This window comes from Centruroides vittatus, unplaced genomic scaffold, assembly GCF_030686945.1.
Source record: "Centruroides vittatus isolate TY-2023 unplaced genomic scaffold, ASM3068694v2 contig_549, whole genome shotgun sequence".
Lineage (NCBI taxonomy): Eukaryota > Metazoa > Arthropoda > Arachnida > Scorpiones > Buthidae > Centruroides > Centruroides vittatus.
Window position 1 is genome coordinate 6,728,962 of NW_027122325.1, and position 288,358 is coordinate 7,017,319.

General features: G+C 32.7%; 2 protein-coding genes across 22 annotated transcripts; one reads left to right on the top strand and one right to left on the bottom strand.

Moving 5' to 3' along the window:
* Positions 1–3,139: 3,139 nt before the first annotated feature.
* LOC136978768 (thiamine-triphosphatase-like) lies at positions 3,140–151,614 on the bottom strand. Of its 13 annotated transcripts, none has more exons than XM_067274598.1 (7): positions 150,094–150,330; positions 130,523–130,610; positions 87,005–87,104; positions 56,863–56,920; positions 47,930–48,110; positions 15,701–16,358; positions 3,140–9,659 (listed from the first exon to the last, which is right to left on the bottom strand). In XM_067274598.1, the coding sequence occupies exons 5-7, from the start codon at positions 47,978–47,980 to the stop codon at positions 9,556–9,558; spliced, it is 813 nt and encodes a 270-aa protein (XP_067130699.1). In that variant the 5' UTR covers positions 47,981–48,110; positions 56,863–56,920; positions 87,005–87,104; positions 130,523–130,610; positions 150,094–150,330; the 3' UTR covers positions 3,140–9,555. The 13 variants fall into 13 exon arrangements, with proteins under 13 accessions (XP_067130699.1, XP_067130702.1, XP_067130694.1 ...); XM_067274601.1 differs by lacking the exon at positions 56,863–56,920 and adding an exon at positions 11,132–11,194 and having other exon boundaries at positions 47,930–48,106; positions 87,001–87,104; XM_067274593.1 differs by lacking the exons at positions 56,863–56,920; positions 150,094–150,330 and adding an exon at positions 151,477–151,574 and having other exon boundaries at positions 47,930–48,106; positions 87,001–87,104.
* LOC136978758 (zinc finger homeobox protein 4-like) lies at positions 150,383–240,318 on the top strand. Of its 9 annotated transcripts, none has more exons than XM_067274575.1 (5): positions 152,077–152,712; positions 174,773–174,970; positions 191,733–194,995; positions 196,488–203,045; positions 236,615–240,318. In XM_067274575.1, exons 3-5 carry the CDS (start codon positions 191,767–191,769, stop codon positions 237,535–237,537), a joined length of 10,710 nt encoding a protein of 3,569 aa, XP_067130676.1. In that variant the 5' UTR covers positions 152,077–152,712; positions 174,773–174,970; positions 191,733–191,766; the 3' UTR covers positions 237,538–240,318. The 9 variants fall into 9 exon arrangements, with proteins under 9 accessions (XP_067130680.1, XP_067130681.1, XP_067130676.1 ...); XM_067274573.1 differs by lacking the exon at positions 152,077–152,712 and adding an exon at positions 169,952–171,324; XM_067274571.1 differs by lacking the exon at positions 152,077–152,712 and adding an exon at positions 169,952–171,324 and having other exon boundaries at positions 174,777–174,970.
* The last annotated feature ends 48,040 nt before the right edge of the window (positions 240,319–288,358 follow it).

Sequence of the window (288,358 nt, forward strand, 5' to 3'; positions counted from 1 at the left end):
GTGTTATTGTCATACGTATGGGTCATCTGATAGGAGGAGGTGAGCCTACAGAATGTATAAGTCACTTTTGATAGGCACTTATTACATCTCTCCAAGTGGACCCTTACCCTCTTATCGTCATCAGCCAGATGGCTTGACATGTTAAGTACTTTAGCTAAAGGAGGGACGCCACCGATTCCGACTTTTTGGAAAGGACATACACATCATGAAACGTCCAAACTACGTCGTTCCAGAATTTGTGATCATCGTAGCCCTTCTTTCGCACTTCGCTTCGACGATAACTTCAGTCTTTGCCTAAGAACATAAAACGGATAGATGGATTGTACCGCTCCGAATAAAGTTAACTCCTGTCGACTCGGTCAATCAAATGCTAGGGATTAAATTGACCATTGGAAGAATCCATACGCATCTTACAGCGGATGGCCACTCGTAGCCATTATTAAACAGTTATAATCATTGGCTTAATTAGACCGTCATCGAAGAAACACTGCCCAAACGGAGGATTTTGGGGCTTTGATAAAGTTGTCAATCCGCTATCAAAACAAGGGCGAGAAATGGTCTGGTAGCTTCTATTCTATAAAAGCCCATTTATTCGCCTCTGTCCACAATTGTGACATTAATAAGGTTCTAGCCACGCCCCCTGGCGGGTTAAAAATTGCCACGGAATTACCACCAAGGGATCATTGGATGGATCAGAGCACCGTTTCTGATTGTACCCTGCGGCGTTGAATTTGCATAGAAATATCGTCGGACTCCTCTTACCACTCTCTCTTCCTCCCCTTCGGTCGTTCATTTACCTACAAACAGCGAAATGGAGACAAAAGAAAGTGTTGCAAATCAATTGATTGCATCTTAACGAAGCAAATTCTCCACCTCCATCGAGCTTGGATGTTTGTAATCAAGCTAATACAGAAATGGTTCGGACTGATGAACTGACTCGTTGCCAACCCGAGAAAAACTGTGTTTTAAGTTAACTAATCGACTTTTCCAAACTTTGGCAGTTTTTTCCGGCGCCAAAGATAATGAACGATCCGAAGTGCTTTGGTAATTTATAGACTTTGATCTCCAATTTGCGCGATAATTATCAATTAATCCTAATAGACTTTTATCTAGCAAATTAAATTGTCCGGTTTGCTTTGAATCTTTTGTTTCTCAAAAATGACCCGAAGCGACTTCGATGGGCCCATCGTAGTCGCTCCGGATGAAGTTTAATAATTATTTTTTGGTCAAATTTGGATTCGGAATTGGACCGAGTGGACGTGGCGCGATCCATCAAATAATCGGGGCAAAGATAATGATCCCGAGGGACACCATTAAAGAGAAAAATAGAAAAAGCATCCAGTTGTCTTAGCAAACTGATTAATGGGCCAGTCACGTGACGAAACCAATCGTTCGGTGGCGCTTCGAAGCAGTCATATGTTGCCCTGGAACTGGTCAGCAATATAGTCTTGCATCGCCAGCTAGATGCTAGTTCATCATCGCAATAATGAAGTTGGTGAGTCATCCGAATCTAACGTCTGCCTCGAGCAGTCCTACTGTCATTTAGGTGCATTAATTTTCGCCCAAACCAATGACGTCAACTCCGCACTACTTATTAGTGGTGGCTGCATGGTTCATTTGACAAACAAGGTGACACACGTCGCGTAGAAAAGGGTTGTGGGAAGTTATACCGAGTCCACCCGTCAACCTCATTAGCAGCGTACCGGACAATGAGAACTATTGTCTGGTAGCTGCACCTTCCACGCCGCACCCTTCTATGTAAGTCATTATCGGGTCGAAATGACCCAACCTGATATACATGACTGTGAAAGCTTCGGGATGAAAGTTGCAAATTGAGATTACTATATGCAAATGAAAAAGTTGCCTGCCCTCTCATTTCGTTGTTTAATTACTAAAGAAGTGTCAGGAGATGAGGAATTTAATTTAATATATGATTCCCACAGGCAACAGGAATGGGATGAACAATGTTCTGTGCCTAATTATAAGGCTTGACGCTTCATTGATTTGCGTGTTTGACGTGTTGTTCATGATGTGTTCAACCAGATTTTTGCCTTTCGTAACGCCTCCTCTGTTGATCTTTTATGAAAAATGACACCGTAAGGAGGAGAAAAAACTGCATTTGATACAATTAAATGCGCGATTCCAGTCGGAAATATGCGATTAATAAAAATGTATATTGCACATTTAGTTTTGAAAACGTCTAAATCCGACTCCATTCGAATTTTTTGAAAAAAAATAAAATAAACAAAGAAGCATAAACATAAGAACAATTTCTAATACGATAAACAATTTCGGGAAATATAAACGTTAGCAGACATTTACTAGGAATGGAAATAAATAATATTAAATATTTTTATTGCAGATTACGGCTTTTATTGCCCTTTTAAAATTAAACCGTTGCGACTACAAATGACAATTAATATCGGACGATAGGATGACTTTTTTTCTTCTATTCTTTAATGGGAGGCAATTAATGTAGGCATCATAACAAAGCCCCTATCCACGGTATCGATCGGACTATGCATATGTTATGGTTAAAAACTGATGGTGAAGTATCCACTGTGATGACGATCTGCAGGGTTTTTCGGCGTATAAAAAAGAATAAAGCAGTAGATGGAAAAACGATGTTTTGAATGCAAACTTATCTGTATTATTAATGACTGACGCGGATCTAGTGGTGAAGATCTAGCAGTTGAAAGTTTGATGAACAAATAACCGTGAGATAGAAGCTAAAATATTGAAATTGCCCATCCAATAACGAAACAATACATAAGGTTTAACAGTTTTGAATTGTTGGCTTTACCCAAATGTTTTCTTAGATCCTTTCATGCTGCATAAGACGAAATTAAATTTAGAGAAAGGATGCAGACATACTTAAGAAAATTGTATGGATGCATTATTCATATACACTTTTTGTTTCGATTTGATAGTTTTTAAAGGAAAATTATTGGATCTTACATTTAACGAAATTTAATAAATTTAACAATGGAACAAGTCCGACTATTGATCTTTTACGGCAATATATTCTTTTTATAAAGTATAAAAAAATTAGTGAAATAATTTTTTTAACTATTAAATATTTTTTCATATCGGACTCGTACCGATTAAATAATAAAAGGACGTATAAAATAAGCATAAGTCATTTAAAATTCATTCATTTATTTATAAATTGTTAATAAAATACTACAGATATCGTATTATGAAGAACAAAATACGGCATTCGATAGGAATTTATACACAGTACGCGGCCGATCGACGGGACAGTGATAACTGTTATTTACAAAAATAAATAGACAAGAATTTGCCACGAATCATCCCCAAGAAAGTAATTCTATTAAAAACCAGATGGCGCCACTAGTCCACTATGGATCCATCCCAACCTTTTTTTTGTATTCTACTTTTTTTTAGTCGATAAACGTGCTCGTGCTATAGTGAAGGAGAGGAGAGCGAGTTTTAAAAAATCGATATTAAAGCAGCTGAGGGAACAGGTAAGAGCCAGCAGAGCTTGGAGGTTTTTTTTCCCTTTATCTCTGACGGTACGCGCAGGAAGGAGGGGGAGGAAAACCTCTCTCTAAGCCTGAACTATAATTTAGAGTGAAAAAATTACGGAAAAACCGTCGAAAGATGAAAAAGGAGATTTAGCATACGTTTTGAAAAATCCCCGCTTTACAAGAACAGTAAGAGTAGACGTAGATATATATAAATGGCATTTCCACACAAGAATGGGGAGAAGGTAGATAGATCATTGAGCTTACACGGTACAGAAAATTCCATTCGTTGTTCTACTAGAGTGGACGGAAATCGTATTTTTTTTTTTTTTTTTTTTTTTTAAATAGTGTATAATAGTAAGCACTCCTTGCACACTAACGTAATGAGATAAAGTCGTTGCTATAGAAACTAGTTCCGTGAAGTTTTATTCTTCAGAATGGACGGCGATGTGGTCAAGACACCAAAGCATCTCAATCGACACACTAATATTGAAAGAAGTAATTATGGTTGTAACTTGCACCAGCTGTTATTGAATGACAAAACTGTTCCGTTCGGAAGCGAAAAATAACCTATTCTTTCGCTCGTATATTACAATAGAAGAATTTTTATATGATTATTAGAAATGATTCCGATATCGAACGCTGAAAAATCGTTTACTATTAAGAAAAAAATATGAAAATCGTGCATCATCATCTTCGATAAATCCACCATCTCCCAAGCTGCTGACTTAACTATAATTTTCATGCAAGAAAAGATACAAAAATTGAAATCGGGAATGGGCTCATAAATATTATGAAGGTTTATTGATTGTTCTTTATTATAATGATTATCAGACTAAATTATATGTTTTTCCCCCTTTGCATTTTACAATTTAAATCAAAACTCTCGTCGTTATTAGTTTTAAATGTAAACTCGAGAGAGAGAGAGATTCGTCCTTTAAAAACACCTGAAAATAAAATTCATTCAATAAATTAATCTAGAAAAGTAATTGTTCTCAGAGTTTCGCTCTCTGTGATTAAAACTAAGAAGTGGCAAAATAAAAGTCATTTTAAACGAGACATTTCGAATAAAAAGTGTAGAATTGAAGATTGTGAATCCATGTGGATCCAGGTAAAGAACCATCAATCTCGACAGGTTCCATTCATCAGCCAAAAGTTAAGTCGATCGAAAGAAGACAAAAAGTTCAGAGAACTGATGCTTTGGTAACTGCCATCAATGAAAGTACTACTCTCTCGAATTACAAATGCAACTTTTTCACTAAAAAGAAGATATTTTGGAAACACTATTAAGTTATTCCGAAACTGCAAATTTATAGTCGAAAAGTAATTCCCAAATATATTAAAATTTTCAATAATGGGTTTGCATTAGTCGATCATTTTAGCAAGACACGAATGTCTAAAGGCGAAAACACATTTACAGGGGTCCTGTAATTTCACGTGACTACCGGTCCAAATGTCCTGGAAGTGATGTCACGTTTCGCGTCGGGCTAAAGATGTAGGAAATGACGCCTTGATACCATGGCAACCCGCTAAACCGGACATCAGTCACGTGACGACAACAAAGAACACGTGTCCTGTCTTTCCTGCCAATACTGTAAATGTTTAAATAGGATCGGTAACCAACATCAACAAATCATTAGACGAATAAAAAAAATAAGTCGAATTCTAATATTTAAGTTTGTAACCAATCTCGGTTACACGCTCTCTTGTCTTTTTTAGCTACAAATATACTTTATTCAAGATGCAATATTAAAGGGATATATTCGGAAAATTGGTAAAATATGTAAATTTTATGTCAATGGTGCAAGAAAGATTATGTTAACAGATGTTCGGGTTAAACGTATTACTCTTTTTATTCTTCCATCTTTTTGTTTCGTCATACGAACCACGTTTAGCGACGGAAATACATATCTGTTAAAATGCAAAATCGTTTACGTAGAAACATTGTATTTAAATTTTAAATAACAAATAAAAAAAACAATTAGGCAGATTTAAATCGATTCCATCGTAGTAAATTACTCTTTATTAATGCATTTCGTATTAAATTCTAGTAATTAACTACGGGCAAAAATATGCATTCCGTCATTTGGAAAATTATCTTTTCAGCGATCTCTTTGATCTAACCATCTCAATCAGATTGGCAGAAGTGCTGTTAGGTGATCACGTGTCACTAGCAGAGAACAAGTCCTTCTGTTGTCAACCACTTGAAGCAAGTGTGGATGGTCCGTGACTCAAATGTTAAGAGATAGAAAAACCTTTTCCATTGATGGCGAGAAGAAAGAAAAATAAAAAACAATCGTTTCGAATGACTAATTAGAGTCAATTTATTAATCCAATTATGTAATTTAATTTCGATTTATGTAATATTTAAAGTCGCATTCAAGATATAAAAAATATTTTAAAATAATTTTTTCTAAGAAGCCTCCATTAGACTGTAAATGAACCATATTGTTACCGTACATCGTAACGACGCTATTTGTCTATCTTGAAAAGCCGACCAATTTACAATACAACTAATTTAATGAAACGATCCTGGAACACATATCCTCCTCGCATCTTTTTTCTCCCTAATACTACAGCTGAAATATATAAAATTCTAGACAAAAATATATCTATAAAATAGCAACAAACTGAAAGTCTCGATAAATTATTCTTTATCGAAAAAATTAATGAAAAAAATATAAGGTTTAAATAATTCAGACTGTTTGAATTTATCATTTAGTTCAATAATATGGATTTCCTCAATAACCTAGAAAATAATTGGTCAATACATAGACATGTGGCCTATGCGTGTATCAGATATAAACTGATAATGCTACTTTTATAGCTATTTAAATATTAGAGTTTTTATATTTCGATAAAATTAATATTAATTGCGAAATATTACGATCGTAATGTATCGATTTAAAGGAACGATCAATCGAAAAATATGATAAAAGCTACGATAAAAGCATCTCTATCCATCTTTACTGGAACTCACTCCATTTATTATTAGTTTCAATTCATAAAAACAAAATGTAAATTCTGCTTAAAGTTCGGAAAACAGAATTTCTCATGGTTGAAAGTGAAGCGAATCATCTGCTAATGAAATTTTAATAGTTTGAGATAAGAATTTAAATTTTTTAACCGGACTCTTTGAATATTTAAAAAGCAAACAAAAGCTATCAACCAGGTAATTCTAATTAAATTTAACTTTTCGGCAATACCTACGAGAAAAAGTAATGAATGCTCTCTAAAACTCTCAAATCGGTTCAAACTACGTTAACTATTAAAAATTATCTCGGGAGAGCGACGAAGATTTATCAAAATCAATTTTTTTCGTCGCTTCGGGGAAAATTAGAAAAAAATCATAAATCGTTAAAAAACACTAAGCCGGAATTACTCTTTGAATAGAGATTTATTAATTATGTAAAGAAATTAAAAACTTTGGCAGGGTAAAAGAAACTCGAAAAAAATCTGTGCTTAAGAGTTAAGGATAGTCGTCGCTGCCTATTTAATTGCCAAGTTAAGGTATGATAGATCGGCCTTTTGAAAGACAATAGATGCCTTCTATCATAAACCTCATCTCTCATCAACTTTCATCTGGTACCAAAAGTCTAGCAGATATATCCTCATCCATCAAATGCCATACACTGCTAACTCTTATGGTTTCCTTTCAATAATAAAAAGAAAAAAAAACTGTTGCATATAGACTATCAACATATCCACCAGTTAAAACAAGCGCGGTACCTGCAATTTGTGACCGAAACCCCCAACAAATTTAGCGAATTAAATTGAAATATCAAAAGCTTCTTCTTAATGAGGATGTGGATCAATGTTCTTTCTTACAAGCGAAAGAATTACCGAAGCGTATATTATAACTGTCTGTGGACTGCCGGCTATAGACTGCTGTCAACTCCGTCGCGACCAATTTATCTATTGACCATTATCGCGAATGGAGAAAATGGACATCCGGATATGACGTCACCGGAAGCGCGATAAAAACAAGCTCATAAACGAAGGAAGATAATTAAAGAATTTTTTATGACTCGGACAATTAACGACTTCTGCGGCAATTTGCAGTGAATCAATCGTGCGGAAATTATGAAAAAGGCTCTTTTCAGCATATTGCCATACTATCTGGACACAGATGTACTGTGCAGTACACCTTTCCAGTCTCGTTCATCACACGCTTATAGACTATTAAAATCTGCTACATTATATAGACTGTGCCGTATCTAATTATGTGTTTTTTCCTCCTTCATTTTAATTTGAAAAACATCTTAAAAATTCAAAAATTTTAACTTAAAAATTAATATTAAAATATTTTAAGTCGAAAACCTCATCATAAAAATTTAGTAATAACTTAAATCTATAAAGCATCTTTGGATCTAAAAAAGTGAAAAATAAAAAAAGCCACTCCAGCAATATTAGAAAAAAAAATATCCGATAATTACTTCGATAAAAAGCGGGAGGAGAATTAACGTGGAATTAAGTATTGGTTTTATAAATTTTTTAATCATCCTCAAGTACGATTTTGCTCTCCCAGGAGACCTAAAAGCCTCATTCGGGCATTAAATAAATTAATTTTCTTCTAACCGACCAACTGTAAGAGTACTTGAGAGTTGGTGATTTATAACTGTTTGGCTTTGGAGACAGTTGGTCGTAGTGTTTAATGGCTTTTGATGCATACTGCTGTCTTTGTGTGTTTCGATTGAAAGAAAGAGGAGACAGAAGAAAAAAACAACAAAAGAGAAGGCTGCTATAGGAGGCGGTGAAAGGATGGCCACTTAGGGTTTATCTGTCCATTGTTTTTGATGGGGGAGTTGGTTGTCCGGCTAATGGCTTGTCTACACGTTTATAGTCGACCGCTTACAGCTAATCAATCAATCAATAAAGCTAGGTCTTTCGACCGGTTTTCTAATTTCCCGTCAGTTGCCAGTGTGTGACAAGATTTTGCTTTTATAAAGTGCATAATTTTCTCCAGTTCTTTAAAATAATAATCGACATTAAACCGCTTCGTATCGAACCGAACGGATTTTTCCCGCTTACAATTAGTCAATTTGAATCGGAATCAGTTAGGAAAGCAATGCCTCTTTGTTTTAGTTTTAAAAAAAAGCCTCTCATACTCGAGCATAGTAAAACAAGACGGATTGGGCACAGAGGGCTTTTATATTCTCTAACACCGCGAAAAATGCCCACTATCCATTCGTCTATAACAGAAGTAATGCTTGGTTTGGGGAATGGGGACCAGAAGCAACTTGGCTCAGGACTATTGATGAAGAGACATGACTCAAATAACGTCAAAATACTGTGGTTATTTAAAGTCGCTTGGGATTTTTAAAATCTACACCGTAGGATTTGCATGAAACAAATATATGTTAAGGAATTGATGGATAAGATCCCATGCTGCAAAATAAACCAACCTTTTCCGAGTATCAAAATACATCAAGCTACAATTCCTTATTTTTCTTTTTGTAAAATAGCGTTACAGACTATAGCACGAAACTTGATACGATGCTTAATGGGCTCAGTATTTTCTACGTCGTCTCCATGATCGATAAAATCGAAAAGATTTTTTTCTTTAATAATTTCTAAACAATTAACTTCTTTATACCTTGAAATATTAAATACAAATATTGGGAATTTCGATTTAAATATCGTAGCGTATTTTTTTTTCGATCAAATAAACGTTTGAGAAAATGTCAACATTATCGGTAACGTAACGTCCAACCTTTTCACCTAACTGTTGACAACCACAACTTGTTATTGAAGTAGCAAAATAACAAGAAAAGGAGGCATCGATTGGCACACTGAGAACGAACCAATGGGATGCAACTAAACTAAGGAACTGTGACGCCATCCAATGATACAATCCTTTCTACCCATGTCATCCAATAAGCTTCTTGTAACATCTTACAACTTTAACCAACCTATGCAAATGAACAACAAATAACAAAGGCCGCTATTCTTTCATTGGTTTAAGTTCCCGATTGACAATGTTTACAATTCAATAAACGTTTACAAGAATTAAGAAACACGTTCTCTAAAACAAAAGTTATACTGAAAAAAAATACCCGTAAAATAATTAGCAGGGATTTAATACTCCATTCTTCACAAGCAGATCGTATAAGGAGGATTTTCTCGTCCTCAAATAATTTTCGACTTTTCCTTCGGCTATCGCTGAGCCACCTGCAAAATAAATAGAAAGAATTGATTAAAGAGAAGAAAAGAAACAAAATAATCCGAAAGAATCAGTATAATCAGTTAAATAATAATAATAAAAATGAGTTAAAATAAAATTTTCAAATTAATAAAAATGAAATAAATTAACAATTTTAATATCATTTTTCATAATAAGCATACTACAACATTAAAAATACGAGATTGTATTAAAATAGAAAAAAGTTTTAAGAATTTTACCGCAAGTTTTTCTAATAATAATAATAATAATTACATTTACGTTAATTTAGTTTTTATGCGACGTCAAAAGTGGTGTGGACAAAAGCGAAATTTTTATTATCGATCTAACAAAGAAAATTAATACTCCGCACGACAGGCAAACGGGTAATTCCGCCGAACATTCAAACCGTACAAATATGTGGAATATAAGGACGATGACGTCATAAGGCCGTCACGGTAGACGACAAAATGGATCAAAGAAAGCTCCCCATTGGCTCGGGGCTATGATATCTTTTGTGACAATGGAACGACATGATTAATTCCCCGAGCTTGACAATCGCCTTGGGGCGATGGAGTCTGTCACTCATGAGTGTCTAATTGTTCTCTAAAAACCTTTAATTACAAATGAGAGGCTGTACTTGTTCGACTCCTGCGATGGCCAAAACGAATTAGAAAAAGTGATAACTCTTAATAGAAACCAATTCTTGTTTTTCTTTGAGGAATTTTTAAAAACGGTGGCACGAGTTACCGTTAATTCGATTCTATATAAATCTCGCAAGTTAAATTTATAATTAAATTTCGCTTGGAGATAATCGACGATAACTGATATAGTCATTAGAATGTCTATTGGTCTTATGAATTTTTATATTATCGAAAAACAATTATTGTCCGACTATCGATGAATTAGCATTGGTTGACGCATCTAGTTAAACTCGATCGTCGTAATTAGAAATTACTTTACTTTTTAAAATTAATTTTTACGAAGTAAAGGCGTTTTTCTATCTATTGAATAGGTTAGGAAAGAAAGGTGAGATTCGCCTATCGTAATGCTGTTTACAGAGAAAATTAAAGTAGATTCTAGCAATTTTAAATCCGAGAAACTCTAGCGTCGATCGATTTTTATCTACTGTTATACAAGTAATACGGACTAAAATACATTTTGAGGAAACAAAATCTAAAACGGTAGGAGTTGGAGTGAGACGGTCAGTCGTTAATGACGGTTTTCTCCAGACCAGATTATGGCACGGACGTCAGATAAAAGCCAATTCCCTGGAGGTAAACCTTATCATATCACCTGCACCGCTTAACTCCGTACTGCTTCTTAATATGGTGGGCGATGAACCGAAAAGAATATAATAGATCGAGCGAGTCAGCTTTCTTACAACTATATTGAATTATTTTAATATAAAAAATGATCAACTTTTCTTTTTACTTTGTTATTATTATTACGACTAAGGCTAAGTGTGAAAAATTATGCGCACCTTTTCAAACACACCTGTCGAACGCCATCAATGATATATCGTAAATGGCAAATGACGTAAAACCTAGAAGAAAAAATTGCAACCCATTATGAATATCACCATTACAACCGTTTCATATATTACAAGCTTACACCTACAGGAAACATAGAAGCACATAGATTACGGGTTTACGGCCTTACATGTCGATCCCTCGACCCCAAATTAAGAATATCTTCGATTATATGACCTCTTAAATTCCCTTCTTACACGCTAAATAATGGTCTATTAAATAAACTAAACTAAAACTAATAAATTTATTTCCAAATTTTCTTTTTCGTCGAATTTTTAATGCAGTTGTCAAATTTTAAACTATTAAAAACAAGGTCAAAGAATAAATATTTATTACAATCAATAGGCCAACCTGATAATTCAATAATTTGAATGTTTAATTAGGCAAGTAAATACAGAATGCAAAAACAAAAATCAAATTAAAAACACCTTGATGTATGTACATTAACCTACTAAAATATGCATAATAACGATTGATTAAATTTATATTAAACAAGCACGAAAGCGATTAGCAGTTTCAATCTAGAAAATAAAAGAATAAATGAGTTTTATATCGAAATAACGTTGATTATAAAACAGGCAACTCTCTAAAGCATTTTTATGCACATGTTTTCCTTAAATTTCTCATACACTGATTTAAATGCAAATATAAAGCTTTATTCTTAATGTTTTAAATATTTAAAATCGATTTTTTCTCCGACTTTTGTCGTGTTCTAATTTATTTTTTAAACCTTGGTCGTAATGACACGCATTTCTCTTTTCCGAACGTGTTTCCTCTCGGCGGAAATCTATTTATTTAACACATTATAAAATTTTATTTTGTGTTATTTACAAACATCATATTCAAAGCTGCATTGTGGCGTTGTATTATATTGTATCGTGTATTTATTACAGAATACTGAAACATACACCTCTACTACTATTGATTCATTCAACGAAAACACTCGCCTGTTTAAGATTAATCATTGAACGAGATAGTATAGAAGAAAATCTGTCAAAAATCGTAATATTAATACGGACGGTAAATAAAAATTATATACATATGTATACAATAAATTACAACGGGCCATTGATATATGTTACGTTAAAAATATTAAAAATTTTAATATTAAAAACAATTCGTAAGTAGACAACACTCGGTTTTAAATGTAACTGACAAACAGAAGAATTTTTATACGGGCCTCTTTTTATATTAAAAGTCTGCATATTGGAAATACGAATAATTCTTTCGAGATTATAATTATTGATACAGCGAAAAACTTGTAATATCGATGCATTAGAAATATTTCTTAGGCGAAAATTTCTTCTTATTGATGTTACTTGATACCATTAAGTTTGGGGGCCGAGCTTTCGAAGAAAATACCGCACGAAATAAGTGATAAATGGCGGCGCATCTACTAAGGTAAAAAAAAGCTTATTCTGTATCAAAACAATATTAAATTTCGAGGATTCTCCGGATCCATATCATGAATCTTCGTTTCGATTTTTGACAATTCGCACCAGCGCCAAATATTCTAAATAAATGTAACTATACGATCAATGGAATAACAGAAACGAAAATGGACAAGTTTAAAAAAATAAGTATTTTTACCGTACATAGATGGCGCCAGGTGGAACGAGAAAGGTAAAGTGCGGCGAAATTAATTAAAAGAAACTTGGGTTTATACGTTTCGGTTACAAACTTAAACTTTTAAAGCGCGTGGTACGGACGAAAGTAATTATTAAAGCGAGTAGTAAAGAGATTTAACATTCCGTTTCGAATTTCATATGCCGTGATAGAAAGGAAGGAAAATTTTGGAATTAAAGTAAGAGGAAAAAGAATTTGTATTGTACCAGTGGGAAGAAATGGACTCGAACGGGAACAACAATGCGGGGGCAGGAAACGATCGCTTCTAAATACCTTAGCAGCGGAAGAGAAGGCAGCCTGATAAATCACATCTGTCAAAAGAATGCGCGGATCACACCCCGTACCCATATAATAATCAGGGAGAATGCGTCGCTTCTCCAACCTGTATGACCCTCCTTGTCAGGAATGCAGACCATTTCGCCCGCATTCAGTCGGCCGTAGGCAAAACGCTAACAAGCATCGCACACGGAGACACCGTTCGGAGGAGAATGAGGTGATATAGGCAGGAATTCCAAAAAATCCATCTTCATAATGCGGGACTATTGATCACCAGATGTCATGCCATCTCATCAGACTAAAGATAGTCCTCTCGTTAGCCACATTGTAATCAATTGCCCGAGAGTGGACCATTTCTGATTTTTATCGATAAAACCCGACTCTTTAATTAAAACCGGATCTGCTTCCGTTCCGACGCCACGCGAATACGACCGATGTCGAAGGGGGTGCGATCGCTACAAGTAGTCGAATTCTACCTGTCTCGACAGCTGACTGTGAATAATTTACTCACAAAAGCGACAACGTCTCCATAGCGACGACCGATTGTGTAAACAGAAGCCGTCCGATGATTGAATAAACACGGAACGGTTCCGTTCGTACGACTTAATTACAAACGCTTACAAATCCGTCTTTCTTCAACAGTTCCTACAGCTTCTAATGACTGTGACATCACCGCACCTCGCTCTCCCCACCCCTTCACTTAATTGCTTCTTCGACGACTGATATTTTTATCTACGTTCGAGACTTAGATAACATTACTTTTTTTGTTTGACCGAGAACAATGAATTGTGTCGGACGCTATAGAAACAAAGAACTAAAAGGAGATGGGGAAAAAATGTTTAAACGAAAAGACAAGCCTACAGAGGCAATTTAAAGGCGTTTCCTTTCCAGTAGAGCCTTTTATCTCGCTGCGACAGCAGATAGAAGAAAACAAACAGTGTGCTTTCTAGAGAGAGAGAAAGACGAAAAAAAGCATACAATAAAAGCGTTGCCAAGGTATTGGCAAATAGGAAACGTGTTAATTCGCAAGCGAGATGCGAACTTGCATCTTCAACACGGGCAAACTTCTTGGTCGTGTGCAAGCAATTGAATAGAGGCAAGTAGTGGTCGATTGGGTTTAACCACAGTAGTGGTCAGCTAGAGGTCATTTGGGAACCATCTTCAACCTCCGTAATCACCCTTTTATCCGCTCCCCTGCCATAGATGCGAACTGCCTGTTCAGACACAATCAATTGATGCCAGTATTTAATTACCGGACTGATCCGATTAAACGAAAAAATTCTCACGCTTCGCTTAACAATAATTTTAGTTTAAGCCAGGTAGGATCATGCCGGGTTTATTATTAAAAAAATATTAACATTACTGTTTTTTTCACCAAAATGTCGATTTTAACCGTGCGAAAATTCTCTACGAGATGTGGGCCTATGCAATTAACTTTAAAGACGTGGTTTAAAATTTTAAATGCCGTTTTAACATAAGTTAAACGGTACGCATTCGAGTCTTTACAGTTTTCGAATAAATAATTTACACGAAGCGCACAAACGACAAGAATGTCACATCCAATTTAATACATATTGAAAGAAGGTTTTAGAAGATTTCCTGACAAATGTAACTTATTCAAAAACGTTGAAAACGTTTCTCGCTTATATTTTGATCGGAGAGAAATCAACAAAAATTTGCAGCCAGGGAAAGAAAACATTAACTAACACAATATATTGTATCTTATCTAATACCTAATGGTGCCAGTTACGCCTTGTGGCACGTTAATACGCAACTTCACATTGACAAAACGATGATCTACTAGAATGAGACAAGCAGGTGCATTTCTTCTCACAGCCAACTCAATCTATGCTTGTATCAAGAGAAAGAAAAAAACCGCTTTGCAGGAAGTCATTTAGTCTCCCGAGCAGGATTTTTTTCTCTGGCTTAGGAACCCACTTATTGCGACTAACAACCTAAATTTAAGGAAAAAAGTGCCCGAGCTACTATCCCGAGGTATGGAGAATTCGTTAACAGTCAATGACGTATCAATTTTCATTGCGCGCGCACGTAAATCTGTCATTTAGATGCAGATTGCTAGTTGAGTGGCTTTTGATGAAGTTGTGTGGAAGAGTATTTAGTAGACACAAAAATTGGCTATTTAGCGACAAAAATAAGATACCCGAGGCTATTCCTTTTACCTCCGGTGATTTCGGAAGGGAGTGACATTTTTTGGTAAAAATTTAAATCGACAGTGTCACCACCATCTTTTCCTTTTTTGGATATTCTCCCTCATATATTTTAATTTCTGTTATATTATTATTGTTATTAATGCTTTTCTTTGGGAGTATTTGTGAGGGGCCGAGCCTAAACCGAACGAAATCGAGTCAAAAATGCAGAGTCGGAAAAGTGGATTTTTTGTCTTTGTCTTCCTAAAAAGAGATTTTTTTAGACTGCACCACCGTGAGGGTTGACAGGTCGTCCATCACATCATCACCGCACGGGTCCTCTGGATCCAAAGTAATGGCTAATGATCCGTGAGTTGCGGAAGAAGATACCTTGGACCGTTACTATCGATCAATAAAATGCAGACGGTCGCCGTCTCATCGTTCACCTGACGGAGAACGTACTGTACTTACCTAATTTGAAAGCCAGTTCGTTGACGAATTGTAACGCTTCTGAAAAATTCTTCTCTTCTCTTACGATCACTTCCACTTCTCCCGTTTGGAACCCGAAATCGGTCAGGTCCAAACACACGCGTGCATCTTTAATTTTGTAAGTCTTTCTCCGAGTCCGAATGACGGCGATAGGTTGACACTCCGATCGAACGAAATCTTGAACCTTCTCGAAACAGCGATCGCCGAATTGGTTTAAAATGCTGATTATTTCGTTTTCCTTTTCCGTTTCGTAATATTTTGTTGTTGATCTGTCGCCGACTTTTTCGCACATTGGATATTTCATCTGCCATTTTCCGGATCTACTTCTCAACCATCGATCTTTTAATGTCAGTTTATAGTTCGAAGTATCATAATAGTGATCGGTAAATTCCTCCTCCTCTTCAAGATGGCCTCCTAGATCCTTTATCTTTTCTTCGCAATTGTTTGGTATTATAAACTTTCTTTCTATTTCTAATGTCCTGCTTCCATCTAATTTCTGTAATTCTTGCGTTTCAAAAGTCGTTAGATCTTCTTCTTGTTCCGGATTTATATCGAGTTCATCTTTCACAATGTCGACGATAACGTAATCATCATTGTCTACAATAAATTCGCTTTTTTCTTCCATCTGCAATTTTTCTAGCTGAAAATAATTTTAAAATGTTATATTATAATTTAGTTCACACGGGGATCTATTTTAAATTCAAATATTAATCTTTAATCTACATTAAACAAGTCTAAAAAACTTTTGTTAAAGCGGAATAATTAAAATTTTTGCATAATTAAACTATAAATAGTTACAAATTGTTAAGATTTCAGTTTAGAAAATAAGAGTTTAATGCTTATATAAACGTTTAACATAATCTTTAACTTTTACTTGGTAAAGTTTAAGATATTTTTTTATTATTTCCAGAGACAAAATGTAGGTGACGGTAATGTTTTATGCATAAAAAATAACAATAATGGACTCCTATTTGTGGGAAGACAATTATTTCTTTGCTGACATTCGGTGCTTAAATAAGACTAGCGAATGGCATGTATCAAGCGACTGGGAAAAGGGAAAAAAGTAAAGAGAACGCTCAAATCTTGGGCATCATTTGTGGCCACGAACAATGATCTATCTGCTACCTCCTTGTTACGAAATCTCCTGCTCCAAGAGTAAATCTCATATGACGTAGGATTAGGGAAAAGGGACGCCTCCGATGCAAATAGCCACGTCATTAATTTTGTCCGTCAATCAGACCCATCCATAAAGAGGTTAGTGACAATGGAGGCTGGATGAAAAACTGCAAATGCTCTTCTTTGATAATATCGATTAGATTATTCTTGCGATTGTAACGATATAGTTACCGATTTGAATGTTCTTTCACGATTCTTACTATGATGTAACGATTTTAAAATGTTCTATAAAATCCTCATTGTTTAACTGCTTTACAAAACCACTATTTCGTCATAGGACACAATTAAATTTTCAATTATAACAAGTCTGGGCAACTGTGGCTTTATTTATGAGAAAATACGTCAATAAATTATGTAATAAAATTAATGTTTTATGACTCATCTAGAGAAAAAAATCTGCATATTATAAATACTAAGGATTATAAAGACACCGCTGAGAAGATACTTGTTTAGATTTAACCAGTAAAAGGGCTGAATTCCACTTTGATAATAGATGCTTCGGGCAACAAAACGGCAAATGTAGTTTAAACGATTAAAAGATGTGTAATCAGAAGTGCTAGGACATCTGCAACAAAGGAATGACGTCAGGATGAGTGAAAAGTTGAGATTGCCGGAACCAGAAATTGAGAGTGGAGAAGCCGAGCCTGCGGGCATCACTGTTCCATATTAATGAGCACTTTAACCCATTGAGACCAGTCAATAACGTGCAACATAAGGCAGGAGAGGGGAAGGAGAGACGGCTGTTTGACAACAAATAAGGCATCTGCGACGTGTTCAATTGAGGGTACTAATGGCAGCATTATCTCTTTCCATGATGACATAATCTTTCGCCGTTTCGCATCAATCCCGCTACCAATTAAACACTACTACTGTACTCTAAACGCCCAAATATGCGTTTCTTCTCCAACAAGAATCATTTTTGGCAATAGCTGCCGGAATTTAATGCTGGCATTTACAATTTCGCGGTCAGAAACTAATAAATTACGTTAAAACAGTGATGTAAGGCAAAAGTTAAGAAACAATACTAATTTAACTTATTTTTCTCAGAAAGATTAAACAGAACAGTGGGACTTTTCCTCAGAAACAAACAGTCGTGCGGGAAAGCTAGATGGCTGGAAAAGACGACGATCACTGTGTAAACAGAAAGACACACGAAATGTCTCGACAACCTAACGACATAGACTAACACGACAGATAGATGATGAAGCGACAGAAAATATTGAGTTCTAACGACTATATATTTATAAATGTGTGCATGTGGGACAAAGAAATTAAAATAACTTATAGAAAAATTAGCATTACATCAAAGACTCGATAACTATATAAATACTGTATATTTTGCTTTTAAGTAAAAATAAAAAAAAATCAGCATTTATGCCTTTTAAAAAATTATCTTTTTTAAATGATGTTTACATCATTTTAAAAGATAATTACACATCAAAGAAACAACCGGAGAGTAATGTGGAGATAAATTGGAGGAATCTTTCATAATTAAAGGAGTGTCAAATATTGATGAAGAACAGAAGTTAATAGTAGTAGTGTATAAGGTCGACTTAGTCTTCAACAGAGCGGAATCTAAAAAGTTGCTATAGAATGACATTAGGCAGAAGAAGAGAGTTCCCCTATCCATTAAATATTTCATGGGGAGTTCTTATAGTCACCTGTAGTCGATTCCCGACAATGAAATTAAAGCTAATGCATCCCGTTTAACATTCTTATGCGGCAGAAAGATCTGTTTACTCCTCTCGTTTTTTACCCTCTTTTTTGTTGATAACGATACCTTGGAGGTGAGGAAGATAAAATGAAACTAATCCGTTAAAACATCACCGAACAAAAGTATTCAAACCTCTCAGGATGATTACGGACAAGAAAACAACAATAATTGAAGGAACTAAAATAAAAGAAATAAGTATATTTCGACGAATAATTGAAATAAGAGTTATTAAAGCTTTTCAATTAGAAGTGATACAATGAGTCGATCGACAGGAAAAACTCTGCACATTTGCAGGATACTGGTGAATAATGTTTTTAATTTATGGTCATAAAGCAATTCCTAACCGACATCGGAATGCACGAGAAAAGATCAAACAGTTATTTATTTATAATTCGGCAGGCCCTTTTGCTCTGTCCTTGTTAAAACCACAATAATGGACGGATGCGCTCTTGTCAATGAATTGTGTTCTCACGAAAGGAATCTATTGTCTTTTCTGCGATTCGATGCTTTCAATATTTCCCGTTGGTGTTTCTCTACGGTGCGTAACGATTGATCTACCGAGTTTTTTGTTTTCCCTTCCTTCCTCTTTTAAAAATCAACTTGAACTAAAGCGAAACATAATTGTAAATGGAACTTTTACAGTGTCATATTACAAGCAATTTTAATGACATGGAAATTTACTTTGGAATAATTAGCCGGCACATTTTTTCCCCTCCAGCCTTTTCTAATTTTTATTTACCTAATTACAAATTAGTCAGTCGTTTAAAAAGGAAACTAATTTGCAATCTTGTCACACAATTTCGTGCAGTCTCGTCGAGCGTAACGCTTACGCAAAAGTGAATGGTCCAAGTCACGTGACCGAGTTTCTCTTTTCGTACGGATCGACGGGATCATTTTAGTTTGAACACGTAAAGCACCACAGGTGTAGCGGTAATATTAATTGTTCCCATTTTCCCAGAAAGCTTAAGCAGTCACAATTAAGCGGTCACGAGATGCTTTTCTCGTCTGTTGAGGGTGACCTATGCTTTTCTGACCTGGAAGTCTATACGTAGACTTTTCTAGGAACGCCAGTCTTACTGCCAACTGTTATGAATTATAGCCGTAATTACAGGAGCACGGAACGTCATGCAACATTCCCATTAGAGTGTTAATTAAGCATGAATGAGGCAAAAGACTGCCCGTAACGTCGATAGCACGCAACTTTTCTCTCTTCCCTCCCCGAATCCTAGTGTTGACAGTCAAAGTACACCTCGAAATGTCAAGGGGTCTTTTTTGTGCGGTTTTTAAATAAATTCCAGTATCTGGCTGCGAGTCTATAATCATAGAAAGCCAATATCATTTATGAGGAATGTACTCGGAATTAGAATGATGGTTTTCGTGGAAATCAATAAAAAAAAGAGAGAGAGAGGAAAATTACGGCATTACTATATCGATACAATTTAAATTTCTATCTTACATTATAATCATGCATTTTATGAGCAATTAGCAGATAATACGAAAAAAATAAAATCGAAAACTGCAGAATTTATATAGCATTTAGCCAACGTTTCAATTTTCAAATAGCAAATAAACGACAAATTATTGCGTTTAACGACGAATCAATCAGAAATAAATCAATATAAGAATATTAATTATCGAAAGTTTATAAACCCGAATAAAGCTCGGGAATTACAACAGATTTATACGAATTTCAGACAGGTAAAAAATTACTGTGAATTTTTAAATGACACAATGAAATTATTAGTGGACGTTGTGTCTCACGATTTCATTTAAAAATACATTAATATAAATGCGCACGGAAAACACGAAAATAGGTTATAGAAAAATCAGAAAAATGCGAGTAATAAAATGTTACAATTTTAAATTAATAGTAACATTTGACATAAATTATAAACTTAGAATGCAAAATTCATAAATTTTACGGCGTTAGCAAAAGTATTTTTTGTTATCCGCCTACAGTACTATACTGGCACTGCCGATTGAATCTATATCATCAGTCGACTTTTGAACATCACATAAATAAAATTGTATTTTCCTTGTAAAACGTACGAACAAAACATGAAATTAAATTGGATTATAACTGTACTGTAGGAAATATATAAGCATAACGTGATACCATTACTCCATTATAAAGAATTTAAAAGAGAAAGAAGAAAAAAAAATCACGAAATCCTGTCTTGGCAACACGCAAATTCCAATTTCAAGAAACTAAAACATTTCGATATTCATATACAGTATTAGAAAACGTAAAGGGAATGTGGCTTTAAAGTAATTTCGACTATATTATTGAGATATTAATAATTTAAGAGCACCATTGGAAATTTTGTATAAACATTCGTGAGTAGTCGTCACCTGTTACAACATTTTAAAATTTCTTCTTCTTCTCGATACTTATAGTATTACTTCTATAATCTATCTTGCACGTCACGATATCATTCGCTGCGCATCGTGGAGTGGGAGAAATACTCAGTCGAAATCTCCCACCATTCATGCGGCCGAATGACCTCGTATTGGAAAGATTACCAGCTTGACCAAAAGTGTACCTACACATACACACTACATAATTGGCTTCCTGTTGTTTCCAAAGAAAACTACCATGGAGTTAAACCCTATACACTCGCATTTCTATAACATCCTTCCTCGTTCGGTCTCTCTATATAAACGTTTTTAGATAAGTGGTATTCATCACGCACCGGTCGAACTAATGTGAATATCACACGCAGCTGTTTATTTTCTTGAATGTCCATTGTTTGTGTAGGAGAAAAAAAGCAATGTAATGTTTGTAATGCCATTCCAGAAATATTACAAATTTAGAAAGGTGCATTATGATTAACGTAATTAGTATAACTGTAACAAAATTCGGTTTAAAAACGACAGATATTTATCGTCAGTAACCCTCGGAGGAATCGGATAATACCCTTTTGATTTCTTCCTTACAGTTCACCTAGAGGTAATATATCATCGTGCTCGTGTCGTATATCCTAGTTCGGCCACATCTGGAAAGAAGTCCCAAACTAGAATGCGATAAAATTCCCTATTGTATTTGAACCAGGATTCTCGAGATCTACAGCACCAACCAGATGCTGTCGTCTCAGAATTTAATGGGAGGCGCAACTATAAATAACACCCTTGGCACAAAAAATTAAATAATTAATAACATTATTTTTTGGGGGGAAAATTTTTATCATTTTAAAACCTTACGTGTAATTCAACCTTCGACTTTAAGCAATTACAAATGCCAAGACGTGGTTAATATAAATTACAGGATACGATCCCGCCGCCAAGCGAATTTTACCCTATGCCAATATTTATAAATAAATGTAATATGCATTATCTTATAAATTATTTATTTAATTTGACTAATTTCGGTAATATCTTTGGGGTTCTTTTAGAAGAAGGGGCTGTAATTTAATTCGTGAAATCGAAGAAAGAAATGCAATGGAATTTTAAAAGACAGAATTCGAAGATCATCCTACGATAAGTTCATGCATTATGACAATCTAAACTTATAGCTGGAAGGGAAGAAAAGAAGGCGTGTAATGTTTATGCACGCGTTATATTTCAAATAAGGAAGTGAAGAATCCGTCCCAAGGCAGTCACAAGAAAGGGGGAAGAAAATGGGAGAGGCGTTATTTTAAAACGCGGGAATTGAGGTAGAGTTCGTCCCGGCCATTTGACAGCAGTTGAGCAATGGTGATGGATGATACCTGGTGGACACAGCGGCCCCTAACGTCTTTATACGCGAGAGGTTTTTTTCGTTCCTACCTCGTTCACACCCGCTCCTTAATAACCGACTGCCCACAATTTGGAGTAGCTAGTTCATCCTGTGTGTTTTCCCCTCTGACTGATCTGTTGCGGTGAGGTGGCTGCTTCTGTCCAGGTGGTGAACCGATCGAACCTACCTGATGGATTATTTGAAACGACTACCATTACCTCGCTCATTGATAAATAAAACTAAGATGTAACTCGCTTCGTCTTTTGCCAAATATCCGATCATCATCTAATTCTCTGTAATATCTTAATACTTTTAAATTAATTTCGTTTATCATCCGTTTTTTCTGTTTCGGCAAAAATTTCTCTATATAGAAGTTAATAGATATCGCCAATTAATTATTTCGTTACTATTCTCCTATCTAACTTAATTTCAAACTAAAACTTTCATTAAAAAATAATATACATGAACTTTTTAACCGGGTAAAGAAAGTAGATCTGCTAATAAAAATTCTGTTATTAATAGGCTTATTCACTATACATTTTTATAAATAAATTAAGTTTTCACACAATAAAAAGAAAGATCTTTTTAAATTTTATTAATTTTTAATTTTTACAAGTACTTTACATCTAGATATTAATCAAATTACAGGCATCTCCAATTTTCTATCCGAATAATTTAATAACTTTTTAAATACAAAATTTTATTTTTATATACACAAATCTAATAAAGGAATTGGATCATGTGTATTCGCTTAAGTTCTGTTGGTAAATAGTCCGATTGTGTAATAACAAAGCATTCATTGAGATAAAACATTTCAAAGTGGCAAAAAAAGAAAGGAAAAAAATCTGGACGCATCACCAAAGTGACGATGGAATATAGTCTCTAAGCTGAAGTTTAATCCTCGTCGATATCAAATCTCTTCGTCCTCTGAGGATGAGGTAATCGCTGCAATATCTCGATCTCTTCCTCCAATCAGATAGACCTTAGCTTTTGAGAAGCAAGTGACCGGATATAGAGACGGCGTTTGTTGTCTATTGACCGTCACCGGAGACTAAGATGACCTCTTTTTTGGAAGAACGTGCCATAAACAATATACCAACGACCGAGCAAGCAATTAGCTAGATATTCGAAGAGACAATTTCGGCTCCAAAATGTCGTGACGCGTCTTTCTTTCGCCATCAGATATCCTTCTTATTTCTATACATTTTATTTAATCGACGTCTTTATATCGCCATAAAGCCTTTAAGAAGTTTTTCGAAAAAGCGAATTATTAACAGCATATGTCGAATGAAAAAATTTATCCCGCCAACGACTTTTTCAATATATTCAATGTGATTATTAATAGAAGTGTAGTCACCTCGAATAATTCTTAAGCTGCCGATCTCGTCTAATGTTATTAAAGAATGAATAAAGAATAGAGCTTGAATTAATATTTTTATTTGTACGTCCGCGAAAAGAATTCTAAAGACTGAAAGATAGGTAAAGGTTAGATTAGAAGGAAATTGGGAAAAACAATGAGCCTATAAGACGATAGGATCTGGTGTAAAAAACCAACTCAACTTCCTCTGAAAAGAGTCGCGATAAATCTGCAAGAATAGAGAAAAATGAAACGGGAGATAGGACGGAACAAAAACCGAAGGTGGAAAAAACACGTGCAAAAAAGCGCAATGCAGTTTACGTCACAGACATTGTACACTTGTTGACAGGCTCAACAATGAAACCGGAACTAAATGTCAGTTATGTGTGTATGTCATCAGTCCGTCGTTCTATTAACGTGTGCTGCCGAAACAATATAGCCACAGGCTGTAAGCTAGATGGAATGCTAATGAGTTATAAGCACACGTAACGACATACACACGTGGTTGACGGGGTGGAGTGTAAGTTCGCATAACCGGTTCTGCGACGTTCAAACTAGCGTTTAATTGAAAAGCAAGAGTTACGATTCTAAGAATGCTGTCGACAGTGATATATGGCGGTCCTATCTTTAGTTTCTATAAAAGATCTTTATACAACAACGGAAGGGCATTCAACTGTAAAAACCGAATTATCTTTTATTTCGACTTATTTTAACTAATTCGGGCATAAAATTCGTAAACTATAAGCGAAAAAAAGGGAAAGAAGTGGCAAACGTGGCGTAAAACCACGAAAACTAATTCAAAATGTAATTTTAAAAAAAGTCTGCAGAACATTTTAGTATTAAACGCAATCAACCAACCGTGTCAAGGATATTTACAGTTGGTTTTAATTATCAGCCGTCAGCAACAAGCGTGACATGTTATCAAATGCTTACAGCTGCAATGCTAAACGAGAGCATTTTTTGAACATTGTTTCATTAACAGCACACGCAAAACAACCGACATCTGATGGTGAGCGATTGCGATCATTGAATATTCATACTATCGGCTTCGAAGATATTACAGAATTGTAGAAATGCGATGAATCTATAAGTCGACAAACCAGTTTGAAATATTTTGATAAGATTCGCAAGGGCGGTCCACGCTATCCTCCAGACTATGTCTATCGAAACACGCTTTTACTTTCTATCAATGATAGATCTGAAGGTTTACAAACAATGGAAACATATTTCAGTTGAGAACAAAATTATTTGTTTAAAAAATTTCTATCTACGAACAGGTTCTCTCAAAATCACAAAATTCAGTATTGGAAAATTCTTGTAAGTCAGTGGATCTAGGCCAATAAGTGTTTCATTTTTAAACAAAATTATCATTTTAAATTTCCAGGAATGTCTAACAGCATTAACATATTAAAATATTCGTTCAGTATTAAGTGCTAAGTTAATTTTAATTTAAACAAAAGTACAATTTTACATAGCCGGAATACAGATTAATGTCTTTTCCTCATACATAGTTAAACTGCGATACTCTCCGCTTATTTATATCTTAACAAAAACTTTTTAAAAACCATTTGCAAGATAAATATCTCAATCAATCAAAATTTCTAATTATAAATGTATCTCGGAGATCCCCACTTTGTTAATGCATCATAAAAATCCCCATCAATATTATATTTTGCTAGGTTCAAAGCTACGAACCCGCGCGCTTAAAACAACCACCGTACAAATTATATACGATAGTAGCTCGACCTTATCCATCTTTTGAGAATGAGCAATGTCTACACCTTTCTTACACCGTCCAAATTGCTTACTTAGAACCGGCAGATACTGAAGGCAAGCAAGGTAAGCGTCAACTGATAGCTTTTAATTAACCAGTGCCGACGGAATTGGGGAAAATAGGGGATGTCAAGAGCAACATCATCTCTCCCTCTCTACGGGAGGGAAAAAATGGGAGAAAAAACATCGACCCGACCAGAGACTGCGCTCATTCTTCCATCGCGGGGGTAGATAGATTGCTACAGGCATCATCTTTCCTACAATTATTTGTTCTTCTACCCTCGCTAATTTAGTGAGAATCTTCCAAAAACTGTCATAGTGTGAAAATGAAGATAATAAAACAAAATGAGCAAACAGCGCCAAAAGCCGGTTTAATTTACCAATAGAAAAAAAAATCTGTTGTTATTACCGTTAATGTGAAAAGACGTCACAAGTAAACGAAACTAAATTCGATTGCGTGAGAGACGCCGTTCATATCTTCTATTACGATCTCTCCGACATCCCGCAGTTAGAAAAACGAAGTGGGCCCACACCAAGCGTTGACCTACAACCTCTCGTCCTCGGTCCCCTCTCGACCACAATGGTCGTGATCGTTTGTTGCCCTCTGCGAGGAATTCCGAATTTCCCTTACGTCACAAAGCATCTTCTAATGGCCAGGGAGGGGAGAAACACCAACATTTCCTGTTTACCGTAACGGCAGCAGGAAGTGAAGTGGGAAGTGACGTCAATAATTACTCGTCACTTACAAATAGACGGGGGCATCTAGGGAGAATGTGATGAGGGTTGGGAAAGAAATTTTTCTGAGGCAGGTGTTAGAGAACTATTCATTATTCACAAATGCAATCGAATCTGTCATCTGCGGAAATTTTGATCCGGTCGTGTTAGTATAATAATAGCGAAGACATCTCATGTTTCATTTGCAATTTGTACTTTTTTCATTAAACATAATTTTTTCCTCTTCATTTTCTTAAACATCCCATTTCAAAAAATCTAGAAGTAATCTAATGGGTTAATTATAATTTTTATTACTTCAAAAAATCACTTTTTAACTCATCGTTGTTAAACTAATATAGTTATTATCTACAGCTTTAAATAATTTTGACAGTTTTTATAGCATTTACATCCGTTATCTTGCTATGAGGAACTACTTTTAAAAGACCTCAACGATGTTCGATTTGCAAAAGAAGAAAAAAATATATTAATTTCTTGTTTGTAGAAGCGGATAATAGCGTTTCGAAGAGAGAAAGGGAAAAAGTTTGGTGGTAAATCAAGTTAAGTACAGGCCACGGGAAAAAAACCCGCAAAGGCACAACTTGCCACGAATGAAGAAAGCAACAATGGTTTGTCTGACCGGATATTAAGATGATCAAGGTAATTAAGGTTTCAACAGCCGTTGGGTCTTCGTAATTAATTTCTCGTCTAATTACTCACCTGTTGTTAATTACATAACTTGAGTGGTGAAACCTTTTTTACCCTCTTCTCTGCGTCACAACGTGACAGATATGAAAAGTTTTTCTCTGCGTGTTTTTAATCTTTAAACATTACGGAGTTGTTTGTTTTCTATGTAATCTTTACTAGGCCATATTCTCTGGTGAATTTGTGTACGTCAAATAAGTTGGCGTGACTTAAACGCAATTAATTGCTGCCCACTCTTTAAAACTAAAAAATAAAATTTGCATTAAATTTTAAATAATTCGATATGCGAGTCATAATTATTGTATTTTCCCCCCTCTAAAGCAAATACACGAAAAATTTATTCTAATTAAAATAACAGGTATACATTTTTTAATCCTCTATAATTTTAACCGTAAAAATCTTTTGAAATATTTTTTATATTGCCTATTATGACATGAATATGAAACTTATAATTAAAGGATATTTGAGGATAGTTAAATCTATTAAACAGCTATAGTTTTAATCCACTTTCGGCTTTTAAACGTTAAAAAAAATTTTCTCTCTTATAGTAATCCTCAAAAAAGAAAAATGCATTATGGTGTATTAAAACATTTACCTCTATGCGAAAGTTTTGGAAATAATTACTTATTCCTAACGTTTAATTTAATTTAATCCACGTTAAGCATTTAAAATATAACATTTTAAACGCTTAACGTTAGCGTAAGCGTATATGAAGCAGGCTAATAATCGCCGTTATTTATTAATCAAGAATATAGAAATATTTTTATAGCAGTGGAATAGCATATCCAGATATTATTTAATAAATAAAACCGCTGATCGGATCAGAAAAACTGCAGACGAATCGATAAAACTAGTCGATAGCAGAAAAACTAGCAAATATGGCCGTTTAATCATTCCGGGATGGGTTCGGAGGGTAAACTTGTTGAACTCATCTTCCGGATGGTCGGAATCGAAATCGGATGCAAGACGCGAGCCACTAAATAATTCCCAGATGAGGGAACAAAACGACAAAACGAAGCAAGGAATGGGGAGGAGTAGGAGACTGGCGCCGATCTCCCGCTGTGCAGGTGTCGGTAACCTCCTGCTTGACACACTGTTTAATCACCAGATCTAATGATAACGGGTGCTGGTCACGTGGTCAGAGCAAGACCCCGCGGCCGGACTAATATATATATCTATATCTGATGGAAATATCTGGGAGGAATTTCTGCTTTACAGTCGGTGGAAAATTACCTCTTATCAGAACCATCTTGTCTGTGGTGCGTGCAGGTGTCTCTCGCGGTTGGACCTGCCGGCGACATTGAAATGTCCGTCTTTCGTACGCTCCAATTAGTAACTTTGCTCGAGAATTTATAACTCGCAACAAATATTGCGTCTTCTAAGGCCGCTACGTTTTCGACGAAGACGAGATCCGACAGTCTCCTAACCGAAATGAATAAGTAAAAAGTTATAAAAGAAGCGGGTACGCGCGTATTTTCTCTACAAAATATCTTCTTTGATGAATGTTGACTGTGAACTGACATTACGAGTCGATTCCCGTAAGTCGCCGACGTAGTATAGTAGGTTGTGACGTGGTAACGGAGAAGAGCGGCTAAAATCGGCACGTGAATGCCGATTACGTCACACGAGATAGCGTCACCGATCGATAACTAAGAAAGAGTTAGTTCCGTTTTCGTCAGTCGAGACACGCGGGATTCTCTCAACCTTGACGGTCTTCGTAAATCGTACAGGCAACTGGTTTCGAGCGTTCCTCTGCACACGCAAAGAGAACGCTACCTCCACCAATGCAGTCGGCATTAGCGGATTAAAGGTCGTCCTAATCTTTGTAGACGAGCATTTAAACAAGCGTTTTTGTTTGACATAAATCACTAGATGCTTAGGCCGCGGGCTAGGCATTTGTCGTCGAAGTAATGAACGGTTCGAAACAGAACAAGTTAATTGAACATTGTTCGTATCGAAGATCGTATCAGAAAAATGTCTTTAAAAAAATATATTGACATTTTCCCCCTGTATTCTAATTGTTTATTTAATTATAGACATTTTTACGATTATTAAAAAATGTTACGGCCGAGAATATAAAGTCTATTATTAAAATAAACTAACTAGATTTTCTCTTTCTTTGTTTAACTCTTAGCATTCGACTCAATCATAACTCGATGTAAATAATTACTATTTTTATTTATGCCGTATAGAAATGATAAGATACTTCAGGCAAGTAATTAGGAATAAGATTCATGGCGTAAAAGCATCTAAACCGTTTGCATTTCGGAAACCGCAATTTGTACAGTATAATGCGATGGTTCCTAAATTACAAGGCGCAAGACTCGAGTCCCGAGGGAATCGGATCATAAAATAGTTTTAATTATACATGATTCGCCAATTTCTCAATACTTGCTTTTCGTACAACTTTAAATATTGCAAATAAATCGACTACTTCTTTCAAAATGGCCAAATTTAAATAAGGACTGATGAAAAATAACGTACCATTCTACTTGAATGGCGAGTACTGTTTTAATTTATTTTTTAAATCTTCCGTGAATAAATTAATGCGAAAAATTTAGAACGCATTACTTCGGAACATTTTTATTACTTTTCATTTACAGAAATGTCACAATACGCATTTACACGGTCAACATAACCATATTTAGACACGGCGAATACAATCGAATTACGTTTTATAATTTTAGATTACTCATACTGCAAATTATGAGTAGGGCCTAATATAAATTCACAAAATTTAGATTAACTATTCCAGTATGATAATATGCGATAATATAACACATTATCTACGTAGACTGCATTATAAACGTATGATATTCAGTAATATAAACTAGGTTATTTCAAACTCTCGCGGCTCGAAATTCAATTATAATTTAATAAAACAAAACTTCGTAGGTCAAATTTATCGTTTCCCCTTTGACATATGTAGAAAATTTTAAATAATAAATAATCGTTATTTATTTTCTTTAACTTTAAAGCAGACACATTATTCTACTACGATTTATTTGTTGATTATAAAAGTAACATTAGAAGACAAATACGTTTAGGGCATAGTAAGTAGAATACTAATGAATATTTCTAACAAAAAGTTAATGCTTAAGGTTTCTTTAATAGATACACTCTCTGTCTTTTTTAAATTTTATTACTCTCAGTTAAAAGCACAAAATCAGTCTTCGATTGGGTTTCGAAAAAAAAATAAAATAAAATAGAATAAAAGCTAGGAAGGGGGAAAAATTGCATCTGGCCAACTTCCAAAAGAGCTAATAGTTGCTTTTATATGAAAAAGAAACCGCACGAAAATTAACGTCATCATGTCAATCGGCTGTTTTTGTTCAGCCGAGCAAACCAACACTGGAAGTGGGAAAGGAGAAAGAAAAGGCTGCGCTTATTTTGTTCCGACATTTAGTTCGCTAATCTTTGGATTAAACTACCGTCCTGATATATTGTGAGTATCAGGCCACCCTTCAAATGATTAAGAGCGCAAACTCGTCCTCTCTATCAGTCTAAAATTATATCCTCGGTTGTCTTTAATCAAGTTTTTATGTCGTCCCTTTCCTCTTTAATTATTTATCACAAACCATCGTTTTATACTTTCCGTCTTAAGGTCCCTTATTTATGAAATGAAAACATAAAATTCACCCACGTTAATGACAAATGTTCTCGGTGTTCCGAGACATTAAATCGAATACTTAAACCAAAGCAAAAATTAATACGGGGCAGATTTATGACGAGGGGATGGAATATACAAAGCAGTATGAGTCATACTATCGACGGATCCCTATGGACAATAAAAGTTGATGAAAGGACATCGTGTCGAAGAATGAAAATCGTTAAAAAATTTCAATTTAAAATCATTTTTATCGAGCTAAACAATTGTCCGCAACTCCCTCGTTGTATCTAAATTAAAACAGTTAAATTAGCTAAATATTTGGGTTAACTTCTCAGTTTGTAAACTTGTTCGATACGGATTCCCGACATTTTAATTTACCATCTCGTATCCATTGATTGATGATAATTTCTAAAGCGTAAATCTCGAAATATTATTAGTGACAATTCCAACATCAACTAAATATGTTTATTGTACAGCGGGAATAACAACAAGTTTCGCTTTAACGAATTCTCTACTTTGCATATATTTACATACTGGCAGCAAAGAAAACGAGTCAATGCGACGCGATTCTCTCCTAAAATCGCAAAAATGGGAAGTTGTATATTATTTTATCAAAACCAAACCATCTGATAATGAGAATTTTTCGCATTAACAGCTTCATCAATATCGTAATGGGCACTAGTAACTCCGACTTAAAAATAAAAATTGACGAGGAGTAATGGATAAAATGCATTTCACATTTCATTATTATATCTGATTCGATGTTTGAAAAATAAATTCTTGTCTGCCATCGATCTTTGACACTGTCCAGTTTAATATAGTTTAAACATTTTCCGATCAATTTCCCATTTATTGTAGTTAGAAGGAAAACTTCTATTAAAATATTTCAAAAAATTTTAAGCACAATATTTTAAAACTTTAATATTAAAGATTATTTTCAATTTTTTTTACAAATATTATAATAAAACTTCTACTTTATGATAAAAATAAAATATTAATTCTTTTATTACTTAAAACTTTTTAAAAAGTTTAAAAACGTTCAAACATTTACGATTTTATCAATTTTAAATTCTTTAGTTTAAAATGGAAAATTAAAAACGATTTTATTCGGAAAAAATTGATAAGCTCGATATGGCGTATTAATTTTCAACATTATAGCCTAGGATAAGATACTTTAATTGGATTTGAAATTATCATAACAAGATCGCAATTAAACGAGTGAAATTACATCGGACCAGTTTTACTCCCTACAGATAAAGAAAGCCGTGTTACAAAAATAAATAAATAAAAATAATTCAACTCTTTTACAATTTGTAATTACATATTCACCCACTGATGCACTTCCTTCCTTATAGGAATTCACGTCATCTGCCGGTATATCCTGTTTCCTTTACAGCAGGCCAATATGCCCTAGCACATACAACATACAGGAAACTATCTATAGACCTATACGCTAGCATATCGAACGGCAGAAAAAAAGAAGGAAAAGAGCTGTTCCCTTTTACGAGAAGCAGATAAGATACACTATTTAATGATTTGTTGTCGAAAAGCGAATGATTTATATTTAAGGATATAAAATTTAAAAACACATACGTTTCTTGTATTATCAATAAACGGTCTCTAAAATATAAATAGGTTATGAAAATATTTTAAATCGGTTCTTCCTTTAAGATCTAATAGAATTTTTCTCGTGACGAAAACCAGTTAAATGGAACCACCTGACCTAAATATTACAGAACGTAATGGAAATGTGTCGATGTTCATATTTCACACATATTTCGTAACTGGCCATTGTACATAGTGCGGCGATTAATCATACAGTCAGGATAAACAATACATAAATTAATGTTAGGGTGTAAACGCCAGCCTCCAGGAGTGAGATAAGCTGGTGTTGTTGACAGAATCCAGTCAATGGAGTTTTAGATAACGTTTAGACACACAAGGGGTATGTCATGTGCGCGTGTAAAAAACCCGATAACTAAAGCATACAGAGGGATGGATGTGATATCTGTTTATACAATAGGTCCTAACAATATAGAAAGACACAATGTTAAGGTTGAGTGATGCGTTTTCACGTACTCGTACAGATTTTCAAAAAAAATTTTTTTCTGCTGGTGTCGTCCCCATGATTAGGACCATCGCCGAACCGAAATTATATTGAAAAATGTCATCTTTACCGTCATCGATCAATTTTAGACTAAGAATAATGTATTTTGCTTAGTGTTATTGCAAACTTATTTTGGATAAATGATTTTCCAAGCTTTTATATAAATCTTATTTAAATATGTGGCACTTTAACAGACGAAAATCTAAACGATATTTCTTAATATTTTTATAACGTCAAAAGAATTAAAGATAAATTACGATTAAATTTTATATCTCATCGTCGTTTTTAAAACGTAATCTGACTGGAAGAGAACACATATTGCTATCCTATAAAAGATTAAACGAAGCTAAGAAGAATGTTTTAGAATTCATTTTAAATAGTGGAGGAATAAAAAGCGAAACTTTGCAGCTCGTGTAAGTTCCTAGAGACGCATATAATTTCGAGGCGAGATCGTGTGTCTCATCTGTCAAAAGCGAGTATCACAACGTAACGGGAGCTGCATTGATATAAAAAAACGTCGATTTGTCTCAGAGGCCGTCAAAATTGCGGACATCTCGGATGACGTACAATGTTTTAGTAGAGTGGCCGGATAGAATGGCAGTGACTGCAGTAATTAGAGGCAGTTATGATGAGTCTGCATTTACTAAACGCAGCTTGCACGTGCACACACAATCACTCACAATGACTTAGTCGAAAAGTACTTACATATATTAAAGAATTTATTCTAATATCTTACTCCAAAACTAAATGTTATCAAAGAACATTTACACTCCAACTTAATTCTACCCGTCCTGTGTCATTCATCGGAAACTTTCTCTCTACTTAATTTCAAAATATCCGACTTGATCTTAGTTCGTTAACCGTTACATAGATTTATACCGGATTCTATCAGAGAAAAGCGGCCTTTAAAAAATTTTAAAAATTACACCGAGACTCAATATTGCTCTTTATGGTTCGAGGCAATAAATAAGTCACTTTTGATAAATTAGAATTTAACAATAATCGAAGAAGTTGAATATTTATAATACTATTAATTAATAATTTATACCGCTTACGATTTAAAATTATATTCAGTTTAAACAGAAAGGAATATTACGAAATTTTCCTTCAGTTGTAGAAACGATAAATAAGTTACATCCGAGAAGGAATATAGAATATTAGTATTATCTCTGAGATGCAGATTCATTAAAGATGTAATAACCATCTCTTAAGCGTTCGTTGATAATGTTCCCTAATTTATTAATTCAGTCTTAAATTTCCATATCAAATCAAAAGCAACAGTTAGTTTTAATTGACAGGGATTTTAATTGTTCGTCTGAGTAGCTCGTAAACAAGAAAAGCTTGCTCTCCCTACACTTAATACTATGTAAAGTATGTAGGAAAAAAAGTAATTGCAGCATACATCCTCTCTTAGTGTTGATAGAGAAGTGTAACTGGAAAATGAGTGGAAAAGGGAAATTAGGCTATAAAGAAAAAGAAAAGTTTAAAAAAACAGGCAAGCAAAGCTCTCCGTGCTTTGGGGCAACAAGTCAGTCTTAATTAAATTTTTAATAAGAATTCTTCGATGACGGAGTAGGCATACAGGTAGAATAACTTTCGTCAGTTAAATCCTTATCGGTGTTAATTCTGTCCAGCTTTTTTTAATATGGCCTAAAAAAAGCGAGAGAAATTAATCTGAAGCACACTTTTACGTCGTCATTAGCAGATTCATCTTAAATCTTCTCACTAAACCTCCAATATTCGGTGATTCAAGACTGTTTGTTTTGTGAAATGATTTATTGCACAGCTTGTATGACAGCGAATGATTGCACAGCACCGTTTCATCGTTCAACCAGATAGAAAAAGCCATCGGGATGCATACTTAAAGCGTCATTCAGTAAAGTATAGCGTAGTGTCGAGGCTTAATAGTCGTCGGAGAGGGGTGATGAGATATGGTGTCAAGACGCACATTTTGGAGATTAGAAAGTAGAAATATCATTCTTTTCCTGTCGTCTGTTAAAATTTGCGTTTACAACTATACAAAAACCCCCGACTTCTTTTGATGCCGACTAACTTAGACAATTATCATCTCGGTTCCCAATTGAGTCGGCTGAATTACAAAGGAACCGAGTCGCTTTTACTCATCAACTCTTCAACATCAAAGTAGGCGGTGCGAAACCATGGCATTCCGCATTAGTCCAGATACATCATAATTACGGGAGGTGCCATATATTGCGTACCTCCTAACAAACGAACAGTAACGATATTAGCAATACAGCCGGCGTCGCTCTAGAGACGGCCGACTATAAAAAAATCACCTTCATTAGACAAGGATCAAGTGTAAATTAACCCAAGTTTCGTGATTAATGCAACGCCGGCGGTCAGATTATCTCGTCGCTAAGGACAAACAGCGTAATGAATGCCCGAATTGGTCGACACAACATTATCCATTAACGTGGTCGTCTTTAAAGGATGGCTATCAGCTTGTCTTACGAGATTGACTAAACTATATGCAGCACTTGTCCGGTTTGTTGTGGTTTATTCATGATCACGCCTAAGATGTCGTTAATAGCCATAATGAGATTAGCATTTAGAAGGAAGGTATCATTGCCGCTTTGATCCAATTTACAACTACCGTATAGCGAACGAGATGCTAATGGACGATTGCAATTTGAATTTCTCACTTGTATGAAAAATAGCCGTATAAATAGTTAAGTAGACAGTCGATTGCACTGCGAGCTGTGACCGATTGAGGAGACACTAAATGACTATCGGTGTAGAGAGGAAAAGCGAAATTGGAAAGAGTTGCATTAATCATGGATCACTGCTTACTGGGATGTCATCTAAGGAGAAATAGGTTATTTGGCGAAAGAGATAACACCTATGATTATTTTACTAAAAAGCTTTTCACAATAGCTAGTTTTACGAGAAAATAAAGGTAGAGTTAACTCGTCCTCAACAACGATAAATGTCAAAGGTTCTAAATAGTTAAACCTAGATCTTTTATGCGGATACAGATCGTTTCAGTTAACAATAACACTCGTATAGAATACACTCTCATCTCGTTTTAAATAATAGAGCCTAAAAGATTTCTCAATCACTTTCTTAGCCTGGACCAAACTGAGACTCTATCGCGTTTCGTGTTAAGTTTAAAAAAATTAAGCTAAGCTGTAAAATAATACGGCAGACATTATTAAACGAAATAAACTTCGGTTCGCGAACTAGTTAATATTTAATGAAAATTTATTGTTTCAATGAAGGAAATAGTGTATGGATGTCGGGTCGAAGTACGGTGCTCACGTTTAAAATATTTGATACAAAAAATTACACTGCTGATCAATAAATAGGCAATTTTCCGTACAAAAGTTTTAACCTTAAGAGCGATAAAATTATTCCCTAGGAACATCCTAAGAGAAAGTAGAGTTGGTGTCCAATACAGCTACTAATTAATGAAAATTGACCTGACTCACACGAGAACTGAGCAATCAATGGGGTGAGGGAGGTTTGCATGTCCGTCTACAATCATCAACTTTCTGAATTCTAATGAACTTGATTCCGATCGCGTGAAACTTCCGCTGATTACGTCACAGCGCTTTCTCCAACTAGTCATGTGACTTAGGGGTGTGTATCCTCGCGAGGAACCAATTCCCTAAAGAAAGTTAAAACTCGTACAAATAAAGTTTCACCTTTAATAACTTTTGAAATAAACAAGTTTCTAATAACCAAGATTAATAGCTTATGCAACTGTATCAGAATAGAAATGAGATTAAACTATTTAATGCTGAAAACTTAACAAAATTCGTTATTAAATTCTCGACGTAGGAAAATGTGATTTTAGTCTAGACGACAACCGCAATTAATCCACTTTTCGAAACAGCTAGCACAATTTATTTATTATTAAAAACGCAAACTGGGTCTCTCTCCTTATCATTTATAAACGAAACTTTTGTACTAACTTATTAATATAGAAGTATCTTACTAATAAGTTATATTCTGCGATGCATTTTCTAGCTCTTTTGTGGTATCAACTAACCTCTGTCTCACTTCTGGTCTGGGCGGTTGAATTTCGTGTGCTACTTATTGGCAAAACTGATCATCTATCTGCCGATATATGTCCCAAAATAAATTAAGGTATTTTAGGATACCGGCAAAAGCAATCATTAACGATACTTCGGAGATAGAACGGGCAAAGAGAAAACGGTGATGATAATAAAGAAGCGTGTGAGAAAATAGCATATGCAATGTCCCGCCCAGTCGCAAGCAGAACAGAGATGAAAGTTCATACGAATTAAACAGCGATCGAGCTAAGGGATGCAGTGTCGAGTCGCGTGATGTCTGTTTTAGTCATTAATGGGATTCTGGTAGCCGCTGAAATGAAGATTTTCTCTTCAAAGATGGTAATGACAACTGCAACACAATCGTCGGACCAAACAAACTTTCTAGATAATTTCGTCGACTATGCTAATTAAACTAGAAATTCAGAAATGGGCAGGTGGTAATTGTAGATGAATTATCCAGCGGTTTGCCACTCGAGCTTCGAAGTAAAAATGATCCTTAATGTTCTGGGAAATTGGTAGATTGTGGTAGCCCTATACTGTTTTAATACATCTCGCATGAGAGAATATGACAATTTAAAATATTTGAATTTATCAATCTGGTACGATTTGCTTCTCTTTAATCTAAGGAGACTAACAAAGAGTTCACGTTAAGGTTAATTTTATTTCCACATATTAAAGGAAACGATAGGTGGGAGACTTGAATTCGAGAACGATTAATGCACTAGAATAACATTAATTTTAATAGAAAAACTTGTTTAGCATTTAATAGTGGAAGTGTACACCGTAAGCCACTTATAAAGCTTCTATTTAAGGCTACTATTGTCTATATCAAAAGGTTAAATTAAAACAAGGAAAAGTTCTAATGACACCCATAACAACCATTTTAAAAGCGACGGCGTAACTAAAAACAAAATATCTTTTAAACAGAAAAACATTGTGCATTTAAAAGTAAATGAATAATGAATACTAAACACGCACTCGACCAAATTAAATAAAATACAATTTTCATCGTTAATTTTTGTTAAAAATTCGTTCACAGATATCTAATTTTTTAATTTTTGTTAATTCTTTAACAAAAAAAATCCCTCGCAGATATAAAATTTGTATACGATAAAAAACAACATTTATGAGAAGAAAATGAAACAAATAGGAGGATTCCGTTCCCAGCACTGAGAAGCGTCGAGCAGGTGTTCCGTACGCCACACATTTATTGTTGCGTGCCTATTAATTCAGAAGGGAAGAAACAAAAATGTCTATCTCGGTGTTTCTGCTTTCTCTATTGACACTTATTCCACCAGCTAGAAAACGACATGGTAATTTATGCAGTACCATAGCCATGGCGTGCTTCATGATCCCTCAAATGGTGCAGACAAAGAGTTTATGACTCTCAGAAAGTACTAAAACATACCCATTAAAACGCTGGAATATTTAGCATGTTCAACCACATATTCTAATTACAAATACGAACATAAACTTGTACGGGGTTATTTCCACTGTAATAAATGCGTGTTAGGATGACAACTTTTTATACCGACCGATAAAAGCTATTTAAATATTAGTGTAAATGTGGAATTAATATGTTGTTTTTTTCATTTTGTTTATAAAATATAACTAAGGCTTTATCGTAGCTATTTACGAGGAATGTAAAATATACAGATAAAGTTCTAATTGATTCTGGATATAACTTATCAATTGTGCCATGCATAATATACATAATTTTGAAACCTTTAGTATTTTTAAATAATGAAATTTGTGAATTTTAAATTATATCGAATAACCCTATTAGGGTATAAAAAATTAATTTTTATGTAAACAAATCTATAAAATCAGTAATAATGTGAATCATTTTATAATAAATTCAATTTTAAAATTTTTAATTAAAAAATTAACTTTAAAATATCCTATCAAATAATAATTAATAGATGAATAGAATCAATGAGAGAATCAGCAATCAGAACAACCGATTTTCTATAAAAGAACAAAAATTGATACTTACAGTACACGGATAAAAACCAAATAAAAGATATATGATAATCTAAATCAAATCTTCAAAAGAGATCAATAGAGATTTAACCGGAATGCTTTTTTGTTGGAACTACTTTGAAACTCATTTGCTATAGCTGATAATTATTACTTTTTGTGGAACAATTTGCAAACGTGTGAAAATGAATTACATGAACAATGTTAGTGATAATTCTGGCAATAATCCAGATATTGTTTCCAACATACCAGAATAATACCGTACTTATAACGAGCAAATGATGTTCGGAAGTTATTACGGTTGCTTAATGTTTCATAAAAATTAAGAAAGTAAAAATGTACTCGTATCAAAAACTATATTTTTTTAATGCGGAAAACGATGAAATTTATTAACAGTTATTCAAAGAAGCAATAAGATATGGGGTAATGACTTTATGAATTCTTAAACGCAACGTTTAAAACACGAAGAGGAATTATATTAAATATACAGCATATATTTGTTACGTTTTCGAATAAATACCGTATTTTAGCGAGAATAATTTAATGTATAGAAAAAAAGTAATGAGGTCCTCAAAGTATCCATTCTTCTATTGTGAAACACATAACGGGATTCAGTTTCTAAACTAAACGTTTAGAAACTGCTATACAAAGAATATGCAAATTAAATTAATTATATTATTTCCTGCTGTGATTCGATTCCAGCCAAAAAGTGGTCTACATTTAAAGTAAAGTTAAATATTAAAAACTCACTTTGTTCAAATTTAAATTCATGAAAGATATTTATCACGCTATTCACCTAAGAATCGTATCAGAAAGCAAACAATTATGAAATTACTACTTATCGCTAAAGTTGTAATGAGGACTCGACTCGAACTGAAATTCTCTTATTAAATTTATAAAACAATCTTTCGACATTATTTTTAAAAATACATCCGCACACGCTTAGCAATGTTTGGAAGAATCTTCAACAATTGGTAACTATCTCGGAAAGTTCTCCCAGAGAGATTGAGAAAATATGTTTTCTATTTTCACCCATCTTACATAGAGCCTAATCATAAGAGGAGGGATGTTGGAACATCGAAACGATTTATTCTTGCAATTATCATTAAGAACGGAAACTGCTATTTGCTATCTGATTCCGATTTCTGCCGAGTCCAAATGTTGTGGGGGGACGAAAATATTTTCCCCCCAGAAGATGAGAGAAAAAGTGCGAGGTGAGGAATTATCGGAAAGACTTTGAGCGAATCGTTGTGTACACCTGTAGAAGAAAGTAGCAACGAAACAGATTTAGAAAATGATGGTCAACAGATGTCACAGTAAGTGGTGCAGCCTAATTACAACGGTTACTATCCAAGGAAAAGATTAAAGAGAAGAACAAGAGAGAAGGAGAGAAAATGAAATAAAAAAAAAAAAGCCAATAATGACGCGTTCTTCTATGAGAATTGAAAACGTGGAGGAGATACTGTACCTGCGATGTCGTTAGAACGATAGCGTTGTGTATGTCATCAACTTCATATTAATCTGATTGCTAGTTCTCCACTTTTTCAAGCTTTTCTTTTCTTTTTTTAAAGGTTTCTTCCTACATAAATCTAGTTTAACTACTAAAGACTTTCTATATGAAAAATAAAATGCATATGTGGACTACAATACTTACGAATCCATAAATTTTACTCATCAAATATAATTTTTACAAACAATATGTTTAATCTAAAGATATGAAAGAGTGTTTTTAACAATTTCGGTTGACCGAAAAAATATTGAACGAGTAAAACCATTAATAAATTGAAAAAATTATATCTAACGCTAGTTAAAGGTAAAGAAAATAAACATTTACACAAAAGAAATATTAACTGTAACTAATTAACTATTAAAATATAAATTTGTGTAATACTATTACGTAATTTTGATCCAGCTAGTTAATCTATTAATTAAATTGTCCTTTAACGCGTGTAAAAAAATTAATTAATTATCAAGTCTGCCTAGAAATAAAGTTTTTTTTTTCCTATCACCTGGGTAAGAATGATCATTAATCACAAGAACGATTAGTTAGTTTAATTCTCGATTTATTTAGATAAGACGAACGTTTGGTATTCTCATTTATTTCCTTTATCTACATAAAACTAAAATACAACAATAAAATCCAAAGTACCGATGCATAAACATGTGTATATATATATATATATATATACTCTGAATATTGAATAATAGAGAGAGAGTATATATATAAGACTATAAATTTAAAACGAATTACCTACAACTTTATGGAATAACATACATACATATACAAATGTATGTTACAGAGGGAAAGACTTATCTACTTTCATAAATTAATACAGAAAAATTATTTTGTTATATTATAAAATTCTTTATAATATAACAAAATAAAGTATTTTTGCTTTTACATACACTTAGAGGTCATTTGATATACAAATATATATTATTTAAATGAAAAGTGCAAGAAAAAATATTTAAATATATTTAAAATTGAAATTTTGAAACTTTATAGATAATAAAAGAAGAAAACAATCAAAGTAAAAAACAACTTTCCTTAAAACAAGAGTCAATTACTATTAACTAAATACTTTTTATACCTTATAACGACAGATACTTGGCCGCTGTCGTATACTCTATTATTTACAACCTCTCAATTTGTCAATATACAATTAAATACTTATAATAATATATTACGAAATACATAAAACTTGCAATTATTTTAAATATTCCACAAAAAAACCTTTCATTTTCTGTATGTATATATACAGAATTAATTCAGATAAAATTTTAAAATCTTTCGATAATTTAGTCTTTTTCGACAATAACAATAATAAGTGACGTCCGAGCTTATATATGATAAATATAATAAATCATATAACAATTTAGATGAGGAACATTAAACGCTTGATCAAAGAGAATTAACACGATTAAATGTAACGATCCTGGCTGTAAATGCTGATGTGTACACAAATATTGATGCCAAAACATTAAAGAATAAAATTCTTTAAAGAATAATAATTCTTCCCACTGGAATCCATCAAGATAACGTCATAAACGATTTATTTTCTCCAATCGAATAATAATGGAGCTTTTTTGTAATTAAAAATTTCGAAATTTATTATTTTCGAAATAGCATATTCGATCGTATAATAAAAAACAAGCTTAAAATAAAATTAAAATAATTAATTAATATAAGATATTTTTTTTTACTTTTATAATCGCTAAAATTTTATCTGAATTGATTAAATAAGTAAATAAATAAACTCTAGTGTAACGAAATAATATAGCAAATAGAACAACTATGTACAGATTTTTGTATAATTGCTGCGTTTGCTAAATTTCATGATAAAAATATAATTACAGTAATAAATTAATCACAGATAGACATAAATCTAGCAAATAATTCGTCATCTCGTTAAATATCATTAAGTGGCATTAATTCAATATAATGAACTGAAAAAACTAATTTATTAATAAATTATTCAATATAAATTTTAATATATATGAAATATTTATAAAACGAATTTTTTAAAGAGTTATCAGGTTATTTCATTTGATATATTAATATTTTCTTATAAGTTGTTACATTATTAAAAATTTAAAGTAAAAACTCTTTAAAATAATCTTACGCTTAATAGAAAATAATAAATAATTATTATAAAACAGTCCGTGCATAAATATTACTAAAGCAAAAGCAACAAGTCAATTGATCACTTCTATCTATTACTATAATTTATTTAAGAATTGTGTGCTGCGTAGCTTAGATATCCAATCTAAATAAATCTATTATAAGTGTACAGTACATAAATCACCATTCTTTAATAATTATCGTACACAAAATATTAGTTCATCATTTATGTTTCAACGAGGGGAAAAAACATCGCTATTGACGATGAAAGATAAGTAAGTTGAATTTCGTCAACTCTATTCACATTATACACTTTCAGGTAAGGGGGTGTCTAGGATACACAGTAATTACAGCAATGTAAAGTCGACAGGCAGGTATGAAGTGGTAGTAATTTTCTTTGTCTCACAGTCATCCGGTGTGATTTGAGAATCGCCAGTTCTGGGAAGTTTTTCTCTCTCTCCTAGTTTATAATTGCTAGTTTTAGCGTTGGACTAGTCACGTCCGGCAATGTTGGGTGAGGATCATTCACTCACATACAAACCTGCGGACGAAATAGGGAGAGGAACGGAACCAAGAAAAAAAAAGGCGTTCATTACTTCTCGATGTTGACTTAATTACAGGTTACATGGTACTAGACCCCTAGCACAGTTCGCTTAATTACTGTCTGTTAGGCAAGGTGAACGGAGAGGATACGAGGGGTGGCCACGATTTCGTCCCGGTCAGAACTACGCAATAAATAACAATTAAAACTTATCTGTATTTTTTGAAAACATGCAATTGGATCGCACATTTTCTCTTCGGTGTGTGTGTGTTGTGTATGTGTGTCGGTTGGATATATTATTTCACTAATGACTGGTTAGTCCGTCAGAGCAGGATGTGCAGTCAGCGGATAAAATTACATGCCACCTTGTTTGCGAAGACGAAACTGGTTTAATTGTTAGTTTTGTGCCTGCTCATTTACTGCGAATATATAGCGGAAAATGGAGACCGGAACTATATTTGTTTTTCTCAGATCTGCAGCAATTCAATAAAAAATATTAAACCATCGATTGATTTGTTAATTTGAAAAATCTGTTGACTCTAACCTGCGAATAAGTATCTAACGAAACCGATGTGGTCAACCATGAAATAGAGCTAGAGATGTACCAAACATTTATCTATTACAGGTGTGTGATATTTGGCGTGACTGTCGGATCGGCTCCACCCTGTCCACCAGTCACACCTCACGGCAGTTAACGATCATTAGCTGTTACGGAGCTATGACTCATAGTGGATAAAGTGACACGTGCTATAAACACATAGCATCGGACCCATCATCAATCGAATTTCGTTCTTAGAAAAAGTTATTTTTCAAAACGTTGATGACGATTCCATACAAAAAACGAACAATGAAAATACTGTCTAAATTCAACAGTAACAATAATTATGTTTTCATTAAATTAAAACAGAAATCGGTCAACATTGAACCCTGAATTTTAATTATTAAATTTTTAAACCATTCTGGATATTGCTTTAATTAGAAAATATCTATGTTTAAATATATGCAGATTATCCAAACGGCGAATTAATTTTGATTAATCAACAGAATATATAATAAAGTAAATAAAGCATAATATTTGACTACTATTGGTCTTAGTACTTGTTCGGAAATAATTATAGGTATATGCTATTCTGAAGGTCTGTAATTTATAAGATTAACCAGTTAGTTAGTGATTATTCAAAACAGACAAGAATAATTTGTTTTTCGATTTCGTTTACCGAAAATTAGATATTACGAACGTTCAATTAAAACTTTGTATTTCATGCTACCAATTTACAAATTGCGTTATGATTAAATTTTAAAATAAGGTATATTTTGAATAAAATATACTGTAAGATACACGTTTGGTATAATGATCCTGAGAGTTATTCAAAGGGAGTTTATATCAAACTCAAAAATTTTAAATTTCTTATAAATTAATTTTCAAAATGGTTGCAAGAATGATTAACCTGAGAGAAATCACTTTCAATAACAAATATTTTTCAAATTTTTTATACAGAAATTTAAGAGGCAGAAAAAAACATCATAGAATTTTCAAGATTCGATAATTCAGGTGCTAAACAGTCTCGCCTTCTTTCAATGATGAGTTTTTTCCCTTTGACGTTTTCCCAGAGGACAGTAGAAAAACAGAAATTATTCGAAAGTTCCTCTTTCACAAAGTACACAAAATTGTTCTTTGATTAGTTGTTTGCACAGTTAATGTGATACTTTTTGATACCTAAGAAAAAAAAGGCATTGATACGGAGATCTGTTCTATTCCAACTGTATTAATATAACTTATACACAATACATATTTTAAACATACATTTATTATGATTGCTACTCCAATAAAGAACTATTTATATTATTTTTTAACAATAAAAATTCATTATAACTGAAAAAAATTATTATTTTAGCAAATAGAATAGATATTAATTTAAAAATTAATGAGTAAAATTATTTTATACTTTATTATATTTATCCCTTAATGTGTTTTACAAATAGAACTTAGGGTACTGTACTGTACCATAAACACTGTAATATTTCGTGTTAATTTTAAAATATACTTTCAGTAATAAAAACATAATTGCACCTATTCACCTTATTTATTCAATTTTGCTAAAATTTTAATATCTATCAAGAAACAAAATGAATAGAATAAAAAATTAAGCTTCAGGGAATAAATAAATCGTATGATTTATCTAAATCAAATTTTTAAATTAGCAATAATACTTTACGAACAACTATAATTCATTATATTTTGATAAATTCAGAATCGTTTTATTAACCTTACAGTACACATTTTTATATACAATTAACTAATTAGAATAAAAAATAAATCTGATTTTGTTATACACACCTTAAATCTTCCTTAAATTAATGTGTTAATAAAATATTCAGGAAAAAATGACTTGAGAACACGGCTGATTTCAACAATTTGAATCTGTTTTTTCGGTTCAATTTATAACAAAAATATCAGATCACATTCAGCATTATTTGCAATTTAGATAAATAAAATGATTATTTTTGCTTATTCATTATTATTTTTACATAAAACATCAGTTAAGATTATAAACAATTTATTAAAAATTTATCAACTTTAAGTGTTTACATATTACTTAATTACAAAACTGATTCAGTATTTCCGGTTAAACTAAAAATTCGAAATCTGATATAAACTGTAATTATTTGTACGCATTAATGCATAAATTAAGAAAATTTCACATTTCATACATGTAAGAATTCTCAAATTTTTCTCCCGTAAATGCTTAGGTTCGAGAACGATTCGTTAATCTTAGGATTTTAAGATTTCTAAGAACTTAAAAACAGAGATAATGCAAATATCTCTAATAGTTTTCGGGATTTCCGATTATTTTCAACAAGTTTTCGGAAATTACCAATGCAAAAATTTCTTGAAAAAAAATAACATTTTTCACATTTAAAGTAATAGCTAATATTTCATTTTCGAGCAACTGATCTTCAATCTACTTTAAAATTTCGGATAAAATGTGAGATTATCCAATAAAGTAAATGGTCTTAAATAACTTTTTTCGAATAATTTATTTTAAACTTATTTTTGAATTGAAAATTTATAATACATTAATTATGTATTAAAATTCATAATAAACAAAACATGACTAGACTAGTTAAAAACCTAAAAATGAATAATTTATTGTTAATATAGAAAAAACTGATTAAACAAAATAAAATTTGCAAAAAAATAATTGTGAAATTTACTGAAATAAAATTAATCTGAAATGTCATTTTGGAAAAATAATCTAATGAAGTCTCACCTAACCAGAGATCAAAAGTACGATGACCTACACATAGCTTATTCAGAGATTTTATTTTTATCGTCAGTCGGATTAAATTTGCAAAAGTTATTAAGAAAGAAAAATTATATTAGTTATCAAAGCTTATGGCGATCAAGATTCCCACCTGTTGAATAATTTCTTTCGTTTAGTTTACATTAAAAGAAATGTAGTTCAATCAACAAAATGACTCAATAAATTCTCGAGAAGGGAACATTACAGAGACTTAATTGTCAAATTTATTCGACTAATTAAATAATCGATAAGAATTTCTATCATTAACTGCACATTTTATTTATAAAAAGGAGAATCGTAATGCTCTTAATACGATTAATTTTTCGATAAATTATTTGCATTCATAAAAGTATTACAACAAGATAAGAAAATATCTAAATGCTATTATCCAATCAAGGCAAGTTCCTTAAAGATAGCTTCTTTTCAATACAATAGTCATTAGAAGACTTAACATCATTTAATCACCTAAGAAAAAACCTTTCTAATCAATGTTACAGCGTTAGAGTAGAAATAAATTCCTTAACTAATTTGTACTCAGCACCCATCCGACCAGTCTACTTACAATTAAGGTGACATGTCAGTTACTATCACCTAAAGCAAGACTGAAAACTGAATTAGACAAGCAGTGACAATAATTACCTTTGCCCAATGGACCGTTAGTTTAAAATGAGTGCCACGTAGACCGATTACAAGGAAGGAGAGACGTTTATAAACTTGCCAACCCTTTGCCAGATCCTTAAATGAGAGATAAGTGCGACAGCTTTCTATCACCGATAGGTGAAAAGTGCCCCAGAGGAAAACATAAAATATAGCTTATTGTAAGTTAATTGTATTAAATATCTATACGTGAAATGACGTTAAATTTTACTTTAGTTCTTTTTAGGATATTTTTTAATGGAATTATTCTTATTCACGCATTTTCCTTCTTACATACCTATCTGTAATGGCTTATAATAAAAATTGAGTTTTATCCAAACATTATTTCTCAGTAAAAATGAGTTGATTAATAATTTTTCTACTCACGAAACACTTTTTCCTCCATATGAATAATAGATCATTTTTAAGCATTTGCACTACATTTGTCTATACGCGTGATCTGTAAGATTGTATAAAATAAAGAAAATTTTAATCTATACTTAAATTCAATCCTTCGTTATAATCTAGTCATCGTTAATTAACTTTAAATTATCTTTTAAACTGAAAAGAATACTTCAGAAAATCATTTTTCTATTATTCTATTTTATAACATAAAATCACATAAACACGAATCTTAAATTAAAGTTTGTAACGAAATATTTAAAAAGTATAATCATAATTTGACTAATAATAATAAGAATGCAATAACTCTAATGACTAAAACTAATGCATATGTGGATTACAACTTGATGCAGATTTTTTATTAGTTTCAGCGACGTATGAATTTTAAAAATTTTTAAATTTACACTTGTAAAATTTTTGGATTATATCAATACAATAGAAAACCTGGCAAAACAATAACTTATCATTAATGTAATATTACTAAACGACTATAAAAATAATTTACCGATGACAGATCTCTTCATCAGGTGCGCATTCATATTTTCATTATTATAAATCAAAAACTATCTAAATATTACTTTATTGGATGATCTGGATATTTAGCAATAAAATGACTAATCAAACTGAGTTCTACACTTAAAGAAGAAAACAATATAACTGTATTTTCATTTTCGCATTATAAGTCATACAGATTTTTTGCAACAGTGCAAATTAAGTTTTAAAACTTCGTCATGTATCGACAAGCATCATAGATTCATAACAAATTTCATTTATATTAACTTGAAACTTATAAATATAAATACCTAGGCAATGGACCTACATTTAAAAATTTCGACGATATCAATCGGATGGATAGATAAGGCACTATCATGCTGTCATAAGAGTCCGGATTTGAATTCAATCTGGATCATGATGATTTTTCATGGGTGATATGGATAAAGATCTTGTTTTCTACTCACGCATATGCTGAACGACCGTGGTACATTCGTAGTCAAGCCTACCTGAAATATGCAAAATTTAGACCATATTCAAATAACATATAAAATTGTATCATTATTTCTTAAAATAACATTTAATTATTAGACAATGTAATTAGACAATGATATTTAAATAATTTTATTTGATTTATATATTGTGCAATTAAAATTTTCTAAAATTTTAAAAATTTATAAACATTTTTTACAGGCTAAGGATTATAAATTTTCGTTAAATATAATCAACTATATACACACATTTAAATTAATAATAACAATAATAATAATTTGTTCATCCTAAACATTTAGAAACATCATTAACATTTGAAATTTAAAAAAATGAAACGTTTCAATTTTTGACAAAAAATAATTTATTTTAAAAAATACACAGCAACCTTTTAACTTCAAATAATTTCTCCAATTTTCCCAAATAAATTTCATACAATTACATAAAAACTTTGGGACTTTTCTTAGTATTTTCAATCCTTATTCCCTTAGTGGAAGACAATAAATTAATTTTCAAATGCAAATTATGATGGATCATAAACAATACTATAGCTGCTTTCATAAACTTTTTATTTAACAATCCCATTTATTAGTATTAATATTTTGGTTTAATTATTAATAACAAGCACACTATTATGTATAGCAAACCTATTTACAATACGTGGGAAAATTAACTACATTTAGTTTAGCGGAAATGTTTAAATACGTAGCGTGGGAGGATAACACGAGTACTTCCTAAGCTATCAGTCACACAACGATGATTCTAACTAGATAAACAATCCGATAACGAATCTCATCTAAAAAGCTCTTTTAGGATAGATCATAGAATGTATCCAAAAACCCATTACTTCATTATTCGCAATAATACATTGGTCATCATTAAGAAAACTACAGTCGGAAAGTGACGGACTGTGGATGATACTGATTCACAACGGATTAATAAATGAGTGAACCATAATCATAACCCGTAATTCGTAAAGGGAGTTGTAGGACGCGATCTCTATCAATATTTCATCTTTTTAGGTGATCCTTACGACATTTTTAACGTAAATTCATTATTAGCAGCAAACTGTTGACAGTAATGAGGCCTCTGAGACTAGTAAGTCTCATGCAGCAAAACATAAATACGTTTTAAGTACTCTTTTTTGGAAGGGGGAGAAAAATAACGAGCATTCGAAATCACGTGACGAAGATTTGAACGATTGACGCTCTTATTAAAAACTATCTTCGATGAGACGGAAAAATAATTCTCCGTGAGTTCTAATAATTTCTTAATTATTAAAGACTGAAAATTATAATGAGACTGAGAAAAATATGTCTATTTATACAGACATCCTGTTTCTTAATATCGAACAAGAATTAATAATTAATATAGAATTTAATTAATAGATATTTTATATAAGACAGTAAATTATAGTATAGAATTTTATTATAAAATTAAAAGGTTGAATTTTAAACAAGTTAAACTGATATCTGCAATGACTTAATCAGTAATTGCAATTGCAAAAAAGTATTATTATTGTTATATTTTTAAACAAATTATTTTTACGTACAAAATACATCTAAACTAATTATGTAAAAGTCTTGTGACGAAAATTTATTCAAAACAAATATAAATGTAGAAATATCGGAACGATTAAATTAATTAATATAAATTTATTCATCAACTATTTTAGTCTATATATCTACAAATTTTTGCAACATCAAAAAAACTACAATAACAAGATAAATAAGAATTATCAGAAAGCAATTTATCGTTTCACACAATGCTATTTAAATTAAAATTATCATCAACAATACCAAAGACGGGTTTTACCTCTTTAATAATAAATAAAGATTATTAATAATGTTTCAGATGATTTATAAAATTTAGCAAAGAAAAGTGGAAACAATATGAAATATATTATATTATATCAATTTAAATATCATATTGAAATTCCAGCGAAACTAATAAAGCTCTTAGGAAAAATTTTACAAAAAAGTTATATTGCAGATGAAGGAATGATTTTTTTTCTCTTTTTTTTAATCTCGGTCAAGAACCTTTGGCATCTACACTACGGATTAACTGAAAATAAGAGGATACACTGCCACCTCGGCAACTTCCACGGTACTGTCTAATCCTGATGGGAAATCCTTAAGCAGCAACCGCAAAGGGGGGATAAAATTCGTGAACATCATTCTACCAGCATAAGAAGAGGCGGTAAGATTTAATAACTGGAATGGTATCTGCACAACACACCAGTATTATTTTCAGAGTTTGCGACTCAACGATTGCACAATAGTTGTGCCACTAGAAATTTCTGCCAATTTAATTACTTCCCGGAAACTCGAGATGGGGGTAAAAACTCCCTCCCAAATAATTACGGTGCATTGTCCAGTACAGTGTATTGACCATCGACTGCTATGTGATGGCTATATCGGAAGTGTTTGATTTCGTATAACACTACATTTCCAAAATAAAATATGAAGCTCGTCTTATTATTTATTTTTTAATGACCGAATACTACTATAATCTACCTACTGTATGAACACAGTTCACGGAATATAGATAAATTAAGAGCAGATTATATACAGAAATTATAAAACTCATAAACTGAAATATTTATAAAATGTAAAATATATCACAATATTCATTTTTTATGATTAAAAAATATTTTTAAATAACACATTTTGAATGATGTTTTAAAAATAATGTTTAGTATATTTTTCGTTTTTTAATCTTAACGTATACTTATGTAAGATTTAGTTAAATATATAATTTCATTTTAAAATTTATCATTCACCAAATTTATATATATTAAATAATAATAATTTTATATTATATATATGACACAATATTTAATTATTTTACAAAGTTGTTATTTCTAAAGTCCGCATTACAGTCCTCTCGGATCGTGTATTTTTTAATAATAGAAATACGCACATTAAAAAACTACCACGTATCTAAATTTCATCACGTTTAAAACATATTTCCTTTAATATCATAGCAATAAATCATCGGTCATTGTGAATTTGAACGAGAGCTACGCATACAAATCGTATCAAAATCGTAAATGACATTTTATTAATAAAATTGATAGAGTTGTGAAGCACTTCCAACTGATAAGAAAAATATTTCTTGAAAAGGAAAACAATATATATATATATATATATATATATATATATATATATATATATACACACACACACACACACACACACACACTCTTAAAAATAGAAACTTTTACAGATATACGAGCATTACATAACATTATGTCACGTCATATCGATATACCTATTTTATATTAAACTTTTATATAATTCTATAACTTTACTTTAATTACAAAGATAATTAAAGCTGGTTAAATATTTTTTAAAGTTACATTATTGTATCACAAAATAAATGAGAATCTTTCCTTTTTAAACAAATAATTAAAGAGCGATAAAAATTTAATGGAGACGTCAGCTATCGTCGTACGTGACACGAGTAACACGTAAACATAAAATGATTCATACTCGTCATCCCCATAGTACGTAATAAATTTTAAGAGTTTGAAAGTTGCTCAAAACCGGACTTCGTTCACATTTAGCATAAAGATTTTAATATTCAAATATATGTATTAAATAAAGTATATGCTAACAATCACTCTAGGCACTTAAATAATAAATACAGTACTGCATTACATAAACATCATATCATCACTTATGTATCAATAATAATTCGGTATTCAAATTTTATCTTATTATTCTATCTTTAATATATTATTAGTTTATAAAATATAAAAATGCACACAACATATAGTTTCATTTATAATATTCATCTATTAACTTAATGATTACACTAAATTAAATTTAATAAATATTCATTTTAAAATATTAGCTACAACTATTAACTATTAACTAAGCTAAAAAATTGTTATAAAATATGATTTAACAATAAAATTCCAAAATTTAGTATTCAAAAGTTAAGATAAAACCTTAGATGAAAATATTAATTTAGATTTTTAATAACTTTATAAATTTTTGAAACTTAAAATATCAAATTCACATTTCAAGACCTACATGAGCATTTCATATAGGCTATATTATATTCTACTGCGTGAGTTTTATAGGCTATATATAAAACTCACAGCAGAAAAAATATGTAAGAATCTTTTTTATATCCTTAATTGTTATAACTCCAAAATATAAGCACATAGTCATAAATAATCTCAGGAACAATTATAAACTAAACAACAATGATTTCAAGTACCAGACAATACAATCTGTAGCTAAGTTCATTCAATAAAAATCCCTATACATGTTTTCAGATAAAATGATCCTTCTTCTAAACTGATATAAAATAAAACAAATTTTAGATAAAACAGATACAAAACTTAATTTAAAAACTTTTCATAGAACTAAATAAGTTAAAAAAAATTCAATATAAAATATATCATATATTCAAAGCCTTAAAACAATTACAAACTACTAAAGAAACAGCTTTAAAATAACTCTAAAATATATATTTAATATAATTTAAAATAAAAAGCAGAATAATATTTAAATAAACATATATAACCTAAATAAACAAAGATGATCAATCAAATAAAAATGATCTTTTAAACATACTATTTTTAAATTTATGATACTAAATGATCATCTTTCTGTAATCCATGTATTTTACAAAAATGATCAGGAATTTGATAGAAAAGACTATAAATTTGTTCTATTATAATCTAATAATTTAGTGAATACCAAAGAATATCAAATAACAATTAGTTCTAAAAAAATAGAATTAATTTAATTGAAGTAGCCTTTACTTTTATAACAGGGGACATAAAGATACACATGAAAACTTAATTAAAATTATTGAAGATCTTATTCTGTACCAGAATTTATGAATGATGAATGTCATTTAAAAACTTTAATTCATAAAAAAAAAATAAGTTTTAAAAACTTACTTTTTAGGATCATCATCTAGTTAAAATTTTTCTATTATAGTAAATATCTGGACCTTTATGCAGTTTAGCTTAATATTAATAGGATCTTGTACCAACACACTAAAACACACTAAATAACTAACTAACAACTATATCTAATTTAATATAGTAAAAAAATAGATTTGTATTAGACATTCTGACATTCACTAGCTATAAAGAAATTGTTAAAATGCATATATTTATGATGCAAGTTTGTTTCTGAATTTTTATTTTCACTGTATCAAAAGAGATCACTTTTAAAATATTAAAAAACAAACTTAAAAGATATATACGCCTGCAGATATATCATAAAATTATATAACAAATATTTTTATACTACTTTTTCAGTAGACTGATCATAATTTCTTGATGCAAAAGGAGAGTATGGGAGCCATAACTGATAAATATAGGTTCTCTCTTATTAAAATTTGTCAGGAAATATAAATGTGCATTATTAATAATTTGTTATTACATTATTAGTGATATTTGATTTGATAAGATAAAAAAGAATAGTCCTACATAACTTTTTCTAAAGATTTTACATTCAAAAATCTAATAACAAAAAATGTTATATTTATCACAATATGACATCAAATATTAGGTTCACGTAGAAGGATTTTTCAGAATCACTATTTTTCAGATTAACTTATTTTCTTAATAACTTCTGGCTAATCATAACTTTATCATAAAACTTACCTCATTCTAAGTCACAATTTTGTTTTACAATTAGCATGGCTTAAATATTTAATCTCAACCTTTCTTGACCAGTGGGAATTCATGAGTGAAAATATTCTTTCTACAGAAGCTGTAATTTCTGGTAAATAAAGGACTAATGCTATCAAATTATTAAAATCTTCGAATTAAAACTCCTTTTCGTGCATTTAACTAAATATTTTGACTCAATGGTCAACTACATCAATTTTTTCTTCATTCCATTATTCCAAATGTTTGGTTATTATTAACTTTATTAGCATCCATTAATTGAATAAAAATAGATGGAATTCAATTATTCATGTAATGTTTCTTAAATTCACAAGCTATTCTGTACTTCTTGCATCCTGGCATCTTCCTCAGCACTATCCACTCAAATTTATGACTCTTATCAAAGCAGAATAAACATTTTCTAGCAATATTTATAACAGTAAAATTTAAAATTAGATCTCTACATGTAATATTTGGTTCAAATTTTATAAATATGGCTCTTGCTTACATAAAGAAATACAGAAAGGATCTATTTTAAAATTTAGAAAGAAATAATTTAAACAATAAAATTAAAATTCACAATTTTAATGGGCTAACTATCTTTCTTATATATTTTATAATACATTATTTAACACGTTGACTGCCATCTACGAGATGACTCGTAGTTACCGTTTCTGCCTAGGACGCCACCTACGAGTTATATCGTAGTTTGTTTCCTTGCCATATTTGTGCAGCTACGATGTAATTCGTAGTATATCAGTGTAAATATGAATAGATAGCTTCAGGGGCAAGAACAAAAAATCAAGTTTGGCTTACATGAACAGAACATTTATTAATTAATGAACAGAAAATATAATCATAAAAAGTTTATTCAAAATCAAAAGCAAAACAATATTTTTATTGTTTGTGATAATTTATAAAACAAAAATATAAATTTAAACGAACAGAAAATATTATAAAATGTTTATTCAAAATCAAAAGCAAAACGATATTTTTATAGTTTGTGATAATTTTTAAAACAATCTTCTACGCAAAGGGCTGGCTTCTCAAGACAGATTGGACAGAAATAACGCGTTTCTCGGCGTTTTTTAGCTTTGGTACAAATTCGACATGGCTTTGTCGGATGTTGTTTTTTCTGAGTAGATGGGATACTCTGTAAATAGTGAAGCTTCTGCAATTTAATTTTTTTTGAAACTGGTTGAATCTCTTCTCCAATCAACGCTTTGACGAATGCTTCTCTAAACTTTTAGTTTAGAGAAGCATTCGTCATAATGAGAAGCATAAGTTTTATTTTAGAGAAAAAGAGAAGCATAAGTTAGCTTATAGAGAAGCATAAGTTTTATTTTAGAAGAAGTTGCTTTTTGAAAGAGTTTGTGTGCATTATGTATATATATTTCTATAATATGTAATGCAACCTTTTTGAGCCATCTAATAGTCTTTCTTAGAGCTGTGTAGTACGATAGCATTTGATCTGATCGTCAATGCCAGACGTTCCATGATTATAATCTCGAATTATATTCGGTTTCGTCGAACATTTTCCATTGCGATTGAACACCTCTACCATTTCAACAACGTGCATGTTTGAAATGGTAAGGACTTCTCGTTTGTCTTTCCATTTACATACAGTAACAGGACCATTTCGCTGCCAAATAAACTCCCCCATCCTCACCAAAAATTTTGTCAGATTCTGAATCACTTAGATTAGTGTAGTAATCAAGTTGTTTTTTAGTCAGTGGTCTTTTCTTATCCATTTTGGGATATTTATAATTTGATTATAAAAATAAATAAAAAATAACACTCTCAAAAAAGACGTAAATGTGATGTGCTCGCCTCTATATCCGATTTATTACTAATGAATTTAGACGCACATCTCCGATTGGCTGTAGCGAAGTGACAGGACGAATCGTGTCTGTGCACGAATTAACTCGTAGTTTGGCTTTAGCGAAGAGCTTTCTGTTACATAAGCCAACTACGAGATAATTCGTAATACCTTTATTTTAAGAAAAACACATTTTATATGCTATTTGATTATTACTATATACTCTGATTAGAGTTTTTAATAATATAATATAATTAAATTAAGTTGGCGTTTTAACAACAGAATCCTAAAAAGTCACGTGGCAGTAATACATTATTTAATAATAGCCAATACTCCAATACAGGAGATGAGATTCTATTGAACTACATCTTGGCATATCACATACAATACTTATAGTTATGTTTTGTTATTTTTATTTTCTTTTTTCTGTACTCATACTCTCCATTCATAATACACCGTGTGGAGAATAAACCAATAAAGTAATAACATTCACTTTGTATTATGAATTTCTAATGATAAAAACTGTTAATAAATTTAGAAAATATACTAAAAAACTTTTTCAGAAAAAAATAAATGAAAATAAATTATAGTTTTATTAATATATCAATAAATTATTAAAAAGTAAATTAATTAATTGGAAATTATTGTAATTATTTTAATTTTTATTTCATATAATTCATCTAAAAGTAAAAAAATTTATGAAAATCTAATTTAAACTGAAATAATTTCAAGTAACCAATATAAAGACTGATTTAAAAATTAAATTACATCAAATGTAATTTAAAATTCTTGAAAACATATTACTATTTACAGTATTTTTTCATTTAAAAATATTCAGATAAAATTTTCAATCTGAAAACCAAAGTAATAATTTTATTAATACTTTTAACATATCAAATTATTTTTAAAAATGTTAATATTTTTACATAATAAATACAAAATGTGTTATATCAAGAAGTAAATATACTGATGAAATGATTCAAATATTGTACATTACATTTTTTCTTAAATATAAAAAGAAATACAAAATATGATTTCATATTACATTCACTTATCTAGTTTTCAATTACATTATGCTTTTTCTATATTATATCAACATAATACAACAAAATTATTTATAATACATATAGTCTAATATATCAAGATTTTATAATTTATTAATTCATTGATTATATTTTCTATAAAGTCAGACACTGACACAGTTTAACATAAATGAAGATTAAAAACCAACCATAGATAATGGTTAATTCTACTAGTAGTATTAGAAGTATGATTAACTTATCACTAAATTAGCATCATAAAATATTCTCACTTGAAATATTACTTTTGTCTTCTCACTCAGACTCATTTGTCATTTTGTTATGGATTAACTAAAATCAGACAGTTACAATCAATCATTTTAATTACTTATTATGCTATTGCAACAGTAAGCATAGCAATATGGTAAGATATTGAAAGATGCATTTTTATTGTATTATTATTATTTATTTAAAAAAATCTTCAAAAAAACCAGATATTTTTCAAAAAATGTCTAATTTCAAATTTAAAAAAATTTTTATTTAAATTTTTGTTTTTTTTCAATTATAATGATACAGGAACTACAATTACATTTAATTATAATATTATACAATCTAATATAAGCAATAAAGATAAGGACAACAACTATATTTATTTCAGATTCTAAATATGGTTAATAGATTTAAGTCATTATGCAAAAAATAAAATTCATAACTTATAAAAGTATCTTTAATGAAAAAAATTTCAATTAATATGGTAAACTTAAGACTAATTAAATAAATTTAATAAAATACATCTAGGCTTTTAAAAAAATCAAGAATTATAAAAGTAGAAAAATTTATCAATTTAAATTTAAATATTAAAATAATTATTATAAAACAAGAATTTTCCAACATTTAAAAGTTTTCTAATGATGAAGTCATTAACAACCTAAAAATTTTAAATTTTAATAAATCTTCCTTTAAAAAAACCAAAGCAAATAGTTTTTTTGCTTCAAATTTTAAATAAGTAATATACAGTTGTATTTTTTCCTAAAATTTCACCTGAAGAAAAAAAATTATTATTATTGTTACCTATATTGTAGATTTTATAAAAATTAAATATTTACATTAAACTTATAACATCACAACAATCTTTTTGTAAAAAACCATAAATAAAATATGAAAACATTCTGAAACATATACTAATACAATCAAATACCCATTTTCATTTTGATATGTGTTTCAATTGTAAACAAAGTAAATCAAATAAAGAAATATAAAACAGGCTCCATAAATTTAAAGATAGAAAAATAACCTTCAGTTTTATTAAAATTTTGTTATAAATTGATCAATTTAATTATAATTTACTTTTAAGTTTTATATTAAAAATTAGCTAAAAGAAACAGAAATATTATGAATGAATGAATGTATTATTGATTAATATAAATACATTGATAATTTCATGTGTCATTTTTGCATTTGAAAACTAGTTGAAATCCATCATTTTCAACTGTATATAAAATTGTTTTTATAAGAATGTTGTCAACATCATTAAGTTACACTTGATACACCAATATACTAAATGTATTGCTTACAAGATTCATGGTAATACTGTATATTATTTTTTGCTTTTCTCTGTACTCATACTGTCCATCTCTAATATATGTAAAAATGAATAAAATAACATTCACTTAATGCTACAAATTTCCAATGATCTGTTTCATATTTTTATTATTTAGTAGCAGAATTTTTCTACTGCTAATAAGTGAAAAAATTTTTATTTTGTTTTTAAAGGTATGTGGTATGTATATGGTGCCTTGTGATTAATAAAATAATAATTAATACAAGTTCCAATATTTCAAAAACAATCATTATTAACAATGATTGTTTTGCACAATCCACTGCAAAAAAATAACTCTGACTCACAAGAGTTGGTCAGAGTTATTTTTTTTGCATATGGTGTTGTTCACCAACAAAAGTTCAGAGTTCACAATCATTGCGGTCACTGTATAAAGAATCACAAACAATAAAAACAGTGCTGGATACGTGTTCGAACCAGCTTTTTATATTCTTTTACACACACTCTAATGGCGATGGGAAGTTCACATATCAGCTGCAACAGCACTCCCCCAAGTACCCAAAGTATGAGGAGTTAGAGATATCACAGGTTGAACTTGACACATCATTCTGAACAGGTAGTTGTAGGTGTAGCTGTGATGGTAGATCTAGATGTCACTGTGGGAATTGGCTGGACAGGAGTATGAGATAAAGGTGTGTTTGAAGCAGCCGAGTCATCTGGGTCGGATTAGTCTTTGAAGATTGACATGAAGGGCTGGTTTCAGATGATCAATGTTTATAGATAATGTTTTTCCATCAATTTGGACTTTGTAGATCGTTCCTTGGCTAGATATCACTTCATATGGTCCATCATAGGTTGGCTGGAGGGGTTTGCGTATTCTATCATGCTAGATGAATATGTGACTACAAGGAAGTTCCTTGTGGAAAAATCTACAGATTTTGAATGTACAGTCATTGTTACTGAATACAGGGTTCTTATTGCCTCTCAAAGCTGTCTGATGAAGGAGGCTGGTCCGATCACTGAGCTGAGTTCTGATATAAAAAATTCTCCCGTAAGTCACAGGTTGGTTCTGTAGACCAGCTCTGCTGAAATGGTGTTGATTCCTTTCTCAATGGTGAAGCACAATCCTAAAAAGATGGATGGAAGAAATTCTGTCCATTTCTCGGTAGTGTGACATTTTAACGCTGACTTGAGTAGGCAGTGTATGCGCTCAACCAACCCATTAGCAGCTGGATGGTAAGGAGAAATGAGAATTTGTTTCAAACTGATTAGGCTGGTGAGAGCTGACTCAAATTGCCTACCCTGATCTGTGGTGATCTGCTTCCAGATGCCAAAGTGGGTGACCGCTTTGGTCATCACCATCCATCTGGAGTAGAATGCTCTTGCTACTGTTTCCGCTAAGATGTCTGAGAACAGGAGTGCTTCTGGCTAACATATAAAACAATCTACACAGGTCAGACAATAAATGGATCCCCAAGATGGTGGGAGAAGTTCGATAACGTCAATGTGAACCTGCAAGAAACATTTGTCTGGCATAGAGAGAGTAGCAAGAGGTGTAGAGATGTGACAAGTGACTTTGCATCGTTGGCACTGCAGGCAGGAATCAGTCCAGGGCAGTGGCGTCAGCTTTCATGGACAGCCAAATGAATCACTCCTGCAAGAACTTAATCATAGCTCTGATGCCTAGGTGTAATAAGTTGTGAAGCATATTAAATCTCACTCTATGCAGTACTGACAGGATATAGGAATGCACTGTGCCCAATGAGATGTCACAGTAGAGTCATCAATCAAAAGTGGTTTGAGGGACAGCTCTGTGGCATTTGGCTTGTCCAGCAGCTCTTTAGGCTCAATGTCCATTTGCTGCAAGTCAGTAAGTTCTTTAAAATCTATTTGCAATGGCATATCTATTGAGGATATACAGGACAGAGAGTCAGTGTGTGATCCTTCTATGTGGCATATATCTGTTGTAAATTGCAACACATGGTTGAGATGGTGGCATTGTCTAGAAAAAACTTTGTCCTAGTGCTGACAAAATGCAAAGGTTAGTGGTTTGTGTTCTGTGAAAAAGATGAAATTTTGACCTAGCATGTGCCAAAAATGTTTCACAGTTGCATAGGTACTCAATAATTCATGGTCATATGTGCTGTAGACAACTTCTTAGAAAAGAAGGTGCTAGGTTTCCATGTGTCTTGATTTTTTTTTGCTGCAGAACCATGCCTATAGCAATGTGTGAGGCATCAACCATTAGGGCTAATGATTTTGTAGACAATGGAAAACTTAATGAAACAGCATTTGCTAGTGATTATTTGCATTGAGAAAATGCAAGTTGTGCTTCTGGAGTCCATGCTGTTTTTTGATTGTTGTTCTTCTTGCTTCTGGCTAGTAACAAGTTGACAGGCGCTTGCATGTGTGTGGTGTTTGCACTAGAAACGATAATAGAAATTCAACATTGCTAGAAAATGATGCAGTTCTCAGATGGTGGAGGGTTCAGGGAATTCTCAGATAAATAAAACCCTTTCTGGGAGGGCTCAAACCCTCTGCCAAAATTCTGTGGCTGAGGAAGGATACAATCTATTGTCCTAGAAAACACTTCAATGGATTTAGACTCACACCATACTTGAGGAAACATTGGAGAATTTCTCAAAGGTATCACAAATGTTCTTCCTTCTTCTTAGACACCACCAGAACATTGTCAAAGTACGGTATGCAACAATCCAGACCATGGAGGACTTAATTGATGAACCTCTGGAAGGTCTGGGCTGCACTACAGAAGTGTAAGATTTGCCGACTCAAAGGGGGGAACAAACAATCTCGCATCCAGTGTGTAAGATTCTGACTGGTGTAGACTGGGCTTAAATATCCCACTTCACTGACACCAGTGTAAGGTAGCCATCTTTTAGATGGGTTCGGTGTCAGGATGAACCTCGGGGGAGGTCGTATGTGAGTTGTGACAGAGGAGGCAAATGATGACAAGTGTTTTTTACACAAAAACCGTTTATTTGTTAACATTAATGCTTACATCATCAATCAACAGTCCTTCACTAATCCAGACAAGAACTTTGGCGTCAGTCGCAGCCCCGGGGCGGATGAGGAAGATCGCTGGGTGTTGGAGATGATCAGAGAGTCACAGAGATGTCTCGGGTGATGGCACAATGCACTATGAAGCACACAGTGAGCTTAATCCAGAGGAGACTGTTGGCTTAATCCAGAGGAGACTCTCTTGACCTTGAAGTCCCAGTTTTTATACGTTTTCTCGTCCACCATCCATATTGCGGATTGGTCCCTTGTCCCTTTTTTCACTTCCCAATTGGTCTCCCCTTTGTTTCCAAGTGCAAAACGAGACCATCTTGGGTCGTGGGAAAGGTCCAATTTGAGGTGTACATCTGATACCTCTTTGTCGACTCTGCTTGGGATTGTTTATAATACTATAACACCTGCACTCATAATTCAGGAGATTGTTTGTAATTTCTTTGATGTCTAAACTTTAACGATCTTTTTCATCTGTCAAAAATTTCCCTGTTTTTTGAGAAAGTTTATCCCATCAAAAATTTATAAATACTCGAGTCAAAGATCTACCTGTTTATGAGCGCTCATGCTAGAGTTTACAGATTATTTGACAGGTGTTTGACCAGTTCCAAGTCTTGTTGTTTACATTTTTGTGTTGCATTGTTTAGATCAAAGTTTTTTTCTCTTTCGTAACACAATTTATCGCTATCATTTTTTAACGCAAGAATTTCGCAATTTATTCACTTTCGAACTCGTCTGGGGACTTACAGAAGTCAAATGTCACTACTGGAAATTTGAACAAACTGAAAGGTGTTGTGTCTGCCATTTTCAGAATGTCTGCTGGGTGGACAAGTACCTACCTACCTGGTGGTTTCTAAGTTCAGTATACAAATTTAAATGATTTCTAAAAATGACTTGTAATGAAAGTATTCATATATAGTGCACAAACATTTCCATTAATTCTTTTGGATAAAATTTTAATACATTCTTATAACATATTCATCCATAATGATAAAAAAAAATCTAATATTGAATATAAGAATGAGGAGAAAGCATCTAATGGTCTAAAATTGATAAAATTTGTTTTCAAATTGTGAGGGAATTTAAAAAATTTAAAATAATTACCTTTCACACCTTCAATTTGAGAGCAGGTGTTTATGAACTAATCTAAAAATTAAAACAAAAACGCAAAAAATGACAATTAATAAATCCATAATTTAAACTACTATTCACACACTACATATTTCACTCAGAATGTTCTAGCATCATCCACTGGAGTCAAATACAACAAAAAGTTTAAATGCCTAACAAAAAGAACCTCTTATTAGGTTTAAATCAGGTAAGAATGATTTGACCAATCAATTGGTCCACTTCTACTTGCTCTGGAACTAGAATTAAGTTGTCCATGGCAACAAAGACTGAAATGTGCAGGAGTGCCACCATGCATGAAGTACAGCCCTTGATGGAATATCATTGGTATGTTGTTAAAGAAATTATGCAATGTGGTTTTCAAAAACCTCTAGTTAACTCATGTAAGCCTGTTCAGAAGTACATGGCATCCCAAGAAGCAATCACCAATAGTGTTGGCCCAGATCTCTATGGAGAATCTCTGTTAATGATGAAACTAAATTGTCATTACAATTTGCATCTGCCCACATATACTGGTTATGGAAATTCTGGATTCCATCTCTTGTGAAAGTTCCTCATCTTTCAATATTACAAAAGCTGAGAAGTTAAGATTAATACTACACTGCTGGAGGAAAAGTATTCATGCAGGATAATTGTCTGGTGACATGATCTATCCATACTGCAAGAGATATGGATATAGCTAATTGTTCTCACAACAGCCTCCAGAGAGTCATATGACCAACATCCAACTATATTCCTAATCTCCTTATGCTGATTTCAGGGTTCCAATCACCATCAACCAGAATATCGTCCTCCACTTCAGAGATTGTACTTCTTGGCTGTCCTCTGCAGCCAAGGAACATTAAACTACCATGTTCACATAGGCAGTGATGGATGCATTCAAATGTTTTTTGAAATTTCCAAGTGCAAAATGAGACCATCTTGGGTCGCGGGAAAGGTCCGATTCGAGGTGTACATCTGATACCTCTTTGTCGACTCTGCTTGAGATTGTTTATAATACTATAATACCTGCACTCATAATTTAGGCCATTGTTTGTAATTTCTTTGACATCTAAACTTTAAGAATCTTTTTCATCTGTCAAAAATTTCCCCTTTTTTTGAGAAAGTTGCATAGACAGTGATGGATGCATTCAAATGTTTTTTGGTCTGGCCATCTATAGTATGTATTGGTTATCAATCCTGGTACAAATGACATGCCCCCCAAAGCATTTCCATCATTCAAATCAGACAATATACATTGTCAAGTTCTTCATTTGAATACTTTGTCTCATCACAATGAATAACAAACTCTACCACCACCTGAAAAACTCACCTGTGATTTACATATGCTCAAATATGATTTGAGGACAGAAAACCATTTGCAAGTATAAAGAAATTTACTTTCCCATTATTCTTCTTAGACATGATTACACATTTAATCATGTATATTTGCAGTAGTCTTGGATTTTATTGCAACAAATGAATGCAATGAGCTATGCTAAGATCTTACTGGATACCCTTTTAACTTTGAAATGAAACATTTTCAGACCCAAGTTGTTAACTTATTTTTCTTCTATATATATGTAGAATCCAATCCTGAACTTTTGTCCCATATTTTTGAAATACACTTATATAATATTTGCACTGAAGTATTAAAATACTTTAAAGTAAAATTTTAAAATTTTGTTATTATTTGGATCTTTATAATTTATACACAGTATAACATTAAAGCTGAAGGTTGTATTTCAAAAATATATACTTATTTATATTTCAGTACAATTCTATTTTGTTGAAGTCAAATTTTAATGTATCTTAAATTTTATTTCGTATTTAAGTTCAAGAGGAGTGTCCTTAGTTTTTATTTACTTTATAATAATTATTATTATAGAGAAGACTAAAGGTGAAACATATGTGTATCTGGTCATTTCAGGAAAAATGATGACACATGAATAAGAAAGTCTGTGATGCACAGAGCATTTTTCAGTGTTGGTAAGTTTAGACAAAGGAAAAGCTGTTATAACTGAGTTAAAATTATCAATTAAAATTATCAATTAGTCCATATCATTGCATAACCTAAGACTGCTTTCAAATTGACTTTTAAACACACACCTCAAAGGTTATCCACATGAAATTATGGTAATTAAAATGGCAAAATATGCAAGATTTTCTTCCAGAAAAAATTTTATTATTATTTATAGTAAAATCTCTATATTTATATTATTTTATAATTTTTATTATATTATAATATTACATTGTAAGTACATATATTACAACTCATATAAAGGTAAACATGACAAAATTTTAACAGATAACAATATTTAATTTACAAATAACAAAAATCCTCTTTTTCTTCTTAATAATATCAAAAAAATTCATTATGATGATAAAATAAAAACTATTAGAGATAGACTAATTGTACTTAATAGAAAAAAAAGACAGATTTGTGGAGAAAAATTAATTTTTAGAGTAGAAATACAATACACATTTTCTTCCATTTGAAGACACTTGCTCAGTCAAAACCAAATAATGACAATTGTCTTACAAGATATGCATTTTCTTAACCTGATTTCTTTGTATTTATTTTTTTCTTTCAAACAATCAAAACTAAAAGTCTACCATTAACTCAAACTCATAAGAAAACTTTTAATTCAGTTTCAACAGTGTTTAGAAATCTCTCTCTCACAAACCTCTACCATTAAATTTCTTTTCCTTTGTTTCCAAGGCCTGTAGTCTAGCTTTCCTTTGCCTTCTAAGGACTTCTTTTTCTAGCTCATCTTTATTGGCCAAAGGCTAAAATTCAATTTCTCTCTTAATCAATCTTTGATTTCTCTCTTTACTTTTACTCATATGATTTTTTCTGTAAGCCCTCAATTTTAGTTTCAATTATACAACAATTGTTTGAAACTTCTATTATTATAAGAAACAGGAAATTTATGACTAATTGTTATTTTATGTGCACCTAAAATAAACTTTCCTGGTTTATTTCTTTTCTCAAACTATGATCAAACTAGTTTAATTTTATCATGCTTTGAAAAAAGAAATAAGCCAGGTTAGTTATTTCTTGAAGTGATAATCTAGTAATATTTTAGAACTACAAACTGCATTATTACTATTCTTAAATATATTGATAACATTAAAATTTTTTTTATTTAAAAATAGTGTCTAGTTTAAGTAGAAAATGATTTTACTCAAATTATACTGTTTAACTAGTAAAGCAATTGATGTAATTTCTTTTTTGTTTAAAATATTTCTTAGTTATTAATAGTTCCTAAAATCTTCTTTGAAATTTTTGTACAGATTCTAATAATAAGAAACATCTTTGAAATTGCTTAATAACATTTAGTATTAGAGACTCCTAAAGCTAAACCAAATTGTTTTGTTTATTTTAAGATTCACATTATGTTGAAATTCTTAAATTTGATTACTTAAAATTTTTATTTTCATTATTAATTATTGCTTTATTTTAAATATAAAAAGTTTTTTAATTCTGAAAAGTCTATTTCAGAGTTTAACAACTCAATACCATATTTACTCGAATATAAGATGATCTTGCATATAGGATGAGGTGTGACTTTAAAAGATCAAAATAAAGAAAATTAGATTTATTAATACAATTCTAATTTTATTTTGTTTAATCTCAAATAAGATATCAAATGAACATAAATGCAAACATTGTCCTGCAAAACTTTCTGGCATTTTAAACTTTAAAGAAAAATCTTGTAAAATCAACAACATAATTTGTTCATGTAAAGATGGACAATGGGGAACATTTTTTTCCCATTACAGTACTTAACAGTCGAATCCACTCTTCACCGATTACACTTATGAGTCTCTCCGAATTCTAATTGTCAAATAATCATCTATTTTCACGTGGGAATGGATTAAAACTTATATCAGGATCCTGCGTGATTTTGGAATTTAAATCTGGAATTCAATTCAAAAGCATTGCTTTTCTTATTGCTATTTGCCTTTACTCCTGACAATATACAAGAACGATTCAAAATGATCCAGATAAAATACTTATGTTTTTAAATACAAGAGAGTAAGCATCTGGTAAAAAATGTGAATACATGGTTTACACAAATTATTTGCATAAATGCAGAGAATTTTTCGCTCACGCATATGGGATGATCTAGGAATTTGAAGCTGTGATAAATGAATAAAAACCTCGTCTTATATGCAAATAAATACAGTGTATTATTAAGAGAAATATAAATGCTAAAAATTATAGGAGTCAAAACTTATTTATTAGATAAAATGTTTTGTAGGACTTCTCTGTCCAATAAAATGATTTCCCATCATCAGACCCAAAAAATTTTAAACCAAAAACTTCAATGACATCTACAAGTTTCTGTTGAGCATTAGAGGAAATTTGAATACATATACAGTTTTTTAAAGAATAGAATCAAATTTTTTTATTCAATAAAGCTTTGACCCCTATAATATTTAGCATTTGTGTTTTTCCTTCTTAATGACCAATTTATAAACCAAAACTTTAAAAATAAAATTTTTCATTAAAAACAGATATATTAATTCTTTTTCATATCAGTATCAATGCTTTTTCACATTCATAATTTTTATTATGCAAAAAATTTAGTTTAGCTAGCTCTGAGCATCTTTCAAAAATTGTTATATTTTCAAAAAATCAAATAAAAGAGATTAATTCAAATTTTATATTTGTCTAATTATAAGCAACATCTTAGATCTTTTTATCATACTACATTTCCTAAAGTGAAGATTTTCTACAGAAGGAAAAACAATTTATTTATAAAATTTCCTTTTAAAAATATACAGACTAAACAATTCACCATTAAAAAGTCAAGTTCAATTTAATTAAAAATTGAGAATACTGAACTCAAAATTAATGAAAATTAAACTCTTTCATTACAGTAAAGAAAATAATCATTATAGGAAAACAAATTATATACTACATGGAAAATTGTACTTTTTCTTTATTTAAAATAATGTTGAGATTAATCCATACATATCAACATCTATATTGAGCAGTTATTTGATTACAAAAATGACACTTCTTAAACACATTAGTAATAGATTTTATAAATTTTATGAGTCCATATTTGAATTAATTAAATAGTTTCTTGACAAGACATACTGTATCAAAAAATTAAGTATAAAGACGTTGTACATAGTCCCTCTTCCTCTAATAAATGCTCATTTAAACTGGGAGATAACATTAAATTCTATTATTCATTGATTCAACCAATCTGTCAAAATTCCAGTGAACAACTTTCTAAAGGTATTTAACAACGCTATTGGGTGATAGTTTTGAGGATTTAGTTTGTCTGGCTTTCTTGTAAATCATTTGCAACAACACATTTTTCCAATGCTCAGGAAATTTCAATGTTTCCTTAATCTTGTTAAATAGTTTGAGTAATTCTAAACACATTTCATCAGGTAGGTATATAATAAATTCAGTTTTTATTCCATCCATAGCAGGGGCTGATTTTCTTTTAAGTTTGCAAATTGAAGTTTTTAACTCAGCGAGCAAAATTGGATCATCTAAAATAGGAGAGACACTATCACAATCAAAATCAAGAATTGAATCAGAACTTGGATGGCAAAAGTTATATTTTAAAAAACATTCCCAGCTATGAAGAGGAATTTGATTATCAGATTTCTTTCTCCTATTAAATCTATTAACAATAGACCAAAACTGTATAGAAGATCGCACAGACTGCAACTGACTACTAATATTTGACCAGTAGTTCTTCTTTTTAGGCTTACATAATGAATAGAAGATTGCTTTAGAATCACAATATTTTATTAAATCTTCATTATTACAGGATATTCAAATTTCCTCAGTGTCCTGTACTTTATTTTCTTCGCTGTTCTACAGTCTCTGTCAAACCAAACTGAAGATGATAATTTTGTCATTCCCAGGTATGTTGTCATTCTACATTGTTCAGCTGATGACTTAATCAAATCCAGAATTGCAGAACATCTGTCCTCTATTCCATCACTTAAGACAATATTTACATATTTGGCCGAAACTATTTCAGAATATAAACTGGATTTGTCTTCTTTCCAGATTAGTCCTTTTTTCTTGTCAATCAAGTTAGATTTTCTATCCTCGTCAGTGTCTATCAGGATTTCAGAAATAACCAAATGACGGTCAGACACACAATCTTCAGAAATAAAAAATTTATGCAATCTCTCTACCAGACTCTCATTCAAGATCACTAAATCGATTACTGAAGCACCCAGTTTGGAAGTGTAAGTAAAGTTTGCTGATGATTCAAAAGGGTATTGACCATTTATTATGTATAAATTATAAGTTTTCACTAGTTCAATAAGTAAATTTCCTCTTTTACTGCAAATTTTATCATTTGATAGTCGGATGTTTGAAATCGCGTCCCCATGATAAATAGTGTCCATAGTCAAGCCAATTCGTGCATTAAAATCACCCATCAGCAGATCATAATAATCTGAAGTATAATCAGAAATCAAATCTTCCAATTTTGCAATTAAAGTTTCAAAGATAGGAATATGAAGATATGCTAATATAACTATCATTTCTCATAGCCCTTTATTTTGCCTGCGGTTGAATTTCACTGTAACAACCATTATATGTTGTCATGACAACGGCAAGTTTACTTCCCCCCAGGTCTTCCTTTATATCTAGAAGTACCCCACCCAAAGGTCTACCTCTTCCTAAACTTTTAGTAGACATTACCTCAAAAACTTTTAATATACAGTTAAGGCTTTTAGCTCTCGAACACAGTAGAGCAGTAGACCAAATCTCGGGTAGTCCCAAAATATCAGTTTCAGAAATATGTTTAACAAAACCACTATCATTCAGATTAGTTAGGAGGATACCCTGAAAATTCCATGTTGAAACTTTCAATCCAACTGTACTATGAAGATTTTGAGAAATTGCCATTCGATTTTCCACTGAAAAATCAAGTTTTAATAATTCTCCTCTATCTAGTTCATAAGTATATCTCTCATCGCCAACCTGCAAAACATCAGCCATCAGTCAAACTCGCCTGCCTTCCAGCCTATAATCATGTAAAAAAGGCAAAAGATTTTTCCGTCTCAGTTTTGAACACCAACATAAATCATCAAATATTTGTATATTCTTCAATGCATTATTTGCCTTTATCTTTCTAACATTACCAAAAATTAATTTCTTGTCTGCAAATGACTGTAATTCCACCAATACAGTATCTGATCAGTTAAATTTCACTATTTTAACTGTTGGAATTAATTTTGATTCACCTATCAGTTTATAAAACAGGTTTTGCACTTTCCTATTCAAATTGGAACTGTCATCAATTAAACCTTTAATCAAAATATTTTTCTTTCTCATTTCATTCGACATCTTGTCTATAGAATGCAAGATCAAACTATTTTTCCACTGCATGTTATCTTTAGGTTTGGAAATTTCTTCTAATTTAACCTCCAACTGGGTTAATCATTGGTCATGTTCATTATGTAAATTAACCAACCAGTCAATCCTCGTAACAACCTCGTTTAGAGCTGAGAAAAGCTTATCAAATCGGTCGTCCAAATATGAAGTAATTGCCCTAGGAATGGACTCACTTGAGTCTATCTTTGAAGAGAAAAAAATCCTGCAGTCTCACCAACTTCAAGGAAGATTCACTCGGAGAACGTTGCTTTACAGTAAATACCGATGATTGAATCCATGAATGCAGCAGAGTACGATCAACAGGATAAGGATTTAATTCATCCCACTTAATATTAACAACAACTCAAACACCCTTATACAAAACTCAATACTTTCCATAATTTTAAAAATTCAAAATAATCTCACAAAAAAAGTTCACCAACACTTTTCACAGCAAGCAGCACCCCCCATATCAAAAGAAAATCCAGCTTGGCCCTGGCCTTAGTTAGGCCTATTACTTCTTTGCGATAAATATTAGCCAGCATCGTTATGTATAATTAGTTGTCTCCACACACTGGGATGAGATATAAATAATTTTTCTTTAAATATGTAGGAGAAATAGAATGTTTCTTATGTCTATATTCTGTATTTGCCTGCCAAAAGGAAATGAGCTTCTCCATAGCAAAGTGAGACAGGTGTGCTTAAAAAGGGCTATCAGGAGTACCAAAACATTACTATATTCTACCAGAACGAGACTTATAGCCACAGAGAATGCGTTATTCCAACAAGATCCGAAGTTGTTAGCTATCAAAAACGCCAAACTCATCAACATCCAACATAGATTGAGTTGCAACTTGAAGGAGAGTTATAACAAAAAAATGTAGTGGATTTTGCACTTCCAACTTCCCAAGAGGTCTAGACAACAAAACCATCCATTTATAGTGTGGGATAAATTCAAATACCAGAGTTTGTCAAGGAAGTCCTGAGATTTGGACCATCATACGCTCTTCCACCTACATTGAAAGTGGCTACTAAATCTTATATCCTGGATCTGAAGATCCTCTTAAAAGGACTTTCGGAGAAACAGAAGGATTATTATAGATGGATGGCAACTTTTAAAGTAAGAAACACCAAAGAGGTTAAACTTCGTCACAACACCATGAAAATACAAAAGCACACTTCCAAAAGGTTGGTGGAAGTGTGCTTTTGACCAAAGAGGTTTATGCCCTCTGCGAAAAATTAAGGAGAACATCTAGATGGATATGACACAATAAGATTACATTGGTCAGGGCAGACAAAGACAAACTCTTAGTGTTGATGTTGATGAAGCGCGACACCTATGAGAGGCACTTGAGTGAATACGTCAACATGACCGAGTGCACGGAAGTGCAAGAGAATTGGATTGATAAGTTACAATCCAGGATGAAACATTTTGCCAACACAAAGCTCGCCAACAAACTAAATTTGAAAAACATCATCGAGGATGCTCCTGATGCTTCTAGATTATTCCTATGTCAAAATCTAGTTAATTACAAGAAGAAAGCATTGAGGCCTTAAATTAATATAGTGCTTGACATAACACTGTATTACTGTAAGTTTGAAGAATTGAATTATATTGAGAGAAGTCTAAGGGTGCATGAAATAAATAAGAAGTTTAACAAGTTGTTCAAGAGAATAAAGGAAAAAGGAAAAAAGAAAAAAAGAAAACTTGGTACTAATACCTTACGAACAGAATTAGCAAGTAAGCTCTTATAGAAGATGAGAGAGTTACCAAGTAAAAAATACTTATCAAAAGGAATAATACTTTTTTTGAGCTTTCAAAAAAATAAAAGAAAAAAAAACATGGGATAGAGTAAACCTACACGAGGTAGCCTTACAAAGTATGGATAAAAATATATATTGAGACTTGCAAAAAGTCACTGAGTACTAGGCAAAGAAAGCACAAGAATGATGTCAAAACAGGAAACAGAGAAATTACACCTTTCAGCCAAACAGGGATCAAGGAAAAATAGAGTATGAGAGCTAGAATCTTCAGAGAGATCAGAGAAGTTATATAACATAGAGTATATGGAGAAATTAAGGATATATGAAATGGTTTGAGAAATCAAATGATGAACTACAGGAACTAATTAAACACTAATACAAATTCATAAAATGACTTTTTTTTTTCATAAATCAGCAATTAAACAAACTTTAATGACACTACAGCTAACGTCTTCAACCTTTTCAAAAGATCATCACCAAGCTTGATACATTTGAAAGAGTTTTTAAATGCAAATGGAACGTCAAAAATAATAATACAAAATACAAATCAATAATAATACAATGAAATACATTCCTCAAAAGTGAAATTGCAACACCGCCAAGAAATGCATGTAACCATCTGCAAATTGCAGGACTAGTAGAGATGACAAGGATATGCAAATGATTCAGTTTGTGTATGCATTTGTTATGTGGTACCTAATTTCAGGTTATAAAGACCAGCAGCCAGCTTGAACAAAGATTTGTGGGAACTGAACTTTTGAAGAAGTGTAAAAAATGCTTCAGAGATGACAATGAGCTGAATACCTCCAGTTAATGGCAGGAGGATGAAACTATATCCTGGAGCTGCACGACCTTGGTTTGTTGACACCTGCAGTTGCCATGCGTGTTGGGCACGACATGAGTACCATCCAGCAATGTGTGGCACAATGGACACAGGAATATCTACAAACATGCTAAAAAGGGAGTGGATTGCACCAGTGCATGACATAATGCACAGACTGGCAGATTCACCAAGCTATCAGGACCTGTTTGCCATGGCACATAACATCTGAAGCCACCTGTCACCATCAACAGGTGTATCTTAACCACTCAACACAGGGCTGCATGCCTGGCATGGTGTTTTCATCATTGCAATTGGACCACTAAATGGTATCAGGTATTGTTTATGAATGAATCCCATTTCTGTCTATGAATGAATGATGGCCCTGGACAGGTATGGCAATATCCTGAAAAATGCTACATGCCAGCCTTTTTTTGCTGAGCATCACACTGGGCATCATGGTTTGGGAGGCATCATGTTCAATCAGCAGACAGCCCTGGTGCACATTTCTGGTATTCTTACACAAGACCAGTATGCCACATGAATTGTGGGGACTGTGATTCAGCCACTGGTGCAAGCTGCACCCAATTCAGTGTTTAACTGAGATAATGTCCGACTACATGTCGCATGATGAACTCTCACAGCTTGAATGGAATTCACATCCTTCCCTGGCCAGCAGTGTCACCAGATCTCTCTCCCATTGAACACCTGTGGACCTCATCCAACATGGGGTGCATGGACACTACCACCACATACTGTAATTGATATGCACACTGTGAACTTGGCAAGGGATACCTCAGGCAACCATTAATCACCTCATTGATAGTATGCCTCAATGTATAGTGGTCTGTATGGGGATTATATTCATGGAAACTATATTCATTACTGAATAAACAGGTGTCTGTTCCATGTCTTTGTTTGTTCTTTTAATTGTTTGCATATCTCTGTCACCTATACTGGTCCTGTAATGTGCATGTGGCAAGCACATTCCTTCGTGGTGTTGCTATTTCACTTTTAAGGAGTATAGTTTCAAAAAATTACATTCAATGTAACTGGTCAAAATACAATTAAGCAAATTCAGTCAACATAAATCATCACACTTATAAAATATAATCAAAATAAATTAATTTAGTTTATTCACTTAATTAAACATGCTTAGAAATCTCATATAGAGACTGCCAGGTTCTTGACACATTGTCTGCTTTTAAAGTACACTGAACTTAATTTCTATTTTTGATTTACAAATTTCCAAACTTTCCGTGTGTTTTAGATTGCATATCTCTTTCAGAGGACTAATGATCCTTGCATCATCCCAGTTTATAGATATAGCCTTCTTCATGGCATACACCAGTGGCACTCCCAGAGGAGAGGCCAAGGAGCCCTGGCACCTCCAAAGTAAAACAAAAAATCTAGTAAATTTTCCAAAATTTTTTCCTAATTAAAATTTATTATTATTATTTTTTATTTATATTATGTATGTTTTCTATTACTTATGAATTAGCAGTCATATAAGGAATGAATTTATTGAATTTTCATTAAAAATTTTTTCCATTCAACTTCACTCCCCAAGATTAAATTTTGAATGTGTTACAGGCATAACTAGTGCTGTGGTAAGTATCCCTCTTTTGATTGTGCCAAGTGTTTTTGGCCTCTGTTCCAAATGTATCAAGCCTGATGATGACCTTTTGGAAAAGTCAAAAATATTAGCTGCCAAGATGAACTTAAGGCAGGAGTATACAAGATCTCTTTGCACAATAAAGATCTGGACCTAAAAAAAAGCATCTGTTGGGATAACGAAGAGAAATTTAAAAACCAGAATTAGAGAACACCAATACAATGTCAGGAAATTAAGAACAACACAGAACTACTGGCAATTGCAAACAAACAAGAAGCTAACTTACTGAGAAGGAACAAACACCTAGCATTTACTAAGAGAATTTATTTTTAACAATCATTTTCAGCCTACTCCCATAGACCATCATCATACAAGAACAACAGTGAAATGAGAAGGATCCGGAATCATAAAAGAAATCCACTCCTCCAAAATGGCAATAAACAAAGAAAAAAATTGAGATATTTAAATACAAGCTTTTTAGAAATGAATGCATAAATGCCAGGAACATAGAGATGTTTCCAACAGCATGGAGATTTGTCATTAAAAAAAAAATTTAGAACAAATTAAAATAAAAATAAAACATAACCACTTAATTTGCCACTGAGATACATGATCAACTGTAAAAAAATTTGATATTCCAAAATTTGATTTTTCTAAAACGAAAGAGAACACCTGAAAAGGACAAATAAATAGGGCCAAAAAATGTTTTGTAAAGATTAAAAATAAGAAGTTACCCAGCAGAAAGGTGAAAGGTTTGAATTTGAAAAAGTCTGAAATGTTTAAATCCTTGGAACATGGCTATGAAAGACAGCATCATACATTTTAAAATTTAGTTTTACAATGAATGATGCCATGACTTTAAAGATGGATTGATAAGACCTAAAAATACTTGAGAATTGGAATAGAAAATATTAGTGTTATTCTGACTCCAGAACAATATAAATTGTGATATTCATATAAGTTGAATTATTTTGAAATTGAATAGATAAAATTCTTTCCAGTACAATCTGCAGAAAAAAAAATACAATAAGACTTTGAGAATTAAGAAATACTAAATAGAAATATTTGCACACACACTTTTAAAATTTTGTAAATTAAGATGAATACATTTTACAATATTAGCTACTTCTTTATTGCAAAAAAAATTTCTTTTTTAAATTCAAATGTATTCTCAATGCCTATAAACAAAAGACAAAACAGTAATGAAAAACTACATCTTTCCCTATGAAACAAAATTAAACAGCATAGTAAAATAGGCCCAAATATTTAATTCAAAACAAGCATATTTATTTTTCATTTAATAATTTAACTGAAGAATAAAAATTTATTTAGTAAAAGACAATTTTTGATGTTGAATTTTTGATGTTAGATGTTGAAAATGCAAATTAAATATTTTCAAAAATATTTAATCTATTTTTCACATATGTCACATGATATTTCTATTTAATAATATTTTATGCTAGAAAACAGCAACAAATTGAATCTTATGCCTCGGCAATCCTTATACCAAAGGGAACAGTCAAATTAAAAAAAAAATTATTTTGGAGAGGTTTAAATTTGATTTAATTGTTTTAAGTTATTTTAAAAATTTTTTAAGAGAATTAGTTAAAAATTCTCTTTTATACATTTTTGAAATAATTCTTAAGAACGTTCCATTTCTGCATTCCAATTTAAAGAATCCTGAGGAAGATCTCCTTTGAAGGTCGAAAACGTTAGAATTTGCTATAGATTATCCTGGAATTTCTTTTAAAGTTTAATTCATTGCAATTTTGTAAGATATATTCCAGGCTTGCAGAGTTTCATGCTAGAATATTTACATTAATCATAAATATGATTAATGTAAATATTCTAGCATGAAACTCTGTTCAAGTTCACAAACAATTTCAATATTACAGAAAATAGTTGACCTAGTTATTTTACATTTTGAATGATTTTGTTTTGAAAAATTATTAAACAGAATCTCAATTAACTAACATTCATATTATAACTTTTTAAACAGATATATTTCATGTCGTTTGTGCAGCTTTTTATTATATTCAATAAATAATAAATACATATTGATTTAATATCACATAACAGCTAAATCCAGATTTTTCATGATATGAGATCATGCATTACTGTATTCTGAAAATAGATACAGAGACTGTAGCACTATTTCTGGAAGTTTTATGAGGTTTATACATAAAAACAATTATTTAAAATTTATTTGAATATTTCCATATCGATGTCTAACTGGTTTAATAACAATATCATATTTTCTTAATCAGTACAAATAAATTAATTATACTGATTAATGACATTCTAAGTATAGGATGTGAGAAAGTTTCAAAGTAAAAATATTCAAATATCACAAATTAGTATTATGTAATTAATAGTCACATAAAAATACTGAGAACATTGATATGCAAATTTTTATGAAACCAGTTTATTGATTTTTACAGAATTTTTGAATGGACTAATAATCAAAATTACTAAAAATTTGACGGTATGTGTCAAAAGTCATTAACTTTTAATAATTTAATAAAATAATAACTAAAAATTTTGAACATAAGAAAATTTTGACATAAGAAAAATTACAGTAATATGGCATTAAACAAAACAAGAACTTATACTGGAATTATCTTAAACAAAATAAATAACACCTTTAACCATCCAGCAAATTTGTATTTGTATTTCATACGTTCCATTTTAATGTTCTTTTTAATATTGGTTCAACTGAAGATGGCCGTTAAAAAACGGTCGAAAACGTTTTTTATCTTGTTAAACATTTTTCATTGCTGGATAGTTTAAGGCGTTATTTATTTTATTAAACAAAAGTAAATTATTATTATTATAATTAAACTCTTTCAATATCACAAACAACATATTGTCTTCAGAATAGTGATAGTTTTTACAAGCAAAAGTAACAAGTTAAGAAAAAATAACAAACTCAAAAATACTAAAATCTACATTCATTTAGAGGAATATATATGTGTGTGTTTTGTAAACATACTCAAAAAATTGACTTAATTAAAATTAATCTTTAAGTGCAAAATAGGCAATAATTTCATTAAATATTTGTATTAATTTAAATTCTTGTAAAATTCTCAATAAGATAACTTTTACACATTTAACTGAAATAAAAACAATTTGCTTTAATAATTAATATTATTATTTAATGTAAAATGTTTTAATTAATTAATTAATATATTTTATTAATAAATTATTAATATATTAATTAGTTAATTATTAATTAATTACAATTAATTAAAATATTTTACATTATTTATAATATATTCTAAAAACTTTAATTTTGCATCACTATTTGTTTGTCTCTCAAACTGCATCTCTATACTGTCAATATTTATAATTGCCAATGCTGAGCAAGAAAACATCAAAAAACGAAAATTTTAAAAAGTTACAACTTATAATATATAAATAAAAACTTACTTACTCGAGCCTCTAACTGATGTGAAAAAATAAACAGAACAACTTTTCAATCAATATGAAAAAAACTCAAAGTAACATGTAAGATATATATAAATAATTAAATATATATACATTAAAAATTTTATGACCAGAACAAAAGCCATCAAAATATTTAAAATAAATATATAAGATTGTATTTGATTATAATGGCATTTGAAGAACTCTATTACACTCAATACAATCTTAAACATCTCAAACATATGAATATACTGTTTGATTAAGGCAACCACAAATTTTATCCTTACAAAAACATTTTCACAAACTATTTAAAATTATAACATTTACATATTAAAAAGATAGTAGAAGGAAATCATTTTAAGACTTAAGATAACAAAAAAATTTCTGTATAAAGGATAAAAACCAACATTGCATAAATTAATACAAATACAATTAGTTTTATTTTGCTATATAGTATAGGCTCAAAACATCTTGGTCTTGGTGCAACTGAAAACCACTTAATGAATCTGTGTGCTTGCTTCTCATGCATTTTTTAAATTTCCCCATAACTATAATTTTTGCAGTAGTGTTTGTGAATATAAGGAATTGTCACAGTGCGTAATGTTGGCTCTTTTATAAGCATCATCTTTGTGTCTTACCACATAATTTGTGAAGATTGCATTTTTAATTTGCATTTTGTTCATTTGGAAAATTTAAATATTGCCATAAAACTTCTGCCCAATTTACATATTTCTTTTTGAATGAATTAATTTATTTTATCATAAACATCACAGAAAAACTAATACTATGTATATTAGTACGCAATGCTGGAAAAATTTTTTTCATTTGGATGTTAAAGATGTTAAAATGTTAAAGTGAACATCCTGTATATTTTTTCCTTTGTTAGGAAACTTGAATAGTAGAACTCTGTCTTGGTAGGAATTTATCTAATAGAATTCTGTCCATTAGGATTTCACAATGACCCAATTTGTTGAAATTCTTTCTTAAAAAATAAACCTAAAAAAAAAGCAACTCCACCAAAAATCTTTGGACAATAAAAACAAAGAAAACTGGCATCAATTATGGTATTACAGATAATACATGGTAATTCTCATGAAATTAAAGTATTATCTGTGTTTGAAAGTCAATTTGAAAACAAGCACAGGTGTGAGTTATCTGACAAATTTAACTCACAATCATGAATTCATCAAAAAACTTTTACTTTGTCCAGTCACCAAGAGCATCTTTACAAATCATGAAAAATTCTTTACATGCCACAGGCATATTCATCTTCAATCACAATTTATCCTGAAAAAACCAAAGCCACATGTATAAGTGCCAAGATAACAGCAAAATTTTGCTGGTATCTAAGCTCTTACGTTGATTGAATTAATGACATATATATCAATAATATTTTTCTGTGTATTTCTGGTTTTTATATCTTTTTTGTATGCAATAGACACATCTTCCACACTGGTTAGCAGATTTCTCAGATATTCCAGAAAAATCTAAACAACTTTTGTGAAGAGCTATAGGTAAAATTTTTATTTCTGATCATCAATGAATTTATTTTTGAATAACAGGTTTCTCCAGTGGTTTAAATTTTTTTTTTTTTTTGAAAATCCAAAGGTGAAGTTTATGAAAATAAAAATATAAATCAAAAGCATTTAGGGTAGCTATATTTAGCATATAAAAAATAGCACGTGGTCATCTTACTTTTCTCTGTACAGAATAAATTTTACATATCTAATTCCATTGTATCTACCAAAGCTGTGAAGTCAGACCAAGCTCCAACTCTTACCCAGAATTTTAGAAAATCTGACTCCGACTCCTGCCTCTAACAAGTAACTAATAATTTAAAATATATTTTGATTATATAACCCAGAATGGCATTTGATCATTGCCAAATGAATCATTAGACTACTTTTTAAGCACTATTTTAAATGAATCATCAGGCTTTCCTATCGAAACGGAAAGTACTTTTCCCCCATGGTTTTTTTTATTACCATATTTTTGCAGAATGACCAGCATGCCATATAAAAATGGGAGAGACCAGCAAGCTGAAAACCCCAAGGTTACTGGCATGCTAGTTAAACTGCAACTAAAATATAAAATTAATCATATCTAATAAAACTAATTGTTAATTAAATGTTAAAGAAACCATTCTTCCAAGTACAATAAAATAATAACATTGCAATTTGACTGACTGAAAATCAGGAAGAGAGTTTTTGTTTACAAGACAATAAAACAATTAACAACTTATTGACAGTAGTAGTAAGTCAGTGTGGGCTACACTGATCATCTACTCTGATCTTAAAAGTAACACCTTCCTCTCAAATTTCATACAAAGCTAATGTTAAATAGATGTAAGCTGAGATAATTTCTCCTTAGAAGTTTCCTTACTATTCTGTATGAGTCTTTTGACAATAAAAATTTAGAATCAGCTAACATAGAATGTATTTGAATATAAATTTCTACAAAAAAAATCAATAGTAATTAGTGATATGTAAAGAAAGATCAAGAAATAAGGTAATAATACATGTGTTGGCCTGGACAGAAATCGATTTTGTGGTCTGAACATTGGCAATCAAACAAGACATTAAAGATCTCAGCTTTCAGAAATGAATAAAGTAAGATTTAAAGGTCTCACTTAAACAAAAAAAGTGTTTTTATATAAAATGGAAAACAAAAAATGAATTTTGTGGAAAAGGCCAAAGTCAAGGAAAATGTAGTTAGAGAGGAATTGTGTTTAGTTGCAAAGTTGACCTTCCGCATCCCACAAAAGCTTTTGAATTGTCACCAGGTGGGTGACGAGGGGAGGCCAATCAAAAAACAGTATCGGGGGTAAAACATATAAAAACATGCAATTCAAGGGTTGGATATTCTTGATTCATAGTTCTCCAATCTTGAAATGTAATTCAGTGGAAGACCAACAAAAGATCCTGACATTGTTGAAATAACTCTCCCTCTACCGTGTTGCTCTGTTCTGCCAGGTTCACCTGTTCGCCAGATAATATTGCTCAAAGCTATGCAGTGAGCCGTGGGGTCATTAATCTTCATGCTGTCATCACAGGACTGAAGAAACATGACTACCAGAACATTGAGACTTTGTTTGGACTTGTTTCTCAGTCCTTGAGCTGTGTTACAACTTAATTTAAAGAACTGTTTTAAAAAAACTTTTTATATTTTAATATACAGGTTAACGATGGCAAGCCTATCTAAGAAGGTGTTTTAGTCTTTATGCTCACACACGATAGTCGTGACCTCTCAACTGTCCTGACTTAGACACCCAGTAGGCAGACTTCATATAAACATAAAATAAGATTTTACATCACAGAAGACTCCTATAATGCAAGATAAGAGGTTAATGTTTTGTTAGGAGCTTAATATAAAGTACTTAACAAAACATGAGTTAGAGTCAATCCATTTTTGACTCTTCTAGCAACAAACTTGCTTCCAACTCCAACTCACAGCTCTGGTATCAACTCAACCATTTTCACTTTAGTTACTGAACTATATATTAGAAAACTTTATTCAATGACAATTTTATAGTTACAAAAGATATTCTTGTCAATAGTTGTGTGAAGTATTATACACCCCATTCCATGTAGCAAAAGATTAGAGACAGCGGTGGCCTTAATGATTGCGAGGTTCCGGGCAGCAGATCTTTGTGAGGCCCTTGTCCTTTGTGAAAAGTATGTGAATTGAAAATAAATATTTGTGATGATTGTCGAGAAATGCAAAAGTTATAAATAAATAAATTTAGAGTTTTAAAATATTATATTAGAAGCTTTATAAAAGTTAACAATCATAAAGATGACAAATTAGTAATGATGATACAGTACATAAATGCCTTAAAAGGTATATGCAGGGATTTAAAAATGATGTTTGCGGCTTATAACTAATAGCTAATGATAAAATAAAAAATTTTAAATATCAACTCTTTTCTATTAGAGTTGTTGCACGAGGCCCCAGGCGATTGCCCTGCTCACCACCCCCTAAAGCCACCACTGATTAGAGATGTGTTAACCCAGTGCTCTTCATAGTCTGATGTGTAATGTTGTTACTTCAGGGTGAGTACCATGCTCACCCTACATATTTTCATATTCTAAATTATTTGTCTTGAGAAACTTTACTAAGATCAGGAACTTTTGTTATGAATAATACACATTTTAATGTTTACTTTACTTTATTTTTAATGTTTATTTTACTTTATTTCAGTTAGAATACATTAAAAGTAATTTCAATATAGAAACAGAAAACTGATATCTGATCAGATTGATAAAAACAGAAATACAATATCTGAAATTATTGTTAAACTTAATTATAATTTCTATTCAAGTTCTGAAAATGTTTAATCTAGATTTTTAAAGTAGCATTGTTTACAGTTATTATATTTGTTCATGCAGATTGGTGCAGTAGGCTACATGTTACACTCAAATGTTGTTTTCCTATTCTTCTTTTTTGGGTAACATGCACTCACTTTTCTTTTGGTAGGGAGCCTGTGGATGATATGGTTTCTTTCTCAATGCATCCAAGATTTTCATATGGAGATCCTCACTCTCATTGTCTGCAAAGAAGAAGCTTACATTTTCTTCCTCAAACTCATCATCAAACCATTTGAAAAAAATTTTGTCCTGTTTTATAATAGTACAAGTAAACAATAGCATTTCACAATTAGGACTGTAATTACCAATACCTATTATTTCCAATTCTGGTATCGTGTTGAAGGGGATACTTGGATAGAAAGGTAGAGGAGAGTTTGGCCACAAAATTTCCAAGAAGCCTGAGTTACAAGCATTTTAAAATGAAACGTGAGCACAGTACTCACTTTTGAGTAACAGCAGGTTAAACTAAGGTGACCAACTTTTTCATAATGAAAAAGAAGACACATAAATTAAAGGAAAAAATATTGTAAATAAAAGAAACATTTTATTCATTGCAATAATAATACACTATAATAATCTCTATTGCATGCACAGTGGCGTAGCTAGCATAGATGACACCCGGGGCGGATATCGTGGTGTCACCCCAAGTCATACTGTGGGTGTCACCCTTCTTAACTGTTTTATAAAACAGTATCGGATTATTGAATTGTAATATGCCCGCACTCGAGCAAACTTGAACGCTATATCGAATAAGCAATATCATCACATAGGTTTATATTGACTAGTGTAAATCTGTTGACCTTCTTTTTTTTAGTCATGGGTTGTTGAGTCAGTCAAACTTTCCATGACTTAATGTTAAAGCACTTTGTCAAGGTCTATTCCGCGACTTATTTTTTCACAGTCGGGTGTCACCCATCTGTGGGTGACACCGGTTCGTCACACGGGCAACACCCGTGTGACGAACTGCCCCCAATGCCCCCCTCAGTATGCCTCTGTGCATGCGTATGTGCCGTGTTGTTTCGGGTAAACAACACGGCACATACGCATGCAAAAGTAAACAAAGCTACTTGCATACAGCGCACTCTCTCAGGGTCTCCTGTGCAAAGCACATGCATTTCATAATCACATTATGCTGCACTGTACTGAGCCTTGATGAATCGTCATGTCAAATACAAACACATCACATCACATTACATGCAACGGATCGGCTCAGCATCAATCAAATATGGAAATTTACAGATTAGTCGTCAAATATCAAAAAGGAGGACATGTAGGAGGACACTTTTCGGGGGAGGACAGGACTTACAAAAGGAGGACGGTTGGTCACCTTAGTTAAACACATATGTGACTGATTAAGGATTAACAGAAATTTCAAAAAAAGAAGGCTTTTATTATATACATTCTACATATTAAAAAATTTTTAAAAGTTATTACTAAATGACTAAGAAAAAGAAGTCAAACTTCTTTAATAAATACAATGAACGATGAATAGGAAAATTGAAGTGTTATGGAACAGACAGATAATTCTGAGAAAATACAGAAAATTTTTTCAATTACAATGTTGGAATGAACATAAATTCAAACCTTATCTAAAGATATCAAGATAATTAATTGATATCATGTAGCACTATTAAACTAAATATGGAATAACTTAAGAGTTTAAGAACTTTTCTATCTTTTACTAAAGAACAGTTGAGTTTTGAAGTGTGTAAATAAATCTTCCGTAAGCATGGAGCCTGTTTTACACATGCATAAAAACATATTAGAATTTCTGTATGAAAGTGTGGTATCTTTCTTAAGATAATGATTATTAAAAGAGAAACTAACTTCAAAACATTGAAGACTAATAAGAGAAAAGCAGTTCATGAAGGATAATAAAAGTATATAATAAACCAAATAATCAAACATATATTTAAAGTGCTAGATAATTTTCAGGTTACAATTAAACTAATTTTAATTAATCAAATAGTAGAATTTCAGCTAAAGGTAGGCAGCTATGATTGCAGCATAACTATAACTATACCTTTCAGTGATATTCTGTAATGTAATTTTAGCCTGAAAATAATCTAGCTTTGTACAAAGATAACAACATGAATTCTACAAAGAACTTTTGTTAAGCCTGTTGAAATTGTATAGTCAAAATTTATTGAAAATATAATATTCAAATATATAACAATATATTTCAGACTCAAAAGTAGTGCAAGATTTTTTTTCTATTAAGTATTTTGATTAACTTTATATCAGGTGTTACAAGATAAAATCATAATAATAAATAAATAAAATACCACAGTTTAAAAAAACTGAATAAGTTTATTAATACATGAAGACAAAAACTATAACTATTTGTGGTCTTATATTTATATAATAGTTTAATTATTTCTGTGAGTTTCTATTTCTGACTGATTACTAATAAAATTATTTGATAGATTAATCATTGTATTTCTAATGATTATTTTATAGCAAGATTTTTTACAAGTGTTTATTATAAAGATTATACCAGAGAACAAATCTCTTTTATAATAATACATACATTCATTTTATAAAAAGCCATTAAATTCTATTTTAATTATGTAATCTGTAAGAATTTAAATTTTTTTAAATAAAACTTTAAAATATATTATTAACTATAGAAATAAATTTTTAAAAATCTTAGCAAATCATAATAACAACATTATTATTTATTGTTTTTATTGTGATTTGCTAAAATTTTATTTAAAAAAGACTATAGAAAGAGATTTTATTGAAAGAAACAACACACACACATACACACACCCCCATTTTTAGCAACTTTTCTGATATTTTTTCAGCTTTAAAATAAATCAATTTTACGCATTATTTAATCAGAATGTTTAAAATTGTGTATTTAATAAAGTCCATGTGTGAAAATTTACCTTTGCTAGTTTCCTGCCAATGTATGGAAAGAGAGAGGGATGGATAAAAACACCATAGTGCTGTCTCTAGATATGTCTCTGGATGGATAAAGACACCATAGCTGCTGTTCATGCTTATCTCTCAATCAGACAATCAATTCTTCTGGTGGTCTGTCTGTTCAGAGCTTTTACTGTAAATGTGTCTGTCCAGATATATCCTGCCTCCAACACACATATCAACACACTCCAACAACAATTCTGATCTGACCAAGAGGTAATGGTCAGATTAGAACGGCTCAGATGGCAAGCAATTTGGGAAAATGGCCATCAGCTCAATAATACAGCCTTTCTCAAACAAACTCAGTAAACTGTGCATCGTACAGAAATGCTGGGCATTCAAAGACTCCAAAACAATAAGTACACTAAAAATTATGAACACAGTGAATATCTCAAGCCTTCTTATAAAATACAATAAAATACCTTCTTATAAGATACTGAGATAGTGTTTTTAAGGCACTATGGTGACATTACAGTATGGAATGTATTTAGATCACAACTATAATCATTTATATAACTATATGACATGTTTTGCAGTAATTGGGCATTTCTATCTGAATTTATAACATTTATGAAAATGATTATCTACTAAAAATAAATGTTTATAATCATAATAACTAATAAAATTTTTGACATATTTAACATGATCATTCTTAGTAACAATAAACAAAACCAAAATTTAAAATGAAAAATATATATACACAAGAATAAGTATAATTAAATAGTAATAATGTATATTTAATAATTAAACATAAGTTTCTTCACATTCTTGAACATTAAAATTTTTCCAGATAGCTTAAATTACTAAAGTTTAAGAGGATTATTTAGTTGGCATAATAAAATTTATTATATATGCATGTTAAATTTATTGCTTAATTACTAATACAAAGAATTTATTTAGCTAATAAATTATTATTTACTAAAAACTACAAATATTATATTGATAGTGTAAAATATTTTAAATAAATTATTTAATATATATATACAGGGGGGTGCAAAAGTAGGTATATAGTTGTTATTATGGAAGAAAAAACATTTATTTTTATGTACAAATAAGGAATAAGAACTAATAAAAGATAATAAAAATAATAATAATAATGAACACCAACATTTGTATTTCTCAGATTCTTAACTGTATATCTACTTTTTCACCCCCTGTGTACAGTAGCAGTAACATAGCTAGGAGGGTGCAGTAGGTGCAGTCCACACCGGGCCCCTGGAAAGCGATAGGCCCATGAGGGCCCCAAAATCACAAGAAAAAAGACCCAAAAAATTTTTCACAACAATCAGAACAAAGCAAAAGTTGGCATTTGCATGCTCGAGCTGGGGTCCCTATTACACAGAAAAACCAGCAACTCAACTGTAATCTAGTTATACACTATATAAACCACTACACAAAAATATTTTAGTCCATTTACGTAATCAAAACAAAAAAATCCCTAATGCATCATTCATCAAACGAAAGAAATTGAACATCTAAATGCAATGTTTTTAATGGAATAAATAAATTCAAAAACCGAAATTTATAGAAAAAATTACTTGTTTTCATTTAAACGTTCCCAATTACCATTACAGAAAAAGGACACCCCTGCCAAAAAATTTTTTCGGGACCCACAAATCTGGTTCCGCACCAGGTCTGGAGAACCCTAGCTACGCCACTGTACAGAGACCCCCTATAACACAGTAGATATGTTCCGTGTTATTCCGTGTTACATGAATCCGTGTTGTACAAGTCACTTAAATACATGAGCCAATCACAGCCCGGCATGTGTGCAGTTTAGGGGCTACGGCTGTTTGAAAGGTTTTCTTCCATAAAATTAATAGATTCTAGACTAATTTGACTCAACATTTCCAAATCACATATAATTTTTTGGGAATAATCCATATAAACTATGCTATAAACAAAAAATTGTAGGATTACTTACCGAGTGCGCACCGTTCGACGACGACATTGCTTAAGCTTGTTTTCATCATGGAATGGCTCATCGAATGGTGGGCACGTGTTTCCTGATCAGCAAATTTTTTGCAGAAAAATAACTTAACTTTGGAGACATCATTAATAAAAATATCATTTTTATGGCCGTTGAATAATAAATGCTTTTTAATAGGTCCAGTGCTTGTTTAAACTCAACAGTTTATACAATATCCACTATTGGTCCAGATTTGACCAATCCTGTGTTTGACCAATCCACGGCGATGACATCTTACCGTGTTATATGAGTCTCTTTTAGCGTGTTATATGAACACGATCGCAATTTTTTCACCGTGTTATGGGGGGGTCTACTGTATATATAATTTAATTTATTATTAAACATTATTATTATTTATATTATATTTAATAATATAATAATTTATTATGATATTTTTGACATAATAAATATAAATTAAGTTTTAAAATTTATTTATTAAGCATAGCAACAAAAATTTTTATATTAAATTCAATAAATTTACATACCTCTCTTTAAATAAATTTTCAAAAAAATTTTTAAAAGACATTCTAGGAAATAAATTCTTTGTTGGGCTCAAAGTTTTCTTTATTATATTCTAATTTATCACTGCAAAGAAATTTAAAATATATTACATCTTATTCTAGTTACAATATGTTTAAAATTTTACTGTACTTAAATTAATAATAATATTCAGATAACTGACATAAAATATAAAACATACTTTCTTTATACTGAAAATAAAAACCTATATCAACATCCAATTATTTCAGCTGTTAGTTGGTTGTTTATTAAAATAAAAACCTTTATTTTTGAATAAAATAAGAGGATAATCATTTGTTAAATATTGTTATAGTATATATTGCTATTATGTTGTAAATGTCATGCTCAGCTGATACTGGTGCCAAGTGCTATACCGGACTAACGTCAGAGCATAACTACCCAAACAAGTGTAACATTAAGCAGTTATTGCTATGTGTATCAACATCTAGAAACTTCCTGACAATGTGACATGTTCAATATTGCATTATTATTATTATTAGCATATATTATAAAATATTTAAGATACAAAGCAAAATCATAACCAGCAGATGTTCTTATTAACAATTTATCAATTCAAATTAAATTGAATTAACAGTATTACAATATATGGATCAAAAATTTATTATAGAAAGATTTATTAACTTCAAAAATCTCTGGAATATAGATAACTTTTTTAGAATATCAAACACAATTTACAAAATTTATTACAGAAATTTTTTCTCCAAATAATTTATAATTTTATAAAAATATTAATACAGTACAATAAAACAAACAAAACAGAAAAGTCAAATAGAATCTTAAAATTATTCAGAATTTATAATTAAACTTACATAAATTATAATATGTTAAAGATACTTTTCAAACAAAATATTGTTTATATTAATATGCCAAATGAAACATTATGTAATTTACTATAGTTATTTCAAATTTATGAACTATTACGTCATTAAATGTGGCCACTAAATTCATATTGAACTTTGGTAACTTTCATTATACGTATATGGGTTAAAAACTTTTCTAATTCTACTGTATCATTTGTCATTTTTCTTTTTTTTAGTCTATTTTATTTCATTTCATAAACATGTTATGTTTAAATCTTAAACATAACATGTTCGTGAAATGTTGAAATAGTTTTTAGAAACACTTTGCCAATATCATTTTTATTTAAATTCTGTTATTTTTTTACAAACTAGTGAGCCTGGTGAGATTTTGCTATCTTGAAAAATGCTTTATTCTGAATAAATCTGACTTCTTGAACTGTTTTTATCTTGTATACAGGATTCATTTGTTTATATATAATGTTATTAATGTTAAAATCAAATTTTTATTTTCATTTATATCTCAACAATGTAAATAATTAGTGCATTATAAAAACCAATAAATAAATACAATAAAATTCATACAGAATTAAATCTATTTTAACTTTAAATCTTATTTCTTTTACATATAGTTTGCATATAATTTCTTTATATAACAACACTCAAACTAACAGTCAAAATATAATAAGTTTCTTTATATAGTCTATAATCAAACATATGTATCTTTTCTTTTAATTTTGAGACAAAAATATATAATAATAATACTTTTCTTAGAGAAGAGAACTAAATAAAAACTAATATCCTAAAACCATAGAGTGAGGATTCTTTTAATTCCAACAATCAAAAAGTGATCTTTAGTCTGAGATAATTGAACACCCAATTTGCCTGCTCTAAGGACAAAATTTACTCTTATAATACAAAACCACTTCCTGAAAACTTAAGTGCAAAATTTAAATAATAATTAATGAAAGAAGTTTCAAAAATAAATTTAAAAAATGTCAATGTGATAGCAAAATTTATTTCAAAATTTTTTGATTTGTGGACTTAATATGGACTCGAATATAAAAATTTCTTGCAAATCCTTCATATAAGACAGGGGTTGCCAAAGTGATCAATATCGACCCCAGAAGTCGATATAACATTATTGGGGGTTAGGGTTTCTCATTTCCTGGTCTTTTGCTTGTCCTGGGATTCCAAGATAAAAGTGAACTGTTTCCTGGGATTCCGGGAAATCCTGGGACAAAATTAATTATTTTTAAGATATACAAAATATCATGAAATCAAATGATATAATTATTTTTCTTTTTTAAAGTAATTTAATATGTTCTGCAACCTCCAAAATCATATTAATAATGCTGTGTAAGATATATATTAAAAATTACCTTTGAATTACGTAGAAATTTTCACAAATAGAAAAAATTTGCTTTAAAGTTTGCTGGAAACTGCATACAACAACAAAAAATGACTTTGAATTGAGTTGAAAATTTAAAGAAAAATGAATTTAGATCAAACTTCTAACTTAGAAGGTAATTTTTGATTTTTTAAATAAAATATAATACAAAATATTATTGTAAATTTTTATAAGATTTTAAAAAACAAAGTTGGTCAATACTCTGATCACTCAGTCTGATTCTTATTTTAGTAATGAAAAGTTCCGCTACCGAGAATGCTCTTTCCGATTTAACTGATGTGATCAGAATCATGTTTAATGCATTTAAGAGAAGACAAATATGTGTTTTCATCTGTATCCTGAAAGATTTCTAGTTCATTTTTGAGATTGTAGTACTTCTTTTGTTCCCTAGTATTCTTGATTTGTCTATCTCAACTGCTTTAATAGAAACATCATAGCCCGATAATTCGGCAGTTCATTTGTCTTTAATAATCAGGTTATGAAGAAAAACTTCATACTTGCTGACTTCGTACTCGTTTGCATCCTTGCCCAATTTGCACAACTTGGCGTTACGCAGTCATTGAAGCTACTGGGCATGGTTAAAAATTAAGACAGCATAAGCACAATTATTCCAGATATTACTGGTAAAGAATTTTGAGAGTCCTGCCACAAATAAACTACATATTGATTATTGACCATTTGTGACGTGCCATAACGAGCAAAAATTAAAAAAAAACTAATAAGTAGGTTTAAAATTAATAAATACAAATGTATTCTGACAGTTTATGAGTTAATGATACTTTCTATTTGCAAAATTTCCTCAACCTTAACGTAAAATAAAAAAAAGTGAATTTTTAAGAAATTTGTGAGATTTCCCGGAATAAGAAAAATTTCCCAGGATATTTTCCGGGTTAAAAAGACAGCCGGGATCCCGGAATCCCATTTGAGAAACCCTATTGGGGTTGATGGAAAGACTAAAACTTACAAATTTTGAACCAAATATTGCTAATCTTGTGAAGGATAATCAAGCTTATTCGTCTCATTGATTGTCAGTTACAAACATTATTATTAACATATATAGAATACAATAAATGTAAAATTAAAAGAAATATGTTAAAATAGTAAGAGCTTTTTTTTCTTATTTGTAACACAAACTTTTTGGTAGGGATCGATGTAAGGTTTTGAAAAGTTGCAGGGGGTCGACGATAAAAAAGTTTGGCCACCCCTAATATAAGATAATTTTGAAACCTTCTTTCAAGTAAAATAATTAGTTGAAGGAGAGTTTCATTCTGTCTGACTTAGTTTGAATAAACAGCTGGAATAAAAATACAGTTCAGATATTAAATTAAATCTCTTATCATGTAGATGATGCTGCTGAAGAGAGATTTCAGAAAGGTATAATGATTCAAGTGTGGCAGAGTGGAAAAGGTATAATGTTAAGCATGTGGGATAAACATATCGGACACTCGCACGTCATCTAGTGATTTAGTTCTTTTTTTACTATTCCCACTTTTTTGCTCATTTTAACTTATTTTATTATTTTTTAACATTAATAAATTTAAATAAAAGTAATTCTTAAATGTATGAAAAAATAAAATTAAATTAACATTAAGTGTTTATAACAATGTTGTCATTGTTAAACATTGTTGCTTTATTTTGATCATTATAAACAAGTTAATGGAAATGAGCTTTATTTTGAATGAACTTACAATTTATGAAATGCTAAGAAGACAATTGTTTCTGCCCAGCATTGCTTAAGCTTTTGAAAAGGTGGGGAATTGGCAAGGTTGCAAAACAAAAAAATTGCTCTGTCTAAAAATTTCCTCATCCAGACAGGCAAAGGATTTTATACCATTTGACATATCCACACCAAATTTGGCATGAATATTCTTTGACAAACCAGAAAAAATATTGTGAGAGTCCTCACTCCCCAACCACTCATAAAGCCCACTCCCTATTAACTATAACCAGAGCAACTTTTTGTGTTTTGTAGTTTCACTATTGTAAATACTCAGGTCAATAAATGTACATTTTAGTTACTAAGACTATTATTTTTATTGCCCTCTCCCAATCCAACCTTGTCAATCCCCCATCCCCTCAAAAGACTGAGAAATACTGGGCACATGCAGCTAGTTTATAATTGTTTCAAATAAACAATAACAACACAGTTAGCTTTCTAAATACAACTGAAGAAAATAATTATAATTTACTGTAAAAGCTCTTCATAATCTGTTAGATTATGAAGAGCTTTTAATTAATCAATATTAAACAAAAATTATATTTATGGTACTAAAAATTCTGTCTATACAAAATTATATGTACCTATAAAATGATTATGATTTCTCATCAATTTTAGACAATATTTATTAACGAGAATTTGCAAGTTAATATATCTGAAAGATTGGATTTAAACTAATACATGATAATATGTAGAATTTATATCTAACTTTTATTTATAAATATCATATTAATAATGATAGTATTCAAAATTATACAGGATAATTCAAGATGATTATACAAAACTTCAATAAATTCTCACAAAATGCAATGAAAATGTATAATCAACAGCAGGGATTGTAATACCATACATTTGAGATATTAGCCTACAAAGATACAAATATATGCATGAAACATGATGTTATTCCTTCAGTGTACACATTAACTCTAACTCTTCAATTAAGCTTAAAAAGTTAATGTATACACTGAAGGAATAACATTATGTTTTCCCCTCAGTGAAAATTTCCAAGTACATTAAAAATTTTTTCTTTCAACATACCTAATGACAAAACTGTTTTTACCCCTTAGGACCTTGAAGCCTAAGGGGATTTTGTATAGAAAACCAAACAAACAACTTTTCCTTTGGCTGATTTTGTCTTGAAGAGATTGAGATGATTTTGGCCAATTCTGTGTTTAAAGAGTTAACCACTCTTGCCTCTTGTAGCACTCTAATGTTCTGTGTTTTGTCTGACTACTTAATCTTAAGCATTCTGTGGTAACACCACATCTCAAAAGCTTGTAAAACATTGTATTCTCTATTGTTCAGCATCCATGTTTCTGCAGAATAGAGAGTGATACTTCTGTACAAAAACACATAGAAAGAATTTTTTTTTGTTAAGTTTAAGTTTACTTTCTTTGAGCATAGTTTTTTTCCTTATTGCAGAAGGTTGCTTGGCTTGTGCAATGCATCTCTGGACCTCTATAGTGTGGAACATTGGTTAAGGAATTCAAATTCTGTGTCCATAGGTTATGCGTCCACTTTATTTTCCATTAATTTCTTGAAGATAGTTAAAAGTATCTTGGTTGCATGTGTAATTAAGCTTATTGTTCTGTACTACCTTGGTTTTCTAGATATTTGTACTACAGTTGTTCTCAAAAGGTCTCTAGTCTAGTTACTCTAATTTCACATAGATCTTATCAGATCAAAAACATGTTCTTTCAGTTAATTTCCTATTGCCTAAAAAAGCTTGATTGGCAAGCTATCAATTCCAGGGCTTTATTTTTTGTGACTTTTCTTAGTTCTGTTTCAAATTCATCTTTAATCACGGCTATTGATGTGTGAACTACAGTATCTGTTGGTGTTCAATTCATATTTAAATTCTTGCTTTTAGAGTCAAAAGAGGTAGTTATGCCTGCACGTTTTCATATGTCCCACTCACTAAGAAGCTGTCAACTTTTGTCTTGCAAGGCTGATGTGACTCTTAACATCTTATTTGTGCATAGTATTCTGACTGTTTTTATGGCTTGGTTGCTCTACCCCTATATTCTAAATCCTCTATTTCTTGGCATTTCGAAATCATAATTTTAAGACAATTATTTAAATATGTCAACAAATTTAATGATATTCTTTATTAGCTGAAAAACAATTAATGCCAGTTATACACATGTATAGATGAAGTATAGCAGAAACATTTTATTCAACTTCCTTCCAAAACAAAAAATAAATAAATGGAACAATCCAAATGTTCATTCCATTACACTACAGATAGCTAAGAGAAATCTATCAAATTCAATTTATAAGTATAATTAATATATACAAAGTTAGCATAATTTCTGTTTGAGAGATAATTTGAAAAAGAGTGTGGGTTATGCAATGGGTAGATTATATGCCAATTTTAAATTCCAATCACAAGTTCACACTATAATTATTTTAGTTTAACTTTTCAAGTTTATTTTATTATTATTGCTGGACAATGGAAGCCAGTCTTAAAATAAAAATGTTAAATTGTATTTACAAGTGTAAAACTTAATCTACACAATTGGGGCAGTTTATAAACATCTGCAATCAAATTACAGAGGTAGCCACTGAACACAGGATAAATCTCTCAGTATTTTTAGAAGGATTTCTCAGTAGCCACTTTCCTGTTGAAATTAAATACTATACCATACACACAAAGCATCTTCAAGCTTGCATCAGTAAAGACAATACAAAAGACAGTTCAAGACCTACACACACAAGCGTGTGTGTCTGTGACATGTACGGACATACAAGCAAAAAATAATAATAATAATAAAAGAAAAAAAAAGGTCAAGAGGCATGTTGCAAGTCACACGTCTGCGTAAACAGAGTAACATGGCGGAATGGAAGATGAGTTTCAGTGAGTGTGAGGTCTTTCGCTGTTCAAATGGTGTAAATTTATAAAAAATATTTGCAAGAACTTTGTTTCATTGTAATTTCACAATTTCAAATTTCCAGACAAAATTAATAGTTCACCCGGACAGTCCGGGAATTGACTCACTGTCCGGGTGAAACCAGACGGGTGGTAACACTAGGGTTAACAGTTAATTTTGTCTGGGATTTCATAGCAACCTGTCAACATTTTTTTCTTTCTTCTCAGCTCTTTAAAGATAAATAGTTATTTCGTTATTTCATTTCTTAATTTAAGTTGCTCCTACACAAGTCCCTAACTGATTTAGAACTGGCGTGCATGTTATTCTTTGCATGGTAAAATAACATTGCACATGCATCAGGGGCTTCTGTTGAAACAAACCTGACCTGCCATCCAGGACAACAATTTTGAAAAGGTGGCAACACTAATTTTTCATTGTAATTAAACAACAAAACTACTTTATTCTTGGAAAAATTTTATGTTTAATTGAATTAAATTAAAAATCCATTAGACAAATTATACAAATAACATCAAAAATTAAAAGTAATATTTTTACTTTTACATTTGTGCTTTTAAACTAAAATTTTTAGATTATAAAGTCTGTGACTATTATGATTTTAACTGTATCTTTAGTTCTGTATCTATAAATTAGTAATTGTCAAATGAACAAATGTAATAATATAAAATCTTATAAATGTCAAATGTAAAAATGTTACTTTTTGATTTGAGTTTTGACAATACCCTATAAATTTATAATTTTAAATTTAAAGGTTATATAAAATTTTATGCTTGAATTCCAGTAAAGTTGAATATAGAGCAAAGTAATTTTAAAACATTTGTTTAAACAATCAATAAAATATTACTCAGAAAAAAAAAAACAGTTTTTTGATTAAATTTAATACTAAATATATATAAATAAAACATGATCATAATTTACATACAAATTACATTTTGTTACAGTAATCTAGGAAACAAGCTCTGTCTTCATCAACTCAGTTCAATTTATATAAATCAGACAGGATTAAAATCTAAAGCAGGCCTGGCCAACCCGCAGCCCGTCACGTTAAATTGTGTGGTCCGCTAAGCAATATTATATATCTATTAAAACTTTTGTTTCCCATTATGTGTATACTAAAACAATTAAATAAATGAAAATTTGCATGTGTCAGTTATAATGCACAAGTGCGAGTACGAACTCTTAGTATAACAATAAAATCTTATTCATTTTGTATTTGGTTTACTTTCTTAAAAGGATGTTTGCCTAAATTATGGCCTACCGTAATGTTACGCATGATCAAAGTGGCCCGCGGAACAATTTGGGTTGGCCAGGCCTGATCTAAAGGATAAAGGGTTCCACAAACACAAAAATATTTAATTCTTTCTGCTATACTCTTTCCACTATGGAACGAAATAGTTATAGATATCTTGATTTGAACCATTTACATCACCCAAATTTGACGACTATTGGTGATTTTGATTGATAACTTTCTGGGGATTTTGAAAATTTCTCATGGTAGGATTTTGAGTCTTTAGAATTTAAGCATGAGGTTCACAGTTTGTTTAAATATTTCAATTCATTCTGCCATTGCAGCATAAGCAGGAAACATTACGATTTTGATCATCATAGTTTTTCCCAAAGAATCTCTACATCCTCAATGTCACAGTATTGGTTCAGCCAGTTTGGGTGCTATATCTGTGTTTATGTAGTGTCTGGGGAAAGTTCCTGCTAGTATACCCTAAAGAAGCAATATTCACTCTCAAGAAACATTCCTTTTAAATACTAAATAGACCATTGTTCTATATTCATATGGAGTCATATTTTTATTATTTCTTAGTAGCTAGTATGTTGTGATATTATATTTGTATACAATTCTGATATTATGTACTACAGTTAACTCTATATACTGAAGACATATTTGCTGATTAAATGAATTTTGCAAAGTTTTTTGGATAGCTGATGTGTTAGGTACAAAGACTGATAGTTTGAGTTAAGGCAGCAAATTGTTTGTATCTTGTAATCAAATGTGGTCACTATCCTGCAAATCCTGTTGTATTCTTTATCCTCAGTTCTGGTGTAGCAGTGTGCACTCTTTTAACCAGAGTATAAAACACTAATGTCTTAAAATAGTAAATTAATCTTCTAATAACAAGGCATTAATCAATATAATCAAGTTCAAGTTCACCAACCTCATGTAGGCCTTGCACATAAGTGAGAAAACCATTACTGACATCTTCAGTCTACACCTAAGACCTCCTTCAGGTAGATTTTTCCAAATCATATCTTTCTAGTACTGGCTACACATTCCAATCTAGAACACCAATACCAGAAATATTCAATTTTGGAAAAATTTACCTGAAGGTGGTCTTAGGTGAGACCAAAAATGTTTGTAATCATTTTCTCACTTATGTGAAAGGCCTACGTGACATTGGTGAACTTTATGTCTTATAATAGAAAGAGTCTTGAGAGCTTTTCAGGATAAAATAAATGGAAAGTTAATTTAATATAGAGCCTAGTATAAATTTGTCTGTTCTGTAGGACTAACACAAGTTATAAAGGAAATAGATGCAGGCCTTACATTTTTGTTCCAAGTTAAGGTCTGGATCAAAGAAATTCTGACTGATGGTGTTAATAAAGATTTTTATTTTTGAGTCAACAATTTTCTGCAAAATATACATCAATACAAAACATACATCAATACAATCATATTTACTGCTGCAGGTAATACATGAGAAATTGTGATATTTATTTACTCAAAGTTCAAATTTTTAAATTCATTCCCTGGTAAAAAATCATGATAAAAAATATTTAAACTTTATTCCTACAAAGTGATAAAGTATTGCAATGTATTTTCATTTAAATATTGATAAAGTAAGACAAAAGTTACAAGTGATAATCCTACCATTTGAAAAACTGTGTTAAAAGTATTTCAAAATCATATCATCTATTACATTACACATTAAACTGCATTTATTTCATTTTTCAATTAAAACATATTAAAATAAATAAACTGTGTATGAGTAACTTCAACTCTGTAAAAGCTGATATTTGGCCTTGGATAAAACAGAAGCAAATTCAAAAATAAATCTATATATAAAATGTAAATTAAACAATTTATTTTTGTTATATTATGAATATATATTTAAACTGAAATTGTACATTTTAGAGATTATTATTTTTCTTATCAATTCATGTTCAATCCATGAGAATGTTCACACTACACATTTAAATTTCATTACTGTACACATTTAAGTTTTGAATTTATCTATCCTATTTCACTTGTTCTTGTTAAATTATTTCTATTAAAGATCTAATGAAGAAGTGAACCAGTACTGATAACATTAATCCATAAATAAAATAATTCTGTCTTTTTCATAGTTAATTTTTTATCTTAATTACTATGAATTAACAACTTAAGGAAAATACACGATTTGGTAGAAAATGTTAAAAAGAAATTAATAATTAAGACAAAAGATAAGTGCCTAAGGATATATAATTCTAGATTTATCTTAATATTTTCACGTTTTAGCATTAGAATTTAGCAAGTATGTTTAATTAATAAATTATAACCCAGTAATTAGTAAATCATTTGAATACTGTATCTAGGTTGTAAAATTTATTATAATTTTCTGCTTTAATATTCAAAAGTAAAGTATGCTAAACACTTTTAATGCCCTTTGAAAATAACTTCTTACTAGTTTTTAAAAAGGTGCAAGAATTCAATATACTATATATTAGACCAGTGATTCTTAACAGGGGAGCCGCGGCCCCCTGGGGGCCATAAGAAGTTTGCCGGGGGCCACCAAATTATGCAAAATTTCTTTCCGAATATAATAAAAAGAAAATTGATGTATAACCGAATATCGTATTGAAAAGTGAAATAAGAAAGATAAAGTTTTCTTATTTATTTATTTTTTATTTATTTTTTATTTCTTCCTACATACAACTTTGTTAGTACAGAAGAAATAAATGCAAATATGCTACTTACACCGTAGTATTTACTTCTTTTATTCCAAAGCAATTCTAAGAAACTATTAATGCTTGGAATTTTAAAAATAATTAGGAAAAATAGTAGGCTTAGTAGTAGGCTTTGAAAATTTAAATATTTTTGCAAAAGATATGCAAAATCTTTACGACAAAATCTTTACTCTTTGTGGGTGTTTTAGTTTTAGTTTAGTTTTAGCATCAACTTTGGATCGATTTATCGGCATGTTTCTTATTTTATTTTTTGTTAAAAATTAATGAGTTTTCGTGTTTAATTGTGAAGTTTGAATGTTATTTAAATAGATAATGAAATAATAATAAAGTTATGATTTACATTTATTATATAAAAAAATAAAGCAATAATAAAAAAATCAATTTATTATAGATAATTTAACAAATATAAATTATTATTTAAAAAATGGGGGTCACAAAGAAAATTATGAAATATTTGGTGGGCCACGAGTATAAAAAGGTCAAGAACCACTGTATTAGATTATAACTAAAAACAGTGTTATGTTCTTTTTTATAACGTATTATGCATTTTAGATCTATAACTTTGTTATAATGTTGTTGCTACTATTGTTTTATACTGAATGATGTAAAATAACTTTCTAATAATAGTACAAACATATCTCACTAATATGGAAGGTTATGTTCCAGACCACTGCCATATTAGCAATTATTATTTTAACCCTTATTTCAATTGCAATGCATATAAAAATCTAAAAACATATTTATGCTATCATTTATTAAGTGTGCAATAGCACTCGGCATATAAAACAATACAAAATTAAAAATAATAAATCATAATACACCAAAAACACCCTTAAGAGCAATGAAAAAGCTGAAAACAATAAACATAAGTATAATTAAAGAATTATATTAACAAGCACCTTAAAGTGAGTTATATCTATAAAAAGTAAATAATAAAATAGATTAGACTGACATAATAGTTAAAAATCATAATAATGCAATTATTATATTTAGTCAATGTGACATCTCTGAGTCCTTAATATCAAACTATATCTAAAAAATAAACTCTTCACTAATAGATATCCTATGAAAAAATCTTGATTTTTATTTTCAAGAACAAATTTCATCTTTATTGAGAAAACATTAATAAGATTTATACAATAATGACTTGAATACTATACTGAATTAAATACTATAATGAAAGTTATTGGTTTGTTTTTGTTAACATATTTTAAATTACAATTCTAAAATAAAAAAATAAAAATCACTCAATTAAATTCTATAATATTCTGTAAATAATTTATAAACAAAATAAGTAAAAGAAAAATATAAAAGTCAATAGTTTTTATTTTACCAGAAATTATTGTAAACCTTCCAAATAAACATTATTTGCATTCTGAACAAATAACTTCAGATTAAACAAATAACATTTTAAAATTTAATCTATATCTTAAAATTTAATCTTAAAAACAAATCCCTAAATTATAAATCTTTTTTCAGCATTAACTGAAATGACAAATTAAAATTGGTTTAACAAATAGATAATAATTACACTTATAGTAACATTTAAGATTAATTGAATAATTGAATAGGGCCTATTCAATAGGCTCAAGTTTCTATAAACATAAATGCAATGAAATCTTTCAGGAGATCAGAGAATTTATTCATACAAAACATAAAATTTAGTTTAATTTAACCTCCTCAAACACGTATATACCATAAATCATATTGAAGAAGTTAAACTAGCCATTGTAATTAATCTAATAAAGTATGCAATGCACCAGTAACAGAAAATAAGATTTTTGTCTGTCTATGCCTAAGAAAGGCATATTAACAGGATCAGAAATGTTAATGTTTTTTCAACCTTATCCTCTGTTAAAGATATATGTATTTTTAATATAAACCATTCCAATTTACAAAGAATCAGTATTTTTAATTAGATCTTTTTCTATAAAAGGCACCATTCCACAATTCTATTATTCATAAGAACACTTTCATGTAAGAACACATTCATAAATAAAATTGAAAATCAATTTTATTTATGAATACATAATTATTTAAACAGATATGGCCGCTTAGATTTTTTAGACTTTGTCTTGTTTTAATCTGAAATCATTATTTCAAATATTTTTCTTGTTATTTTAAATCTTTGATAAGTAATAATAGTGCATTACTACTTTTTTGGTATATATGTTATGAAAAAACTCTCCTCGTATCAAATCTATTTCCAGCTTTAAAATATTAAATATTAACCAAAAAATATTAACTAAAAACAATGTTATTTTATATAAAACCCAAATCAGCTTATTTAACTAATAAATATTGCTAAAAATTAACTTAATTTCTGAATTTTATATTAATAAACTTTCAACATAAAAGAAAAATTTAAATACTATACTTTTTTTGATAATTTGCAAAAATTTTTGAAAATTAGCAATTATTTCATTAATTTATAATGTAAATAATTACAATATTTATTCAAATATTTCTTGATAAAAACAAAATAACTGTTATCATTTTTATTGAAAAATTATATAATTTTATATTGCTTTAGTATTTAAAGTTGCCAAAAGATGGCACTCCTATTATCTAAATAAAAAAAACAATATAAAACATACCGTATTTCATAAAATATCAATTTTATAATTCTTGTATTATATTTAATTACTTCTATACAGAAAACCATATTCAAATTATAAATTCAAAGTCTTACAGACCAAACTGCTTGATTATTTTGTTTATAAATTAATTAATCTTTTTATATACTATGATAAATTTTATCAAATCACTTACAGATATATAAGTAAAAGAAAAATATTAATATAAAGAAATCTATTTTTATTGAAACTTGTAGAAGAAACCTAACTATTCTAAATATTAAAACAATAGGCTACCTATGCCCCTTCAATTCTGTTTAATATTGTTTATTTTTAATCTCATAAGAATATAAATATAAAACTAACATTTATGCATACATATATCATAAAGTTACCATTCTCATAATTAAACTTTATAGAAAAATGCAACTGAATGTATTAAATAAATACTACTGTATTACAGATACAAGATAATGAAAAGAAATTGAGTAATGTAAGCTTAAAGAATAGTTTCTTCTAAAGTATATTATCTAATCTAAGTCCTTACTTCAAAAATTTTCCAGAGCCTTTTTATTAAATTAGAAACTATTTCTAATTTACCAGTTAAGCTACCTGGACCTTGTATGATCTTCACAGCAAAGATCAGACATAGTAGTGTAATTGGAAATGCATCTGCACAGAAATAAGTTGGAGGTTTCAATTCTATTCTAAATTGATCTAGAATACTATTCTAATATTAACAGTTTAGAAGATGGCAGCCTAACGCAGACTATCTTTAAACACAATTACTTGATATTGTTAATTATTAGTTAGCTAAAACACTGAATGAAATAATCTAGAATTTTAATGATTTGATTAATAATTTAAGTATTAATATGATGAAACTTTTTCATATGATTAATGATAAGCAATTTTTCTTCTTTTTAGAAAAAAATTAAATTATAAAATTGAAAATATGATAAATAATAAATTTTGATAAATACTATTCAGTCAACAAACATTTATGGTCTGATGGAAAACTAGAACTTTTTTAAATAAAATAAATTAGTGGAGTCTAAAAGTCATCAACAATAAATATGTAAATATACAACAGAACCCAGTTATCCTAACCCCAATTAACCAAATATAGTGCAATCTGCTTATCACTTTGGGAATTGCAACTTTTGATGATAATAACTGACCCATAACATTAAACAGAGGATAAAAAATTTTCATTATTGGACTAAATTTATTATAAACACTTATAGTGTGAATATGTACAGTACAATTTATATTTATTACAAAATGTACACTTGATACAACATTATACATTTATATATGCTACATTTCTTATAAACAACTGTTTTTAACTCAACAGATCACAAAATTAAACTAAAGAAATTGCACATCCAGGAATGTTTATCTCCAAAGATATGCTTCAAAGTAAAGATCTATAGTACAGTAAGACCCCGCTTAATGCTGACTCGCTTAACGCCAATTCAATATAACGCGGTTTGCTCGAAGCCTAAAAATAAGCTCAAAATTTATGCTGATTTAAATTATCACGGCATTTTATTAATTCGTATATAATACAATTATTTACGAATACAAACTGATCAACAAAAGGTGGCAAAAAGGTGTACTTTCTTTAAATCTATGTTTGTTTGGTGCAATTTCGGAAAAAATATAACATCGTGGATGCCATAGGCAATATCGACTTCACTTGGCAAGAATTAACTGATAAATGCACGAACAAGTGTGGAAGAAGTTATGGCTGAAGGTATCCAAGAACTCTCAACAAGAAGAGCCTATTGCTGTATCATTAAGTTGACCAAATCAACCTAATCGATACAGCAGGACTAGGAGATGTATACGAGCAGGATATTGAGGAGTTACTGCAGGTTTCTGGTGCGAGTCTTACCAACGACGACCTTCAAGAACTGGCAGAACAAGGAATTCATGTACAACTGGAAAATAGAGATTCAGAAAACGAAGAACCCAGAGAATTTCTCTACAGATTTCCTTAGTAAAAGTTTGGTAACAATAACCGAAATTGTTGATCAAATTGTAGCGAATGATCCAGATTTTGAAAGAAGTGCAAAAGCAAAACGAGGCATTTTGGATGTGATCTTCTGCTACCAACATTTGCATAAAGAAAGAAAAAAGTGAAAAAGCAACAAATGAAACTTCACGACTTTATTGCAAAAAAAAAAAAAAAGAATTTTAGAAAAGTCAGGACCTTCATCACAAAAAATGAACTTTACATTTCTGTGTACATATGTAATCTCACTGAGAATTATTTATTAACTGTAGTGAACACTTTCAATCTGTTCTTCAGGTTTTTAAAAATCATGGAATATTGATAACTGTTCTATACAAAAAGAACAGTTATCAATTTAAAATATAAAACACATAATTATTGGAACACATTTAAAATATAAAAGTCTTTGGAATATTGAGCTATTTGAATTCAAAGAATAAATTACAGTAATATATACACAATTTAAAATAACAAAATAATAAAATAGGTGAAAAAGAAAGAATTTCATTCACAATATCAGTTTTTGATTGTATGGACATTTGCACTATTCTCTAATAAGTTCTTTTCAACCATATATTTCCATTCTGTGAGTAATACTGTGGCATCTGTATAGTTTATAAATCTGCTCAAAAGGTTACTTCTTGAATGTCTAGAATGGTGCAAAGCAAAGGATCAATGGTAGAATGGGAGGAAGCTAGCATTATAAAACCAGTACATCAACATTAATGATGAATTTGGAAAAAGTTGAATATCTATCCAAAAGGATATAGAAGTAACCTTTTGGGCAGATATATAAACTATACGGATGCCACAGTATTACCCACAGCATGGAAATATATGGTTGAAAAGAACTTATTGGAGAATAGTGCATAATGTCCATACAATTAAACTGATATTGTGAAAGTAATTTTTTTCTTTTTGTTTTTTATCTATTTTATTATTTTGTTATTTTAAATTGTATATATATTACCATGATTTATTCTTTTTATTCTGCAGTGTTAATTGTAACTATACACTATATTGCAAAAGATGTTTCTCAGCTACAATTTATGCTATCAAAATTAGTCACTTTAAAATTGTGATTTGAGAGAGGTTTTGAGAGAAAATTATTTGTGATAAACATGGAAAATATATTGTATTTAGGCTGAAAATGCAGGGGGGGGAAATAAATTTTTAGATAGAGGTTTTCAAGATAAACATTTTTGAGATAGACAGGTTCAACTGTAATTGGTCAGAATTCACAGATACATATCTAAAAGAAATTGAATAGTCAGCAAAAAATTCAATTAAACTAAAAATTGAACTTAAATTTAAAAAGAAAACATCACCAAACCTGCCCATTTTTTGGCAAGTGATTTGATGCAAGAGATTTGTGATTTTCCCTCTTGTAAAATTTAATTTTTAATTTATGTGTTTGTTTTTTTACTCTCCAATATTTATTTTAACATCAGCACCACCAAATTCTGAAGTAGCCTGAAAAAACAAGCAAAATATTAGTGATGTGATCTGAATAAATAAAGAACAAGCAAAAAAGCCAAAGTTATTGATTACTCACACCCAGAGGTGTTTTTTATGCATAGGCAAAGTAGGCATGTGCTTATGACTGCAAATATTTACAGTTGACATTGTAATTGTAATACATGATCTGTCTGTTGACATGTAAAAGCAATATAATTTATGTAAAAAATATTTTAACATAAAATACTTTCATAACTAAATAAAATTAACTTTAATTTTTTTATAATAAAAACAATTATGTCTGTAATTTTCAAGAATTAATATACATTTAGTAGTAGTATTAAATAATTAAAATAGCATGTAATGTTTAAGTTCTAAGTACAAGAATTGTTGAAAAAAATCATTATCTAGAACAGTGATTCTCAACCTTTTTTTCGTCACATTACACTTTTAATAATTTAAAAATTTGGTGGTACACACGGTTACTTTGGCAAGTACCACAGGACAACCAGTGACATCATAACAGTGATTTTTAAACACGTTTGGTTATTTAAGTCACAGTTATTCTAAATGCCTTTGTAACTACAAGCAGTAACTGATAACGCCAGTTACAATTTCCAAACACGCCCTAGGAAGGTAAAACTGATTGGACTACTTGTCTGATGTTGCTTATGTATGATTATTCGCAGTGGAGGCACACTTCAAAAATCTCACAGCACACTAAAGTGCCACGGCACAGTGGTTGAGAATCACTGACCTAGAACAATTAAACAATACTGCAGTTCAGCGGTTCTCAACCTGTGGGTCGCAACCCCTTTGGGGGTCGAACGACCTTTTCACAGGGGTTGCCTAAGACCATTGGAAAACAGACATTTCTGATGGTCTTAGGAACCGAGATACTGCTCCTCTGTTTCCAGACGGGTCCGCCCACATGCAGATATGCCCACATACGAGTACCTGGAATGATGACATCATTGTGCCAACCCCATCACATATACCCCGTACAAATACAGGTGTATGTAACAGAATTGGAGCCATAATGTACTTATGTGGACCAATTACGCATGTGTAGAGAACAGCTGCTGTGTTAAAAGCAGCTACTGTGTTGAAATCAGCAGTATTGAAGGTAAAATGACACTTCATGAATTATAGTTACTGGGTAAATGTAAAATCATGTACTATAAAATCATCAACTACTGCAAAAAATATATATATATATCTGTACCACAGGAACTTAATCTGGATGCTGATCAGTCTTTTCATATTCAGCTGTGGTTGATGTGAATATTGCTCCCTTGTGATAGTAACAGATATGTAAAAAAAATAACACAGAGAATGGTAAATCATAGGAAACTTTAATGAACTGTATTGACTGAATTATGCCTTGTATCATCTTTTGTATTATTAAAGCTATTGTTATATATTATTTTCATTAGCAAACCATCCCACGACAATGGATCATGTAGTGAAGAATGCTAAGAAAAGAAAGTATGGTGAGGATTTTTTACAATATTGTTTTACCTCATTAATTTCAGCAGGAATCGAGAAACCACAATGTGTTATTTGTTGTGATCTTCGTGATGAACTCAAAATGTTTTTTAATCAGCAAGACTGTAGTTCGAAGCACTTTTCAGTGATAAAAGTGAACTGCAGAAAATAGCTTACTTAGTTGACAGCTTTGACATCTTGTGACATCTGTTGCCAAATGCAACAGGCCTCGATTGGTCTGGAAATATTCGATCATTCCAAATGAAACTTCAGCTTTGGCAAAAAGATTGGATGAAAATAAAATTTACATGTTGCCTACCTTATCTGCTTTCTTTGAGGAACATGACATTGAACCAGATAAAAGGATTACAATGATAATTTCTGTGAAAGTACACTTGCACATTTGCAGACAAAATTTTATTGTACTTTCCAAATCTTCCTAACACCCCATTTGCACTTGCCAAAAGCCCATTCACAGTCAAAGTTGAAGATGTTCCTGAGCCAGCACAAGAGGAGTTCAATGAACTTATTAACAGCGATGCAGCGAGAACTGATTTCTCTACAAAGCCAGTTACAAAATTCTGGATCAAGTGTTTGCAGTTGTATCCTGTTCTGTCTGAGAGTGTGTTGCACCTTCTTCCATTTCCAACAACATATCTTTGTGATACAGGGTTTTCCAGCTTGTTGGTTATCAAGTCTAAATACAGAAGTAGACTTGTTGAGGAAGATGATCTTTGTTGTGCTCATGCAAAGATTACCCCAAGAATTTTTGATCTGGTGAAAAAGAAGCAATCTCAACCTTCACACTGGCGTTGACTTTTTACGCATACTGTTGCAAAATATAGCAATGCAGTTTACTGTTGTTATATTAAGACCGTTACCCATGCTACACCATGCTTCAAGACAAAATTTCATTTATTTGTAATTAGAAATAAATATGTCACAATATATAATTACGTATTGTTTTTGTGATTGATTACTATGCTTTAATTATGTTCAATTTGTAACAATGAAAATACAGTAGAGAGTCGTTAATCCGAATCAATTGGGGACAGGGGTTATTTGGATTAGGGATTTGTTCGAATAACCGATTATGTACGAAAAATATATTAACCTGTCTGATGTTCAAATTTTTTTCTGTTGCGTGTCGCTTCGTGTGTTGAATTTTCGTCGATTTTAAGCCTAACAAAAATGTTTATAATAATAATCGAGGCTATTGTATCGTTAAAAATTATTTCTTTATTTTGTACAAACAAAATAAATATATTGAAGAATATAAAAACATGAAAATTATACTTTAGAAGTAAATCTAGTATCAAAAACGTTCGATTCAGCACGACACAGTCTGACTGAAAATTGTTCGGATAACTGGCGATTCGGATTACCGGGGTTCGGATTAACGACTCTCTACTGTACATCCTTCATATCAGATATTTATATTACGATTGATAACAGTAGCAAAATTACAGTTATGAAGTAGCAACGAAAATAATTTTATGGTTGGGGTCATCACTACATGAGGAACTGTATTAAAGGGTTGCAGCATTAGGAAGGTTGAGAACCACTGCTGTAGTTGTTTGTATGCAAGTCAGCAACAACTCTGTTTTTCAGTGCATGTGATACATTAAGGATTAAACTGAATGATTTTGTTTAGTATTGAAATGCAGTTATTTTATTTTTTTGGTTTTTCTTTTGCAATTTTGTTGAAAATCATTATTATTTAATATTTGATTAGATTGGGAATTTTCATTTAAACTAGCCTAATTCCTATTTACAATTCAACAACTTTTGTAGATAATTGTTAATAGAAATAGGCCTAAGCCTTTATAACATGGACAGTGAAACTAAAAGTGCTTTGTAGACCTTCGTTGAAACCATCACCTAACAAAACAGCTACATGCATTATGCCATGGTATGTATTCCATCACTGGAAACATGCAATGTGTGATCACTTAAATGCAAACATCCTTTAAAACTAAAGAAGCTGTAAAGCAAATTTCAATCTAAAGTCAAAGAGATTATAAATTCCAAAAACAACAACAGCTGAGAAATTCAACTTTTCTCCAACACCAGGGGTGAAATACTCAATCTGGAACCTGTTACCGGTGTAATCTTGCATAAAAAATCTTCTTTCCACAAACATTTTCAAACCTTTGAAATAGTTCTTCCTCAGGCAAAGAAAAAATTCCATTGGAATGCTTCAAAAATACGAAACATGTATAATTTAAACAGAAAAATCAAAAGGAATGTTCGATTTTTTTTTTTGTTTAAATTATCCAAGTTCCGTATTTTCAAAGCATTCCAACAGAATTTTTTCTTTGCCTGAGGAAGAACTATTTCAAAGGTTCAAAAACGTTTGTGGAAAGAAGATTTTTCATGCAAGATTACACCGGTAACAAGTTCCAGATTAAGTACAACAACAACTGGAAAATTGTTTCCATACCTGGGAAGGCAAATTTTGATACAGTCAGGAATTGCTTCAGCATTTCAACAACACTTGCTGAATCAAACAATGCAAAATATCAGAAATGCATTAATGAACTCTTGTATATATATATATGATCATCAAGATTGTGTTCCTATTGACACAGTAGAATCTGCAGATTTCCTTACTTGGTCAAAACAAGGCTTCCTCAAACGAAAGTGCCAAGAGTAAAAACAGTTACCTGCTGGCAAGATTTGAAGTTTGAAAAGCTGAAGGAAATACTGGAAAGGAAAGTTGCAGATGTAAGTTGGATGACATTTATATCTAATGTTTGGACTGATAAACTGAACATTCAGATGTTTAGGTTTAACTGTGCACTTTGTAAAAGAGGAGAAAATGGAATCTGTCATTTTATCTGTAGCAACAATGGAGTATAACACTCGAGAGACAATATTAGAGCAGAAATTATGAAAATCCTGCAAGTGTGGGACTGAGTCACAGATCATGTACAGGAGGGTCTAATGATGTGTTCACTTGTTTATAATCGATCAGCGCCGCCGTAACTTATCCGTTACAATTCCCAGACACGCACCTGTTATCAAAGAGTTGACCGTTACGATTTGACCGTTACAAGATTGACGGTTGCGATTTGCGCTGATCGATTATAAACAAGTGAACACATCATTAGACCCTCCTGTACATTGTGACAGCTAATGTGAGTCATATTGTTAAAGCTGTACAGGATATGTCTGGTCAGAATCACCATTTCTACTGTTTTTCCCACATGCTGAATCTTGCAACAAATGATGCAATAGGCGGATGTATGTCATTTTAAAACAAGAATTCTCAAGTAAAAAGCATCATCACCCACTTCAAGCATTCTGTAAAAACTACATATAAACTATGTGAGAAGCAGTTGCTAAGTAGTGTTTCACCAAATCACATTCTCAAATTAGAACAGGTTATCCCAACCCATTGAAACGCCATTCTTAATGCTGGAATATTTTATTGCATTATACCATTTTGTTGTTGCTGCAGCTGCTGACTCAAACTTTATTTAAAACTCAATAAGAAACTCAATAATGTTGGTAGCATTTAAAAAAAATATTAATGGAACTATCAACAGTCTTAAGCCCTATCAATATTAATATAGACAGTAAATTTTAGACTATCACCCATCTTTAATATGTTATGTGTTATGCCAATGGAGCAACTGATACAGTCTAGTAGAACATAATCTCAAAATGTGATACACGGCATTTGTGAAACAGACCAGCATTCATGTGACGACAATCATATTCTTGGCATATTATTTGTAATACCATGCAAACTAAATACTTTCACCACTTCCTTCATCTCCTCTTGCACATATCAAGAGTATCTTAGTGAAGAATCTGAGGCTCCAATATAAGGTTGATACATGTGAGGCTCCACAGAGCTCACAGGTATCAACTAAATCTCTTGTAAGACCTATATTAGCTTCATCTGAAAACAGCACTCCAAGATCGTTACCACAATCACTTGAAGAACTTGAAAGATGTAGTACAATAGTCAAAACCTCAACCCCCTAAAGGAAAGAGAAGTATCAAACCTTCCATGTAAAGTAACTGCCAATAAATGGGTAAAAATCAAGAAGGCATAGGAAAGTAAAAAGCAGCAGCATGATATTTGAAGGACCAACAAGAAAAACATGAAACCCAGTTGCAGATTAAAGTGATTCATCAAGAAAATCTGATTTAATAGTTCTAAAGACATACTGCAGGATCCTAATTCAACTATAGCAAAAGAAGCATTTGTAATTATGTTACAAAAGGGAATATATTCCAGGAGTGGCAACTAATATGACCAGTACTTCAGCAAAACTAGGTGTAATGGAAATGAGTGGTCCTAGCCATTGAAAATGGTCTGAAAAAAGAAAACTGCTTTTGGTATCAATTGGATGATGTAATTAAAAATATATAGTCATCTACAAGCAAAAATTCTCGTTATACATACTACATTCCTGAGATAATGAAATACAAAAAATAGTTTCTTACAATTGTAAAAAAATATTTATATTTGTATGCAATAAAAGAAAGAGAACATGGATGTTTTACTCTTCTTTATCTTGTTTGTGATGATTATATTGAGATGGTCTTGTAAATATTGTTTTTAATGGATGCATCATAGCCACAATGTACTGTAGGTATTGGCCATCTCAGTTGTCCTCAAGCAGTATACAGTATACTCCCAGAAAATAAAATTATTATGAGGGTCTTGGAGTTTCTAAGAGCATAGATATTGGGGTTCCTTCTGAAGGCCAGGGAAAAGTTGTTGCCTCCTGCTACTTTGCAGTATATAGGCATCAAGATCTTGTTATACTGCACAATCTTGAATTTGTGATCTGATGTTTACATTTTTGGCCTTGCTCCAAATATTTGTTTATTAAACTTTTGATTAATCAAGATGAATAACTATGCTGAATAGTTAATTGAGTGATAGAGTATACTCCCAGAAGGTACATCTTATTGTGAGGGTCACTGGAGTTTCTAACAAGTGCATAGATAGTGGGATTCCTTCTACTGGCCTTCCTTCTTCCCTGCTAGTACTATAATACACAGATCCCAATCACCTCCATTTGGCATTCAGAAATCAGAGCATCCAGAAAGTGAATGATAGATAATGATATAGTCCTATGTAGGGCAAATGAATGTAAGGACCTGGGTCTGGATTTACAAAAAGTATTGTTAGTTACATCGTATTCCTGTGACAGTTAATTACGACAAATTTACTACATATCATATCTGCAATTCATGAAGCTCATTATAACTCAATTTACTATTTATAACAAAATATCAGTGATCTGATTTTGAGAGTACAGTGGTGCCTGGTATAATGTACGCCTCGAATAACGGACTGACTGTGAACAACGGACTTTCCGGCATAATTGGTGACTGCTCCATGGGTACGTTCTTTAATAGCAGTCGCTCTGCGTCTCTGCTACTACGGGAGTGCGCTGCTGTTTGTAGGCATTTAGGAACGACGGTGAAAGAAAGAAAGATGGCGGCGCCCGCACTATCGATAGTATCGTGATGGAGGAATCTATAATTTTAAAATATGAGCTTTAAAAGGCAAAAGAAGGGTCCCAATTGTAAAATTTAACCATAAAATGGATTATTTGTTGAAAGAGCATTCAAAATAGCCTCGAAAAAATATTCGTAAAGACACTTACATCACCGCGTGCGCTAACTTGTGCTTTCACAATTTCTAAATTCTCATTCATAAAACCACATAATGGACCCGGAAACGAAACTATCTGAGCCATGGAGGACGCCATGTTGCTTTCCACCGTAAACTACTGCTACAAGCGGCCGTTCGACGGCATGCACTCCCACGGAATTTAGGAACGCGTTCCGCAGGAATTTTTAAACGGATGTCGTTCACGCAGAGTTACGCGGAGGAATAAAAGAACGCACCCCATGTTCATTTTTTTAATGATACAATACGGTTATTTTATGCTGCAAAATGAATTAGATGTTTTAACATGTATTTCTATGGGAAAATGTGTTTCGTATAACGGACGTTGCACTTAACAGACGTGCACCCGGAACGGATTAAGTACGTTATATGAGGCACCACTGTATACTGTTTCATCCAATAGGAATATAGTCCGGGAAGTTTCAAATAATGGGAATTGTCTCAAACATGAGATACAGTGATTAAATAGAAGAGAGAAAAAGAAAATGTCATTTTACTTCTTTTGAAATACAGGTGTTGATGAGTGGCGTAGTGTAGTGGGAGCAGCAGGGGCAGCCCGCCCCGGGCGGCACTTTAAGGGAACGGCAAAATTTCACAATAAATAATAATAATACCTAAATAAGGGGACGGTGAAATTTTCCTCCGCCCCAGGCGGCTGACACCCATGCTTCGCCACTGGTGTTGATAGATGGAATCTAAAAGAAAAAAAAAACATAATAGAAGAGAAAATAGATCCAACTGTTACTTCTCATGGAGAAGGTAATTGTTGGAGATAGTGTTGCTTGCCACCTTTTCAAAATTGCTGACCTGGACGGCAGGTCAGGTTTATTCGAACAGAAGTCCCTGACCCATGCACAATGTTATTTTACCATGCAAAGAATAATGTGCATGCCAGTTCTAAATCAGTTAGGGACTTGTGTAGGAACTTAAATTAAGAAATGAAATAACTTAGATTTAAAGAGCTGAGAAGCAAAAAGAAAAAAAAAGGTCGACAGATTGCTACGAAATTCAGGACAAAATTAATTGTTAACCTGGACAATGAATTAAAAACCGAACTGTCCGGGTGAAAACCAGATGGGTGATAACACTAGTTGGAGATTGAGCCTAATTTGTGAAGAAGTGAATGGTGTTAGTTATATATAGAAGAATAGATGAAATCTGATGTAAATGGAGAGAGAAAAATTGTTTCAAAATGAAAAGGTTAGCAAAATTTCCATATAATTGATTATAACAATCCTATTTGTAATTTTAACATGATTATAAGAATAGAATGATGTGAATGCCTTTTCAAACAAGGTTTCAGTTCCTCAATTAAATGAAAAATTGTTTCTTTTAACATTCATTAGTATCAGATTAATTCCATTAACAAAATGTCTTCAATTGACAGATGAAATAAACAATAAATTTTTGATAAACTGAGTAATTTGTTGATCAAGAAAACTAAATATTTAAGCTCACTTTCTGCAAGGCACTTTTGTTTGTTTCTAATTAGTTTTGCAAGAAGCATTTTTTTCTACATTTGGAAGAGTCCCTCGTAGACATGGAGGAAATGCCCTATACTTAAGTGAAATGCACTTAGGAACAACATTATGTGCTCTGCACTTTAAAAGAAACCATAGTTGGACATCTAGTTTTTGCCACTGTTTCTTTAATTTCAGCATGCTGTAGAAGAGGTTTCTCGCAGTTTCCATTTCTTAATATAGTCTGGTATGCTATTCATGCCAAGTAATGTTAGTAATAAAAAGTAAACTCACTGTGTACAGCATTATAAAATATTTTTCTTCCGAGCGCTTTCGACGAATGTATTTCCGTCATCTTCAAGCGAATGAGAGCTTTTTTTTTTATATCGAATGTGAATGTTCGAAACAGAGAAGAACACATATGAATTTAAATACAACAATTTTTTGGACGACATTCGACAAGAATCCGCTATGATTTTCAAACATGTATGATGTTACGAATGTGCTGTAATACGGCGCACGCATGGTACTGTTTCCTGTTAATGGTGTGACAGATGACGTAAATTGTCGCTTAATCATTTGTATAGGGCGATCCATATGTTGGGCAGTTCCAGAGTAGGTGCATTGGACATTTCCAATGTTGTTATGTATAGCGACCCCATACAAAGAAAAGCTTTCGGTCATTGCAAGTCCTGAGTATAGTAGAGTGGGCCCATAACGGGTTGTAATTCGTGTCGTGCACCCTTCTTGTGAGTTCAGTGTTGCACCTTCCTTTTGCCACATCATCCTGGTGTTCGGTCAAGCAGATAGCCAACATTCTTGCTGTGGCCCCAATGTATTTCGTATTATTCCCCATTATTGGATTTTCCAATGGAAGTGCATAAATTCCTGACTTCTCAAAGATGGAGAGCTTGTCTCAGTCATTGCAGAGAAGAGAGTAACGAAGAGAGGGGCAGGAGCAGACCATGTTGTCTAAACATGCGGCAAATGCGTAGAGAAAGTGGACCGAGGTATGGTAACAGTGGTTGTACAAGTGTAACTTCCCTCCTGTTAGTAAACATGGTGCTTGGAAACAGCGTCTTCTTGACTCTGTTGAGTACATGTGTGTACTTAGCACTTGAGAAGCCCGCTGCACGTACCACTGAGTTAATGTTGTTTCATTCACTGTTTATAAGCTCTTGGGTTGATGGCAGTAAGAAGGTTCTTCTCAGCAGGATGGTGATGGCGGCATCAACATAACATGCAGGCTGGAATGCACTTGCTGGGATGATGTGCGGTAGCATATTAAACTTGTGTTGAACAGAGAAAAGTAGTTTTTCGGAGGATCTACGTATGCACAGATCTAAGAAAGCTATAGCCTCATTACTTTCTTTTTCCCACGTAAAATTGATGGAGGTATATATATTAGAGACTTGCCACATGAAGGTACAAAAGGTTTCATCAGTGCCCTCCCAGGCTATGAGGATATCAGTTCCTAAGTGCATTTCACTTAAGTATAGGGCATTTCCTCCATGTCTATGAGGGACTTCCAAATATATAAAAAACGCTTCTTGCAAAACTAATTAGAAACAAACTAAATATTTATTGACTATCTTGAATTGTCTTCACTTAAGACAATCCACTCCATGTCATAATATAATGATGCCTGTTTACAACATTTTCAGTTATGACAAGTTTTATAAATACCAAATTGTAGTATTGCAACTTATGACAAACATTCATCTTAAGTTGCAATACAACATCGAATTTGGACCTAGTCCTCATGTATAGATCAACATACGGAAAAGGCATACTTGATCACATTACATTGAACAGAAGGCACCATTGCATCTTCTGACTACCTGCAGAGGCTACACAACAGAGTGGTCCATTTCACAAGAACTCCTTTGGCAAATGCCTTAAAAATTAACAAATACTTCCATCTTGGAACCTTTTTTTGAAGAATTTTTGCTTTTGCCATGATGGGTTATAAGATGGGATACCAACTCTATCCTGTCATGAACAAATTGGCATCTCCAACAATACTAATAAAAAAATCCTCCAGTGGAAGACTGTTGTTTCTGGTGATTGGACATAGCAAAAGTGAAGACATTTTAGTCTTTCTATGTATTTTTTATTAATGTGTAAATTTGTCAGCCAATTTTTAAAAAAAAAACATTTTTATAACCAGTATGAACATTGCAACCAATAAGCACTAATCTTGTTTAAAAAATTAAACAAACAACTTAAGGTACACTAGTTTGTACTATACTCTAAACTGACAACAGATGTGGCTGATGTTTACAAAACATCCCTTTCTTTTTTATTGCAATTAGCCCAATTTAAATACTATGTCACCCAAATTTGTATTAACATATCATTATTTAAATTTATATTATTTTTATGTTTTATAATTTCAAAATGTTCTATAAATTTCTTTTTATAACTGTTCATTTCTTTGTCATATTTTAATGTTCTGTTTATTGATATCACAACAGTTTTCTTCAATATGTAAATATAGGAGTGAATTTTCATGCTTAAGTTTTATTGCCACTTTGTGCTCTTTTAGCCTAACTTCAGAGAGCCTTCTGATTTCCCCCAGACACTTTTTTGTTTTTACACAAGCAAGGGATACTGTAGACCATTCCTGCAACTTTGCTTATATTTTTTATATTATCCTTTTTCTTTTATTAATATTACTTTATGTTTTATTATTAAATCTAGGGGCTAGAATGATATTATTTCGTAGATTATTCTTTAAAAAATCAAAAACATTTTAAAATATGGGAATAATACATAAGTCTTATCACCTTTATTATTCTTTGTTTTAAACCTGTTAATAAAGAATTTCTGAAGCCAAATTTTTTTCAATCTTTTTAGATAATCTATATATATAATCGAGACGAGTTGATAATGATAATAATAATAATAATCAGTGCAGAGCCCAAACGGTTAGGAGTTGAAAGTTGAAATTTGGTACACAGTTAGGGTATGTCACGAGAATGCATACTAAGAAAAGATTTTTCGAAATTCCTCTCCACTGGGGAGAGGGATTAAATCTTAACACTTCCATCAACAATGGAAGTGTTAAGTGGCAATGAAAATGATAAGAAATGAATGTCAGATGAAAGTGTCAACAATGAAAGTGTTACGTAACAATGGAAATGTTAAGAGCCCGAACGGTTAGGAGTTGAAAGTTGAAATTTAGTACACAGTTAGGGTACCAAATTTAAGTACCAAAGTGTTAAGTAACAATGGAAGTGTTACGTAACAATGTAAGTGTTAAGAGAAAGTGATGTGGCCGTCGGCCATGATATTGTATATTTTGTATATTTTATATTGAATTAGTCTTAGATTTTCTTTGTTCCTTTGTCTAACTCTTTCTAGAACTTTCTTTGTCTAACTCTTTCTAGAACTTTCTTTTGTCTAACTCTTCCTGGAACTCTCTTTGTCTAACTCTTTGCCCTTGGGGAGGATTATCTTTCCCTCAATAGTAAGAACAAAAGAGGGAGTGAGGCCGTGAAGCAAAACAGACAGAAAGAGTGCCAGTCTGGGTTGGAATCCCGAAGAGGTAGGAGCTGAAAAGGAGTGCTCCAGAAAGGGAGAAGGGTGATCTAAGAGGATAAAGTGCAGAGAGAGATCATCGAGGAAAGACGACTCAGTCTGAAAGAAAAAGATTATAGACGAAAGATCTATAAGGAAAAGGGCTACAAACGTAACAAAAGAGAGAGATCCGAAGTTGTTCCCCACCAAAAGACACATCGCAAAGAAACCCGGGTATTTCTACTATTTTTCTTATCTTTCCTTATTTCTTCTATTCTTCCAATTTCTTTTAGTTTTAAGTTAGTATAAGTTAGTGTAAGTGAATACGGTCCTCGTCAGATTGTCGCGTGTGTGCAAGATAACTGTTTTTGAGGACAAACATTTAATGCCTATATATATATTAAATTCTGGAAGTTGTAAAGTTGGGATCCTATGTAAAGAACCTGTTCAGAGAGAATAAAACTACTTTGTATTAAGTTTTATTTTGTACCATTTCGCTCGCGGGATCGTGTACCTCTTGTTACGAACACCACAGTGACATGCAAGACGCAGATGCAGTTTTTTTCGTTTTTGCGGGAAATCGAACATATTTTTAGACCTATCTAAAAATTCTGTAATTAGTCTGGAAACAGGGAGGACCCAATTCTTGCATTTTGTGAAAACGGTTAAGGTTGACTATAACATAATAATCTTAATATTTGCTAAAACGGTTAGGAGTTGAAAATTGAAATTTGGTACACAGTTAGGGTACCAGATTTAAGTACCAAAGTGTTAAGTAACAATGGAAGTGTTAAGTAACAATGGAGAACAAGAGAAAGCGACGTGCAAGATTTATGGGCTCTGGAAAAAAAAAAAAAAAAGAGTAATATGTTAGAATACATTCGGTTTTCAAATTTAAACAGATTAGTTCGATTTTTCTTTAGAACATTCGATGAAAATCGAACGATAAAATCAAAACACATCATGAAAATTGAACAATATTAGAACATTTGATTTTCAAATTCGACCTTTCTTTAGAAATACTTAGTTTGTAGATGAAATTACTCTTTTTCTTTTGTGACTATAATGTAATAATCTCAATCTTCGCTATTGTTACTTTTGCCCGAGCAACGCCGGGCCTACCTGCTAGTTATTTAATATTTCTTTTTTAATCTATCAGTCTCTTGTAACCTATCCAATTCAGTCACTCTGCTCCATATTTTTTGTATTTCTACCATAAAACAGTTTTTTTAATACCTACTGGAAAATATAGGACTCTAATTTTGAACACAGTATTTTTAAATTGGGCTAATTGCAATAATAAAATGTAATAAAAGAAAGGGATGCTTTGTAAATGTCAGTCACATGTTTTATCAGTTTAAAGTGCGAACTACGTACTTTAAGTTGTTTGTATAACTTTGTGCTTATTTGTTGCAATGTTCATATTGCATATTTTCATTAAAATGTTATTTTATGAAAATTTTGCTATTTTTTTTATACAAAGGTATATAAAGTTTAAATGTTTGTTTTCATTTATGTAATTGTTTATTAGGTTTATTGTATCATTGTACCATGTACTGAAGAGGGCTAAAGCTTGAAATGCATTTACATTAAGAGTGCTATTAAAATATATTGGATGATACACTCGTCTGTTTAGGCCTTGTCATTCAGAAGAAATCTGGCTGATCACATCAGGATTCAAAAAATACATTTTTTAGTTTTCTAAATTTACAATGTATTTCTGGATTAATTTTTTTTTATTATGCTAACATCAAACGATTGCAGAATGTGCAATTTGCTGGAGGGCATTATATTTCAACATTGCTCAGATTGACTGTTTTATGGCAGGGTGCATTATCAATTAATAGTTACCAATTAAACATTACAGTTTTCTCTCTTGATATCCCTATTAAAATCTTCAACAAATTCTTGGAAAAGTAAGGCTGTTATCCATTCATTTTTGTTGTGCTTGTAATGGTAATAAATAGAAGAATCAAAATTTTTAAAATACAAGGCTTTGCAAATCTTCAATAACAGTCATAGTGTCTGAATTACAACAAAAGGCAATTGTATTTCTATGTTTGTTCTTGCAGCCTTTCACAGGTGCATGAGCAATTGTTTTATCAGGTTGTAATCAGTAAAGTAAAGCAGTTTCATCCATGTTATATACATCCTTCATATCATACCACTCTATTATTGTTGACAGACTAGTTCTTCCCTCTTCTACAACATTCAAATCAACATCAGCAGTTTTACCATGTTTCTTTTTCTTTCTTTTGCTGTGATAAGTCAAGACCCTGTTTAAACCAATGCAGCCACCCATTGCTGTAACTAAAATTGCTTATATTAATCTGCTGCTCAAAATATTTCTGCTTGCTTTCCTACCACATCATCTGTGACAGTGCCATTCTTTGCATTTTCTTGCACAATCCATATCACTAATCCTTTTTCAAGTTCATCACATTTTCCAGTTTTCAGTTTTCTAGTAGCTCTATTTTCTGCATTCATCCACTTGCTTTTTTGCTTTAAAATATCTCTTACCATCCATCTATTTATTGATACTAATACTTCAATCCAAAAGCTTTAAATTGTATTCCAATGAGATTTTAGTTTGAAATAAAAATTTTTTTACTAATGTTTTCAATCTGAAATTGGAGATCTTCAGGTCTGTATATTTGATGATGGAGTGATTGAATAGAAAAATGGCTTTTATGAAAAATTAAACAAAATAAATTCTTAAAACATAAATATAAATAACAGTAAGTATAAAAAGTAACAGTAAATATAAAAGTAAATAGAGATACCAAAAAATATAAAAATAAAAAGTAAGTGCTTAAAGATTATATAAATATAACCACAAACTTTTCATTATACTGTCCCTACATCATACTGTTACATCATAGATTGGTAATGTGATTATATAAGGGTTGCTGTGCGTATGATAGTTGTTTTTCGTCTTTGAATTTTTTTGCAGTGGCCCTTTTTACCAGATTTAATTATTTCCAATGCTTCTAGTATTTTGAAAAAATTGGTGTGTTTGATCTCTTGACGATGGTTGGTAGCCTTGTTGAGGAAGGCATGCATGTCATTATCCATTGCATACAATGGTATCAACAAATATAATTTTGTTTTGTTTCTTTTTGTTGATGTCATATTTGTATTCAGCTTATTCTTATTTTGAGTGACCTTGTGGTGGAACTAATATATTCAAGTTCATATCCAAATTGGTCTTCTCTCAAAGGAACTTTATAGCTCAAAGGAACCCTGATAAACGTATTAGTCTATCCTTTCCATTCCTAAGGATGTTAAAATGGTAAGATTGTACCTGGAAGTCAATTTGGTCTCTTTTAGATTCACTATTTACTTACACAGTGGTAACATATGTGGTTATATTCAAGAATGATATGGCTTGTGTTTCTATGTTAATTGTATCAGTTTTCATCCTTAGTGTCCAAGTTGTGAGTGTTGTCAGAAATTGTTATTAAAAGGTTTATTATATCACTCCAGTTTACCAGGTGGTGTTTTAACTCATCTATTTACATTTTTCTTCCAGACAATAGAAGTGATTAGCAATATATTTTTGAGAACAGAATGGATGGGTTTCACTATATGCACAATTTCTTGCTTTTTGATGATTGTAAGGAAAATTTTTTCTTCTCTGTTGTGTAAAAGACAAACAATTATAGTGTACAGCACAGTATGTACTCTACAGCAAGAATTCAGAACACAAAAAGATCTGAACAGTTTCTGACTTGACTGACAATGTGTGTCAAGCTCTCACTAACCATTATTTGGGCCGAGTGCAGATCTTAACTGTCATAACAGTCACTCCTAACCATCAATTGGGTAAAAAAGACCATTATTAGTGACAAAACTTCTTGTTTCTCACATTTTAAAATTGCTAGGAATTCTCATTCCCAGAATATTTTACCTTAATTTTTCTGACGATAAAAAATTGTGGTGGTTTATCCAAAATATTTTGTACAGAAAATAACAATTTTATTTAAAATCATGGTTGGAGGATGGCAGAATATGGGGTAATGGTTTTACTAATTTACTATGAAACAAATCATTTTTCGGAGACTTTTGGCAGAAAATCTGGAATGGTAGTACATGGAACTGTTTATTTTAGGATTCTATCATCTATGACTAGTTGCTAGGTGCTGGCTAATCTGTCTTGTAATATATATCTTTGTGCACATCCAGCAGGATCTGGTGTTTCTTATCTAATATTTTGTTGAGAATATATACCTGGGGTGCAGTCTGGTTCCATAATTATCTATTTTGTTTCATCTTTACCAATGTAAGATGTGACATTTGCTAACATGGTGGTTTGTGAAGATTACAAGATCATAAAATTATAAGATTTTGGTCATAGGATCTGCATTTTTTCTCCTTTGATCACCCAGTCCTATTGAGTTACATCTGAACATTTTATTTTATAACAATCAACTAAAACAAAGAAAAAAGTTCTTCATTAGATACAGGTATTTTTAGAGATCTTTTCTTTATTGATACATCATCTCCACTCTCTGAGATTTTGAAATCACTGGACTTTGATTCACTGGCAGGAACAAAGTGTTCGTTCAAAATATCTATATGAATATTGTCTTTTTCAATATCAGACTGGTCTTCTTCAACATTATAAAGACGTCTCAATATATGTTTTGCAGATAACAGTTTTAGAAAAGGACACAGTTTGTTTAATATTCAAATGACTGTGTTCTCTATTGAACTATTTTTAAGGCAAATATGGGAGGTAAGAAAATCAACAGTAAAGCAAAATTGTCAGTCTCACAAGCATGACAAGCATGCTACAATGTCTCTCTTTAAATATGCAGTCATCCAATTATAATCATAACTTCTGGTGACATTTTAAATTTTAAATCACAGTTTGATGAATGGGCATTCAATTTTCAGTGATTCTCTGAACATTTCATTTCAAATTTACTATTCAATAAGTGCACATTTACAATTCAAATTTTGTAGCTATTCTTTGCACACTCCATTATAGAATTCAAACATTCCATCTTGGACCTCAGCTATTCCTGATGAAAATCTACAGAATTGCCTGAAAATGTTTAAACTTCTCATACTTTCATTGTTGAACTGACCTTGAAGTTTGTATATGACTTTGTATTTATACTGTCCAGTTCTGATTCTGAAGTATGCTTTTTGTTACACTTCTGACTTGTCTTGCCTTCTTGGATGTCACAGATTGTAGTCATGTCCATGTTTTATGTTGCTATAGATCTTTTGAAGTATTTGAAAAGTCTTTGTGGAGATTTTCAAAGTTTAATAAAAAAAAAAAAATCTAACATTTCTCAATTTTCAAGTGCATTCTAGAATTGCAATATGATACTATCACAACATTACAAAATTGCATGTAGCAAACATTCTGGATTGAAAATCAATTCCACTTTGCAGACTGATGCTCAAATCTATAAGGCATCGATCCTTGATGGCAAAAATACTGTATTTTGTGTTACCACTGAACAGTGGAAACAGTCCCATTTCTTTTTTTATGGAATCACATATCTTCTAAATAGATTGGTTTAAAAGCAAAGATCAGTAGGAGGCAAGTAATGACTGTTAAAAACTGATAAATCTTAATAAATCTGGTTTATCTAAGATTAACCAGTTCTACAGTCACAAAAATCAAACAACCAACAGAAATGGTAAAAACTCACATTAGCAAATGTTTTCCTCCACATTAAATTGACATCTTCAGGCCCTTAACATTATAAATCTAAACCGCCTCTGTATTTCAAATCGAGGAATTCCATCTTGTGCAGTTCAAATTTGAAATGTTAAGATTGTCACTAATGTGCATTTTTTACCAGTTCTACTGTGTTTTTGGTTTTTGTGACAGAAGTTTATTGAAAACAGATTCAGGTAGCATAATTAGTAATGTTTCTGCACAATGAATAGGAAATGGGAGTTCAAATCCACTCCAAATTAATCTTTTCTTCCAGAATATTCTACATTAATTTAATTCTAATTATTAAATTTAATACAAGTTAGCAACTTAATTGCCTACACTTACTATAAATTACTTTATATCTATATATTTAATCAGCCAAGTCATAGCTTGATAAATCCGGCATCATCATTCAATTAAGTTTAATTTCTAACTAGAAAATCAGAAATTATTGCTTCTCAAAATTGCACCACATTCATATAAACTTGGAATTATATGGCATACACCACACAAATTATAAATAACAATACAGTCAGGAATGGGTGTTATTAAATTTTTTCAAATACAAATTATGTCACAATGCCAGGCTGCAATTTTTAATCATATTTTTAATTTATTTCATTTAAAATATATGCTCTCCACCTCAAATTAGTACTGGCCTGCACCCTGTACATCATACTTTTCCTTTAGTAATAGAGTTGTGCCAGTCATTCAGGGGAAAATTTTTGAATTGAAATAATATGACTTCTAATTTGTATCAGACATTTGTATATAGTTAATCGAGGCCTCCTACCCCTATGGTTTCCATATCTGGTCTCATCTTTTATCTATCTAACTCCATTCTCAAGATTAAGGAAAGACAGATAGATGGTATTATAATATAACTGCCTGCCTACTATTTACAAATTGTTGCGCAACAGGAATGACAAAGAAAACATGTGCAGAGCTCCAGGAATTTATAAAGTACCGCTGATAGACAATAACTACAATAGACACCTTGAATACATTGGCACTACTAGACGCTCACTCCATAAGTGTCTACAGGAACATAGATATGACATTAGGAGAAAAACGCTAACTACCACCTTTGATGGGTATCTTGATTAACACAGTTAATTAATCCCTTGATCCTACTACATATCAAAATCATGTTAATCAAAATAGGGTATCTATGTTAAGTAAAAATAGCTAGTAAAGCTGCATAAATTAAAACTTCTGCTGCACATATAAAGGGATTGCTGCAATTAATTTTGTGCATTAATCAAATTCCACATTAAGCAAGGGATACCTATAATGCTCTCCAAGCATCTGACAGCAGTGCAGAATCTTTAAAGTTAATTGCAGTCCCTTTCATAATAGCTTTATAAATTTCAAGTTGTGTTGGAGCCATAATATACACTCCTCAAAAATGAAATTGCAACACCACAAAAGAATGTGCATAGCCACATGCACATTGCAGATCTGGTAAGATGACAGAGATATGTAAATGATTAAAACAAACTAAAATGCATAGCAGACACCTGTTTATTCAGTAATGAATATGGCTCCCACAGCAGCTGTACAGGTTGCTATATGGCAAGGCTTACTATCAATGAGACAATTAATGCTTGCCTGAGGTATCCCTTACCAAGCTGCATCCACTGCAACGTGCATTTCATCTATAGTATAGGTGGTAATTTCCATATGCCTCATATCAGATGAGCTCCTACAGGTGTTCAATGGGAGAGAGATCCAGCATGGCTGCTGGCCAGGAAAGGATGCGAATTCTGTTCAGACTGGTGAGAGTTCACCATGCAATCGATGTGCAGTCAGACATTATCTTGCTGGAACACAGCGTCAAGTGCAGCCTGCACCAGTGGCCAAACCACAGGTCCCACAATTCATGTGACATATTGATCTGCTGTCCACTGATTGAACACAATACCTTCCCAAACCATGATGCCCAGTGTGGGATAGATGTGACACTCAGTGAAAAGGACTGGTACAGTGAAAACTGCTTAGGCAAACACCTGCATTCGATCGGCACCTGTCAAAATGGGCAAAAATTTCTGGCACGGAATAGTTTATACATAGTCTTTGTATAAGTTACCCATATTAAATGACCACCTGTGTAACGCGACCGCAGGCATAAATTTTTGGTCCAAAACAGCATACAACAACTGTAATAAGCGACCACTTCTGAGAATATATCTAATCTAAACTCTTGTTTGAACCCACCTCGGGCACGTCTCCCACCCTTGAAATTAGGTGCAGGTGTTAATGAATTAGTCTAGCAACAAAGGAAATTCATTTCATTTTGTTCGAAATTGTCCTAAAAACAAAAGAAATGCAAAGTGCTGTCATTAGAAGATCATGTTAAAGTTATCAGAGAAAGTGAAAATGGTTTATCACATCGGCAACCTTCCTATTTTGATTCCGTGATTGTCAATCGCAAAATGTAATGAAATCGTATTATGAGAAAAAATAATAAAATTGTTTTATTATTAATTAATAATTTTTCTTATTGTACTTAAGAAAATATTAAATATTAAAAAAATACAGTATTTTTAAAGTTAAAATAAGATTAAACTAACGAAAACCAAAACCAAAGTGATGGGAGATATACAACACACTTGTATATCGATAACGTAATACACACAACTGAGGAGCAAACAAACAGAACCAAGTTGAATTAAGTAAGTCGGAAAAAAGAAAGTGTGCATTATAATCGAGAAAATGCGAGTATTGTATTAATCTTTATAATATTGGTATTTAATCTGTCTTATAAAATCACGACAACTCTTGTAAATCGAGTTATCCGATAAGAATAAAATACAATACCAATATAGCTCTATCGTTGAAAAAATTCCCTTATTTTTGCTCACCTCGTATTTTGCTTAGTAGAAATGGCTAAAAAGTGTGCAAAATACATACAGAAATATGGTATTACAGCACCACCTGCATTGGACGACCACCTGTCTAAAAGACCACTTTTTGAAGGAACCATGGGTGGTCGCCATAGACAGGTTTTACTATATTTCCTAGGATACTGTCATACCTGTCCAAGGCCATCATTCCTCCATAGAGAGAAGCAGGATTTATTTGTAAACAACACCCAATACCATTCAGTGGTCCAGTTGCAATGATGAAGACACCACACCAGGTGTGCAGCCCTGTGTTGAGTTGTTAATAGTGCCATTGACAGTGACAGGCAGCTTTAGATGTCATGTGCCATGGTAAATGGGTCCTGATGGACTGTGCAACAAATCTGCTGGTCTATGCACTCTGTTGTGTGCTGGTGCAATCCACTTCTTCTTTGGCATGTTCACAGATGTTTCTGCATCCATCATGACACACATCACTGAATGGTACTCATATCTTGCCATGCATATCAACAAACCGAGGTCTTACAGCTCCAGGATACAGTCCCATTTTCCATACATTAATTAGTGATATTGAGCTTGCTATCTATTCTGAGGCATTTTCTATGCTTCTATGCTGTAAACTGTTGCTGATAGCATTTACAGCTCAAGCCAGCTGCTGGCCTATATCACCCAAAACTGGATATCACATGACCTGAGGTAGATGTAAACTTAATCATTTGCATGTCTCTGACAGGTCCTGCAAATTGCATGTGGCTACACACATTTCTTTGCAGTGTTACAATTTCACTTTTGAGGAGTGTAGTTTGATAGAACATGTAATGTAGTAGACATGCTCTATTGAAGGACACATCATCATCACAGTTACAATGTCTAATTGAGTAGTGTTGAAAAGGAGAAAGTTATGCAATTCACAGAAGCTAGGTTCAATCTTGATAGATGAAAAAGTGACTAAAAATTGCATACCATTATGTAAATTTCTCCCTGCATAGTAAGGTTGCATAGTCTCTGGAGTAAACAATGGGACCAGTAATTACATACAAAGATTGTTAGAGGTTAATCTTAATAAATTGATTAAGAATTCTCTTGACATAAATGGAAGGTGAAGCACATCAGTTGAAGATGGGAGCCTTCCTTGTGGATCTTAGCAAATGCATAGATGTGTGGTGTAGGAGGAGCTGGAATGGTGACCCTTTGTCTGCATAGAAGTGTTTTACTTATCTAAAGCATGCATTGAGCTCACACTCTAGCCACCAATAATATCAAAAAGAAAAACAACACCCAGGATGTATATTTCAGCAAGAATGACTAATGTCTTACAACTATGTGATGTATTGTGGAATAAGTTCTGAAAGCAGCAGTTCAAGTAAGATGAGAAGAGTGGTTGTAGTTTGACAAAAAGGAGTTTACTAAAAAGGAAGGAAAAAGCATGCTAGCTATGCTAAAATAGATAAATGTCTGTTAAGAATGCAAAAATATTCTTAAGAAAGTTATCAAAAAATTATTTGTATGCTTCCTGATTTGTATGGGTTAAGTAAGCAATATGTTAATTCAGTGAGGCTGTTTACTTTGAAAATTATTTGAGAATTTATGGTATAATACACAGACAACAGACACACACCCCACACACAGTATGAATATGAATACCGTATTTTACGGACTATAAGACGCTACAGACTATAAGACGCACTTTAATTTTTAAGCATTTTTTTTTTTTTTAAAATACATATAAAATACATATAAGATGCTACGGACTATAAGACGCACCTGAATTTTGGAGGCAATTTTTCGAAGAAAAAAATGCGTCTTATAGTCCGTAAAATACGGTATATACACTGTGTATATACATATATATATATATATATGCATGCGTGTGTGTGTGTGTGCACGCGTGTATGTCAATATTAATGATTAGTATCATTTATAATTATATATAATATATATATACACTAGCAGATGAGCCCAGTGTTGTTTGGGCAAAAAGTTACAATAGTGATGATTAAGATTAAATCATAACCAATCTTACCCACTTTTACCAAGTGCAAGAATTAGGTTCACCCTCTTCCAAGACTAATTAGAAAAATTTTAGATGGGTCTAAAAATATGTTTGAATTCCTGCAAAAAACTGCATCTAAAACAGTACAGTAAAATCTGAATTCAGGGTAATCCTTAACCCTCTCGCTCTCCCCTGTGGAGGGGAGAATTTTGGAAAATCTCTTTTTTGTGTACATTCTCATGACATACCCTGTGTACTAAATTTTAATTTTTAACTCCTAACCATTTGGGCTCTGCACTTAATATTATTATTATTATTAACCTATCTTGATTATATTATAAGATTAGGGTCAAATTTATAAGAAATTTTGTTTTCACTATTCTATTTATCGGATATCTAATAGAAAAAAATGATTAAAATTATCATTGGATTTTAACTGAATAAATCTTTAGTTTAAGTAACCTAAAAAATAAAAAATGACATAACCCATAGAATAAGAAAAAATCAGAAAATTTTTCATTATAATGGAGAATAACTTACTTGATGATAACCTTACTTGAATAAAATGTTTAATTTTAAATTCTAAAATCTTCTTTATTATTTACACTTTAAAATGACTAAAACTAACTCTCACCTCCTCTTTCCTCAGGGGGTGGAATTTACAAAAATCTCTTCTTAATATGCATTCTCATGACTTACCCTACTAAAATGATGTCAAAAACACAAAAATTGCATTTAAAATAGTACAGTGGAACCAGAGTTCTTCAGAATAAGCCTTAATCCTTTCCCTCTCCTCTGCGGGGGGGAGGATTTCGAAAAATCCCCTTCAGTGTTAAGAAATAATAATGATCATATAAATAGTTACATTTGTTTACAGTAAAATTTCTATGCAAATAAAAACTTTTGTGATTATTGTGAACGAATTACAATAAAAATATTATCATAAAACTGGAGTAAAGATGTGACTTCTTTGAGCATATTTTAAACAATTATGTAGAGAATGTGAACAGAATTAAATAAGTACAGTTTTGCAAAAAGAAACAGCAACTCAAAAAATTTGCTATTTGTAATACTAATTATACATGTATCAAACCAAATAGCAAGAACAGTGCTATTTGGTTTGATACATGTAGAACCTGACTAATTTGTCCTGATTAAGCTGTCCCAATAAGACAATTTTAAGAAAACAGACAAAAATCTTACATCAAAAAGGAACAATAAAGATACAAAAATCATTTATTAAACAATATAATTAATATTCAGTATAAATAATATATGTAAATAAATTCAAGTTCAAAAATAATATATTAAAATATAATCATTAAACAAAAAAAAAGAACAATTATTTTTGCAGAAATTTATAGAGCATATCTTGATGCATTTTTTAATACTATGCAAGAGAACAAAATCAGTGTAAGCATACAACACAGAAATAAAATTTCCTTCATTTCCATCTTGCATAAAATATTGTCTTAGTTCAGGAATATATTTTCTGACTTCTTAGTCACGAAGTCTTTATCAGGAGTAGTCTCCATCACTATCCTTATTTTCTTTACTTTTTAGGTGTTTCTCCAACACAATTTGTTCAAAAATTGCATCTACACAATCCTCATTTTCACTGCAACATGAAACATTTTTATCAATGTATTTCTTTAATAAATTTTTTATGAATTCTTTGTGATTTGTAACATTTTGTAGTTCATAAGCAAATTCACTATAGTTATAGCTTACATCTGGCATTTCCAATACTTAAGTCTTAAAACCATAATGAGAAATGCAGTTTCAAATTGTAATACTGCTTACTTTTCTTCAACTTCAGTGGCATATTGTATTGCTCGTATAATAGTAACCTTAAAACTAATTTCATCTGGTTTTGTAGATAATGTTAAGATATTTTCTTCAATTGAAGAAATTATTGTACTAGCCTTCCACAACATAATGTTTTCAAATTTTTTATGATTCTCACATCCAATGGTTGTATGAAAGAAACTCCAGATAAATGCTTTTCAAACACTCTACATGAGGATAAGCAACAGAGTTTTGAAAAGTAGCAAAACTGTTCATGGCTTTTTTAGCAGTTTTGCATCTCAACTCATAAGTCATTTCCTCAATTGTAAACAGTTGATTCTAAGATCTTAAAGAATTAGCAAGGACTAGCATGCATTCCAATGACTAATAACTTTCGTACATCAATTCGTGACAATGTACAGTAGCATATACAATAATGCAATCCATTGTGTTTTTTGAATCTGACAGTACAGTAGAGCGTCGATAAGTGGAACCAATTGGGGACTGGGGTCCTTCCAGTTAATGATTTGTTCCAGTTTCCGACTTTGTACGAAAAAATACATTAACCTGTCCGATGTTCAAATTTTTCTCCGTTGCGTATCACTTCCTGTTGAATTTTTCTCCGTTGCGTGTCGCTTCGTGTTGAATTTTCGTCGATTTTAAGCCTAACGAAAATTTTTATAATAATCATCGTATCGTTATAAATATATCGTATCGTTAAAAATTATTTCTGCATTTTGTACAAACAAAATAAATATATTAAAGAATATAAAAAACATGAAAATTATACTTTAGAAGTAAATTTAGTATCAAAAACATTCGATTCAGCACGACACAGTCCGACTGAAAATCGTTCAACTTTCCGGCCATTCCACTTACCGACGTTCCACTTATCGACGCTCTACTGTACTTTATTTCATGTTTATAACTGAGGAAACCATCTGGGGTTCTGGAGTGGTAAAATAAAACAGTCCTGTTTCATCTGCATTGTAGATTTGATCAGGACTAAATTTCTGCAGCAATTCTGGCAACTTAATTGATTTACACTTTTTGGCACTTTTAGTGTCAGCACCATGTGCCCTCTTAAATTTTATTTCATGTCTGGTTTTCCTTTGTGATGACCACCTATCTATAACTTTGAAATTCATATGACCCATGTTTGTGGCTAACTTTTCTGGTTTGGATTTTAACATTGGTCCATTAACATACTCTTCTTTTTTGCTTATGCTGTCTCAATAAAGTGGTTGGGATGTCCCAAATAAATGAAGTAAATATGCCTTATATTACCTATCTTGTTTCCATCTTTCAATATATGTCCCAAATAAATGACAATGCCAATTAACTGGAATGTACTATATATTGCATTCAACAATTTTGAAAGTAGTAATTGATCAACAGAAAACAGCATTCTACTGATGAATAGTGGAGTCAAAATCTGCTAGCATTTTGGATTAAAAGAATCAAACATGATAATTTTTTATTAAAGTAGAAGAAAGTAATTACAAAATACTGAAACCCCATAATAAGCTTTTCTGTTCATGAAAAAATCATAAAAAGAATATGCCAAAATCCTTTCATTTACAGCAGTGATGAGCAATCTGCTCTGTTTACAGATTGCTCATCACTGCTGTAAGGATGTAAGTGAACTTTGTAGGTTTCCAACAGGCTGCATACATTTTTTCTTATGGAGTTGCAGTCTTTAAACTGCTGAGTAACAACATACTCCTTAACTGCCAGATACTAAAATAATATATGCTAATAATATGCAAACTAGAAATATATAGTTCATTCTCATCTGTTCACTAGTTAAGTTTAGTTTGAATGTCTTTGTCAAGAATATCAGCTAAATTAGGGTTGCATATTGGCATATGGCAGAAAACAAGAAAATAAAATTACATTGCAAGTCCCACAAGCTGCATGTAGCTATTGAAACCACTCAACTAATTTACAGTGATATTTTTTTTTTTTTTTTCAAATTTGAACAAGGAAGAAAAAGGATTTGAAAATTAAAGAGCAATAATAAAATGTTCAAAAACAAAAAAATCTCTTAGAATTGCTGTTTCATAATACTGAAAATTGCACTCAATGTTTATGCCTCCTTGGACACGTAGTATTTGGTTTTATATTAATTATGACAATTAATATTAGAAAAAGTCACTCTCTCTAGACATGCTCAACTTACTTAAAATTATGTCTAATCTTTCACTGATTTTCTTCATGATGCATGACTGACAACAGCACTTCACAATCTGTTCTTTTCCACTGTAAACCTGCAGAAGAATGAATCATGACACAGAAAATTGCTATAGCATTCATTATAATATCAAGGCAAATAGAAATGATTATAATCAATAATTAAAGACAATTTTAAAGCAATTCAAATTAATTATTTATGAAGACTTTATAGTAAAAAATTAAAGCAATTATGTTTGAATTTTTGTAAAACATCAGTTTAAAAGCAAAACCTTGAATTATCCGATATATACAGTAAAACCTGTCTATGGCGACCACCCACGGTTCCTTCAAAAAGTGGTCTTTTAGACAGGTGGTCGTCCAATACAGGTGGTGCTGTAATACCATATTTCTGTACGTATTTTGCACACTTTTTAGCCATTTCTACTAAGCAAAACTTGAGGTGAGCAAAAATAAGGGAATTTTTTCAACGATAGAGCTATATTGGTATTGTATTTTATTCTTATCGGATAACTCGATTTACAAGAGTCGTCAGGATTTTATAAGACAGATTTAATACCAATATTATAAAGATTAATATAATACTCGCATTTTCTCAATTATAATGCACACTTTCTTTTTTCCGACTTAATTAATTCAACTTGGTTCTTTTCGTTCGCTCTTCAGTTGTGTGTATTACGTTATCGATATACAAGCGTGTTGTATCTCTCCCATCACTTTGGTTTTAGTTTTCGTTAGTTTAATCTTATTTTAACTTTAAAAATACTGTATTTTTTTAATATTTAATATTTTCTTAAGTACAATAAGAAAAATTATCAAAATAATAAAACAATTTTATTATTTTTTCTCATAATACAATTTCATTACATTCCGCAATTGACAATCATGGAATCAAAAAAGGAAGGTTGCCTGACAGTTAAACTTCGCTGCTAATTGCCGTTGATGATAATATAATAATTTCTAATCAAATGTTACTTCAGAAAAATACATAAAGCTGATATTCATTTCTCAAAATAGCATACTGAAAACAAGTTTTAAAATACTTGCACAAATTGTTGATTTCACATCTTATTCAAATATTCTACACAAAACATGCACCTAATCCAATTGAATTACAAAAATTTTTTATAGCATCAATAATTAATGCTTTATTATTCATAAATACTAAAAGTATAAAAAAATTAATAAATGTAAATAAAAAGAAAAACTATTTATGTAACTAATATTGAAGTGTGATACAAAAAAAAAATTTAGAAAACAACAGATTCTCTTGCATAACATCTTAGTTCACAAAACATTGTTACTTTTAGATACTGTGATTTCTAATCATTTCCTTACTTGATTCATTTGTCACTAACTGTTTTTGTTTCTTAAACTAAATTGTAAAAATGGCAAATGAAATGATTTTGATCTTACTAATGATATTAAATAATTGCTGCAAGTTTCATAGAGAGTACACTCAAACCTGTTTTTGTGCGGTCTATTTTTGTGCGATTTTTTATTTGTGCGATTTGTTTTGTGTGATTTTTTGTGTGCGGTATATGAATTTCAATCACATTGGTATACTGCACAAAAATAATTGCACAAAACACATTGCACATGTAAAAAATCGCAAAAAAAAAGACTGCACAAAAACAGGTTTGAGTGTATCCCTAAGAAGGATTTTCAATAATGCTTTGAAAAGTCCTTTCCTGAACAAATGTCATACCACATACATACATTACACAAAACTCTAGAAACATTAAAGTTTCACAACAGCACATATATCACATTACAGAAAAGAGCTAATGTTAAAAAATGCCATATAATTAGGATATTCCTAAACATAATAATAAATAATAATAGTTTTCTCTTTTATTGCAATAATGCTTATTTTCATTAGCCTTTTATTAGTTAAAAATTTTTCTTAGATAATCATATCCAATTAATTCAAATTATTGGTTAAAAATTTGCTATTATTCCATTTGAAATTTAAATTTGTATTAAAAAAATACAATCATTCAAATTTTTTAGTATTAATTTGGATACTTTGAAGCTATTTATCTTTCAATGAACTCTCAATAATGATCAAATGAACTAAAATCACAACATAAAAAATAAAGTTTTATTTCTTAAAAATTCTAGACAAAATGTATAGAATAAAATAGACTATATATATACAGGATTTAACAGGAAAGATAATCACAACTTTAAGATGATAGAACATGGAAAAAGTAACAATTGTAATACAATGCATGATCGGAAACCAAGTGGTTTGCCACAAGAGGGTGCTTGCTGGTGAGAAGGGCCACATTTTGCACACACAGTCACTTAGAAGGTGTATGGTTGCAGAGATGCAACAGTATTCAAATGCTGAGAAGGTGGACATGCATTTCATATACAGAGCTCAAATAGCAATGCTGTCAAAGCACAATGTCTTTACCGAGAGCATTTTCCAAATAAGTCAGTCCCTAATCAGAGAACTTTTCAGCATCTGCACAGACAACTGTGACATGGGGTCGTTCCTTGATCACAGACATGATGTGGGTGGTTCACAGACAGTAAGAATGCCAAATAGGATATAGGCAATTCAGGGTGATGTGGAAGATCAGTCAGAAGTAAGTGGTGGAACATTCCCATAGTGTGTGTCAAATGACGGTATGGTGTGTGCTTCATGAGGAACGATAACCCTGTACATCTTACCACAACACCTCAATGAAACCAAGTACAGTATTTACCTTCAGCAAGTCCTGCCCGATTTATTGGAAAGTGTTCCAGAAAATGTCCATGTGATTTCAGCACAACGAAGTGCTGACCCATAGCACCATGAAGTACAGCACTATCTAAAAACTTAATTTCCAAACCAATGGACTAGATGTGGTGGATCCATCCTTCGGCCCCCTAGATCTCCTGACCTCTCCTGCCTTGATTTCTTTCTCTGCGGACATCTGAAAAGCCTCTTTACAAGATGCTCATTGACTCTCCTGAAGACCTTATCATCAGAATTAGCACCACTGCTGCATAAGTGTATGACAAGCAGGATATCTTCCAAAGTGTACACCAATCACTCCATCACTATTGTGATACATGTATTGCAGTTGATGGTCGCTCATTTGAACAATTGTTGTAAATATGAAACATTATTTCTTGTAAATATGTGATCAAAACAACTTTTCATTTTCCATATTCTTTGTACTTACTGTGTTTCCATGTTCAAATTTCACATTCCCCGTACATTGTATTATGACAATTGTTACTTTTGCCAAGTTCTATCACCCCTTAAAGTTGTGACCATCTTTCTTGTTACACCCTGTATATAAAATAAAGTATTGGAAATGGTTCATTTAAACTGCACATGTGCAAGAAAATACATCTGCTTTTTTTCATCATTTGATATGACAGTCTGTTTTCATTTGTGTGCAAAGAATTTTTGTGCTAGCAATTTTTCAAAATGTTGAGTGTAATTGAGTAAAGAACATGCATTATATTTTGTTTTTGCAGTGGAATTACTGATACAAAATGCCAGAAATGTTACAAAAAAACTTTGGTGATGATAGTACAATTGAACTCAGTTATATAGATAGAAAAGTGACAAGATGGAAAAGTTTTTTTAACAAATTATGAAGTCAAGCAAAGTGGTGCTAATGAGCATATGTAATTTGCCTCTTTTTATGCTTACAGTATATATACTTTTTGTCAGCTTTGTTGTATACATGAATAACATAATATACAATCATATACAGCAGGGGTGGCCAACTTTTGTGCACATAAGATCTACTTTTTATCGTAAAAATGTGTCGCGATCGACTTGTTGTCATAGGCATAGTCTAAGTGGGGAGGGGGAAGTGTGAAATACATACTATGTTTATACACTGTTTCAGTACGAAGTGCACTCACTGCTTATGAGTCGAGTCATAACTGCATGCATACAGTTGCGTTCGGTTACAAATATAATACATTAAGTCAAGACATCGCTAGCGATCGACCGGTCGATCGCGATTGACTTGTTGGCCACCCCTGATATACAGCATAATATACATGTATGTTACAAACATACGTGTTTCTATAGAATAAAGAATAAAGATCTCAAGAGACTGAATAACTTCAAGTATTTCTTACATATAGGGGTTAAAAAGCAGGAATTTTTTGAATAATGAATATTTTCCTGGGTGTGTGGGTAATCCATTGTTCATGATATAACAGATTCAGAACAATAACAGATAACAGATAACAGAACAATGAATAATTTTCAGCAGCCTGAGTGCACCATTAAAACAAGATTCTTTTGTATTAATAAAAATACAGTATAATGTAATTACAATTTTTGGTGGTTGGGTGGAGTTGGCCTAATTACATTTGTATTTTTTAATCAACTTATTTCGAATTAAAAATTAAGATAGATTTCACAAATCAGTGATGTAGCTATACAAAGTTTGTAGTTACAATCATCTGAAGTGGGTTTGATCTCAATTATTACAATAAGGATTCCTACTACACTTAATCTTTACTCAGAACTAACTTTATTTTTCCAAAGTAAATTCTTCACTAAATTTTGCAATTACATTTGTTGGTATTTGAAGTGACATTTACACAAAGAGTCAAGTATATAAACCCCATTCATCAGCGTATGAGTCTAGTCATTTGTTCTGCACCAAAAGGGTGGAAATACGTGGATCGTACCTGTCATCCTCATGTCAAAGTAAGTAAGTGTTGTTGTCATCTCGTGACGTCATTTTCTTACTTTTCGTGTTGCCAACCTTCCTCTCACCCGGATTGCACCTTCTACTGCCACAGCACTCCCCCTCCAGTGTCGTCAGACACAAAATCGTGCAAGAAAGTGCCCTTTTCTCCCTGAACATGTTTGCTTGAGTGGCAGCAGTGGTCCAGTATATGCTGTGTCTGTCTCTCCTAGGAAGAAGGCAAGCTTCAGCCAGTTGATCTCACAATCTTTAATCTTAACTGTAACCACTTATCAGCCTTTCCGATTACCCTATATGGGCCAGAAAAGCTGATAAGTGGTTGTAAGTTGGTTGTAGCGGTTTACAGATGCAGTCTTGCCATACAAAAACGTATGAACATTTCTGTAGGCCCTTGTATATGAACGTTGTCCTATGCAATGTATGGTTAGCTGCCAGTTCTGGGTGTAATCATCACATGGCCTCCCTAAGTGTCTCTACAAACTCTTTTGGATCTGTGTTTTTTGTTGATTTCTGTCACCTGGTAGTCGAAGGGCTGTTCCATATACAAGTATTGCTGTTGTGGCTCCTATGTCCTTCTTAAATGCTGAGCAGAATACCAGTAAGATGGTTGGCAGAACATCTACCCAGTGTTCTGTCATATGACTTTTTATTGCTGCCTTGAGTGGTCGATATAATCGTCCACCATTTCATTTGCTTTAGGGTTAAAAGCGATTGTGTGTATTTTATCTATTCCCAAAAGCTTGGTTAGGGCCTTGAATAATTCTGCTTCAAACTGTCATCCTTGGTCACTGGAAATTCGTTGTGAGATGTCAAAGCAGAATATCCAACCAGACACAAATGCCTGGGCAACTATCTCAGACCTAATGTCTGTAATAGAGATGACTTCAGGCCATCGTGTAAACACAGTCTATTATTGTGAGGGTGTACATGTAACTCTGGGATGGTGGTAGTGGTCCTACTGGGTCTAGGTGTATGTGTTCAAATCTCTCACTCGATATTGAGAAGGAATCCAATGGGCTGGTGACATGGCAATCAACTTTTGCTCTTTGACAGGTTATGCAGGTGTGAAAGATTGGGCATTGTCTTGAAGACTTTGTAGTGATGTTCCTTTGGTATGTAAGGTCTCACTGTATCCGTAGATGTGTAACAGTATAGTTCTGTATTAGTGCTCAGTAGCATCAGTTTGCTGAGTTGTAATGTTTGATTGTTTACCAGCAGTGCTTTTAGTTTGCTTGCTCATTGTGTTCCCGTGTTCGTGCAATGTATGAGTATTGATGGGTGGAAACATTTCCATTGATGCTATCTGAGAGAGTGTATCAGTTATAATATTGTACATACCTTTGATGTAACGTATATCTCAGTGGCGTGCCGTCATTGGAAGCGATGGAAGCGCCGATTCCACCTTCCAATGACCTTCCCTTGTATTTTATAAAATATAAATTTTCATATTTTAACGTACTTTGAATTAATTAAAATTAATATTTTATTATAACTGCATTATGTATCTTTTACAAATTTCTATACTACATGTGAAAAAAAACAGATAAGATTGCTATTGTATATTCGAATAATTCGGTGGCGGAAGTAATGTCGAAACCGGGTCAGTTTCTAATCAGCCAGATTATACAGGCATTAGCACACGCGGTTTACAGTGCACTAACCTCACCCGGTTTAGCTGGTAGAAGCGATACACGCGTAAAGAGTCCAACTTTATATCCCGGACCGGTTCTGAGCTGTTAGCCGCCTGCCTGTCAACTTCCAAGCAGCCAGATTATAGGCATTGGCGCATGCGCTTTACAGAGCACCAACGTCATGGTTTAGCTGGTAGAAGCGACACACGCGTAAAGAGTACACAACTTTATATCCTGGAGCGGTTGTGGGCTGTTAGCCGCCTGCTAGATATTCGGCCACCCTCGCCCGATTATGTGAATCATGAGTAGACTAGATCAACGGCGGGCAACCCGCGGGCCAGCTACGGCTGGCGAAAAGTTTCTATCCGGTCTGTGAGATCTTTAATAGATTATTAAATTGGAAAAATAACTATTAATTAGTTATTTTTCCAATTCTTTGTAATTTTCGAAAACGATAAAATAAATAAATGGCTAGAAAAACCTGTACCATTAATCTTCCTCTTGTGGTCTTCAGTGGAACTTGATTAAATACTATAAAACTATTCTGAGATTTTCAGATAAAAAAAATTAATTTCTTTAAATTAAAAATTTAAAGTTTACTATTTAGTGATCAAAAGATTGTGCATTACATATATAAATGTAGAAAGGAATAGCAGAACCAAGAAAATGCTTTATTTTGAAAAAAAATTTATCTCATACTATCACTTAAAAACAAAAAAAGTAGAAAAATTAGGACAATTTCCTAAAAAGCAGGATATTTCCTACTTTCCTACTAAAAAATAGGAAAATTAAGATAAATATTAAACCTAAATATACATTTTAACATATATATCTATATAGATTTCTTCCATTATTCAAGGAAGTGTCCCTATAAATTTTTTGTAAGCCAAGATGGCAAAAAGCAAACAAACAATTGCCATTAATTTATGCAGAAAACATTTTTGAGCATTACTAAATCCAAAATTAACCTACCAACTAACACTAATATGTAGTAAAGCAGGAATGATATGATAAATATAAATATGCAGCATATATAAAGTAAAAATGTGAGTACAGTGTAGTTAGTGGAGCTACTCCAGAAGTACTCTCTCCAGTACATAACTTTTATGTTATGAAACTGCTGTTGCCTTGTAAATTCCACTTTTGCAACATGTTCATCATCATCCATTCTTTGTTTCAGCTTAAGAAAAAATCAGCCAGTCTTCTCAATAGGTAAAGATCTCAAAAGAACACCACATTTGTACACATCAATCCACTCAAGCAATAGACTTTCCATTTTATTCAGTACTAAACACCAACTAAATGAGAGTATTTTGCTACAGGCAGAACCAATAGAAACTTCAACAGCTTTCAAGATTCTTTCTCTCTGCACGTAAATAGTAGGAATAGAGGACACATGAAAGTCCAATGCATGATGTCTTTACTTCATTCATCACACACAAAACACTAAATTATGTCTAGTTTTATAATAAATGTAATACCTTTAAGAGTTCTCTTAGACATTTTGCACTTTAAGACAAGTTTTGCTACTGGATGAATAAATTAAATTGATAGACTTGATATATATAAATTGAATTAAAAGATACATTTAATATAAGGTGACCAGATTTTAACATTGGTAAAGCGGGACAAAATTCACAGGGAGGGGGAGGGGTTGTCTTGTTTAAAAAAATTGTTCTAAAGCAACAAAATTTTATCATAAAAAAATGCATAAATTGTATTTTTTTAAATTTCAACATATGTAAAATTTACAAATATAATAAATATATACTCTATTGTAAATTTTTAAAAACTCTATGCTTTTACATATTTCTCATTTGAGTGAATTTTTTTAAATAAATTGCTGTCATTGTTTAATATAGAAATTTGTAAGTGAATTTGTAAAATATAATTTAACAAATTCACAAGAATTTGTTAAAATATATTTTACACATAATATTGCTTTTATAGTCTCAACACTTAATTGTGATTTGTCGGATGTCCACACTTTACCATTTGTTCTCTGTTGAGATTTTTGCTGATACCCAAGATTTAACCTTTTCCTTATCAATATATTTTTTTAATACTGATATTTCATTAAAAAGATCATTTTTGGAAAATGTTGACTAATGTGATCGAATGATTTTTGCATATCTTCCTGATGAAGTTCTTGTTTTAACATGACCCAATGAAAATGTTCAATATTGTAATGTCCCAGCAAAGAATGCCTGTTGTTCACAGACACAATCCTCAGGGTCACATTCCTCTCTTTTGTTCTAAAGGGATTAGTCACCACCACCCAAGTAGGAAGGGTTGGGAAGGAAATTTCTAGAAGAGACAAACAATAGAGGAAAAAAAGGAAAATATACAAAAATTAGAACAAAATATATATCTAATATGGCATACACCACAATACGAAACAATCTTTACCGAATCTTAAATATAAGACACAAGTTTATGAAACATAATTGACAAAAATTTAATCCTTCCAAAAAGTTGGGACTTTTTTAAAACGCCACGGTACGAGGGACAAATTTATTAAAAATCTGGACATCTGGTCACCTTAATTTAATATCAAGATATCACAGATTCTCACATAGTTCAAAGCTGTGATAGCTTGATAATGAATGTAGTTACATGAAGAGAAGCTTGGAGATGCCTCTCACTGCTTACATGCATACTCTCTCTAAAATGACTGACTACAAAATAAATGCTAAATGTTATTTTTCCTTTTTGCCTCTTTTCATAAAAATAAAAATCATCTTTGAACTTCCTTTGATTAACAAAAACAGGTACTAATTTAGGTATTTTGTAAAAGTAGAATAAAGCAAACTTTTGTAAATGGGAGATGCTTATATTAAATAAATAACATATGGTATTTTATGTTAAAAATAAACATCTATCTAAATATATGACTTGAGGAGTTAAATAAATGCTCTTTTTCTTGATTAAATTTTAATATAATTCTCAAGAATTATTTTGCAATTAGAGATTTATCTTTTCTTTTTCATATAAATAGATTCTACAAAAAAGTAACTAACTGGACAAATATTTCTGTAAATTTAATAAAATTGCATAACTCAGAATTTCTGATTGAATATTTAAACAAATGTTCAAATTTTGCAGTTTCATTAAACACATATGCACTTATATGCACATATGCACATATGCACTTATAAATCTCATTTTATGCAATTTTGAAATAAGATTTATTTATTAGGATTTGCATGATAAAACTATCTTTTTTATATTAAAAAAAAACATAAAATTAATATTGTAGCCTTTATACAGTGTGAATATAATAGAAAGTATAAAAAGTTACAAAATTGATTACCATCTTATAACATAATTTTTTATTTTCATCAGTAAATGATAATTAGAGTGATAAACTATTTGTATATTTTTATTATACTTTATACAATAAAACCTGCAAAAGCCAGAACTTGATGGGACCATCTTGTTTTTCATGTTGCATAAGTTTTCTGCAATTGTTTTTCTACTGTTCTCTACTGTCTACAGAAATGTCCCAAAAATGTTTCTTTTCCCTTTTCAGAGATTAGATGAAAAATTAGGAGATTGAGGTTTTTTTTTATAATTAACATATGTTTATTCAAATTGTATTTGTTACAGATGCCTCATTTTACATACAAATAAGTGGGTAAAGTTCACTTTTTAATAGAACAATTTAATGTTTGCTTAGGTGTCTTTGGGTTTTCATAAAGTTATTCAAACAAATTTCTACCTCCATAGCCTTAAAAAAAATTCTTGTTCTTTAACTTTTCCAAATTCCTTCAAAGCCTTTATGTAATTAAAAACTTGTGTTTGATTTAAAGGCTAAGACCTTTTTATTAGATGGTTGTCTTCTTCGTTGTCATCATCTTTAGTTTTCAAATCCACAATATCATGAAGGTTTATATTATCAATTTCCATGAAAAAAAAAAATACAAGCACAAAAATAAAAGCTCAAAATAATGATATAAAAGAAAATGGATAACTGAGTATTTCAGCATGCTTTGAAACTCCTAACAAAAAATAATTTATTTCCTGATAGATGGCACTGCACCAATGTGGAAATACAGTACACATGAATTTCCATTTTTGCATCTATACTTTCCCATATTTGGGTAGTAATAGCATGATTTCTCCCATTCCATCCACTTCTCACAGGTTCTGGCTTTCAGAGAATAGTTGTTAATGTAATCACCTTACTGAAAAATACTTGAATTTTATATCTCTGGAAGATTTCTGCCTTATTCAAGTTCTAGCTTTCATAGGTTTTTACTGTAGTTAAATTTCACTTAAATTTTTAAAAAAATTTTTCCTTGTTGTACATACAGAGCTTTATTATCAATTTTATTTATCTTATTTAAATTTACTAATTCTTTTATTATTTTTTTCTTTCTTAAAAAAATTATTTTATTTTATCCACATAAAATAAGCCAAAAATTAATGTTTTGTTAATGGATATTTATCCATAAAAATACATTAGAAGCTGCTTATTGTAATTACTTAAGTCTCAAAGTAATTACAATAGTGCCTATATAGCTTATAGCAGTGTTTCCCAACCTTTTTTGTGCTATGCCCCACCTAAGCCATTCTAAAATTCTTATGCCCCCCAACATATATGTTGAACTTTTTTGGAAGGTCTCTTGTTGTCGTGTTTGTTGAAGTTTTTTCTTGCACTTAATTGCCACACAATCCTTTCATCAAAGCCTCTTGCACTTTCCAGTCATTGCCAAACTCGATCTGGAACACCACAACTCATGTCTGCCCACCTCGAGGTCTGGGCAAAGAATGTTCTTTTTCCTCTTTCACCGGCCTCAGGTCCTCGTTCATCTCTTTGTTCTCAGTGGTTCCCAGAATTGTTAATCCCACCCCAAGGGAAAAGGGTTATAAAGAAAAGTTCTAGAAGGAAAGGGAAACAAAGAACAAAAAAAATTAAAACTAACTTAAATCAATATTTACAATAAATATGGCGGCTATATGGTTAACTTAAACTCTGGACAAGTTTCGAATTGCCCCCCTTAACAATCAAAATTGCCCCCCTGTGGGGCGTGGGCCCCACGTTGGGAAACACTGGCCTATAGTGTAAAGTGACCAGATGTCCCGCTTTTGGCAGGACAGTCCCGATTTTTTACAATTCGTCCTGCATACCGCAGCATTTTAAAAAAGTTCCCAAGTTTTGTAGCATGTGTTCACAGGCTGTCCAAACGAACAAACATTTTGTTCGTTGCATGTTACATGGCACAGAATATGGTGCAGAATATAAAAATTGTCGAATATGCGCTGTCCTTACCAGGAACTAATGCCACAACTAAACAGGCATGTTTTTTCTACTGTCAATAAAGTGTGGACATCTGATAAATCATAATTAAGTGTTGAGGCTCTGAAAGCCATATTATGTGTGAAATAAAATTTAACAAATTCTTGTGAAAAATTTCACGATGTTTTAATTAAACAAGGACAATAATCTACTAAAAAAAATTCACTCAAATGAAAAATATGCAAAAGAATAAAGAATTTTTAAAGATTTATGAGTATATATATTTATTACATTTGTAAATTTTACATATGTTGAAATTTAAAAAAATATAATACAATACAATTTTTGTGTTCTTTGATGATAAAATTTTGTTGCTCTAGGACAATTTTTTTCAACAAGACAACCGCTCTCCCCTCGTCAATTTTGTCCCGCTTCACCAATGTTAAAATCTGGTCACCTTACTATAGTGACAACAATATCCAAATGATAACATTAAGCAAGGTAAATAGAAAAGACTACAGTCAGAGTCAATGAAATCAAAATTTTCACTGACATTAAAAGACATGCCAAAAAGGTATGTTATAAAATGTATAACTCAAAAATTTATTAATTGTAATTACAGTAAAACCTCAATTTAATAGACTAATTTGGACAACGGGGTGTCCATAAAAACCAAAAGTTCATTACGTAATAAAGTACATTTCCTTAATGCATGTTAAAAAAATAACAAATTAGTTTATCTGATTTTACTTATTTAGATATGTTTTTATAATTAAAATTATTTATGTATGAGAAGTATATTTTCACAGAAAAGCTTTTTATGTACTGTTGCTAATGTATTCATCGTAATTCTGATACTATAATAAACAAGTATCCAATTTAAATCAAAATGAATATTTTTTTGAAAAATACTCTTCAATTGTTTAATTAGTTAAGAATAGAGTTAAGAACAGTAAAAAAAATAATCTGTGAATTTAATTACATATAAAAAACATTTTAAAATTAACAGAATTTTAAAATACCTTGAAAATTAACAGTGTTAATTTTCAAGGTATGACATAATGATATATAAACCAAAAATTTTGTTAAATTGAAATCCATTAAATCTAGGTTTAGACATATTATTATTTATTAATTCATCCAGTGTTGTCTGCCTGCTATATTTTTGTAGTAATACCTTATATAATGACTAGTATATAACTTAGTAAGAAATGCTAACAATATAACTTACAATACAGCAAGAAAATAGTGATTAAAATTAAAAGCATTGTTTAATGCTGGATACCTAGTTAACAGAATGGGTTGGATTCCAGCCCACTGTTGTAAAGTGAATGAAATGTTTTTTCTTTTGCCAATGCATATAAAAGTTTAAGAAATATTTACATTATTATTTATTAAGTGTAAAATAGTACTAAGCCTAGAAAGAACTCAAAAGTAAAATTAATGAACAAAAAAATCCTGAAAACCCACTTAAAAGCAAGGTAAGCACCAAAGTATAGTAATAAACCAATATACAGGTAACCCTCGTATAACATGGCACTTCTATAGCACGGATTCACTCTAACACTATTCGAGAATTGGGACCATCCCCGTATAACACGGTACTTTTATAGCACGGATTCACTCTGACACGATTCAAAAATTGGGTAAAACCCTCATATAACATGAAATGTAATAAATTTTTACATACTTAAGTACTAATAGTTCACGAAAATAATAATTTTCATGAACTATTAGTACTTAAGCATGTAAATTTTCTTTTCCCGCCTTCTGTCGATACATATGGTCCTTCTCGAAACTTGTTTCAATGTTGCCAGATCTCGACACTTCTGCTTTTGATGTTGCCAGATGTTTTTCCCTCATTCCATACTTGCTTTATTCTTCCTAAGTGCTTAGCATCATATAAGGAAATTTATAAAGATTTTTAACTAAAAGCAAGCAATCTAAAATTACACACTTTTTTGCAAAAGGTAATGCATGGATCTGAAGATAATGCAAAAAAATGCTCAGAGGATAAGGATAACTTGCCAAAAAGAAAACGCCCTCAGTTAATAGTGCTTAGTGATGACGAAGAAAACATTGTTTAATTTATATTAATATGTATCACTTAAGAAAATTTTAATAAAGATATTTATCTTAATTATGAAAATATAATAACATGTTTTTAATTTTTGGAATCTAACCCCTCTTTTCGTACTAGTTCTTTGTTTCATATAACACGGATTCGCATAACACGACAATTTTTTTGGAATGTAACTCCCGTGTTATATGGGGGTTACCTGTAATTGAAAAGTATCATAATAGCAATTTACTTTAAGTCAGTCATGAGCAACCCACAGCCCTCGGGTTGCATGCAGCCCACAAGATCCTAACATGCAGTTGCCAGAGCTTTGACATTATTTTATTTTATTTTTTTTTTCTGGTCTCATGCCTCACATTATGCAATCTTAATTAAGCTGATATTTGTGGCAAAGAACATTCAAACTAAACTTGACTAGTAAAAAAGTAAGAAAAAACTGTAACAACTTATTACTAGTTTGTATATAATTAGCATATATTATTTTAGAACATAGCATACTAGTGGTTATTGAATACATTGGTACTTAGCAGACTTAAAGTCTGCAGCCCACAAAAAGCCTACAAAGCCCTCCTTGCAGCCCTCGTACAGTAAAGGTTGCTCATTACTGTTCTAAAGCAAAGTGCCTTGTAGCAAGATATACTTGTACTGATAATGAAAATGTTGTTGTGTTATCAGTCAATGTTAAGTCTGAAAACTCAAAATGACAACTTATAGGATAAAAACACACCTTTAAAAATCCAGCAAAGAAAATTTATTAAATAAAAACATTTTTGATCGGTTTAACCAATCTTCATCAGTTACAATAAAATAGAACGTATTAAGATGAAGATACAAAATATATGAATGACAACTTATTTACCTAAAGATAATGATTAGTATAGCCAAAATCTTGACTACTATACAAAAGTAAAGTTTCACAGGCCTCAGTGTATTTTAATTTACTTAATGTTGTGAGATATGTTAATTTTAATATCATTAATGACTGATAATAATATATATGATTATAGTAAATGAATTCTACTGTGTATTGAAATTAAGGAAAAACTTTTAACTTCAACATATATCTATGAGAGAACTAGTCTTCATTTGTAAAAATTTTATTTATATATTTGCTCCAGAACACATTTTACATAAAAATCATAACTATAAGATGAAAACTTAATAAACATCCACTATTAGTAGAAGTAACTATCCTATGTTATAAATCAGATATTTATGTAATGTTGTTGATGTAAAATATGAATTCTATTAAAATGATAAACATGCAACACAAAATGGAATCATTAAAATTCCTAATAAAATACTTTTGCAATATACAGTATTTTTAAGAATCAAAACTAATATAAAATTTTTAATGACTGATTTTAATAAATGATGATAACTATTTTGGAGACAAATGTAATATGATGCTTAATTTGAATTTTAATTTATGAAATATTAAAGTACTGTAATTGAAAATTATTTCTCTCATTATTTATATATAAATTATCAACTGTTTTTCCAAATCAAGATTAAATTTTTAAAATTCTATTAGCAATATTTTCATTGTCCTTAATAAGAGTAAGAGCAATAAAAAATTAACAAATCTCGATCAAGAAATATTTAAAATAATTTTCATAAAAATTCTATATATAAACACTTCACAATATTGGAATACAAGCAAAAGGGAGATGATTTTATAAGGGGGAAAAACAAATATTCAGATAACATTTAGGAAGTTTGTTCTGATTCCTAGAAAATATATCTACAACTTTTTTATCACTTCTAGAAGGCACTAGTACTAGATCAGCTGCCAATAACAGAAAACCGTTTTGCTAATTAACAGAGTAAGGAAAAACAGATAAGTACATAAATATAGTATAAAGCAGTACAACTAATATTTCAGAAAAGTAATGTTTTAATATGAAAGCAAAAATTAAAACTTGATATAGGACATTATATAAAAAAATAATAATTTTAATTACTTTAATGCCTCCTTATCTGAAGTTTTTAATTGTGTTAATACAACTGTTGGCATGATGTCCAATCTAAGTATTTAGTATACCTAACAGAATAATTAACACATTAAACCATGCAGATCATAGTTATAAAATCATTTACTATTTATCATAATTCAACAGCTAATGAAACACATCTTCATTACATTTATCCTTGTTCTGAAATTTTATGCTTATGTTGTGTTTTCATTTAATTATATAATATCTCATTAGAGTTGAATCTAAATGTTGCTTATTTAATGATATTTAATTACACTTGCATAAATTTTATGAATGTATGTAAAACATGTCTAACAATCATTTTAGTATCATTTATAAGAATACAATTTACTATAATGTCATAAAATTGCTTTATGCTAACTGTTGACCTGTAAATGAAACTTTTTATAAACCTTAAATATATTTTCTAGGAAACAACAGAAATCTGACTAAATATTTTAGATAAATTTTAGAATATTTTCTTTCTTGAAAGTATCCTTTTTTTTTTTTTTTTTAATTTGTGCCATATATTATAAAATACCATATACAAAATATAGTATCATAAAACACAATCATAATCCAAAATATTCCTAAGAATATAATAATAATGTATCCATATCCAGTATTTTTATAAATTTTATAAAACTACATTTATTTATTAATAAACATATTAAAACATTTTAAACTGAGATGGTATGATTTTTTTTTAAATTTATGTCCTGATGATAAGTTAACACAAAAAATCTCTCATGAGATTAAAAATTTAACCACAAAGACTATCTTTGAGATTGTATTATTGTTTCCATTTATGTTAATTGTCACTTTTTCATTTCTCACAAGAAATTTTTGTGCATAGTTTATTAACTACAGTAAGAGCATTGTAATTATTAACTTACATTCAACAAGAATATAAAAGTATATGTAAAAATAATAAATACTGTAACTCCCTAAAAATTTTGGATTTGAAATGTTTATAAAAAACAACAGTTTTTTTTATTTTATAGTTGACATAATCAAGATAATTTTCATTTTAATACACAGTTAAACCTTGATTCAGTGCTATCATTTGTTCACCTCTGACACACTAAATTAAGTGTTGTGCTAAACTAAAGTAACTCAAACAAGATTTATATATAATAATGATGCCTAAGTACATGTGTAAGTTTGAGAGTTTGAATGTCACACAATTTGATGATAACACTCATTTGCAATGCAAAATTGTGCATTCAGTAATTCACAGATACTGAAAGGTTCTCTATTTGATATTTAATGAAGACAATTTGTTCATAAGCAAGCATTCATTACTATTTTAAAAAGGTAACACTGTATAGGAAAGCTGTACACACCAACACAATTTATTTATTTTTTTTAAATATGTGTGTATTTTACTTCTAAATAATTTATCATGTTATTGCTGTTTATTAGTTTCAAATAAAAAAACTATCCATTTAAACTTAATATATCAGAAATGAAATTTGTTATTTATATTCATTTTTTCTATTAATTTTGGCAATTTAGGAACTATTTTAAAAATTTGTCATCAAACTAAAATTATTATTGTTTTAAGATTTAAAAAAAAAACATTACTATAAAATATAAAAATGTGATACACTCACTTAAAAATTTAGTCAAACTTTTTTCTGATGCTATTTAAAAACAAAAAAATCAATTTAATTTAAATCTTTTTCATTTTAATGAATAAGTAGCTATTTTATAAAAATATTTCTACCACTTTTATACCGGATATTTTTCAGATAATTTATTTACCAGTACTTGCTAAATTATACAACAAAGACATAATCATATATTACTAGAATATGGATGAAAAAAATGTATTTTCAATAACATAATAAACAATAAGGTAGTCCACTAATAAACAATATAATTATTAATACAAAAACTTTACATAGAAATTTATTTGATAAATGTAATACTTTAAATAGACTGAAAAGTAAAAAAAAATTAGAGATTATTATTTTATTTTATTCAAATTTTTCCCTTCTAAAATAAAGCATTTTCAAATTCAATTTAAATTAAATAGTAGTTTAAATACACAATAAAAAATAATTCAGGCAGTTTTATATAATAAAATTATAATGCGATTCAGTACGAGTGCTACATTATACTATTTTTATTTCATAGCTTTTATATTAAATATAAATAAAAACAATGATTTAATTAATTAGATAATAAATATAAACACTAATTAAAACTTCAATCCAAATAAAAATAATGCAAAATATATTTTACTTGCAAAGATATAATATAAAATAAAAACAAAAAAGTAATTTCATACATGATGCAATTTCATATTCTATTATTATTTGACATTATCTAGCAGTTTGACATTTAGTTACATAAAAGAAAAAAAGTCTTGTTCACAAAAATAATAAGTGAAATCTTAAATTTTAAATAAATTAAATAGAGTACTGTATTTATAAACAATTTCTAATTTTTCAAATAAAATTAATACCAGTAAATGTCTAGAAATATTCTCTTTGAAAACTATATTTTCATCAGTGCTATAAATTATTTATAATTTATTACATTCTTAAAACAGCTCCAAAATACTTGAAAATATTGTATAAAATATGTCCATTTGTGAAGCTTTACCAGCGATACGCACAATAAATAAATTTGAAATTTTTACACCGTTAATATTTAAAAATAACTAAACACCATTACTAAACTTTTAATTCTGGTAACGTAGCATTTAATACAATATCAAACTAATGCTTTCGATCTTGTTTATTTGGAACGTAAATCAAAATTTTTAATTTTGATGCATTTAAAAAAAGGCTTGATTCCGAGCATTCCATTTTTGGAATACAATTTGTTTAAGAACCTGCAGCAAATCTCGGTTAAGATCGAAAGTGTTAGTTTGATATTGTATTAAACCATATATTTTGTATCAACAAGATAGATTACAAAAACAAAAAACACACCTTTAAAAATCCAGCAATGAAACTTACTAAATAATAACGTTTTTTATCAGTTTAACTGATCTTCATCAGTTAAACTGATTGCTGGATTTTTAAAGGTGTGTGTTTTGTTATTGTATTAAATGCTATGTTACCAGAATTAAAGGCTTAGTGACGGTGTTCATTTGTACCGGTAATTAAAAATAACCGATTGTTAGAAACTTAAATACTCCATATTACTTTAAATGCTAATTTGTTATATTTCTACATAGATACAAAAAAACTCTAATGCAAAATCTGTATTATTATCTAAGTAACCAAATAGAAAAATAATTTAATTTCTTGTTAATGGATTCATCTGACTATTTTATTATATACATATTTTAAAAATATAAATATTCTTGAAATTATATAAATATACTTTAATTGATGCGGTTTTAATGTAAATTTCTCAAAATATACGTGAAATTTAATCAACCAATCAATGTAGCTTTAATGAATGAATTTGTATTAATATTTAACACGTGAAAACAAAAACACGTGAAGTTGAATAAGAAATCCGGCCATTGGGTTTATTTTTATATGGATTCTCGACAAAAATGAGAAATTTTCTACACGAAATGAGCACTTAAATGAATAAGTTAGGGGCTTGAAATTATTTATTTACGGTTTAAACCTATGTTTATTTATTTTTCGCCGATACGATGCGAGTAACACGGTACAATACGAGGAATTTAACATCTACACGCTATTGTATAAAATAAACATTTAAAGAATGATTAGCGGATTAATTATATTTTAATTGCTAAAATAATTACTGAAGTTATTTTAAAATATTAACTTTGTGATCGAACATTTAGTCCTAACTTGTATCTTTTGTATTTTTTTAAAAAAGCAATATCAAATACTTATAGATTTTAAGTTGGAATGAAAGGAATAGAACTTAAAGAAGCCAAAAGACAATTACGGTAAGATGACAATTCGTATGCAAACGTAATTTAAAGGGAAAGTTTGCTGGACTAACAACTCACCTCCAGCTCGGTCCACATCATCGCCATATACCCACAATCCCCGTGACGGATGTGGGTCGCAACGAGCATGCGCAATTGGAAAAAGCAATTTTTCTTCCAACGGAATAATTAATTAGTTCAATGAAAACGCACACACTTTCGCACACGGTCGTTTTAAAAGGTTGGCGCTATCGCCGTACGTCTGGCTCATACAAAAACGTGCTATTCATCGGAAACAGTTGCGTTACGATCGCCTATCATGCTACGAGAATCGGATGAACAGAAAGAGGACTGCCCTTGAGCACGAGGTGGGGGAGGTCTGGCATGAGTCACAACTTCAGGACATTTTTAACTTGTGTCGCTTCTTGAATTACAGGCTACGGGGTTTTGTCAATTTACACAACCCGGATGGACGCGATGCTCAATGATCAACAATAAGGATGACTCAGGTAAGACGCTCATTTCGTAATACAATCATCTGATAAAGACTTCTGATTGTGTGTTGTTTGTTTTGAATGGCTTTTTTATACTTCGTAACCCATCTGTTATTTAGCGTTTATTGTAATTTATTGGCGAAAAAAGACATTTTAAGAAATACTAATTGGAGCGATTTAATAAATAGCTCACGTGCGTATCTGATTGGCGTTTCCGAAATGAAAAATATATATATTTACGGATATTTATAAGTAGAAAGATTACGCGTGATGATATACAGTAGTTATTGGTAGGATCCTTTGTCTTAACGCGTGATTATAAAATTACGAATTAGAAAAAGAGAGATTTTTTGGGGGGGTCTCCCGCTGGCAGACAAGTTGTCGGCGGTCCCACTGACGTGTCAACGCTAGTTTAGTCGGACAAAGTACACTAGTTAGATGAGCCGGTGACGGGAGAAAAGCAGTTGCTGTAGGCAATCACATGTATGTTACGTAAAAGCTTAGGCCAGTTGGTTGGATCTGCGTGAGGGACGACCATATCCGACTGCAGGAGGCTAGGCTCGCACCCGAGTCCCATGGCGTTGAAACAGTGGCGTGCCTCAAAGGAGGGGCGGTCCGAGTGAGAGGCTTGCTCCGGCGCCTGTGCACTACAACATTATTGTACCGTAGGCCTAACAGACGAACGGACGGTGAAGCCTGACGGGTCTAGAGTGTTATATCCGGTCTTGTGCGGGCTCGGTCTCGTTTGTTTGGGCGAAGCTCACGTAATGTATGAGTGTGTAATCCGATGCTTAGGCCTGCGTGACCGTGTTTTACCACCCAAGGCCAACACTGGGACAGAAATGTTTATTTTTCTTTTGGTACCTCGTTATGTGTTTTCTATATCTGTGAAAAGTCCGCGGGGATGCAACATTAAATCAGAGTAGAAACAATCGGCTACACGGAATTGTCACATACGTCTTACACTTACCTGGATAAATTATTTCCCAGTCGGAAGGACCTTCTTCCAGTCGCCCCATCTCTACTGGACATAGTGTGTAGGCTATATGTGTGTGTGTAGAGTTCTTCAGACTAGAGCGAGGAGGTGTGGTCAGTCAGTGACACTGCACAGCGCCGTTCTACTAAAATCGACAGTGGGCACTCACCAGTAGTGGCCAGCTGATCGGTGGTGGCCAAATTCTCGGCATGGAGAGCGAACAGTCTATTGGCTGGTAACGTAAGTACCAACAAGCTTTAAGTGCTCCATACAACCCACTGCGTGACTTTAGTCCTAGAATTTCCCTTTTCTGTCTATACTGAGATACCACACGGACTGACATTACGCTTCGATTCAGATTATTTTTCCGTTAGATTACAGGACTATAGATATATATTGCTATTTATAAAATAAATCGGATTTGTTTAAGACTATTGTTTACTTTCTTTCAAAAGGAATTATTTTTGAAAGACGAATTCAAAATTTTTCTTTTCTGTCACCGTTTCAACTTGGCACCACATTGATCAAAATACATATATTTTAAAGTTTAAAATATATATTACTTTAGAAAACGAGTTTGATTTAAAAATCGAAGTGGGATCCATCACCCCTAATTTTAACACGGTCGGGTTGGTCGCTATTTAACATTTCGAAAACTTTAAATTTTTTAAAATCCCGCCATTTTCGATTCTGCCCTTCAACTGCTTATGGGAGAGAATACTGTACGATGATTATGATAAACGTCGACGCCCATGGCTTAGGAGGGTGGCTACCCTCATACTGCGCATGTATGTTAGAATTTAAATTTGCAAACTTCCATCTACTTATTCTAACAGGCTCCGGTCGGCTATGCGCTAAGATGTCGATGGCGCAAGGAACACCAGACATCCTATTCACCGTACAACGACAAACCCGAAGAGAGCATTTGCATTATCCCGGTACAAGATTGACAGGCGCAGTCATAAACAAGAGACGAGTTCGCCAATAAAAATCCAGAATCATTTTTAGGTGCGAAACAGGAATGTGCGAGACAGCAAATGCAATGCTAATGGCCGCTCCAGGCGAGTAACAGCCTCGTCCTAGTCAGCCAATCTGTGTACGACTGCAAACATTCATTTATAGCCAGCGTTTCCTTTGCTATTTGAATATCATAATGAGGTCAGGTTCTATGGCAACATTCAGATGACGTCCAATCATCTCATTCTGACCGAGGGCTGAGCAGCGGACAAGGTAGAGTATGGCTATTGCTTTCCATTCTATCATAGATTGTACGTACTGTAGCACGGCTTCTGGAGACAGTTTCCTATCTGGTCTGTGTGTGGTGGGCTGTCTCCGTCGGCGCGGGGGTCCGTCCGTAACTCCGCTTTGGAATCTGACAGTCTGTCCCATTCCGTCTCCCGTATCCTCCGTACCTTATGGACTTTTATCGGTGACCTTTGAACTCTGCTGTGACGTAGCAGTTCATCGCTCTCTCCCGCTATATGTGAACCTCAGGATTTACTACTTGCTATTACTTTTTCTCCGGATTGTTTTCGGTTTCTTCCCGCGGTCCGGATTTTCAGTTTAAAACTGCTGCACGGCACTCGCCACGGTGTTGGTGGGCACCGGCACCGACTGTTAGGCTTAGTCGGTGCGTCACGGTGCTGTTGGCCGCCGAGGGCGTCGGCATTAACACGGGTACCGCTATGCAACCGTCATAGATCTACGCTTAGTTCTCATTTGCCGTAACATCTTTGGATTAACTCGAAATGCGTTTACTAACGAAAATAACTCGTTAGGTAATAAAATCTCATTTTTTTTATCAATCGCTCGAATCTCTAAATGGATATAATCTAGCATTTAATCCGATAAAGTGGCCACATGGTTTCTTGTGTTTGTTTACGTTTTCTTGGATAATACCCTAGCCCAAAGTCCTAATTTATAACTTCATTCGTACGCGATATAAAGGACGGAGCCGAGGGAGAAAGTTTCAGACGCGGACCATTCGTGCCTTATCTGACTTTAAAAATAGTCTACTTATCCTAGTCTGAATTTTAGTATTTACCAGTTTATGTTAAATATAGGATAATCATTTTGTATTATATATTAATTATTAATTTAGAATAAAGTGTATAGTTAATGTTGTTTATGTCATTAATCATTAATGTGTTTGCATACTGTATATTGTCAATATCGTTGGACTTTGTTGATGACAGGATAGAGGGAAACGGGATGAACAGCTGCGACTAGAGGAGGCATACTAGTTAGATGTGGGAATGTCGCATACTGTGGACGATACCATTTCCCCAAACATGCCCGATCGGTTTATCAGAATTGAGGAGATAGGGGAAAGGAGAGTGAGGGGCATCTACAGTTAAGTAATACCAATGCACGTTTTAAATCAATCGGTTCGATAAGTTTTTGAATATAAAAATGATATATTTTCTAAATTGAAAACCAAAACTTTCAAAATATCTTAAGCCTTTCGTAGTTATTGTAGGTTCGTGTTACTTGAATTGCGTGACTAGTTCCCCGCCCTTCACTGATGTCCTACGCTGGCGGGCGATCCGGCAGGCTCATTCGGTGAAAGTAACTCCGATTTAAAGAACAATTTGTCCGAGAATGAACTACTCGTCTCTTTTTTCTTTTCTTTTTCTCTTTGATTTCGAAGCAAAATGCATATTCGAATAGATAAATGTAATTCATATAACCAACAACTGTACCGTCAGTTTGCGGCTCTTAAACATAATTTGGTTAATTGAAAACATCGTGCGTGAAAAAGTCCTGATTAAGTACACATTTAACATAAGAAAAACTTAGTTGACAAATGCAGCCCTACACATTACATTGATCCAAATTATGTTGACAGAAAGCGATCGGCGAGAGTTACACGGTTATTTAGGATGGATGCGTGAGTTAATATTTACAGTTGGCATAATCGATTATTGACAAAAGACAGATCGATAACGTGTTGTGTAATCATCGTGGAGATAGGTTGTCTACATAAGTTTCGCTCTCTCATTCAGTGCTTTACACTGTCCTGCGAACAAAAGGATAGTCTTATTTGAATACAGGCCTATATACTGTATCTAGGCCTGTTTAGAATCGATTTCTCTCCAATGATGACGTCATCTTTCTCGGCACTACGATCCTGACTTAAAACAAACGATTTTTCGATGAACTGTCTAGGTTACGCTATGGAAAAGTATTACGTTTTTTGGATAAATATAAACCGAAGAGGGATGACTGGATGAGGTCAAGGCTCTATAATTGAAACCAGTACTTAAACCACAGACATCCGTGACTTGGTGTGACAGTAGAGTCCGGGATTTTACCTAATCGCGAGTTCTTACCTGACTGGATATTTGCGAGTTATAACATTTATTGTGATTGTTTGATACGCTTACATTTAATTTAAATTTTTAAAAGTTTACAATTTTAAAATTTATTTTAAATTTTTAAATGAATCGAAATAATAGAGATATCTTTAATGTCTCGAATATAAATATTTTACCGATATTATTATATGGAAACATAAATCGACTTTGTTTGATCCAATATAAATGTAGTTTATAAGACAGGTGTTCTCGTTTTTATTTCTTTCGAAGGGGGTTTTTTTTTCCTGATTCTCTGTCAATTAACGAAAGGACATTAATATTGATTTTAAAATTTTACCTCATTGTTTAACAGACGAATACATAAATGATGAGTCTTATTTTTAAAATTAAAGGATTAACTTCTATTGACTTATACTTATTTTCTAAGATAGGATTTATTCGAAATATCTAACTATCATTTATCATAACAAAAAAGTTGTAAGTAGTTTGACACATCTAACATTAGTTTTAAAAAGATTGAAATTTAAGATCAGAATATTTTTGATAGCGATCGATTATTTTATTTTATTCTTTAAACTTCAGAATAACTTTAATTGGTAATGTGTTAAAATGGGGAAAATTATACGTATTTTTTTCTTGTGTTGAAAATTCATTTTAAAAACTTCACATAATTTATATTTCTATTTAAATTCGCTTTACAGATTTATAAAATATTTCACATATTTATTAGTTGATGAATATATAAAGAAGGAATTTACAAAAGATGATTAAATTTATTTGCTTTGTTGTTCTCATAGAGCGATATAAAAGAATAAAGAAAAGATATGTCACACAAACATAACAAGCAAATCTTACACGAATAGGTAAGCTGTACTTTCTTGATTCTGTTTAAATCTGATGAAAATAAAAGACATCATTTCTCTTCCATCATTTAATATGAATTGTTCGCTATTACCTCATACATAAATGATATCAACTAAAATAGATTATTTTCTGCAGCAAATAGACGTGAATATAAAAGTTTTTTAAAAATTAGATAGATAAAATTTTTTGATGGAAAAAGTGATGTTACCATTTAACGGATCAGAGGTCAGTCGCAAATGGCTGTGTAAACAATTACTAAGAGCTTATTCTTTTCTCTGATGTTTCCAGTGGTGGTACTGCACTGTTAATTATGTGTGCTGAAAACATCAGAGAGGTAACAAGATCGAGACGTTTAAAAACTAGATAGTCGCCAATGCCGTTTATCCAATTAATTAAACACATCTGGTTTATATCATGTGTAATTCAGTGCGTGATTTGCAGAGAGGATGCCTTCTCACCATTTCTATCTATACAGTGTGAGTCAAGTTGTCAAGTAGTAATGGGACAACGTAATGTTGTGCAGGTGCGATTGCGAATTATCTTCGGAATTTATTCTTCCATCTAACTTGTAATAGCTTCGGTGATGATAAAAGTTTTACTTTAATCTTATGAGTAAGCTTCGGAATATCCTACCTGTGGATTGATAATAGCGTTGTAATTTAATTCTCAGAAATGATATCTATCTAAACACTTTTTTCCCAACGTTTATTACTGTAGAGAAAGGTTGCGAGTCGCTATCAACTTGATCTCGTTGGTTCCTGACGTCTATAATTAGAGCAGTCGTGCTAAAGTCAATGCTTTGCTTAGCCCTACAACTTGTTGCTTCATCTCTTGTCAAACCATCAAAACGGCAACCTTTCATTTGAGCTACTTTGTAACCTTCTAAATTTGCATTCAACAATTAAGAATTTAGGCTAGAGACCTGCCTGGAGAAAAGAATGTTTTATTGACACTGTTTTTTGAAATAATAATATTTAAAATTCAGCTGGTATCCTATATTTCATTTGACAATTTAGAATAATTGATTCTTTCGTCTTATCTCGTCTTTGTTTTTTTGTTCTGTTCGTGGTGCGGCATGCGTGCATATTCTTGTCTGTATTGCCAGATGTATTTTCATCATGTTAGTCAACTCTAGATCTAGACGGGTTTACATGTTACGTCTTGTACTATTAATCGGACAAGATATTATCGTCAGATTTCCAATCTCATTCTGACAGTCTATTTGATGTCACCTTCATCGAAACTCCATTTGACTGTCATGCTAATTATAAATTGAAAACATTTTATCTTCGGGTAAAAGATTGCCACAGGATCTTTTGTATATTAAGGATAAAAACTTAATGGTGGCGGTGATAAAGTTCGGTAATTTATCAGACAGAAAGAATTTATAATATGGCGTGAAAGAAAACTGTGACGGAATGCATTTGACCACCCCATCATTTCCCATCTTACAAAATGCCCATTTACTTGTTAGGTTTATTGTTAAAGCCGCCTCTTTAATTGGAGCCGGTGCAGAAAATATATCTAATGCATAAGATATGTGATTTACATAAATAATAATATACACTTTTAAATTTAATAAAATATCAAAATCAATAGCTGTGGGTGGTAAAGATGAAATTTTTGGGATCTTTTATTTTAATAAAACGTCACGGAAACAACAACATATGTAGCTCAACTTCTAGTCTTACGAAATATTTCCACTCCCTTTATGTTTTGTGAGAGTTTAAAATTTCAACAAGTGCGAAATACTTTACTTGCTTTCCCCCTCCGTTTGTAGAGCTAGAGTGAACTAAAGGATAAACATGAAATATTCACATTCCGAAAGAAAATTTCACGCGAGTTTCAGTTTATACGTACAGCCAAGACTCTGTTGGGGGTTCTATCAGCTAAGTCATATTGTTGGAAGTTACAGGTCGAAACAAACAGATGTCTGGAAGCACCTCACTCCATCTGGAATACTTCATGTATATGAAAGATTGTCGCGGTAGTTTGGGAGATAGCTGACCTAGATTGTTGACGTTCGAAATCATAGAAGCAGTTTTGTTGCTAATGTATTTATCATATCACCAGCGTGTGTGCTTTATATGTGGACGGCAGCAGTGGGTTAGCTATCTTGTCCATTAGCACAGAACTTTCCATTATAATAATAGATGACAGTGTATGTGACAGGGGAGGTTTGGAGATGGACAGTGTCTCTATCCCCAAGTGGTGACTTTATTGTCTGGACAGACGTAAGACAGAGAATTAATGTTCCCCGTTATCTAGGGTTGCTATAGTGGGGTCTATGACACCCCCTTATCTCTCTCTGTGTTCTGTAGATTGGTGAGTAGTGAGGACAAGGGCGCTCGCTGCTTGAAGTGTTCTCCGAAACATTATGGTTCAATATACTGTACCTTGTTAGATTTGAACGAATTTTACACCCGATTACGTCTGATCAATAATAACTAACAAGCAACTTTCCATCTCTTCGTTAAACGCATTTTAATTCGCCTATTTCGTTTAACTCTAGTAAAAACTAATAAGTGGTCTTTTTTTCTTGCACAAGCTTTAACTTTTAAATATTAATGACTTATGCTAATTCCGTAATTGGCGTAGGCATGATTGCTAAAATTACAACTTCTCCTTGCGTTAGACACGGTCGTATTTCTAGATTACGTCTTCGCAAATGCAATTTGTTTAGCTCTATTTTCGAGATAGTTTGATTTGTTTAGTCTACTTTAAAAACTTATCTAAATAGGTACACCTAAAAACGCTTCTGTAAGGTCATTCTGAATTTAACATTTATAAACTCATTATCGAAAAAACTCACGAATTCTATATCAAAAACATGCACATTAATAATCGATTGTGGTTTAAATCTAAAGTTTTATACGATAACGTGTAATAAGTGAATAAACATCAGATTTGCTATTTTCAAACTCGAACGACAATGACGTAGGCCTATATAATTATTTTACTGTATAATACTTGTATCATTCAAATATGTCAGTACTAGTGACAGATTGTTTTTTCCAATTATTATTTCTTCTTTTGCTATTGTTTCTTTATATTATTTTGAATTGAAATAAGAGCTATATCACCCAAAGAAACTCCTTCGCATCTATATGAATTTCTAAGTCTTTGTTTAAGAAATGGATCGGGCGATCAATCATCTAACAATAGATAAAACTATATCTCAGACCTATTATTTTTCTTTCTGTTTCTTTTTCAAATTATATATTAAAATTAATTCTAACAATTGTAAAATAATTTTAGTGACAGATACTACGGTATAAATATGTAGATTTTTTATTTTTTAAATGATGTAAATACAACAATTGATGCCTGTAGATAGAAGTGGCCGTTAGTTGTAATAGGCCTGAGTAACTAGAACTGATTATTAGTTAGGCATCATTAGTATAGTGCAGGCCTGTCGATGTATCCGATCGTTTAAAATTACCAAATCAATCATACATTCGTTAATTAAGCTAATTAGTTGCGAATTTATACAGTTTGTGTCTAAGGAATTCCGATTAAACCATTTGAGTGAAACAATGATATTTATTTTTGTAAAAATAATATTAATTAAGCGTGAAATATGTTTTGGATAAAATTTCAAAGTGCCCTCCAGAAAACGTAAATTTCGGTTTTTTAAGCCTCATTTACAGTTTTAAAATTTAGGCGGAAAAAAGAATATTATCCGGTCGAACACGTTTATGAAACGGGCACCTTTAATTTTTCGATATTTTTAATAAAAACTTGTTTTGGATATTATTATTATTATTATTATTATTATAAAACTTAGATGAAGTGTGATTCCGGTGTAAAGTAATCTCCTTGCTTCCAGTTAAACAATTTTCAGTATAATAAATTATAGTTATTGTAAATCAAAAATAATATTGCATCCGGATAATTAACTCAAAGGTTTTTCATTCATATTAGTATCTAAAACGGGGGAAAGTTATTACGGAGAATTACTGTCGTCGTCGATTAAAGTTGTCGAAATAATAAAACAATTGTTAACTTCGATTTCGGATGGGGGAAATAAAAGAAAAAGATTCTATTAAAATTCAACATTTGCATTTTGTTTGCTGTTTTCATTTAATAGGCCTCGACGTTTATATTTCTCGTTATGAATAGTTTCCAACATGTCTGTACCTTTGCTGATTGCTTGTATTCTCAGAAACGAAGTTTTAGTATAAACAAAAACGCAGAAAAATCTATAAATAGGCCAAAATGTTTCGTTTCATAAAACAGAATTTCTTAGTTATAAATCGATAACATCAACATAAATTCGGCTCTCTTATTCGATAAATGGAACGCTTTTAATTATCTGTTCATAAAATGTCTGAAATCCTTGAGTTATCGTCAATATTTATGGTTTTGCCAAGAATTATAGTCGTGAGATCGAGTGTAATTTAGATTAGGCCTATTATAAATCTGATGGTTAACAATGACATTTTATCGATTTCAGAAAACAACGTTGATACTTCGCTAAAATTTTCATTAATATTAATGATAGATACGAAAATCTGATTAAATATCATCTAGTTCGATCAGTCGAAAACTCGGACGAAATTTATTTGTAATTGGTACAGAATTCTACCAGAATTGGAATCCATTTTACTTGCGTTTATCTTTTGTAAAGTATCGAGTGGTTAATCTGCACGCAACTTATCCATAATTTACTGCACAAACTGTATATTTACATCAAAAATATACTTACCTATCTATATTATATTCTTGGATGAGTAACGTAAAAGATTTAAGCTAACTGATAGTTTAAACAAGTTTTTTTCTTTTTTTAAAAAAAAGAAAGAATTCTTATTGGATAGTTAAATTGCAAATTAAATTTTTCCAGAAATGTTAATCAGTGCTTCCAGAAAAAAAAATGCTGTTTGTAAAAAAGATTTCTTTCTAGAAATGGATTTAGTTAGATTTTTTTTTTAGTTCAAATCTACTGTATTTTATTGATAAATAATTATTTTAAATTAAGCCTTCAAATTATGTATAATTATTTATTTTATGTGGTCATTTTTGATTATTTAAAAATTTATTTCGTAATTTTAAGTGTTTTTTTTTTAATAGAATAATATCTGAAGTTCCTCGCGTTAACAAATCCAATTCGATTCAATATATCTCTATGATAAGAATATTGAATTAATCAAACAAGAAACAAGAAAAATCTTCCATAAAATGTCACTTTTTTAATGAATCTAGTTAAGTCTGCTTACCTTAAATCGATTGTTTATATATATTGGAAATGAAGAAGAGTAAACTGATTATTCTAAATATGGTTGATTGGATCATTAATTGTTAAAATTTTTCAGAGAAATATAAATAGCATAATTCCAGTAGTTGTAAGGTAGGTTCAAATATCTTTTCTAAGTAGGGTAATATATGTGTTTTTATTATGTGTCCTTGTTGATGACGATAGAATCATTATCATTCTGCCAAAACATGAGATCATAATTAAACTTAAAAGCTTTTTTATTATTAATATTTTTCTAATTTGTTTATCGTAAAAGCTTAAAAGCTATTTAGTTTCTTATTTTTAATCGAAATTTATTCAAATTAAAAAATAAAATAAAATAGGAGAATATGCATATTTCGTACCATCAGTAAGGCGAAACCCATAAATCGTAAATAAATAATTTTTTTATAGGTTACTCTACGAAAGAGCTTAAAGCATCTACAGCTGAGAGATAATTCTGTCCCTTATAAATCTTGATCAGCCACTCTGATCGATTGATCTTGATCGTAAATAGGTAATTTGTATCGTTTAATCTTGGAGTATAAAAGTTGCATTAATTTGAACTGGGTCTATTAGGATCTTTATACTCTACGTTGTTAAATTATTGTATCGTTTTTTTTTCTTTGTTTATAATATATAAAAATTATAATATATGGCTTGAGCTTTATAAAAACTTTGAAGCCTGATATTAATTTTAAAAATAGAATAATAGTAATTTCTATTCATATTCAAGAAAATTGATTAATAAGGCTGACAGAGAATTAGGCTATGTATAAAAAGTTTTTACTTGTTTTACACTAAATTCGGATTAGTTTATTACTTCGTTTAAATTATTTCATGAGTTTTGATACTTGCTTTATTTCGCGTAAAAACAAAAATTTAATTTTAAGATTATGAAATATTAAGAAGATTTTGTAAGATAGGCGTTAAGTATTGAATCTAAGTGAAAAAAGAGTAACGAACTAACATCACGTAATAATTTTGTTTCGATTCTTTGTTATTTTCGGGTTTAATGAAAGTTTAATAGTAAGAAAAAAATTTTTATTCTTATATAAACGTGATAAAAATTCATACTTTATACCGGTTTGCTATATTTATTGAGTTGCATCGCCAAGGTACCACATAATGGACTGAAACAAGTTATTATTAATGCGACATGATTCGGTTATAATGTATTATTATGATCAATATGTTGCGTTTATAAATGCGAAAGTAATATAAAAATAAAGGACTATAAGAAAGATTTTTCTGATGTCACTTGATTATCTGAAGAATTTTAAGGGTTTTAAATTTTACTAAGTTGCAAAATAATTTTCAAACTATTGACAGGTATTTTCGAGAATTTTTTGCGTTTTCTTTATTTTTATTTACTTGTTTATTTTTTCTGCGGTGAAGGTTCAACCAGAATATTGGCTCAGACCTACTTCGGTTATAATAAAGGTAGAAATGTTATTTTTATTATCATAATTTAAAAGTTTAAAAAAACTCTTTCATTGACGGCAGATGTTTCACTGGTCAGATATTCCTTGAAATACATCTCACCACGTGACAACAAGCAGTCTAGGAATCTCTCGAGTAGTACTAGGAGGGAAAGAGGAGGTACAAATAGGAAGGATACAGTCAGTTGTTAAACTAGTCTAGCCTGAGGCCCTATCAGGTGCCATATGACAAGAGCAAGGTAGTTCCTCACAGCATGCTCTATTGGTTACCAACCGGACATAGCAAGCTGGTAGAACGAGGAAAACCATCAGGGTGACAGTGGCACCCCCAGAAAAGTACCCCATTTATCCTCATAAGGTCACGTGATCTTCTATGATGTAGTGTCGGAAAATTTGACCCCACGACCCAAGAACTGGCCTAAAACAGCCCAGAATTCCGCAGTTTCTATCTGTTGCTCCCACTTTAATCCCCGTCGCAACTGCCACTTGATCAATCCCTCTAAAATATATAGCTGTTATCCTTACAAATCGCAATTTGCCGAGTATGTTGACTATCTCGAGTCGATTCGATTGCTTTTTTCTATTGATCATTTTGAGAACTGCACGAGTAAAGAATAGGAAGATCGTAATAACACAATTGGTTATGGACTGTTGCGTATTGCGTTGCCCTTGCGTTGTCCTTGTGGGTGACAATTGTGCCATTATCATAATCCAGCCAGCTCGGATGACGTGTTGCTTTGCACCTAAACATTTTTTAAATGAGACAGAGAATCATCGAAGTATCGGAATAACACAATAAAATTTAGAACAATGTAATGTTTCTAATATACCTTCAACTTTCTTCGATTCGCTTATCTCTGAAACTTGTATGAAATTTAGATGCGTTATACTTTATAAACTCAGTTTTAAACTTTAATTTTTATATTTTCATCACGTATTTAACAACTGCTATTCGATTTTATTGCTTTAAATCTATTTAATTAAATAATATGTATCGAAATTGTACAGTAATGCAGCGAAAGTTTTTACTGGCTATTTTTCCAATCTGAATAATAATCAGAAGCATTTACATCTCTATAATTTTATTTGTATTTATAAATAAATTCAGCGACTTGAGATTTGTAAAATGTTGCCATTTAGTGAAAACGTCATATTTATATAAAACTTGACGTTTTAATTAAGAATATGGATAAAGATTGAAATTTGCGTAAACCTAGCCAACCTTATATGGCGTGTATTGACTGAATTAAATTATAAATCTGCAATATTATAATGACTAATAGGAAATACCAATTTACTGATATAACAATTGTATTTAATAGAAAGATTTATATCTGTAAGTAAGAATCTTTTCTAAGATAGTCTTTTTGAAAACTGTTTTTGGTACGGTTTACATTTTGATTAGTAAGAAAATATGTTCTCGTATAAAATTTAAATAATAAAAATTCTCAGTTTATTGGTCTGATCATTTTTATTTCCATGCCTTTATATCCTTATTTAAGCAGTGTACACGTAGTACTAGTCCTATTAATTGAACTGTTTGGAAATCATTTGGTGTTAGAGATCTCAAGTCTAGCGTTAATTCTCTTTATTTACCAGACTATCACGTTTGCAGGGGTTAATTTGGACTTTGAAACTGTAGTACAGTGGTTCATGATAGCAAATACATTCGCAGTTTCTTCGTGTCTTATACTCTATTCCAATTATGATACTGGAAAACTCATCTGACATAGATAACAAATTGTATTCGTGATTAGTTTCTTTTAACTTTTCATACTTATTGCGTTTTTGGAACGGTTTTTAAATCGTTACTAAAAAAGACTATTTAAATTATTTTTATCAAAAGGTTATTTTATAAAATAATATTGTTTATGTTATACTATTTTAAAGCCAAAGCATCAAATATGAAGATCTTAAATATTTACTGCATCATCTAAACTTGATCATTACCACTAAACTTTAGTCTTCTGTATTAAACATTTGTTATTATTTTAAGAAATTCGAATCGAACTATAACTATATTTAAAGTTTTAAGTTTTAATTATTTTTAATATAAAATTTTCAAATTTGAGTTTCTTTATAATATTGATAACTTTTAGGAAAATGAAAAATTAAATTGCAAGTAACTGATAATAACGTTAGAAGATCCTACAGGACCTGTATATTTTGATAAAATGCAGTAATGAATATTTTTTCAAAATATACAGAGCCTATAAGATATATTGTGAAAGTATAATATCTAGTAAATTGTGTACAAATTTAAGTAATGTAATTAATTAACTCCAATAGCTTTTTTACTATTCGAGAAACCGTTTTGTATTAATATTTAGAAACAAAAGTAGAAGGTATTCATTTTTATAATGTACTGTATATTAGTAAGCTTTAATATTACTAATATACATTATAAGTAGCTAGAATACTGTTTCCTCCCGCAATTAGGACTTCTTCTATCTCAGAAAGATACGTTACTTGTTTTTAAAAAGTCCTGCACTTTTCTTAAGATATTAAGTAAACGGTTAATTTAAAAGGCCTTTAAGTTTCCTGTGTTGATAACATTCAATTTCCCGAGTTATTTTACCAATCATGCATATTCGATTGAACCAGTGATTAAGTAAAATCAGGGCAGATGAACAATGCAGAAAGGAAGAAGCGATTATCATGCTCAGAACAGTTACGCAGAACGTGCTTATATATTGCGAGAGAAGAGGCCGGATTGTGTCATCACAAAGATTATAGAGAGAAAAAAAAGAGGCCGCCAGAAAGGGATGTGGTTAGTTGACTCGAAGAGTTTTTTCTAACTTTCCTTCTTGCCTACTTTGAGTCGTCGAAATCAAGACTTCCTTTCTCTAATTGACAGCTGTTAGGTGAAGATGTCCCGACTACCGTAAGCTTCCCGACACTTAATCGTCTCATTTCCTGTAAGAATTTCAACCAGTCATTAATTTAGTTCGATGAATGGGTGGCCTGATTAGATGCAAATCTAACATTTCTTGATTCTTTACCGCTAACTTATGCCGAGTTCTCTACTTGATAAAACAGGAAATGTCTGATAATGTCTGCTATTATGACAATTAACTGCTAGAGGGACTATGTGATGTGTGAAAGTTTTGATTTGGCAATCCCTGTTGCTAACCTACTGTTATGTATTTAAGTCTCAATTCTTAGCTGTCTGGATTAGTCAAACAACCTGCTTCCAATAAATGAGATCCATCGTGGATTACCATCATCTATAGTTTGCAAAAATCTTATCTTAACTCTTGCACAATGGTTCTTTGTTGTGATTATCTATGATAGTAAAGGATCAAAAATTTAGTCTTAGTCGTAAAACAATTTAGTTAGAGTAGAGGGATTAAGTAACTCAACTTGGATTGCAGAGCGACTTGTATAGAACACTTTAGATAATGGTATCAACAAGTAAACGATCAGTTCCGATGCATCACTCATCTCCTTAAGTCAGAAGTATGTCCAGTAGTCGCAATCTGGAAACTAAAGGCAGGCAAACGGGACGAAATGTGTGTGAGGCATGGGCGTAACATAAGCCAGATTGCCCATTGCTGGCCCCACGGTATCGCGTTGGGATGGACTCTCTGATCGTTATATCTGCTGGTTCCCCATTGCGGGCCCTCTTCCCGCCCACCCCCTAGTTTTCCATCACCTCCTTTCCAGAAGTTAAATCGACGTCTTAACCTCCCCTATACCCCTCATTCTCCCACTCCCTTTGGGTGGGACACTTGGCACCTTGTGTGAGAGACAGGGCAGCGACTCTTATCTGTCCATCGCCGGGTTCTCTCTTCTGTCTGCCAGAACCTTGGCACTGTTTATGTATTTGTGAAGACTAAACTGGTCAAAGGAGATTGTGACGAATTCCAGACCTGTCACGGTTCAACCAAACCACTGTAGTTTGTTGACTGACCGTGTGCAATGGACCATAGTCGAAAATTCATGATTTTACAACCTTAAAAAGTATTTAAAAATGACAGTTCAGTTGACAAATATTCCATAAGTTGACGTAGAAAATATTTATCAAAATTCTGTTGTTTTGTTCCAGGGTTTGTTGCCTTTGCTTTTATCTTGTCGATTTCACTACAGGACAGGATATGAACAGGGGACTATGTCCCCCAGGCTTGCACGCTGCTCGCGTGACTGTCCTGTACGGGTTATACGTGGCTGGGGTGGTCTGCAGTCGTGGGACCTCCAAACGATACATCATCACTAGTACAGTGAACAAATAGATCATAGGGCACAGATGCTCGGAATCTCGTTCATTCTATCTGAAATTTGGGAAAGAGAAAGTGATTATTTCTCTTTTAAATTACCGGAAATATAAACTTTGAGGATTTCTTTAGACAATGCGTAAAGACAGTGCAATCAATGCGGAGAGGCTATCAAGCGGAACTATATTTTTTAATTAAAGAAAGATTCTTAGAATTAATAGATGTAATCATAAATCGATTTGTGTGTATGTGTGTGTGCGTGGGGGTTTTTTATATTCAAATTCCAAGAAAGTTACTGATGATTAAAATATTCTTTTAATTAAATCGTCTTAGTATATTTTTAAAACATTACAATATTACAATTGACAGATTTAATTTATTGTTTTTTCCAGGTGATTACAATCAATCATATTCGATATATATCAGGCAGTCAGTTATATAATTTTGAGACGGTTATATGGACATTGTCCTAATCTTATCAGTCATAATTAAAATTAAATATGGGATTGAAGAGCTTGATTACTTCACAAAAGAAATCTTACATTAAAATTGGACTTCGATCTTTATTTAATCATTCTACAGATTGTAAAGAAACGCTGAAGAAATTATAGTCAAATAAATTCTTGATTTAAATCTTGTATTATTATTATTATATTTATTCAATCGAGCTGATTTGAAAATAAAGGTAGTCCGACTGTAATGGAACAGGATCTCATCTAGATGATTGAATCCATTCAAAATCTATAATTGATTTTATATACAAGTCTGTGTATTATCTTGCCCAATTATTATAAACCAATATATATGCTAGATAAGACGGTTTTAATTGCTTTTTTTGTGATAAAGTGGAATATTTTCATTCGATATTTACTTTTAGTTCTAATATTCTTCTGAATGGTGATGTTATAGAATAACATTATAACTATTTTACGCTTTACAAAATTAATTATTATATGTATAAAGGCTTATATAAATTTTGTCTTAATTTTAACTGCATTATTTCGAAGAACGAAGATAAGCTTTTTAGATATGAATGATTTGAAAAAATACTCAAAACTTGGAAAGTAATGATAAATTTAATAATGAATAGTTTAAAGTGAAACATGTTATGATTAGAAGTGTAAATTAATATTATATATACTGGTAGAATTAATATATTTAAACTTATGTAATCTTGTTTTAAAAGTCGTAATTTATTTTTGGACGTCGGAATCTCCAAATAACAATTCTCTTTCTAGCAATAGTAATTCTTCAATATCCTCAATAATTTTCCCTAGACGATTTTTTAGTTCACTATCGTTTGAAAGATCGCTTTCTATTTTTGGAGAAGTTGGATATGAAGAAAATCGTCTAAAGGCTTGTGATTTTATATTCAGTTTTTAAGAATGAATTTTATAATGAAAATTATTCTGAATAAATTGCTTTAAAAAATACAATATAAGTAATTTTGAAATATTTTTATTTATAACACATTTCTAGATTTACAAATTTAATTAAGTAATAAATCGCCCGTCAATAGAAATGTGCAATAACCCAGTATAGATTAATAATCAGTAGTTTATAATAAATCGTTCTAAATGTATATTATTATTATTATTTTGATTTATTAAAATAAAGTATAGACATTAGATCTACTTAAACATATTAAATTTGAAGCCAAATATACTGAATTTTTTATGTTAAATAATAATTATATTTTTGCTTTGAAATAATAGCGGATTTATGCATTCGAATGCTTTCAGAAGATGGCAAGAATTAAGTTTTCATCATCTAAATCAAGATTAAAATAATAATTATAGATTTATTAATATTGCATTAATAGTTAGAAAAATTCGAACAATTATTAGATTTTCTTGTATCTTAATAAGACTCGATCATTATTTTCTCTCGGGTGTTTAAGATAAATTATTTTAAAAATAAATTAAATGAGTATATAATATACATATTGTAATAAATATTACATTTATATCTAATCTGATTTTAGTTTATTTATTTTGAAACTAACTTACTATATATAAAATTATTTTTTTAAATTTTCGATAATAGACTGTATTTTCTTTTTATTTTTGTTTTTTTTTAGTTTTACCAAAACTTGTAACATTATATCAAGTTTTAAAATTATATACAGATAAAAAGTTTTCTTTTTCATTCTCATGCAATCTGACCTAAACTATGCAGAATTAGTGAAGTATAAAACTGAAAATGCAAACTAGTCTCCAATAAGAAAAATCATTCGAGCGAATGAGAGAGTCAGTGACAATTCTCCTTTTCCCCTAAAAGTTAAGGTAAGAAAGCCCTATCAAGTTTGAAAATCGCATATTGGTTATTAGCTAATATTAATTCTATTCGGTAAAAAACTGAGTTTTCTTGATAAGAAGATAAGTTGAGGAGGTGCAGAAATACAGATATAGCAAGATAAATATAATCTAAAAAAAAATAATCGATAGTAGGCCTATACATTGAATCTAAATGTTTTAAACAGTTGAAATTAATTATTTTATCAAAATGTACAGTAATTTTTAATTGACGAATTTCGAACGACAAATATAATAAATCGCTTTTAAAACGAAAAAAATAATTAATTTTTGAGGTTATTTTTTTCACTAAAATACATCTTCATTTAATAAATAATACGTTATAACAAGTATTTAGATAACCTATTCTCCCTGGACTTTAATTAAAATATGTTATGTAAGTCAGTAAGATAAATGCTTTTTAATTATTCATTATTAATTTTCAATGCGTTGTATCTTTTACAAAGTCTTTTAACCTGTTTTAGATGTAGCCTGTACGACGTATTAATAAAATAACAATTAATATCGAAATTTTAAACGAATAAAAATTTATCAGCAAGTTTTTGTAGAAAAGTCGATGTTCAAATTTTTCTTCACTCCCAATATGCCATCGTCCTACATGACAAGAGTTCAAAGCCCTTAGTTACAACTTGTAGACATGATCACATAACTTGAATTGTTATTATTTATTTTTTTAATTTTCTCCTAAAAGGGGAGCATTGTCAACACAGACTCCTCGTTTAATCACCTTTTAATTGAAATTTTAAGGAATAATTATCCAGGCTTACAGGCGACTTTTCATAATAAAACTAACTTAAAGGAGATTGAACCTGAGATGATTTGCGAGGTTTCATCATCAAAATGGTTAAAATAGTAACATATCGAGTTGATTTGCAATATCAGAATAGATAACCGTAGTCTAAACTAATACTGTAGTGTACTGATTAAAGAAACCTTAATGAATTTCGGACGTTAATAATTTAATATTTGTTAATGTTTCTCAATAATCCAATTTTATACCTAAACTTTTTTTAAATTTAGATTTGTCTTGATTAAAATGTATCGTATATATGTAATTAAATATTCATTAGAGAAATTATGGAAAAGCTGAATGGAAAGAGAATTTTGTAATTGCCAAGAGATTTTTCAGTCTATCGCTTCAATCCCATTGATTTCTGTCGTTTGTTGTACTCCCTGGAGTGACCATCGGTCGAGCCAACTGGTTGCTGGTCTGATTTCTATTGTCGGACATTCGCGATATATAACAAGTGACTTTTTTATTTTTCTTTAAGCTTCTTAACCCATAAACAAGACTTGTTACGGTTAATAGCAAATTGCGTCCTTAATGACAGATGTTCAAAGACTGGTAGAAAGACAAAGCGTACCAATTAAACACCTCTCTCGCCAGCTGCACTGCGGTCTCTAAGTTGATTAGAGAAAGGAACCGATTTAATGGTCACAAGGGGAGAGACACTGTTAGCGTGAGAACAGGTCGATTTTTGGCATTGGTCCTTCGTCCCGTCTCGTACAGCGCCAGCGAGCGAAGCACAAGAAAAAACTCCACCTACCACCCCCACGTTTGCCATGATCTCTCCTCACCGGTTGAAGCCCGCTAGCTCTCAGGCAGTCAGTCAGTACGCGAGCTCGTCTGCATGCATTGGACATGCGCCAGTCTTGGTCTCTGCGAGAGACAATAGATGGCAGCTCAGACTGCCGGATCCATAAAGGTGTCAGCTTGTCATAACTGCAGGCACAGTGGGCTTACACGTCACTGGTGGCTGATGGCTCAGGCAGCGCCTGTTTGACCCCGGCATGGGTTGGACGAGGACAGTGTGGAGTTTGCATATGCATGGGATATAATTAGTAGGAGGGGTGAGGAGTGGATGAGCTGTCCGTCAAGGAACCAAGGTTTGGATATTCCTTTCTCTCTGTGTCTGTACGCGTGTTATGTACTGTGTTGTGTGTGTTGTGAGATGAGGGCGCGCCGACTATATAGATATGCTAATGAACCAGGCAGGTGGACATAGTCCGTCTTTGTTTGCTTCCCTCTTCGGCCGCGTGTCGAACTGGGGGGTAGGAGATTAGTCTCTGAATTTCATTAAATTAGCATTTTAATTGGCTGGTGGTTTGTCACCAAAATCCATCCAGCTCCGGGGTTGTGATGATCTAATGAGAGGAGACAACACAGAGGACGTGTCCCTCTTTTAACATTGTCTTTGACAATGCTATAACAATTGTGACCAATCAAGAAGAGTATACTGTTTAGAGCTTGCCATTGGCGGAACGCTACAATCAACAGAATTAATTATTAGTGACGACATGTAGATAGCCTTCAGCATCGTCGATTGATGCTGACTAGTATAGAAGTGAGCTGACTGGTTCGGATGTATGTGGTGGTGTCGGAGAGCGCACACGCCAGTTCGGTACAAAACCCCCAATCACTGCAAGTCATGACAACGTGCCCACATTCCATTACAGGTTTGGATTCCTCTTATTCGTTCTCTTTGATGTTGTGTGTATGAGAGTGTTGGTTAGCTTAGACGAACGCCGATTGTCAACGCTTAGACGTAGCTATTATGTAATGATAGAAAGTAAATAGTAGTACGATAAGAGCGAATTTTTCTATTTTAATTAGAATAGCAGGTGTTTTAATGTCAATGTATTGATTAACGGCAACCGCTAGTACATGGCCCATGTCTGTTAGGATACGCTTGTTCACCAACCCTAAGCTATTGTCGCACCGCCGAGTAATCACGCTGTAATTAAGTGAGGCTGGCCTACTATTTCATATCCTCTGCTTATCACTCGATCAGACTTACAACACTTGTCTATGGCAGCTTGCCGTTAGCAACAGGCTTGGCCTGGTAATTAGACATCAAATGTACCCTGTGTGTGTCTGACTCTCTGTGTATACAGTCTTTCTGCAGGCACACCTTATTCCGCTTACTTCATCAACCCACCCTCTGTGTACATTGCATGTATTTTCTCATTTAGCGCCTTCGTAAGACAAATTCGTGTTGCATGTGATGTGTGCGTTTGAAGCGCTAATTACATAGCCATTGTATCTATTGTAGTTTCCCCTTGATGCTGCCTCTCCGGGAGTGGGCGGGAGACACATTCCCATTAGCATATTCCCCATTCTGAAAGGTCTTTATATCAGGCATCGAATGTTCACCAAGTGTCGGTTGTCTCTACCAGTGATTGCGCCATCTGTTAGGTCTTTGTGTTTTTTGGAGGTCCTCTTTGTGTAACTTTGTTTCAGGTGCGATAACTTTTTTATTCCTTTATTTGTTGTATTCCATTTTAACGGTTTAAAATTTTTCACCATCGTTTTCTAAATTCTGTTGCAATTCACAGAAATCTTGCGTCTGATAATTCATTAATGATGAAATTTATTTCGACAATATAAATTTTAATTATCGTCATTCGTGGAATGAATTACAAATGAAGTGTTCGCATGTTTATTAGCTTAAATCTAGAAACAGCCTCACGATGTGTAAGCCATATATAATTTAAACCAAGGATTATTTTCAAAAATGAACTTCAAAAAATACGTAGTTACCAAACTCAGTAACCGTACTTAGCTGAGCTAATCAAACACAAATGTCCATTATGGCACATAAAAGGATGACATCATACAGAGGGCATAAAAATATCGATTTCTTTATTATTGTAACTGCTCACATTACTATTAATTGATCATCTTGATTAAAGTGATTTATTAGATGATTATCAATAAAAATTTTTGTTTTTGTTTAATCCTTTACCGGTAAAATGAAACAATTTGTATGAATATTCTAAATTTATGATGTCATCCTAATGAAATCAATTTTTTGTTACGTGCTGCCTTTCGCAACGCACGCATATTAACGTAACTCTAAACGACACGCGAACTATATGCAAGGTAGATAATGAATGATGTCACAGAAGTGTATCAAAACACGGGACACCTTTTAGAAAAGCGTGCGATCGTAATTAATGTTTAGAAATAATTCATTAAACTGTTATTAGACTAAGTCTTCTCTTTTCATATCACGAAGCAAATAATGAATAATTGCATTGGAAAACATTGGAGTAAGTGGAAAGAGGCGAAAAAAGGTACCTGTGTCGTGCTCTATTAGATATTAAATAATCAACGTTTCTGGGATTGCTTTGCTTTTAAATATTAAATGACTTTGACTTAATTGTGTATAAATAGTTAATTAGAACAGTAGCAGGCTTTATGACAGAAACATGACATATTTTCTAGCAGAATTATTGAACAATCTTTTAATATACACTTCTAGCACCTCAGATTAATTCTTGGGTTTTTTAAAGATTCTCTACTTAATTAAGTTAAAAAATGATCACGGCAAATGAACTGGTATATTGGTTCTTTGAAGAGATTAATAAACCCTCTCGCAATATGCTTGATTTTTCTCGTTTTAAATTACTAGTGTTTATTTAATTAGGCTTATAACAGATTTTAATTACGAGCCTAATAAAGTTTCGGACAAGTTTAAGCGAAGCCAAAACATATATTCTTGCCGTAATTAATAAAATGAATTACGTCTCTCCACTACTAAAACGTGCCGTTTTAATGATTCATTGTTCCAAATATTGTTTACTGCAAAAGATATTAAGAAAGTTAAAATTGACATTAAGTTTCGGCATAACGTACATGACCAAGCACTGTTCACAAATTATTGAGAAACAAAAGAAAAAATGAGATAAGAAAACATTCCATCTATCGGTATTTAGATGACATACTTCAGAGAACTATTTGTGAATAGATCCTAGTTATTTCTAAGAAAAATATGGATTGTTCAATACTGTAGGTTCTAGAAGTGCATAGATAACACTTACAACATCGTATTATTCTCTAAATATAGTAGACTATTATGCTTATTGTTAAAAAAATTATATAGCATGGCTGAGAATTCTTATACATATTTAAGCTGTAGGTGGTCAGTGAGAGTTTTTATGTCATTTTTTACTCTATACTATTTAATTTTTATCTAATTACATTTAAAACCTACGCTGATATTTTAAATTATTTATAAATTTTAAAATTAAGCATTTCTATATAATTATAAAATGTATATATATATATATATTAGATATCATGCTTATGAATCTACCAACCAATTATTAAAATTAATTTTATTTAAAAATCAAGTTTAAATTTTATATTTTAAAGAGTTCTACGTATAAAATGATTAATTTATTTTCTATTTAATAATCTAAATTTATTTCTATTTTTATCTGTCATGTTTCTATACATTTTTTTAATCTATTTCAATATGTCTATAATTTTGTAATCATTAATGTAAACTTTATCTTTTGAATTAGTGATACGATAACTTCTGCGAATTCAAAATAAATTTTAAAAGATATTTAAATAGTTCTTGTGATATAAATTTTATTCAAAATTCTATATTTTTGGGCCGAAAATACTAATGGTCTAAGAAAGAAACCTAGAAAATGGGGTAAAGTATATAAAATACCCAATAAAAGTATTACCAGATCAATTCTTTACGATATTTACTGTATTTACCTGTAAAAGAATCTTTACTATTTATCTTTGACTCTCACTTGTGGCTGACTGAACTGACCTATAATGGTTTGTCACACTATACCCGATCTATATTTAGTTTTACCTTGTCGGTAGTCACAGTTGCGCAGATTATCGAACTGTTTTAACTTTTTTCGGGTTCGGTGACAATTATTATTTACTTTATCTAGTTTTTGTGTCTCGAATGTTGTTTTAATTCATTTTGTCAACAAGAGGGAGGAGCGTTTTATACAGAAGCGGAGGGCATTGATACTGGACAAAGTCTACAATATAAAGATAACAAAAATTATTTCTCTGGCTTGTGTTATCTAGTAATGTAAGTACATTTGGATAATGCACAGTACATTGACCCATGGTTATTATCTGTTTCAGATAGAATTTACTAATGAAATGTTAGAAAGTCACATCACCAAGGACAGTTATTTAGATGTTGTGTGTTCGTCTGCGACCCATAACTTCAAAACACGACAATTATACAGTCTTACCGTACACAATGTGAACGATACGTAGATCTATATCAGTAGAATTATCATGATCCACGAAAACTTCGACGTTTTCGATTGCGTGAATGTAAGTAATGATTTTTATGTTGCGTAGATTTGAATAAAGCAGCGTTTGGCCAATGAACTTTTGTTGAAATTTTATTCATATTTTTAAAACACGAATCGGTTTCGCTAATGACATTAACACGTTTAGTAATATTATGATTTTATTTACCGGGAATACTCAATTTTTTCCACGTATCAATGACATCGACGCTCTTCTCGGCTTTCCACCGTACACTTTTTTTCATCTACGAAAGAATAACCAAGAGAAATTTAATTTTTTCTACAAGGTGAATTCATAGGCCTTGCATTCTCGTATCAATAGATGCTAATATTAGTTTCACTAGCCATTGGTTGTTCGTACTCTCTCTAATCTGTCAACCTTCTGCTTACGTGCATCTTGTCATTATCCAGGATTAATTTTTAATCATGCTTTCCAGATTTAGATCGAAAATTGGTTTTTGTTTTAATGTTTTTATGGACAAAATAGCGTTTCTATATTTACATAAATGAATTATAAATGCGTGAAATAAAGTTATTACTGTATAATAATTGATATTGTGAATTTAATTTAAATAAAGGCAGTTCGAAAGTGTTAGAGTTGTGGCAGTAAGCTTAAATAATTTTTATGGTTGGCATTGTTATGTTTTTTCCTCGATCGTTTGGACATGATCGGAGATCTAATATATATAATTAGTCGTGTACAAAATCTTTAAAATCAGCCGAGCAGACACCATAGCAGGCGAATTTTACAATTGCACATGAATAACCAACTCATAGAGGCAGTGACATATAGAGCAGTCACCACATCATAACCATAGCGTGACGTCACACACGCTCGATTTCAACCAATCAGATGCTCAGAAATCGTTCCGGAGACAATGGATTCGTGTTCAGAAGAAATTTATCAGCTTTTTGGTAGACAATGACATCCGAAGACATTGGCAAGGATGACATGTTTTTCTGCTCGTTTGTTCAAACATAAGGGAACACCCTACATTAAGTTAAGTGGGCGTTAATGCACGATATTACATAAAGAAAATGGATTTTACCTTATTCGTAATTATTCGGATCATATTAAATGACGGTAATACTATCAAATTTATTATCGATCTGTTGACGTTGGCTTTAATTAAACGGAAGATTTGGCCGAATAATTGTTAGATGAAAATTGTTATTAGCATTTTATCCTTATTGATAAATTGTTTAGAAACCGTTTTAATGTCAACAGTATATTATTAGTTGAATCGCAAAGAGGCATATGTGTTGTCCGGCAGCTAGTCTTGAAATGAAAGGCTAGAGCTGACAAAAGAACCATCTGGTGAGCAGTGGGACAATCAACTTCATTAATATTACTTGGCAGGTATCACTCGGGTGGTGAACGAGTCACTATCCAGGGGCTTGGTACTTTGTAAATACTGTATTTGTGCCAGATATATAAGATTCTCACCTACTGAGCTGTTGATTTTCATGATAAGAATTGGGATACCTTTTTGGAAATTTGGCCTTTTTAACTATTCTTATAAAGTTAATTTGAAACAATAGGCTGTAAAATCGATTTTTGTTGTTTTACGTGCAAGATTTTATGTATAATGTTTAGAAGTTAAACCCATCTACAGATCTGTAAGCAGAAAATGGGGAACATAATGGTACGTGAGGTGGAATGGAAGGAAGGAAAGGAACGAAATCCACCCCCGCGGACCAGCTACGCTAGACTCTAGGGTTAGTCTTATTCCGACTCCCAGAAGATTTGTTTGGCTTTAAAAGAAATTTATGTGCCCCAGAGGCTGTCTTGACTCGTTTTTCCCTCTTCGTAGCAATGAAAGGACTGCTTTTGGGAGACCTGGGGATTCTGGAGTCTGTTCCCCAAATGTCACCGTTTCTAGTCAACCGTCTATTTATGTATATCGTCTTATATGAGCATTTTAGAAATACCTCTGCTCCTAACTACATGATAAATTCATTTAAAAAATACGATAATAAGAATATTTGCTGAATTCTAGAAAAGAAAGAATTTCGATTAAATCTGTAAGAGAGAAAATTGTCAAATTATATATTTTTAGATATTCTAACAATTTTTATTATTTCACTCTTGCGAAATACTAAATTCTGTTTACAAAAATTACATTAAAATATCTGTTTCAAAAGTTAGGCGATCGTATTAAATAATTTTAGTAAATAAGATTATCTAGAAAACCTTGCACAATCCCCAGCGGTTAGAAAGCAAAATTCCCGTAATCGATAAATAGAACTTGTTCTTTGCAGTAGTGATTTTATTTGTATTATGCATGAATATTTTAAAATATTCAGACTATGAATATACTACTGTAAAGTTTTTAACGCGAATTTCAATTTAATTTAAAGCAAACAGCACTGGGAAAAGATGTGCTAGAAAGTTTATTATGAAATCTTTGATACGCTATTTTCTCTGTGAGATGTATACCTTGCTTAAAGTGGATAATGTAAATACTTAAGAACTTTTTCTCTTATCAACAAGTGCTAAGCTGCTTGCTTTCTATACTTTCTTTCGGTCATTTTTCCCATGACGTGGTGGATAGGAAGGAATACCGTGTCTGTGGTCAGTGTGGTCAGTTAGCCAATCAGCACTACGCTAGTCCCTGACAGACTCATTCTTCCTGATGCCAAGTCTCCTCCAATCCATTCATTCAGTTTTAGGGTGTGCCGTTTTTTTTTTGTTCTTTCCATTCACTTCTTCTCTGGCAAAAATCTTGCAAGGTTTATTTGTACAAACGATTATTTTTACATCTTCACTCGCTTATATAATTTGTGAAAGTTACCGAAGCCTTTGGACTTTCTTATCTTATGACTATGACATTGTTTCCGATTTTTGTTTGTCTCGTCTATTTCCTGTTAGTCTATATAAATAGACTTGATATCTATAATCCCCACAAATAAAAAAAATTGTTGACAGTTTTTATAACTTTGATCTTGAACCTTCTTAAAACGGGAAAATTTCAGCGCGTTTTCCTTTGAGATTTTTAACCTAATCGTTATAACCGCAACTAAAAATAATTAATAAGTGAAAATAAAAGTAATTTAGTGTATTTCGAAACATAATTAAAGTTTGGAATTGACTAATTGATAATTATGACATAGCCTAAGTAGGCTATTTCACATTCAAATTTAGTACTTAATCAAGATTTAACTGTATTCTTCCTTATTTGTAAGATTCAGGATATTTAATAATTTTCTATTAATTTTTAAATTTAGAAAATTTAATTCGCTAAATGCATTTTGTGATATGAAATATTTTCGAAGAATTAAATGTAATTAATGAAGTTTAATCTATCCTAATATTAGAATCGAAGAATATCATTCGTAGGCTTTTATTCTGTTAAATTTAATACTATTTACAGTTTTAAATTCGATTAGGCCTTAGAAGAAAATAAATTTTTAAACTGAATGCTGAAACTCTATTATTAAATGGCTTATAATTTAGTTTTGGTCTTTTTTCACAGTGTAGTCTCTAAATAAAGTAGAAAACTCAATCAGTAGTGGCGAGTACTGCAGTATATGGTAGTATAAAACTATTATAAAGTCATTAAAGATGTGAGTAATTGTTTGCTCGGGAAATAAAATGAACAATTTTTAGAAATTTTTGTAAATAATTCTACAAAAGAAAACATTTTTCAAAAACTCAACTAGTAGGATATAAGAAAAAAAAATTATTTTTTAAAGCTTGTGATCTATTGTTACTCTATAAAAGGAGAAAAGGTTAAATATGAATGATTCTTTTCGAATCGGGAAAATTTCTAAACTAGAAAAAATATATTTTTTAGTCGACCCCCTAATTTAAAATACTTAGTCGAATTCTTAATAAATGTATTTTCTTTTTAGTAGTTGACCACTTAATTTTAATATAATTTATTTGGCAGTGTTTATTTGAAGTTTTTGAATCCTGCTACAAAGAGTTTAGCATTTGCGCGACTACATTCTGTCACGTCTGGCAAATCTGTCATATAAAATTGTTGTTGTTTGGAAGATGGAACAAAGAATACTTTAATTAAATTACTCTTTAATGACAACCTGTTTCAATCAGTTGGGAACACGTCCTTCACAAATTCCCGACTTGCTGTCGGCGATATATATTTGACTGCGATTTGCAAAAGGGCTTGTGTTTGTCCACTCGTCATAAAATTATCGATCTTAACGGACTCAACCTAAAACTTATACCCTAATTGCCGAGAATTAGTGACTTAAAGCTGAAAAATGAGCCGAAAAATCGAAACATACTCCGAATGCTTTAAATATTTGATGAAATCGGATAAGACTTTTGCAAACTTCTCTGTAACGCTCATCAATTAAGATCCTGTGATTAACTGCAGACAAATAGTGAGTTAATTGCCTGTCACGTGATTCTGACCTTCAGCAATTCTTCTCCATTTGGGAGAAGTAGTTGACGTGAATTGAACCATTGTACAAAGTGAAATAAAACAATTAAATGAAATAATTCTATTATTAAAAATTAATCAACTTTTGATATATTTTTTCCTGTTTTTTTGTTCCTTAGCATTCTTTAATACCGGCTAGTACGTGAAATGGAAGTATTTCTTCAATTGGTAATAAGTGCTTCACGTGCTCGATACTAGCAGAAACAAATCGACCAATAATTAAGGAAAGGTGAATCTGGTCGGTGGCGTTAAACTTTACTTTTTTCCGATCTTTTTCCCCTCTTTATTTTTTTCGTTCCTTCCATCTTGTATTTCTTTGCTTCCCCGGGGTTCACGAGTAACGATTTCCGGTAAACGACTTGATCACGTGACGTAGCTAGGATTCTTCTCATTGGATAGTCGCTAACAGGACAGTATCGGGTTCATTTCGCTACCAACGCACGGTGTCGATTTTGGGACGAAATTACAGACTTTGTGTTGGTAGGCGATTTTTGTAATCACACATATCCTACAAAAACACACCTCCCCTTGCTGAAACTGATGGATGGCTGTTGTTTTCTTCCCAACATTGCGCACCTTACTGTTCTATATCCTACGCCATTATATGACGTCAAAAAATCTTTCACCAAACCAGTTTTTCACTGTTTCCATTTTATTCAGCTTGCTTTATTCTTTTAGTTGATTATTGAATCATAGTTTTTAAAAAGTTTAAAACATTTTTAATGTCGTTAACGTCGAAAAATCTAATAAAATGTGATTTTTATAACTAACTTTTAGGAAGTTGTCAAGGCTAATCACATGTGATGAAGTAATGCCAATGGTTTTAGAAGTATCAAAGAATAGAAATAAATAACAAAAATTAAAAAGAAACAAATTGACAAGCAGAATAATTAAAACCTTTGGTAAATCTAAATTTTTTTTACTTAATATATTAATAAATATATCATCTGCTTTAAGGTTTTTAATTAATATGAAATTTTAACAAGATCTTATTAATACTAGGGCGGTTCTGGATTGTTTCGGTTGGGTGGATCATCTTTTGACAGTTGCTTGGAATATTATCTCATTTTTTTTATTTTTGTTAAGTTTTGTCAGGCCCAAGCCCACCCGCATACTCCAATACTCATCTTCTCGTTTAACCTGTTGTCTGTCCTTCAGAAGTCTAATAGATACGATGAGCGAAATTTACTTTTCACTCCGCATCATTGTATACAAAACCGCTAATTTCTGAATATATAAATCGTTATATTTTACTGTACAAATATGTAAAAAATTCTGAACAATTGTTCCAAAGGACAAGTAATTGACAGTTATGTAAATTCATTATGGTTTCTACTCGCGTATTCGTGCCTTTAAAACTATCGGTAATTGTGATTTTTGACATCGTAGGTGCATAAGTCACGAATGTGTAAAGCATAAATAAGTATGTTTTTGAAAGAGGGGGAAGAAAAATAAAAGCTGGGGATTTTTTGCATTCATTTATTTGAAGATTTACACTAAAGAATAAAAACTTTGCACATGTTGTAACACTGGAATTTTTATTTCGGTTCGAGACTGTAATAGTATAAGTTAGCGCAAGGGTTTTTTGTCGAGTCTGCAGCAAAAGAAAAAAGATTTTACGAGCGCTAAAAAACAAAGTCGAGAAATAACTATGAATGTTAAAAGTCAAACATTGCAGATGCGTTAAGAGACAAGAAAATGGGAAAAAATGTTAGTTTTACGTCGTGTTTTTCTAACGAGAGAATTTTTATATACAAGATCTATTTAAAGATTTTACGACTCAGTACCGTGATGGTTACAATAATATAAGACCGTTTTTTTACATTAATTTATGATTGCATCTGATGGTTGAAGGATTATACCGTCTGCGCTTCGACCAATTTTTTATTGATTAACGATGAAGTCGCAAGTTATTGAAGAGAACATGTTAATAAGTATAAAATCACTTTGAAAATTAAAGCTACTAATGATGTAGTCGATGGAAAACGACTCTTTTGGTTTACATGGAATCGTTGAAGAAAGAAATTACAGCAAATGTTAGTATTTCTTGTTGTCTGTCCCACTTCCAGTTGTCATTACTCACTCTGCTGAGGATATCGACCAGCGAGTGGCCGACCTGTTGTTGGTCAGTAATGTTTGTTTGGTCACTTCCTTTCCCCTCGTATTGTTTTAACGTACAAGAAGTCTTTATGTTCATGTTTGGAAGCATTCAATTACTGACTTTGCTCGGTAGTTTTGTTCTTTCTCATTAATCATTGCTTATGTCCGGGTGGAGATGAAAGACCAAAATCTAATTCTTCTAATATATTTTAGAGTGGATCCATTGCAGTTGATAGCGTTTTTAGAGATAATTACAGCCCTATTTTAGAGGTCACGTACGATTAATGGTTAAACGAAATTTGATAATTGGAAAAGAGTTTTAAACTTACCATATTATTATAAAGCTATAAAAGACAATTAATAAATTTTAGATCAATCTGTTCGTTTGAGGGGACTTGGTCCTAACAAAGACTTATCTCTCCATTGTATCTTTTGTATATTGCATTTAACAATAATATCCAATAGATTTTTCCCGTCTTTAATTTTCTACTAAAATAAATATAAGCGAGATATATATATATATATATATTATTTAAAAAAAAAATTAATGTGTGTCATTTTGAATAATTGAGTTTAATTCCATGTTCGTGTCTAAATCAAACAATTCTAGATATCAATTTAACTTATTCGGACTTCAAAGAAAACAAAGTAAACAGAAATACATCAGATGTTTATTGTTGAATATTTTGTTTTTTAGCTTTGACTCTAGAGAATTATAAAGTTTTCATTTTGACGTCTCCATTTTCTACTCTGCTGGACAGTTGATAGTATGAAAGCGCTTATTTTGATATGTGATTTTTGTACTTGATTCTACTGAAAATATTGAATACTTTAAGGGAAAACTCTGGAATTGGATTTCTTTTGAAGCATTAAAGTAAACATTAATTTGCCTTTCACTGATCATTGCATGCCCCGCGAAGGTCACATGTACAGCCAAATTGGATTTGAGTCTATATGAAAAGTCTTCACCGGAGGAAAAAAAAAAAAACTCCTTCTGTATTCAATATATCACGCACACATCAAACATAAATATATAGAATTTTTGATGAGAATTATTTCTTTTCTTTTTTATAGAATCAAATAATTATATCAGAAATTTCAAACTTAAATTTAAAATAGAGAAGCGCGTTGTTTATAACTAATAGAATGGAAAATGCATAAAGATTATTAATGAAGTCGTAAATCATAACTAATTTTAAAATGAATTCAGTTCATGTTCGCATCTCTGCATTATCCTAATGGTAACATTTTGATATATTAAAATTTTCGTTATTGAAGAATTGCTTTCGTCATTTGTGAAGGAGCTTTTCAATACTATTTAATATGCAAAGATATCGTCTAGAATACAAATTCCCCTAATCTGCACATTTTAAGTCGATGTAATGAAGTGTTCGCTAATGGTAATTTGAGTTAGATACCAAGGAGAAGTTTATTAAATACGCCACACGAACTACGTCTAGACTATTTGCGTTTAAAATTTGTTTTTATTCGTATTTAATCCGTTCGTTTAATTCAGATTATTCGAATTTTTATCCCCTTTTTTCGGAGCAAGAATAAAATCATTAATCATCGAGAGTTAAATATAGGACGAAATAAATTTACAGCACTTTCTACGGTATAATATTAAACGTTTACAGACGTGTAATTTATTAACATACAGCTTAATATAAAAGATGTGAATACGTTACATCTCTGAAATATGCAATGTTGTTCCCGGGTGTTTGCGTAAGTGAATGAATTAAAACCGGGTAAATAAGTATGAAGGAATCAATATTCTTGCTTCTCTGTCTTTTTTTTTTTTTTTTTTTTCTACCGGAACTGCAAATATTGTCCAAGTCTTTGGCTTAATAGATTCGGGAGTGTTTAAACAAACGACGTTGTTTTAACATTTCCTGTCAACCAAGCGAAATTAAGGAATAACTCTCACTCTATCAATTATAGCTTTACTTAAAGAGTATAGCGTACTCTCCCCGTTGTTGGACTAACGCATTTGGAAATTGAAAAGAAAGCTTTTAAAAAGCGCAGGAAGCTAGGAACCTTGTTTGCTTTTCTTCAATTTTCATTTGGCGTGATGAGAGGATGAAGTTAATGACCCTGTGGACATTCATTAAAGAGGGAACTATGTGTGTGAACGCGTCTAAAAGGGTGTGGTAAAGATGTGGCATTTCTGACGGCAGGTGGCGAAAATAAAAAAGTAAAAAGAGTAAAAAGAGACCACGAGGCGTTTCTTAGTTCGGCTTAGACTACCGCAATTGACCGAGAACGGAAGGCTAATCTAAGCCTTAATCACCGTCCGAGAGGTCCCGGATAATCACTGTACAGAAAGATCGTTGTGGCAATGATCCATAGACCACTGACCACTAAGGGGGAAGAGATTGATCCGCTGGTTTTCCCTGTTTGCCTGGGGAACTAGGACGATGGACATTGGGTGACAACCTGTGTGTCTACAGCGTGTCACCACACCTACTGACCCATATCCGTCTCCCTAAACTACCATCGGTTTAATTGTGGTATTGCCGTCTTATTCTGGACATCAGCCGTATTAAGCCGTTATTTAATTAAATTACTAAATGATTTTTAAGAAAAATATTTTATAAAACTCGTTATTTAAATATATTATTTCTGTATAATAGGTTGCATTTAATTTTATATTTTAATTTAAAAACTTGGCAATATTGATTAAATAAAGAATTTAAGGAATAAAAAGAAGAAGAAATTTTACTTCAAAGAATCTTATTTTGTATTCTTGTATTAAATTTTAAAATCAATACAAAGTTATTTTCCGTCGTTAGGTCTTAATTGAAAGTTAATTTAGTTTTAAAACTTTCGGCATTCATCTATTTACGAAGCTAATAAAATCTGCGTAGATAAATTATCTTGTTGGCTATCCAAAGTTTTTCCTTTTGGTCAGACCATAGTCTAATATTTAAGAAACGGTTGTTAAAAATTGAATTTAAAATGAATGTTTCTACACAGTTTGTAATTTGTCCGTAGCGTAAATAATTGGTAATTGTAGTTAAGATAGAAAATAGTTGAGGAAATTTCAACCACACTATACGTCTTATTTATGGTTGTGGTAGCTTCCTGCACTTTATGAATAACCCAACTACTTAAATTCACCGAAGCAAATTTCTTTCTCGTGTAATACTGTAATTTGGACGCCTTCAATCATATTTTTTTTTTCATGATTATTACGGAAGGTTTTCATTTCCTGTGTTTTGTGAAGAAAGGATTGTCGACAGTTACCTTTCGTCATGGAGTCTGTTGTGTCATCTTTGTCTTCATTGTTTGGACCATTGGAAAAAAGTTAAACTTATTGCACGTTTTAACTGTTAAATATCGACTATTTTATTTAAATTTTTATTCGTCTTTATGTTTAATCTAGTTCAAAGCATGTATAAAGATTCTCTGTTGTGTATTTTGAGTTATATTATGCTATAGACTTACTGCGCGTTCTGTTCTCTGTTTGAAAGTTACCCCGGATAATCTGAGTGAAAATCTTACAATTTTTAACACGTTTCATGATTTGTATTAATTTAAACGCGTTTAAGTAAATTGCTAACTTTAACGAAAATCTTAATAACAGCTAAAAGCCAAGAATTATGTAGCGGTTGCATTCCGACCCTTAACGTTTCTAAGGATGTTACAATGTTTGTTTATGAAAGGTTGCTGTGGACAACCGAGTTGAGTGCATGTAGTTCGTGTTGAAGACGTGTCTTAGAATTAATACCAAATATCAACTATTCAGGAAATGTATTTTCATGGAATAGAAATTTCAAAACATCAACTCTGCATTAATTAGAATTGCAGGCATTTAATGCGAGCAAATTTATTTATCACGATAGATTTCTTCTGTATCAAAAAATTTATTATCCGAAAACATAACATTTTTTATTAAGCCAATACTCTCAATTTAATACTTATAAGATTGCCCAAAGAAAAATGCTACGCTCTAGCGTTAGAACTTCAGATTGACAACAATTTGTTTTAGTCAGTTTGCTTTTTCAATCTTAAAATTGATACAACAAATTAAAGAATTTTTAATTTTCCGTCCTTATTACAGAATGAATCAGATTTATATCTAGTCTTCCACATTGGGATTAACGCACTTTATATATAAAGAGCGTGTGGAGAAAGAATGACAGAAAAACACAAAATCTTCTAATTCCTTTTCTAGATGAACTAGTTTTTTTTCTCCCCTCGTCGTTGTTCCCAGCGGATATTTTTTTTTATTTTTTTGCTTTCTTCAGTAACGGTCCAGCATATTTCAGATTACAGACAAAAGACACCTTCTAACTCGCCTTCCTTCCTTTGTTTCCCCCAGACCCTCCCCCGATGCAGGGATCCGCTTGTCCACGTCACTGAATGCCTGAGCTCTCTCCCACTATAAAAACGCACTTATTACACAGTGGCATGGACGCCAGAACTGGCAGGGAGGGTGGAGGGTAAGTTTTTCAGAGAGAACCCAGGGGTACGGCCAACTCATCAATATCCTCTACGTCTCCGGTTTCCATAACAGCGGAGACATAACTTCCAAGTCATCTAAATATGTCACGGTTGCCATGGTTACCGAGTCGGGACGACTTCTCCCCTCCCACGTTTTTGCAGACAATTGTGTGCTGCTAATGGCCCCTGGTCGAACTCGGAGAGTTTTGCTAAGGGATTATGGGTAAAGAGAGAAAGAAGGGTGAATGCTACATAGACAGGATGGGGGAGGTTGCAGTTGAGAGAGATGGAAAAGGATTTTTTTTTCCTATTCCAGTTTTATCTTATTGAGAGTGCCGTATTATTGGCGTCAGATGACGTCATTCCTTCCTATTGGTATGTTTATTGAAAAAACAAAACAAGTAAAAGCGGCGAAAACTAACTTTGTTCTGTCTATTGCACCCGCGATCCGGAAAAGAAAAAAATAGATTGTTTTAATTTTCTACGTCGTAAATTATTAACTAATTCAATCCTAATATAAATTTAATTATTAGCTTTATTCGTGTTCTAACGAAGTGTATCCCCGTCACAGTTTAAGCATTAAAATGGCCGAGAAGTAATTATATTTATTTTTAGACAATTAGATAATTTTCGTTTTTAATTAAAATAATTTGGTTCCGCTTATGAACTGATAACTTTCGAGAAACATAATTTAAAAAAAACATATACATAATTTGATTTCGTATATATGTAAAATCATTGTTCGAACAGTTAGAAATGATAATTGGGGACCGGAAAAACGGGAGCGTTTTGGATAGAAAAATGATTTCCCTATTACGACAAATGTGATTCAAAGAATAAGAGATTCTGTTGTTTTAGATTAGGACGATGACCCTTTCTGTTCAGTCATGTTCTAGTAATGCAGACAAACTTAATAAATGACCGTTTGTTGCTAGCAATCTATCTCCAGTCAGCTTTTATCTAGCCCCCAACTCGCCATTTTTATTCGCTTTGTCTATGCTGTTAAAATTCGGTTTGTCGAGGTTTTTATTTTTATGTATATTCGTTTTCAGTTTTTAATAAAATATTTAAAAAAAATAAAGCATTAGGAATAAAAGTTGTATCGATGAATTTGCAAGAAATTTTTATTATCGTATAATTTTATACCTTTTATTATTAAAGTCTGGTTTTCCTGATCGAATCCAAAATGCTGGCCTGACCTAGCAGTAGAAATACATAAGTTAATCAATAAATTTAGCTGATAATCTTATCGGGTAACATTACTGTATGAATGCGAGTCTATAAGAAAATTTACTAGTAGTAATTTTTCTTTCGAAAGAATTAGATTTGGTATTAATTTGAAAATATTCTTTTGATGGATTTTACTGGAAGGAAGTTTGCATCGCTTTGTAATTGTTTCTATAATTGAATACTTAATCGTTTCGAAAGAACAAACCGGGCACGAGTTTTCAATTTTTAATTGGAATTTCAACATAATAGATCTATGTATAATTATTTTGACACTGTTTTCGCTTAACCGAGGTTCAGAAATTTTCCGTTTTATTACACATTAACACTTCATTTTCATCTCTTTCTCATTTCTGATTTTTATTTGAATCTTTGATTTTATTGTTGTTATCAACGTGTTTAGAATCTTAATTAAAAATTATTATTTAGAGTAAAATTCATTTGAATATATTACATAATATTATGAATCGGTAGGAATTTTTCGAATTTGATAAGCTTCTGCCGATTCAAGCAGAAATTCATTTTTATTCTTATTAAGTAAATTAATAATTATCTTTTATTGAAAATTGAATTTGTTATGCTTACTTGTTTATAACATATTACATTTTATCATACGGAAAAATGTAATATGTTATATATATATGGAAAACACTATGCAATTAGAGAAGTAGCTGATTATCCAGTCATATTTTCTACGTTGTTCCGTTCAAATAGACCGCAAAATTCGAATCCAGTAAGTGTTGTTATTAGTGGTTCTCTCTCTGTCCCCCTGCCACTCCGCTGGCTTCATCCTGACACCTCGTCTTCGCCAGAACAATGAGGCTGGACGAAAGAATAGCGAGAGGCTGCCAGAAAATAAGCTTCTTTTTTTAATCTCCCCTAGTCTTAGCAGTGTGTTTACGGGTTATATCAGCGGTGAACTATGCAGAGCTGTTTTTACAGCATCCCCTATTGGAGGACGCTTCTCAGTCACACCTGGACTCCCATTCCTTGGGTCCTGGGCATGGAGGGGTAAGGGGGTGAATGTCTTTGTTTTCTAAGTCTCAGCAACCGGAGGAGTCTTTTCACGTCTTCCGTCCCCACTGTCGTGAGTGTAAAGTCAGGAACAATCAAAGTGAATTCGAAATTTGACAGGCCCCGCTGATTTCAATCAGTCTAGGGAATGGTTTCCCACGATTTGGCCACAGAGACCGGTCTTTTCTCTTAGACTCTTACTTCTTGTCCCTAGCTAGTCTTTTGTTCCCGTTCACTAGTAACACATCTATTGCCATACTTCTTTGTCTCTTTTCCCCATCATTCTCTTCCTTCATCCCCAAGTACTGTCTGAAAATCCTCCGTTTACTGCGTCTCCCTAATGGACTTACCCGACTTACATTGTCTCACTCACTGCTGTTTACCTCTATGTAGAAATGATACATACGCTTTCTCAGAGACTTTTACCAACACTGACATCTGTAGTTCCCGTCCTCTCCATTCGATTCAAGCCGTGTAACTGCCACAATGAGAAGGAATCGTTAAAAAGTAAAATAAATACAATCGCTCGGTTCCTATCCTTTTGTTATTAATTGATAAATAGCTTTAGTTATAGACCTAAACTTTTGTCACTCTAAGGTTTAAAGTATGAGCATCAACTCAGTACTTGTTATTCTGAATTTTTAAAAAATTTTTTAAATATAAAAATTTACCTTTATCTTAGCAATGTCATTTCGGTCTGTTTTCTTTTTATCTAATTTTTCACACCTGATAAGAAGTCGTGGAAAATTCATTATATGGTTGTATTAAAAATCAATTAGCATAATTAAAATTTCTCATATGGCAGATAAACAAATGCACAAGCGGCTCGCGTACGGCGTCAGGTGTAACAAAGCGTATCAATTATAATAGTTGATCACCTGGAGAGATAGGTCATATTAGCCACATGCCCCGTTTCATATCATCTGTTCGGCCCGATGATGATGAAATGACGTGATTGTCAACAGTATTAGAGTTTCTAGACAGTCGTATCTACTTCAAAACTAACGATGTTCAGGCTTGAAAATATCAAAAATTTCTCGTATGCACGCTAAATATTCAGTTTTTGTATGCATGTCTGATATATTTACGGATAAAGTAGTTTCGTGTTTTTAATAGGGCTATTTAAAGTAGAAAATGACATTAAAAAAGCATTTAACCAGTCCGAACGGTAATTATAAACTTAAATACTGTATATAAATAAGATAATTTAGCATTGTCGTAAGCAGTAAATTGAAAAAAAAGTATAAAATTTTGATAATAAATAAATATAATACGTAGCAAAAGGAATTATTTATATTTTATATGTAAAAGTTCAAACAAAATCTAAATACCTTTAATTGTTTTGATAGAATCATAGAATGTTATTTTATACTAATTTCTAACGTGTGGTAGTTAGTTGGAAGTAGAAAAAAGTTTAAGGAAATTATTCCATTATGACAGAAGAATATAATTGGGCTTTTGCTAGAGAAATTATTAGAAAGAATTACGTCAATGCTGATAAATGTAATAACAATCTTAAACAAAGTCGGCATTTTATTATTGTATTAGAAATAATTTAAAAAGTTTATGAAAAAATTCTCTTAAAAATGCTTCATGTTTGAAAAATATTTTGTATGATTTAATTTTATTTGGGCACTTTTATTGATTTATAATTTTCGCGAAAATATAACCAATTAGGCATTTGTTTGGATAGTTTTAAAAGACCGAATTACATTAAATTTCACGAAGATCTAACCAATACTTTAAATTTTTGTTTACATTTAATCATTTAGTTTTATTTCTTTTTTTTCTTCTAAATTGTTTTCTAAATCTTCAACATTTAAAAACCTCGTTTGCATTTTGAATTTAATTTTCTAATGTTAAATTGTATATTTGAATTTTTAAAACATCATTTGAAATATAAAATCGAAAATTTATAAATTTGTAAAATGTTTTGTTTTCATTAATTTATGCTTTGTATAAATCAATCTGGTTTCGAATCTAATCTGTTTTCTAACACGAGACATTTCGGATGCCGGTCACATCAATGTGCAATTTAAATAGCAGAATTTAAGCATGCAACATACTCTAATGGAAAATCGATATTGTGCTTAATCTGCATAGAGTATATTTCGAAAATATTAATAAAACCTTATTATCGGCATTATGCTGTCTGTAAACTCTGTCGAAAACATTTTTTATAGGTTAAGTTTTTTTTAGAAAAACAGTCTTAGTTTAGCTTCATTTGCTTCTTATCATTTGCCCAACTTAACGTACGTATAAACAACAACTGTTCTTTCAAAGTTATTTTTTATACGTCTCTCTATACACAAACCGCACAAGTTTAGGTTAACAAACAGACAGATGAAAAGCAGACTATTGTATGTCGTCCGTCCCTCTCCCTCGAAATGCAGAATCAATGGAAGGACCAGTTAAAAACTGGCTCCTGGACAAGAAAGACCCGGTCCAGCCCTTTGAATGCTGCACCGACGCTTTCTAAAAGAAAAGCTAAGAGGAAAGAGGGCGGCGTTGGAGCCCTGTGTCAAGGGATGTTATTGAACATACGTTTCAAAGGTAGTCGAACGACGGATATTCCCAGTCGGATCGGAGTATGAGGTGAGTACCTGGGAGAAAAGAGTTAACGTTCGCTCGGACGAATCTCTAGTGACGAAATCCTGCGCGTCTCTAGACTCCCTGTCGTCTTTTCACTCTTTGGATTGCGGTTAGTATTGATTCTTCCTGGCATGCAAATTCCAATTCTTCTCGCTATTCCGATATCGTTTGACTGGAATCTGCTCTTCTGTCGTCTCTCTTAACTTGGTTGCAGAATCCGACGTATCTTCTTCTAAGTTTCGTCATGAAAATCATTTTAGATACATACCACGTACATTTCGCGTATATATATTCTTTTTATTATTATTAATTGGTGTCGAAAGCCAATGTTTTCAATCCGTTGTATTTTTCAGTATTTTTCATTGGATAATTTCCATAGTTTCTTTGAAATGTACTTGCATTGCTTTGAACAAATTGCCTAATTAGTGATATTTTATGGAACGTATTTAAATAATAAATTTCCTTTTCTTTGTATAAGGAGAGTTTACGTGAAGAAATTTATAATAGTTAAAAAATAATTTACAAGTTAATGTTTCACTGTTTACCGGAAATTTTTTTGAAATTATTTATGAGACAAAACAATCATTTAAACACTGCTAGTAGAGAACCATTGCAAAACGATAATTTATTGTATTTGTTATTGTTAAATAAAAAAATAAGCTAATTAATATGAAACTTAAAGTATCTATTATCTTAATGTTTTATAGATCGTAGTTTATAATAAAAACAGACAGATTATTAGCTAAAGTGAAAGCTATTATAATTCAGGTTAGATGTATAAGTAGTTTAGTTAAATAGTAATTAGGACAAGAGCACGATTCTGTTGTCTTTATTACAGCTGTTTAGCGACAGAATTTTGCTTTAGTTCTAGGAAGCATTTGCTATATATTTACAGCTGTTCTCTCGATTCTTTTTTCTATGTGTATTGTGTGCTTGTATGTTTGTGTAATTAGTATTATGTCTGCAGTTAATTATAGTGTATTCTGTACTATATAGAGACGGATGGCTGGTCCCACCATGACCTAACGCCATGGATCCCCATGTCCCAGGGATTGACATGGACACAGGCCAGAGAGTGGACAAACAGACGACAATAAACCATGGTCCTGGCCTGGTGGACACAGGTGACAGGAGGTGCAGCATGACCCCTGAGGATAACCCCAAAGAAGCTGATAGGGGGTCGAGCTTGGGTGGTGGTGAGGTCAGCAAAGAGTCCAGTCATCCACTGGACTCTAGGTGTGGGAGGTACCCGACAAGGGGTGGTGACCACCAATCGGACAGTTCTCTCAGTGATGTGGAAACATTCAGGGGCAAAATAATCTACAACCCAGATGGTTCTGCATACATTATAGAGGGTGCCGGTGATTCAGAAGCCAGTGATGAAGAATGCAGTTTTGATCTACCTCAGCAGGAAGGATGTATCGTAGATGCTCGTGGAATGACTCCGCCTAATTTTAGGGTCATTCCAGAAGTGGTGAATGCATTTCACATTTCGAGAAACCCTGCCCTTAGTGCCCTGTACGGCCAAGCTTATAATCTCCTACAGGAGAGTACCAAAGTTCCTGAAGTCCCCGTGATGCATAGTTACAGGGTGATAACTGTGAGGCGTGATAAAGACAACAAATGTAAAGACAATAAAGATAGTAAGGGTTCGAAAAGGCCCGGTAGTAATTTGGAAAAATCTAATTTACCTTTCTTGGATTATTCATCTGTGCCCATCAAACCAATTCTTATGTGTTTCATTTGTAAGTTATCTTTTGGATACAGTAAATCTTTCGTTGCTCATGCAATGGGTGAGCATAATATTGGACTGAATGAAGAAGAGAGGGAAATAATGTCTCAGCAGAATATTTCAGCCATTATACAAGGTGTGGGAAAGGAAAAAGAACCATTGTTATCATTCCTAGAACCAATTCCTACATCATCCGCTCAGGACAATGTGTTACCAAAATTTCGTGGTAACTATTTTCCCCATTCTATGAGTTCCTTTGTCTCTTCGAGTCCCATGGCATCCTTACTGAATGTTGTCAGCAGTGCTGTGTCTAGTGGTGCTGTTACAACAGTAGTTTCAGCTAGTTCGAGTCCCGTTTCGTCCATTCCACAAATAAAGTCAGCTCTGAGGACAGATAGGGCTTCTCCTGGAGCTGTCTTTAATTCTGCATCTTCCATTACTACCAAGGACGAAGTGTTAGCGCCAGAACTTGAAGATTTGGCTAACATTGAAAAAATGGCAAAAGCAGCAGCTGCTGCTGCAGCTGCCGCTGAAGCAAGTGAGACAATGGTAATGTCAAATTCAGAAAGAAATCAACTTGAAAGATCAGGATCTACAAATATTCATCTAAATGACGCCAACTTTGCAGCTCAGGGAATCCAGGATGACAGACAAGGAACAGCTACATCAAGTTGTGTAGACAGACCAACTAGTAGGGGTAGTGTAGACAGCATATCTCCTGGAGTGAGAGCATCTCCTAAAGTTCTACCGGTGCCCAGTCCCCATCTTTCCACTTGCCAATCTCCCACCCCATCCACGAGTCATGTGATTGGAGTATGTGCTCAACATCCTGATGGTAAAACAAACGGAGTAGAATGTCCAAAATGTGACATGATTCTGGGTTCATCACGTTCTCTTGGAGGTCATATGACAATGATGCATTCCCGTAATTCATGCAAGACTCTTAAGTGTCCCAAATGCAATTGGCACTACAAGTACCAAGAGACATTAGAGATTCACATGAAAGAAAAACATCCAGAAAATGAAATGAACTGCATTTATTGTTTAGCTGGACAACCTCATCCACGTCTGGCACGTGGAGAAACATACACATGCGGTTATAAACCGTATCGGTGTGAAGTGTGCAACTATTCTACCACCACTAAAGGAAATCTTAGCATACACATGCAATCAGATAAACATATTAATAATGTTCAAGAAATGCAAAATGGAACATTGTCAGCTGAACATATCCTACAAACTCAAGGACTCCCACCCACTTCATTACCACCTGATCCTCAGATTGTGAAAAAACCACCCCCTGCCCCTAAACCGAAGGCAACATGGAGATGTGACATCTGTAATTATGAAACCAACGTTGCACGTAATTTGAGGATTCACATGACAAGTGAGAAACACACTCATAATATGATGGTGCTTCAACAAAATGTCAAACACATGCAGCAGTTAACAGCCTTTCAACAGGCTCAAGCCTTAGATCCACTTTTTCAGTTCCACCCAGGTTTGCTTCTTCCCTGTGATGCTCAGTTACAGCCCGAGGCTGCTCTAGCAGACATGGCTTATAATCATGCCTTGCTAATGATGGCTACTCAGCAACAACAGCAGCAGCAACAACAACAACAACAGCAGCAGCAGCAACAACAACAACAACAGCAGCAGCAGCAACAACAACAACAACAGCAGCAGCAGCAGCAACAACAACAACAGCAACAGCAACAGCAGCAGCAGCAACAACAACAACAACAAAGAGTTATGGCGGCCGCTGCAGCTGCAGCAGCAACCGGAAAGACTAATTTGGGACCATCACCAAACGTAAATCAATCAGTGGAGTTAAATCATCGCGAAACATCATCACGTGGTGAAGTGCAGTATGATGAACTGAACAAGTTATTTCAGTGTTGTGTCTGTAACAACTTTTCTGCCGATACGGTAGAAACATTAAACCATCATGTGATGGAAGATCGTACGAGACAGCGTGAGGACGAAGTTCTCATGGTTGTCGCAGGTAGTTTTATTTGTAAGTTGTGCACTTATAAAACCAATCTTAAAGCTAACTTTCAGCTCCATTGCAAGACGGACAAACATCTTCAACGGTTACAACATGTCAACCACGTGAAGGAGGGTGGCGTTCGAAATGAATGGAAACTGAAATACGCCAATGTCAGCAACCCCGTCCAAGTACGTTGTAACGCATGCGATTATTACACCAACAGCATTCATAAACTTCAAGTGCATACAGCCAATCCAAGACACGAAGCCAGTGCTAAACTGTTCGTCCATTTCCAAATTGCAGAAACTGCAGTGATGGCAGAGAATAAGTATTACCATTGTAAATTGTGTAATTTCTCTTCGAGAACTAAAATTAATTTAATACAACATATACATTCCCTAAGACATTTAAGAAATGAAAATTTCCGTCAAATGCAACAAAAAAGTGAAGGAAGATCTGTCGAGGATGATATCAGAGAAACTTTTCTTGTCAAGGAATACAAGGGAAACGAAAAGATTATATTTGATTCCGAATTCGGTAAGGTGCATTTTCATCTTAATTAGTTATCTGCATGTTTCGCCGAAATGTTAAGAATGTGTGATTTCTTGTTTGGTAAACTCTCAAGATAAATATATTATTCGAATTGTAACATAACCTTTATTTCCGTGATTTAACTCCAAGAAAATCGATGAACGAAGAAATACGTGTTTATACAAGATGGATATGTTAAATTTTTTAGCATTGTAGAAATGAATTACAGGATCTGCCATCCTTGTCTTTCGCATCCTTCCAAATAAAAACTTCCAAATTTATATGTTAAGATTTCTATAAAATTTTAAATCGTCAAATATTCGATTAAATACATCAACGGAAATTCATATAAAATTACATCATTTTAAAAATAGTAAGCTAAATTTTTTCAACCAAAAACATGCACTATTTTTAGTAATTAGGTTTTTTCTACAATAAATTGTCATTTCTAAAAGTTTATATTGAATTACTTTTATAAATCTCATAGAATGTCATTGCTTTAATATCCGGATAATCTAAAAATATTTTAGAGCAGAATCTTTACCGTTCTCACTAAAATTTTTGTTTGTTTCTTTTTTAAGAGTAAATGTTAAAATTAATATCTAAGATCTGGAACTGGACATATTAATGTATACGTAACAATGACAAGGCAAATCCATTAAACTCGTTCTGTGATGCCCTATTTTATTCTTTTATTTCTTCAATTTATCTCTAGATATTCTTTTTTTTATCACGCCCAGTCGAAATCTTTCTAAATCAAAGTCACGATTTTGACAATCCTTCGCAAGTCATTAAATGTTTCTGCATATCTCACGAATTAGATGTCCCAGAAAAGTTTTGTTCAGTTCTCATATACTTGAGAACACTGTTTTTCTTTTCTTTTTTATGTATAAATTCAGTAGTTTTCCTTATTTTCATTTTGTTCACTTTTATTCTTCTATAGTAGTTCTGGTTTTTTTTATTTTAATTATATTCAAAATTATTCGTTGTGAAAGCCTTCGTGTCTTTTGCGTGTAATTCGAATTCGGTATTTTTGATGACGCTTATTCTAGTTAAGTCATTAAATGTCCTTGTCATTTTTATAGTTGTAGATGCATTTACGATCAAGATATTTTAAGCAGTACAGATACATAAAAGAAATAATAGATTACAAAATTACGTTTAGAATAAGATCTAAAATCGTTTGTTAAGCAGTCTGTGTGGTAGAAATTATTTATAGTAGAATCTACTATAAATAATTTAATAATAAATGTTTATAATCTAGAGAGTTTCCAAACAAAGCACGCATTTTTAATTATTAATATTTTAAAATATTTTAATTTTATATAAGCATCATATCATTTATTTATAAGAAAACGTATATAAAAAATGAAAATATGTTTTATTTTATTAATTTTTAAATATTAAATTTTTCGAAAATTAACATAACTTTTACAAAATAGGAGTTTACTACTGTTTTAATAACATTGTGATGATCTGATTGGCTTTCTCTCCTCAGATGCGCGGTTTGGTACTGACTTGGATATACCCACAATAGAAGAAACAACAGAAACGCCACCCGCAACAAACGAAACATTACCTCTGGGTTCAGCACCCATGCTGAAACAAGCCCTTTTAGATCATTCCAAAACAGCTAATTCTACAAACGAAGGAAGTGTTGATCAAACTCATTCGTGTCCATTCTGCAATTATACAAGTGCCAATGAAGTTCGCATCCAAATGCATGTGGTGGCACAACATTCCCAAAGGCCGTCAACAGTTCTGTGCCCTCTATGTCAAGAGAAATTTAAAGAGTGGGTAAAACTCGAAAATCATTTAACAGAGGTTCATCACGTCAACAACGAAGGAGTTCAACGTCTTTTAGCATTAGTGGATAAATCCGATTGGATCATGCCTCCTTCGCAAGCAAAACAAGGTAATGATGGGAATGCACAAACAGAAGAAGTTGTTGATTGTAAGCAAGATTTGGTCGATGGAGATTGCAAAACTGAAGGAGAATTAACGGATAAAATGTTCATCGATGAAAATCCTATTGATGAATTTTCATGTCATATGTGCGGTAAAACGTTCGTTAGTGTGGAGGAATTATTTAATCATCAGAATGAGTTAAGTCATCTGGAATTGAAGACAACATCGAATGGCCCCAGATATTTCTGCTGGAGGAAAGGTTGCAATCAGTATTTCAAATCAATAGCCACGCTTCAGATTCATTTCAAAGAAGTTCATACCAGAAGGACTCCTTTAGCTGTATCAGAGCGTCATGTATATAAATACCGATGTAACCAATGCAGTTTGGCATTCAAAACCTTGGAGAAACTTCAACTTCATTCACAATATCATATCATTCGTGCAGCTACTAAGTGTGTACTGTGTGGAAAAAATTTTCGTTCCATTCCAGCTTTGCAGAAACACGTGGAATTAGCTCATGCAGATATGACTAAGGAAGAAGCAGAACAATATCGTGCTAGTCTAGCTAATAATCCTTTGCTCACAGGAGGGGTTTCCGGTATTTTAACTCCAGAAACGCCAGATATATTGAAAAAAGAAACAAGAGAAGATAGCGAACAGCAAGAAGAAATGGCAACAGAACATGTCGAAAATCAAGAGAAGGAACATCCTCCAATAGAAACTGAAAATGAAGTGCAGGAGGTAGTGGATCAATCAGTACAGGATGGAAACGGAGGAAAAGAACAACAAATATTTGAAGATTACATCAACAGTCAAGCAATAGCGGAAGATAGTTATAATGATCCAAGCAGAAAATATAAGTGTCATCGTTGTAAAGTGGCCTTTACTCGACAGAGCTATTTAACAAGCCACAATAAAACGTTGTTGCACAGAAAGGGTGAAAAGTTAAGTTATCCAATGGAAAAATATTTAGATCCAAATCGACCGTACAAGTGTGAAATATGCAAAGAATCGTTCACGCAAAAGAATATTCTCCTGGTTCATTATAATTCAGTTTCTCATCTCCATAAATTAAAACAAAGTATGAAGGAAAGCAATCAAGCAGCAAATAACAGTTCTCAAAACAACTCTGTAGCTTCTTCAAATTCAGTTACGACAGTAACAACATCTTCAGGCATTAATAATTTGCCATCCACTAATACATCAACGTCTGCTAATGACTCTGATAAGAAACCATATAAATGCAACATTTGTAAGGTTGCTTACAGTCAAGGATCTACCTTAGATATTCATATACGTTCAGTATTGCATCAGACTAGAGCATCTAAATTACATGAATTGGCAATCACTGGACAAATAGATCTCAGCATACCGTTAGTAGAAAGACCTGATCCAATACAACATAATCAGGAACAAAAGCCTGGAGATGCGACGTTTCCAACCAAAGTTTCACCGCCAACTAGTCAGTGTGCAAGTGCGGTGTCTCCTCATAATACGTCGAATTTGATAGATAATTTAACAACGTCCAATAATACTTTGTCATCAAGAACTGGAGCTTTAAATAATATTTCTCCACAACTTCCATTACAACTTTCTCCCGATTCTTCAATCCAACAAGCATTGAATCTCGCACCTCATATTGGACAACCCCCTGTTCTCATTCCTTCTCAAGTATCTCCACAAACAGTACTTACATGTCAACGTTGTAATGCCGTATTTATGTCTCAGGAAGCTTTGATACAGCATCAACAACTATATTGTTTCTTCCAACAACCTTCGGCATCCGTTTTAAACAATTCAAACACTCCAAATCCTGTACAATCCTCCAGCCTTCAAAGCCATAACACACAGCAATCTCCCCAGCAACATAGGTTACAATTAACTCCAGATAAAGATGATCAGAATAAAGTTGGTCAGTTACTGCAATTGACATCTGCAGAACCATCAACATCACCATCTCAACCTCCTCCACCACAACAGAGTCCTGGACTTAGTCAACAAATGCTTCGAGCAAAATTCGCTTTTCCAAGAACAAAACCGCTTATGTATAGACATCTTTTGGAAAGTTTTGGATTTGATGTTGTAATGCAGTTTAATGAATTGACACAGAAGAAACCAAAGAAAGAATTAGATAAGCGAGATGGAGATGAAGATGTCCCTGAAGGCGTTTCAATCAATCAGAATTGTAGAGAAGAAACATGTAACAGCAGTATTAATAATAACGGTAATAATAATAACAATGAAGAGGAAGAGAAGATTGGTAAGGCGCATCTGCCAGAAATCAACAAATCTTTATGTCCTCTTTGTCAGAAAGAATTTTCAAGTATTTGGGTTTTGAAAACTCATCAAGAAGAAATTCATAAAGTTATAGTTCCAGTGGAAATAGTAGAAAAATTTGCTTTGGAATTTAGATCAGATTATGAGAAAAGAACTGCTAATCAGTCAGAAAATCATCCTGAAGATCTTCCTGCACCATCTGAAGCAAGTTGTTCATCTCCTTCCGTTAGTGCAGAATCTAGCCATGGACCAACTCCAACTCCTGTGGCAACTTCTCTTCCTCCTGTTTTCATGCCAACTTCCGGAACACCACCAGCTACTTCCTTTTCGTCTATTGATATGGCGTCTTCCGTTACTACGAGTCAAATGGCGGCACAACTTCAATTTAATCAACTTTTGATGAGTATGGGTTTAGGAATGGGTTTGCCAATGGGCATGAATATGCCTTTTGCAGCCGCAATGAATCTTCATCCACCACTTATACCCGTTATGATGCCACCTCCCTTAGATCCGTTAGTAGCATCTGCCTTTAGTCATCCAATCATGCCTGGTGCCATGGATCCAAATTTCTTCAGTGCTCAACAAAAGCTTCTCCAGCAACAACAACAGTTGGCCCAGACTCAACAAAAGCGTGCTCGCACCAGGATCAGTGATGAACAGTTAAAAATTTTGAGAGCTTATTTTGATATTAACAATTCGCCAACAGAAGAACAATTGATGGAGATGTCTGATAAATCTGGATTACCATTGAAAGTGATAAAGCATTGGTTTCGAAATACGTTGTTTAAAGAAAGACAGCGCAACAAAGATTCTCCATATAACTTCAATAATCCGCCATCTACATTTCTTAATTTAGAAGAATATGAAAAAACAGGAGAAGCGAAAGTTGTAGATCTAAAATCTTTAAATGAAAACGATCCTAACAATCTGAAATTTGGTGAAAACAAGAACGATTCAAAACCATCAACTGATCAAGAAAATAACGCCAATTCTGAGGAATTATCTGTCAAGCAAGAAACAAATAAGCAAATGTTTTCAGATGCAAAATGTATGCTACCAACATCTAACCAATCCCAAGGATTTCCATCTACGAGTAGCATGTCTGTAACATCAGTTCAAGCTGCAGCGTGTTCTCTTACTTCTACGTTTACATTCCCTAGCCACAGTTTGGACATCACAGGCAAAAATATGCTTTCAACGGATATAACAACTTCCCCTCAAACATCAACTTTAACAACTCCCACGACTCCAACGCCATGTACACCACCAATTTCGGAATCACCTCATTCAACCGGAACACCGAATTCTAGCGGAACGACCACACCAACTACCACTAGCAGTTCTACCACAGGCAAAAGGGCCAACCGTACTAGATTCACAGACTATCAGATAAAAGTGTTGCAAGAATTTTTCGAATCGAATGCATATCCGAAAGATGATGATTTGGAATATCTGTCGAAATTACTGAATCTCAGTCCGCGCGTGATTGTCGTGTGGTTTCAGAATGCCAGGCAAAAGGCTAGGAAAGTATACGAAAATCAACCGCCTGTGAATCCAGACGACGATGGTTTGGGAAGATTCCAAAGAACTCCAGGATTGAATTATCAATGCAAGAAATGTCTGCAAGTGTTTCAACGCTATTACGAACTTATTAAACATCAGAAAAGCGCTTGTTTCAAGGATGAAAATCCACTTGCAGCTCAAATTAAAGTTTCGAGTGGAAATAACGAAGATAGATCTCAGTCTTCACCAGTAGCTAGCACTAGTCCAGCTCTCAATAGACCACCTCTTGAGAAATTTGGACAGAATGGTACCTACAGATGTGAAAAATGTAGTCTGGTATTTCCACGCATTGATCTCTGGCGCGAGCATCAAATTGTTCACATTATGAATCCCAACCTATTTCCCAATTTCAATCCAAATTCACCGTATGGAGGAGTATTGCCTTACGATACCCAACCTACAATGCCTCCTCTAAAAAGAAAACTCTCTGAAGAAGAAGAAGTTAAAGAGTCGGCAGAACAACCCAGAGATAAAAGACTAAGAACCACCATTTTACCAGAACAATTAGACTATCTTTATCAGAAATACCAGATGGAGAGTAATCCTAGTAGAAAGATGCTCGAAAGTATTGCGAGAGAAGTGGGACTGAAGAAACGGGTTGTCCAGGTGTGGTTTCAGAACACAAGGGCACGTGAACGGAAGGGCCAGTTCCGCGTTCACCAGCAGGTGATTCATAAAAGGTGTCCCTTCTGTCGTGCATTGTTCAAAGCTAGATCGGCACTCGAATCCCATTTAGCCACTAGGCATGCTGATCAATATACTAAAGGAGATGTCAATATCGATAGTCTTCCTGATGGAGATTGTGATTCAAATCCAGAAATGCCATCGACGTCCATCACATCTGAAGAAAAGAATACTATGCTGAATTTTCCTGTTAGTATAGCGTCTCCTGTTACATCTTCATTTTCTTCTGTCTGTGCTGAATCGGTACAAAATTCCATGAAAAAGTATTATGAGGACTCACTGAAGAAATACCTGGATGAACTGTGTCCTCCGACCCATGTTAGCAAAGAATCTTCATTTCCAACAGACTTAAGTATTAAAGTAAAGACTACTGGAAATCAGGAGAAACAAGAAGAAAAGAGCGAATCGCGAGAGATACCATTGGATCTAAGTAAACCTCTAAAAGTTGGTGCATTAGAACTAGAAAGATCAGGTGACATCCCAATCAATTTGAGTGAAAGGATAGTAGAAGACGGGATATCTCAAGCACCTAGTATTGACGAGGCTCCTTCGGAAACATACTCAGAATCTACTGATAATATGGAAGGTGAAGATGCATCACACGAAAGTAATCCAACATCTCCCGCTTCAAATTTACATAATCAGAGATATCCATCAGGTAGCGGCAAGCGATTCAGGACTCAGATGACAACAGTACAGTTGAAAGTGATGAAGTCAATTTTTTCAGAATACAAAACTCCCTCGATGGCAGAATGTGAAATGCTTGGTAGAGAAATAGGATTACCAAAAAGGGTGGTGCAAGTTTGGTTTCAAAATGCACGAGCAAAAGAAAAAAAATCAAAGTTGGTTTTTGCTAAAACTTTTGGGCAAGAATTAGAAGTAGGAAAACCTCCCGAAGAGTGTGTTATGTGCGGTGTTAAATACAATCAAAAGTATTCAAATACCAATCTTCAAGATCATTTATTCTCTAAAAAACACCTGGACAATTTAAAGTTACAAATAACTAATTTGAAATTGAAAGAAGGTCAGGAAGGCATAGACAGACAAGAATTGGCAGTATCTCTTGCTGCAACTTCCTTGCCTCAAGCAATGCAACAACAGCAGTCCCAAGACATGGATCATAGCGGATCTCCTCCAACACCATCTACAGCAGGTCAAGCTAATTTGATGCAGCAGCTTCAAATGATGGGACTACAACAAATGGCAGCTGGTTTGCCAATTCCAATGAACCTCAATCAAACGACTGGAAGTCTGACAATGAACATGCCCGCTCAGCCATCGTCATCGGTTCCAACGGGCTCTAAACTGGAGCAAGAAAAGAACAGAAACAATTCAAAAAATGAAAAATCTCCGACGAACGGTACTTCTACGAACAACATTAAAAGTCCAATTTCTAATGATATTGCATGCAAAGCAAAAGAGGAGGACAAAGAATTAGGTTCCATAACGCCAGCAGCCAATCAGACTAACAACAATATGCTGAATCCCATGGGTGACTTCGTCCTATCTAGCAACGAGTCTTCAGCAGCATCAGCAACTAATCTTTTTCCATATATGTATACCGGCTTTCCAGGTTATTACGCAGGTGTACCTGGAGCCTTCATCCATCCCACCATGTATACAGGTAGGAATCAACTGTGACACGCGCACACCAAGTGTTAAAAAGAATGTCACCAGACAACACGATGTTGCCAAATGTGTAGATGTAATTTATCAATTTTCCGAACTAATTTATTCTCCAGTTTTGAACGTTGGTTGGATGGCCAGTTCTTTATTTTTACCCCCTCCGTTTATTTGTTATGTTCTCATTCTACCACCGATGATGTCACAGAAAAATCGGTGTGAATTATCACATCGTGAAGATATTGTGATGAGAGCAAAATTATTGTGTACATACATGATGGTGATAAGAATGTGTAGTAAATACATAGTGGCCTTGTAGGACACACAAGTTGTACACAAGAAGACTGATTTTTGTACTTCAAATTAACAATCCGAGTATTATAGTGTTTTACGCTTCGTGATACAAACTGTCCCCACAAATGGAAAAAAGCTCAGGTATTGTAGTGTAAACCTTTCTCCTGTGTGTGTTGCCTTAATCTGTGTTTTATGCTGCTATATGCTATCGCGAAAGTGATACGAGGGATCAAGGTTCTGCACTGATTTATAATATTAATGACGCAATTAATTTGTCTTAAGATGTGTAGATACCGTAGATGTTGGAAAGAATTTACTGGACCTTCTTGGTGTGTAAAATAGAAGAACCATCCCACCACCCGGTAAGGGAAATTTTTTATCCTGTTAAGTTGATGGTGACATTGGGAGACCTACCCGTTGTCAAGATTGTTTTGTACATGTGTTTATATATTATTATTTTTAAACCCCTTTTCCCACCCACCCAACATCCAATGATAAAGTAGTTGTACAGGCATGAAATGGTTGTGTAATGAAAGTAGAAAAAACCTTATCTTCCACCCAGAATTGCTCTTTGTTAAAAAAATAACAAAAAGAAAAAAGAAAATGGCCATTGTAGAACAATTATTTTAAACTTTTCCCCTTCCCCAGTGTACATAGAACGGAAAGTGTCCTTTTTAATACAAGAAAATGTTGCTATGTGTGTGGGGTGTGTATTGTGATATCAGTAAAACAAACGAAATTAGATGTCACATCTACCCCTTGTATGTTGCATGTTCGTTGCCAATCAGTTTGAAGCATCTTTGATCTTATGCTGGAGGCATGTCCGTTTACACTTTTTTTTCCCCCAATCCAGTTTCCCTCAGTTGCAGATGGCCTATTGATCTAATGCTTGGCTGTTAGTGAGGGATGAGATCGTCTAGCAAGTTGTTGTGTTTGTCAGTCTCTTTATTTCTATATCCCCTATATGGCTGTGAATTGACAAAAATTATTTTTATTTGTAAATAAGGGAGTGCGATGATATTTGCCCATTGTAACCAATTTGCTTAGGCAAGTACTGTAAAATAAAATTGTTTTTGAGATGAAATGATTTGTTTTTATTTTTGTTTTTTATTTATTTTCATTCAAAACGCGACCGTTTAGTGTTTTTTGATATTTTCCCCTTTTCCTTGTCTGAACTGTGTTACTGTATTTAGTTGAATTTAAATGATTTGCATCGATGTACGATTGTGACAATATTATCCTTCCCTAGATGTAGTGTCTTGGCTTTTTAATAGATGTTTATTTGATCCTTTTATTATCGTTACTATTATTTATTTTTATTATTATTTTTTTATTTAATATCTCCTAATGTTAATCTATCTGCTGTTAAATTTAACGCTTTTAAAAATTTTATTCGCGAATAAAAAAAAGCGATTAAAAAATGATCGTTAAAATTTGTCAAAGTGCAATCTTGTCCCAAGAGAATTAGTAAATTAAAGTCGTTTCTTTTAAATCGGAAATCCTTCGTTAATTGATGGTGAAGATCAAGAAAAATCAGGTAAGTTTAGTCATCATTTTTCTCTGAAGATCTTCAATGATTCAGATAAGCTTATTTATGTATTTATTTATTGTTTTAACTTAAAATTATTAGATGTAAGTTTTGACTTTTAAAAATTTCCAGTCATTGATCACATTAATATGAATGCCTCCATCCCCGGATCTTCATCAGAGTGAATTAGTTCTGCACTGGGCCATTAAGAAATAAAACCAATGTGAAATTCCATCTATTCTGACAACAATTGTATGCCTATAATTATCGACGTCATTTCCTTAGCGTGACTTGCTAGGGAAATACCACGCAGAAAGAAAATCATGGGTTGAATCAACTGATTATTACACCCACACCTAGATATGGGGCGCTTATGGCCCTATTTAAACCACTGTTTGCCTTTTATCTTTAATGGTTAAAACTGAAATTGTCTCACCACTGCCAATTTTAAACCCTTATTTTCTATTACTTTTTATAAATTAAATTAATGTCGAGCATGATTAATGCCTTCCTTTTCAACCCATTTTTAACGTTTAGAAAGTAGGAAACGAACGAATAAACAATTTCACTACGAAAATCAATCGAGTTATTTTTGTTATCAATGCGAATAAATTTGAAAGTTTAACGAAATTACCCAACCAATTCAGAAAGAAAAGCATATTTCGGTCGATCTAAACGATTTAGATAGACATCAATTTAGATAGGACCACAGACATTTTGAACTCCAGCATCACGTAATTTAGAGGATATATCGATAAACAGCTAATTCGTACAGTTCAGTGCACTATTACCTCACTTCAGTTGCAGACACTACATAATCAGATTAGACTATCTTCCAGTAAACCATGCAACATTCTCTAGCTTAAATAATGAGAGAGAAATGCAATCGATAAGACAGAAATACATCCCTGTCTTACCTCAGATGATGAATGTCCGGAGCACATCTTGTCTTTATTGTAGATTAACTTTACTTGTGAGAGTATTGTCTCGCATTCCCTGCCCTTACCCGCAATTACTTTTTTTCGTAGATAGGATTGAATCAAACTTAATAAATAAATAAATACTGTAGGAAATAAATGATGTAGAATATGTAATTTATTCCAGGCGAGGTCGATTTTTACTTAATGACTAGGTTGCAAGAGTTTCGGTGATTAAGAAACACAATTAACAAGAGTCATTATCGATTTGAAATTCAGATAAGGACTGGTTAGAAAATAGTTAGAGGCACAGTTTATACGACTCGTGCTGAACAACTTGTAGTAGTTGTCAGTAACCTCATTAAATACTCGAATTGACGAGTAAAGACAAAAGATATTAACAGTTTTATCGAGCATGATGTATTTAATCCCGTTTCCCTTAATAAACATCAAATATTAATCTAGAATTAACACTAATTTCCTCGCGATGGAATTTTATCTTCATATCTACACCTGCAGAGCGAAAAATTAGCCCATGGGCACGACACCCCTGAGCTGTTTTGTTACACATTATTATAATTTCTAACATTTACACTGTATCTATCCCCAATCGTTTTTATTAATCGGTTAATATATTCCGTTAAACATGTTGAATAAACGAATGCGGACTTTTACGGGGGAAATAATACGGTGTAATATTAAATTTTATAATAGGAAACAAAGAGTTACATTTCTTTCATGTACAGTACATAAATACAGGAAACAGCTGCAGTTACTAAGTTCTTCCTCAAAAGAAGTTCACAATATTTGAGTTGCAAACCATTTGCATTTTTAATTATGTTTGTACAGCTTTTATGCAGGAAGTTAGACCTAATTTTTTAAACATAATTCTTTGCAAATTAAGTTGAAAATTTAGCAATTGTATGTAATTCAAATTTTGCAATTCTCTTCGCCTGCACAGTAAGTATATTATTTTAGATTAATCGTTTTAATTAAAATTTATGCATGTTAATATTTCTGAATTCATTTGTAAATTTATTCCTTTTTTTTACTTTCTTTTCACTTTAATTCTCTTCTTTTGCACCATTATTTATATATTTCTGAGCCATTCATTTTAGAAACTAGTTTATTCATTTCAAAACGTAATTAGTTAAGAACTTGACCAATTAACGTTTTTAAAAATTTAGACCAATTTTAAATTAAATAAAAAATATATATATTACGCCTAGCCGAAGTTTTTTTGCAGTTTACCGAGTTTTTGCTGGTATTTTTCTGGTTGACACATCAAGTGTGATAAGAGATTGCTCTTTAAATACAGCTCTTTTTTAAGAATTCTGCACTCAGTTAGTTGCTAAATGAAAAACTTTGTATTTAATAATTATGGCATTTATTAGCCGGCGTGTATTAATTATATTTATGGAGGCAGAGAGGTGCTTAAAAAGTGCTTCACTAATCGTCTTCTTGGAATTCATCTTTATCTCTTTGTTTCGCTGGCCGTAATTGAATTGAATACTCCCCCATTTCATTAATGTGGTGTTAATAGTTTTAGCGGGCGTAAGGCGACTCTTTCAGACCACAACCCTTTCATTCCTCGTTCTAGCTGCCTAGCCTCTGGAGAAAGCTGTTTAATCGCCACATTTAACAAGATCGATTTACTGTAATTAGTGTGCAGACAGAGACAGAGCTTTAAACGGCTGCCTGCAGGAACTGGTCGTCTCCGGCTTAATAGGGATCGCAACAGGTGATATTCGCTTCATTTAATCGTCGAGCTGCCTTTGACTTTTTTCTCTCCTCTCCGCATGTTTATCGAGGCTTTCTCAATCCGTTCTTTCTTAATTTCTCTTCACCATTAGGCAAATAGCGAAGAAATTCCGGTTTCTGTGTTTTTGAGTTCGATCTTTTTGCACCTTGTACACCGAAAGGCCAGATAGTTGGACGAAAATTAATGTTACAAATCTTGTAGCCGTGCTGGTATGCAATTCGAAATTCCTTTCTTCTACAACCGGCTTACACTCCGACTCTTGAGACAATTTCGCTTGACACTTGAATAAAGGGGGCGATCGTCTAAAATGTAATACTCGCAGCACTTTTTCTTGGCTTAAAAGTCCATTTGTAGTAAGAATATCACGCTTTCTCTTTCGACTTTTGTGTTCGGATTTTCGATAAATGCCGACTCACTCCCGCTAGTCTATCAAATAGAATATTTTCAGGCACTATTCTATTTTAAATAAAATATCTCTCCCCTCAATTTTTCACATCGGTAGATTGGATTTTTGAAGCTTTGACATAATGTAAAATTTTAAAAGCAATAAATAAAAAAAAGAAAGAAAAAGAACACGTCTCTAGAGTAAGAAAACACGCATATTTATACTGTAAGAAGATCTGCTAGCCAGTACGGTATCTTTAAAGAAAAGTGGTTCTTCTAGTTCCATCGAGACATTCCCAATGGCAAACTGATGTTTCTGGCTGAATGACTGATGGCTGTTAAACCCATGGGACCCAGCGTGGTCCTTAAAGCATTTAGTCAACGCTACAAACAAAAAGCAGCAGGAGAAAAAATTTGAAGTCGGAAAAGTTAAAGAGCAAAGAGGGTAACTATCTACTAAACGAATAGGCTCGAGTTACCCAATCGTGTCGTGCAGTTGTGTCTTTCTATTTCTAACCGTCCATAACTTAACAAATTAGATCATGGTCTATTGAGAATGAGCTAGCGCCTAAAAGGGTTACAGACAACAAGGATCTAGAAGCGAGCGGCTGACGAGAATTAATGTTATCCATTTGCCGGCATAACGGTGGCCAACCTAATAGTATCTAGGGCTTAGCTGCCCACGGAGACGTTTTCAGCTTTGCACTATTCAGCTATTCTATAAATGTCCAATATAAGCTGCACTTAAATAGAAACATTTGCAGTTTATTGCCGCTTATAAATAGTATTTCTAATTCTATTATTAATCAAACTTTTTTAATTCCGAGCAGGGTTGAGTATCCGAATGGCTAGAAAGAAAAAATGTAAATGGAAATTTAATTGAGTCGACCGCGCAAATAACTACTCAGAAACTATGCGGATCCATTACATATCCGGCATAAACCGAAAAGAACTGCTAATAAATAAAGCCATCCCATTTTCCATCCATCTCTTTCGCCCCACAAATACAATGTAAGGTATACACACATATCTAACCATGCTATTGTTCAGACGTGATTCATACATAGACCTTCTAATGATACGTCTGAGCATCTATCTTATCAGTTCTAGTGACAATAATACTTCTCACGCACCCGTTACAGTTCTACCTTCCGTGTTTGATAGGAAAGAAACTAGTAATTCCCTGACCACGTTTTTAGTCAATGCTATCCGCCACTATACTCTGTTAGAAGTAATTAGTAAGCCGGTGGAAAGGGTGTGGAATTTTCCGTGCAACACCTCTTCTCCTGGTGACGATTTTACTATTCTGCGAAGTGGACCTTAATTGCAGCTTTAGTACCAGGTGTGTCTGGAGCCGTCCGAAGGGCCAACGCACTTGGCCGATAGCTCGGTCACGTGACTCGATAAGTTCCTGGACGTGAACAATTAACTCTGCAGGCATCGAATGCTTGCTAATCTCTATAGTAATTAAGATTATTAAAAGTTTAAAGGACTTTATATTGAACTTTGTTGTATAAAAAATGCCTGTTGATGTTAAAAACAGTTGAACGATTTAATGAAAACCTGCTTCAGTATTAAAATAAATTGAAATATCTTTTTCAATCCGTCAACTTTTTCGCAGTTCTCAATATTTTATAAATACAAAATTGTTCTGGTAGAAGTTAATTTAAATTATGAAAGATGTTTGTGTAAGTGGAATAATCAAAGCTGTAACAACTGAAAGGCATTGTCTTGTCTCTACATATTGTCATGCTTTGGATATCCGCGATTATATGGTAGTAAATAAAGTCGTCTTTCAGTTAAAATGAACGAGCCGATCTGTCATTTCCAGTAAGTAATTTTTCTATGGACATTTTGTCCTTCGAAATCATATTCGCTGGTGATTTGTTCTGCCAACTTGCATGTAAACTGCTCATACGTGGAACCGAGAGGCCACTGTCCTGTCTTTAAATTGAAGAATAGGTAAGCTACTGTCTAGATCCTGGTACGTAGTGTTATGTAAAGAGAACATTAATCAATTCGAAGAACGTACGCCTATTATCGTCAGCTCTTAAGAATATGCTGGAAAGAAAAATTAAATGCAGTCACTGTGCTTTTACCTGTTGTATCTACAATGTAATGAGGCACCGCAAACAATGAGATAATTACACTACCGGCAATACGTCAATGCCAGAAAGATGTTACGTCAAATATTACACTTATGAACTGAAGAATGATGTTAATGGACTGTGACGCCACATAAGAATTGTTTGGCTATTGTTCTCAAGGCTAAAAACGCTTTCGACACTTTTTACACCCATGTGTGTGTGGCAAATCCAGACTTAACTGGTTGAGTTTTGGTCCTGCATGTTTAAGTGAGAGCAGTATCATTTATCAAGATCATTCTTATATTTATCTACAGTTGACAGTTTTTGAATTGGTCACAATGTCTGTCGCTCTGGTTTTTGTCCCATCTCATCTTCGCTCTTGGATCTTACTCCGAACTGTGGAGTGATGGGTTTTATTTAACGCACTGTGATGACGTCACATCTTTATTTTTGGAAAGAAAGATAAATATCCTCTCTCTCCTAATATCTATTATACATGCATTATCTTTCTGCTGCTTTTATTCATTTTGCTATTTAAAATCAATCTTAATTGCTTTATGTCAGTCTTTCTTTTACATTTGATGAAAGTATCCATTTAAAAATGACTATCGAATTTTAATTATTTCAAAACACATTTTATAAATTCCTGCATTAAAAACGTATTCATTAATTAAGAATCTTATGAAGTCTAATAAATTGAGTATAATTGTCTCAATTAAATTGGAAAAAATTTGTTCTGTGTAAAATAATTAGAAAAATGGCTTGCCAGATATTACAGTTGAACAGAATAGCTGCACATAGCTAAAGAAATAATAGATTCTTTTACCTATAATTCGATTTTTAGATTCATTATTGCCTGCAGGATTCGTCTCCTAAAAGGAAATATTCATCTTTATTTCATATATTCTCTCTTTTTTAAAACTACGACATAGTTTTTAATTCTAAAACTTTTTTACGATAAATTTAATGTTTAATTTATATAAACAAAAATATTAATTTTTTAAAAATGAGATATTTCCTTTTAATTTTTTACATTTTTAAATGTAGATTTTATTAATCTTTTACAAAACACACGAATTTTAAAACTTTGTTTTTAATATTTATTGCATTTTTTTCATTAAAAATAAAATTTTTGGAGTTTGCTTATAAAAACACAATTTTTCATCGATAAACTAATACTCGAATGACTCTGTAAAGTCGTGTCCACTGAAAGTCACAGTGACCTCAGTGACTTGTCCTCCTTTACGTCTGGTTCACTAACCTTGGACTTGTATAGCTACTTGTGTTCCGTACATTTGTCACTGACAGCTGTCACAATGGTCAGTGCGATCTGTCTGCCCTCACCCCTCGGGCCGTTCTTACCACAACTGACCGATTCAGAGCTATTCCCTCTTCTCTCGTCACGTCTGCATCCTTTATATTTGACGTGGATAAAACTCCTCCTGCTTTATTTTTTCTTATTTTCTTTTTCTCGATGCCGTGAATCCCTACAATGTTTTGATTATTTAAACAGTAATATAAGTATAAGCAGAACTGTTTGGGAATTATAGTAGTGTGCCGAGTTTTTAATATTTCATGTTGTGTACACGGATGTAAACGCTATAAGATAAGTTCCATTTAAAGTAATCTTTCCTTTAACTAGGTAATAGCGCGATCGATTGCAGTATCTATCCGCTTACGAATATCTAACGTTATTAGCCTGAGGTAATTCCGTTCACATTCTCCAGAACAAAATGCGATATGTTAAGAAAACTCATCTTGAAAGTTATATGAAAACACGGACAGCGTTAACCAATACTAGATGGCGATATGAAGCAGGTGTGGTATCTCAAGACTACTATAAATAAAGATTTAGTGGGTGGTTAGACTGGCTCGCGCTACGTCCCCAATACCTTGTGGGCGGAGCGGCCGTGGGCTTCTCATTGCTCATCTCTATACTATAGAGTATACCTGTAAGCTCTAATCATCAGTTGACGACATTAAAACGGGAAGATAGGAGATCTCACTCCGTTTTCCTTCCCATCTCTTCGCTTTCTGGTTTCTCCCTACGCTTTCCTAAATCACGGTTGGACAGTGCGTGCTTTGCCCTAGGTACTACCTTGCGGACCTGCTGGATATAACATCTTGAGCTCTTGGAAATATTTTCCATTTTTCTGTCAAGAGGTCACCCATATCATTATAGTGGGGTCGTAACTCTTATCTGTTCTCATGTAAATGCGCCTGGCATGGCCTTAGTGCTACATATTTATACAGATTCTAGAAGCTCGCCCCTGGCTGTTCCTTCCTGCCTTCATCGATTTTTTCTTCCCTTTTTTTACTGCCTACACCCTCTCTCGAACGGAGCGTGTGTTATGACGTTGAGGTCCTTCCCGTTACCCAGACTTTGGGTTAAAAAAAATCGATTTTCCTTCGTTCACTCTCGCTTCGCTAAGGTGATGGGGTAGTCTGTCTTCTGCATTCTTTCCCTCCTTCCAGCAAATTTCATTTTCTAACATCCGTAAGTTGGACAGTCGTTTTTGCCCCTCGACTTCGACCCGAGTATTATCGAAGAAGCTCTTAATCCGCTCACTTCTCTTAAGCTGCACAATGTCCCCGTCATCAAAAAAGAAAGAAAAAAGAGAGAAAAAAGAAAAAGTGTTTGACTTAAACAGATATATCATTGTGCACAGTTATGTCCACTAAAAGTATTCATTCTGATCTCTACCATCGCCATATAAGAAGAGAAAGTAAAGAATTTCTTAACGAGATTTCTTCATTTTCGGTAATATCTAATTTTCTAGTTATAACTAAACAACTTTTCGTCCAATTTTTCTTCTGGAATGATCGACCGGTCGTTCATTATTCAATCAAAATCGATATTCCTCTAAAGTAGCAGCTCCCTAATTGCCAACATCCCAAAAGAAGAATCGATATTTCATAATCAGAATGATGCGGGAACCGAAATAAAATAAAAGAGGCAATGGTGTAAAATTGAGACGAGTGAGAAACTATTCCCAGTTTTAATCCGATTGAGAAGTTTTGAGGGAACTTTTGTTTATTCTGTCACCGAATTCGATGCCACACACTCTCACTTCAAACTACCATTCTCGGTGGAATACCATGAAACAGATTTTTGTTTTAGAAACCGACCACTCAATTCCCTCGATAATAGAAAGAAAGAATAAAAAAAAACCTTACACCTTGGCAAGATTGCTGTCGTCGATACTTCAAAAGAGAAAAACCAAACGGAGAGAATAACTATAGATTTATCGATACGTGCTTTTTTGAAGTTTTATTAAAGGATATTTCTTTTGTTTTTAGTTAAACGTGTTCGCATTGGCAAGGCCAATATTTCCTCGCTCGGATATCAATCTCCCCATTATCTGACTTGGTTAATGTAAACATTACTAAAGCACGCTCTATATAAACCATCACATACCACAACTCTAGAACTAATTAAAGTCAGAGCTCGACTTGGCACGTTTCGAGAGATGACAAACAAGGTTTTGGTAAGGGACCGAAACCTCTGTTTCACCGTCACTGGTGTTTATTTTTTTAAACCAGCCTACTTTTTCATAAATTTTTTAGAATTATCGTTAGAATTACATTCCACTTCTGAATGTTTATAACTCTCTCTTTCCATTCTTTCAATTGTCAAGGCAAAAAAAAAAGAAAAAACAATTCTGGGATATTCGAATATTATTCGATTTTTCCAGTCGATTCCATCGCCAGATGGTCAGTGAACTCGTCCGTTACAAATAAGGAGGCTGGATAATATGCCTCACCCCTTGGGATGAGACTCGAGCTCTCTACAATCTATTTACATTTGAGAGAACATAAACTTCAGCTGACGACTTTGGCTAGCCCTTCTTAGAGACGCAATAACGGACGAACTTCTTCGACCGTTTTTGCTTTCCTATATAGGAGAAATACACGAAATAGAGAATGACAAGAAACGTTATTGGAACCCGTCTGCTTCTCATAAGGAAACTGTTGGATTTTTTTCCCTTTCTCATTCTCTATTTTTTTTATTATTACTTTTTCAGAACTGTTTCAGAAAAATTTCCTTCCATAAAATATTCTATTTCTCCAAACTGTACTCGAAGAATGGAATTATTTATTCAACATCAATTACTTCTTCCTAACAACTGCAAATATTCTTTCAGATAATCTTAAACCGTTGCGTAGCTCCTGCGTGTTTTTATCTAATACAAGATCCGATTTTTATTTTGTAAATAATTAATTAATAATAATCCGCTTTTGACTCTCCTTTAATGTGTCTCGTCTGTCGAGCTATCCGTTGAAAATGGATATAACTTAAATGCCGTAGGCCTACGGTTAGGAAGACGTAGGCTGATGTTAAAGAGGATTGAGAATATTTTCGGCTTTTGACGACAGAATGGACAAAAAGGAAAGGAAAAATTAAACTGACAATACCGAGAATAAAAATTGTAAATTAAAGTAGGAGTTTTTTGAATTTCGGTGGATGATTACGCTACAAGAAATCTTTTCTTACATCAGCAATCTCTTTCTTTCATACATAACCCACACGTAGGGGATATACAGATCTCGAACGCATGCTCTGTAACACTGACCGTGTGAAATGAGCCATACAATTCCATTCTGCTGCAGATGTTGTTCCTGCCTACTAAGGTTATCAAGAGAGGGCTGCAGATTGCAATAATAATCGGGGTTGCCATGGTAATCAGTCAATGACCACTGGTGTCCGGAGGGGGGTGAGAAGATTTCGCTAGAGATGGACATGGGAGACGAGGGTCACGTGACACACTTCGGTGTGATTGTAGGCGCTGGCTGGACTCTACTGTAGTTAGTTTCCAGAAAATTGAATTCTCGACACAGACCGCACCCACTGTTCTAAATGGGGGAGGCTGGTTTATACATATCCGAGAACGACGGGAATTGCTCCGTGTAATTCGATCACGTGACTGATGCTGTCGGATGTTTTTTCTCCACAGATTATAAATCGAATCGTTATATCTGCTCTCGAACTTAACCGTTCCCGGTAATTAAAACACCATTTGTGGCATTCTTTACTTAAACGGACGAAGCTTCAAGGGCGGCATTCTTTATAACACAAGCAGTTCTAATATATAAATAGTCGAGGAGTATTTCAAGCACAACGATAATTTCCCTGTCAACGTTGGTTTAAATATACCTCATCAACTTGTTCAACTGAAAATATAGACCAGAAAGGAATACAATAGCTCTCGGCCTTATAAAGGCTTTTTAAAGGAACGGTGATCTATCTACAATAGAAAACAACTCGGCATAAATTTAATATAATGAGAAATCTGTCAGTGACCTAGAATTACTTAGTGTACATATAAAAGAGTTAGATGAGATGGCAAGTACGGTTTATTAAGGTAAGATTTTTCAAAAAAACCGGTCACACGAAAACATTTACAGTATTTAGTCTATATATTTAACAGATACTGAATATCTTCGGTCATCCATTATATTCTGTCTATTATTAGTAAGCGTTGAATAGTTTAAATTATTTCGGGTCTATTTGATAACTCAAGTGATATTTAAAATTAATATTTAAGTTGAAAGAGTCTGCGAGCTGGATTATGGACAGCTGTTTCTGAATACTTTGGTGATGGTCTTCGATGGTCCCCCTATTACTTTTCTGTTATTAACCGAGTTCAATTTCGGTTATGGAACACATCATATCCTCTCTCACGTAATAGAACTTAGAAGATTTCGTGAACCAACCACAAACCTAAAGACAATGTCCGAATGGTTGATGGTCGCTCTTATATTGCGTGATTTTCGGTATGAAGTACTTCTTGTACTCTCGTGACTGAAGACACATTATTGGTCTCGCAACATATAAACACTCCCATATATATATTTTAGTTACTATTGTCTAAGTGTTGTTTGTTTAATATCGATTTATATTGTGCTTTAAGTAGATGTCATTGGAAAGTTTATGAAGGATATGCCTCTGTGCTATTCTGATCCGCACATTCTATATAGCCTGCTGCGTGTCCAATTAATTTGGATTAAAACTTAATTCTTCTGGCAAAGGATTACGCTGTTTTTATTATTTTAATTTTTTCATGCAACATAATTGAATAATCCGGCTGCTATGCCTCGTCACACAAAACAGCAGATGTTGTATTTTGACTTAAATAGGATTTCACGCTTCCAACAATAAGCTATCCCTATTACAAAAACAGTAGTAATAAGTAGGGTGGGAACAAACAATGTACAAAATTCGCCATTCACTTGTCTACATTTTCCATAACCTCTACAAACCTTTTATTCATGAACCGTTGTTTGCAGGTTTAGTAAGTGGCCCGTTCTATTGTAGCAGCGAGCACGTGTTCGGCTTGGCCATAATGATGTGTAATTCACACGAACTGCATGCATGAGTCACGTGAGGTATAATTTGCATTGATACTAAAGCGAAGGTACCAATCTGCAACTAACTGTACTTCAGGCGCGCCCTTCGCTGCTGGACAATAGAAAGGCACAACAAGGAGGTGGCACAACTCAGCACCTACTTGACGATGGGCTAAGATCCTGGCGAAAGGTCGCTGTCTCTTCAGCTATGTCAGTTAATAACTATCCTGAAATGGAATTCGCATATTGCATATTATATAACGTTAATGAAAATGGCGCGTTGTCCTCTTCGACGCGGAGTATCGATTATCCAATCATTATATTTTGAAGATAAACAGATCCCAATCTGAACAGGATAAAAAAGAAAAAACTTATTCATTTCAGTCATTAAATTTGATATCGTACTCATAGACGTTCCTCTCAACAGATCAAGAAAAGTTGACAGATATCTAAGAAACCATGATTGTGAGAGAAATCAGTAAGAGGATATCGAACTTGTCTGCAGACAACAAAAGATTCTTCGTTTCCCGCGGAGAGAGAACCCTTGGGCAGATTGGAAAGGAGATGACCAAAGCTGAAGCAGTGGACGGTGGGGTTTGACACATTTTGTAACTAGAGTCCCCGAGAAAGCCGAAGAGGGGGCGAAAAGAGAAAAGAAAAGAAAGAAAAGAGAAGGAGTTGGAAATTTCATTTGTATTGACGAGGGATTAGCCCGAGTGATGCACTGTCCCCCCCTATTGTGTTCTCTGAATGGGGAAACAGGGAGACAGTGTCGCTTGGGGCTAGAAACTAGTTAAAAGACTGAAAAGCGGTAGAGACTGCCAGAAGACGAGACGTCCGTAAAGTAATGTGTCAGCCTCTCGCTGGTTCATTGACAAATTTTGTCCCATTGGCCAGTAAGGAAATAAATCAACAAAGGCATGCAGTTTGGCTGGCTCTCCACCCCCCTTCTTCTTAGTGTGGAGGAGGGAGGTGCTTGGAATGTGTCCAGATAGTCGCCGTGTAGTCTTGACTGTGTTTTGTTCAGGATAATAATAACAAATGTTCTCTACTGAAAAATATATACTAGTCTCACTTGTAACGTATCTTCACATATTTTTTCCCGACCGTGTCGAACTTTTTCTACTATCGCGTAAAGGAATTCGGTTCGTCAACGACTATGTTTGCTCAATTCTCGGTTTGAATATTCGGATCATGAAAAAATATGTCGGTTTTCTTATGTGTTCGAAAAATACGACAAAACTTCCTTTTCAGGCTCGAATGGAAGACGATTTGGGAGACATCGAAGCACTCAAATAAAATTTTTATTTACATATCGCCTGTTAAAATTAAATGTAACCAATTAATATTGATTTTTATCACATAATACAAGCGTGTAAAGGAGATAACGAACTTGTCACTAGATTTTAATATATCATTTAAATTATTCATATTTGAATCTTCGAATAACTTTAATTCTTTGAATAACCAGACACTTTTTAAATCAATGGCGTTTGTTTAAAATTCACGAAATCCTTAAAATAGCTTTATTAAAAAATTTCTGGTACTTTGATGATTATATACAGAAATCATTCGTGATATCAGTTCATTAAGTCGAGAGGCGAATGATTTCAAATGGCAAGTTTATCTAAAAAAAAGATCTTTTGACTGCGTTTTGTTTCCAAAGTAATGCTCTTCCCCCTTCTTCCCCCAATCCCATTGCTACTTCTTTAACATTTTCTTTTTATTTCTATTTCTTTTCCTTCACTTCGTTCGTCCTAGCCCTAATGTGCGAGTTTCTGATGTAATTACTCTAAGTGTTGTTTTGTCGAATGTTAGAGTCAGTTCAGTAGACGAGGGGAGGGGGACTTTTTTTTAGTTATGCGTTCCCTCTCAGCTTTCTTCTCTTCCACCGTCTCATTTACTGTATATTTGGAAAATGTTTCTGGACTTTTTATCTACAAAATCAATTTAAGAGAAAAGACAACCAAAATAGAAAAGACAAAAAATTCTCTTTCGGTGACAAAACACTTGACGCACGATTCTACAGTTTTTTTACACGTTTATGTTCTTTTGTATTCATTAATCAAGCATCAATTTAGAATTGTTATAAAACTTTTTTGCTTGTTCTGTACCTTTTAAACCGTGCTTTTACTACTGTTAATGGTAAATGCGCATAAGCTAATAATTCTCTAAAAATAAATAAATACATAACTAATTATTTATTTTAATAATCAGCATTATCTTTTAGTTGTCTTTTGTAGTTAATCAGGCAATATTTTCATATTTGAAGTCGAAATAGGATTCATTAACCACTCAAATTTAGTGTTAAATGTTTCATATACTCGTTAAGAACAATTTTATTTTAAAAAAGAGTACTTTTCTGCCAGATAATACTTATACAAATCTGAATAATGTCTGTATTCTGCTACGGATTTGAGTAGGTTATATGCTATATTCACTTCCGATTTTTGTATTTAACATTAATGGGAGAGGCTGAGATAAACAATGGAACTCTCCATATGGGTGTTAGATTTATGGTTTATTTTTCCCCCTAACCCCCACTATAGGTGGGGTCGACATAATCAGGATCTCGACACTGCCCGATTAACTATGATTTGTGGCAAGTGCTCGAAACAGATATAAATTCGGTCGTATTTTCTACCAGTTTGAATTAGTGAATGGCGGTCTTAATGCGAGGCGGGTTATTTGTCGAATGATAAAATTTGTTTTAATAACTTTCCTTCAAATGAAAAGTTGCTAGTGGCAGCAGAAAATCGGAAATAACCATGACTAAAAAAACGAAAGAAAAGGAAAAAGTGCATTAATCGACATAACGATTTCATTTTTTATATTTAGATGACGAAATTGAACTTATTAGGACAATTTGAGTTTAATTACGTCTGAAAATACGCTAGCAGACAAAGCCAGTCGAGACGTTTTTAACAGTAAATATGCTTAAGAGCGAAAGTAATTAATGTGTTTCCAAATTTTCAATAATGGATACAATAATTATTTTTTTACATAATTTTACCGTCCTTTTTTTATTTTCTTTATTTCGTTTAAACATTCAGATTATAAAAGAATTATTATAAATTATAAAAATGTGGGCCTATCTAGAATTCAATTTTAAAAGATAAATATCCTGAATAAGAAGAACCAAAGCTTGCTTCCTGTTTTGTTTCTTTGTTGAAAGGACTATTCTGAAAACTCTTTACATGCACAAATCAAAGTTTTCTTTCCCTGTTTTTCTTTGTTGTCTTTGCATAATATATTTATTTTTATTTTTAAAACGTTTTTCGCACGTTTCTTTGCTATAGTAGTTACAACAGTTTTTCTTTTTTCTTCTGTTGGGTTATTTAATTTTCTTTTCTGTGAAGCAAGTCAGATAAATCTTGAATATCAAAAAATCTCAGGTTGTATTTTTATTATCGTATTTGCCAACTACTTAATAAATACTTTAACCTCGTCTTTTAGACAAATATAATGTACTAACTAACCTACAAATCTTGCCCTTAAGTTATAAAACTCTATTCTTTCTTTTTACTTTTGAAATTAAAATTAACTGTAAACTTGTTGTTTCTTTAAAAATGCACAATTTATTTTAAAAAAAATAAAGGAATTATTGATATTAGAAGAAAATTTGATACTCCCTTTCCAATAGTGATTTGTTAAATTAATAGAAGTATGAAAAAATCGTTGCCAAGCAGCTGCATTTGAACAAAGTTTGGTTAACTTTCCAATGAGAATGGTTGAGTGTTGAGATTAGTGTTGGAAGAGCAGAAGACTGGGAATCCAGATTAAGTTAAACACATCTAGGAGCACTGCTGCTGTGTAATGTTACAAAGGGACAGCAGTGATCAAGTTATGTGTATTAGGTTAACGATAGTTATCCGGCAACCTCAGAGATTCATCGGGGAATATCTTTGAGAGAGAAACACCCAGATGTTCCGTTCTAAATAGAAGTATTGTTCTAACAGTTTTTTAAATTTAAATCTATTTTTATTAAATAATTTTTTTTAAAAATTGTAATATATCTTGCAACAGTTATCTTTGTTCTATGCTATTAATGGTTTCCGAGCATTTGAGTTTAGTATCAGATAAGACCAATCTTATTGGATTAATTTAATTTATTGGGAAATAAGGTTGACTTTCAATCTTTTATCAGTTTATCCCTCTTCGAATTCAAATCGTTCCACAAGTATTTTAGAAAGAGTTTGTTTGAATAGAAATTGCCTAGAATAAATGAAATTAATCACCCTCTTATGGAGCCAAAGTAACATTTATGAAACTCAAAGGACATACTGAGGCTTTATGAAAGTTACTCGACGATATCTCGCATACTTATTCCCTAATTATAGAGGCAATGTATATATTCTTCAGAATAGTTATCCTCCAAATCATCGCTAGATGTGACAGATGACACTGGTATGTTCCTTTTAAATCGTTTCATAGTTACTGCTGACACTTCACCTCTCTGTTGGAAGCCGTCACATCATTTTGAGATTTACGTCACTTCTAACGATACAGCAGATTGGCGAACAGTAATTCCGTAGCTTTATTCTTATTGGATAACGAGTTTGTTATACTCAACAGGTATTTAGTCACGTGACACGCATACCTGACACAGGCCGTAATTAACAAGAGAAGACAGTTATACGTGTGGCCTCTGGGACTATGGGTATGGTACAAGCTGTCCCGTGCGGGGGTGAGTGCCAGACGGTGCGATAAGACCCACCTCCCCCGTCTCATTCCACTTATTGTTTCCTAGGCAAGCATACGAATGATGGCGAGGTGCTGTTGGACCAGGATGCTAGTGACCTAAAAGGTCAGGGGTAAATGGTGGCCCTGCCTAACTTCTGAGACAACGCACATCACCCATGGCACGTAGACCATTAGCATAGCAATGATGAAGGGTTTGGAAAATTATCCATTCTCTACTTTAACCCCCCGCACATTTCATGAAACATAACACCCCCTTTTCTGGTGTCATTCAACAATGAGCCGAGGATGGATATCCATCGTTAAACAGGTTGAGCCAGTGAACTTTATAGTTAGTGAAAATTCAAATCATCGTTGTGCATTCTAATCTGATGTCAACTATTTAGAAAAGCAATTAACAGTTGCATGTTTGTCAGATCTAAGAGCAATAAAATTTTATCGCACCTGTTTTTATATTGCCGAAAATTTACCTATCTAAAGGATTACATTAGTGTCAAAGACGTAGCCTATTAATATAAGCTTTAGATTGAGAATAATAATTAACGTGGAACGATAATGAAAATAAATTATTAGGTGAATAATATATAAAATAACTGTTGCCTCTTTAATACGTTTTTTATAAATTAAAAATAGTTTAATACGTAATAAAAGAGCATTCGTAATTAGAACAGTATGATTAATGTTAAACGTTTTTATAATAGACACGAGTTTGAGTATACTTTAATTCATTTACGCTGAGTATAAATGGAAATTTTTATAAAAAGTGCCACGAAATAAAAGTATATAATCTAGATCCGGGCCACTGCAATTATTTTGGAGTGCAATGTGCACCTTGTGTTGTACTTCGTGTCGTTGGATGCACGGCGGCAAACCTACCTTTATCGAATCCGCCGTACAGGTAAAGAACGCGAAAGTAATTAGAGCTCTTGATAGGGGTTGGGGTCACGGTCTGTCAACTTCGTTCCTCCGCCTTTCTACCCCTGCGTGTCGTTAACTGACGAAGCCGAGGGGAAATCGCCTCCTAATGTAAATAGTAGCGAATGATGTCACGTTTACTTGCGTGAGTTTTCGTGATATGTGTATCTCGTTGAGTTCGTCACCTCGCTTAAGCCGGCTGTCCGAATCAACACGTTATGGGTCAAAGGTGGCGAAAGTGGGGTGTGATGTCAGGTGTTAAAAGAATACCATTTGATTATGTTGCAATTTGTCTACCTTCTGTCAGATGATATGGATGGGCGTAGAGAACTTTAAATTATTAAATAGTTTCTTTTTAAGTAAGTTATATCTTCTTTTTTTAAGGTTTAAAAATGCACTCATATATATATATTAAGGGAGCATTTTCCATTATTAAAAATGAACGTTATAGATAACTGTTAGTCGACTCCTCCTTTCGCTACGAAGCACACCTGTCCTCACACTGCACTAATAATAACTTAATGTTGTGAGTCATGTAATGAGTTAAAATAAGTGATATGACGAGGCTAAAACATAATCAATGCTCTAATATATCCTTATGTATATATATGCAAATATATATATAGGTCTACATTTTAATTTGGATGTTAGCTCCCAGACATAAAAACTTCTAATCATTAAAGTAGGACAACATTTATAAATAATCGTTGTTTTAAAAACACTTTCTTCTCCGGTAAATGTTTTGTTTATAATTAAAGTTCGGGCAGACCTTTTTTTCTTTTTATTGTTTAGTATTCATATTTCCTGCGTGAGACTTAAGCTATATCACACACATCGAAAGCGTATTTTAAAAAATAACTTTAAATCTTTGTAGTAAGCTTATTAAGCTTATTTTCAGTCTATAGTAACAAAAAAGGAGTTCTCATAAGTAGAACAATATTACAGAACATCCATTTTCTGTACCATATATCTCGGATACAATATGAAATCACTAGCACAAGTAGATCTAACGGACTGTCACAAATAGAATTAATGAAAAAAGAACTTTCTCGAGCTTCTAACCAACGAAGATTGAGGGAATACAGAAAATGGGGAAAAACAAGAAACACAAGAAAGTGCATGTTCTTAATTTAATTTTCACAACCGTTGTTGGTCAAACGCGTGATATTTCCTTTATGCTATGTGTCCTGCCTATAGTGTAATTGGCTCCTATCAAGAAGTTGGGTGCTTTCTCGTAACAAAATGTTTGTTTGGAAGTTGGTTAGCTATATTGACGATGAACTATGTAGGCCTATTATCTAGGAATAATAGCAATCCAACTCTCATAAACAGTCTAACAATAAACCATGATCAAGGTGTCCTGGGACGTCTGCCTCTCTCGCTAACATACAACAATTTTTATGGCTTTCATCATATTAAACTAAGCGATTCTGTTGGGTAGAATATAGTAGATTGCAAATTTTATTATTAAAATATTAAATAATTTTATTGATTTTGAATTAATTTTTTGATATCTATACAAAATTTAATTAAAAAAAAAAAATATAGTTTCAAAGAAGTGACTTGGGTAATATTTGGAATAGCTGTTAATTCATTTATGAACAGGTTTAAATTTAACCTTTCTAGTCGTGAAAATGTCACCGCGCTAAAAGACAGTTTTCTGGAGATGTTCGTCCACAGCGGAACATAACATGTCAACACATAGCTGAAATTACACCCACACACCCCATTTATATTATCAATGGATCGACAAAACCAGAGTAGTGACTGATAAATGATGTAGGTGAATTACTTCATCACACCCCTTCCTTACTTGGGACGTTTCTCCACCGATCACGCTCAACACAGAACCTACAAATTAGTGTCCATTTATCTGTTCTTAACATCGGCACACGGTGAGCGACTGATGTTGCTATCCTTCTTTGATCAGCAATTGGGAGGGATTCAAATGGTTCTAAAATGACTCAAGTGTGGCCGAGTCATTTCTCAGTACAGTTCGTTAAGAAAAATTCCACCGCGATGTTCTCTGCAATTTAGCATAATAACCGACAATCATTAATTTCCAGTTTTAGTTTTTCCTCCACCACTTCACTGCTCCATATCCGTATACAGTTCTACCGCATCTCCACCCATTTACATCCTGCTTAAGTGTTATGACTAAGATTTTTCAGACAATAAAAAATACTTTAAGAGGAAAACTTTTAAAATATTAGTTTTGATTAAAAGACGAATTAAAAATAAAATAAATAAAATGTTACTTTTGAGTTACATGTATTCATTAATTTAATATAATGTGATTTAACTGGCATTTAAAATCGTTTTTTCTTGGTCAAAAATTTCTCACTTCTATTTCCTTTTTTGCTTTTCGACAGATTCAAACCTATAAAATATTTTTCGATTTCTTTCATCCAAAACTTGCAACTCTCAAGATCCGATATCGATTTTAAAAAATAAAGGCCGGTCGAAGTGGAATATTTCTCCCTGTAGCCCACTAGAATTATAACGCGGGTTACAATCAATCGTCAGGTTTTTTGAAGTGTAACACCTCAGGATGCAAGATGTCGTCTATCTTCGACACACATCCTCCTATAAGTAGCAGTCATCGTTTGACGTTTCCAGCTGCACTGAAATGTCGTTCACTTTGACATCTTCGTTATTACAGTCTAACTGACAATTTCAGTCGCATGACGTCATTCGCGGATGTTGGATCGCGAGTTGTCAGGGAATGACGCGCATATTGCATCTAGAGAATTCTGCTCCAGCGCTTCTCGCCTCTTTATTTTGATTTGTTCTATGAACAACTGTATTAATTTCCTTTTTCCGAATCTTATACATCCGTATCTCTTAATTAACTTGCTTTATTTTTATATTTAACCGTGCAGCAATGTATTTTTTTTCTCCTCTGTCTTTGTTTGACATATAAAACAATATTATTAATTGAGGAAAATTGTCTTAAAATGCGTGATTTAATGTTTTACTCATCCAATAAGTGCCAGCCCAAACAAATTTATAGCTTCCAAAGAAAAAAAGAAAAGATTCGGTAATTGCAAAAACGAGGAGAAATCGGGTCACATTTTAACGTTTAGTGCTAGATTATTTTCACTTCGAGCGAATAAAACTAGATAAATGGGAAAAGGGGGAATATCGTCGAGCTAAAACTGCCGAAAAAAAAGAAAAAAAAATAGCGACTTATGTCCGGTTATAATTAAAGCGTTATCAGACAAGAGAAGAAATCTTGGCGAAAATCCGGCAACGAAAATACAGAAGAAAGAGCAAAATCAGATAAAGTTCATCCAATTACTCACAGCTCAGACATTTGCATTCGGTCGTCTGTCGTAATGACAAGAGAGAAGCCAGTAAAGTTACCAAAGACAAAATTTAATTACGTCGTTGCTTGATGAAGGTGTTGCCATTATCTCTGTGATTAACGCTCAGTTTGTCTCGTCACGATTTTAACCACATCTCTCCCAATGCTTCCAAGCCAATTTTAGATTTTTCCTCTCCTTTTTTCTTGGCTAATAGAACCATCTCGTAGTTTTCTATTACACCAAATATAAAATAATGCTTTTTAACTAAAAATAAATAATACTTTTCCAATTATTTTTTCTCGGCTGTATTAGTTACCAGTTTAAAGAATTTTATTTTCATCTTTTTCTGTAATGTAACTCAATAACATCGATTTTATTTATTAATTTCCTTTTGGAAAGAGTTTTATTTTACTGTTATGGACACAAATAGATAATACATCAAGAACAATTAACGGACGAGAGTTTTAAAAGAAGTAAACAGCAGCATAGAAAAAAGTGGGATGGCTATCGGGAGGATTTATTGTTTCAATGTTTGGCCTTCATTAATCTAGATACTTTATAATAGCTCTCCGGTGGAGATTATACACGTAAATGATTTTTTTCATCCTCCGGAAACTGTGTAGACAATTTCGAGAGTTGTCAAACCGAAGCGATTAAAGAACACCCGTTTCGCTGACGTCATTGGCGTTTAATTGCAGGCGGGAAGAGTAGAAAGAGTGGGGATGAGCCAGATGGGAATACTAGGATGTCTCCGTCGATGACAAATTAGAATAAGGTGCTCAAAGGGATAGAGGCGTCGTGAATGGTCTTGTAACCACTCGCTCACCCCGTCGTTTCAGATTATATATTCATTGTTGATATGCGGTAATTTATTTCCTTGTTAATCCTTTGAGCCCGCAGTGGCGATGACTGGAGGGAAGCCAGCAGAGCAGAGGAGAGAGAGAGGGGAGGCAACGAGTCGGTGCTCCATTAAACCGTGATTTGATGTGCTTCCCCTCTCTCCTGTTGCATTCCCACCCGCGATTCTTCTCGCAACGCTAAGCATTTATCGTATGAATGATACTTGTTGTCATTAAAAGCGAAGTGTGTAATTTTGTTCGGAGCTTACATTCATTTGTGACCAGTCGGATTATATTATTAATCCGCGACAATTCGTTTCATACCCGAATTTCGTATAGCTGCTTACAATGCGAATATAAATAACAAACTTTGGTTATATTCCTTCTAACGAACGCATTGGAAGAGTTCAGCTGTCAAGCAATTATTTCTAGCGAGCATACATCTTGCTATAATTAATTTATGTCTAGACATTCTTGTAAATTCGACCAATTTGACATTCTTGGCTGATTTTACCACAAAGATATTCGCTTCTTAATTAAAAACTAGTCGAAGCAGTCCTAAAAATCGTTCTCGTAGATAAAGTCGAAGCGAAACATTTTTTTGTTATTTGTATTCTCTCTTATTGTCCCTTAATTTATAGCGTTCTTGTTTTCTACCAAGATATTTACTTCATTTGAATTCCTAGTCGAAACTCGGACACGGCGGTGCATGTCTGTTCATCTATTTTACCTCCTTGTTAACACATTGCCCATAGCTATGTCTCACTTCATTGGCTTTGGTTGAACATTGAATGAACAAGTTTATAACACGTTTCGATTAATTCGGAGAATTCGTTTATCTGCTGTTTTTAATGATTCTACTCCAAACGGAACTGCGTTCGGATGACCGAAACTTCGTAGATTTAAAGATATCGTCGCATAAATAAGACAAGAATACTTTAAATATACACTACTCTATTATATTTCTTACGCAACTTTATTTGTTTTAATATGCATTACGAATGAATGAAAGGATATTTTTTCCCCTAAGCCGAATAGAAAGAAATGTTTCTGATAAGCCGTAAAAATTATATAAAAAATATTTCAGTGTTTAATAATGCAAAATATGTATTTGAACGGCGAACAAGAAATAATAAAGGTAATAAAACAATGATAATTATTACAATCAGATCCCGCAAAACTCGATATTGCTTCCAAGTAATGCAATTTAGAGTATTTTCTAGCCATGGCTAATTGTGCGATTGGACACGCATATCAATAAAGTAGTCGGTAATCTAATAATTGAATCATCATTTTTTCTAATTTTTATCCAACTCTAATTATATATAAGTTTATGAACAAATATCAACGTAATTACAGTGAATTTTATTGAATTATCAAATGAATACAGAAATGTAATAGTCCGTCTCTTCTTAAGTAAGATTTTTTTATTCTTCTAAATACCATTCGACTATCGTAAATTTAAATATTCTTTTTTAAATGCTTTCTTGTATCCATTTTTCCTGCCAAGCATTTTTTTATAATCTACATCAATTAACTACGACTGCAATCTTCTCGATTTCAATCTTCAAAGAAAAATAGACGTATTTTATTAAACGTTTATATGTAGCTTTTTCGTTATTAATTTAAGAAATATGTTAAGTCATTTACGATGTAATTTCGGCAATAAATTATATCTGGCACGATAATTATCTGCTTAAAATAATTATAGTTTATCCGCTTGGTACCGTATATAAATATATGAGGAATCCGTGTGGACGGGCGCGATCTATGTCGATAAAAATAACATAAAGCCGATCTAAATGTAAATAGGTATTGATATAATAACTTAATTAATCTGAAGAACTCTCTGGGATAATTATAATTTAAAATTTATTTACACAGTGCAGAGCGGGGTTTAAAATCCTGTTCTATCAGACGATTTTTATAACTGAAAACCTCCCAATAATTTATCATGTTATAATATTTATACTTTTCAAATTATTGAAAAAAATAATTATGAATTTTTAAAATATTCATTTAATTTGGAAAAATAAAATTTGAAGAGAATATGAAATAATTTTCAAGGCGTATTTCTAAATGAAATGATAGAATTTTAAGGTTGAAATTTTCAGCTGAAGGCTTGTGTAATCGATAAAAATTGAAGCAAGCACTCAGCTAAGGTCAAGACTGTCAAAATGTGCAGCAAATTAAGCTCTCTCATTACTTATGTTTTCTTGTGTGACGTTCGCTCTATTTATTGATTGGAGAGTAGAGCTTGCACTAGCTGGATTCGCTTATCGGACCAGCATAACAAGGTGCATCTTGTTAGTCAGGCTGGCTGGATCATCTTCTACATCTGTCAACCATTCACTGACACACCATTTTACCCATTTTAATTGGACGTCGAGCGTTTGCTGGAGGGCAGCGCTTTTTGGGAGACTTATTTCACACGTTATTCCAAGCCGCGGCCGTAATATGTGACGGACTGGCGAAAATGTCTTTCATACATCCTCAAGTACACTTTAAAAGTGAATTTCATACTTTTAGGCGTAGAAAGGGCCTAGTAAATATAGTTGTGGATGTCGTAATGATCTCTTATACACCTCACATCTCATTTTTTGCATTTTTTGATCACTCTTCTCCGGTGGTATAGCCGTGTTTCAGTTTGTCAGAAGTACTTTCTTTATGCCCTCTCCCGAATATATGGCTCGAAAAGTTTTTCATCGCATGCGCCTGCATAAAATGGAATCTGCTTCTTGTAAATTCTACGTCGAATATTAAGTTGGATCTTTTAATAAAGGAGGAATTTGTTTCGAGATAGCGACCCGTGTTCCGAGACCTAATCAATTTAATGGAAATTTCCTTCCTGTTATATTGTTATACGTCAACTGTAAATAGAACGATGCGAATTTTTATTACAATGCAATAATGTATTGAGAAAGCCATTTTTCTTGGCTCTAAAAAAGTAATCTAACGAAAGACCATAGTTTAAACTTTTTTTTTCGCCTCATTTATCTAAAGTGAAATAAATCGGAAGAATTATGTTAGCAATTTACCTGACCCATAGGTAATACCGAGCCATTTTCATTCAGCCACTTTGTTCCACTGGCTAACCACAAAATAAGAAAACAATAAAGCTAGTACTTTAAACTACGGTTTACTGTCATTAAGCAGTCTTTACCCAAGTGTTTCGTCGCAAAAGCCGAGGAGCTGTAACTAAATTGTCCAAGGAGCCATAATTCGTAGTGTGAGTCACCTGTCTGTGTTAATCAGTTAGGTAAAAATTTAGCTGGATGGTGATTGTGTCAGAAAGGGACATTTAGTGCTCGGCCAACTCTACTTGACGATCTTGCCATTATCAAGCTCTAATCTTCTTTATCCAATCCTGAGGGAAGCATTGGCTACTTAAATGTCTATCGGGAACAGTTGTTTGGTCACTATCGTCTTTTAGTAAGGGTGACACACTACCAATTGACCTGTTACTTTCCTGCACTCACCGGCCTTCTATCGAGTGTTTGCTCTCCAGAGGCATGTAAATTTATTAAGCACTCTCCATCTATTCTTCGAATTTTAAATTATATAATTATTTAACTGTACTTTTTTCTTGGCCATTGGAAAAATTTATATCTCCCAATAATTAAATAAATCCATTTGACACTCCTAGTTAGTCGAGTTCATATCCTTCTAAATTGCTTATTAAAATATGTAAATGCCGTATTCCAAGATGCAAATTCGAAATGTGTCATTTCCCTTTAAACAGGTGGAGGGACGACGCTTCAACATTCCTTAATGTATTCACCCTATTAGGCATCTGACAGTAACAAAATTACATTTTGGTTACATCGAAGTTTCCGCATTTAATACGATAGCAATCATCCAAATAATTAATAACTGCTGATTGCATCACACCAAGAAATTACTCATTGCTTACCGTCTCGGATTTATCCTGCAGAATTTCTAAATCAATCTTTTCTAACTTTAATATATATTCCTAAATCATTAAAGCATTTTTCAAAAATTGAATTTTTCCTCTTAATTATCATCACACTTTTTAAACCCTTTCTGCGGCTCGTCGGCCGCTTATTAAAATGATATAATAGGAAGAGCCAAACAACGTTGCACAATGCTGTCGACTAGTTTTCACCTTCATCCTGTTAAGGCCGAACACATTTAAATGACAAAACACGTTATTGTTTGTCCTTCACGTGGCATTCAATAGACAACCAGTAATTATATCAAAAGTATCAGTGAATGTCATCGCTATAATTAGCATCTGAGGTGCATTTCAGATAGTACTTTGCCCCCTTGTCGCGGGGTTGGCTCGACTGCGTATCTGTAGTGGGTGTAACTCCGACTAATATATTCCGAATGCACTGAATAATTGATGTCTTTTTTGCACTATAATTATCACATCGATATCTAAAAAAATATAAATATTTAGTTAATTTTTTCTTTCAGCATCTAGCATTTAGTAATAAAAACAGAGCTGCAGAAGTTTTTCAAGGGATAGGGTGTTGCAAAATGAACCTTCTTGAACCCGAAGATATTAATAAGTTGAAGATGACATATTTTAATGGATCCTTCAACAGGTCTATTAATCAGCCTTTATGATATTAATCTTGTACCACAGCTGCATCGTCTCTTATAATCGTTTGCAGTCCATCTAAATAAATGTGATTTAAATGATTGTGTATGGAAAACTCGAAAAGAGGAGCCATTAATTGGCGTAGTCCATAAATTAGAGAGATAGGAAAAGGATAGGAATGTTTACAATACTCTGGAGAATCCTTCAAACGCAGTTAATCTCTCTGACTATTATTTCTATCAAACAAAACATACTCGGTGAAGGCAAGTGCTACGAGGGCACTGCACATATCAAGGCGTCGAGATGTAGAAAGGGAGGAGAAGAACAGACAGAGGAGGGGGAGGAACGAAAAGATATCAAGAGGAGAAGTCTGTTTGGATTGAAGCTAATCGACTTACCTTGTAACTTGGCCCGAAAGTGTAGAGTTTTTAGACAGCGATGTTTATGACTGCGGCAGAGAATCCAGACCTGATGGCCGGACTAGATAAAAGCTAGTGTAGACAAAGAGATAGACACATAGTTTGACCTTTGTCCGTGTTTTGAAGATTTGCATGTTATAGAAAGGTTTGTTACCGTTACTGGTATGGTCACTTCATTGGGAAATCCGGTCACGGTCTAAGTGAAAAATTTAATTGGAGCTTTGCCGGATTGAAATGGTCATCATGGAAAAGCTGCTACGGGGATGTTAGCATGCACGAGCAATACTGCCCGTAATCTCCCAGCACTTAGAATGTCTCTACCTTGCGGAATTCTAACTACAGGGTATAGTTTGGAGTATGGAAAAAATTTTCAATCTCGGTGCAGCTTGATGCCGTGCAGCCCAGAGGGGTTTTGACGGGAAGGAAGACGCGTGCTGAAAATGGTAGAGGGGTGAATAAGAGGGGACGAATTCGAGAATATTTTCTTGTCATAGACCCCCGCGGGTTGAAGTGTGGTCTTGGATTTACTCAGGGAGGTATAGTTGACTAGTCAGGCGTCTTGTTCTCGTTCCGAAACGTCTTCTGGTTGGTTTCGGAAAATGAACTGTTTGTCCTCTTTCCTCCTTTTTTCCAGTTTTCCACATGGCCTACTTCAATTTAGAATTTTATTTTCTCGACGTTATATACCACTTAATAAATATCTCCGGTTTAATCCCCGCTTTAAGACCGACAATGGAATTGTTTAAAATTCAATAACGCTTATAAATTTCGTTTCGATCGATATAATATTTTCATATTCATGTCCTTAAACAATTGAAACAACATGAAAAACATTTACTGAAGTTAGAAAAAGTTGCCATTCACGCACACCATATAGGACACAGTATATAGAAAGTGTTTCTACCGTAGGCAACAAAGCAACCAGATGAAAAGAACTGGCAGTAAAGATTTAATCAGGACGATTGCCTCCAGTCCTAACGGTTTAGTCACGACATCACGATAGTATATATTTAGTCGGACGCGCAGAATACGGTAAAACACCGAGAACCAAACACCAGCCGCTAAAACGATACAAATCTGCACACTTACACGCTATACACGTGTCTTCGAAACGTGGGAAGGTGTTCGAGTTGTATATTGCGTGATTTTTTTGATTTTTTTGTTACGCTCCATATATGTGTAGTTCTCCCAGTCTCCAGCCACTGCACGCATCACGTGAACTCTCATCGACAATTACATTAATGACCAACACCTGCTCAGGCCTGAGGAATCATTAGTGGCTTTAACAGATTGCGGCTCGCAGGGGATGACGTCAGATATGGCAGACGGGTCAAGTCTCGTCCTTGTAAGTATGGATGGTGCATGGCTACTCTCGGACCGGTCTGTTCAGTTTTTCTTTTCCCCTCTCCCTTTCTATTTGGTCACGTGATGCGCACTTAAAATTGATTACACGTCAATAGAAATTATGTATATTTAAAGTAAAGACGATTGTTTGGCCGAAGCGAAATGGCTGCCTAATAAAATAAATTTGATAGAATTAAGCACATCCAGTAGACGGAGGTTTACTTTGATGGTCGCGTCAACTGTCGACATCTGGTGGAGCCTCTTTTTTTCCTGCACTCTACCCCTAAGGAGGACTTAGCCTTGGCACGGGATCCCGACACCCCCACCCCAGGGAGAATGTACACTTCCGATCGGAATAAGGGATGATGATTCATCTACAAATCTCTTGCCCTGCTACAGAAGCTGCCTAACGAGACAATCGTTGATGCAGCTTAATTTTAGAGAAGAAACTAATAAAAAAAATACTCCCGGATAGGACGCTGGGTCCCATCCCATCCCATCCCAATGAATGCAGAGAGGGTGACTCGTAATCTTTCTTCTTAACCCGTCGGTCTGGAATATTCATCTCCGATTATTTCCGCGTTCGACTTCCTTCAAAGGTGTAAAGGGGCGGATGATGTATAATAGATCAAATGTTGGAGGACCGACAGGGAACACGTGCCGCGCCACCTAGCTGCAGTTTCCAACAACTAGACTAATTTGCCACTATCTCTTCGTGGTGCAGCGCGTTTTCTGCGTCTAGGTTAAATACTTCATTTATATACGTTATTTTAGTTGAGCTAGCTTCTTTGACACGATAAAAAAGAAGTTGAAAAGTGGGAAGTAGCAAAACGGTGTGGTCATCACCAACTCAAGATGAAACTCGCTCGCTTTTTTCTATTCTACTACATCACGCTCCGGTGACTACAACCAAATTCCAGAGAGTCGCACTTACGAAATGGAAAAGTCAGGGTGCATGAACTATGACGTCAGTGGTAGGGTGTCCAGTGATGGATGAAGACGCATCAGCTTTTTGAGACGGAATGACTTCCTCGGCTCTCACCTTTCCGGAAGAAGCTCACTTCCGCCATTTGTGACGTCACATAACGAGTCCATTACGTCGAACGTCCGGCTTCTTCTTTCATATTTCTTTAGCTAATATAAGATGAGGATCGATAATAGTTTGCGTTGCGTAAAGATTACCCGGACGTCTTGGGAAAATATTTTTATTTCTTCTCGTTTTCAAGTTTTAATTAACTAACACGTGTTATATTCTCGAATCTGTAGAAGATGGTTGGGAAGACGACGTATTTTTGATACATCTACTTTTTTCAATTAAAAAACGTAATTGCTTAAAGAATTACGTAATGTTTTTTCGTTAAAAGTAGCATCGAAATGAAGCATTAGATGTTAATACGCGCGATTTAGTTCTCTTGTCGTCTCCGTCTGATCGTAAATTAACGACCTTGACAGTTTGGCTTTCTTGTTCTCACTCCCATTTTATCACTGTCTCTATACACCTGACAGGTGTTGTCCTTTGGCAAACATGAGCATGCGAGCTCGTTACATGACGCCTTACGTGGTTACAGAACATCTCTAACCTCATCACAGTCGCTAGTCATGCTTGGCCATCTCCATTAGACAGAACTGGCTTCTCCTCCTCACTCAGCAGTAGGTATACGTCTTCTTATCTGCTGGAAAATGGCCTATGCACGTGTGACGGATAGGACCGATACAAATAGGGTTAACTTTCAAAATGGTTGCCGCATAGAGCAGAGATGTAAGCAGATCACGTCGCATCGAGTCTCGGCGCTCCAAAGTAGACGAAGGAAGGAGATTTCTACTTGATTAGGCACGTATAGTCGAACGGTGGGAAAATATCAAATAACTCATTATATATCCGGACCGAGTCAAGAAATGTTTAGAAGATAAGATGTATTATTGTATTAATAAACTAGATAATTGGAAACGAATCTACAATTCCCACTAGGATAAATTAATACGCATGGAAATTGTTAGGAGCTAGAGATGGCTAATTATGTCCATAAACGCGCAGGGATGTTTTGGGTGCCAATATGTCTGAAGGACTATCAGCTAACAGCGAATAAGTCTTTCCTTAATGAGCTGACTTTGTCGTAATTACAGCAGACAATTATACTAATTATTAATACTAGCAGTCATTACACAAATAATTATTGCTTCCGGACAATCGTCCCGCTGTTTTAATGCAGCCACTCGCTGGATTGTGTCCTTATGCTTTTTGCACTTTTCATCTCGTTAACCGTCGTCTGGCTGAGGCTAAACAATCCCTTAAAGTGTTAATTGGTTTAATACGTAACCGGAGGATTTCTATACTGTTATTAATGCGGATACATTAAGCGGCCGCCACAATTAAAGACATAATGAGAACACTCGACTGTAAAGGAATCAAGTTATTAGAATAGCATCAAAAAGATAGTGCAGCCTTCTCTTTTGTACTCCCGCTTCGTTTCTTTTCAGAAAGAGGTTAGGTAATTAAATTTGCTAGTTGTTAACCTTCATTACTCTTGTTAGTTTCTTTTTTTTCTTTCTGTCTTTGTTGCACTTCTTGTATCGAACTTCCTTTATTTATCTTCTAAAATCATTCAATAATTCGACCGGAGTGCAATTATAACTTTAACGTTTTAAATAAATAATCGGAATAGGAGGCACCCTATCAACCTCAATTCGTTTGATAAGTCCATTATTTGCTTGACAGAGCCAAATCAAAAACTTTAAACTTATAAAAACAAAATAAGAGAAATCACCGACGCGGGGGAAAAAATCAGAAAAACAAACAGAACAGTTTACGTTGTTCCGTAAAGAACATCTCTCCTTTCACTATTCTCTGGGGAATTTTCTTCTTTCTTTTTTCGCTTTCTTTCTTTCAAAAGTCTTCTTCCTACACCCACGTTCCGAGAGGCGTTCTGCGTATAACTAAGCAGAGCAAGCAGAATGAGAGTTAGTTTCCAACTTAATTGATGTCTGTATCCACTAAACTTTAAAGCAAATGAGGATATTTTTTCTTTTTATATTTTTCCAGCCATTTCTTTCTTCCACTTCTATCGCCAGGAACATTACAGCCGGTATCAAATCAACTAATAACGTGTAAAATGCATTCTAAATTCCTCTTGGCATTGAATATTGATTGGGCCATTCCAGATAGTGCATATTCAAAGAAAAAGTAGGATTTAGGCAGTTGGGAGGGATTTATTACAACGATATTATAAATTACCTGACGACTGACAGATTTAATAGATCTGCTATGAAAGAAGTGATTTTCGCTTTTCGGATGAGCAGAACTGGATAGCCGAGCGTCGTTACAGAAAAGCACAGTTAAATTCGATCCGGCATGCCAGTTATATTCGATAATGCTTTTTTTCGAGGTAGTTACCGTCATATTTGACTATTAATTGGATTTGTAGAATGTTCGCCCAATAGCTGCATCAAACGAAAAATAAGAAAAAAACGTTTGCATGACGTGGAAGTTTTCAGATTGCGCTATGGTTTGATACCAGAGTCGTTGAGTTAGACTAAGTTGGAATAAGAATGAGGAAACTAAAATCAAGCGATCAGTCAATGTTGTCAGAAAGACTTTTTGATTATCTGTGAGTGGTTTTATTTCTTTGAGACAACACTGAAGAGAAAAATACGTGATGAACATTTTTTCTATTTTTTGTTTTGTTGCTTAAAAATTCTATACATCAACAAAACTCTATTATTTACTTAGATATACACAAAGCAATCTTTGAAAACGCATCACATCCTTTTATTTATAATTCCAAATTAATTACAATTAATGTGATTAATGAAATGATTTTTTATTAATTATTTATTATAAAAGTTAATTAACCCCCAAGGCCCACTTTCCAACCAACTTATACTGGATGCAAATAATTTGAATATATTTACATTTATAGGGAATATTATTAATTTTACATTTGAATTAATTTCTCTCGTGCAAGATTTATTTTAAAATTTAACTAAGAACTACTTGCTTAATTAATTACGATAATAAAGAAATATCTACATGAGTTATTGTTCTCTTAAGCGTTATTTTGTATTAATGTGTAAATTTATATTGTAATAAAGATAAATGATTAGATAAGGAAATAATGAATTTATATATCAATTGATTGTTTTTTATTTGTCTTCTGTAGGTTCTCCTCCGGCAGGCTTTTTGTACGATTCTAATATGTACAGTACTCCTCTGTCCCTATTGCAGTTACCTCCAGCAGCATTATCAGAGGTGACACAAAAATTAAGTCAGACAGGTAATACATGTGCCCGGATCACCCAGGACGGAAAGAATTTGTCAGACTTGAAAGGCCGAATACCAGATCCAGATTTCCATCAAGCAGTCGAGGTCGAAGTCGACATTGGTTTCGTATGCAAGAAATGCCAAATGGTTTACCCAGCCGAAGTGTTATGTCTTAATCATCAAAGAGCTTCGTGTTTTCCAACAAAAGCCATCGGCGATATAAAAGCCATGCTAAAACTGGTTCAGATCCATGTTGAGTGTCGTGCATGTCGTGAGCGATTTGTGACGGTTCTCGACTTCAAGTTCCACTGCGATATGGATCGTCACATCAAGCGAGTTCAGAAGATGCAAAGAGAAGCGGCTCAGAAAGCATCCGTTCAGATGACTCAACATCTCTCTAATCAACAGATGCAATCTTCGTCGTCCATAGCCATAGCTACAACGGCAGCATCGACGGTGTTGGCTGGTCTATCGGGCACTCCGGCGCCTGCCATTCCAGCCTGTACGGTGGTACCTAGTGTCCAACAATCGTCGTCGGCAGTACAACCAGCTTCAAGCGCCCCTCCTATCCCCATGTCAGGACCGTTAGACGCTGGTTCTGATCCCACAAGAAACGGTCTTCAGGACTTATTGTTCAATTCTGGTGTCCAACAGGATTTTAGAACCGATTTGGACGCCACTCTTAGGCTGAGTATGGGACCTGACAATGTGATTCGTGGACAGGGCATCGATACATCTTTGGACATGTTCGATCCCACATCTAAATCCGGGATGTGTTACTCAGGTGACTCTACCCTAACAACAGAAGCCACTAGGCTGTAATGCTTTTTAATCGTCGTAGGCAATAATGTCTTTGTCGTGTATTACGTTTTGCTGGATCAAGTAGTATAACTACATTATATAAATTTTCTCCCGTACTGTGGTGCTGGTTAAACCATGACCCTTACCATTCCTCCCTCCATCGCCTGTCCCCATTTCACTTGTCCTCGCACACCACAGACGTTTTTCATTCGCGCCCCGTTGATACTGGACGAGCTTAGATGGATCAAAACAAATTGTAGAATCATAAATGTTTTTGCCACATGTTATTATTGTAGCTACAAGCTTCCTCGAAAATAATCTTCCTCCCTCATATTGTGAGGTTGTTAGTTTAGTGTATGGATCCAGGCTAATGACCTATTATTATAGTTGGATTGGGAACAATTTTTGGGGAGATATCTGCCTGTGGTTTTCGTCACTTCGCTTGCCACGACATCTTACAGGAGGAGGAAAGTTTTAAAAACCAAGAAAGACAACACAGTATAGCATTTGCCTGCAATAAACCCCACAATAGTGTGGTGTCGTAGAGATATATATAATATATACAGTATATGAATAGACACGGTCTTTGAGACCCGAGAAATTTCGATCTCCTTTCATGACTCAAATCATATGACGTCATTGAACGTCATGACCTACTAATGTAGTTTTCTCTTGTTTTATATTCTTATTTTGTTAATACGACCCCAATACCCCGTTGGTGCGTGACGTAGTCTATGTGATAAGTGCTAGTCGTCTATCCATTCATCAAAAGTAGATATAAATTGGGTACTGTTCTTTATCGGTATCCTATGGTTCTACAAGTCAATTTTGTAGATATTATTGAATACATTGTAGAGAAATTGTAATCTTTGCCTATCAATGCTGATCATGGATTCTTATTTGATTGTCGTGTTTGCTATACGAACACGCAAATGAGAGCCAAGCTCAATTCAAAGACGTTATCAACCAGCATTACAAAAACGGTCATCAGCTGCCGTCAATGTTTCACCATGTTCCTGATGCTCACCAAATGGACCGGGTTGAAAGTTCCTGCATTTTTTCTACATCGAAGAGTAAAAATTCTTGTTATTATTCTCGGCAGACACCTGTCGGGTAAAAAAGAATAAAAATAACGGAAAGATCTTTTTCCTTCCTTGCGTTATTCTTTTTTCCTTCTTCTGTGAAATTCGTCGATGCACGTAGAGATTTAAATATAAAAAAATATTACTTGGATGAAAGTGGAAGCTGAATCTTCAGTGGTGACAAAACCCGTCTGTATGTTTCTATCAACGTGGACACGTGTGGTAGTCACGTGGTTCCTGATTGTCCAATTGTAGAGCTAGTCGCTATGAATAACGTAGGGCGAAAGCAGATGAGAGAGAGAGAAAGAAGGAGACTGTGCTCACACTGCCACCACCATGATTGAGAGTGGGGCATGCTTTGGAGAAGGGGTAGAAAAGCAAGACTCAGGCACCCAGGGATAGTCATTTGGCGTTGGCATTCTGGACATTTGAGATCTCTCCAGTTCTGGCCCGGTACTATATTTTTGGAGGTGTTAAGCGTGTTGGAACTGGGAGGTCGCTCTTGCCCTCGTTGGGTTATATCTTTCTCCAACACTTCATTCTCAATCGCTTCTTTTTCACTTCTCCTTTTTTTCCTTCTGGGAGGAGTGGTTCAAGTTCCTACTTAAAATAGTGGGGCGTGAGTCCAGCACGCACTCGCACAAGGTCCAGTCAATTTTCTGGGGCTGTTACCAAACTCTCCAAACATTGGCATTGTCAGTAAATAATGGGTTGTAGTATTCCGGAAGTATATTTGCCCGTGATGAGTTTGAAAAAAGGAGTTCTCCTCGTTCAAAAATTCTATAAAAAATCTCATCTATGGTTAATGTAAAAAGTGGTTTATTTTACAATATCTCTCAGTTAAAATCAAGGGAAAAGTGCAATGATTCCAGGATATTATTTTTATCTCCATTTAAAGAGTAAATATAAATAGACATATATAAATATTATATAAAAAATATTATTACAGATGCATATAAATATACATATGTATAAATAAACATCTTTATTTCAAGAAAATAAAGAATAATTTATTAAGGAGGGAGAATAGATAAAGATAGAGAGAGACTGCTCCTGGATTAAAAGGGCCATCCATATTCCGCACAATACGCAGAACGCGGGAAATATAAACTATATATACATCTACTATATAGACAAACCCATATGAATGCTGTATGCCATCAAAGTACAATTTGGTACAGAAGTTCCTAACATGTTCTCTCCGTCGGCCGACTGCCTCTGTTAAGCTGTGCCCGTTAGTGAGACATTCAAACGTCACAAGGTGCACCAACAATTTAAAATTTAATTTTAATTCATTGTATCTATATTTATTCACCAGAGACATTGTTTTTATATAAAGCATCTCTTTAAAAATTAAATAAACGTTTTTAAAGCAGTCTCTCTCGTGGTTTGCCTACACACTCCCTTATTAAAAGACAGTTTGAGTTGTCTGAGATAAGGTCATGTTTTTAAAAAATCTTATTCGAGAGTAGACTTTCAAGGAAAATAAATAAAATAACAAAAAGGGTACCCCGTTTTTTGACGTGCACCTGTGAGCGTGTGTTAGGTCTGGTATTTTATTGCTAAACATAAGGGCGCGCTATGGTCGGGTTCTTCTTTATAACCACCTGAGGTCCTAGCAAACTAAACATGATGTCCTCTACCTCATACTGCATTCGAAGTTCCTATTACTGCTTGGACCCAGTGGCAAAGAATGAGTGTAGATTATCAGAAAGCAGGTGTGTAATTTCTTGTATTGTATATACGTACGTGTGCAACAATCTTAAAAGTCGATTCAATGTTGTTATAATCCTAGCATTTTACGTTGCTGCTTTGAATATTTTATTTTACGGTCTTTTACCAGTCGAATTCACCTCGTGTCAAATACGTTGCAGGTCCAACATCAAAGGGCTTTATATAAACAAATTAAACAAAAAAAAATGTTCAGATTTTCATGATATCTGTTATAAAAACGCTATCTTCTTAATGTCAATAAGTACAAATTAATAAGAGAAAAAAACCGTCGTTTGGTATTTGAACGGCGAAACTTTGCCTAAAGGCAATAACAACCATTCTAAAAAAACCATTTGTTTATTTATATTGATTTTTGTCTGCACTTATCATCAAGATTGTTGATTTTTTGTACCACCATATCAAACATGTTCAGTTAATATTATTAGACATAGGTATTGTTTCATACATACTTATATGTGTGCGGCTCTATTTTGGTATATTGTTTAAAAAATTCTAGGTTTTTACATCACAGTTCTTGTAGTATGCTTAAGCTATGTAATAAACTGTCTGATGTGACGAAATATCAAACTTTCTTCTGTTTTGGACTCTCTTTCTTGTCTACTATACTATCGGGTTATCGTGCAAATAATGTAAACTAATAACACAGCTGATAATTTTATCAATCGGCATGTTTAATTAAGATTTTAAAATCGCCGTTTTGTTATTATCACAAAAATAATTCGAAATGTACAGTACATACATTTCGCGAGTAACAGGACTTAACACGAAAATCAATCGATTGCTGAAGGCGAATTAACCGTATATCGATCGGATGGCGGGATAGCGGAGATCCATCAGTAATTATTTTCCCTTATTATGCAGATATAAAATTATTAAAATATAAAATTTAAATTTATTCTAAAACATAAAAATTTATCAATTTTTTATGTGATTTATATCAGGGAGGACGAAATAGAAGATGTGAATATAAAGTATCCGATGAATTATTTATACTGTTTCTTTTACGGTAGAATGCAGCCAAGTTTTATTATTTGTATAGGTAGCGGCTATCGAAACAGGTAAATAATGTACATAGAAAGTTGCCGATACTCGACCTCGGGATGATTTCGACGGCGCTTTTTTTTCTTCTTTTTTTGGAACAAAAGATCGGAGGGACGAACGATAATTAGTTTTTAGAAAAATGTAAAGTTATTGGTTATCGGTATGACATTCAACAAAACTGCATGTCTGCTATAGCCGGTGATGGAAACCTAGTTTTCTCGGCCGACTGAAGATTGGTTCTTCTAAATCCTTGTGAAGTCCGAGATGTAATTTTCTCCTGGATATTGCATTTTTCTTTCGGCAAATATCCATTCAGGTAATCTCTCTCTTCCTTTTTACCGCTGCCTTCTCATCGCTTTCCCCATTCTTCGGTCCCCCTCGCTCTTACGAACTGTACAACACGGAGAAAAAGATCACCCCGATTTCTCCATTTATTTGTGTTGGAATTTGCGGTGGAATTTTTACATTGGGCGCAAGGACCGGGTGCTGCGAGTGGGAAATTACCCATCCCCCGGGACCGATTTGTTTGGAACAGTTTCTGTCCAGTAGTAAATGTTGAATCCATCATGTGCAGGAACGTGCCCGTAAGATCCCCATTACTTCCACCCCCGAGCATTATTCATTTCCGGTGTTGTTTGTTGAGGATTTTTGATGCCCACCTTATCTAACCGGATTATAATCAATGGCCAGATCGATTCAACTTCTTAACCGGCCCGGTCTGTGCATTATGTCCGATCCGAGTTTACCAAATAAAGTAATAACCAGTCATCCCTGTACACAAAATTGATTTCAACTAGTTTCTTCATCCCAATAAGCTCCATAATAATAAAACCAACCGGGCGAAAACATTTTTCGGTATTTTATTAATAACTAGAATCCTTCAAAATGCCGATTCTATTTTTGAACTGCAATTTATCGGACGAATTAATTCCCGGGATGTTTTTGCAACTCGAATTTTATCGCCAAGTAGGAAAGCCAAATATGCATTTACTGCAATTTCTTACTTCTCCTTTTTTTCCTTTTTTTTATTTAGCATCTTCTCAAATAATATAGCTTACGTTACGTGCAGCCGGTCGAATCTAAATTCTGAAGGGTTTTGTAGACTGCACTTTATGCTTTCAGAAAAAACTCATTTCTTTAATAATTCCGTGTTATAAAACAGCGGATATAAGAGAATATTGCTGCAAACGAAAGAAACAAAAATCAAAATTCACAATCGGAACTAGAATAAGTTTATTATGGAAGGAGCATTGCCAGTTATCTACTAAACAACAACTGACTTTAAAAATTTTTATATTTTTTCTGATTTAAAATTATTAGAGTTTAAGATTTTTGTATTTTCAATATATATTTTTTTCTACTCGTTTGTTTATTCTAAAACGAACGAGTTTTAGTTTTTCTATGAAAATTTCGAACTCCACTAATCTTTCAGTAGAGATCTATTTCTGTTGTCATGAGATGTTCTTAAAATATCTTGATTGCATAGCTTTTTTTTGTTTGTTTTACAAATTCTAGTTCCGTAAGTTCTTTCTTAAGAACTCTTTTAGTCGATTAAAAGTAAATGTTCGTGCAGATTTACATACCCAAATTTGGTTCGGGAGAAATAAAAATGCTTTGATAGATTTAAAATAAAAGAAGTTGATAGTATTATTTTTTTTATTGCTTCATCTTTCGAGACCCTAATAGCAATTATAGACACTGGTCTAAGGTCCAGTCAACACTCTACGCCACATTGTCAGGTTAAGACATAGGAGAGTATCAGAAAAAAAAGGGGGTCGGGGGAAGAAAGGATATTAGCCTGAGAGGCGAATGCCCAGGGATTGAGGTTCAACACTGCATAAACATTCGTACGGGAAAAGTAATTAGAAGAAATGTAGAAGAAAGGCAAAGTGTAATTTACTTGAGGAACGTTTCGCTCGAACGATTCTATGAAGTCCACCAGGTGAGGGGGAAAATGAAGGGGTGGAGAAAAATGCACGAAAGAAATGGCGGCAGGATGTGGCATAGGTGATCGATTAGTCGGTCCTGGTGTTGCGAAAGATATTATTTTTCGAGACTGGACACAAGAGGAAACAAATGTCGTTTAGTGTACCGTCCTGACATCTAATGATAGCTAGCCAATTATGGGGCAAGTATTAAACTTGTGCAGGTGTAAGACGACTTTAGTCCTCCCCCACGATGCAATTACGTCGTCCGGAGATAAGATGAGTGCACAGTTGAGTAGATATATATTTTCTGTAGCTTCATTGTGTCCCCGTCTTGTCTAGACAACTATCTTTTTGTACACCTCTTATTACAGGTAGAGGTGGGAAGTTGCCGCTTTTCTTAGACAGGTGTATCAACTTGGACAGGTAGGAAGTCACGAATTAGATAGCTGTTGTTACATAGGACCAAATTATTTTAATAACATCGAGAACTGTCTGAAAAAGATACCAAACTTGTATTGTTTTGATAATAAGAAAGAGAGGCATTGTAGCGAAAAAAACATATTAAGAGGAAGTCTGTAACAGAACAATAACGGAGATTGTTTCTCAATATTAATTAGAGATTATTTCAATTTCCCCGTCCAGGATGCAATTACGCATCACTCCTATCTGCGCAATTAGAAACGAAAAGCATCTACAAGTAAGCAACAACTAGAAGCGCAAATATAGACCGAGTCCGAAATCACTATAAGAAGTGGCCTGGGTCGTTTCACCGGAAAGCGTGTACAACCCCAAGTGGACAATCACGGAACTAGGAGTGCTAAGTTTGCATGCCGCTCACGTCCACTGCTGCTAAGGTAATGTAGCACATTTCGCACCCGTTATAAACTTAATTGTTTAGTGCGGCAGTTTGAAACCCAGCGCCAGGTTGCATGCCAATTAAATCTTTATTAGCTATAGCTATGACGTCAGTTATAATAACCCACACAAATATATCATTACTCCTATCTTCCAAACTGGGACAAAGATATTAAAAACTGTTCTAAGAGAAACTGCGGCACTTTTTTTAAATATCAGTCCATCCAGAGCAATTACAAAATTTGCTCTTTTAACTCGTGCTACAGATTTAACTTTATCTATTTTTTAATTCCTACGAGCGAAAATAAACTGTTATCCCCACTGGACCGCAACAAAGAAGACGAGCATCTTTTTATTATACGACACCTATTAAACACAAACTGGAGAAACGTTCACGTAGGAAACAACCAAAGATGCATTAAGTAAGCTCTTGTTTCACACCCGTCTATAAACGTGATGTTCTTGGACTGCCTGTTTCCATAGCAACATATTTCCTGAGTGTGTCATTCTGATGGCGTAGAGGTTGTGTTTATCGCCAAATTTCTGTCTATTGTGTTGCTCAGTAGCGTCGGAAAATTTAATAGCAAAGAAAATTATTCTGTTGTAAAGGTATAGAGTTACTTTATCCTCCAGAAGTCTTTGTCGTTACCGATCTTATTTCGGTTAGGACCGAAATAGAAGGACGAGAGAAAGCGAGAGTGGGGGAGGAAACTTGCCATAATTACAATAATACGTGACTATTGTTATGAAATTTGGCAAACGAAGGTAGATAGAAAAGCAAATAATTACACTAATAGAGGGAAAATGAGCGACACGAAAATTCCGGGAAGGTCCGATTAATTAAATAATTTCGTTGTAGTTGTTTTATCTGATATTTTTCGTATATAAAACTTATCTACAGTTCTCGACTTAAACTAATTGCCTTCTAATAGTTGGTTGGGCCATTTATTGGATATTGTTTTCCTAGGTACGGTACTTCTACCGTTCTTTTCTGTATATAATCGCGGCTGAGCATTCCTTGTGTACATCTAAAAACAGGAAGTCGATAATAACGTTGCATACTATTTCCGTATTGTGGCCAGAGAATAAAAAAAGCTTCGAGTTCGGGACAGTTCTCCGCAGCCGACGGTTTTCCTACCTGGTACAATAACCGCTTAAATTATGCAATTGGATGAATTTTAAGAGGCACAGCGACTTGGGTTTTGAACTTATAATAGATAAAAGCCATTAATGTACAGATTAGAGACGCTTCTAACAAATCCGGTTAGCGACTATACATCCATGTTGCCGGATGGCCAGTCATGCTGCCGACGACATTACACCAATTAAGAGGTTGATTATCTTCCCACAACCTCCACTTTGCCTTTCTTACTGCAATTAACATAGGTGGCGTGACAAACACTTCCTTTATGCTCTTTTCTTAGACACCCATGCATAAAGAACCCCCGTTCCCTTAAGCTCTTTTCCTTTTTTCCTTCATTCTCTCCTCTTTATTCCGCACCTTGGCCAAACTCCGGACACCTGACACACTGCGACAGAAATCCATTCAAGTTGCTTTATTATTGATCTGGTAGTCGGCGGCCATCTTGGATTTTCAATAACAGATCGAGGACCGTTGGCTAGTGTGGCTATTGTTTGCCCTTAGGTGCCACGAAGGGGAACGGCCGGGATAAGCGGCGCTACAGATGATGTGTTGTCCCGGGGTGATTGGGAGATCCCTCTTCACCTCTTCCATCATCTTCTCTAATTGTGACGTGAGACGTGACACTCTCACGGTAGCCAATAGATTCATTTGCCTTAGTATTAGCGGGGCCTCTTTCGTTCCAAGATTGTTGTCATAATTTAAATATAATGTGTCGTTATCTGCTAAGAAGAAAGTTAAACGAGAATTACGACGCGTGCGGCCTTTGTTAATAAATATATTAAATCGTAATTCTAAACAAATTGTGAGCGCATCAAATATTTTACTTCTTTATTTTTTTATTGCTCTTTCATTTAATTAAACACATACTTATTGCAATTAAATTAATAGTCTCTCATTCTTGTTAACAAAGGCGGTTGCTGGTAAGCAGTTAATTTATTAAAAAAAATAAATAAAAAAAAGGTTGCGAACCACACTCTCCACCGACTCTAAACAAACAGCCGAGAATTGTAAGTACATTGGTATGAAGGGCATGCATGTCATTAGTGTATCCAGCGTTGAGAGGAAATGCTTAATTAACGTTCGTTAAGATGAAGGGATGCCACTACTTTGATCCTATTCATTTGCCGATCTGTCCAGAGTAATTATATTGTTACAATAATTCTTAGCGTTTAATTACAATGGCTAAAGTAGTAACCTCGTTTGTGTGCTTGGTATATGTCAACAAACGAAACAAAGCTGTTTGTAGCGGTAAGGTTATGTCAACAAGGTAAAGAAAAACCTTGTTTGAAGAAAAATTGATTGTCCTATAAGTACTTAGATGTAACCTAAATTAAAAAAATATATTGTCATAAGAACCGTGACCCGAACCCGTGGATTTATGAACCTCGGGGTCCCGGTTGGCTTCAAGAGGGAAAGATGATCGCGGCGGGGGTTCCTTTGCTCCATGCCATACTTCCAAATTATGACGTCACTGTGATGTATAATAAGGTAGTCATATTCGTCACAACGTTGATGATTTCTATCACGTTAAATGTGACAGTGGAACAGACATATAGAGTAGTCAAAGAATTTTAATCTGGGCTCGTTCTGACGGAGATATATGATCACGTCAGAAACGCGAACCACTGACAATCTACTGTTGACAGTATAATACATAAAGTAGGTAGTCTTCGGTCACAGGTCAAAGGAGGAGGTCATTCCGAGAATTACGAGATCCTACATAAAATGATTCTTAAGGTTGATTATTGCCAAAACTGATTGATAAACATCGCCAGCAACCAAAAAAATGAAGCATCTTTAATGCCTACAGGCTTTTTCTGTCCTAAATTTACTTTTAAAACGAATCTCATTACGTGTGGCACTCGGATAAGCATAACGAGGACCGTAGATGTATTTTATCTAAAAATATCGATTTTTATATTATTATATCCTTACACAGACTTCTCGATAATTATAGATAATTTACAATGAAATATCATTTGTAGTTCTTACTTTCATCGATTTTTACCGTTGGAAACATTAACACGAATTAAATTTCAAAGAATGGCGAGGCAATTATGAAGTTCCAAGAAAATACCGCAATTAATTATTAATCATTCTGGTTTTTGTGGTTTTAAGTGCTTATTTGAAGAGAAATTATTCTACGAAAAAAGTTTATAAAAAATGCTCATTTAAATATTATTTATGAATTTTCTTCAATGACCAATAGACGGATTTTAAAGAATGTATTATTAATAAGTTTTATAGAAATGGAACTTGTGAGCTGGCTAGTGTGTTAATAAATCGGTCTTTATTAATACCTAGCAATGTCAACAATCGAATTGTCTAGTAGAGAAGAAGGATCCACTTACGTCGACTCTTGCATTCTTCTGCTAGAGACGTTTATTAGTTGAAAGACGAAAACACTTACAGGTCCTGCAGCACTGATGAGTTATGCTGTCGTATAAATTAAATATAACTAAGTGTGGACAGATTTCTTAATCTCGGGCGTATAACTAACCACAATGTGGATATTTTTGAAACGAGTGGGTGTGGACGGTATATCGTTGTCGTTACGTAAAGTCTTTGTTAGTTTCATTGTGTACTGAGGCGCAGGGAGGAGAATACTAACAATTCTTTAGCATTTTACGACCTTCATCTCATATAAGTCGGCGAAGAAATCACCTTTGAACTGGCCAATTATAATTCTAAAAGTTTTGTGTTCCAAATCGATGCCCCGTAATAAGTATGGACGTTCTCCGATTTAGCATAAATAAGCTTATGGCCCCATAAACTAAAACGATACGTAATTCTATTGCGTTGTTCCGGAGTGTGTCGTTTAGATTATCGTTCCGAGCATTTTTAAAAATCCTCTGAGTTCGTGCCAAGAATTTGGCAAAGGATTTCAACAGGTAAGAAGATATCTATAGGCCATTAGCCCCTTTGTTGAGGACAATATGGGGACAGTTGTCGTAATGTTCTACGATTTAGGAACCACGGTTCAGAAGACAGGTGGGAAAAGAAGCACGTGACGTTGGGACGGGTCACGAAACATTTGACGAAACTATATATGTCTGTGTATGTTTTTTGTAATATTATAATAGTTATGTGTTCCTATATTATGTTACAAGAATTTTTCCGACTTAGCCTGATTCGGGCTAGGAACGCGCAGCTCTTTAACCGGAAAACGTGATGTGTCACGTATCTTTATCTGGATTAAGTTGCTCACGATGGACATAAACTCAACGTCCTTCGCACTGGTCTAGCAGAGAATCCGGGTTAAGTCGTCGTAGCATTTCACTTCCTCGAGGCCATTTTCGAAAATATTTCTCAACTAAGAAGTCACCGGAGACCAAGGTTAATTATAAAATAGACATTTTTATTCAGTTTTACTATGCCACCGACATAATTGACGAGAAGGTGAGGAAATAAAAAATAGAATATATTTACACAAAATATGACAAGAGGCTACAACATTGTTTCTACTAAGACAAGTAGAATTACGAGCTTATACGTCATATCTCAACATGCACCACATGCACTCTCTGCCTCATACATCACCAGGTAAGGAAGTTAATGCCGTCCCCTCGACAAACCTCTATTTTACTTTTGTTACTCGACCCGCGGCCCACAATTACACATTCGCTCGGTGTTTCTTTGGCTGTTTTTTTCCCTTTGCTGCTTTGTTTCTAGGTCCAGGTATCCGTGGCTGCAGGATGAAAGCGACTGGCAGCTCGTTGATCAGATTTTATAAATGAATGCTAGCAGTCATTTTGATTTAAGCCGCAAAGACAACGGAAACATAATTTATTACGCGAATAAAATTATAAAAGAGGAAAGTTTTAACGATTATGAATAAATATATAAAAAAGTTAAACAAATGAATTTTTGAGGAAATAGAAAAATATATTTCAAATTTATACAAATTCTTCGCATGAAATATTTCTCTCGATTCATTGTGTGGCAATACAATCCTTAACAAATTTCGTCGTCATGTCTACGTTTTCCTCATATTTCTACAATCTTAACATGATTAGTTAGACGTTACTCGATGTCACGTAATCATTTCCAAAGGCGTGTAATTCTTAAACAATAGAATGATTGAATTATAAGGAAAGAAGCATTTCCATTAAAAATCATTAATGCGCATCTTTAAATTATTCTCATTTAATTCAGTACCATTCCTATTGTATTTTCCATCATCTATTGTCTCGTTTGATCGATGAGAATTTTTCACATATGATGACCTTTTCTAAAAATAGAATATATTCCGAATTTTCCACCAATCATTACGCATTTTTTTCTCGACGTATTTTGCATTGATTTATCGACGAAGGCAAAAAATGGCGTCGATTTAAATCGAATAATGTCCGAGTAAAGCGTACCGTTTGCTAAAAACGACGTCCTTAATTAACTCGTAACCATTGTTTATCGCCATAATTTCCTATCGAATGTTAGTTTGCTCATTTGTGACTTATCGGAGATTTTGTAAACAAGTTATACACCGTCGGTTACAATGTTGCTCAGAAACTGCGAGGTCGAAGGTCAACAGCAACCTTGAGAATTAGAATTGGAAGTGGCGACGACCATAGACTGATACGAAGTAAAGAGAATAATTGAGTAAATGGTAATGTTAAATCCGTTGAAACTCTCATTAAGCGATTCGCAGATGTCCGTCTACCTGCAGATAATTAGGTTGGCACCATCCAAATCGCCGTTCGGTAACGCAGTTATATTCTCGTCGGAGACCGACTCATTAGGTTATGAGCTGGTGTGACGGATTCCTATCTAACCCAAACCGCCTCTGGTTAACGTTACCATATAAACAGACGAACTACCGCCGTATAATTTGGCTAGACTACCAGTATGATTCCGTAATCAACTTTAGTCCCACGGACAAGATTAATAACATTGTTCTCACTTTGGCGAGCTCAGCTTGTAAATTATGGAGGACAAGCGGCCAGGCAGACACCATAAATAAAGCTCTACTCAATTAGCTCTGTGCTAGGAAGTCGTCTCACTGACTAGTAGCCCGCGAAAGCAGCTTGAGGAGCCATAAAATCCTCCCGCCTTCTATCCGCGCTGGACTCTGACTCTACTCCCCCCCACAAAACCTCGGTTATGCTTTAGGACCTGTCGTTTTTCCCCTATTTGTGTCCCGAAGTAATTTCATTACACAATCGTACTGCCACCTGCCACAGCCCCCTTCCACCTCCTCCCCCGTTTTCACACATCGGCCGCATGGACAATCATTTTTGATTCAATTTTTCTAGATTCTACTAGCGGGTCGGACTTAAAAAGTGTATATTTGGAGACGGGAAACATAACACCTGAATCGACGCTAGTCTTTTCCCACATGGACGGTAATTCTGCCTAGAGCAATGTATCACATCTTATCGTCGCCAAGTAGATAGGTTTTTTTATCGCTTAAAGTTATGGGACTTTAAGGGGAATAGCTACATTGTTCGTCGTCCGGGGTGTTGTTTCCCTGTCTGTGGTGGCGCTGATATCGCATTCTCCCCGAATTATATTCTTTTACCCCGTTTTCGACAACTGAAAAAAAAGAGACGTGTCGACACCTCCTTCAACTTTAATTACGTTCCGGTCTCGAAAATCACATTACAACGGCGGGTTACAGATCCAATTTCTGATCGGACGTTATTGAACATCGATGAGAGAATGATTCCTCCGTCCCGTCTACCCAACACCGAGTCGCTTTAAAGGAGTTCAAACAATCACCGTTCGAAACAAGTAAGATTATCTGCCGAGTATATAGATTATCGATATAAAAAAATGTCCGGCTCAAATACCAACTAAGTCCGTCCATGCTATCCTCATCTATAGTAATCAGCTAAAAATGTAATCTAGATATAGATATATCTAAAGATTGACTTTTTCGTTTTTAGTTACGTTGAAAGAACTTCTAAGATTTCTATTTGACAAACTCGGATGCTTAATTTTCCATCCTACTTCAATTTTTTTTTATTTTTTCGCTTTTTTTCCATCGCATCTCGCAATTCCCGAGCTGGTTGGTTGACCATCGATTATTGAACACTTGCATGATTGACACCAAGGGTTTCTCCAGGATTAAATCTGCCATTTCCCAAGAAATCGGACAAGCGGCAAACTTTTGACATGTAGAAATTAATGTTCGGACAGCAGGAAGTAACAGAATAAAAAAAAGGGAAAAGCGAAAGCTCGCGTTAGACAATTTAAGTGATGTTTCCAGATGAGATTAAGATAGGAGTGCTAAATAAGCATTTTTTCCCCCCCGCATTCTATCTTCGCTTTGTTGAAGTTTTGGTAGGTGATCAATTATTAGACAGATCGAATCCGCATCGGGACGTTTCTGTCCATTTAAATATAGACGAGGGCCGAAAGACAGATGAGCAGCTTTGACAAGAACCATCCGCCAAATATGCTATGTTAGAAACACTGCCAAAAATTGTAGAATGATTCCTGGCCACATCAGTCGGCCGTCTATAGAATGCCATAGAAATAAATAAAAGACTGGTACCATATGATCAAACAAGTCTTTCGATAAAGCAAAAATGGCATTCGCCAGTTAATAAAAAAGAAAAAGGAAAAATAGCGCGATTTAAGATAAAGAAATTGGACAAACTAGCAAATCTGATTATAAAAGCGGGAGGATGATGATGATGACGACCGTGTTCGCTCGGTTAGAGATTTTTAACGATTCTTGAAAAAAATGATGCCGCGCAAACTGATGAAGAAGAGGGCATCGATTCGAAATGAAACAAGACGGATTATTAGTTATTTGGGAGGAGTTGGTCAAGGCAGCTGTTTATCCGGTATGGCTTCTTTACAAAACATGCCCGTTTTGAAGCGAGTAATGACAGACAAGAGATACTAACAACCTGCCTTCTGGCTATCGGCGTCACTCAGAAAGGGCGACCTAACAACGTATGCCCGGGAGTAGTTTGCAACAACATTGCTTTCCCCGCTCCTCCGCGCATCCTCCCGATGTTTTTCTCCATAATTCGAGCTCCACTGCAGAGAATTTTCTCGATAATGTCTCAAATTAAACGATTACTCGGGTGTAGATGTTTAACCTTCTAGTCGACGTCATCCGACTAAGTAGGCGGCTTAATGACGTTAATCAGATAAATCACGGACGCGTACACAATGACTAGGTCTACTTGAATGCCGAATGAAAAGAGTATAAATACTGAGAATTCTGCATGTAAAAGCATCGTTTATATTCAAGGACCTTTGCATATGAGAGATGAGTGTCGATAAACCTCCGTTTCTTTCTTTTGCGGGTTTACCTTGGTTTATTAAGAGTACGCGGGATGTTTATCTTCGCTTCGACAAATATTCGTGTCCTTGGTTGTAATTAGTCGTAATATTTATGAGAAATCATATTTTTCCTTAATTTTATGCAATTTTCTCGTAGACACGCATTCTCTTTCAATTTTTATTGTTTTGGGAAATTGACTTTAATTTGTTTTCTAGTTTCGTTTCCTATTTCTTAATAGCTACTAATTATCGAACCGTGTTACGGAAGATGCAGAGGTTTTACTACATGTTCTCTTCTATATCCAAACGTAATGGCTCTAAATTAACTAAATTCAACCGGAAAATATTCATTATATGTAATTATTCATTTCTTTGTTTATTAAAAATATCTCTTGTATTGTTTTTGTATATCCTGGATGGAAATTAAGTAAATTTTAAAAAATGTAGTTTTAACGTTTGCCTGTATGTGTGTAACCGTAACTCAATATACTTTTTTTTTATATAACTTTGGAAGTTTCGGTAAATTTAAACTTGGGAAATTTAAAGTATTGGCAAATTGACACCTTCTCGGCCGATGCTGCAGAGTATTCGGACATTGACGTCCGGGAGTTGGACAGTTTGCGTGATTCGACGTCACTATGGGAGGGATAAGCGAGAAAAAAGGAAAGGAACGCCCTATCACAAAGCGTAAAATATTTACTTCTCGGTCTGTCTACCCTACATCTAATTATCTAAGTCTGTGAGATAGAAGACGGTGAGAGGGGCGAAGTCGGCAAATTTGCCGCAGTTTTTCATTTCATATATCATTCAATAAGTATTTCTTATTCCGGTGTCGGTCCCCGGTGCGGGACAACGGTCAGCCTACAGACAAACGGGGGGTAGCAGAGCGCCGTCACTTTGATAAGGGGATGGGAGTTGCTAGATTACGACGCACAAGAGCCACATAAACATAAATTTTTGAGCCGAGCGGGCAGTGATGTCCTTCCGTCCCCCTATTCCTCTTTCTCGGTCCTGCATGTTCATCGATTTTTACCAATCGACTAGGGCTAAGATTAAGCTGAAGGTGGAGAGCTGAGATATGAAGATCGAACAGTACCGTCTTGGATTTCTGTACTTTTCTAGCAACTCGTTTTTTTTGCACCCCCACCTTTGAGACTACAATATGTTATTGGACTGGACCTTAGATATGAAATCCCAGTTTCATCTCTACGGAGAACGTTCCCCTTCGAACAAACAAAGAATAGTGAAACAGGTAGTCGAGAAAAGGAATACTTTTAGATATAATACGAAACTGGTAGATATTGCCTGTGACTTTTTTTACACTAATTACTTTCGCTTTTATTTATTTATTTTTTACACTTTTCGAACTTTATATCTCTAGCCGTGTGCCTGGGGGACATTAAATCACCGACAGGCATTTCGTAATAGCCCGAACAGGTAAACATGTGCAGTGGGTCGTCACGACAAACCAGTTGTAAAAAAGAAATGATCTAATCTACCTATAGATGTAATCTCTTCGACCACACCCGGTGTTCCCGTGGTCCAAAAACTGCCCGTTAATTAAGATCACCGGGGAGGAAGATTGGTCGGTAAACTCGAAGGTGACAAGCTTCCGTCTTATACGGAGTTGCTGTCTGTTCCGCGCTATCGGTCTATTTATCATACTGTCTATAAAACACACACACAGTACTGGATTGAAATGAATAAACAAACAGCAGAAGTTGGCGCCTGACTTCTGTGATTGACACGGCTAGTGCAGACACTACAATTCACACAGTCTGGCAGCTGTTTTTATCACAGCTTCTCACTGACTCCTGATGAGAAATGAATGGGAGGACAGACTAGACTTACAACGAAAGTAAAAAGGGGGGTGGAGATGGGTAGATGTTAGAGCCCGGAGCGATGGGATGGTAGAAACCATCAAAGTGTACACTTCCATCTAGAAAAGGGAAATTTTTTCCTTTCGGAGTAGGGTGGAAAAGAATAGATCTAGCGGGGTACCTCCTGCGAAATTTTCGACGCGGGATTTTATACGATGCCTGCAATTTTCAAAAATCGCCGATCCGAAAATTCTTGGCTCACTGTTGCAGATTATGTTATCAAGCGACTGTGATCTGTGCATCCTACATACTCAAATGGAACATTGCTCTGAGTGGATGCTCTCTGCCGGGAGAAGAGGAATGTCTTTGCTTCTTCGCACGTTGCCCTTTTAAAACATTCGCCCCATATCCTTTGCTTAATATCCCGTGCCGTTTATTTATAATATATATCGACATTTCCCCTGTGAAATTATCTAAATTGTTTTAAGGTGAATAAAAGACACAAAAATCACTTTTAAAAACATTTTATTTCATTTTTAATCAAAGACGACGTGTGAAACTTTTAGAACCGTGGAAAAATTTGATAATTAATTTTTTTTTCTAATTTTAGAAATTGTGTTGTTTAAAGTAATCATTGGTGTTTTAAGTGGTTCTTTATTGCTCGAATGAAAATAATTTATTCTAAACTTAAATAAAGGGGCATAGATACCGAGGAATTATATTTAGAGAGAAAGAGGGCCAAGTCAGAAAACATTCCAAGCTTGCATCCTGTTTTAAAACACAACAGATGACATTGTTTTGAGAGATCAAATTTTATACCGGATTACCAGTTGTTTGTTTATAGGAATTGTACGAATTTTCATGAAAAAAAGAGGATACAAAACGGGCTTAAGCCTATAAGCAATATTTTTAAAGATTAAAAATGAATCAGTTCTGCCACGTAAAAATCCTATTGGGAGCATCTCACTGCTCCTTCCTCCTCTCCGAACGAATTCGTAGAAGCGAACACGTCCGGATAATTTCTCTTTGAAGACGTGTATAACTTCAATATGGCAAATGCCGAATTATTTTAACTAATCCAATATTATTTTTATAGACTATACAGAACTTGTTTCTCGGTTTATCAAACAGATAGGATTCTCGAACCGAGTCGAGTGGGGAGTACCAATGGCTCGTTACCATAGCAACGTACCTGCAGCCGATCATTTCTGTCTATCACGGTTCAAAATCCACCCCTTGTTTTAGTACTGGTTACACTCTCGATTTTACAATTACTTTAGAAAACAATATATTTCTTTCACTCAAATCTAAAGATGGAAACGAATCCTATATCCAAAATGGATATTCCCCATCGTTTCTCCATGAAATATTTAATTTTAAATATAAATCGACTCCGGTTGTCCTTGTCTTCATTACTTTAAAGGCGTGTGTTTTTGGGTTTATTTGTCAAAATCACCGATTTTAAACACGATCCCGACAAGAGGTGGGGATTGACAATGTGCACGCTCATCAAACGACATTAATTTCTGATAAGAGAAGTAAACCTTGACACGCTTTTCCGAGTGTAGCCGCTGGAAAAAGTGACTAACTCGACACAATTAAATGTCGTTCATCCGATATTTGCTTAATTCACTTTTGATAGACCACCGACCTCTTATCCCTTCCTCTCTGACGTCATCGATTCCTGATCACCGTCGTACTGACACCTGGTGACAATAAAGGAGACTATCACCGTTAAAAAATCACGATCGGACTAGCGGATAATTTTCACCAGTTTCTAACTTCAGGAATTTTGCTATTGCACTTATATAAACTTGTATAGAAAGTAAACTATATTTTTTATACGGATAATAAATATATCTGATTAAGCAGTTATAAATCATTGGATGACATTGTTAATTCGAGGTTTTTCTAAGCAAACAGCCAGCACAGTTCACCCGAGGCGAAGAAGTCTCGTGAATTGATGAGACTGCCTTACTTACCTGCTATAACGCAAAAATATATTTGTCAAATGTATGGTCCCATCATCGATCACACAATGTGCCAAGCATAGTCTCGACCATTGCTCTTTTCTCAGAGATGATCTCACTACCATAAGAATCTATCGATGCAGTAAAGATGAATCCCTTCGTAGAAAAAAAAATCTGCTAGTTAAACGCGGTTGAAATTTTTTCTTTAAAATATAATTTTTATCAGTTTGGTCACCCGAGAGTAAAAAATATATAAAAAACAGTATTTTTGAACCGGGAAGAGAGAAATTATTTTCACCTGTCCACTCCATGTGACCTGGAGGAACGGTTGAAATTCAATTACCTCGCAGTTCCTCGAAGTATTGGAGAGGACCCTGGACTAACGAATCGATAACTTGTGACATTTTCTTCGTGCCAATCGATAACTTATACATGTAAATAGAATGTGGACGCCATTATCCTGGTCCTCGAGAGAATCCTTACTCGCTGCTTCCTCCTCTAATGGAACCGTATAATTTCTTACAATCAGGATTTGTGACGTTAGACTGGGTTGTTGTACCCTCACTGATTTCTTCTAGTTGCATTCATTGAATACCGCCTATTCAGAGGCAGATTATCCAAACCCGGGACTAGACACTCGCTTTTCTTTCTTAAGTGAAACATTTCTTTTTTTCCCCCAAACTTTGGTAAGTTTTAAAGAGCGATTGTGTATTTGTTTGGGATTTAAATGTGGTTTTATCGACACAACCGCTACCATTCAATTGAAAGTCGAATCGAAAGTTTAGACTGAATCGTCGTTTTATTCTTTCTTTTTTAACTCACTTCTCACAAATGTATTCTATCTTTTATTCAGTTAATATTATGGCACATTGCAATATTGTGGTGGTTTCATTGGGAAAAACAATCATTTCTATTTAAAAAATTTTAATTATGCCAGTAGAGGTATGCCATCCATTTTATTGACATTGGGAAGTGCATGGCAAATGACTGCTTATAACTTTTTATTTGGAAATCACTTTCGAAATGAAAGCGTTTGGGGCTGACAAGAAAATTGATACATATCTCATCCTGTCATAAATAAATGCCTATTTTAGATTTAGCTTAAGGGCTAAGATGTATCTATCTTTTATATAATTACAAGAGAGGAAGCGCTATTAAATATTTAAATTTTTACTTATGACATAGCTACGTCAAAGTATGCAAATCGATACTAGGCTGTCAGTCTGGTATTCACTTAGGATTTAAAAAAAAAATGAGAATTGTCATTATCCGTAAGCATAAAAAAATTTAACGTATAAATTTAGTGTGATGAAACGATCTATCGGTTGAATCCATCATTTTAATTCTGGCCATTTCGGGTGAATTATGACTGAAATGCATTTATTTCTACGGTTGTTAGATTAAAAAGCATATCATCCGAACTTTGTAAATCAAATGCTATCGTTGATGATTTCAACCGATAAGCTATTTTTTAAGTTTTTTTTATATAATTGTACGAAGTACGTCAATGGTAAGAACGTGTGAGTTACATGTACAGCGATGAGTGGGAGGAGCGAGACACGTACACTCCAGTTCCATCATATTCCTGTCCATTGTACACATTGGGATAAAGTAGAAAGTTGAAAGTGATCAATTTAAAAAGTTACCCTCTCTGACAGTTATTTTTGGAACTGTCATTGAGGAGCACGTGATGTGTACCACTTATTGCCAACTATTTGGAAGAACAGATGATGACTTATGGTGCTCTACAAAACTGATATATTGATCTGTCCCGTAATGAGTTTTATTTTAAGAAACTTCGTTGGTGGTTACGTATCCTAATTAACTCTAGATTTTTCTCCTTTGTGATAACTGGAGCTCCGGCTCCACTCTGACTACTACTAAACTAAATAAATGTGTTAGTCTATTAGTTTAATAAACATAAAATAGGAAACAGGCTTTATAAAATATTTTATTCAAAAAATATTTCTTCATTCGCCTAAAGTAGAAGTCTTATCGTCTTCTTTATCCTGAAATAACTCAAAAAGGTTTAATTAATAATTAGACGATAAAAATTTTTGAGCAATCCAACTATTACAGATATAAAATTAAATTATATAAATCTGATTATAAGAAGAATCGAGTGGCTTAACAATTTATCGATCACATAATAAGGACATAATGGGTGAATAACATTTTTGAAGCATCAAAGGGGTAAAGAGACACGCCATTTGCGGGGATAGAGAGCAGAGGCGGTACCGAAATGGTTGTGTAGACAGGTGATTGCCCGATTTCCCCCGTTCCTACCAATCAGCTTAGTGGAGAGCTCCCCACAACCCTTTCGATTTTCCGAATCCCGTAGGCACGCTCCAATTGGTCGGTGCCGTGAGCAGACGAAACGGGGAGGAGCCATTGGATGGGATGCTGAACAAAACGGGGTGGGAGGAAAAGGGTTGCCAGTAACCCGATCGATATTTTGCATAAGCACCACTCTCCCTTCTTTTTCTTGTTAGTCGCTACTAGGATATTTCATGTTCTATAAAAATGTTCTTGTTACTCGCGTGATTTACATATTCCGGACAAGTTATTGCTTCTGTTCGTAGATAACTTACCTCTTAGTGTTCAGAATATGCAAACGAGCCTAGTGAGAAGATATATGAGCTCTTCTCTTTCCATTTATAGATGGAGAAATGTCTCCAGCTTCTACCTCTGTAAAAGTCACAATATTTTTTGTTTTTATTAATCTGCCACATTTGTTAATATAAGCCGCTTAATCTTTATAATTATTCCGAAATTAATTGTATATTCTACTACTTTGTCATAAAATTTCTCTAAGTAATTTTATTTAATTAATTAAAATTAATTTACGTGAAACAATTATCTCTTGTGCTTCATAAACTAAGAACATCTCAAAAAATAAATAAAATAAATATTAAATATTCTAAAATAATTTTTTAATTTTATTTCAGAAAAATTATCAAAGTTTGGGAACATTTGAAAGGCGCATAATTTTATTGAAAATATTAATATTATCGAACTGAAAATTTCGTTGCCATAAATAAAAGTGATAACAAAACAATTTTTTTTTTTTTTTTAAATTAGTTTGATTTTGTCTGAAACTTCTCTCTGGCCACTTTTAGTAAGTAAATTCAGTTAGAGGATCAACTGGGGTCATATTATTTTCTGTCATAAGACCTCGCTCTCCCTTAGTTTACTGTCAAAAACGTCCAAGAATAACAGGTGTTGCGGTCAGTGGACAGAAGAAACTTCGTATCAGGGTCAATGCAGGAAGAAACAGACGACAGACCTGTTAGGATAAAATATTGCTTCTATAGCTTTTCAAGAGTCTGTCTTTTTCTACCGTCCGGCCACAACCCTATACTTTTATCTGGTCGTTTACCAAGGAGATTTTTTCGTCGCCTTTTTTTCCGTATCTAAGTGAAAGGCGTTGGAACAAAAACGAGTAAGACTGCGGCAATCGAAATAAAAATCTAATTACAGCAACTAGATCTACAAGGTCGACGATATGTATCATTCCAGAGAGATGAGATCACACCGTCAAGCTTGGTGATTTAACCAAAGGTCAGTGAACAGGGTCACTTGTAAAGGCGAAAAATCCCTTGGGCTTGCTTTTCTTCCACATTATTTTCTCTCCTTTAGAGGGAGTTAGTAATTCCAGCTTCTCCATTAGAGCACATCCACCGTGCAATTTACTTATCCTGATTGCTACCTTTCTCCTCATTAATGGGTATATCCCGCTCAACAAAAGTGCAAGTCGAAGGTGATTCACAAAGGGGAGATCAACCTGATGAAAAAGAACTTAGCTTAACATTCTCGCTTCTGTATGACTGTTGCGTGCCAAGTACAATGGTCAAGTAATGAAGAGCGGTCAGTGATTAGTTAGCCAGCCAGTCGATCGACACGAGGGACCAGCTTTCTATACTAAACTTTATGTAGCTTCCTAAACAAAAAACTAGACATTTGTCATTATTTTTCTCGACCGTTTGGTCGTTCGATCGTTTTTATTAAAACAGTAAAAATAAAACGAGTTTTGGAATGAAAAAGTAAAAATTTTCAGTGATAAAAACAATCGAAGGAAATTTTCAAGTCTTGTCTAATTTAAAATTTCGCAAAATTCAAAACTTGGACGGCTTATGTATAAAATACATCTTTAGTCGTAAACAGGCAGAACTTATATCGAACCGGGATAATGCATATGACAGCCGGACAAAACCATTGCCATTCCTGATTGTTGAAGCATTCGTCCATTTGTGGGCTCTCTAACGGGTGCTGCAACATAGGTAGAGACGGCACCGGACTTGACGACAGCTGTAAGTTATGGCTAGCAAGAAGGTCAAAACTGGGCAAATCGCACTCTTCACATAAAACTGTTTGAACATGGTTGAACGTTTTTGCTAAAGGCAGCATTATCATTCTCCATAAATTCACTCCGGTTGAACCATTCACTATTTGCTGATTATACATGATAAACGTATAGGACAAGAGTCGAAAATTCGTTGAATCGAAATGCTTTTTTTTTATTTTTTCTTTATTACTTCACGGTAATTGAAAAATGTTTGATTGAGATTATGAGCGCAGTTTAGATGACGACCAAGACTAACAGACTCCTCTCCATTTTGTATTATATTATAAATGTAAAGTTATCTTCAATATTTAACAAACCGTGCAGGACCATTTTTAGTAATGCAGCAGCAGTGACATCAGCGGAGCATGTCTTCATTTCCTAACTATCTACTCTTATTTACATAACAGTTGGCCTCTGGTCAAGTGGTCGATTTTATTTTTACTCAGAGCGCTGTAAAAATTGCATTTTTTTTCCTTTAAGATAGTAGAAATGGGGGAGAGTACGGAATACAGAATGTCGGAGACGAGAGTAGGAGGACGTCAATCTGGAACTCCTGAAGCAATATCTGTCCTGGAGAGTGTAACCTGATGGCCAGGACGTCCGGGGAAAAATATCGATCTGTCAGGCCAGGAAGGTCTCGGAGCAATCCATTCAAAATCCATTCTTCTATTTCCCGAAGTATTCTTTTTTGCAATTTTAATTCGTCTGGTTTCCAGAGTAGATATATTGTCCGGGATAGGACGCTAAGTGATTTCTCCATATTTAGATTGTCCGACGGAATGCAGAAAGATGATTTAGTGTTGTGGGAGAAAGCATCCGGACGTAACAGACGGGTGTGATGTAGTGGATCACTAAGGTTTGAACGTAATGTCTGAAAATTTTTCTATATATGCCATAGAAAACGTCATATTGCAAATATTTTCTCCATAGTTAAGGAGATTTGCAACATTACGTTGTGCCTTCGTAATAACTAATTAAACAGAGAGAATGTACCGAAAACTTTCCTCATCTATAACAAATAAACCTTTCCCACTATTAAAATCATCACAAATGTATAGTTTTTATAAAATTTTCTACCGAATTTGCACTGTATCGAAGTCCAGATAAAACAAAAAGACAACGTTTTTCGAAACTTATTAAAAAAAGGAATTAATACTTAAGAAGATTTCATTTTTAAATAAATAATTTACAGGCAGAAAAAATAAAATGAAACGAATAAACTTTCATAAATGATTGAACATTTTAATTAATAATTGAAACTATAATGAGATTTATTCACAATATATTCATTCGTAGTATTTTAGTTTTGGCCCTACTTAAAATTCTATAAATTAAATTATATGTTATTTGATAAAAACAAAATTTGATATACAATTTATTATATACATATTTTCCATCTGTATATTTATATTCCTTCATAAAAACCTACTTACGTATTTATTTCGACATTTTAGAATGAGTAAAATTCATTTTCTTACGTATCCTGTCTATTTTCATTTCTCCAAAAACCCGATTTTTATGTATAAAATAAATAAAAGAGAGGCGAGAAGAGAAAGACCTCAATTAAATATTTAAAATGCATTCAGTTCTGCTTTTTCTACCATAAAACATAGACAAAGAGAAGTCTTTCAGCTTGTCAAAAAAAGGCGAATACGTACTCTACAGTACTGTATCTTAACGCTACTATGATAATTTTCGGGCGCATGGTCATCACATAAAATATAAAATAGAAGGAAGAAATACACCAGAAAAGTAGAGAGGAAAAAAACAGTATTTTTGGTTAAATCGAAGTTAAATAATTAATTTTATAAAATAATCACTTTTTACCTTTGAAAATGGAACGGATTTGCGAAGCTTGAAAAATATTTTTGAATAATCTATCGATCTTCTAGAATATACCAGCTGTGCGAAGTAGAATTGCATAGGCGTAGACCTAAGCAGGAGATATGAGTTCGGTTTTAATATTACATATATTTTATAATGGAACATTTAAGTAACTTACTTCTTTAATGTATTAAATAATAATAATGATGATGATCTTAAAGAAAAACAATTATTAATTAAAATAATAAGTGTAGATGGGCAAAATTTAATTAGTTAAGCCTGTAGAATGGCAAACCTGTCAAACAAAGGTAGTTTGAGGTACAGCCTAAACGGCTTTAGGAATAAATATTAATTATAATTATACAAAAAGTCACGTGAAAGGTGGAAAGTGTGATGAAAAGAAATCCATTAATATTGTATTTGCATTATTTTAAAATTTAAATTACATAAATTTACATTTATAATTCTTCCTTGCATTAAGCATTTTACATTATCTTATACATAAATAATAAATATTAATAGAAAGATTAACGAAAGGAATAACAATTTTGCTAAAATGATAATTTATTTATTTTAAATTGGAAAGAGATGACATGGCCGACAAACGGTTGAGAAAAACGTTATAAGCGAGATAAAGAAGTCAACAACCGTATTTGTTGCATGTCGAATGAGTTGGCACTTCACTTAAAAGTTCTCGATATAAAAAGCGAAAGTAGACAAAGCCTCGGAAGAGTCCAGCAAGTTGATAGAAGAGAGTGGAAGGACATAACTGCCGCAGTAAATAATGATTTCCGGCATCGGTTCTCTAAGTGACGTCACCAGACTTATTACAGGAACTAGCGGAGGTAACAAATTTCTACTTTATTGTTTTTTTCCTCGTTGACATCTCTGCGGACATAATAGAAGAGTGGGCCAGCGAGAGAGAAGTTTCAAAAACTTTGTACGTAGACCGTCTGATAGTTCATTGAAAGCATGGTCGTTTAATCTAGGTCAGGTTGTAATCACGATAAAACGGTTCAAGTTTTGGAATGGACGATTCTCTCTGCACAAGTTTGAAATGAAAGTTGGTTGGAGGAAAAAACGTCTGACTCATCAACTCAACGTCTGTCGTCGGATGAAAAATATACTTAGGCCCTTCTCTTCCTGGGCCTTATTGATTCTGAATAAGTTTGGGATCAATCGTTTTATCGATTGCATCTGCCGTAGTTTAATGATCGAATTTTTTTTTCTTCAATTTGTCGAAGAGAATAAATAAAGCTAAGAACGTTTATTTTGATCACAAATTAAGGCAAATAATTTAAAACAGTTTAAGAAACCCAAAAGGTATAATGTGTTCCAGCGAAATTGTCTTCAAACTAGACTGAACAAATGATATCAGACAGGTTGCGACTTAGACGATACCGTAGGGCATGGCCAAATTGAAGAGTTAAGAAACTTCAAACTGCCAACAGCTCTATAATGTGTTGAAGATTACTGGTCTTGTAAATAACTTTCTAAGCTTCTGATTCTTTTAGGGGGCATAATAGCTAGGCTATCTACTAAGCGTTGAGTGAGTGCCATTGTATATGTCATTTTTGTGCCAGAAAGGAGAATACATTTGTCTGCCGCGAGGAAAAAGTTAATGTATCAGTTAAATGTAGTTATCACAATACATTTTCACTCACTGACGCCATTTTGTTTTTATAAACTGGCATCAACAACCAGTTTGACCATAATACGGGTTAAATTTCCGACAGTTTAGACTAGTCACTATAGAAAGACCTGTCAATCTACTTACGTAGACAACTGGAGTAACGTAATTCGTCCATTCAAACAACGTTATTTGTTAAACAATCACTTAATATACGTATTACATTTCTAATTTCCGCTTTAATATTATTGAAAATAAAATATCTTCTCCGCGGCAATTGCTACATTTTCATATCGATATTTTATTTCTATTCATTTATACGAATGTAAGTAGCCTGGAAATAAAAATGAATTCAATTTTTTATTTAAATTATATTTAAAATTTGAAAAGTTTATTTAATTCGTTAGGATTCAATTAATTGTATAAAAGTTCAATTAATTGAATTTATAAAATTGAATTAATTAAAATCATAAGAAAGATGAATGTCAGAAAGTGGAGTTAGAAGGAATAAATCTTCAAATGGAAAATAAATGTCAGATTTTGAAGTAACGGACTACATTCTCTGGAAAATGGCTCAATACGGAAACAATATGACAGATAGGCCTATAGATACAGCGAGACCTGTGTCCATATCTCTTCCTTCTCTGCAGAAACAAAAACATGGCTGCCAATGTCTAGCTCGGACCAACGCTTTTTCATTTAAATATAACTTATATAATATATTGTGTTTGAAATTCAAGATTGATGCGCTTAATACGAATAAACAATTGTAATTTCGTAAGAAAATGCGTACAATCATTACATTAAGTTATTCAGATTTCATTTTTTCTTTTTAAGCACTTTGCCAAATATCTCTCTTTATTGCACCTTCTAGCCGAGTAGAATTCTGAAAGAAAAAATTACTACATATATCTCTGTCCATACTTTTCAGAAAAATTTATCAAATAGAGACAGGCATCCATTTATGCTAATGCTTATAAAGTATTTTCTCCATATAAATAAATTCTATACATTTAGATAGAGTTTTATAAATTACCGTTTCTTAAATTTAAAAATAAAACACTCGATCTTTTCATAATAATTTTACAATGGCAATCGTTTAATTTATAAATTACATCATTATCACAGACTAAGCCCATTACTTTTATTTATTTTCGTTAGTTAATTAAGAATAGCAAACATTTAATTTGGATTTTTAAAAATCGGATAAATTTATTAGAAAATAATCAATTTGTAACTTATACATTTCGCATTAATATTTTAAATATATCATTATGCATTATAAATAATACGAATATGAAACAGTACATTGTTCATATAGATTCCATCAGATAATTTTATAATAATACTTTAAAAGTGGAATAAAAATTGCATACTGTAATATTTGAACAATGAATATTTTTATGTTGCTTTCTACCGAAAAGTCTCTGTCTGATGGGCAACCTTAGATATAATAGAACAGACATTGTCATAAAATATATCCTTATTTTTTCTTCTAACGTGGACTTTGAAGCGCCTATACCGAAAGAAATTATATAGATTATTCTCCTGACGATTTGAATCAAGTATATCTGTTGATATATTTTCGCTAGGCATTTATTATTTTATTTATGTCAATTCTATTGTCGCGTAACTGATCCTAGTGGGATAAACGATCTTTCATTTCAGACATACGATAAATTGACGAATTCAAACTGTTACACAATGGCGTGGACAATAGAATTATGAAATCTATTTTGAAACCGAGTGAACTTTAACCCGAAGTAACACGTTCAGTTTCGGATAGGCGTGCAGTGCGTGTGTTTACACATTCAACAGACATTATGATGTGTCTTTGTTGAATACCGGAAACTTCAACAAACATAGGCCTATATGGATACCTTTTTTTCACTCGAACATCACCTTTATTATTTGGATACAGTAAAATTCCTATGAGACAACAATTCCGTAATTTTTCTCATGGTTCACAAATTTGATTTTAAAGTTATCGCCTTTCTTCCTGGATTAAACTAAAAATCCACAGCTGTATCCGTTACTAGATGCTAAATGCGTGTTCCGCGCTGTAAACAATCGGTATTCTACTCTCCAAAATAGAAAAATAAATAAGTTAATGCCATTATAGAATTTTAAAGTGGAATCATCGATGAGATTCGATTTGCAAGTTAACTAATTTCTGCTTCGTGAATTATTCATATCTTCCGTGCTTAGTTTCGTGGGCAATTGTCAAAGAGAAAGTTTTGCTAGAAAGTAAAATCGTATATAAAACATTAAAGAACTTAACGACAACAAAATAAAGAACGAACATTAAATCTTAGTAAAAGAATGTTTGCAGAAAGAAAGGTTAGGTATTGGCATGAAACGCGTGGACAAACTTTATGTCCATGTCGTCTGTAAAGTGGGTGTCCAATAGAACGATAAACAAATGTTATTTAGTTAGAAGAGTGGTCAGGACTCGACGATGGTGTTCAGACACGAGTATCATGACGAATGAACTACAGGCACGAAATCAAGAAGCCCAGAAGGAAAGACACTTTCCACCTGCCCCAAATGAAGGTGTAACGATCTCTAATTTAAACTGCAATTACGTTCAATCTGTTATTCCTTCAGTTCCGGATTCTTACAATTAAACTCGTTTTATCTAAAGGCTAAAAGCCAAAACCGGAATATAAAAAATAAAAGAAAAAAAAAGCAAAGGAAGTACCAACGATTAATTTTCTTTCGAGATTTAATTTTTAAATTTATTTTTATTAAGAGTTAATGATAAAATCCGCACTTAAAATTTAAATATTCACCGAGGCAAATAAATAAATAAAATTACAAATGTAATAAATACGTTCAAATTTCAAACGAGAGTAAACAATATTTTTGTTTGAAAGAAAACATTTTGTTAAGTTTAAATGACTTTTTCAAAACAAAATAGATACTTATAACACGCTAGTCAGTCATTACTAATATATATATAGGTCACACATTACTTATTTAATCCAATCTCTCAGAAAGAATACACGATAAACATTAATACTAATTGGAAGATAGCCAAACTTCGTGCTGCAATTTCAAACTTATAATTTTGGGCAAAAATCGAAAGAAAATAAATGAATCATTGGATCGACGAAACTATCGAGAAAAAACGGTAAGATGTTATCTAATCAGGGAGAAGAGCGAGTTTTTTTATTTTTTTTATCCCGAACTAAAACTACACTGCCATTCGAAACTCGTGTAATTTTACCTTTAAGTAAATCTTAATGCAGCGTTTAGAAGAGGACAATTTAAGTTTAATAATTACTTTCGACTTTTCCTTATGGCATTTACGTTGTCGCCTTCTTTATTTTAATAATTATTAACACGTCAAACTAGAATAAAAGTACGTTAAAGCATTTTTAAAAATAAAAAAAAAATGCATTAAACATATTTTTTAATCAAATGCCTAAAGAAGTATTTAAAAACTTCTACCGTTATTTTGAAATTCGAATTAAACTTATTGCGAATTATTCAGTATAATTTGTAATATAAATGTAGAAATATATTAGGAATTAAAAAAATTTTTGAAATATTACTTCTAAATTATAAGCAAGATTAAAAATTATATAAGAAATTTTTATCTGAATGAATAATTAACAATTTATGTGTTTTCTTCGTATTATTTTATTTAAAAAAATAAATTTTAATTATAAATGGAGTGCTCAAATTTAAAGAGAATAATGTAAAGAAAATGAATTACATAAAAAGGTTTAAATAAAGCGTATTTTCGCAAGCGAAAGTATTGTCACAAAAGAAGTTCGATCAATGAACAACACAACAACAAAAGGACTCATTACATATTTAATAAGATTGTATCGTAAGTGACAATGGTCGCAAGACGGGTGCGTGTCCACATTGGAAAACTCTTCCACGCCATCAAACAGTTAAACGCTCTTCGATAAGTGCACAAACAATTATGTTCCTATCTATTGGTAGTGAGCTTATAAAGAGATAACTAGTTTTTAAGACTGATGGAAAAAGCATTTACAAGTATGGATTTTCGACCGAATTGCGTGATTCATCTTGATTGTAAGTTTGCTAAGCTTCGGTCTTGTATTTAGCCCCAAAAAAAACTGCACACCTGTTTAGTGAAAGGGTCAAAGGCTACGCTCGAAGTGAAAGCCACTTGGAGATATCCCGCTGTCCCGCTGGAGTACTCGTGTTTGTACAATCCTAATTACATTTCAGTTCAACCGTTAGTTATAGTCACGCAAACCGATCTTTCCGCTGACAGGAAGTCAAAACGGACCATTTGCATCTGGACTCCTGAAGGGTAACTGCCCCGAATGACAATGCTCTGTTATTTCTTGTGCCATGAGTCACACCGGTTCCTGTAATGAAAAATTGACGTCTGAATACATTATTTGTTTTTCGTACTACTTAATTCAATATACGCTATTTACGATACTTTTTAATAGCACGAAATATTCCACTTAATTTCTCTAGTTCAGAAGAAGGTAATCGAGAGAATTAATTGATTTCTATCCGTGTTAGCATACCCAAAATTTTCCTCGCACGAAAATATATAATACAATTCTTTTTTAAACCTATAATATCATAATTATATAACTTTCCTTATTGATAGATTGCATTTGTTTGCAATGAAAATTTGATTTAACAGGGAAATTTACCTTATCGCATTTTATAGTAATTAGCTTAAAAGGATCTATTAAGCTATCACAGGATTCATAAAAAAAAGTGCGATCTAATTATAGCAAGCACAAGCCATTGATTTTATGCTTCGACATCATTATTCATTTTTATCGCATCTCAGCTAAAATGTTCTTTCCCAAAGAACAAGCGTAAAGATATTTTTCGTTTAAAAAGAAGTTTAACTATAAATAAAATAATTAATTTTAATAGCAATTTTATAATAAAAAAATAATTAATTCTGCATAAATAAAATAAGAATTTTCTAATTACATTCTCTCTTCTTGAACAAAAGAATTTAGGCAGTAGAAAATCAAATTCAATTCCTTTAAAATATACAGTAACTTTTTAAGGAAAATATATTACTTTTGTGCAATTAATTATATAAGAGAGTTATAAAAAAAGAATTGAAAATAATTACGTTTAAGCTTAAAATAAATAATCACTCGTAAAGATATTGTTAAATTATTTCTAAATGATTAGAGTACCAGGAAAACGAACAATTCTTTAACCATTAACGGATTCATAAAGCAGGATTATAAACAGATTATTTAATTCCTTCCTCCTCGGTTACAAAGGAAATGATTAGTCTTTATTGCCTACACAGTATATATATTGTTACGTATTAAAGTAAACTAATAGAGAATACTACGTTAAGGCCTATACGCCGAAATTAGCTACAATCATTAATCTAACTGCTGATGATCAATAACGATGGTTGTTGACTCTAAAAATAATACAGCTTTCTATTTATCATCGTAAAATAAACACCAATATCCAAAACAGGTATTTACGCTTCCAGAAACAAAGACATAAATCTGTTTACATTAATAGGCCTCGACGTATTTTATTTATTAGGTTTACTTTTGGCAATAATTCACGTGTAAATTCGAAAACTATTAATTAAAATTTGCTTAATTTTCTTTAAAAAATGATCCAATTAATGGATCCGGTTAATAAAATACAATCATTTACAGAGGTTTTCGAGCGAACAACTCCGAACCAAGTATGACGATAAAGATAACGAAAATAAATCGAGTAAAAAACAATTTGTACAATATTTACGGTATTTTATCTTTATTTTTCAATATTTTCTTGCTTTATAAAAGATAATATTACAGTAAATACTTTAGTTTATTGATATAAGTAATATTAATTCGGGTCGAATCTTTATCTGTAGGCTTTGGGAGAAGCAAAAAATTATAATAAAAGCAAGTAAATTTGTAATTTATATTGAATGATATAAAAGAAAAATATAAGGAAAATACGAACTATTATAGAAATAAATAAGATATTTGTTTTAATAATCAAATAATGTTTTCTTAAAATGTTCTATTTAAAAATATAATATTTTCATTAAAAATTTCATGTTGAAATTTAGTATAATGTACTTATTCTAATTTGCCTTAATAATTTGAGATTTAAATTTCCTTTTCCAAATTAGGTTTTAAAAGTAATCATGTGAAATTGGAATAATATATCAAAAGAAAAAAACAATTTGGTCGCTATTTGCGCACTTTATTCGTTTATTACGTTGCACCAGTTTAATCAATAAAAACTTTTGAAATTAAGTTATCGTAAATTATGATTGACCAACTGTTTCGGATCAATTTTTTTTCCTCCGCTCTTGCCGTGAACATAAGATTTGGCTTAACTGCGAGAGGGAGCGCGACATCTTTCTCTCAGGTAAACGGATAGAACAAGACATTTTTATTCCTCATTATTGTGGAAAGAAGACGTGAAACTCGAGGTGGTCCTCCAGCGTTTCTCAGATAATCATAACAGTGACTGGTTGTACTGCGGAGAAGATACCGTAAGGGGTCATCTTTGTGAAAGAACCCAATCTTTTTTTGAGGAAGAATGGCCGACGTCCCGCTTGTCCATCGCACGCAACCAAGCCAGAAGCTTCACAGAAGAAGCAACGCGACCCATTCAGTGCTGGAATTACAGTGAGAGTCTGATGTCTGCACCTGACAGCACATCTGACCGGTGCGATTTTGTTTGAGATGAAAAGCAATTTCGGTTCCTTCTGACTATTCCATCTCTTATATATTTTTTTGCCTATATTTTGATGTGGAACTGTACACACTAAATAGGTGCAGTGTTATCCATTAAACGTTGGAGAAAAACTGCGCCGAAAGTATAAAAAGCAGATCGTCTTCTGCCGGATCGAAGTGTGAGGGGAGGTCACCTAGCCTAGCCCGGGGTGATTGGCCTCTAGTATAATGCCTTCTTACTATGCTGGACCGTGATGGTTGCTATAAAACACTGCCAGCTAGAGGTATGGAGAGAAGCGGGTGCGCCGTACTCTGCATGGCCAACTAGCACCAAACGTCTAGTGTTTTAAATCAAATGGAAGAAGAACCGATTTTCTTACTGTCATGGTGGATTTTATAAAGAAAAAAGAAAACTCTAAGCGAAATTATTCTCCTGTTTTTAATACGAAGCACACTCTGCACGTTTTTATTAATGTTACCAGAAAATAAAAAAGAAGCATAAATAAAATATAACCGCTGTAGTTTCGGGGTAAAAGTAACGGAAATCTGATTGTCCGAAACGACTTTATTCATTCTCAAATATCATTTTTAGTAAAGTATTTCTCTACACGAACATATGTTTGCATTAGCCCAACAGGTTTTTGTACTTTCGACTCGAATTTTATTCAATACGAGTTTCCATCCAGAGTTACTTTTCACTATAAATGAGGGATGGAGCATAGAAAAGTAGCTAGAGTAGAAATACCTAAAGTCTGGAAAATGGACGACCCGGAATAAAATATATGCCTACAAGGCTTTCAGTAACTTGATAGGAAGGGCAACTGAAACCCAAAGAACGACATCCGCAGAACGTAAAACAGTATCTTTTCTTATCCATAGTCTGTCGTTTTCTAAAACCGTTCTCCTCAACGTGGACTAACTGGTCGGCAATTTCCAAAAAATTCAGCCTTTCCTGCTCATGACACTTTTCACTTATCCTGTGTTAAAAGTCAGCCTTATAATCGAATTAAGGCCAGACACTTCCATCGCCGATCCTTCTCTTATGTACACAGCACAGTACAGTACAAACCTATTTAATGAAACGTTTTGACTGAACGAACCTATAAAATTCTCTGACCTCGACAACCTGCAAGTGGCACTGATTCCTATTTTCGATCAATATTTTCACTTGGAATAAATTTCATCTGTTTATTAAATCAGCAATTATATTATTTTTATCGTTTCATTTAAATATAACAATTTCACATTTTCTATAGAAACAACGCCGAAATTCAAGTATTTTATCTCATTTCATTCTATAAATTGGAACATTTCAAGAATTTAATTATTTTATTTTCATTTAGCGCTTCTTTTATAATTTTTCTATCAATGATAAAAATTTAATGAGACGTAATTTAGTGTAGTAGCTTCATAAATAAAAAAATTGATTATCTGAAGCATTAAATCAGGCCTATATCAGTTTTATTTAATCAACAATACCTTTTTATAAGTTTGAACTTATCAATCATTAATAAATTATAAACTAATATCAGGAACAGAAGTCAATTTCTGAATGTCAATAAACCATAAAACAAATATAATATCAGTAGATTAAATTCTTTAAGATCAATAAAGATTAATTAAATTTAAAATTTTTTATTCGATATAAACCGCCATACTGCAATGAAATTATTTATTTTAAAAGTTTGATGTATATTATACTTTTTATTCTGTAAAAATGAGAATTTTTAAATAAATTGTGCTAGATTTACATATCTTTATGAATAAATTTTAATTGGATTATATGGATTATATGTCTGTATAAATTTATTATGTAGGCTAATGCAGAATTTTATAATAATTCAAATTATTGTGTTAAAACATTAGGTCTAGAGACGTTAAATAATTTGTTTACGTGTTTTTATATTAAAAAAATATTTTTTTTTACAATTTCTTAAGTTCTGGGAATTGTTACTTTAATTTTTTCATTTGATAAAAAAAACATAAATAAAAACGTTTTATTTACTGTCGAGTAGACTAAGATAATTCTCTATAAGCAAACATGTTAAGCTTTGTTATTAAGTAAATAAAGGAAAAATTCAAACCGCATTGTAAAATTATTTTATAATTTATTAATAATTTTCTTCGATGGTAGCTGTTTTTTGTGGTAAAAAACGATTGGTTATTTAAGTACAAAGATCAATTTATATTTTTACAAACAGATATGATTAATAAACGTGGTTTTATTAGACAAATGAGTTAACAAATGCACATTGATAATAATAGTAAAAGTTGAAAAAGAAGAATTGCGGATGCTTCTCAACTCTTCAGAAATCGAGGATGGTTCAGAACTTGCAGAGATCGCTAATTGCCTCCATTTCTCCTGGAATCAGAAAAAGAAAACTACACTTGTTATAGAACCCGATCATCCTTAACGTTAACAGGTTGATTGTATACGCTACGGCTTATGAACATCTTTATACGCTTCTTCTGCTCTAACCGAATTAAACCGATTTCGCTACTTGATTCCTCCAGATTGCTTAACTAATATTACTGAATTTTTAAAAGATTAATTTATTAAAATTACAGCTTAATTTAAATTTACGTAAAAACACGTTTAATAGGTCGTGTTTTATAATTTTCACGTTTGATAAATTTACATTTATAATCTATGTAATTTAATGGGTTTTTTAAGGGACCAATCATCGCATTTTATCCGGTCTTTGTCAAAAGTTTCGTTTCTGCCACGCAGCGAGCATCGAAAATTAATCATGACATAATCGCTGGGAAATTTACTTTCTTATCAGGTTGTTTTATCGTTAAATTATCGATATTTTATACTGAAAAACTTGTAAATGCCGCTAGATTCAAGGCCGGTTCCTCCACTTACCAGAAATTTTTCTTATTGTTTGAGCAGGTATCAAAACCCCCTACTAGCAGAATGTATAAGCATTCTTTAATAGATTCATCGCATTTATCAGCGAGAAGATGATGCTGTGCAACCACAGACCACAATTGCTCGATGGGCCAAATATGGACTCGCCTCCACCGTAACTAATTGCCAAGGTTATGTATTAATGCGAATTTCTACACTAGATCACGTCCAACTTGACCTCGGAGTGTATGACCTTGCCGATCAAACTGAAAAGATCTCCAGACGTCTGTTTTTGACCTTTCGACCCTAGATTACGGGTCTGGCGAATTTGGTGTCGGTGACCGTGTGACTTTCATAGATCATCGTTAATCTATGAACAAATTACAGATATTTTCGTCCGACCCAGCAGTTTTGTAATTAATAGTCTGCATGGGCCAAACGTTGTCTATCAAAATGTTTGTACCGCTTTTGCTTTAATTCCCGGATCCGACGATAGTGGGTGCGCTCCGACTGTCCACTTATCGTAACGTAATTTTGGAACGATTCGTGTAATTTGCGTCATTCTCGATACTGTAAAGCCTACGGGGTGAGAGAATCCTCGGAGTCACGTTTTTCACTTATCAGCTAGATCCGCATATCGAGAATCTACTAGGAACACCACAAATTTATGTGTAGGGAGTTTACCTCCGTTCGGTTAACCTGTCCCTTATCGTTTTTAATCCCTCCACTAATCAACAACGTGACGATCGAACATGTTACACGCGTGAAAGACGAATGGCTCTACCAAAACCCGCATCTTCCATCTTTCAATGGCTGTCTTTATAGGCTCCAAGGCAGAATATACCGAATTAACTCGTTTAATTTTTTAAAAGTTTTTCTCTACTACTCGAAAAAATAACGAAACTGAGCTTACTCGATCAAATTTTCATTGACTAAATATTTACTCCCCCATTGAAACTATTAATAAAAGAGGTAACGTAGATATTTTTTACCTTCGTTTTATTTGATAAAAAAAAAGAAACAATTGAAAAATTTAGAAAAATGTATAAAAAATAAAGTTTAAACAACTCTTTGAGTAAACTATAATTATAACATAAATTTACGAAGATCGGCTTCGTGTTTCAAGTCTATACAGGATGGCCTACATACGCAAAAATACAAAGTCCATCGTTAATTTCCCTAAAAATTATGAACACATTTCGTTAAAAGTAATTCCTTATAGAGTTTTTAAATTAATTTTTTTTTTCTAACTTGCTCTACAAATATTCAACAATTTATGGCAGGTAATAAAGGCGATCAGAACAGGAAAAAACTAGTTAATAAAGCATGTCGTATCTGAGATAGTTGAATTACTCGCACAGTAGATGGCTTTTATTGATATCCTAACAAGTTTCATTGTTCATCATTAATTTCAGAAAATATAACAGAATTACGTGTTTTAGTCGCGACATAAATAATAAAATGAATATCGGTCTGCAATTTTCTAAGAGTAAATAATGAAAATTCTTGATTGGTAGGTCACGACTTGAAACAGAGGTGCAGGTCCGCACTCGGCTTATCTAGATAATGTTTAGAATAAGTATAAAACTTGGCAGTAAATCACCTCACTTAGACCCTATATTTCTTAACATCACGAATGAATTCACTAAGTATCATTATCGTCATCAGATAGTGTTGATGCAAACCCATTCCTTAAAAGAACCCACGCGGTGCCATCAACACGAAGAATAAAAAATAAAGAAAAAAAGTTTGGAAATTAGAGTCAACGTGTGGAAAATGATTAGGTTGACGTGATTTTCTTTCCACCGCTTATAAAAAGATTCCAATCTACGTCTAAACACACATTACAGTCTGTTAATGAGCCAGTCCCGTACAAATACTAAGGTTCGTGCAGGTTAGTAAACGACCTATCAATTATAGGGTAGAAAACTTGATTCAGATCTATTGAGAAAATCATGCGTTTGACACAGACTATTCTCCTTAAACTTAATCATTAGAGTTAAGTCACTTAGATTTTCGTATCCGTTTTCTCACTGATTAATAGATTTTCGTTGGCGTCGGCTTAATATTCTGCAACACTCGCTTTCTCCAAATTAAAAACTGTTTTGTTAGTCGAATAATACTGTTAAGTTTCCTCTTCTGAAAACAAATAAAAAATCTCCTTTAATAGTTCTTGTTTTTCTAAACTATCATTCAGATTCATTTTACGAGCGAATCTTTCTTCATCAAGGAAAACAGCCTATTAAGAAATATTTACGATCTTTCTTAAGTGTTGATACGGCCTTACCTGATAACAATACTGTAAAAAAGGGAGTTCAACAGTCTGCCGTGATTTATAGACTAGTATCAAATGTAATCTATACAAATTAAGGGGTTTTTTTTTTTAGTTGGATTGATGCTTTAGTTGGACACTATCTACTCTAATCAATCCTCCAGAATCCAACTAATTTAATTTGAATAACCTAAATCCGATTAGGCTTGGCTCAAGTATCGATAAGATCGTCAATTGACAGTTTAATAGTTCTATTTATAGACCAACAACTCGGCAAGACTGTAGAACTTGTAAGCGATTTTCTTTAATTTATTGGAATAGGTGACTAGGCGTATGTTTCGTTTTTTTCTCCTTTTTTTTAATCAGTTAGGCTTAATAACTCGCACGCGTATTGGACTATGTGTATTTTTATACGAAGAGTAAATAACGGAGTCAAAGAGAGATATTAACAAAATTAAACGTTTCGGAAACGATCGAAAGAACTTTGTTTTTCTTCGGATAAACTGCTTATTTGCTGTATGTTGACATAATCCAACCTTACAAACAATCGCGGAGAAAAATCAAAACAAATAAATATTTTTATGCTAGGGTCTAAATCTATAGGTTATGAGCAGCGATTCTATCAAAATAGTCTCTTCTGACCTCAAAAGAAGTCTAAATCCAAGTTATAACTACTTTGTTCTTGTCGAATATAAGTTTTATCAACAGAAAACAATAAATGAGTCAACTGGGCTTTTTCACTCGTTACTTAAGTGAAAACCCAAATCTAATAGAATAAATAAACGTAATTTATTAAATAATATAAACATATCTATAAATATTAATAAAACGTAATTAAATCTTTGATTAGAAACGAAATAAATCTTCATTTTCGTCTTATTGTCAATTAAGTCTTCGTACGTTTCGGATATTAAGAACGGCAATTCCGTAACGAGTGGCTTAATCCAGGAAGTTAGTAAAAGTTTTTATTTTCATTTATTCGACTCACAATCAAGATATTCACATAAGGACAATGAGAAATAGTAAGATTTCGTTACGGCTAGATAATGAATGTAATGGCTGTAATTAAGGATGTGGCGTGTGTTATCATTTCCGTTAGTTGATCTTGTCGAGGAACAGGTCTTTGCTAATAATTGAAAATATCTAATCTGGCCTTCTGTATACATAAACTTCCGTCCATCTACTACACATTATCTTATAACTTTAAAATAATTACTTTCTAATAATTATTTTCTCTAGGAAATCCTTTAAGACTTTCACTTAATAATCATTAGATGGGTGTAACGAAAATAGGCCTAAATCATTTGTGTTTCCCTTTTTCAATGTTAATAACGTTGAAGTCTGCCGATTTTATTAGTTTCTTTAATTAAAAAAGGTTTGAAATATAAATAGATAAACTTTAATTTATAATTATACTTTGAATTTTGATTAATTAATTAAAAAAGAAGTAATTTGCCCTCGTTTTAAAATGCTGTTAACATTTAATGAATGGATTTCTTTATTATATTTAAAAATTATTTAATTAATTAGTCATAAATCTCAAAATTTTATTAATTCGTTGTCGCCACGAAGTGAAAAATAAAGAAGTTTACATAAGAAGTTAATTAATAAATTAAATAGAAGCATCAAATATTTAAGCGTATACAGGCTATAAATTGATTAAAATGTTAAACTTTTAATAGATGTGAAGTAAATATTCCCTGTTAAAGTGTATTCTATTATCATCGAAAGTAATTCCTCCCTCCTGTAGCCAAGAAAAAGAAAAAGCTGCTATTCACAAGAAGAACGGAGCGGTTTATGTCCGCAACAAACAGTTTTTTTTTTCGGATTCAAAATACGTGGTCTGACTTTCTGATTGACAAGTTGAAACGAAGATAGTAATTTAAAGAATGTTTTTCGCTATAAAAGAAAAAACTTGACCTTTAATAAACCTGAAAGTTTGCGCCAAACGAAATGCACACAATGGATCGTAATGACCAAATTCGTCGCAGTCTGTCGTGCCACTACAGGGAGTCATCGGCATTATTTCCATGGATGGGACCAGGAAGTGGCGAGTGGTTCCCTTGGGGCACATCACGGGTTCTCGGGATAAGTTGGCGCGTCGTAAACAAGACACCGATAGCTGCATGTAAACTGTTGGTAACATCTACATAGCCTGCGACACCTGTACCCAGTGTGCAGCCTCCGGGTATGAAGATGCTACGAATTCCAATTTACTTGCAAATTGCCAGGTTAGGTAGACATATAGAAGAAAGCAGTTTCTATATTTGCATTTCTTTCTTTTACGATCGCTTATTTTTCTTTAGGACCGAAATAGTTTCCGGATATTTTATTATGAACAACGAAATAAGTCGTCTTGTTCGTATTACGGGACTCTTTCAATTTAAATTCTGGCTTTATCTATTAAAGATTGGGGAGAAAATTAATATTATTTGAGAGAATGATTCAATTCCTTAGCTTTCGACGTTTAATCTGATTGTTACTTTGTAACTTGTTTTTATCGGCCGCGCTTTAAGTTTTTCCCTTTCTTCTTTCAACGATGTTCAATACATTATTTATCTAATTATAAATCATACGATAAAATATAATAATATTTTTTATTTATTGAATACATTTTAACAAATATTTTTGATTTAAAACTAATTTTAAAACGTCTTTCGAATAGAAGTAGCGTAAAATCTGTTGCTTATTTCGAAACTCGTAATTGGTAGTTATGTTAGTCTAATCTAATATTTTATTCTTTTATCTCTTAAAAGATATAACAAGCTTATTGTTCGCAAAATCATTAATGAAAGCTAAACATTTATTCGTTTTCTACGATGTTTAAAAGTCGGGATATGAGCGGATTGGCTGTCACAAAGGTCGAACCTTTCTCATTTCCACATAGAAGGAAGTTTTCTTAATTCGTTCGGCTGGTGATATTCTTTTCTTTTATTACTTAGCATTAAAGGAGAAGAGAGAATATTGCGACGAAGATTGATCATATACCGATATTAAGGAAAATAATCTCTATGAGAGACAGACGGTCGGGCGACCGATAACGTCGTCTTTCGCTAAACTATTCGACATTGTTTTACTTAAGTTCTATCGAAAAGAAGACCAAGAAAGCCGAGAGCCTAATTTTGAAAATTGTCCCAATCGCGTCTCGACTTCTAATTTAAAACTAGAATTAGGACTCACCCAAGTGCTATACCATTAATGCCGTCACGCACTTGTAAGATATTAAAAAGTATCGGCGACCTTCACTGTTTCAGCTATGCAATGCATGCATACAATGTGCCACGACAGGAAACAGGGTGTGCGGAACCCTCGACTCTGACCATTGTATTATCTCTACTCACCTGACTGCATCCGAAACGGAAGCTGTGGCTATTGTTTTACTATCAATTTGTCTTTCCCCTTATATTTCTTTCCCCTTCGTGTCTTACGCGTGGGTGAAGAGGAATTAGGCCATCCTAATCTTATTCAGGAAAGTATTTTTCTTATGACATGATAATAGTAAGCTTTTATAAAAATAACATCTGTCTGTTCGTAACAAATACTATATTTTTCCACGATATGTTTTAAATTATGCATCTGTTATTATTTTACGATTATGGTTATATTATATTCAGAATTAAGTTATACAAAATATATTTTACTTTTAATAAAAAGAATACCGATGCCTAATTTTATATTTGTATAACTTCTTATTTTAAATTTTAATTAAATTAAAATTAAATTAATTATCAGAAAAAACATATATTGTATAGACTATTCGAAGATTTGTATACAAATTTAAATGAAAAATTAGGCCTTAAATTTACGATTTTTTTCTCAGTAAACTATTTTAAAGTCGTTAAAAACTTTAAAATTTTAATTTTAAGTAATCACTCTTCGTATAACTAATACGTTTTCGATTATATTTTATAATTTAAAGATAAATTCTTAATAAAATTAAGCTTCTTTATCATTTATTTTAACAATATGTAGCTGCAAAAGTTAACAGAATCTAAAAGAAACACACTAACGGACGAGTAGAAGCCTAAATATAGAAATTAGATTAGATTAATGTAGTTCAACTTAAATGAAGAATAAACATCATTATTGATGTGCTGCTATTCTTTCCTTACATCGGATTTTATGAAAATCTCTTCCTTTTAGAAATAATTATCATCAATTTCAATTGTAACAAGAGAATTTAACATAAATAAATAACCTATGTTTGTATAAAGTCAATGACTTAAATCGGCCTGTTAACTACCGTTAACCGATTATTCAACTCTAGTAGTTTAGCTAACCTACATATTTAAAACGGTAATAGGATTCGAGATGTAATTGTTTTGTAACATATTCTTCTATTCAAGATCTACCGCATCGAGAACAATCAATTAAGAAGATTCATGAACTGTGATATAGTTTTTATTACAGCAGTATTCATTCTGAATATAAATTGAGTTAATCGATGTGGTAAAGAAAATTATCTATGATACAATTCAGGCTTTTTTTTCATTTTAAATTTGCTCTGTTCGTAGTTTCTTTTGTTGCTTGTAAATCAGATAATGTTTAATTTTTTATCGACGAGCGATACAAGAATCGATCAGATAACAAAGTAAAAGGAAACGAAGATTATCTGGCGAGATTATTAACGATCGAAGCTAACTTGTTATGATAATAAATGGCGCATAAATAAGGCGAAAGGATGATGCCCGTCTTGAAAATACCCTCAATTTTCCTCCTCTCACTTAGGTTATTGAATAGGCTTACATTGTTATAAGATACCCTAGGCATTATGAACTTTACATAAAACCTATCTTGCTTGTTTGATATAACCGGTTTAGATAAACACGAAGAAGATACATTTTAACTCAACCCTTAGGGTCCATCAAATACTATAATTTACCAAAAAAATATTCTTTTGAAGTTTCTATTAAGTAACCGATGCAGGAATCCGTACGATTTGCAATTAATTGTTGCTGCAGATACAGAGATAAGGTCACAGAGAGTTAATTAAAGATTTTTTTGGGGTCAAATTCGGAATAGCTACGAGCGATTTTGTACGCTTCGACAATCTGTGTTTCATATTAACGCTCACGGCGCGTAAAGTGTAATTATACATTAAAATTGTAATAAATATTGAACTAATCGATTCTGCAGATTGCAGTGGTTATCAGCGGGCCAGTTAGTATTCTAACATTCCCACAGGAGTAACCGTTCATTAAGATTGGATTACAACATAACAACCAATAATCAACCAATTATTCCGGTTCAGAAATAATCTACCTGCTTTTGCCCTAATGAACTGCACTTTGCATTTACACATTCTTCGTTTTCCTAAGATTCAAACTGCAAAGATATCTTCGTATAATTGCAGTTCTAATCCCACTAATCGCCCCCTAATGCTGTTTATTAATTCCAACTAATTGTTACTTCTATCTACTGTATTTCTTATAGAAGACTTATAATGTCACATTGCTCTACGTTAGACTCATCGAAAGAACTGAGAATTTGGAAAAGTCTGCTTAAAAATTAAAGTTCAGTGACTCTAATCGACAATAAAATCACTTTAAAAAGCCAACAAAAGTATAATAAAATGACAACTTAGTAAGAAATTAAAGAAGTTAAGTTAGTAAAATTTTTACTTTACAATTTATCTTTAACGGATCTTCAATGGAAAACGAACAATCTTTATTCCATTAATTTCATTGAACTGTAATATTATTTTTGTTTCTCTACTTTTATCTTTCTATTTTATTATTATTTTATGGTGACTATCGCAAAATTGTCTTACTTTCAATATATAAAATTTATTTATTTAGTTTTTCAATTGATTATTATCACCGGGCTGTAGGGAAAATGGCTGAAAAGTTTTTGCTACTTTTTTAAAAAATTAATTTCATTTTTATTGGAAAAAATCTATTTACGTGTAAGTAAAGTAGGAAAATTGACTAAAACGGCCTTTTTTCTCCTTAAAAATATCTTTTTAATTTAGGTTCAAACATCATTTCTTTTCTTGCGATGTATCGATAACTCTTTCTTAATGTTATGATGATTAAATAAATCTTACTCACGATGGATCCACTTTGTAATTTATGCTTTTTCTATACAGCAAAAACCTTCTCATTTTGAAAATATCTCAGTACGCAGTAAGATATTCTCATAAGCTGCAGGTAGACCTATGTAAATTTGTGTTCATTAAATCAAATGTAACTTTTTATCCTTGTACCACTTATTAAGACGTAATAACAAGAAAAATAACTAAGAATATTCAATTAATTTATAAATTAAATTTTATTTAAAACCAACATCATATTCTCTTATACATTATGCATAAACTCGTTATCTCAGCTTTATGCTAAATACTACATTATCGCTTATAAATAACAAGCAATAAAATAGTATTTAACATAAAGTAAAATGTTTTAATTATGTATAATAAATTTTAGACAAATTAAATTTATCCTTCGCTCATAGAATCGTTTGATTTGAGACTCATATTTTTAAATTACGTTTACCTATAATGTCGAATTCGTACTTTCGGATCTCGGGTTTTTCAGCTTCTTACAGTAGAATGATCACATTTGATGGTGAGTTTAATTAAAAGACATCTTTACATCTGTAACTAAAATAACAAACAGTAGATGGATAAAAGAATCTAGACAGGAGGGATAAAAGACTAGATCTGGACTTACCTATTTTTCTAGTTGTCACATACAGATACTGGCTTAAATGTCTTCTTATCAACAGCACCAGCTTAGGTATGATGTCAAAGGCAGCATCGCTGACCAACAATCTTCTCTCCATCATTGGGATTGTCTGGTAAGTAGGTTCACAGTAACTTTCACATAGATTGCTGTAATTGGTTGGATCATCTCAGAGAGCCTTTGCAGTATTTTGTTCTGTCGCAGCAGTATTTCGACTTTTTTTTAGTTTTGTTTAGTTATGAATCGTATTTGCTGCTTCTGCTGTTTGAAACTAAATATAAATATTATCATTCGTAAAACTTTTCTTCCCTACACCCCGATCATAGTCGCTCGCAGTCGAAAAATTTCTATGAAACGTCGTATTTTTATAGGCCTAATTTATAAGTCATTAGTAACAGTTAGTATTTATGACCTATAAAAACAATCCGGCTACATACTATAAGCCTAATTATTAGGCTTTTACTGATTGCTTTTGTAAAAAATGAGGATTTTCAAACAACAAATTACGAAACTTGTGCTTGAAAAGTTTACGTAGATTAATTGATAAGCCATTCCATTAGACCATATTGTACCATTTTTTGTATAAATGTATTAGCCGTACAGGCCTACAAAAAAGAAACTGGTATAATTCATATCATTGCAATAGTAAATATAGGCCATTATATTCACTAATAATTGTATTTCTTCTGTGAAATTTCAAGTAACTTTTAATACAAAATTAAACGATCTTGACAAATTTAGTAATATTATACATTAACTTCGTTTTATTTTTATTTAGGAGAATGTTATATTGTGAACTGGATACAGTAATTAGGCACATATTTTCTATAAACAATGTCGTATATTTATATGCATTAGCCTATTTATACGCAAATGACTTTCAATCAAATTTATTAAACTTCTAAATAGGTTATGTGTGTATTGTACTGTACGACTAAATTATTACAAATTCGAATTAAAATACTGAAAAATTACTTCCAAATTTCGAAATTAAATTTCTTTAAATGTGATACGATATGTAATAAACGGTTAACTTATAAAAACATTCTATCAATTCCTACATTAAAAATAGGATATATTTTATCAATTCAAACTAAAAAATGCTCGAAATAATAAAAGAAATCTGTATTTAAATTACTTAATTTTATACTTTAATAATACTTTATTTAAATCTGATTTGTAGACCACGATAGGCCTATCCTAGTTTAATAAGATTGTAATTATAAATGTACAGGCTTATTATGTAGTTCTGTTATATTTAATTTTATATAAGTTATCATCTTTGTATATTGTATAATATTCTCAAAAGATAGTAACACTACGATCAATAATCGCTTAGTTATTACATTTAATGATTTATGCCACACCAACAGAATACGTTTGCTTTGTGCTTAAGCATTTTGAAAAGGATCTACTAAATCTACATTTTAATACTTAAAAGTTTAAAATTAATATTATATTAGTAAAATCCCTTTCGATTTTTAGCAATCTTAATCATTCAGACTGAAAATAAACGTTCTAAATCGTTTAAATTACGGTTGTTTAAATCGATTTTTAAAATAAAACTCGTTCACGTATAATGTTCCAAATTAAAACTATTTAATGACTTGAGTTTTCAGACAATTAAAGATTAAAGATAAGCTCGAATAAAAAAATCCTCCAGATTAATATTTACGAGGCCACAGGTTCTGATGTTTTATGCACTATTTTAATACTTTAATAATAAAAATTGTTGTTTTATTATATATGTTTTTAAATTAATCATGTAATTAATATGCTTATATAAATCTTATCGTATTTTTAATCTAAAAACGTCAAATCTATTTACGTTTTTCCGTTCGATTTATATAACTTTGTATTAACTTTACGCCAATTTGCTTAAGTATAAGAAACTTTATAAATATTTTACATAAATGTTATCTAGTACATTTGCTTACTGCAAACGAAACACGAAAGACTAATTCATCTTCTTAGTAGGTAATTTAAAATTTATTTAAAATCATAAATTATAAGGAATTTAAACGTAATTTAAATAGTAAAGATTATTTTTAATGCAAAAAAATATTTATTATTAACAAAAATAAATATACTGGATAATACATTAAATCTTTCGTTAAGAAATACGAGCGATGTAACGATAAAGTGTAAAATTTTAAGTAGGTGTTATTTATTTAATTGTAATACAATTAACTTATAGCTATGGAAACCTCTTCTTATTATTATATTATACATAGCTCTACATATAACTTACAAATATTATTAACTTCATAACGAATAAAGCTTGAGGAATGTTACAAAAGCACGATATTAGCATTGCTTATGAATATTTAAACTTTTTTTATCATAGTATTTAACTGAATTTTAAGTTCTATGCATCTTAAACAGTGAATATGTAAATCAGGAGTGAGCACCCTTTCTATAGTAAAAGACCTTGGGACACTGTTTTGATATGAAATCAGTCCCAAACTATAATATTGGAGAATGTAATATAAATTCTACATTCTTAATAGAAAGGTGAACAGCCTTATGACTTTTGTTTACTTGCTTATTGTTAATTGCTTTTGATATAGATACGTTTAAGGATTTTGATAGTGATTGATAGGTAAAGTCAGGGATGCGATCCGACGATTTCTATACTAATAAACGAAATTTATCAGTATAGAAATTGTATGTAGCAGTGAAATACTTGGATAAATCTATCCGAATCTTTCTAAATATTATTATTAAAATCTAAATATGATTATATAATGTTTGGAAATAGGAATTTTCGCAACGTTAATGACCTTATTCACAATAATAACAATATAAGGAGAAAAATTAAGTTTGTTTCGATCATAAATTATAAAATTAATAATAAAATTTTATATTTAACAAAAAACAAATTTATTATTATATTAAAGAATCAGTGCTTAACTTGACACACGAAAGATGTAAATTTATGAGACGTAAATTTCAGAATGGCTCTAGGACAAGAAGTGAATAATTTATTACAAAGCATTGAAAATTCTAATTCATTTTAGATCCTTATTTCTCTTATTCATTCAGTTCATTATATAATTTAATTCTTCGTAGAACTAAAAAATTAATTAAAACCTAAGCTGCTTTCGTTTATAGATAAGATCTTTCTCATTCTATTGTTCTTTAATTATCTGCCTCTCCAAGAAAGATAACTATCAAGTGTATTTCTTGACTGTTTAATTAATTAATTATAAACTTTAAGAAAGTTATATATGAAATCTATAAAAGTACGAAACTATTACTTTTATTTTATGATATTTTTGATTATTTTTCGTAATTTTCCAAGTTTAATGGGAATAAACCAAGTTCAAAACGCGATTTGGTTAGTGAGTTAATGCAAATTAGGTTGCATTCTAACATAATCCTAAATAATAAAAAAGTGCAGTTGATGTTGGGAAAGTGTCTGTGTTTTTGCGAGTAATTATTTCGAATTTTTATGGGAGCTATTAAACAATTATAGTCAATTCATTAAATGTGAAGCAAACTGTCGGTAACTATATCGGAAGGTCTAAGTACAACTCTATTGTTTTTCCAAGAACGAAATTTAATTCCTCTTTTTAACAAAGCATTTTAGTCAATCAATGCTAAATTTAATTCTGCAAATCGAATAAATATTCGCTTATTTGAATTTAAAATTCTTTATCCGACGGCTATTAAAATCTGTTCAAATAAATATCTCAATATACGGGTCAAAACCGACAGTTTGACAAAATGCAAAAACTTGGACGGATTTTTAATCTCGCTACCTTTCTCCTAGTGTGTTTTTCCAACCGAAAACGAAACAAATATGACTTGATCAAAATTTAACGTTGTCTCACGGACATTCGATCTAATGTCATTTCCTTTCCGCCAGGCTCAATATTACAATGTGCATTGGCTAAAGTCGACAGGGACATATGGGTCTCCCAGGAGAGGACTATCATACAGCAGTATATCAACAAATTCTTTGAACGAAACATTGGCTGAATTGAATTTTTCAGGAAATGGTTACGAAGCCAGGCATCGAAAACGCCGAATGTACAGATGTTGATGAATTTTTCCACAGACTATTGTCAGAAGAAACATCACGACATTCGATTCTTCTCTCTTTCTTCAATTTATGTCTATTTTCTTTGGGTGCTAAACTTTTATTCTTTAAACAAACCATCACATTCGCTAGTAAAACACTAATACAATAAGGTGGCCTTTGAACCTAATTTAGCTATAATAGACTATCGGCTGTGGATAACCATTAATTTTGAGGAATTAATGAAAAACTTCACACCATAACTTCTGTTTATAATGATCTCTGGACTGATTTTATTTCTATTTTCCCTTAATAGATATTGTTTCGGTTACTAACAATTTCGTGTGAATCCTATTCATTAGTTAATTATTATATTTATCCTATCCTACAACAGTACAAAATAAAGACATGTTTTAACATTGCCTATATTAATTTTCTTTTACTATTAAATTTTGATATAAATAATTGTTTAAAATCAAATATTAATTTGTACACCACACAGGAAAAACAATTAAAACTTAGACCAATCCGAAATAAAACCATGAAAAACCTGAAAGTTATTTAACCATATTTTCCGGAATCATTTCAAAAAATCTCATTTTAAACATCAATATTCTGTATTTTTCCCATTTACAACTTAATCTAAATCGATAAACAAGTGTGTATATATAAAAAAAGAAGGAAAAAAAACCGATTCGGCGAGGAAAAAACTCGAAGCAATACTTCAGCGATAATTTCCTTAATTCGCTATATCAAGTCCAACTGAAATGGCAAAGAAAATATATTTTCTTAATATTGAAGTTGTGAAGTGAGATTTCGAATCCCTCTTTTGCAAAGCAGAGTGATTTTGTTGTAGAGAGCGTTACCAATAGACTTAACAGCAATTTTTGCCTTTTCTTCTGTCATATGATGGATGAGTCCACTCTTTTAAGTAGTTGATGTGGGTCATGCTTCCGTGATTGGCTTAAATGTTGTGTTTAAATCTCACCAAACCGATTACAAAAAAAAAAAGAAAATATAAATATAGATCTCATTTATGTATAACGTTTTATTTCTGGGAATTTTAAACTCGAATCCAACATCAAAATTCGCCGTCTCGTCAAAATTTAATACAAACTATACCCTACGAAGATCAAGTATTAGATGTACTGTACTATTGAAATTCGGCCTCTATTATATTATCACGTAGGTTTAAGTTTAGATAACGTTTTATGACATTAACTGAATTCATAATTTTTGAATAAATACTTTTAAACATAAATTAGATCCACGAAAATTTAAGAAAATCTTTTATTTTTTTGATAGATTTTTTTAAATCGAAGTTGCGAAGGGAGACTTAGAATTTCTCTTTCACAAAATAACTAAAATGGTTGAGTTGTATGAAATCTTTCATCTAGACCTATTAAAAGATCTTAGACACTATAAATATCATAGGCCTCCACTGTGAACTACAAAAAGTATCCTGCTTTAAGCTTTAAATACTTTCATTACGACTGATTAAATGGCGTATATCAGTCTAAATTTATTAAGAAAAACGAATTTAATTCTATTAAATCGATAATTTTATCAAACTAATAACTGTTTGCAGATTAGTCAAACGAACCTATTTTATACACAAGCTGTATTAATAAGTTCCTAATTAAATTAACAGAAATATATATTTGCTTTACACATTAACTTGGCTTGAGCCCATTTACTGTGCAAATAAAGTAAATTTATATCTGTTAAT

Bases quoted from the DNA above. Each gene is read 5' to 3' on its own strand.
- LOC136978768 (XM_067274595.1), bottom strand. From the start codon at position 47,980: ATGATAGTGCCTTATCTATCCATCCGATTGATATCGTCGAAATTTTTA. The intron at 16,359-47,929 runs GTAGGTCCATTG...AATTATTTTCAG, and splicing joins TATCGTCGAAATTTTTAAAT to CTAGAAAAATTGCAGATGGA. The intron at 9,660-15,700 runs GTAAGTACAGTA...TTTATTTTGCAG, and splicing joins CGAACTGGCTTTCAAATTAG to GTGGCTCAGCGATAGCCGAA.
- LOC136978758 (XM_067274579.1), top strand. From the start codon at position 191,767: ATGGATCCCCATGTCCCAGGGATTGACATGGACACAGGCCAGAGAGTG. The intron at 194,996-196,487 runs GTAAGGTGCATT...TTCTCTCCTCAG, and splicing joins TATATTTGATTCCGAATTCG to ATGCGCGGTTTGGTACTGAC. The intron at 203,046-236,614 runs GTAGGAATCAAC...TGTCTTCTGTAG, and splicing joins CCATCCCACCATGTATACAG to GTTCTCCTCCGGCAGGCTTT.